The sequence below is a fragment of the Leguminivora glycinivorella genome, chromosome 21, assembly GCF_023078275.1.
Source record: "Leguminivora glycinivorella isolate SPB_JAAS2020 chromosome 21, LegGlyc_1.1, whole genome shotgun sequence".
In the NCBI taxonomy this organism is placed as follows: Eukaryota; Metazoa; Arthropoda; class Insecta; order Lepidoptera; family Tortricidae; genus Leguminivora; species Leguminivora glycinivorella.
The window spans coordinates 6,868,687-7,122,082 of record NC_062991.1 but is presented as its reverse complement, the minus strand read 5'-3'; the positions used below and the strand labels follow the sequence as shown (position 1 = coordinate 7,122,082).

The following is a 253,396-nucleotide window of genomic DNA, read 5'->3' as shown; positions in this document are numbered from 1 at the left end:
AATATTTTTTCCTGAATATTTTTTTTTTAATATCCAAGGATATTTTCTTTTGATACAATTTTTCTAAATTTCATTTGCAAGACTTACAACATTACCTAAGAATCCTAAGATGGGGCAAACAATGTAAAAGGGTTTAAATTGGCATATTTGTATAATAAAACAATAACTAAACACAATTAAAATACACAAAAAGAAAATAAAAATAAAAAAAGAAACAAAAAACAAAAGGGTCGCTGTCAGGATCGAACCTGAGAACATCTGCATACGAAGCCGGCGCACTACCACGGGACTACGTCTTGATTTGCTCATTTGGACGAAATCAGCCTAGAGAAAAGAACGTCTAATGTCATGTCACGTCTTTGATCATTGAGCGAGACATGCGCTCCAAGCGGAGAGATTTGTAACTGCAATTAAAGGGCCTCAGCCGGTCATTTTTGCTACTTTTCTACTTCGACAGATTTTCCTCCTTACCTCTCTACTCCCTGGTATTCGCGTTTCGAACTGTCAAAATCAAGGGCTTCATGTTAGCGCCATCTAGCGAATCGTCACTACACGGCTTTGTAAGCATACTCACATAACTTCTCGTAAGCTTGTAGTAATGTGTGTATACAATGATAGATGGCGTGAATATCAAGTTACTCATTCGTTCATAAATTTCATGCAAGATGTCGCTGTAACTAATTTCACTTTTTTGCACTTCACAATATTCTACCCATTCTTTTTATACCTTTACAAACCATCTTGCTTTCTCTGTATATTTTAAGTTTATGTCAAAATAACTTATGTCATTTTGATGGGCGAAAAATCTAATAAAATCGTGACAAAAAGTTTTAGAAGAAAAAGAGTGAATTTAATTTATTCAAGGCACTTCAAGGTATTTGTAAGTATGTATTTTAAGTGCTAAATATATTTAATAAAGTTTTTTAAATAATTATAACTTTATCACTCACGGGACTTAATCATTACATTTTGATCATTTCGACCGACGTTTTGAGGAAGAAAAATCTCTGAAAAGACCTCGGTGACATGAGTGTTAGTTGTAGTTTTAAAATCGTACAAGTTTAACCCTTAAATTGCCAATGGTAATCAGGATAGACATTACCATTGACTGTATTTTTGTATCTTTCCTAAATGATGATTTTGAAATTTTTGAATCATAAATATTGAATAAATTGATGGATTTCATTTATTTTGATGTTTTATAGCCAGCATTTTGTTCGTGTTGATGTGGTGAAAAATTTTGTGTTTCACTCGGTGGCAAAGTTTGTTTAACCTTCGTGCCTAACCCTCGCAACGCTCAAGATTCCACTTTTTGAACCACTCGCTACGCTCGCGGTTCAATATTGGAATCTTTCGCTTGCTCTGGTATCAATATTGGCACGTGCGGATAAACAACTACTTTGCCCCCTTGTAAAACAAATAACTATTGACATTTTAACACATATCAAGCTAAGAATATGGGCCAAATTGTCAAAACTGAGATTCAAAAGTTTTAACCTTTAAACTCCTGGGTGTTGGTGCGAATACATAAGGTTTGAACTTTTACAAGAATAAAAGAAAGTTCTAAATTGAAAAGCACAAAAATTTGCCAGGGATCCAGGAGTTTAAACCTGTGTCGTGAGATGGCAGTCTATGCACTGTGATTACACATTTTACTTTGACAGTAACTCTCTATAATTCTCAATCCTCTTTGGTACGGTCACGGACTTTAATTGTTGATCCACTTCTAGCTCATTTTATACTGGAATCTCATAGTTAAGCATAGTAAACGCTATGACGTTCCAGTATAAAATGAGCTAGAAGTGGATCAACAATTAAAGTCCGTGACTGTACTACCTACAATCTACTATCACACTATTGAGTTCCGGATACCTAGGTTTGAATTTGAACTCACCTTATTGCCAATTGAGAATGAGTACCTATAGATTGAGAAGCAAAGAAATTAAGATTAAAAAGTACAAATTAAGTAGCTACCTATACATAAAACCTACTGTTACGCCTAGTAGTGGAAATATCTTAGGGTAGAACATAAGGACCTCCTTAAATGTAACACCACACTGGCTGTAACAAAACTATGTTCTTGCAATAAATATATTTCTATTTCTATTTAGTAGTGGAAATATCATGAAAACAATTAATACAAGAAATTGAGTAATTAAATATCAAAAATCGCTGCATCCAGTTCGATATCCTAATGGCGGTCACACATTAACACCGTGACTGTAAACTGTAAATACGATATTTTTTGTCTCCGCTCATAAAGTTTCGAAGAAATGGTGGGATAAAAAGCGGCGCGCTCAGAAACTTGGAAATGAACGGTTTCGGTGCACTTCCGCCCGAGATGACCGCTGGCGTTAGGAGGACAGGGAAAACTGTGGAGCTGTCTTTAGAACACACATTTATTTTAATTTTACTTTTAGGGATAAAAAGCAGTGCGCTCAGAAACATGGAAATGTACGGTTTCTGTGCACTTGATGATGATCGCTGGCGTGTTAGGAAGACAGAGAGTGAGACTGTGGCAGTGCAAAGTGTGAACCTGTCTTTAGAGTAGCATTTTTTTATTTTTTGTTTTGAGGCCCCGTGTGTGACAAGCTAAGAATTTCACTCCCCATTTTGACTTCTTTCCTCCCGTGGCTATAGTAGAAGTCGACCGTGGGTTCATTTTGTGATGTGGGCTATGGAAATGGGCTAGCAACCTGTCACTGCAATTTTGTTTTCATCCAACCCTTTGATTTCTAAGAGTGGCGCTGAAACTTAAACAATCTAATGTGTTATGGTTACCCCTTTTAAGAATAAAATTTTTTAGTCACATAATATATCTATATCTTGTATAGTCCTGGTTGTTTTAGGAACATATCTTACGACTGCAGAGATGTCACATGCATGTTGCGAGTTGGCTACCCTTAAGTAACCGCCGCCGCCTTAAAATTGATTTGCTTAACTTAGAAGGAAGGTGCCATATACATACATGGTAAGTTTTTAAAACTGTTAATAAACTGTAGTTTGAAAAACATCACACCACTCACTAGTTATGTACATGTTATAGTCATACGCACAGTTAATAAAAAAAAGTATATGATATGTACCCCGTGTGGTGACGGGTTAAGAATTTCACCACCACCTTTCTTCCCGTGGGTGTCGTAGAAGTCGACTGTGGGATACGGGTTAAATTGTGGCGTAGGCGAGACTGGCAACCTGTCCCTGCAATGTCACAATTTGGATTTCTTTCAACCCCTTTTTTGCCAAGAGTGGCACTGAAACTTGAGTAGTTCATGTGTTCTGGCTACCCCTTTATGGGATACAGGCGTGATTATATGTATGTATGTTTGTATGTATATGACATACCTACTTAAAAAACTAATGAGAAGGTATTTTCTTAGACTCCTTAGTAGTTTATAGATGTAAAATATTTTTTATTTTTGGCAAGTTATTCATTTCTAATCCAACAGGATTAGCTGACGATTAGCTTTTATTGATTCCTCATTCAACTTTTATAGTATACATTTATTTTTACCTGCACGTCTCACGCCTCTGTTCTACCGTAAAGAATGTTATTAAGTGGGTAGAAAAAACAAGCTATCTCTATCAGGGTGACGTGATAATTAGTACCCTAGCCCGTCTGTGTCGCGGTGCACACCTAAGGTGCCTTCGACAAAAACTGAATGTAGCCTTTTTAGAGATATTTGTGCACATGATGAATATGAACCTTTTTTGGATGGATTTACACAAATGTTGGAAGCGCTCTTACGCCGTGGCTTGCGTGGGCGACGGTCGCGCGATGATCGCGCGACGGCGATGCGTCGCATACGAAATCAAACCTTATCGATATGGAAGTATGAGACGCGACGGCGACACGTCGTTAGCGTCTGCATCAAATCTAGAGGATTTATATCCTCACCCCAAAAGTAGTCATACTTTTCTAACAAATAGGATAAAACTGAAAGGAAAGGAGATGTTGGGGCAACAATGACGACATGGCAACCCTACCAAGACACAGGTTTGCGCGTTTACCGCAAAAAAGTTAGAGTTTGTCGCATCACCCTTTTTTGAGAGCACTCCCCTCACTGCCACAGCCAGTATAGGAATTCTAGGCGTTGACATTTCGAGTGCAGTCCAGTTTCGCGGTCATTTAGAAGGTAAGGCCAAACTGGCCTCAAAAAAGCTGGGTGTGCTCAATAAGATCGAGACAGTATTTCACTCCAGCCCACCGCCTTCAGCTCTATAAGGCGCAGGTTCGCCCACACATGGAGTACTGTTCTCATCTATGGGCAGGGGCACCTCAGTACCAGCTTCTCCCTCTGGACCGCATCCAACGACGAGCGACTCGAATTGTCAACTGCCAGCATATCTCCGATCGGCTTGACCCCTTGGCGCTGCGTAGAGATGTGGCCTCGCTCTGCATTTTCTATCGCATGTATAACGAACAACCAACAAGGCTGGACCTCTTAAAGGAAAGGAGTGCTCCGAGGAATTGTTCGGATTAATCCCTACCGCTTCTTTCCGCCATCGCCCTACGCGACAACATTTCCATCGTCATCATCTAGATGGCTGGCAGTCCTCAACTGTGCGTTTCTCCAGAAACTTCCTGCCCCGCACAGCTAAACTGTGGAATGAATTGTCGCCTGCGGTATTTCCGGACCGATACGACCTTCAAATCTTCAAGAAAAGAGCGTACACCCATCTTAAAGGCCGGCAACGCACCTCCAACACCTCTGGTGTTTCGGGTGTCCATGGGCGGCGGTGATCGCTTACCATCAGGCGACCTGTCTGCTACTATTCCGGGTAAGAAAAAAAACCTGTGATCTATGTCCCAGCGAGATACTGCCTCGCTAATCATGTGCTAGCCCTGCAGAAGATATATTAGGTATCTCTAGAGTTTATGATCAGGAATATTAGTTAAAAAAACCAACTTCCAACTTTTCTACAAATATAAAAAAGAAAGGAGATGCCGGGAAGACATGGACGCATATCCAAAATGGTGGGATAGTGTCGCAGACAGAGTCAAATGGAGGAATTGAGAGAGGCCTTTGCCCAGTAAAGAAACAGTAGACTGACAAAAAAAAACAAGTTATCTCTATCGGAATGACGCGATAATTAGTACCCTGGCCCGTCTGTCGCGTTGCACACCTAAGGTGACATCGACAAAAAGTGGACGGTGAAAAAAACTTAATCGCTTCTAGTCAGCGTTAGAAGCAGCGGATGAAACCAGTATGCTTGTGTAGTACATGTACTAAATAGTACAAAAGACACGATTCCCTGCACTGTACTAGATCGAACTACACCCAAATAATTCTGCTCTCTAGTACATTTAGTACACTCACACACGAGCAAAAGAATGATAGCGTAGGGAAGAGCCGAGAAGTGACATTGACAACAAAGCGATCCGTGTGATCCGACCGCAACGCAACCGAAATACATAATATAACCAATTGACGTGGACCGAGAGCGCGCGAAAACGGCCGATCAGGCTCTCGGCTAGTGAGAGCGAGCGTTACTATACGCCATATGCACAATTTGTCTCTCGCTCTCTCGGTGTACTATTGTACTAAATATCCTAAAAGAACGAATAGTACACTTCGGAGATCGTACTAGTTGGGAGCAATCTTTTCAGTGAACGAGCAGACACAATTCTAGAAACCAGACACTATAAGTATTTGCCAACATTAGCGTTGTAGAACTTTTCTATGTATCCCTAAATTTTTAATGCTAGGACGAGTATAACGCGAAAAGTATTGAGCAGTAAGTACAGATGGCGTCATGACGTGAGTGGCGCCAGACCGTCATGACGTGAAAAAAATTGTATTAAGCGAAATGCTACCTAGCTACCTACATTAATTGCTGCGCCCATCAGGGCTTCATGTGTCATTTGTGTACCTACCTATACTTTTAAGTACTTGTAAAACCAGTAATTTACATGTGAATTGCAATAAATAAATACAATACAATACAATGGTGCTATATTTACGCACTAGTATATGTAGTACGTAGAAGTGGTTCATTTCTTAACAGGTCGAAACACTCGAAACATTGGAGGGCCATCTGTGCCTACTGAAAAACGTCGTACGATACACGTGCGAAGAGCAAATTCGTTGTGTTTTAATTTATCGCCATTCGTTCCGAACTTCCTCTTTTTGCACTTGTATCGTAATGCACTACTATTTCAGTACACTCTCATGCATTGGAGAATTGGGTCCTCAACGCTAGCCCAATGCGGATTGGGGACTTCACAAGTTCACATACATCTTTGAATTCCTTCGCAGATGTATGCAGGTTTCCTCACGTTTTCCTTCACCAAAAAGCTGGTACAGATGTAGTGAGAAAATATTTGCCTTCGTATTGTTACGGGAACGTACGAACGAGTCATGCTATTTCAATCGGGCTTAGTACAAGATGTACACTGACATTGACTGAACTAGTATGAAATGAACGTTTCCGGAAAAATACGAAGGAAACCCTTTTCGGACTACATCTGTAGGTTGTACCTAAATATTAAATTAGCACTTATGGATGGGGCATTCCACGAGAATGTCGTTTACGACATGCTGTTGCCTTGTATGGCAGCTATTTCATAAAATTCGCAAAGCTCTAGAAAATACTGCCAATTTGTTAACTTGAAAGGTTGTCACACACAACTTCGCTTTCTCAGCGCCTTCAAGTATTAGAAGAATTGCAGGTCGTAAGCGACATTCTCGTGGAATGCCCGGATACGGATTATTTAATACGTTCAGTAGGTACGTATGGAAATTATAAATTACCTCATATTGCTGTATTGTGTTATTTTAATTCATTAATGTTCAATGTTTTAAGGCTATGCGTCTCCCACCTGGGGGCGTTCAGTGACCGCTGTTTTATATCTTTTTAGTGGGAACTATATTGTTTTCGTAATTATTTGCTTTGGATTTAATGAGCCTACGTTAATGCTTATATTTCTCAGTAATGTTTAAATTTCAGTTTCAAACTGATTTTGACATCGCGGGTGTCAGGGTTAGGGTTTCGAATCCCGGCCAGATATAAAGTTTTTTTTTTTTTGCATTTATAAGATACGTGATATAATAAAACAGAATCGAGCGAAGCTCTGTCCCCCAGATATTGTTTTAATAAAGTCATATCACTCATATCGTCTTTATAATTGAATTGTCTTCAACCTAACCTCATTAACCTAACGTCATCAACCGTCTATATCATAACCATATTAAAATAACTAGTTAAACATTATTGAATCATCCTTACAATCATTTTTAAATACCTTTCCCAATAAAATTCTCACAAACTTGAACCAAACGCATTCGTAGATAATAACAGGCAGGTTTAGACAAGGATGGATATATGGGGGTTTAAGGGATGTGAAAGAGAGGGTAGGGTCATAAATATAACGCAGCTGGGTTCTTACCAGATATCTTTTTCTTCCAAAAACGAGGATAGCTGGTCGTTTACGAGTATGCCTTGGACAGTCGCAAGCGCAAGTGTTATAGAAATTGAAAAACTATTATTTTACCTAAAACTTGACCAGAAAGATGACTATTGTCAAGAGGGCGCTGTTATTCTGATGTATGCGGACAGTTACAGTTCAATATTGTATGAAAAAAAAAGTTTTATTGAAATTCCAAAACATGGCGCGTAGCGTAGTCATAAATGTTTCTTGTCAAGGATGCGTAGCCGAATGGCACAAACGCTCACGAAACGCTCACGAAACGAAACGCTAGTAGATATCTATCTCTATCGCTCGTGCGTATTGGCGCGACAGAGCCAGACTAACTGGCGCGGCGTTTCGTTTTCGTTTGGCGTCGGAGAAATGCCGTTCGGCTACGCACGCAGGCTTTACGTTCATATGCTACTTGTACATTTGAATACCTAAATTCCGAAGGCTTAGCTTTATCTGATTATTATGGTTTTTTTGCCTGAAATAAAATTGTTGTTTTTTTTTATTCTACATAACTAGTTTTTTTATTCATCCTCAGAACGAGAAGAGAACACAGAGATATCTTATTTCACCAAGCGAGTATATACGGACACGGTTGGTAAGTACATATACTTATACAATGACATAGTAGCATTATTCTACCACGAGTAGTCAGAACATTTTGACTTGAAATCTAAGTACTAGGCTTGTGCCGTTTCGTTCGTTGATCGGAGCGCTCCGATCTCGTTCAATCGCTCCCACGAACTAGTTCGCTCTTTTAGGTCTTTTGCTCATTTAGTTCAGTCAGACCAGCGACCACTGCGGTCGGAAAGATCAGAATGAATGGGACCGAATAGTGTCAAAATGATACGAATAGTCCACAGATAGTAACATTTCGGGCCGAAAGGTTGTAAGTAACCGAAGTTCAATATGAAAACTTGACTTTTTTTGTTGCTCTGCTAAGTAGCTCTCGCTCTTGGTCGGCACAGTCACACACTCGTTCTACTAAATGAGCAAAGACCGATTCTCAGAACACGGAAAGATTCAGTTCATTTCGGTCATTGATGGGATTTTATTCCTAACAGTTCATAGTTCGTGAACGACACAAGCCTACTAGTATACTTACTCGTAGCATTTTATCTACAAAAGTGGCGAGTTTTTACAGATCGTACTTTTGACATTATTGGAAGTCTGTTTAATATGTGATACCCGTTAAGTTCCGATTTATTAATTATTAAGTGGCAAAAATATTGTGCCAGTTGGGTTTCACTTTTGCTATTTTCATCGCCACGATATTACACACCTTTGGGTTACAAAAGTATATAAATTCTTTATTGTACAAAACACAAAACATAAATGTGACACAGGATAGACAGTACAAATGCGAACTTATCCCTTTAAGGGATTTCTTACAGCTAACCTTTGAGTAGGTGAAATGTGATGAAGAAAAGTATCTCTGCAAAGACAAAGCCCCCCCATACAACCATTTCAGTCGCAAAATCTTCAAATCAGTAACTAACTGTCAAATGTGACATAACGCGTGGTAACGTCGTGCAAACAATGCGACCGTATTGATACAATAACAAAATGTAGTCGTCGTGTGCACTCGTTACGGGTACAAAATGTGTACGAATTTGTGGCTGTCAATGTCACTGTCAGAATGACTTTTAACGACACTTTATTAGTCGACGTTTGCACACATAACGGTAACAACATGTGGACGAATTTGTGGCTGTCATTGTCACTGTCAGAACGGTTTCTGACAGTGACATTGACAGAATTTGTACACACATGTGTAGGTCTGATTACCGAACTGCTCCTAAACCACTGTATCCGCAAATGACAATCTGAAATACGAAGGTTTCTCAAACTGTCTTGTGAAGTTGTGGACTGGTTGCTTTGAATCATTTAAATATGAGCGAATTAAATAATAATAAACGACGCCGACCATTTAAGCACTCTTCGACATTTTATAGAAATGTGGGAAAGTTAAGAAAAGTGCAGAATGATATTAACAAATAGATAAGCACTTTATAGTTACTTAATGTATTAAATATATGATTTTTAATTCTTATTGATAAAAATGAAGTGTAGTGTTGCTTTACACAATAAAAGTAGGAATCAAATGAAATAGAGTATTTACTGTGATATTAATAGAATTTCTGTTGCGCAATGATAGTTTTTTTTCAGTACAGATGCTGCTTTTTTTATCGCAGTAGTGCGAGTAAATCAAGCAATGATTCATTTCTTGTCTGGTCGAAACTCTTAGCTTAGATTTAGGTACTGAAAATCGTCGTACGATACACGTGCGAAAAGGACATTCACAACTCGTGTCGATTTAAAACACTCCCTTCGTTCGTGTATTAATTTATCGCTACTCGTATCGATTTTCCTCTTTTCCGCAATCGTATCTACAAGTATTTTGTTTGGGTTACAAAAAAAACACATTATTTACTCTACTACGTTTTATTTATGTCTCTTTAACATTACAAATTTGTAGACACTTATCTATACAAAAATCTTGACAAAAGAAGTACAGATCGCTGAAATTAATGTTGATAGTAACATTAATGACGACTACTTCAACAAGTGTCAATTGTGAAATGCCGCAAAATACTAGTTGCTCTATAGAAGACCATAATAATATGATCCCCGATCCTTTACAACCCAGCAGCTCGGTACGCACGTTACAATTTTTTTTTAATCTTCTTTAGTGAGGGCAACTGAGTACGACGGCATATTTAATTGTTTATAAAGTTTGAGGATACCTGGAAAAAATTAATACAAGAAGCCATTTTGAAAATATAATAAATATTTACTGTTTTCGGTCACGCGTGTACGCTGCGACCATTTTGCGACCGTTTGTCGACCGTTTGGTGACCGTTTGGCGACTGTTTTTTACATGGAATATTACCGTCTTAATCCATATTTTAACAACTTTATTGGTTTTCTAGGCATTATTTTTATTATTTCAGTATAGTATATGCACCGGAGCACTAAAACTTCACCAATCAATATACATAACACGCAAACACCGAGTAGTCAATAATATTATTACTGGTTAAACTGAGGTAAATTGATGGCGCGTTGATAAATTTAGACTTATTTTATGAAATCACTCGAGCAATTTAATTGGCCATGGTAATTAGCCCACATTATATTACAAATGCAAACAATATTTATCTTTAACATATTCTTACGCCATTACATTTTAATGTCAAATGATTTTATTTCTTTTTTACTTTGACGTCTCTGACAGTCGCCATTTGAAAAGAATGAAATGAACGAATGATTTTGGGAAAGTAGTCGCCAAACGGTAACAATGTGTGCACGCGTAGTGCACACTTCTGTCACTTCTGTGACCATTTGTGCCTATTACCAATCGTCCCCATTTGGGTCGCCGCGACTAAACGTCGACCGTACTGCGACTAAGCATTGAGACCCGAAGACCTGTGTGTACACAAAATAGGAGGATTTGCGTAGGAACGGCGACCGATTATGGTTATATGGGCCTAACTACCTACCAAGATGTAGGTGTAGGCTATGGTTTCGTAAGTTAAATTAGTAATATAAAATTACCTACATAAGTAACATAATACAAGTATATCAGTATTTTCGGGCATATTTCTTTAAAAAACCTTAGATATTTGTGCCATTATCTGGGTAAAGGGACCTACTGTCGATGGCGCTTACGGCATTATGAGCGATGTTTGTATACAAATACGACGCCGCGGGACGTAAGCGCCATCTACAATAAGGTCTCTTTACCCAGATAATGTCACATTTAAAAATCGATATTAGGCAGTTTCGTGCGCACCAGTCCAGTAGCAACCAGCCAATAAATCCGAATAGGCCTTATTGGAGGCATGCGATATCGCTGTATCATACGTACTTATGTTTTATTTCATTCCTCGGTCCTCGTCATAAGTGACATAGTTATTTGGAATTTTTAGATTTTATTCGAATAAAAAAATATTTTGAGAAAATCCTCCAATCCTTTACGTTTCTTGGATGGTGTAAAATCTTCGCTGGTCTCAGGTCTTCGTAGTGGTGGTAGAAATAATAAGCGGACTGTAGTTTGGTGCTGGTTTAATCCAAATTGTGAAAGAACAAGAAAAGTGGTACAGTGAATGTCGTTGGAGGCGGAATAACCGTAAGTTTTCGAAAGCTCTAAAAGCTGTCAAATTTGAACTTATCACATTGCCATTTGTAAATTTAGATTTAGAAATGTCAACAGATACATGATTATTCATTAAAAATTAAATTGAATTATTATTATTAAATTGAAAAAAATTGGAAAAATTGATTTTAATTATAGAAAATAAATGCCTTAACCTAAACGAAGAAAGGATCGAAAACCAGGGTGGTTTTCGAACGTTTCGTAACAGATGGCCATTGAGTATTTCAAAAATTACCTCCGTACAGTCACTAGCAATAACATGTTACTATTTGAGGAAAATAAGTGATATTTTCTATAAAGAAAACTAATTTTTGACACTTGACATATCGTATCTTAATCTATTTTTTGATGTATTATAAAGTTCGAATCGCGCTGAAATGATAATACAAGCTTGGCTTAGTTATAATTAATCGCTACTTAGACGCGTGGGCATCAATCACCTAATTCTAAAACGTCATATCTCCATACTACATTACATTGCCCACCGTCTTCTTTCACAAGCGTATGGTTTGCGCGGTCTCTATTCTGAAAGGGCGTAACTCCGTACTTAGTTCTATAGGCTTTCGTCTTTTTGTATTATGTTTGTAATGGAGTAAGATCGAGTCGTGTTCTCATTCGGCCCGTCTTGTACTTCGTTAAAGTATGAAAATTGAACGGTAGCTTCCTTGATGTGTAACAAGTCGCTTGTAATTATATTACATAGTAAGGTGATTGGGTTCGGTATAGTCCGGTTGACGGAGATGTTAGTCCGGTCATTTTTTGCATGATATGCGAACACGCGCACAAGGAGTACCTACAACTAATGATGTGCACGTTGCGGAAACGTTCCAAAAAAAAAAACTTGAAAAAATTCACGAAACTTTCACGAAAAATAAAGGGAATTTAAATTTATAAAATGGAAAGTTTCCATCTATACAATGTATGGAAAGTTTCCGAAGATTTCCTATGTGAAAATTTTAGAATTTTGGAAACTTTCCGTCGGCATATCAGTACCTACAACTAAAGCAAGGGGTAGCGACTGTAGCGAATATGGTAGCGTCAGGTAAGTCGCATAGTCTTGGTAATTGTGGGTATATACGTAGCCAAATGCACAAAATCTCACGATACGAGTAATACTAGCACATTTTCGTAGCTAGTTATCTCTATCGCTCTTCGTATTGGCACGACAGAGTCAGATCGCGTTTCAAACGGCGTCAACGGGTATTGTCATTTCGGTTAGGTCGGCTGTACAGGCGGTTGCACGTTGGTTTCAAGTTTCAACTGTTTCAAGTATATTATATGGAAATCCTAAAAGGGTGAAATTGTGTAAGTTATACACTTTACTATATTTATGCCCTTTTCATCTGAGCTCCGCGAACTTACCCCGTTTTACATTTAACTAGACTTAGAGCACTGATATTGCCAAATTATTTGAACCTGGTTCAAAAATCGTGTCGCTTAACTTCAAACTTAAAAACCTGGGTAAATCCATTCAGCTTTAAGTTTGAATATATATAAAATATAATATTGATCTGAAACATAATCAACCTTATAGCAGAATGGATTTCCCAGGTTTGAAGTTAAGCGACACAATTAACATAAATATTTTACAGGTCTCAAGTTAATACCTAACCTTCTAGTTAGTGCACTTAATTAGCAATTTGTATTAATGACTGGTAGCGTTTATATTTCGATTCGTTTTACGTACATCGTTTTCGCGGTACCGCGGTGCGGTAAAGTGATACGACACAGGTGCTCATAGGCTAAGAGCTGTACCTATTTCTAGACTCTTCACGTTGCCGATTTGTAAACAATCCTTTTTTATAAATGGGCTTACTCATGGTCACAGACTAGCCAAAGGCAAAGACGGTTCACTCTTGATTTGAAGGTTGCCGGGTTATTTGTAAAACAGTGATACTGTAAACACCCCCTCTTCGCCCGGCGAATTACTAATCTTAATCCTAGCCTATGCTAGAACACGGGGTTTTAATACGTCACTCAATTTGTGTTAGATACTTCCCTAATTTTGACTATTCCAATTATTTGTTGATTATTTCGAGTAATGAACAGAATCAGGCGGAATTGATAACGAACGATAGTAATGTCTTAAAATAGTTATGTTTAAACTGCCGTATGAGCTTTTACATTATAAAGAAACATCTACTTCTACCCTCCTATTTCTGCAGGTCTGCATTAGCGATGATAATAGCTTACTATAAGGGTCACTTGCACCACCGAAAGTGGAGGCACCACCGTTTTATATGGAATTTGACAGTTGACGGCCCACTAAGCTTGAGTTAAGCGGGTGGTGCAAGTGAATTTCTAAGGCAATTTGCTAAGGCAATTAGTCCGTTTGAGCACCGATGAATATGTAAATAAACACTTCCTTAATTCCACAATAGGCCTGATTTCTTAGTGTCAACTCTTAGCCTATGAATGCTACAAGACTATCACCACACGTAAATACAGGGTAACTGCAAACTTATAGCAATTTATTAATACAAGGAGCATGTACGGAAGGTTTCACCTTACCGATTATAGTAAAATAATGCATATTGCCTAAGTCGCCTAGGTATATCCATACTAATATTATAAATGGGAAAGTGTGTGTGTCTGTTTTAGGGATTGCAATCCGGTCTGATATCCAATCCGGCCGGATCCGGCCGGATTTTGATCCCAATCGCCGCGGATCCGGCCGGATCCGGCCGGGTTGGCCTTGAGGATTAAAAGTACCCAAATAGTAACTTTTTTTGTATGTTTTCAGCATAATATGAGAAATATGATGGTATTTTGCTTCACGATTAATAAACCAAAAGCTTCTTGCACGGCAAAACGGAGCATTGAACTGACGTGATTTTTTAAGTGGCGATAGTTGAAGGGATGGAGAGTGACATAGACTACTTTTGTCTCATTCTAACGCGAGCGAAGCCGCGGGCCAAAGCTAGTTTCTAATATTTCTATGAATAAACATTCTAAGAACTTTTTATTACAAGCTTTTATTTAACTTGCCTTGTTAGTATGTTAGTTTGGGTCAAAACGTAGAAGCTAAATTTGACCCACTTCCCGGTTTCCGATTTAGATGAATTTTCGCATATATGTAAAACATAATATATATAAAATCACGTGAAAATGCAATATTATGGTATTATGGAGCTGGTCTGATGATGGAGCAGAAAGGTGGTCATAGGAACTGTTGAAACGTACGTCGTAGCCCCCATAGAGTAAGGGGTTTTTAGAAATGTCTCGGAGAGCAGTAAATGACTGTTGAAAGAAAGGTACAGTCAGCGATAAAAGCTTGTGCCAAAATGAAATTTTTGCAAAAAATAATAATTTAATTATTATAGATGGGCTTACTCTTGGCCACAGACTAGCCAAAGGCAAAGACGTGGCCTATGATGGAGTGAGCTCGCCCAGAAGATGCCTGTTCGAGTGTTCACCCTTGATTTGAAAGTTGTCGGGTTATACTCGATCTAATAAGTAAACTACTAATATAGGTACTGCAATGTTGAGTCCTATCTTGTGAGTTTGAAGTTTGACGTTCTGAATTCTGGTCTTCAGTTAGATTCTCACTAAAAAACTTGAATGGGGATTCTGTTTTTTGATACATAGACACAATGAATATTTAAAGTAAAAGTAAAGTAAAGTAAAATGTATTTATTGTATGAAAACAGGTTATGGTCATATTACATAGTAGGTATCTCCATTTTCTACCTGTGTAAGGTATACAATAGTCAGGTACACAATCTTATCATGCAGGAAAAAATACATACTTAAATTAATTATGAATACTTGTAAAATATTCGTTAAGACTATAGAAACACATGTCTGTTAGCCAAGCATACATTTTCTCCTTGAAAGCCTCCAGTGGTAACTTCTTTAAATCATAAATTCATAACGAAGATGATTAAAAACTTTGACACCCATTGCCGTGACACTATTTTTGTACGTCTGATTTATGTTTTGGGTATATATTTAGTCTAAGTTTTGGGCAAATTTTATCCAATCCATACTTGGCTTGTAGCCTCAGCCTGGGTTGTTTGAGTTTAAAAAAAGTGCTTTAACAAATATGGAAACTTCGCTAATATACTTACATAATATTTGTAAATGGGTACTTTTTATTGGACTATGCCTTTTTTTATTGGTTTATTCGTAGTTTTTTTGGGTAGTAGAAAATGATAGCCTATGTCACTCTCCATCACTTTAGATATCTTCACTAAAAAAATCAAGTCAATTCCTCGCTCCGTTTTGCCGTGAAAGACGGACAAACAAACAGACACACACACTTTCCCATTATAATATTAGTATGGATTCCAAAGTGGAACTGTAAAGCGATTCTTCTGTTCAATAGGGGTTGAATGGCCTACAGTTTAGTATGGTGTTGGATCCCATGGTCAATAAAGTGATGGTAAATCGATAGGCCATCACCTTGCCGCCAATTAGATGGCCCTACTCTATATTGTAAGGGTTTGTTTCACTTGGTGTCTATTCCATTGACGACCGGTCTGGCCTAGTGGTGAGTGACTTTGCCTGCTACGCCGCGGTCCCGGATTCGAATCCTAGTAAGGGCATTTGTGTCGCTTAACTTCAAACTTGGGTAAATCCATTCTGCTATAAAAAAAAAATATTCAATAAAAGTGAGACAGTTTTTTTAAATAAAATTTTCCAGGAATAGGCTATTTCATCACATTACTGTTGATTCACTTAGGTGCTAAAGGTTAATTATCTTAAGGTTGATTATCTTTCAGATCAATATTATATTTTTTATACAATCAACCTTAAAGCAGAATGGATTTACCTAAGTTTGAAGTTAAGCGACACAATTATTTGTGTGATGACTTGATGAGCACATATATTCGTTCCTGAGTCATGGACGTTTTCTATGTATACAAGGTGCTCGCGAGGAACCCATATAACTTTAAAGGCATATTCTTGGTCACATTTTAAGACTAAAATGTCATATAAACTTAACTAGATTTCGTCTAGTTTCAGAGTTATTGCCAATAAGAAAAAAAACAAATCCGTGTTGTTACTCAATAGAAAGGGTCTTCTTAACGGCGCTGATGCGCAATTGTGGAGCATGGTCTCACAGTAGTCGTTGATAGATGTCAAAATGTGACAAGAAAAACTTCCAAATAATTTGGTTTTTAGAAAAATAAATTAAGGAACTCATTTTAATTGCCAACTTTATGGATAAAAAATACTTTTTATGTGAAAATACGTCCAAAAAAGTAAAAAAAAAACTAAAAAAAAAAAATTTTTTTTCGCGAAAAATCTTAAAATTCATGTAACATTTTTTCTTTCTTTTGGCCTCAGAAACGCGTGGTTCAAGTTATGCGGGTTCCTCGCAGAGCACCTTGTATAAGTATTTGTATAGTATATATTTAACGTTATCTGAGTACCCACAACACAAGCCTTCTTGAGCTTACTATGGGACTCAATCAACCTGTGTAGGAATGTCCTATAATTTATTTATTCCGATTTTCATTTTGAATATGGCGAATTCTTCTTCTTTCATCTTTCATTGCCATGCCTTAACGGACGTCGGCGACCACCTTTGCCATCTCTCTCCTGTTCATTGCCATTTTTAACCCTCTCCCTCTCGAATTCCATTTCTTACTTTATGCAGTTTTACTTGTTTTTAACTTTTCACATCTTGGGGTGGCTTTGTGTTGTTAAATTGAAATGAAATGATTTACATTTTAGCATACAGTTTTAAGTAAAAGGTTGGTACGTAGTGGGATTTTTTAATATTTTTTTTTAATACTACGTCGGTGACAAACAAGCATACGGCTCGCCTGATGTAAAGCGGTCACCGTAACCTATGGACGCCTGCAACTCAAACAGTGTCACATGCGCGTTGCCACCCCATTAGAAACTTGTACATTCCCTTTTGCTGTGTTAATTACACAGATTATTTTACATTTTGTACAGTTTAACATTTGATGAATTAGCTGTAGTGTAGTTGTCAAATGGTTTGATCATAAGAGGTCGTCTAGATACTCGTTCCTATAGTATGAGGTAGGTACAGTACAGAGGTATATACGTATTATAACATGATTTATCTGTGACTCAAAAGATTCATTAAGCAAAATCGAAAATACCACAATGCGTGTCGAAACACCTTTAAAAACATTAGCTCCAAGTGGCCTACACCCTCCGTAGAGTTTTTTTAACAGACCCCATCGATTTACATAAATTCCTCTACTGTGACACGTTGCTCTTATCAAAATGTTTATTTTTTCCTAACCCTCTTAATAATACTGATCACTTCTTTTAGGACCGGTTATATTAGGCCGCATAGCCAACATGCTAATTGGTTCGATCTGTAGCTAACGAAACGCAACTGTCATTGTCACACTGATGTGGAAGAGTACTGATAAAAAACCGGCCAAGAGCGTGTCGGGCCACGCTCAGTGTAGGGTTCCGTAGTTTTCCGTATTTTTCTCAAAAACTACTGAACCTATCAAGTTCAAAACAATTTTCCTAGAAAGTCTTTATAAAGTTCTACTTTTGTGATTTTTTTCATTTTTTTTAAACATATGGTTCAAAAGTTAGAGGGGGGGACGCACTTTTTTTCCTTTAGGAGCGATTATTTCCGAAAATATTAATATTATCAAAAAACGATCTTAGTAAACCCTTATTCATTTTTAAATACCTATCCAACAATATATCACACGTTGGGGTTGGAATGAAAAAAAAAATCAGCCCCCATTTTATTCAGCCAACATTTTTTTCCATTTTTTATTTTTGCACTTTGTTGGCGTGATTGATATACATATTGGTACCAAATTTCAGCTTTCTAGTGCTGACGGTTACTGAGATTATCCGCGGACGGACGGACGGACGGACAGACAGACATGGCGAAACTATAAGGGTTCCTAGTTGACTACGGAACCCTAAAAACGTTTAGTTATCGTAGTGGAAGGGATCGTCATCTTGGCTAGGCTCTCTGGAGTATAGACAGACTTATAAGTATTGATAATAATCTTTCATTGGATTAAGTTTTGGAATTTAATGTAGAAATGATGAATTTAAGGTTTCTTTTTAAGTTTTGGTACGTAATTAATATTTGTCTTGTAATAATTTGTGATAAATATTATGGGTATTAAAGGAATAATTTATGGATTTAGAACCTTTACATGTTGCCTAGAGCAAGGGAAAGCTTTTGAGTAATGTTTGGTAAATTATTTTTTAAGATAGTGCTTGATACTAACCTATTTTTCATTGAATTACCTTAGAGCGATTTTTTAACGAAATAGTTAACTAAAAGAAAAATCAGTTTTACATCGAAAAAGGATAGATTGGTAAAGTGTGACAGGTCTTCGAATAAACCAGTGCCCTAGATGTAAGGCAAATAATACAAGGTTTTTCATGAAACAGGAGCAATAAATAAAACTAAGTTGTAAGTACTTGTACCTACTCCTCAAACTGGCCAACGTTTTGTTCAGCAACTTTTTTAAGTCACTCGTTTAATTACATTGTAAACAAACTTCAAAATTTTAAAGATCATTGGCAATTTTGTGATTTAGGGTCCATTTAGACGGTACGAGAACTCGCATACTAGTTTTATTACATTGCGGTATTTGATGGCTGTGCAAAAGTGTATGTGACCTCAACAGCCCGCAATGTAACTAAAATCGCATGCGAGTTCGCACTTCGCACGCCGTCTAAATCAGGCCTTAGTTGAGCATATCTCTTTATTTTTTGCCATTTTTTTATTTTTTTTATTCTGTGTGGTGACGGGTTAAGAATTTCACCACCCCCTTTCTTCCCGTGGGTGTCGTAGAGGGCGACTATGGCATATGGGTTAAATTGTGGCGTAGGCGAGAGGCTGGCAACCTGCCACTGCAATGTCATAGTTTCGTTTACTTTCAACCCCTTATTTGTCATGCAAGAGTGGCACTGAAGCTTTAGTAGTTTCATGTGTTCTGCCTACCCCTTTATGGGATACAGGCGTGATTGTATGTATTTGTTGTTGTTTTTTATTTTGTTTTTTTGGAAAGGAAATTTTAGGTCAATTGTACTCAGAATCATGAGTACTTTCAATGTCACTGGGAGACAAAAAGTGTCCCAGAATTTCCATACATTTTTGTTACTTTCCTCTTTTGCTACCCCAAACAGATAGACATGTATGGAAAAGCGGTAACAAAATAAGAAAAAATCGTATGGGACAATTTTTTTAACTACTAGGATTGAAAAAGCTAGTGATTCTGAGTAGAAATAGCATTTTTTTTTCTAAAATATCACATTTCATAAAAGTGGCAAAAATAAGAGAAATGCTCAGTTATCAAAGTCCATTACAATACAACGATTGATGACGGCGTAACTTACAGCTAATATATAATATTCGTATAAAAATAAGAAGAAATTGTATAAAACTTATTGAACAAAAGTTGTGAAAACTATCTATGTGAAAAATTATTCTATAATATATACTAATACATATACCCATAGTTCAGCTTTCCAAGGCTTTCTAGCCCTTCTAGGATTCCAATTCCAACGAAGGTATTTACTGTAGTCAACTATACATGACCTACAACACTAGTGTCATATTACCCATTTCGCGCTCCCACGGTCACAGTCTGCCGTCATCACAATTGCAGGTGGTTGATAAACAAATACTTAGTTCCTTTTAATCACGTTCGAGTTTTTTGTTATGAGAACTGAAATATGATAGGTTTAGTTGATGAATCTATTTGATTGATAAAACTTCAGGTACCTACTTAGAGGACTTTGTTGTAGTTATGTGTACTATGTGATATCCACATCGCTTTCAAGTCGGCATCGGCAATTTTGACAGATAAGGGATTTTCCTTTAATGAGCACTTGTTGTGGTTGGCCAGGAATTTTCATCCTAAGAACCGAATTTTTTTTTTATTACCCCTATCGGCCATATTTATGTGTAAATATTATTACCACTGAAAAATAAATTTCTTTTCCATGCCTATAGAAAGTATAGAGGGCCCTAATAGTTAAGGTCCTTTCCATCCAAAATTGAAATTCTTATAAAATGATCCTGCATTTAAATTATAAAAAAGAACCCTTTTAAATAGGTATCAGTACCATGAATCGCCACTTTAACAAGGCAAAACCTTAACATCTAAATTATGCGTTGATATCTTTCGTTAAACACAGTTTGCTTTTTGTGTGTCGATCTGTTGATTGGCCTTTTTTCCATCTTAGCCAGTCATTAATTTACAGAAATCTACAGCTTTACTAAGAAGCTTCAGTACCTCATCGTTACATAAAGCTCTAGTGGTCTAGTGCAAGCTTAGTCTCTCTTGGTCTAGATTTCCGCTACGCTGGGGCAATTTACATATACCAAATATCACAGCATGAATAAGATAGAACCTAACGCGAATTGAAAATTACGGCATGGGAACTAACTGGTCAAAACCCTTTAGACAAAGAAATACTACTGCGGGAATGACGCTGGGTAGGTCATGTTTTACGAAAGCCAAACAACCACCTATCCAAGCAAGGGCTGACCTGGAAAATTCCCGGAAAAAGAAGGCAAGGTCGCCCACGTACCACCTGGAGAAGCACACTAAGCACAGTGGAAAAAAATAGAGGCGGCATCTGTGGGCCTCTTTGGGCGGAGCTGAAGGAGGCCGCGCTGGACCGCGAAGAATGGGAGTCCCTTCTGAGAGCCCTATGTCCCTGATGAGGGATAACAGGATATCATCATCATCATCATGTCACATCACATTAGTTAACGATGACTTTCTATGTAGACGATTTTACAATTTTTACATACCTGTCTTACTTACTACTGGTCGATTGCATGAAACCGAAATGAAAGGCACGGGGTTATAGCAATAGTTTGAGGATTTCCTTTAAGCGTGAGCCTTGTCCCACTGTTTGTCTTACCCTTACACAATCTAACCAACACTTAACTATACTATACACTTAACTGTACTATGGATGACTTGTTTGTAACTAGTTAATATAGATACTATATATAAATATATATTTATTTACTATATATATTGTTATATATTCTTTATATTTGATGTACCTTTTATTCCAATTTTATTTTATTATTTTTGTTTTCGTCTCTTTTATATTTTTATGGGCTTTCCTATAAACTGTTGTACTAAGTGCTATATTTGTCTACCATTCTTCATCACATTTCACCTACTCAAAGGTTAGCTGGAAGAAATCCCTTAAAGGGATAAGTTCGCCTTTGTATTGTCTATCCTGTGTCATATTTGTGTTTTGTGTTTTGTACAATAAAGAGTTTATACATACATACATACATACTATACCTTAACCTTACAATAAATACTATGTACCTACTGTTATATTGTTAACTCACTATTTTAACCTTTTACTTCTATCACGTATCATTCAAAGGTGTTAAACACCCGAAATGGCACATCACTTAACAAACGAAGGGTTAAACCGTGTTTTTTGCACGTGTAATTATTATACCTGTTAATTAATACAGAAATATGTTTCATAACTAAAATTCTTGACCTTTTCCGTTTTGGCGTGAAGTCCGTTGTGACGAGTTCATTTACTGTGTCGTGTCATTAACAAGCATAATTAAAAGGTTTATTGATGATGAACCTTCTTAATACAGATAGCAGAACAGTCCAACAAATAACCTAACCACAAAAATAAAATTTTGAAAAAACCCCCAACTGCGATAGAGTAGACCGATTTTCATGAAACATGGCTAAGAACACTCCCGACTAACTGGGCTTTCAGACAAAAAAAACTAAATGTAAATCGGTTCATCCTTTCGGGAGCTACGATGCCACATACAGACAGACAGACAAACAGACAGACTGATAAACGAACAGACAGACAGACACGTCAACCGTCGTTTTGGCGTCGGGGGTTAAAAAACGGGAAGGTCCAGAAAAAGAGCTGACACTCGCTAAGTCTCTCCATAATCCTGACAAAATAGCAAAAGGCACGACAGAGGAAACCCTGACGGCAACATTTGATTTGAATTTTGTTGAATCAGATCAATTTAGAGAATTTCGTAATTCTGAAAAATCTAAATATGAAATGAAATGAAATGAATGATTTATTTATGCATCTGGACTGTGGAGAATGGGTTACATATTAGGTTATATTTGCTACTCAAGTAGTGTAGTATATGCAGAGCTGTCGGCCATACGCAGTCTGCATCAGATTATTCTGATATTTCTGATGTTAAGATTATGAATTTCTCTGATTAGGTACTTAATTTGATACTGACTGTATAAGGCCAGCCTTATTTAGTGCGTTTTCAACTCTTCACATTATCCAATTCGACATCGGATGTCGGACGGATTTCAAAGGCAAAATTAAAGATGGCGGCTTAAATGTATGGGGTATCGGTCCTACATCCGATATCGGATTCTGTGTATTTATTACATTATACATTTCTCAGATTGATCTTATTCCGACTGTGCAAGGTCAGCCTTACCCAACTAACAAAAATTAGTCTTATAGTGGCTTATAATGCCAAAAATAGTACTCTTATAATAACCTTGTAAACCCTTTACAAGAGGGCATTTGGGCACACCTTATAAGGCCAAAAACCTTATATCCCCCTTGTAGTTGCTATATTATTAGCTTTCTTATCTTGTACGTGTTTTATTATGGCATGCAATAAGAAAGTTAACCTTATAATGGCAAGAAAAGTGCTTTTAAAAGGCTAATGTACTAATAACAATCATATTTAAAGCTTTAATAAAGGCAATTATACTTGTAAGAATCATATTCAAAGCTTTAATAAGGGCAATAGCTCTTGTACACGTTTTGTGATCATCAGATATAAGGGAGTAAAACTCATAACGGCGAAACAGGATGCTGTTTTAAAAGTTTATTGTGCTTTTCGTAGTGATTTATGTGTACATCATCATCAAGTCATCCATTTTGCAAGTTAGTAAACGGTAAGTTAACTTTTACATATTACAATTATTTGCTTATTTATTATGAAAACTGTGTGGGAATCCAATTTCATGGTGAAATGTGGTATAAAATGTGTTGTATTATTAATGCGCCCTTGTATTTCAACGGTTTTGTACTAAAAATGCGGTTAATTAATTTTGACATGTCTTGAGCAAGGCTGTTATAAGAGTAAAAGCAGTAAGCACATCATTTACAAATACTCTATAAGAGTAAAAACTTTATAATAGCCACCGGTGTTACTTATGATTCGCCATTTTATATATCTTTAGGGTTCCTTCTCACAATTAGTGAAATCCTGAACCTTACCATCTAGTTAAATATTTGTAACGGATACCAGTTAAAAATTCATAACGTTATCGTTAGAGAGCAGATTTCAGGTAGCGATTTAAATATTAATATGAATATGACTCGCATACAATATTTATTATTTTTTCTACACACGAAAAAATGTATGGGAACATAAAAGTAAAACCCTTTTTGGATGCTTTTGTGAATATTGACTGGAAGAAATTAAGGGATTATAATGATAATAAATAAAAATAAAAAATATTTATTTATACTTATTTCTTTAATATTTCTTCTGCGCATTGCACAGTAAAAACTTCTATTATGGCTCAAAGAATATAAAAATGAAAATAATTCGCTTCTTATATATATTTAAATTGAAAGTCCATTATTTAGAATAAAATACTTTAATTTATAAAATAAAAAATAACATTAATTTAATCTAATTATTCAGTGAAGTTTGTGGTGTGCGATGTAGGTAATAATAATAGATTATAAACCACATGACATGTATTTAAAAAATTGCACTAGTCATATCCATATTAATATTTAAATCGCTACCTGAAATCCGCTTTCTAGTTATCATGTACTTGGCGCAAAACTTTGAAATTGCATTTTTGTTCGAAAGACCGTTCTTTTTAAACCGGTATTTTGGGGAACGCTTTGATAAAGGTTTGGTTCGATTAACCGGCATAGAACAAAATAAAACCGTGTAGTCCGCAGCATGTCAGGTAATACTGATATTTTCAATATTTCATTAGGAAGTTATACCTAGAATTTTCAATTTAAAACAAACTTGTGCTTCGGAATATTTAATCTTCTGGTGCCTTATTTGATTACTTCCTGTTGATTTATTGTAAATGCTGAGTCAAATACTCTATTTGATATTTATTATTATGGTTATTGTTACAGAATCTGTGGATGAGATACATAGTCAGCCGTCTTTAGTGACGTGAAGATGACAAACTCTTCTCCTCCTCTTAGTAAGTAAGTGCTATTGAAAACCACAGACGATTTCAGTACCGCCATCACAATGGACTTTGTGTCGATAACTATAAACAGCCTAGCCTAAGACTTCAAATAAATATTTTTTTTTATTACAGATGAACTACAAAACGGCACATATTCTGATGGAGAAAATCAGTCACAATCATTACTTACACCCAAAAATAAGCCAGGAGTGGTGGATCAAAAAACATTTTCCCCTCACTAACTCGGAAACACGTGTTTTGTCCTTTAATACCAGCGGGTAAAAACGCATTTTATCCACTAGTGGGTAAAGTAATTTGACCTTGAATAAAGTCAAATTAACTGCTTTAAAATTGATGAATCTAGATACCACCTGTGGAACTACTGGAAGCAGTGATAAAAAAACATAAAAAACTCGCAAGTTCAGGATTCTAAACCATGGAAGAGGACGCAGGAAATAGTTTAGGTTGTAAGAAAATCACACCAAGCAAAGATGGCGCTGATAATTCAAAACAAGAAAACGAAAATCAATATATCTTTTGTGAATTTGATGAAGACCTCGATAAAAGAAACTACTTATTATTTTGGAAATTTACTGATAGGTTAATTACAATTTCTACCACCGTGTAGGCGCTCTGAAGAATATATTAATATTTTGAAGTATGTAGACTCATTGAAACAGCAACATCGTGAGCAATAGAACTGAAAATATTAATCTTATAAAGTTACTTGTATCGGTTTGGTTTCGTTGCACATAAATAAATATCTTAAAAACAGTGAGTTTGTCTTTATTTGTCCTCAATTTTAATCTGTCTTAGTCCCAAAAGGACTACATATAAAATCGGTTTCTTCTTAAAATAGCCGAACATTGTATTCACTTATTCAGATCGTCCAACATTCACAATGATAACCCGCAATAAAAGATTTTTTTTTATTTCAGACCAAAGTCCATAAAGTAAGGAATACACTTTTGGAACTTATTCTAATAAAATAAAACTATGGAAACGGATTAAATCGCGTATAATGAATTTAAAATGCATCCCGACGTTTCGAACTCTTTACAGCGTTCGTGGTCAACGGGTGACTGAGAAAATTAAAATGTGCAAAAGCTACCCACTTACAAGAAATATTAACGAACCATGACCACAAATAATATAGATTTCTAAGGCAGGTTCACACACTATTAATAAAGCCAGTTATACAATATTCAAAAAATTCCATAGTTTTATTTCATGAGTAACTATCGCGATAACCGAAGACAATATTATTCTAATAAAGTTAATCTTAAATATTAATATTAGTAGGTACTGATGGATAAAAAAACTGAGTGCCTTGGTAATAGTCTCTTATACGCTCAGTTATGTATAATTGGCCACCTCCGAGTGCATGCTAGTCTGGTATAACCGGTGGACACTCTATTTAATAATGTAAACATTGTAAAACATGGAAACAATGGACCAGTTACATTTGCCCTCCAGTCGAGATCTGCCCCGCGGCCCCGCTGTATATACCTTAACATTTTTCACCGCAGAGCTACAGACACCTTAAATAAGAACAAAAAATATAATTATTAAGCTAAATCCAATCTCAATTCATCATTTAACGATATACCTGTATTACTGTCACTGCTGCTTGCCTGCATATTCTTATAATTATTCCATAATGGCATCCTCTACGGAACCACTAATCGATAAGTTGGGATCAGATTGTTCACATTCGCTGGATTTTCAAAATGACGAATCAAGTTTTATAAAAACTTTTAATACGACACTTTCAAGAATAATGCCTTTATAATTATTGTATAAGAGAAAATGTATTGCTTTAATTCTTTAAAACACTTTATAAAATGCTATAATTTGTTTGCTGGATAGACGTTTTATTATATGCTCCTATGAGGCATAAAGCATCATAGTTATCTTATGCATTACTTTTATAAGAATAATTGGCCATAACAAAAGCTTTTATAGTGCTTTGAATATTATACAGCGAAAAGGCATTTTAAATGGCTTCTATAAGAATACATATTTTTAAACCCTTATTGCAGTCATATAAATTGGACTTATTAACGTGTACATGGCCAAGTTATAAGAGTAAATGTACTATTGGCCAAATCCTCTTATAATGAGCTACTATAAGAGTAAATATTTTTAAACCCTTATTGCAGTCATATAAATTGGACTTATTAACGTGTACATGGCCAAGTTATAAGAGTAAATGTACTATTGGCCAAATCCTCTTATAATGAGCTACTATAAGAGTAAATATTTTTAAACCCTTATTGCAGTCATATAAATTGGACTTATTAACGTGTACATGGCCAAGTTATAAGAGTAAATGTACTATTGGCCAAATCCTCTTATAATGAGCTACTATAAGAGTAAATATTTTTAAACCCTTATTGCAGTCATATAAATTTGACTTATTAACGTGTACATGGCCAAATTATAAGAGTAAATGTACTATTAGGCCAAATTCTCTTATAATGAGCCGCTATAAGGAACTCTGGCATAATGAATGCTATTTTAAAACTACTATGAGTGTTTAGCCCTTATAGATTGATTTTATAAGGATATTTTGTTTGTTGGGTCCGAAAACGCTCGTGTTGCATCATACAGGTAGTTATCACTGTCAACAGCTAAGTGAAATAAAAATATCTCAATCAACATATAACCGTGACATTTGTAAAATTTAGTCACAAACCCACAAAAACACTTCAAAAGTCAACCGAACGGCATAGCTCTAAATTATGCGACAAAGCATTTAAAAAAAGAACATTTAAAGGACCTTGTCCATTTGAATCATTCGCCAGTGAACCACAGCATGATTTTAGGAGACCGTGAAGTTGACTCAGATATTGTTATTTCATTATAAATGCACAAAATGTCTTAATTAGAGATCAGAAATCAGAACCGGCATAATAACTCAGAAAAAATACACAGACTTGACTCCAGTCCATTCTCTCTCTCTTTCTAGCGTTAGCACTTGTATTTTCCGTCTCGTTTCGCGCCAGACGAACTTGTGAATTGTTCTTTTTACGTAATGCCCAAAGCGAAACGTCTTATCTTTCGTTACATTTTTCGATTCTATACTTTAGGAAGTTAGCTTTAAAGTTCTTTTGAAAGTTTCTTAGATTATATGTTACCTACCTTTAAGCTATTCGAACGATGATCAAGTTATCTCGCTCAGACAAAACAAAATACAGCACAAGTCCTTTGAGTATACGAGTTTAGTTGCTTTACGGCGATCGCTTTTTGTAGTCCCATCCCTTTTCTTAGACCATTTCATTCGTAACGAAAACGGGTTCGATTTTGAAATGCTCTCATCCCATTGCAATCCCATAGCAAGACCAACTTTATTCTTCAGTCTTGGGATTTATTTTCGCGTGGTTTTTTGCAGGGTTTCGAGTATGTTTGAATAGGTTTCGTAAAGATGTTACTGTCACGTCCTATCGATGCGGTGGTTTGTTTTTTGCTGGCAGTGCTTTAAGTAAGACATACTGGGTCTGTACTGGATCTGTTGCATGATTCATCGGACGAATGATGCGATTTAACGCATTGCGATGACAGTTACATTCTTCCGTTAAGTGACAGTTGCTGAGGAATAACCCTTTCTGTTTGGGCTAGTTAGCAACTTTGCATTGTGACAAAACCTTGTTGTCGCTAAATAAGATGAATACTTGAAACTGAAATGCTCACACAGTTTCAAGTATGTTTGGTACCTACTTACTTGCTTTCGTGCAAAGTCAAAAACTTGTTTGACCCTGCAACACGCATGTAGAAACAAAAGTGACTTGCTAGTCTTAAAATATTAAAAAAAAACACAAGCTGTGACCGAAAATTTGCTTTAGGACTTAACTTTTTTCGTACTTCTCAGTTGTACCTATGCTAAAGTATTAAAAAGTACATCACATATACATACAATACAAGTAGGCCAAGTAGCATTGGTCAGTACTAATTAAAAAGTACCCATAAGTTACCACTTACCTCGACCGACAGAACCAACAAACATTCCGAACTACCTATAAATTTATAAATTAAAATAATATCTCACATTAACAAGCGCCTCAAAAAAGTCAGTTTATAAGCTAGTTTATAGCTGCGAGCCATTTTCACCGTGTAATTATCAAAAAGGCGGCTAGATATTAAATTATTGCTTGCCTTTGCTAGGGGGTATATTATGGGCTGGATGGTATAGTTTATTTAAGATCAATACTCGGGTAAGGTCTTAAATCCGGTTCGGAGGACCAATGAACTTGCTATAAAGGCTAGTGATGATTTTATTTTTCTTGGCTTCGGCTTCCAGTTAACGGAACGTTTTTTATATGAATATGGTAGCAAAATTTATTGTTTGATGAGGGTGTTACACGCGCGTTTTCGTCGCCAAAAAATATGCAAAATTTTGTTCCATAGGTACTTAAACTTTGGTTTACCTATTAGAATTACTTATAAATACCAGTAGGAACAAATTATCAAAGTAATTTGAACGCAAAGAGAACGTAATTCGAACGTACTGTTTTCTTAAGAAACTAAGTTCAGTATGAGTAAGGAATTCTGATTCTGAGAAAAATTATCTCTGCTTGAGTCGTCAGCCTGTCAGCACTGGACAAACATTTGCAGTCAGCAGTCAACAGGGAGCGTGTCACGATCGATGCGCGAGCGCAGGCAATCTTCCCTCTAGGATCAACCAGTGTAAGTTGATCTTGAGATCCATAGAAACTTTGAACGATCCTAAAAAACTCTTATACTGGATTCTTTAGAACTATAACTTGGTAATCGAGTGGAAAGATACGACAGGAGTCAACATAGCGAGTGTTTGCGTACCACTTCACAAATAGATAAATTATTTAGTCCGTCTCTAGGTTTACATACGCATGATGCATTTCTGTAGTTTTCCCTTAAGTGTTTGGTTCTTCGTTGCTATGGGTTCAACGTTTCAGAAGCTATGGCTGTAGGAGCTTTTGATCCTAAAAAGCTTTCTCTTCGTATGCACTCGTACTTATTTGAATTTTATTGCTTTGTAAGTTCATATATTTTTGGCGAGTAGTGTTTTGTTTCAGGATTTTTGGATGTTACACATAAAAACCAACATATTAAGTATAAACACGAAACAGGTATCTGTAATCTGTATTTAATGATAGATAGTTATGAAGGTTTTTGAATAGTAACTTCCTTACAAATTAACAGAAAAATGTAATGAATTATCTCTGAAAACCTGTTGTGTGCATATTTTAAACTAGCATTTAAAATACATATGCAAAACAAAAAGGTACTTACGTAGTATAACAAATTGCAGAACATTGCTTCCGTGTAAAATAAGCTCTAAAAACTAAATAAAAATTCAGACCTCCCACTTAAATTTGCTCCATTCTCGAATCAATAAAAAACTTTTATCATCCATGCAAATCCATGAATTATCATTGTTTATGTTAGTGCATCAGTCAGCATAGCGCTAAGAAAATGCGATTAAGACATTATCTGGTTAGCACTATCCACGCTCGAGCGGGACAGAAAACAAATACGTCCGCATACAATTTGTACGAAAATAACTCGGCGTGGGAGAGGGACGGTGCGATTGAAATGTCAGTTTCGACGCGGGCGTACCGGGAATATAGTTGTCTCTTTTACTCCTGACGTTTTACAATCGTTTATTGTCATGTTACTGTCTCGTTTCGACGGGTAGATTGAGATGAAACCGCCGGCAGCGGGCGCACGTCCTCCCGACGGCACTTATATTGGTCCGGTCCGCGCGAGAGATGGTCGCCGCTACTTTTTTCAACCATTGTTTTTAAACTAAACTTTCTGGCTTTTCGGAAGTGCCAGTGACTGATTAAAAAAAAACATAATTGTGCTGTTTTAATTGACAAGTGGTGGTGTTGTGTTTTATTTATGCGAATGGATTGCTACCGCTGCGATATAGTTTGACACGAGATGACCTGAGAAACCATTTATCATAAACGTAAGTTATGCTTTAATTATCTCATTAAAATGTGTTAATTATAAATAAACCTTCCACTTTTTTCGAAAACCGGAAATTCTCGCAAAAAAAAATTGGGATGTTTTCAAAATGTCAAAATCACCACATGCAAAGCAGCTTGGTCACCAAACGTACTTTTATTCGTAATTTAAAATAGTGATGTGACAAAACTGTTGAAATTTTGTAAGTTCGGCCATATGGGGCGCAGGCGCAGCCTTTTGTAAAACTTATACCTGCTCGAGGTTTTTGTATGTTAAAAACAAAAGTTGCTCGCGCAGTCACGTCCCTAGTTCCAGGGAATCGGTGGAATTTATCAGTAGAATGCATTTTTATGAAATTATGGATTCTGAACATCGCGACGGATATTGCCGTGCTGTGAAGTTAGCAATACTTAAACCGACTATTAATGTAAATAAATATCTAAGCTACTTAGCGTAGCTTGATGATGGATCCGTTTTATTAAAAAAAAAGTAGATTTTAAGTGACTACAGTATCAGTTTTTTAATAATAAATGTATAGGTACATATGTAGATGTTTAAAGGGTTGGTTACATGCATGTAACACCTCTATAGTTGTAGGCGTCCATAGGTTAGACGACCGCTTGTAACCAGCCGAATTATAAACTTGTTTGCCACTGATATGATGCTAAAAAAAGTTACTAAATAAATAGGTATATCTCAATAATTACCCCAAATCCTTCCATTCCTTATTTTACCAGTTTATTTCTACAACATCACCCATCCTTTTACGATACTAAAATTGCAAATAAGTACTGAAATAATTCTAGGACTAAAAACTTTATTTAAAATAAAAACAGCATGTATTATTTTCTTTATCTTGACCACACTCGTGTTTTACGAGTTACAATAACAACGGGTGCATGCGGGTAGATCGTACCTGCAATACTTGCTTGTACACTTGTATTGCATAGGCACGTGTTTATTATTTACTAGCTTTTGCCCGCGACTTCGCTCGCGTTAGAAAGAGACAAATGTGCCTATGTCACTTTCCATCCCTTCAACTATTTCCACTTAAAAAATCACGTCAGTTCGTCGCTCCGTTTTGCCGTGAAAGACGGACAAACAAACAGACTAAACAGACACACACACTTTCCCAATTATAATATTACTATGGATTTTAGAACACTTCTATATGTAAGGATCAGTGGGGTAATTTGGAACAAAAATATACACTAGGTATAAGGGAAGCCAATAAACTTTAAAAATGCGTTGGCAAAATAAATTTATTAATATATGATATATATTTTCAAATCTTAATAAAAATAAAATAACAAATCAGCTAATCAATAACAAAAGTGTTGTACCGGTAGACTGGAGTTATTTTGATTAGTGGGGTAACATGGATCATCGATTTTTGAAGAATATGATGAGTTTTGAACGCCAATTTAAATATGTAACTTTGACATCCACCCGCCTTCTGTTTTCCGTGATCATTGTGCATGTAACTGCGTCGAAATATCGGGAGCTCGACAAAAATAAAAGGTAATCACGGTCTATATCCCGGTCAATATAAGTATAAGGAAAATAACCGTGATTCATTCAAAACTCTGTATTGATGTGGTTGACATGCTTAACAGGAATAGATAATAGTACATTACGATACAAGTGCGTAAAAAAGGAAGTTCGAAACGAGTGGCGATAAATTAAAACACGACCTAAGGGAGTGTTTTAAATCGACACGAGTTACGAATTTCCTTTTTGCACGTGTATCGTACGACGTTTTTCAGTAGGTACAGATGAGCCTCCGAAGTTTCGACCAGGCATATAATGAACCACTTCTCGAACTAGTGCGTAAAAAAACGACCATCTGTACTGAAAATAAAAGTTTTAGAACCAAATTCATTTTAGTGCAAAATCCAACGATCAATTTTACCCCACGAATTAAAATAATCCCAGTTGGCGCCGTTGGCGGTACTAAATTCCTACATTTATTTTACTTGTTTCTTATCCATTAAACTACAAAAATATAGGGAATAATGTTATGAAGATTCAAGCCTTAATACACAAACGCTATTTGTGTTTTGAAGACCATGGCAATAAAATAACACTATTCCATAAGTTATATTAAACATAACATCCTGCATCTATCATACTAAACTTTAAGGTTCCATTGCACTATTATGTTTATTGTCATTTTAATAACATAATATAATAAACAGCTACTTGTAAACTCATTGTGTGGCAAAAGTAATATGTATTTGTAAACCATAACACCGACCGACCGGTGTGGCGCAGTCGGTAGCGACCCTGCCTGCTACGCCGCGGTCCCGGGTTCGAATCCTGGTAAGGGCATTTATTTGTGTGATGAGCACAGATATTTGTTCCTGAGTCATGGATGTTTTCTATGTATATAAGTATTTGTATATTATATATATCGTTGTCTGAGTACCCACAACACAAGCCTTCTTGAGCTTACCGTGGGTCTCAGTCAATCTGTGTAAGAATGTCCTATAATATTTATTTAATTTATTTATTTATTTATAACAACATACATAATTTCTCGCGTGTATTACTAAAGGGGGTTTGCAAAGCACAAGAAAGTGCTCAAGTTTCAGTGTCATTTTTATCAAAAAAGGGATGACAAAAGAAGAAATTGTTATGCGTATTGCTGGGACAGGTAGCCTATCGTCTACACCACAATGTAAACAATTTAACGCATATTCGTAGAACAAATTAATTTATCCTCATAGAAATCCGTGTCCGAATGGCCGAGTGGTTTAGGCATCCGTCGCGATAACGGAGGACGTTGGTTCGAATTTCGAATCTAGCTTCGAACACTTGGAGGCCTTGGTCACTTTTTCTTTGCATATGACATTTATTTCAGTTTATAATTTAACGCATATCACATAGTCGACTTATACTACACCCACGGGAGAAACGCGAGGATCATAACTACATGATAATAAAGAAACTAATTTAGCTAGAATCACAAATTCCACGCAAGAAGCTTATCCAAAAGAAACTGCAAAGCATCTTAATGAAAACAAAAAGTATATAAAAGTGCTTAATAACAGCACTAACAATTTCTACTAAACTTGTAATTTAACATGACTGCGGCATCTTTTAATTATTATTTTTTCCTTTTAATTTGTTTGAAGACTCATCATTATTCTGCACAACGCCATTGGATCTAGTTATCGTGAAGAAAAATGTGCTTTTTCTTGTTAAAGTGAACAAAAATGTGCTTTTTTCTAGACCAATTAGGCATTGCATGGTGAAATTTAAGCGCCGGCATTATAATTTACGTTTAATTGCTGCTATTCAGACATGCGACGGGAAATCGAAGTAAGACTAAATGCGCTAAACCTATACAAAATAGTAAAAAAGTTACACTAAAGAACGGTTTTAAAAACGGAATAATATTGATACATAATTCTACGTTAGAAAGTAGTAGCCATTTTGAAACATAAATAGTTCACTATTTTAACTATTTAGCAAAGCTTGTATCGTTGATTATGATATGATTGTACTTTATACGGTTCGAAGGACCACTTTGTATCGTCCTATGCTTAAGCGATAGCGACCGTGCAGTGTGTAGTATATTTTATGCTTAAAAATGCAGTAATATTTAACGTTTATCTAATAATTTGCGCTACCGGTAGCCTTAACTGACTGTGTTTTATACAAGTCCTAACTGTTTAACACTAAACAGCTTTTAGAAAGTTAATGTAACTCGATCAAGTTTGCCGCATAGAACTTGCCTATTTTCTAGAGCACCCGGTGCACGGTGTATAATTTACGCATTTCACGGATGATCCAGGGAAATGGGTCTATGGATACGTTTATGGTGCATTCTTGACCTTAGGGTCTTGAGGTATATTTTCTTGTATGATTTCTAATAGATTAGGTATAACGTGATGTCAAATGTAATAAAAAGGTTAAATAAGATTAGCTTATGAAAACTGGCTCTTACAGACTCGGCTTCATTTATGAGCTCTTTTATAATTTTAAATATTAGCTCTTTTAAATATGAAATAAATATTAACAAATAATTATCCATAAAATCAGAAATAATTAAGCTAATGCAAGTCTAAGGCGTCTTGGCTGTCGGTACAGTTAGTTTACAACATATTTGCCATTTGCTAAACTAGCTTACTTGCAAAACTACCCCAACGCCCCATAGTAATTTAGTCAATAAGCAACACCACATCCTTCAGTCGCCTAAATATGTAAAATGAGTTTAAATTTATAAAATGCATACGTAGGTAGGTATTACTGTCTTTTCAGGCAAGCACGGTCGCGTGATAAACGATATACGTCAGGCCGTCCTTTTCGCACTATTTGTAAGTGCGATAGTGGCGCACCTATGCGATAAAGTTTATCCAACTAAGCCGCTTGGTGGCAGCTTTCAATTTTAAATAAATATTTCTGTATTGTAGAGTTGAACTACCCTGTACGAATTTTCCTACACACGGATTTGATTCACATTAAGTCGGATAACCGTACAGGCTCCGGCGGAAAACTTCACACCACCAACCTAGCCACAACACCCACATTAACCTATCGAATATCCCCATTTATCAAAAACATCCCGATAAGCGCTAATAATTTCATAACCTTTCTTAATAGACATAACTCTTGCTCCACGAACCCGAGCGTTCACGAACCCGCCCGACCCGCCCCGAAGTCCCGATCGGCTCGATCACGAACAGATCGAGTAATGATTTGTTTGTATCGCACAATCGATGCCATAGGGTTAGGAACTAGCAATCGACTAGAGTCACCACTTCTATTTGTGTAGGTTCATGGAGAACAACTATCAATGTAATTAATACCTTTGAAGTTGCAGGCGTCCAAAAGCTACGGAGACTGCTTACTATTAAGCGTGTCGTATGCTTCTTCACCATCTTCCTGACATACATCGATAACTAAAATCATAATATTCATAACTATTGTTTATAGCTTTGCATAATATTTGTGTTCTTATAGTTTTTTATTTCAGTTTGTATACTTGTTTTAAATTTAAAATGCATTTTTATATTTTAGTATATGAGGTATCTATAATATATGCTCTGTTGTTTGCTTCAAATTATAAATTAACAGCATTAAAAACAATTTCGTAGATCTTTAGATGATCACCGCTCAGTACTTATAATTTATTACAAAAATAGGACACTATCACTTTACCAGAATGCCATTTGGGTTGTGAAACGCGGCCAAGTAACTACTCTTAAATAGATTCAGGAAAACTTTTGTATCTTGTATCTCAATATTTAAATTTCGTTTTCTGTCACTTCTGTCCCGTCCAAGCTCACCTGTGCGGTTTGATGCGCAGACGCAATCTCTCTATTAATCCTCTCTCTGATTAAGCGATTACCGAAACTATGTGCCCCGAGCATCCCGCTGGCAATGTATCGGTAACTTTGATTGTTGGGAAATATCCGCGGTTTGAATAATTACTTCGCTTCCGTGGTTTGATTACAACATGGAATGTTGGAGCCTTAGGACTTCGGTACTCTTTGTAATTGGTTTCCATTACCAATCGATGAATCTTAGAGAGCGAGTGAAAATTAGTTTGGTTGAAATTTTTAGAGATGAAGTTTCTAAGGGTTTTGAATTGTTAAACCTAGTGTGCAAGTGTGCATGTTGGATTCGTAACCAAACAAATAAAACATGTTAACTTTGAAAGACCTGAATATTTTATGTATAGATTCTAGGTCTGAAAATTAAGTGGTATATTCGGATTGTAAAATGTCATAAATACTAATGTACGAATATGTGTTTCAACTATTCTGGCTTCTTAGCTAAACTTAATAATATCTTCAGCTAGTTAAATCAATTAGGTACTTTCTCTTAAAATGTTGTTATCAAACGCCATTACAGCAAATTGCCTTTATGAATTCGATACCCGCATGGCATGAATTGCATATTATGCTATTAACTTTAGCAACGTCATACACAAATAAATTTTCCAAAAAAACAACGATCTCAATAAAAAGTAGTATTATAATTATTAATTGGACAAGAACAATATATTCCTTCCGAAAATCCAGCAAATATCCATAGGCCTCAATAAAGTTGATACCCATGTGGTTTAAATTTGCTATTAACTTCAGAAGTTCAGATACTTAACACAAACAAAAACTTTACATAAACATTCTCCAGTTCAAAATGTATTCTCCCCAAAAAATCCAGGATTACACGGTCGTAGCAAATATCCATAGGCCTCAATAAAGTCGATACCCGCGTGGTATGTACTGGAACTGGTCTCGTCGGGTCAAGAGCGGTCACGGCCTTAGATGAAGACATTCGGCGGACAGGGGAGCTGTGGAGGGTATGACTTACGGCGATTTTGATACAATGTTGCTAGTAAAAAGAAAAGTTTTAAACAGGGGTTTTGTAGTTTCATTGAATCATGATAATCACTTGTGAACAGAATCTGGTGAAGAGGGTAAATATGGTTTAAGTGAAGAAGCGGACAAATTTAATAACACGAATCACGATGATATCAAGATCTATTCAACAAACAATAGACTAGAATTGGGTAAATTTGAGATACATTTACTTTTAGTTCCTTGTAGATATAGAAAACATCAGCTAAAGCCGCTAAAGGACTTTATGAACAAACTAATAAAACGCTGACAACTATAGAAAATGAAAAAGCAGTAGAAATAATAACAAAGACAAATAAGTTTGAAAAAATAAATAAATTTGTAAATATAAATCAAATTTTGTACAACAATAACACCTTACCACAGGTTCTCGTCTAAATTATCCAAACCTACAAGTTTTCAATTAAAAGGTCAAACAAAGTGAACTACTCCAACGAAGCTTGAACAACAAATATATTCTCTTCCACTCCACTCGTTTACAACGAATTTTCTCAAACCATTAATTATCCCTTCATAGTCATACCATCAATTACAATAGTATTATTTATACTTGTAACAAAAGGACTCACAATTATCTGAATTATCGTGTTAGTGAGAATGGTTGTGTTAAATCGTGTTTGGAACGCTTTCTAAAACTTCAATATGCATTTATTAATTAAGTAAATATTCTTTGGTTGACGATTCTTGTCCAAGGAACAAAGAAATCTTTACCGACTTGTGTCATTGCATCGTGGTTTTTATGGTATTTACATTTACCTGCATCTGCTTCCTAAAAACTGCAGCTTTATCTTCATTATTTAGCTAATCAGAATTATAATGTGTATATATGTATTCAAACTATTTCACACTTTTTTTGTATATGGTAGTTAATGTTACTTTCTGAAAGTTGGTACTTATGTTCCGGGCTTTCTTCCAAAATAAACAAGTTTTATTTATACTTATAAGACTATTCCTTTCCCTTTAATTAACCCCCGACGCAAAAACGACGGGGTGTTATAAGTTTGACGTGTCTGTCTGTGTGTGTGTCTGTCTGTTTGTCTGTCTGTCTGTGCGTGTGTCTGTCTGTGGCATCGTAGCTCCCGAATGGACGAACCGATTTTGATTTATTTTTTTTGTCTGAAAGCTGAGTTAATTGGGAGTGTTCTTAGCCATGTTTCATGAAAATCGGTCTACTATGTCGCGGTCGGGGGTTTTTTCAAAATTTTAATTTTGTGGTTAGGTTATTTTAAATACGTGTTCTGATTTATTGAAGACGAAATTTTATCCTTCACATCTGTCAAAATTTTAGGGTAAGCGCACCTTAAACTGTCCTTGCGAGATGTAATTAAAAACAGTTAAAAAATAAATCTCGTCCTTCTGATGTATCATTATTACGTTTCTCCATGACAGCGGCAGCCATGTTTCATTTGAATATATAAATAAATGTACGAGCCTTGTCGGCGACATCGTTACTAATGATCTATCTTCTGACGCTTGCAGCACAAGTGAAATACTTGTACAGTAGCATTACTCCGTACATACATGCTGAGACATTCATCAATATGTTGCCCTTATCTTATGTTACATACATGTCTAAAGTACCTTTCTTTTTTTTTGCTCTTGGATTTCTGGTCCGCTTCTTTATATTATTTTATCAAAGCTATTTCATCAACATTTTGTTAAAGTATAAATTTCAAAACACTGATTTAAACTTTCACGATTATTACACATAATTATTTTTAAAAACCGGGACTTAATCGCGTATAACTACATATTAAACTGACCTCCAACAGTTCATTTCTACAGTAGAAAAGTGCGTGAAGCCATTGAAATCAAAAAACATCGCAATTTCAATCGGGACGAAGGTTTTAGGATCTCATCCACATGGAATCCTGTCATTAATAAGTGTAAGCCGAAAATAATATCGACAGTCGTTAAATCGAATATCGTCAGTGTTGTACGTCGACAGAGTAACATCCCTAGTGCGCAAACAGTTCAAGTTGATAATCAAAACCAAGTGCGGGTAGTTCGAAAAACTCGCGCGGCTGTCAGAAGGTGTTGATGTCATTTCAAGCCAGTCTTCTCCGAGACCACGGGGACAACGTCGTCCTTGAAACGTTGGAGGTCAGTTTAATATGTAGTTACACGCGATTAAGTCCCGGTTTTTAAAAATAATTATGTATAAATTTCAAGTTTCAACCGTTCAAGAACTTGTTGCAATTCATTGAGTCAGCCAAATATCGCAATGTGGTGAATATCGCATGTATTTTTTTCCATTATTTCATGTAGTTTACTAAGCGGTATAATATTTAGTATTTTGTAAAGAAACAAAACATTTGGATTTGCAATAACATTTCAATGGATACGGAATAGCTGCAGGCAGCCTCTAGCCCCTCTACGGTCTGCATTGTACTCGTAAATGTAAATGGAGATGAAGACGTTCTTACTCTTTATCATATCGTATATTGTATGCAGTCAATGTACTGATACATGTATCCTTGTTGTGTTTTCTAGGACGATGCGTTGAAATATTTTTAAAGACATGTTTCTTTGTGTCAGTCATCTTTTTTGACTCTGATGGTTACGTTAATAAACTACTCGTTTTATCATAATTAACGGATGTTTACGGCAATTTAATCTTGATTCTGAAATGAGTTAACAAATTCGTTAATTCATATTTTAAGTGTAACATTCAAAAGCTTATTGTATATTGACTAGTTCTTATCATGAACATCTCTCAAAATTATTTTTATTACTGCTTTTACTAAGCCCTCTCAAAATATTTTTGTCCTGCTAGAATCATATACTCTTTGTCCAGGAGGGCGATTTTTGAATCTCGCATACAGGATTTTGTGACTAAAATACTGGTTGAAAAAAGTGACTTGCCTATTATTTTCATTGACAATTTTCTGAATTCGAACGCGTGAGACTCAAAAATCGGCCCGCAGATTATCAAATAATCTTTAGATTATAAACATCCAAAATCTTTGCAGGTGTTTCCTTAACTCTTCTACATACACGTCTTAATTAAACTTTCCTTTTTTCTAAGACCCTAATCGATGCAAGAACCGTGACATGACCAGAAAATACAAGTGGAAATATTTGTACAGTCAGCAGCAATAAACACACAGGAGCGCGTCGAATCTCGTCTCTAAATAAAATGTCCGAGTCAAAAAAAGCGGTCATTTATGACCTGCCACTTCCGCCGGGTTCGGTTGTTTAGTTAGACGAAGGAATTGGGGATTGTTGTAATTTTTGTGGTACTGACAGTTGTGGACCATATTATTGACGGTGGTATTGACACATGTGCATTGAGAGTTCTCTCGAAACCTTTAAACGGTATTAGTTGTCTTAAAATGTGTCTATCAGAAAAGTTGGCAATTTTAGTAAATGAAAACATTCCTCAAGGACATGGATGTTATATTTGCTGTTTGAAATTTTAGTAATCTAACATAACCTAGCTTCTTCTTATGCATTGCCCGTATTCCATCAGACATATTCCAAAGGCTTTCCTAAAAACACGCTATAAGAATGTTCAAATTCTGGTATTGATTTGATAAAAATGCTCTTTACAAAGTTCATCTTTCTACTTCTTAAATCATCCCGATTATATTTAACACTTCAACAGATCCCCAAAAACTTTCTCGGCCGGACTGAGCCGTCAGTAGTAGAACTAATTGGTGGACCGGTACACGAAAAACTTATTTGTTATACGCAACACTATTTTGATTGATCCCTCGAAGGACCAGCAAAAAACTGGCTCGATAGGTTTCGGGAACTATTGATGGAGTTAGTCGATAAAATCAACAAATTCGGTTGGAATATTTGAGAATCTATGTGGTTTTGGAATGGTTATAAAATTTTTGATTTGTATCTTTTTACAAGGCTTCCTGGTAAGAAGGGAGAAGGTATTAATCGTTTAATAAATTGAATAGATTTGTTTATTTCAGACAAACGACCTACGCATGAGCCTTGAGTTTTGTATTCTGTACCTATTATGTCTCATAATAGCATATTAAAACCGATGTTCTAGTAAACAAAAACGACATAATCTGGTTTAAACTTGAAGGCAAGGTACCTAAGTATTGCTTGTAAAAACAAAAACACGAAGAAACTTGATTAAATATTATTATTAAAAGTCATCAATACAAACTTTGTATTCAAGCTACAAGCCACCAAAGTGCTAATAGGCTCAGGAACTTCGCACCGGCACCAACTTCCGATTAAACTGAATTAATACAGAGCCGAATCAATTAATATGCTAACAGCGTCACTCGACGGCGTTCCTTGGATGCACTTAATGCGTGGATTCTACTGATTAAAGCAGATCTACATTCAAACGCATTGAAATCCCTAGAGTTGTCTATATTTTACATAATTAGGATTGAGATAGACGGCACTAAACGTATTGAGATTTTCTTTACCGTTAAATATATCTGTAATCTGAGCTTGTATCATTTTTATCTGAATTGTCATCAGTAAAAACTATATAAACGACTTCCAAATCTAAATTAATAAAGGGAATATCTTCAGCTTCAATCAAAACAGATGTTTCGTCATAATCATATCTAGTAAATTCAACTTTCACAGTCAATTTCTTAGTGAAGTCATCATTTACGGTAAATATTCGATGAACCGATAGGACGGCTCGATGGTTAGACAAAACACCTGTATCTCCGCCTACCTACCCACTTATAAATATGTAACCTATTGTCCCCCAAAGATCCTCCGAGGACTTGCTAACAAGGGTTTGGAAAAAAAATAAAAGCGCACCAGCCGGGGAACAATGGACGGTCAGGTAGGATGAATTCTTGTCGTCCTCTATTAGGTTGTAATACTGCTTTTTGGTACTTTTGGAATGAATGGATTTTTTGGGTTGGTAAGCCTCAAAATCTACTGAATTTGGGTATTGTTAAATGTACGTTTTTAGAATTGCGCAAGGGAGAAGTATAGATACATTCGTACTTGACTTGCACCTTGCCTAAGCAAAGTCGGAGCCTCAACGCTTTTAAATATTTTGTTAGTTCACAGGAGCATCAAATCAAAAAGCAAAATTTTAATTTTCTGTTATATCAGTCCATAATTACTAGTAATCACTACACCTACAAGGACGATTCTTTGTTAGACACTAGACAGTCATTGTAGGTTTTTTTATATATCAACTTAATTTTCGGGCGGTGTAACCAGTTGGGGGTAAAGAATGTCCCATGACTCTCATGTTTCCGTAAAACAAATATAGTAATTTAGCATTCCACCTGCTATAATTATATCGACTATTAAAACACCACAACCCATGATTCGTGCTCAAATCTACATAATATAGTCATTATCAACGACACAAAATTATACATAAATAAAACCCGATCCGAGCTATTAATATTTCTACATCTTGTTCGAACCATACCGAAAAATTTGAGTATAAATTTCTGTGTGTCGAACACTTTGGACCCACGCTGGCCGAAATTAATGACACTTCTTTCACCGTTGGGTCTCAGGTAGACCGTTTGACGTATCTATTTAGACATCAAAATAAGTTTTTTGCTGTGAAACTAGCTTCGGAAACACAAAACAGTTTCCTTTGTCCGGCCCTTTAATGATTTTCGACACATTTTGGCGATTTTCGACGGGGGTATTCTGCGAAACGAGCCGAACAATTTGCCGGTGCTCTAAATTTTAAAGTCGTATCATTATACGAATTTCACAGTAACATACGTCTTTTTGATAATTAGCAAGTTTCACTTTGTGTAAAAAATACAAGGTGCTGTGCGTCAAATGAGGTGTAATTTACTGACGCAAAACGTGTCAAATCCGTTGTAAGTGATACTTTTAAGCATACTGTAAGCTCATTTGAGGTGTTACTTTTATGTAAAAGAAGATTATAGAAATAACTTGCAGTCAAAGTATTAACGAATTCTAATACAACATGGAAAAGGTTAGATACCCCATCTAACAAGAGGCAAAAGTAACATTTGCGGGGGATTCTTATACTTACTGTTAATCTTATCCCAAGCAAAGAATCTGTTTCTCTTACTGCAATATTTTTATCTTTGTCAAGTTCTACATCCCATATCCTACTTTGGTCATTTCTCAACCATGGTTAAAGGACATTTTAAGTTAAACCCTTATCAAACCCCATCTTAATAGAGCTTAAAACCTTCATGCACCGGAAACAATATAACACTCGCATTAACACTATCTTATCTCAGGACAGACAGACGGATACTCTTGTTAGTAGGGATCCGCTTACGACATTTGATACAAGATCTAACAGTTTGTGTTTAGTTTCATCAATGATAATCTTTATCTTGTTAAAAATGATTAATAATATCGTATTAGGCGATCGTATTTGCAATTTTGCATAAGTTTTTTTTTATTATTCTAGATGGGCTTACTCTTGAGCACAGACTAGCCAAAGGCAAAGATGTGGCCTACGATGGAGTGGACTCGCCCAGAAAATGCCTGTGGGAGTGTCATATTGTCATGAAATTTAACGTTACTGATGATGACCATGTTCTCTTGTCTTGTCATTTCCGCATACTGTAGCAAATAGCTGAAATAGCATGGTCAAACTTTAAATTGGTATTAACTTTGAATTAAAGAAAAGTAAAATTTGTGACTTACCCATGGATCTCTCTTGCTTCTACAATGTATTTTGACTTTAGTCATTTAATATTTATTTTATTTTTTATTTCATTCTGGTACAATACCAATAATACCATTAAAACATGTACACAATTCAGTCGAATGTGTATTCAAGTTATTATTAAACAAATTCTTGCATCATTAAATTAATATTACAATATGAGAGAATAGCCATAATGTTACTGTTAACTAATACCGATCTAATAATAAGTCGTGAACTGGTGCATTTACCCTAATTGGACAGCGAATGGCTTCCTTTATTACGATATGACAGATTTTACTGCGCGAATTATTAATTGAGGATGAAACTAAATTTAGATGCGAGAGTGAATAAGATCGCAAGTTAAACTTGGAACAGGGGGATGATTCATGAAGTACTGAAGCCGTTCAGTTTCGGTTGACAGAGAGGGATGAACCTATATAACTGGCATACGTGTGTCCCTCCCTGTCTCTACTCTCTGTAAATATCCTAGTAAGATAGGTCTTAAATAACACCTATACATTCAAAATACTGTAGATTGACATAGGTGTCAATCTACAGTATTTTGAATGTATAGGTGTTATTTTATGCATTTCTATAAGAATTCAAAACTCGAATTTTATTTGTATATTATTCTTTAATAATTCCTTAAACTTTGCCCTTTCAACAAAATTTTGCCTATGGCCAACTCCAAAATAGTTACAATGTAAAAAACCGGCCAAGAGTGTGTCGGGCCACGCTCAGTGTAGGGTTCCATGGTAACCCGTATTTTTTCAAAATCTGTTTAACCTATCAAGATCAAAATAATTTCCCCAGAAAGTCTTTATAAATTTTTAAACATATGGTTCAAAAGTTAGACCCCCCCCTCTAACTTTTTTTTTACTTTAGGATCGATTATTTTCGAAAAGACGATTTTAGTAAATCCCTATTAAAACATTTTTTCCCACTTTTTATTTTACTATACTTTGTCGGCGTGATTGATATACATAATATATTCCTAGTTGACTACGGAACCCTGAAAATCGAGTTCTTTCGCTTTTACTGAACTTATTAAGGCGCTGGGCAAAGTTGTAAACTTTTAGTTGAGTAAATTCTCATATCGGCGCTAAATCAGAGCACATCTTTAGTTGCAATATTATTATACCGTCGTAAACTTAGAATCTCGTAAAAGTTAACTTTGTAGGGCAGTAAATAGTTTAGTATGTTCGGTTTTCATCGCTTCCATACTTTGTACGGAACTCCGATTACCTGATAATGGTAGCATACTATAATATCGCCCTTTGAAAAGTGATTTTATTATATTTAAAACAAAATCGACTGTCTTTGTCATGCCGTGTAGTTATTCAGTCTCGTGAGTCCAAGTCACACATGATACGTAAGCTGGGCACACTTGGGAAAGCGCACCTCACACTAATAGCTACCAAGAGCCCAGAATATATACCTAATAGTACAAGTACAGCAGTAGCTCGTGTACAGTTCTTAACCCTTCAATGCATGACCTTGACAAATATTTATTCAAATTTGAATTTTGACATGCTGTCACTAGTCAAAAATGCACGATGCATACATCACTATGCATTTAAGGGTTAAATGTCAACAAAAACAGCCATTACTACCCCCTAAGCCATATTTTTAGGGTTCCGTAGTCAACTACGAACCCTTATAGTTTCGCCATGTCTGTCTGTCCGTCCGTCCGTCCGTCCGTCCGTCCGTCCGTCCGCGGATAATCTCAGTAACCGTAAGTACTAGAAAGCTGAAATTTGGTACCAATATGTATGTCAATCACGCCAACAAAGTGCAAAAATAAAAAAATGGAAAAAAATGTTTTATTAGGGTACCCCCCCTACATGTAAAGTGGGGGCTGATATTTTTTTTCATTCTAACCCCAACGTGTGATACATTGTTGGATAGGTATTTAAAAATGAATAAGGGTTTACTAAGATCGTTTTTTGATAATATTAATATTTTCGGAAATAATCGCTCCTAAAGGAAAAAAAAGTGCGTCCCCCCCCTCTAACTTTTGAACCATATGTTTAAAAAATATGAAAAAAATCACAAAAGTAGAACTTTATAAAGACTTTCTAGGAAAATTGTTTTGAACTTGATAGGTTCAGTAGTTTTTGAGAAAAATACGAAAAACTACGGAACCCTACACTGAGCGTGGCCCGACACGCTCTTGGCCGGTTTTTTTGGAATAAGGTTATAGGCGATTGATTTGGAAAATAATCGTTTTAGTTATTTCTACTTTTTTCAAATCAATGTTTCCACAAGCCGACCTACTTTTATAGTTGAACCCTGTCCAAGATTGTCGAGATCTCTAAATGTACCAGCGTAGTGCGTATGCGCACCTCACACCAATGGTAACGCTGAACGCAGCAGCAGCTCGCGCACAGTCGCTAAGTGTCGACGCAAACTGTCATTATCACCTGTAAGTTTGTTTGCTGCGTGAGCTACCACTGTCAACAGGAACTATGAGGATTATTGTATTCATTTCGGGTTTTGTGGATTTGAATGGTGCTGTTTTGGCAATATTTCTTTGCAAAAAAAAATTATGAATCTTATGTAGGTATAATATAATACTGTGTTCCTTCGTATTTTTTAACCCCCGACGCAAAAACGAAGGGGTGTTATAAGTTTGACGTGTCTGTCTGTCTGTCTGTTTGTCTGTTTGTCCGTCCGTCTGACTGACTGTCTGTCTGTCTGTCTGTCTGTTTGTCTGTCTGTCTTTGTGTGTGTCTGTCTGTGGCTATTTTGATTTAGTTTTTTTTTGTCAGAAAGCTGAGTTAGTCGGGAGTGTTCTTTGCAATGTTTCATGAAAATCGGTCCACTATGTCGCGGTCGGGGGTTTTTTCAAAATTTTAATTTTGTGGTTAGGTTATCCGGAAACGTTTGTGTGTCATGCTAATTCCGTCAATGTCAGTACATCTTGAACTGAAACTGACTGAAATAGCATGACCAGAGGGCCGAATTGCTCATGGCAAAAATCAAACGTCAATAGAGTTGGAACGTTAAATTTTATCGACATTTTCAGCTATCGATAAAAACAGTCACCTTTTAAATTTCTGCCTTTATTTGACCTCTGATTAGCCATTCGACCGAGAAGATTCGAGAAGATTTTGACCTCTTTGACTAGATTAAAATTAAATTGTATAACATTTGATTACCATTTTTGTCACTAGTCCTCTTGCAAAAATGTTTGAAAAAAATGGTTAATCTAAAACGAAAAACAGTCAACAAATGGATAAAGAAGTATCCTCGTCTTACTTAAACAACTCAATCAGTTCTTCTCAATCAATCACTCAATAATTTCAGTTCAATCGATAGTCGATAAAATTTAACGTTCCAACTCGATTGACGTTTGATTTTTGCCATGAGAAATTCCGCCCTCTGAGCATGACACATTCGTACGTTTCCGTAACTATACGAAGGTATTTTTTTTGCACTACATCTGTACTACTGCATATTATAGTATTTAATATATTTTAATTTCATATTCATTTATTAAAATCTACTTGTACATAATTACAGGTTTTAGATTGAATAATAAAACTGCCGGCTGAGAGTTAATTTTGCCTTTTACCTATGCATATATAAGTATTAAAATTAGCTTGCAATCGCAGAAGTCTAGATAAAGTCCGTTTTATTCTCAAGCTTACCAGTTAATTAATGCTATCAGAAGTAAATTAATTCTTTGAAATCAATTAAACGGAGTACCTATATACCTATACCTATGAAGATTTCATGTAAGCGGTAGAACCGGCTATTAAGCCTATTCCGCAATACAAAATTTAATAATAAAAATAGTAATTTGATTTCTACTTTAGTGCATTATATTTTCACACTAAAATATAATAAAATAGAAGTTCTGATTCTCACAGATCCTAATCTCTTTTGGGTTCGTCAACAATCCATACTAATATTATAAATGGGAAAGTGTGTGTGTCTGTTTGTTTGTCCGTCTTTCACGGCAAAAAAAAGTGACGAATAGACGAGATTTTTCAAGTGGAGATATTTGAAGGGACGGAGAGTGACATAGGCTACTTTTTGTCTCTTTCTAACGCGAGCGACGCCGCGGGTAAAAGGTAGTATAATATATATTCATGTTGCTTATTAATGTTAACAACTTCTAGATATAAATGTAGTTTTAAATATGAAAAGGAAGGCATTAATTTATATAATTACGACTTAATGGGCACAAATGTTTACAAATCTCGTATACAAGAAGTTAGATAAGATTTATCATGTTGATTGATTGACTCATAGAATATCTATGTTTAGGATTAATTACAGGTCATTTCTAGTTTAATCTAGACTTTATTATGTATTAAAGATGTACATTGAAAATAGAAGTAATCGAACTCGCACTCCGAGGGTTCCTTTGGCGTTCCACTTAAGAGGGGGTAGAGCAGGGAGAATTTTCAGAATCTGTCAAATTACCCCATTACACACACAAACACCCTTCACTCACACTACCTCAATTTACTGTGAAAGGTCAGTGACCCTTAATTTTTTTCAAGAGTGTTATTTTGAGTTTGTAGTCAACTACTGACCTCCTTTGAGAAATTAAAACTGTAAAAAAGGTAGCATACAAGAAGACAGAGAAAAAATACGCATCATCTAGCTTTCCTTCTCTGTTCATGTCTCATGTGACTTAAATTTACCTAAATATGTAGATAACGTTCCTTATTCAATTGATTGTTTATCTAGGTGTATTTCAAATTACTTTGCACTTCATTTTGCGTTACTTTTCTATACTTAGATAAAAAATCGTCAGCCTGCCTATCCCCGCAAACATTATTCAAAGACGTGTGTGAAGGGCTAAAGGCCGATACCTCCAGGCAAACAATTATGGTCGCGTGATAAATGATAAACCATCAGCCCTATCACACTATTTGTAAGTGCGATAGGGACCCTACATAAAAGATGCCCGCCCCCGGCCGGCCCCCGCGTACCCACGCATACGATATAGCTCTTACAGCATTGTTAGGTATGAGTGCGAGCGACAGGTTTATACCATTTATCGCGCGACCATGATTGCCCTGCCGGTCTTCGGAGGCCTGTGCTGTGCATTACGTATATGCGGGGTGTATTAAAGACTAACAGATAGGTACTTTATTCTTTTTGGTCGTTAGGTTTTTTATCAATTTATCATTTATTTTGATACAAAAATAAAGTATGTGTATAAAATAAAAACCTAATGAATAGAGTACAGCTAGCAGCAGTCATGTCAGAGACACAAAGAAAGACAGGGAATATCGACGCATATCTTATCTTATCCAATACTGCCATCGGCATCTGCATCAGACTCTTGATCTTACCCAATTTCCGAGTCCCTTCTCTTAATTTCAGTTCCTTGAGTTGAAAATGTTGAAACTCATACTTAGTATTAAATAAACCACAAATACATATAAAAATCACAATATAATTTTAAATTATGGCTTAGGCCCTGTACCAGTTGCAGTCGCCACGTCTGTAAAGCCCCTTGTAGTTTCTTTTAAATGGAAAAATACCTAGATGTCATGTCATACACATCTGTGATGTAACTGAAAATTAAAAAACATCGCTTAGAGATAAGGTTCAAATTAGCATGGCAAAAAATACAGTGCAGTCAAAATACCATCAAAATACGAAAAAGCATATGTCAATGTCAATATCACTGCCGTATGCCGTATTTCAGGCCATAAGGGCTGTTTTCTCAAATATGAAAAAATCTCAAAAGCAGAACTTTAAATAGTATTTTATGCAACAGGCGTTTAAAGGAGATCAAAAAAGACGAGTGGCGTGGGTAACAATTTGAGGCGAAGCCGAAAATTGTTATTAAGACGCCACGAGTATTTTTTGACTCAGTTAAACACCGTTGCATACAATACTTTTTCTACGACCATGCACTTAGTTTTTAATAGGTTTCTCGAATAACTTTCGTGAAATTCACACTGTTTCCTGTATTTTGACGCAAAGGTTTGCACTGTCAGCTCAGCTGCCCAAAGCCTTCCCGCGCACGCGCGCCGTATCGTTATAAGGCGTTGCCATGGTTACAGAGCCAAACAAGCCGGCGGACACTGGCTTTGGGGAATAGACTTTTATGTAGGGTTTTAAAGATCTATGCACGAACCTGTAAATGACGAATAATAGTTCGGGAGTAGAAAAAAGACTTTCTAGGAAAATTATTTTGAACTTGATAGGTAGAACAATTTTTAAAAGTTGTACAAAAAAAATCTGAACTAAGTTTGTAACTATATGAAAAGCATTTTTTATCTTAGATTGCATATTTTATATACATATTATCGTAACGAATTTTCTTTCAAATAAAAAGAGAATTATTAGAATAGGTTGACGGTGTCTACCGTAAACTGGGGTTACATTGACCAATTTGGGAATTTAAACGTAACGTAACTAAGGAAGAAAAAAAATGGGACCATCAACTTTTTCAGTCTTTTCCTGCTAAAAAGCTAACAAGGTAACAAAATAAGTGATATCAGGATTATTGTTTTCTGTCACAATGCCTGCACGTATGAAATGTTTCTTTTTAACCCAGTGGTTGACTGGTAGAGAATGCCTTAAGGCATTATGTCCACCATTTGTACTTATTTTTTTATGTGCAATAAGGAATAAATAAATAAAATAATGTACGCAGAAAAAAACGATGTGATCAAACATAAACTGACATTGGGGTTACTTTGATACACTATATATTTTTTTTAATGATAATCGAATGTAATCCCTTACAAAAGTATTTTATGTCAAGAAAAGATAAAAAAAAAATGGTTCGCAGTCAAATATTACAACTCTTTAACGCTATTTTGGGGTTACTTTGATCAAGAATAAAAATTAACATCTTCGAAAAACCAACTTTTTTTGCAATTATTTCAATATTTATCACAAGAAGCGATCAAATTATCAGCCTCAACAAGTACCGTGACAAAATCAGACAATAATTAACTATGTGTCATTATGGTCAATGTTACCCCATGCAAGTGATCAAAGACACCCCACAGAGTAAATCATTACTTAGTAGTAAATACCTAGTTTGACTTTATGATATAAAATTCAATACAATGGTATAGCTAAACACATTTCTGGCAACCTAATATTCACTGTGAACCTTTTACTTTAATACCCACTACGTTAGTTTATAAGTTTATTTAAACATGAAAAATAGCAATAAACTATGCTTATATTTTGACACGTTATCCGCACTGCCCACGACCATACTTACTTATTCACCGCGTCAGAGCACCATCTAACTATAAAGGTTGGTTAAGGGTTATCATAATATGTGTAGATTTCATTACCGACCACTCATAACATATTTAATCCTTATTTTTTGGTAAAATAAATATAATACGCTCGTGACAGGTCATATTTTGTTCGCAATCCGAAAGAGTCAACCCTTTTCCCTATTCACCCCCTTCCCGACCCTATTCACTCCAACGTTAGGGTGAGCGAAAATTACTAAATAAAACGACATATTTTCAAAGACAAACCGAAGTTCACACTGCCGGAAGATTTTTTTGTATAAAAAATTAGCATGGCACATATAAAAAAATGGCTATCGACGTTCAAAAGTCGGTTTTGGCCCAATTCACCATAAATTACGTTAGTTATACCCGTTCCGACCCCATGAACCCAAAATCTTCAGAAAACGATGTACTATGTAGCCCAATTTTATTTGGTATTTTGGAGGTAACTAGTAAAAATAATTTAGTTTTACAATTGTGCGAAAATAAATTCTCATCTGGCCGGTTTTTTTAACCTGGCCTGGTGGCCTAGTGGTAATAACGTTAGCTGCGTAAGCTGAAGACCCGGATTCGATTCCCGGCTCAGCCACCGTGGGCCTTGTCGTTTTTTCTTTCGTGTATCTATTTCAATATATGTATGTATGTATGTGAACACTTTATTGTATATAAGACAAGTTAGGACATAAAAATACAGTATAGTTATGATGTACAAAGGCGAACTTATCCCTATAAGGGATCTCTTCCAACCTTTGAGCGAATTGAAAATGTATTATTTATATAAACTTGAAAAAGAACAAATCAAAAATGATTCAATAAAATAATTTTATTTCTTCCCTAGTTGTATAGTTTCATACTTATGATTTTTATTTTAAAGTAATCCGTCTATATTATAGCAACCATGGGTGATTTTTGCGGACTTAAGTAGAAACGTGGAGGTAGACAGAAGTGTGATTAACATTTCTAAGTGTTAATTTCTTGTATCTAGTCTAACTACGAAGCAATACATTGACGTATAAATTGCGTCCATATACAGAGAGGTCATTCATAAAAATACCACTTTAGGTAAGTTATTGTATACAATGTGACAAGCATTGACCACACATCCCAATTCACCCCTCTTCCGACCCTAATCAGCCCCTTCGTAAACCTATTCACCCCTTTTGCGACCCGATTCCCCCATTCCTGATCCCATTCACCCCTCAGGCCGCGGATATTTATTCATCCCGTAAAAATTCCCTAACACAGTTGCATCGCTTTCTTCATGAAAACCATTATAAAAATGAAAATATGTCTTATGATTTTCTGTTATACATAAACTTTAGAAGTGTATACACATTCAAAAGGATAATAAACGATTAAAATGAGTAAAAATCCAATTAATTTGAACGTCAACTTTGACAGACATGAAACTGTAAATAAAAATGTGTGGCTTGCACATTTTCACTGTAATTTTAAATATGTAACACATTTTTTTTTAGTAACATATTGTGTATAATACTTTTCATTCAACAGATAACTGTTATTGGCCTAAGACTATGTAAAAATACCTATGTAAGTTGAATATTTACGGCTGTTGTCCTAAATACCAATAATAATAATAAAAAAAAAACATAATATATTATTTTCCTACTTTGATTGCGGAAAATAGAAGTCAAGAAATATAATAACATTATATACCCCCGGAACCCTTTTCACCACAAATTACGGTATTTATTAAATTGTCAAGAGTGAACAGGCATCTTCCGGGCGAGCTCACTCCATCGTAGGCCACGTCTTTGCCTTTGGCTAGTCTGTGGTCAAGAGTAAGCCCATTTATAATTTAAAAAAAAAAAACCGGCCAAGAGCGTGTCGGGCCACGCTCAGTGTAGGGTTCCGTAGTTTTCCGTATTTTTCTCAAGAACTACTGAACCTATCAAGTTCAAAACAATTTTCCTAGAAAGTTTTTATAAAGTTCTACTATTGTGATTTTTTTCATATTTTTGAACGTAGGGTTCAAAAGTTAGAGGACGCACTTTTTTTTCCTTTACAAGCGATTATTTCCGAAACTATTAATATTATCAAAAAACGATCTTAGTAAACCCTTTTTCATTTTTAAATACCTATCCAACAATATATCACACGTTGGGGTTGGAATTAAAAAAAATCTCAGCCCCCACCCTAATAAAACATTTTTTTTCATTTTTTATTTTTGCACTTTGTTGGCGTGATTGATATACATATTGGTACCAAATTTCAGCTTTCTAGTGCTTACGGTTACTGAGATTATCCGACGGACGGACGGACGGACGGACGGACGGACGGACGGACGGACGGACGGACGGACGGACGGACGGACGGACGGACGGACAGACAGACATGGCGAAACTATAAGGGTTCCTAGTTGACTACGGAACCCTAAAAATTGTCATTATGTAAAATGTCGGAAACTACGAAACCCTACATTGACGCGCTCTTGGTAGATTTTTCTTCTTAATGCTATGTAAGAGATAATAAAAAATTACACCTCCCAATTTATAATAAGTTTTTTTTGCAAAAAAAATATTTATTGCTCTCCGAGACATTTTTAAAAACCCCTTGACTCAATGGGTATACGACGTTTCATAACAGAGTTCCTATGATCACCTTTCTGCTCCATCATCAGATTAGCTCCATGATACCATAATATTGCATTGTCACTTGATTTACATAGGTGTGCAAAATTTCAGCTCAATTGGAAACCGGAAAGTGGGTCAAATTTAGCTTCTACGTTTTGACTCAAACTAACATACCTACTAACAAGGCAAGTTGAATAAAAGCTTGTATAAAGGCTCGTTTTCGTGAACTGTCAAATCACCTCATACAATTTACGGCTGTAAGGCAACCAGGTAGGGTTTATTATTGCACTTTAATTACATATTAATGATTTCTAGCCCGTAAGATATATATTTGCTTTAACAATGGATAGATATTTATGCGGGTGAAAGTGTAATTTAGGTTTTTATAAAGAATCAAATATTTTTAAGCGACCCGATCAGATATGTATGCGGATAAGGACCCTCCCACATCTACCGTCTCGCGATCGTAGCGTCGGGCCAACTGTATGGCTAAGCCGCGCTGACGCGGCGTCTTTTTCCATACAGTTGGCCCGACGCTATACGCTCGCGAGACGCTAGAAAGAGAGACGATGTTTTTGCCGGTCACGGAGCATCACAAATTTTTGCCGGGAACATGTCGTCATATACTTATGTTATGGCCCACTATAGAAAATCAGATATTTTTGCACGGCTGTTCATAGTCATTTATGCTGGTCACCAGCTGGTGTTCCATGAATATTTGGTTTAGTTGAGTGGAGAAGTGCCATTCAAAACAAGCGCTTTGTAAACAACGATGTATTTAGGTGATTTATAATTATTATTGTTTTCAACTTACGGTTACGTGTTCGCGGTATGCACAGAGTAAATCTTTAATGAAATTGAGTCATTTTTTTTATATACACAATTAAATTTGAACCAGAAGCACTATACCTATACCCGCTCGCATTCCCCTTTTTTCTATTCTAAGTAAGAATCGATTAATACGTATCTGAATATGTATGAATAAATTAAATTGTAATTGTTTACATACAACCTGTGAAGTTTGGTTGACAAAATTTGACGTAGGTACTGTCATATATATTTTTAAAATGACGTACTGTTAATACCAGCGTAATGAAAATGTATTCCAATGAGTAAAACAAAACATTAAACTTTTTTCAATTTAACCTAACTAGAATGAAATCATTTATACTCATTCGGTTGTGTTCGTTATTTTCTTTGATAATGTGATATATTTTTATTTATTTTTTATGCACAAGCCATGCACCTTTAAATTTTAAATGAGATTGGATCTCCACCTGACATATTTGATTTACCCTATTTATTTTGAGCACAGTTTTACACTGGTATGGTTTTTCGTGTACGTACACTATTTTCTGTCAAAATATTTGTCAAATTTAATTGTCAACGCGGAGCGACCGGCGACACGTCTGCCTCCGACGAGCCGCTCACGGCATCTAATCGAAAGGAGAATTCTGACAGCAATGGCGAATGTATGGAAATTTTACGAAAGTTTAAATTTAAGGTAAAATTTCTTTGTTGCCTTTGAGAGGAAAAATATAAAAAACCTCAAAACTTCTAGTCCATTTATCTGGCTTTTAGAATCACTTAATGTTATAACTAAAGTATTGAATTTTTTTAACAAAGTTTACTAAACGGCGACATACGTTTTTCTCATTTTAGGTCAACTTTGCGTGGGTTTATTTATTATACCTTTAATAATTAGAGATTCTGAATAGTCAAAAGTTGTAGACACACTCTTTAAGATAATAACTCCATTTATTTTATTTCATTTAATTTAGAAATGTGAGCAGCATTTGTTAAACGCCGAATGCACTTTTCGAGGATTTCGTACGACCCCCTCTTAACATCTATGCGCTTGCGTTGACAAATACATAGAAAAAAGGACTAGAGGAAAATTATTGATTTCAATAATAAGTTTGTTAGGGGAACACGTTCAATAGCTGACTATACCTTTTTCAATGTTTACATTGTGTATTAAATTAGAATTACTTATTGCACACTTGTCTATTTTTTTGCGACCCACGGCCAACCCTAGTTATACCGTCCTCGTTCCTATTTTTTTCTTTCGAGATACCTATATCTATTTGACATAATTGAACCCAAAGTGTAAATAAGTACGAAATAACTTTCTTTTCTGGACCTAGTGAAGTTAAACAACCGCGCGCCCACTCACATTCCGGCCGAAACTGGTTTGCGCCGGAATTAACCACCCATTAGTGCTAGCCTATTGCTGGAGGGTAGACAAGGTACAGTCAACCAATTGGAACCCTAGGCCACTCTACAACCATGTCAAAATGACAAGCAGTAAGAGATTTCTTACAATCTGATTTATAACGTCACTATGACATAGTTCTACCACAGTATGATAAAGAGTACTATCGTACAGTATGACCACTCCCGCTCCCCGGAGCCGTCCACCCCCTCTCGGTTACCTCACAGTTACCGCCTGTCAAAAACACCTGTCATGTTCATACAAGCATTGTACGCGACTACGCGTTTACCTACAGCTTAGACTGTGGGCTAGGAACGCGCCTCTTTCATATATTTAATCGCCAGTGTCCGAGGTTTGGTTCTACAGTGGCCTAGGGTTTCAATTAGTTGACTGTACACTGGATGCTTACTATTACTAACTAGGCCTTATTGGAATTAGTCCGGTTTCCTCACGATGTTTTCCTTCACCGAAAAGCGACTGACAAATATCAAATGACATATCGCCTATAGTTTCGAAAAACTCATTGGTTTTTCGAAACTGATGGATCTTATGGATTCAGGAGCCGGGGCTCGAACCCGCGACCTCCGGGTCGTAAGTCGCACTCTCTTATTTTAAACTCTAAAATTTTAATCTTCCTCATATCTTAATATGTATAATAACAGGTAGAGGTAAGTACTAAATAAATAATACAAACTTGTCAGTCATTTGCGTACAGCAGATTAGGGCAAAAGGGATCCATTAAACACCTTTAATCCCAAATACGAATTGTTTGAACAAGTGCCCGCTCAAGTGTCCCATTGTACCCCTTTTGTACCCCCCTTGTATCCCATTGTCCCACAGGTGTAGAATGGGGATTTGTGAAAATTATATCCATTGTCATGTCATTTTTGAATGGTCCTGGGGAATATTATTTTTTTTTAGAGTTTAAGATTTCTGTGGTGAGTTTAGGACGATTTATGCTTTGATTTATTGTGTTTAAGTCTAATCTGACTACTTAAAAGGGTTGTTATGTTACGCGGGTAGTAGCGGGTTAATCACGAGATTTTTTTGGTTTTAAGTACCTAAGTATAAAGAAATCACTTGAGAGCTCCACTATTTAGTGGCTTTATGGATCACTATTATGTAATATTTTCCAAAAACTGGGAAGACCGAAAATCTATTATATATGTTGTTTTATACAAATGGACTATTATCACACAAACAAGGATAGTTGTAAAATAGTGTTCAGCCGATTTGAATGCCGGGTAGATCACCGGACAAGATTATAACACGTCCTATGAGAATATAATTTGAAACCTTCGTTAACGCTCGGCTAATTATTTTATTGGCAGTATTGATATTGCAATATAGTATTCATTTTAATTTTATTTTCGTGGGCTGCAAGATACAGGCCTAGCCTAGTTTGCAGTCCACCGGATAATGCCTGCGTGTAAAACTTTATGTTTTTATTTAATTAATAAATTTACTTTACTTTACTTTACTTTATTTTACGCAAGATTTTGGCTCCAATGTCGTACATTGGTAAAATAGAGTATAAAGTCGTTTTTTAAAGACACTGTCCAGTATTCATGTTTACAAATGTTGGTTAATATTGCCTGATACGCCATATATTGCCTTGTAAGTTAAGCTTAAGAAGTGTAAGGTACTAAGGTATCTAGCCAAATTGCTTTTGCTCCGTATTAGCTTATCCTAGCTAGCTCTTCTTCTTTCACGACAGATCCCTTTGCGTTTCGATCGCTACATAGCGTCAAGGATTGTCACTTCGGCTAGGCCTGCTGTAGTTACAAAGCTATTAGTTACATTGTTGGTGATATTGGTTTTATAATGAAACAGCGATAGTTTCCACCTGCTTGAGTTTTTTCGAAGTGTCACGTATAGGCAGTAGGTACATAATTTAACATTCTTATCTATTTCAAGTCCAATGCAGGCAATTTGAGGTCTGGAGACTCTAGTCTGGTGTTTTTTATAAGGTTAGTTATCATAAAGTAAAATTTTTAGTAAGGGAGGTACTAGCACACTTTTTACTGAGCTCTTGCAAATATCTGCTGTTGGACGGAAGTTGAACATTTTTATCATGTTTTGTAACAAAAAACAATAAGCCTATAAATAAACTTTCAGCTTTTGTTTTCTAAGTTACATTTTATAAGATGTTTAATAGATTTTCCGTTTGTTTTGTTTAAGAACAGAGTGCCAGAAAGGTAAGTACCATATAAGCGTCATCAAACATTTCAATTAGTAACTACTAGTTAGCTGCTGGTTAAAACTCGCTGCAACCAAACTATAGTTTAACTTCGCAGTTAGATATTTGTGCAACAAATTATTACTAAACGTGTTAAGCTTAGTCACTTATACTATAACAAGTTGAATCTGGTTTTATATCATGTGTATAGGTATTATTGATGTACTTTTGGTGCTTACCTTGTTTACATCTATTATTTGTACTGTAGTTAGTAATATATTCATCAAGTGAAGCTATCGGTATTTAACAATGTAGATAATATTTGGTTTGTTTTGAATTTTCTGCGATATTCGACAGTAATAATATGTGTCTTAGAGTACTTCCTTGCAGGATTCTAAATATAGTCGAGCATATTTTTTATCATATAACTAGTATAGCCTGTCTTTCTCTGTTCAGATTAGTATGAAAATTAGAAAACATAAATTATTTGTGAAATTAAAGCCAATTTTAATATATGGATGTGAAAAGTACGAATGCATCCTTGTCAAAAGCTTCTTCGAAGTATATAACTACTCAGTAGCAGTGTTAGCTGTTTTGTAATTGTGCAGTCGTGATTTAAACCGGCTCCAGTATTACCCTTAACATTTCTAACTCTCGTTTACCCACAATATCTCACCGTGCCACTAAAAGTGTTTCCCAGAATTGCCCTCGGACTAATATTGACAGGAACAGTAGCGTATTGGTATTATGACCGTGGGCTAATATTGGTTTTAGAACTTTACACGTAGCAACCAGGAGGTTTAAGGGTGATTATTACAGGAAAGGGTAGTTAGAGTTCATATTTAGTTTTTTGAGAATTACAGAATCATTAGAATAATTTATTTTTGTTTTAAAAAGTACAAATTGAAGCGCAAATACAGCTACCTTCTTTATCATTCTTACGAAAGCATTTTAGATGATATTTACATTAAAAACGTTACATACACAAACAGCTAAACCAAATATTATCTAAAGTAACTGACAATCCACATCCACCTATGCACACACGTCAAATTATAGCAAACATTATCCAGTGACATTTGTATTTGAGATCATTGTGGCGCGCGGCGTACAATGCTGTGTACACAGCGTCGCGGGAATGTGGAAATCCATTTCACGCCAGCAGTGGAATGTAAACTTGTTGGATTGACTTTATATTGAAAGATACAGGTGCATTTTTAAATTTGAGCTTTCAGGGCTGCCACTCCGAGTTTAACCGAGCTTAGAAAATTTATTTTACTTCAGGGTTCGCGTTTCTTTTGTGTAGTTATTTGAGGCATCGTCATCATCGCCTAAAGTTTTCTGCGCTAAACCGGCATTCCTTTGATTCTAAGAATTTCAAATTAAATTACTTTCATAGAAAATCAATTTTAACTTGTTATTTTAAGTATAACTTAAATTAGGGTTCTAAACATTAAATAAATGTCATATACAATCAAAAAGTGACTAAAGCCTCCAGTGTCCGAGCTGAATCGAACCAGCGTACTCCCTACCGGGGAATCCTGAACAACTCGGCTATCGGGCTTTGATGCAGGGTCGAAACAAATATGGACGACGTCATTTTTGACGATTCGGAAATAGTTCAGTGGATTTTGAATTGGCCGTCAAAATTCCATTCTTGTTCAGTGGTTTTGACTCCAACCTCAATTTTTACTACAGTCTTCTAGCAAAATAGGTAATTTTCAAAACCAGGAACTTAGTCAACCCACTGCTACCGTCACACGCAGCCCTAATGCAGTCAATATTGACGCTGGCAGTAAGCCGCGACGTCATGCCTCGCTCGGACAATATTTGCTGTTTGCGCGCGCGCTTATCGCTTACGAACTGTAGCAGGAGAAAGGAATCTATAGCTAGTGGGGGTGGGGGAGAGGGGGGGTAGATAATCAGGGAGAGGGGGGGTAGGTCATGCCCAGAACGCTGTTTTCAGATTTGAAACTTTTGTTCATAGTTTCGGCTTATTCTATTTTTTCCAATTCATTGAGATGTTGGCAACATGCACTTCTTGGTCGAATTTTTTTGTCGCTTAAAAGCCAGAATACATCGAAAGTTCCACTTTTTATCCCTATACTACTTTGATCCTTAATATACCGAAGCCAGACTGATGAGAATTAGCGGCCGACGTGCATCTCACATAAATAACCGCGTGTTCTGGGTCCCAATGAGTTCCCGGTACAGACTGCATGGAGTCACGGACACGAGGCTTATACAGCCCTTGACCTGAATCTTTAGGTATACCTTTAGGACTAGCAAACTGTATACGTACAGTCAGGAAAAGTAGACCCTTGCATACATTTTTGTCTGCCTGAGTCTGTGTTTCCACACGAGTACAATCCAAGTCTCTTTAAAGCAAGAGTAAATGGGTATCTCATAGGTAAGCGTGCTCCACCGTAGACCGCATCATCACTTACCAATCTTACCATTCGGGTGTGATCGTGGTCAAACATCTACCTATTCATACTACAAATAAATTAATAGTTTAAAAAACACTATAAAACACGCTTTTATAAATGCACGTAAAAGCCAATAATAAATTATGGATCGTTCAAGTTGTCTCTATTTGTGAGCTGAAGTTTAAAAACTATGTGCTTTTAATTATAATATTTGATTGTAAAAGCGTGGGGCGCTGGAACAGGAAAGACTTTTTGTATAACTTGCTGATAAATCAAATTATGCTATGTTACGGGAAGGAGGTTACACAGATTGACGCGCTAACTGGAGTTGCAGCATGACTAGTAGGTTCTACATTAAACAGTCAAATCAATTAAAAGTCAGTGTTCAAAGTAGGTACCAGTTTGTCGAACTCAGACAAAATATGCGCTAGTAGCGAGGAGAGTCGACAGTCACCGACACTTAGAACGCCGCTTTTTTCCGGTAATCAAAGTACAAAAGGGGAAAGTGTCTACAGTGACAGGATGCAGAGTTCTTGTTCGTGGACGAGATATCTTTGGTTCTCTTTGGTAACCCTTAGGCGGCATATGTAAACGTTATGTTCTTATGCAACTTCATTCGCCAGGAAGTTCGGATTAGTATTTGTTTACAAGAAAGTCTTTCCTGTTCCAGCGCCCCACGCTTTTACAATCAAATATTATAATTAAAAGCACATAGTTTTTAAACTTCAGCTCACAAATAGAGACAACTTGAACGATCCATAATTTATTATTGGCTTTTACGTGCATTTATAAAAGCGTGTTTTATAGTGTTTTTTAAACTATTAATTTATTTTATACTTTTTAGTCATTAATAATGAAATACTTTTAACATTTATACATAAATTTATTTCAAGTAGGCGGATTCTACATGCCATTTGTGGCTTAACGTGTACTTATTGCTAATTGCTACTTAATAATAACTAGCGGCTACCTTCTTATTACGGTATTATCATAAAAACGTTTATACCTAGTAAGTTATCCGTAAAAGATAGACAATATAGACATGTGCCATCGCGGACTTTTTGAAGACATTAGAGAGACATACTTTCGCCATACATTGTTTTGAAGCTCTCAGCTAGTGGGATTTTGTTTGACTCGATTAGAAAATATTGTCACATTTCAACTAATTCAAACAAAATTTAAGTATTTCTTTTTTGCCGAGCCCCCTTTATTTGCTCTTAAGGGTCACAGGAAAACCATTACCCAACTTATTTTAAATACAACGTTGATCTTTCTTTTATGCGGGGGCTTCGCCCCCGAGCCCCCTTTGTTTGCTCTTAAAGGTCACAAGAAAACGCTAACCCAACTTATTTTAAATACTACGTTAATCTTTCTTTTATGCGGGGGCTTCGCCCCCGAACCCCCTTTGTTTGCTCTTAAAGGTCACAAGAAAACGCTAACCCAACTTATCTTAAATACTACGTTGATCGTTCAAGTTGTCTCTTGAACGATCCATAATTTATTATTGGCTTTTACCACAGAATATATAATAGTACAAGTACAGAAGACCCACTGCTTTGATGTTCACGACATGCCGCCTTTTTAAATGCCTACAAAATTCTTACAAAGAAACGAGCCGCACGTGCGCGGCGCCCGGCGATAGGGTTGCCTATGGACTAAAACGAATACTCAGGTAAAATGTTACACTATTATATTCAAGTCTTGGGTACTTTCTAGGTATATATACATATATTGTTGTTTGAGTTCCAACATCACAAGCCTTATTGAATCTTTTTGGGGGAGTTAATCAGTAGTAGATCTGTTTAAAAATGTGTGGTATTTATTTTCTTCATGATATCTATTTAACTAAGCATTATTAGCCATTCCACACGCGGACATCCCATATGAACCTTAAAAAAAAACTCGCGACGTAAAGTAAAATTAGAAAGTGCAAACGTGCGTTCCGGGAGAACGCGCGCCACCCCTGATTAGGCCGCGAACTCGCGGCCGCCGGCATGTACTTGTAGCGCGGCGATAGAATCGCGGAGTGAGCCGCCCCTGCTTTTACGTGCATTTATAAAAGCGTGTTTTATAGTCTTTTTTAAACTATTAATTTATTTTATACTTTTTAGTCATTAATAATGAAATACTTTTAACATTTATACATAAATTTATTTCAAGTAGGCGGATTCTACATGCCATTTGTGGCTTAACGTGTACTTATTGCTAATTGCTACTTAATAATAACTAGCGGCTACCTTCTTATTACGGTATTATCATAAAAACGTTTATACCTAGTAAGTTATCCGTAAAAGATAGACAATATAGACATGTGCCATCGCGGACTTTTTGAAGACATTAGAGAGACATACTTTCGCCATACATTGTTTTGAAGCTCTCAGCTAGTGGGATTTTGTTTGACTCGATTAGAAAATATTGTCACATTTCAACTAATTCAAACAAAATTTAAGTATTTCTTTTTTGCCGAGCCCCCTTTATTTGCTCTTAAGGGTCACAGGAAAACCATTACCCAACTTATTTTAAATACAACGTTGATCTTTCTTTTATGCGGGGGCTTCGCCCCCCGAGCCCCCCTTTGTTTGCTCTTAAAGGTCACAAGAAAACGCTAACCCAACTTATTTTAAATACTACGTTAATCTTTCTTTTATGCGGGGGCTTCGCCCCCGAACCCCCCCCTTTGTTTGCTCTTAAAGGTCACAAGAAAACGCTAACCCAACTTATCTTAAATACTACGTTGATCTTTCTTACATGCGGGGGCTTCGCCCCCCGAGCCCCCCTTTTCTTTACTCTTAAGGATCACAAGAAAACCTTAACCCAACTTATTTTAAATACAACGTTTATCTTTCTTTTATGCGGGGGCTTCGCCCCCCGAGCCCCCCTTTGTTTGCTCTGAAAGGTCACAAGAAAACGCTAACCCAACTTATTTTAAATACAACGTTGATCTTTCTTTTATGCGGGGGGTTTCGCCCCCCGAGCCCCCCTTTTCGTTACTCTTAAGGGTAACAAGAAAACCCAACTTATTTTAAATACAACGTTTATCTTTCTTTTATGCGGGGGGGCTTCGCCCCCCGTGCCGCCCTTTGTTTGCTCTTAAAGGTCACAAGAAAACGCTAACCCAACTTATCTTAAATACTACGTTGATCTTTCTTTCATGCGGGGGGCTTCGCCCCCCGAGCCCCCCTTTGTTTGCTCTTAAATGTCACAAGAAAACGCTAACCGAACTTATTCTAAATACTATGTAAATCTTTCTTTCATGCGAGCCCCCTTTTCTTTACTCTTAAGGATCACAAGAAAACCTTAACCAGACTTATTTTTAATACAACGTTGATCTTTCTTTTATGCGGGGGCTTCGCCCCCCGAGCCCCCCTTTTCTTTACTCTTAAGGATCACAAGAAAACCCTAAACCAAGTTATTTTAAATACAACGTTGATCTTTCTTTCATGCCCCCCGAGCCGCCCTTTATTTGCTCTTAAAGGTCACAAGAAAACGCTAACCCAACTTATCTTAAATACTACGTTGATCTTTTTTTCATGCGGGGGCTTCGCCCCCCGAGCCCCCCTTTGTTTGCTCTTAAAGGTCACAAGAAAACGCTAACCCAACTTATTTTAAATACTACGTTAATCTTTCTTTTATGCGGGGGGCTTCGCCCCCCGAGCCCCTCTTTGTTTGCTCTTAAAGGTCACAAGAAAACGCTAACCCAACTTATCTTAAATACTACGTTGATCTTTCTTTCATGCGGGGGGCTTCGCCCCCCGAGCCCCCCTTTGTATGCTCTTAAAGGTCACAAGAAAACGCTAACCCAACTTATTCTAAATACTACGTTGATCTTTCTTTCATGCGCCCCCCGAGCCCCCCTTTTCTTTACTCTTAAGGATAACAAGAAAACCTTAACCCAACTTATTTTAAATACAACGTTTATCTTTCTTTTATGCGGGGGCTTCGCCCCCCGAGCCCCCCTTTATTTGCTCTTAAAGGTCACAAGAAAACGCTAACCCAACTTATCTTAAATACTACGTTGATCTTTCTTTCATGCGGGGGGCTTCGCCCCCCGAGCCCCCCTTTGTTTGCTCTTAAAGGTCACAAGAAAACGCTAACCCAACTTATTCTAAATACTACGTTGATCTTTCTTTCATGCGGGGGCTTCGCCCCCGAGCCCCCTTTTCTTTACTCTTAAGGATCACAAGAAAACCTTAACCCAACTTATTTTAAATACAACGTTGATCTTTCTTTTATGCGGGGGCTTCGCCCCCGAGCCCCCCTTTGTTTGCTCTTAAAGGTCACAAGAAAACGCTAACCCAACTTATTCTAAATACTACGTTGATCTTTCTTTCATGCGGGGGCTTCGCCCCCGAGCCCCCTTTTCTTTACTCTTAAGGATCACAAGAAAACCTTAACCCAACTTATTTTAAATACAACGTTAATCTTTCTTTTATGCGGGGGGCTTCGCCCCCCGAGCCCCCCTTTGTTTGCTCTGAAAGGTCACAAGAAAACACTAACCCAACTTATTTTAGATACTACGTTAATCTTTCTTTTATGCGGGGGGCTTCGCCCCCCGAGCCCCCCTTTGTTTGCTCTTAAAGGTCACAAGAAAACGCTAACCCAACTTATCTTAAATACTACGTTGATCTTTCTTTCGTGCGGGGGCTTCGCCCCCCGAGCCCCCCTTTGTTTGCTCTGAAAGGTCACAAAAAAACGCTAACCCAACTTATTTTAAATACTACGTTGATCTTTCTTTCATGCTTCCCCCTCGAGCCCCCCCTCCCCCCCTTTTTTCTGTTCTTATCTTCCGGCACCATCGTCAGGCCTTGAAACCTAATCTTAGTCATAGTTCATTACAAGACTTTTCTAAGAAGCCCAAAAACAGCTATGATACGATGTTCCATCATGTAGTTCCAGTTCATATCTTCCGGCTCCATCATCAGACCTTGAAACCTAATCGTAGTCAAAGTTCATTACAAGACTTTTCTAAGAAGCCCAAAAACAGCTATGATACGATGTTCCATCATGTAGTTCCAGTTCATATCTTCCGGCTCCATCATCAGACCTTGAAACCTAATCGTAGTCAAAGTTCATTACAAGACTTTTCTAAGAAGCCCAAAAACAGCTATGATACGATGTTCCATCATGTAGTTCCAGCTCATATCTTCCGGCTCCATCATCAGACCTTGAAACCTAATTGTAGTCAAAGTTCATTACAAGACTTTCCTAAGAAGCCCAAAAACAGCTATGATACGATGTTCCATCATGTAGTTCCAGTTCATATCTTCCGGCTCCATCATCAGACCTTGAAACCTAATCGTAGTCAAAGTTCATTACAAGACTTTTCTAAGAAGCCCAAAAACAGCTATGATACGATGTTCCATCATGTAGTTCCAGCTCATATCTTCCGGCTCCATCATCAGACCTTGAAACCTAATTGTAGTCAAAGTTCATTACAAGACTTTCCTAAGAAGCCCAAAAACAGCTATGATACGATGTTCCATCATGTAGTTCCAGTTCATATCTTCCGGCTCCATCATCAGACCTTGAAACCTAATCGTAGTCAAAGTTCATTACAAGACTTTTCTAAGAAACCCAAAAACAGCTATGATACGATGTTCCATCATGTAGTTCCAGTTCATATCTTTCGGCTTCATCATCAGACCTTGAAACCTAATTGTAGTTAAAGTTCATTACAAGACTTTTCTAAGAAACCCAAAAACGGCTATGATACGATGTTCCATCATGTAGTTCCAGTTCATATCTTCCGACTCCATCATCAGATCAGCTCAACAGTACCATATTATTGTATTGTCATCGGAACTACATATAGCTGCCAATTTTCATTACGCTACGACTCCTGGAAGATGGTTAAATTAGCTTCCTTAGATTCCATTACATACATAGTTACATACACGACGACCTAATAAAAGCGTGTTAAAATACTTTTCTCTGCAACAAACTGTACAGCTACCTATATAATTTACTGTTTCTTGTCTTCGTCGCAGCAAATCGTTGAGAATTGGCTAACGAGGAACATCTCACATTTATAAAATATCGTGTTCCGGGTCCCAATGATTTCCCGGTACATGATATGGAGTCATGGAGGTACACGCGGCTTATACATCCCTTCTTTAGCTTTACCTATAGGACTATAGGATTAGGCCAAGAATCCTAATTAGGTGCAGGTGTAGAAAAATTAATCAACAGTCAAAAAGCGTCAGCATTAAAATGGCCCTTCCTTTATTGGACTTAACACTAGTATGTATTTACATACATACATACAATCACGCCAGTATCCCATAAAGGGGTAAGCAGAGCACATGAAACACTAAAGGTTCAGTGCCACTCTTGGCAAATAAGGGGTTGAAAGAAAACGAAAATGTGACATTGCAGTGACAGGTTGCCAGCCTCTCGCCTACGCCACAATTTAACCCATTATGTATATATTTATTTATTATTTATTCAAACTTTATTGCACAAATTTACAAAAAAGAGTACAAATGGCGGACTTAACGCCTTGAGGCATTCTCTACCAGTCAACCATTGGGCTAAACAGAAACCTTAGTTTGGTAAAACCTTAGTATTCATGTACAGAAACCGACTACAATTAAAGTCATAAAAATTTTGTCGTCGCAAGGTGCTGAAAGTACGCTCTCTTTCTTGCTGATGACGTCTTCAATTTCTGATCATAATTTAGAGCACCCAAAGTCCAAACACTTGTGCGAAATGACGCTGAAAGAATACACAAGTTTATCAATAGTTATTTGTTATACAAGGGGAGCAAAGTTGTATTTTATCGCTGAGTGTGGAAAATACCCGCTCTGGTATTAAAGGACAAAACACCATATTATGTTATTGGTTATTGAAAGACATAGATACAAGATATATTCAGGTAAACCGTGTTTATATAAACTCGTAAGTCTCAGCTCAACATCCTGATCTGAAGATATTCAGCCATATCAAGTCGATCGCTTGTATAGTCAAACCGCCCGGTGTATACCATAAAAGCCTCCCTAGTAATTCTTCGCGCCATACTCGATTGCTCAATACGCTCGTACCAATAATAAACATACGTATAATAAACATACATATAATAAATACGCGTCTCGGCTTGTCCCGCGGCGGGTGATAAAGTCACCGCGTGAGCCCGCTCTGACTCTACTTTGGTCTAGGGATGGGCTCTAGAATTGTCGATATCGATGAAAACCATCTTTGTCTCATGAGACACATTATCGATATCGAAATTTTCATATCCGTACTGATCTATCGTATCAACAATAGTCATGTTGTTGACAGTTTGTACGGTTCGTTAAACAGGTGCGTTGGGTATCGTCAGACGTTTTTTGTGTACCTACCTAAAATGCATCGGCAGACACAGAAGCAAAAGCTGAAATTGCCATATTGTGAAAATCTAGGAACACTATATTCTGGCACATCCACAAATTCAATAGGTGAGACAAAAATTTAATAAATAGTTGCAAAGAAAGGGATAACTAGACACAGAAAAACTGAAATTTGCGACTTGTTCTACTAAAAAAGTGAGTAGAAAATAGTTAGACTTGTAACAAAGCTCCTAAAATACTACTTACATTTATAAAAAACGTAAGTTATCCATGTATAATTAGATGGATTCTGATTGAGAGTCCTTATGACCTCTATGACCTTAACCCTTCCACATTCCCGTCAGTTCCTAATTTAGCCGGTATTGTCTTAATTTACTTGATTTTATCCCAAACCGGCGCATCCCTACGCTTTCTTCTCTCACAATAATGGGCTGGGCGGGCCGGGCTCTAAAAAACGACCGCTCGGAACAGGTATATTGTTATTACAACGTGACGAATATGTGGAATAAACATGCGCGTTCTTTACGATACTAAACGGAGAACTAGTTTTTTTTAGATAATATTATGGGAAAGAAAATATTATAGGTTATTCGTGACAGATACAAGATTGTTTTAACAATTTATGACGTTGCAGTTAAATCATAAATATGTGGCTATCTACGCCTGAAGTGTCTCTATGATTAAAATGTAATAAGGTCCTTTCCATCAGAAATTCAACCATAAACTTTGATAAAAGAGTTAATAATAACCTTTGGGTATGTAATGCCATATATACTTTTAGATAATGATCTATAGATTGAACATAACTACGAGTATGTAAGTCTAATATTACAAAACATCAATGTATTTGATTCGCCAGGTGCTGTAATATATTTTATGTCTTTTTAAAGTGGTTTTCAATTTTACAAACTGTAGAAAAGACATCCGATACAATACAATACATCAGACAAAAACATTAACTAGGTACCATAAAGTATTCTTCTAAAAATATCTAGCATGCAGTGATAAATGGTCAATTCAACATGAGCTTGACTAAAACATCTTGCATTTTTACGATATAAATCTTTACTATATTGTACAAAAACAACATTCATACTCAGCTACTTGAATTAATGTGACATATTAGATATAATCTAATAATATATTCAAAAAAGAAGTTTTCATAACCCGACATCAGGTTTCACATGTCTCTGCCTTTGATTAAGTTATCTTAGAACAAGTTTATGATTTAAACGCCATAAAGTGAAACGATTGCTTCATTGAACATATTGAATAGACTGGATTATGAATCCGTTGCAATTTTTTTCCTAATATTTATTATAGAATGAAATCTAAAGATGCAAAACTTGTTACAAAACCGTTGTTTGTTTTTAGTCAACATTGTTTCCATTTGTTAAATCTCCCAATTTATTTTCTATCATATTTTACATCGCAGTTTTAGTTACTGCCATAATCTAGATTTTTTATTTTCTATTAAGTTGGTCACCTCCAAAGGGATGCACCAAACAGATTAGGTGCATCTGCATATAATCGATTTTTTTGCTTATCTCTTGTCATTAATTCTATTTACTTACTTAATACTTCTATGTTTATAATTCAGGAATCATGATTAAGTATTTGATTAGTAATTATTAGTATTTTGAAATCATTTTTGACAGTAAATGTATACATTTCGATATCTTGTCTTTCATATTCATCCACAATAGTTTCAATCACAAAAAACATACAAACAAACGCACCGTGATCCGGCGAACGGACAATAATGATAGTGATGTGCCGGTTCCATATAATTTAGTACGGAGTAAAGATTGAGTTATTAGTACCCCGGTATAAACGAGTACGCCCTAATGCGCGCCGTGCCAGGGTTAATGTGATTTTGATATGGAGTGGCGACTTTGAGAACTTATTCGGTACGTGTTTCTGTTTCCTCAAATTAGATCGTACCTCTAATATATCCACACAGGTCAATGACATCAATTATGACATAATTATACTACGAATTTACACATAATCATTAAAGGAACATCGAGTCCCGCCTCTTGAATAAATTTATCATAATGTATGTATATTGTCTCATTATTTTGAGTGGTCTTCTTAAAAGCGCACTTTTCCATTAAATTGACATGTTTAAAGCCGCCTAGATCAGGCCTAATGTGGGTACTATCCACCTGCTCTGCTATTTCCATAATATCATCTCCGTCTACAGGTTTATTTTTATTAAAATCAGTGAAACCACATTCTTTTTTTAAAATGGTCCTTCAAGCCGGATAGTGGGCGTTTGTCGCTTTCTCGTGCCCTCTTGAATTGATTAAGGCGTTTTTTGTCTCACATTGTAAGGTAATTACCGTATGTCTTTATTTTCTTTACGACAAAAAATCTTATAGTGTTATGCATTTGGTGCGCATACGACGTTCTCTGTCCGCATGTCTTTATCGTAGTAATGATCTCGGATTAACATGTTCTGATGACTAGTGTGATGGCGTGGTGATGACGAGGCCGAATCTCGATTGTGTTTTTATAATACAAAGCTTTTTAGGGACTGGTGTAATAAAAAAGTTATTAAGCGACACGCATATGAAAGTAGTGCCTTAACCCTTAAAGGAGCTTGAAAAATCATAATGCATCATCATCATCATCCTCCTTGCGTTATCTTTATAGGGTAGGCACTAGTTTTTACGAAAGCGACTGCCATCTGACTTTCCAACCCGAAGGGTAACTAGGCCTTATTGAAATTAGTCAGGTTTCCTCACGATGTTTTCCTTCGCCGAAAAGCGACTGGCAAATATCAAATGACATTTCGCACATAAGTTCCGAAAAACTCATTGGTACGGTTCGAACCCGCGACCTCCGGATTCAAAGTCGCACGCTCTTACCGCTAGGCTACCAGCGCTTCATAATGCACGTACTTCAAAAATATCTGTGAAGTTAAAATAGTGTTCAAAGAAAATCATACATGTGGGACATAAGTAGATAGATTTAGGTATTAATTTCTTCTTACCAGATTACTACTCTATAAATACTTACGTCGCTTGCTTTTATTAGACGCATCCTGTACCTCGCTTTATCGCAGAATTAATAAATGATGTGTCCACTAAGGAATTTATTTACAATCATTCAAGTCAATACTAAAGTATCGCGTACATTAGTAGAGAAATTTATATCAAGACATCAGGGTTCAACGACTTTATCCTTAACGGGCGTCGGTTATTAAGAAATAGTTTACACCAAAGTGCTTACTCACGTTATATTTGTTAACAAACTGAAGGGTTTCTCTAATGACGGCATGAGTTTCGTTTCCTTTATTGAATGGTAATTAATTAATATTTTCGAAGCTTCTACGTTCTCATCTGCCCCCGATTTAAGTTTTAACGAGCATCGGAGAGATTCGAGGTTTAATTTGAAAAACAAAAGCAGTGGGACCGCTGCGGCCGAAACGGGTCCTAACGAAGGCGGATTTGGTCGTTTTTCTCGAGGCAAGACAGCATGTCTGCGCACGAGAGCTCCTCGAGGCTATTCGGGCATTTTTTTCTCCTCTCCCGGCTTGTTCTTGCGCGTAATGGCTTCATCTCCAAGCTTACAGCAAAAACGGCCCACACTTCGGACGAACCTTACGTGTTTTAGCCCCGGAATAATAATGCTCAATCGAAATTGTTACAGTAATCGCTCCTGAGTTATTACGCAATTATGTGCTCAGTTTGAGCATTTTTGGACGGCGTTTCCTCGCAATTTTGCGGTTCGAGATGATTCCGTGATCGTAATTTGACTTACAACAAATTCCGGTGGCTTGGCTAAGTTTTACATGATGATTGGTGAGCTGACGTGTCTACCTGGGAGATTTCAGATGTCAGAGAATCTGATCGGGGTTTTATCGATATTTTTCTCATCACTATCCGGTTGATGTTTTCGGGGGTCTTCAATCAAGCCGTTTATAATGACAGCACTGTCTCGTAAATTCGCTGAACAATTTTCTCGGTACGTCTCATTTTGGTGGCGGGCCGGTTCTTTTATTTTGCACCTTATAATTACGCTCGGGTGAGTTCCTTGTGAACCTTATAATTTATTCGTATGAGGCTAAACAAACACTTAATTCTTACAGTTTAAGTATTTATACTTCTTTATTTGCCGCTGACATTTAAGGTAAGAACATCCAATCATAAATATTGCAAATTTCTTCGTATCCAAACGAATGACATACCTATGATGGAAAATATTATTTATTGTGAACAATGTTGAGCTGCTTTTGCTGTTTATATCTCAAAATGCATTTTTAAAAGACATAAAAGAACGCATAAAAAGATCCACTATCATACCAAAAAACATGTAAAAGTAAAATTAAACGCAACAATGTACTAATGCGACGCGACTTGTGTTTCTATTCAACCTTTGTAAGGGCGCAATAAATATAGTGAGCACACGTCTTCCAATTGAATAGTACACTACTTAATAAATGCCGTTCGCACACGATCGCTACGTGTGGTCACAACAACTTTTTAAAATACGCGAATCTCATCTTCAAAACAATACCACAAAGTCTCCTTTCCTACGGACTGAAGTATCTTCTATCTCCTGCGGCGTCCAATGAGAAGGCGAGCTTAGTTCTGCGCGTTAAAGCTCAGTTCTGATTGGTAGATGATAATGATAGTGTTGTGGCATGTGCAACGCAAATGCGTCGATTTATCGATAACGCGTGACTTTGTTCGCGTCTCTATTTGATCGAGCGCTGTTGGTTTTTCTCAAGTGTCTGATATGTTTTGCTATTTGTTGTATAGTAATTGTGTTATATTTTTTGCGTATGTGGATGATTTTATAAATACATATTTTGCATTCTCATTAACTTTTTAGGAATAAACAACGAATTTTTTTACAAGTGTTGTTGTGTTTTGAACTCTAGTCGAAGCGGCTCTTTGTTCATAATTACGAATTTGACACAAATTCCTTTCTAATAAATATGTAATTTGAAGACGGGGCAAACTTTTTTCGTATATTTCTGGGTACGTAGCCAAATGCACAAACGCTTACGATAATATTGTTATCGTAGCTAGTTATCTCTATCGCTCTTCCGTATTGGCTCGACAGGGCCAAACTGCGTTTCGATCGGCGTCTAGTATTTTGGCTAGTCCAGAAAGAGAAGGGTCTTGGAATGTATTCTTTTGTTCCTCCAAATTCTTCTATTCCCGCTCAGGCTCTAAATTCAAGTTTTTGGTCTAATCAGTAATCATAAATCATCATTATGCATATGCCTGTCAATGTCATACGTACATCTAAAAAGATCGTGATCTAAAAAGTCCATATTATGGTACTTCTGATATCAGGTTTACTAAAATTAAGCCAACCATCGCATATGCATGAGCATGGAAATATGTCCGCCATCATCAATTCCCAAAGTTACTTATAAACTCAAAAAGGAAAGTTCATTCACACCTTAAGCTACTTGTAAAGAGTGTAAAGACATACCTTCTTGACACTAATTGACTGTAGTCCAGTCAAAACATCCTTAATCGCTTATTAATCGCAGAGCGCGGACACTTTTAAAATGTAATTTTGAGTCGTAAGTCTTTTACGGGACCGAGTGTGGTGAAAAATGTAAGTTTTTTAAGCATCATGGTTGATATCAAAAGAGATGTAGATCATGATTGCATACAAATCTACTCAAGACACTCAAGTGAGGGCTAAAATTATTAATTTAATAAAGAACTTAGTCCAAATATTTTAAGAAGATAAAAATGTAGACTAGTGAACTAACATTTTTAGTAAATAACATCTTTATCAAATTTATTTTCCGTGCTAGTAGGTACTAGAACTTAAATAAGTTAGTAGTTTTTTATAATCATAAATCGGCTTACTCTTGGCCACAGACTAGCCAAAGGCGAAGACGTGGCCTATGATGAAGTGAGCTCGCCCAGAAGATGCCTGTTCAGTGTTCACCTTTGATTTGAACAAAAGTATGATTCTTTTTAGGGTTCCGTAGTCAACTAGGAACCCTTATAGTTTCGCCATGTCTGTCTGTCCGTCCGTCCGTCCGTCCGTCCGTCCGTCCGTCCGCGGATAACCTCAGTAACCGTAAGCACTAGAAAGCTGAAATTTGGTACCAATACGTATATCAATCACGCCAACAAAGTGCAAAAATAAAAAATGGAAAAAAATGTTTTATTAGGGTACCCCCCCTACATGTAAAGTGGGGGCTGATATTTTTTTTCATTCCAACCCCAACGTGTCATATATTGTTGGATAGGTATTTAAAAATGAATAAGGGTTTACTACGACCGTTTTTTGATAATATTAATATTTTCGGAAATAATCACTCCTAAAGGAAAAAAAAGTGCGTCCCCCCCCCTCTAACTTTTGAACCATATTTATTTATTTATTTATTTATTTAACCTTTATTGCACAACATAAAGTACAAATGGCGAACTTAATGCCTTAAGGCATTCTCTACCAGTCAACCATTGGACCAAACAGAAACTTACAATTGGTGCGGAAAATAAAACAGAAATTTAAATAGATATAAGTCACTATCTAAATACTATATGCATCATCAATATACATGCATAAATAAGTACAATCATATACATACATAAACTAACTAAAATATATAATATACATATTATATATAGTACCCATTTAACCATTACTGTCTAACAACGTTGGTGTACCTGCGAGAAGTGTTTACGTAATTGACGTTTGAAGGAAAACTTGCTCTGTGCTTGTCGTATTGCGAGAGGGAGATCGTTCCAAAGACGAATTGCCTGCATAGCGAAGGAGTTGGACATGAACCCGGTGCGATAGAGGGGGATAGCGAGCTTAAGGCTCCGAGACTTACGAAGATCGCAATCGGGACGAGGAGTTATAAATTGAAATTTAGATCGAAGGTAATCTGGTGCAGCTGGATCAAACAGGATAGTATAGAGCATGCAAAGTATTCTAGACGACCTACGCTCGCGGATCGGGAGCCAGTTTAGTTTTCGGCGGAAGATGGAAATATGGTCGTACTTTCTGAGCCCGTAGATGAATCGGATGCAGTTATTAAGCAAACGATCCAATTTATTTAGTAATTCCTGCGTAATGTTTGAATAACATACGTCACCATAATCTATTACAGGCAATACTAACGCCTGAATAAGGAGCATTTTCGTGCTAACCGGCAAAAAGTGTTTAAGCCTGTAAAAAGACCGCAGCATATTCGTTACCCGGCGACAAACATCCGAGACTTGCGGAGCCCAAGACAGACCACTATCCATTAATAGACCCAAGTTTCTCACTTCCGGCGCGTAAGGAACCACACTGCCCGCGTAAAGGATCGGAGCCAACTGATCGACATTTACTAAAGAAAGCAAGCGAGGACTTCCGAATATGATGGCTTGACATTTGTCCGGATTAACATTGATGCCGAAATTACGAGACCAGGTAGAGATATTGGCCAAATCATTATTAATTTTCGTCACTGCTTGTTTTAAACGAGTTAAATCAGTTTGCGTATATATTTGTAGGTCGTCAGCGTATAAATGATGAGAGCAGAGGATCCTAGAAGTGATTAGATTTATGAAGACAGAAAAAAGGAGAGGAGACAGAATGCCGCCCTGAGGAACGCCAGAAGTCAGTTCACGCCAATCGGAGATAGCATCATCCGCCCTGACCGCCTGATGACGATCCTGAAGATAGGAAGAAAACCACTCGGTCACTGTTGATGAGATGTTTAGGTGTCTTAATGTAGCAAGTAACAAGTCATGATTAACTGCATTGAACGCATTGGAAAAGTCGATCAAGACTAGCACTGTTAACTGAGATGTCTCCATGCCTGATCTAACATCCTCAACAACTTTCAGCAATGCGGTAGTCGTGCTGTGACCAGAGCGAAAACCTGACTGATAAGGAGATAGGAGCTGGTTGTTGAAGATGTGAGCAGACAATTTCTTATGGACAATGGCTTCTAAAACTTTGGACAAGAAAGGTAGTATAGAGATAGGCCGAAAGTCTTTCATTTCACTAGGATTAGCCTTCTTAGGTAATGGAATTACGTACGCTTTCCGCCACAAAGAAGGAAAAGTGCCAGTAGACATCGATAGATTGACAATATAAGTGAGAGCAGGTAGAATACTTTCAGAAATATGAACAATCATTAGTCGGCTTATATCGTCAAGACCAGTAGCATTCGATCTAATAGATGAAATAACGTTACTTATCTCATCAGCAGTGACAGGGGTGAAAGTAAATTGAGTTGTGGAATTAAGAGGCAGGGCATTTATTTCTGAAACACTTCGATCTATTGTAAAGGGATCTAAATTGGAAGATTTAGCAAAATGCAAATTAATATCATTAATAGAGAAAGAAGAAAAAGAAGAGGAATTAGTCTGGTTTACAGGCTTTCCAATGCCTAGAGTTTTCAAAAATTTCCAGGTATTTGCTGTGGAGGAAGAAGCAATATTGTCGTGAACATATTTGCGCTTTGCTGATCTCACCATCTGATTGCACTTGTTCCTAGCCTTTTTGAAAGTCACCCAGTTCTCTTCACAACGTTCGCGTTTGAACTTACGGAACGCACGATCCCGCCTTGTCATTGCCATCCGTACAGCCTCTGTAATCCACGGAACAGGTGGACGCTTCAGCTTGACACTACGATGAGGTGCGTGCAAATCATACAAATTTAAAACTAGCTTGCTGAACGAAACAGTCGCATCGTTTACTGAGGAAGCAGTTAAAACGGTAGACCAGTCAAGAGCTCCCGCGTCACGTCTTAATGCATCGATATTTATTTTCGCAAAGCTACGGAGTTTTACTGTCTTAGGTTTCAGTTTGGGAGGCCTAACACGATAGCTGACGAAAATTAGATCGTGGTGTGAGAAACCGGGTGCCGGGCACTGACCAACCTGATCCACATGATCCACAGAAGCAGTAAGAATGAGATCTAGCCAAGTATCGGTTGTGTCAGTATTATGATGCGTAGATTGGAGTGGAAGAATTGTCATATCGGCAGACTCTGCGGCTACCCTCAACTTACGCGATCTAGAATTGCTTTTCAAAAGGTCGGTATTAAAGTCGCCCATAATTAAAATATGTTCATACTCAGTGCTGACTGTGTGAAGTAGTGTCTCGAAGTCTGAAAAATAGTCTAAAGTAGGAGGACAGTACACAACACCAAGGACGGCATTCGCTCCTTGCATGGTAACCTCAATCAACAAGTGTTCCAAAGAATTAGAGAATTGTGTAGGGGACGAGGAGAGAATTCTATAGGACAGTTCGCTACGCAAGTAGATGGCAACACCTCCCCCGCCTTTGCCCACTCGATCGTTTCGCAGTAACACGTAGCCGGGTAGACAGTACAGAGTAGAAGCTAAACTAGGCTTGAGCCAAGATTCAGATATTAAAATTACATGTACCTTTGAACCAGAGAAAGTTTCGAGTAGGTCTTGGTAATGACAAGGAATGCTTTGGGCATTAAGGTGACAGACATTCAAGTGTTTATGAGCATTTTGGAAAGTGCGTGTTACGAAGTCACCAAGGGTGTCAGGCGTGGATATTGAGCAATCAAGAGAGTGAAAAGAAGAAGACAAATCACAGGCTGAATGGTATGTTTCGTCATCTGACATAACAGTTTATAGAAATAGGTACACAAAAATATACTATATAGCTATAAATAAATATATATAAACATTAACTAATATAATAAAGCATGCAAATTACGCAATGAAGCACGCAAAACTTATTTCGGTTTGACCCGCCAGTTGACCGTTTACACAATGAATAATTCAAGTATGTAACAATAAAAACTAAGATACATGACACAGGAAATAAACGTAGACATATATAATCTAAGAGTAGGCATAGAAAGAACAAAAAAAATGATAAAAAAACAAGAAATTAAAATTAACAGAGATCGCACTATGCAGTAACAGAACGCAATGAATGACAGACAGCTACAGCTGTCAATGTCAGTTTTGATTTGCGATCTTAGTAGTTGGTGTTTGCGATTGCGCATTTATGTGACGTATTTACGGTAGATCATTGAATTAATTATTTAAAGGAACAAAAGAGTAGATCTGTGGGTAGATCTAACCTGAAGATCAAATTATCAGTGCGCTCTGCAAAAAGGAAACACATGCCCAACAAGATTAACAACAATATAACGCTACGGATACAAATCACTTTCGTCTCGCACTTCTCATAGCCTTAGGCGGCTCGGCGGCTGCCTGTGGCGCTGACAGAGTGTTTGTTGTAGGCGCCGGAGTAGTAATTACCGCCGGCGCAGGCGCAGAAGCTCCATCAGTCGCAGCAGCATCGGCCGTGGGGGTCGGCGCGGACGTGGTCCTAACTGACTCATACTTAGACGACAGGTCCTCGAGCTGCTCTGCTGTGGTTATACGTTCTCTCTTACCACCAGGCAGCTTAATATATATATTGCCGTCAAGACTCCACACATTGCGCATCCCAAAGTGGCTTCTTGCTGAGATGAACACTGCTCGCCGCCGCTTGGTCATGAACTCAGAAATGACAGTAGAGGAGCCCTTCAGTGATGTCTTTTTATGCCACACAGTATTCCTCATATGCTGTTACCATATGTTTAAAAAATATGAAAAAAATCACAAAAGTAGAACTTTATAAAGACTTTCTAGGAAAATTGTTTTGAACTTGATAGGTTCAGTAGTTTTTGAGAAAAATACGAAAAACTACGGAACCCTACACTGAGCGTGGCCCGACACGCTCTTGGCCGGTTTTTTATGTTTGAAATGAGGAGACAGTCCTTGCTCAGGCAACTATAATAAAATTGTATTATTTATCTAAAAAATGCAGTAGGAACGTATTTTTAGCGCTAAAAAACCAAAACGATAATCGATGAACATTTTTCACTCGCAATTGATTCGATTCTTTATTCGATACTCACCGTCACGTGTGGTCGCGATGCCATCTTAAGATCTTTATTATCTTGAACCGTCTTAAGTGCCGTAAAAGTACTAAGCACTTACGCCTTTTTTACAACTATAATCGATATGCGAATATGCCATTACAGAAAAACCAAGTTATGCTGATTACGAATTAAGCAATATTAAACCTTTTTTGCACGCAACAAGAACTATGCGGTAAGTGTTGTGTTTGTTGTAAGTGTAAAGCGTACGATACGACAATTTATACGTTAATTTCTTATTTACACTAACAGGAACTGTTTCTTGGAATTGGAGGAATGCTTATGATTTTTTATAAGTTATAATTTTTTCGATATATTCCAACTATGAGTATTTGCAAGTAGCACAGCAGGTCAGTTATTAAATAATATTAAACCTTTTTACAAAGTCATTATTAACATTTTTTATCAACAATATTAGGTACTAAGCACGTAGAAGTCGTAGAACTACAATATGAATATGTAGATTTCATCCGCATTATAACGGTTGTATTAAAAATTAATAGAAGTGCGTAGAATAAAAGCAAACAACTTTGTAAGCCCGCGAAGACCTAAAAAGGCTACTACAAATTAGTTGCAAACTATCGAATTTGTGTCACTTGTCATTTACATCAGATTACATTATAGCTGTAGAAAACTACCCATAAACTATTATTTATACTTACCGATAAGAATCAAATGTAAAACAACAGTTTACGCCAAAAACTTGCACAAACTTATTACCCTCATTAATCAAACAAGTTCGATCACTTTTTGCCACGAGGTGCGATAACCCTATCTATAGCTATAGGCATAGTATAGTTCTTTAGATCTTAATCTGCATACCTTATGGTCGAGCGGCGCGCAATATGTCTTGCGATAGAACTGCGAAAGAAGTATACTTATAACTTTATCGGGAGAAGGAGCATTGGGGCCTTTTTGTGCTTGTTTTTGTAACTAGACAATTTTCGGTTCTTCGGCGGAAGTAATCCCTAAAGGAAATATAATAGAATCTGATTAAATTATATTCCGGATATTTTGAAATCACAATCACAATCTTTATTGACATGCATTTAGCTATTTCTAAGAAGGTAAAAGAGGGCAAGGGAACGAGACAAAAGTATATTGCATCACATCCGATATGTTTAGCTAAAAACCGACGACATTTTCCAAAGGATGTTCTAAAAAAACGTATGTAGCAATCTATTTTTGAACTACAGCTTCATTAAATTTTTACAAACTTACCTTTTCACTCAACAAACTATTTATCACACAAACTACAAGTATATTCTCTAGTATCATATTTCGCCAGTAGTAAAACTAAATTTGCACATTAAATATTCATTGGCGCTGTCAAACTGATGTCAAAAATGGCTTGAGAAAGTGATGGCTCCGTTGAATGGGCTAATCAGTGCGATATTGGCAGTATATATGTGCTAATTCAGTCGTTTGAGGTTAATGATCTATGATTGAAGATATTTTATTGTATTTTAGTCAAATATATGTTTATTAGTGAATAATTTGGATTTAATTTGGATTTGGATTTGGAATTTGGATTTCTTTCAACCCCTTATTGCCAAGAGTGGCACTGAAACTTAGTAGTTCATGTGCTCTGCCTACCCCTTTATGGGATACAAGCGTGATTATATGTATGTATGTATGTATGTAGTGAATAATATACGACGTGATAACTTGACGTCTGCTTTTTTGATGAATAAAAGATTCAAGATAAGTTTTACTTCTAGATTTTTCTGCTTGAATTAGTTACGAATGTGGGTAAATAAATTATATGAATGCAAAATACAAACATCTCGGTTGTTGTTACTGACGTGTATTAATTATTTTTCTAAATTTTCTTATTAAGTAATGGTCCAAAACTACAAAATATATCAAAAAGAATATAGAATTAGGGACGTACTATCAGCAAATTATGAATGAATTCATTGATAAATTCACCATGCTCTTTTGCAGCTGATAGTACATACTTACATAGAAATTTACCTGTGTGCGTGAATGCACAAACGCTCATGATAACATCTCTTTCGTAGCTGTCTATCTCTATTGCACTTTCATATTGGCGCGACAGAGCCAGACTACCTTTCTGCGGCGTTTCGCGTCGCAGAAATGCCATTCGGCTATACGGGGCCTGATACTCATCATTCCCCAATACGCGTGTATTATACACCTACAGGGACCGACGGGGTCCCTTTTCGCCGTCCATTTCACCCTTTCCTGAGCTGGGTCACATAAAGCATAGTTGGCACTCTGTTAATGGTCCCACCGAAAGATATATAGCCTGATCACTGACTAGACAGACACCGCATGAGGCGTTTATGATGAATGGTTCAATGTAGGTACGAAAAGAGCGCTGGTGGCCTAGCGGTAAGAGCGTGCGACTTACGATCTGGAGGTAGCGGGTTCGAACCCCGGCTCGTACCAATGAGTTTTTCGGAACTTATGTGCGAAATGTCATTTAATATTTGCCAGTCGCTCTTCGGTGAAGGAAAACATCGTCAGGTCAGATGGCAGTCGCTTTCGTAAAACTAGTGACTAGCCAATTCTTGGGATTAGTTGTCAAAGCGGACCCCAGGCTCCCATGAGCCGTGGCAAATTCCGGGATAACGCAAGGAGGATGAGGATGAGGTTCAATGTAGGTACGAAATTTATCGTGCTGCGCGCCCTATCTTTCCTTCAAAAATTTACACGTTGGTTGGTTGTAACGTAAACGTGATGATAATGTGACCCTGTTATGAGGGATCATTAGGGAAATAGGGCTCTTCGAAGAATCTTTCACTTTTCATGACCCTGGGCGACTAATTCAAGATCCTTCCACCCTAGTACACTTGCACCAGCCTCCTTCTCCACTGACCGCCTCCACGTGGTACAAGGACGTGCCGACCTGTACTGCCAGGTGATTGCCAGCAGAAGAGACCCTGCTTGCATAGTTGGTTGTCTGCTGAAGATCACTTCATTACATCTCTCCTTCTCCTTCACCTTGTACTTTTTTTACAAAAGCTTTTTTTCTCGCGTGTTGTATTATATTCTGGTAGTCAGCTGCAAAGAAAAGTAGACCCCTTTTCTCTGCAGCTGACTGTACAATAAAGTTTTTTACTACTACTCTTTCGATTGAAAACCCTTCTATCCGACTGTTTGCAAAAAAGATGTGATGTTCTTTGGAAAGTGAGTTCCAAGCCATTGGATTCAACTGGAGTTAGGTCTGAATGTTCGTCGAAGGCTTGGCGCAAGCTTATGAAGGCCCTCTTGCATCAAGTACCCCATGAAGGCATTTCTACTACTGAAGGTTTTTTTTTGTCTAGTTGAAGTGGTCTGTGGCCTGCGCAGACGCATGATGTAGACCCCGGAACGAACGATTAAAGCGGTTATTATTGATTATTAATTGATTCTAACTACAATTCTTCGATTATTCGTTTTTACATTGCGCCATAGTTCGATGATCTTGTGCTGTATGTTTTTACCGGTGCTTAGGTACTGTTTTTCTGTCGTTTATGGCGAAAAAACTTATTTCTCAGAAAAAAAACTATATGCCCTTTTGCGGTTCCAAAGTATAATATTGCGAAAGTAGTCAGCTTTGAAAAACATTTTTGTGTTTTTCTTGTCTGTCTATAAACATGAATCCTTTACTTCTTTAGTCATATCTTAAACTAGATGAGATTAGCTTAGAACCGGGACAAGTGGCGTATTGGAAGAGAGGTCGATGCTCAGCACGCCGATAAAAAGCCAAGATGATAATGATGATGATCTTAAAAGTGTCTTAAATCTAAAATTGTGCAATAAATTATGACATTCAGAAGTTATGGTGGAACAAAGAAACTTACACATACATACTTACTTACTAACGTGGATGCTGAAAACAACACACTCTTTTTTTGGGCAGTCGTGTAATAATAAGTTTATATTAGGCCTGAGTTAGACGGCGTGCGAACTCGCATGCGATTTTAGTTACATTGCGGGCTGTTGAGGTTAGATTAATTTTGCACAGCCATCCAATACCGCAATGTAATAAAACTCGTATGCGAGTTCTCGTACCGTCTAAATGTGGCCTTAAAATGTGGCTCTCGCTGGTAAAATTACATATTTTCCCCAAAAACCTGATCCTGTATATAAATACATGGCCACACCTCACAATAAATCCACCTTTATTAAAACATTTCATTGTCATGAAATCTCATAAGGAAACAACTACATCGGAGGGCACGGGGGCAAGCCGGGTAAGGCGGGACCCGGGGTAATTACGGTGCGGTGATAAATAACGAGTGTGCACGTTTTTACCGCTCGCGTCATTATCTCGACCGACTCTATCAGCCGTCACTCGATTACGGGGATCGCGGGGAGTGGGTAACACCACCCGCCGGCTGGTAAAATTTCGGCTGTATTGGTTAACATATAATTTTGTTAGTAGGTGACCGTTGTATGTTAAATTACGAGTATGAACTTTAAATGTTCTTTTATTTATTAAAAATATTGAATAAATAGGTTAGAACTTATTTATTGTTGCAATTATATGTATTTACCTATAGTGCAAGTCTTGTGATATAATATATATTTTGTGAAATATCTAAAAGTGTAAGTTTTTTTTTAGATATTTCTTGCAATATGTGTTTGGACGACCGGTCTGGCCTAGCGCGTAGTGACCCTGCCTGCTACGCCACGATCCTGGGTTTGAATTCCGGTAAGGGCAATTATTTGTGTCATGAGCACAGATATTTGTTCCTGAGTCATGGATGTTATCTGTGTATATAAGTATTTGTATATTATATATATCGTTGTCTGAGTACCCACAACACAAGCCTTCTTGAGCTTACCGTGGGCCCACAGATGTCATATATACCATAGATCAAGCAAACGTATCTACTTAGCGTGTCAAATGAACTCAGTGAAATCCACTGAGTTGTCCGTCTTTACTCGCAGCTTGCAGCTTTCGGGCGTCAATTTTTGTAAGTTGAAGTCAACCAAAACATAAAAAATGCTTCGTTACGTGATATTCAATTGCAACAACACAAAAATTATGAACAATTAAGAGCCTGAGACATATTTAAAATTACAGGCAAGAATCAACTTCAGTACAAAATTTGACACGCTCGGCCCCTATACAAATATATGAATTTGTTTCTTCTATCTAAATTAAGTTCTGTGCGTGGGCCTCAGTCAATCTGTGAAAGAATGTCCTATAATATTTATATTTATATGTATGTTTTACTAGGTAAAAAAAATAAGTTTTTTGGTTGAGATAATACCAATGAACAGCAGAAGCATTTATTATGTTAGGACTCACTTAAAAGTTTATGGCAACAATCTTTTGTTTCTGACCTGTGCAAAAATGTATAAAGCAACTAACGACTCTACCGTCTTTAAACTAATGTCTATGCTACAGCTCTATAATGATCCAGTCGCCTCGTGACAGCGTAGCGCATGTATAATCGAAAGGGCCGTTGATGAGCGCGGGAGAGCTTTTTTGTGCGTACGCGCACGGCCTTATGATAAAAATATGTCGCCGTATCGCTGATGGGGATTAAGTGTATGTAGATAGTTAGTTACATTGTTTTAGCGAATTGACCACTGATCAACAATTGACGTTAGTAGTAGAAGTCATTTTATAACAAAATAAATGATATACTACAAAAAAAAGCAGGAGAAAATATTACAAGAAAATTAAAAACATTTTTAGTACTCTAAAACTTCCTAAAAGCCCTTGTAATTATTGCTATGAAAGTAATTATATCGTAATGTTATGCACATACATACATACAATTATTACAACTGTCATAAATTTCTACAATTGCAGAAATATAAATGAAGATGCTATTCAACATCTTTATTATATAAGACAGTTAATTTACAAAAGCATCCAAAAACGAATAAAAAATCGATATCGATAAACAAGTTTTTTGTCGATATTTATTTTAAGACAGTAGACAAATTAAACGTATTAATGGATTTCTTCTTTACAGGTAATAATGGAGATGGAATGAATCGGTGACATTAAACTGTAAGTCTTTTTTGCATTAACGCAAAATAAATTTGACGTGAATTGCATTTTAATTTGTGTGTTCACCTTTACATCTTTATTACGAAGTTCGGAAGTTTTTCTTGATTTTAAGAGTGGGGTGAGTGCAAATGAAAAGATATCAATCTTAAATAATGTGTTGCACTATTTTCATCAAATTGATGACAAAATAAATAACGACACTTCATTACAATTATAAAATTTGTAAACTTCTACTTAATTAGTAAATATAATTTTCTGCTTAGTTTAATCATGTCTTGTTTATTGTTTTTTTCAGTTATTGTTATATTTGGTAAATAATAAACGAAGTAGTAGAAAACACAATATTATTATAATACAACTACCACTATTCAAAAGAGCAGTATTTAAATGGTTTACATAACATTATATATAATTATTTATAGTTATAATTTAATATTTACCTAAAGATCATTGACTATCAATTTATCACACAGAAGCCATACACTGACAAACCAACTGTAGATAAATCAAGCCAAAATAAACTTTATATCAATAGCCCAAGATCTATAGAGGGTATCTCATTCAAGTAGTCAACAGTAATGACGACCTGCGCTCGCGCACACTTTAATGAGGATAATTGGGACGGCAATTTCCTATTAAACAATTAGTTTGACACGTTACGTCTTTGTCTTTAACTTAGATCTTGGAGCGTTTTTTTTGTACGTATAGAAATTGACTTTTTTGTTTTTATAAAGGAAAGTTCAATGAGACATTTATAGTTCAATTAATTATAAGTACGTTATCAGTATAGTGTTATATGTGGTAAACATATAAACAAAGCTTGAATTACCTACTAGCCTATGCAAAAAGTTTCGTGTTACTTAGTCATTGAAACATGGATAGTTGTAAAATAGAAGACATGGTATCGGTCTTTATTAAGTTACACATTGTAGGTAAAACTGTAGAAAGGTTAGCAAAATAAAAACCATCCTTGAAATAAATTGTCAATTTGTTTTAAAATATCAAATAGACAAGAGCATGTGTATCAATAAATCATCGTTTGTCGTTAAAAAACAACATTTCAAACATGTCACATTCGTTTCAAAACTCAATATTTCTGCCAACCCGCTTTCAAAAATACGACTTATAAATACCTTTCTCTTAATAACAAGTTACAAAATGTTTCATTATTAAACACACGTTTTATTGCGTTTTGTTTACGCTTAAAGTAAACAAAGTAAGGCGTGTTTTCAGCGTTTTCTTACTATGTTACTAAGAAGGTCGTAAGTGAGTAGTGTAAAATATGAGTTGCCCTTTTTCGTTACCATGGTAGTATTATTAGTTACTTTGTGTGAACCCTTTGGTTCTCGTAAGTCACGCTTTTGCTGTTTTACGCGGTTGTTTACTGAATTTAACTGCCATTTTGTTATAAACTGACCTAAATATGGGTAAGCTTTTTAAGGTAAGGGTTCGTGATTATGTTTATATTGTGTTTGTGTACCTGCAAGTCGATTTGCTTCCCACCTTGCGATTTGCAGCGAACAGGAGGTTTGCTACATTTGATTGCTTAATAATATCTTAGGAGGTTTAGGTAAATATGTCAATTCTTCCTGTAGCTATAAAATATAGACACATTTTGATGATTGAGATACACATTAAGCTTCATTTACTTTTGCATATTCGATGAAAAGTAAGCGACAGATCTATTCGAATCTTTTCATTTAAACATTTTACAGTATGTGGTTAAAAAATTTAAGTAACACTTTTTGTTTTTATCTACAACGGTGAGTGTTCATCTTGCCCCAGCCATCATTTTACCTCACTTCACCCTCCATAGTTTCAAGCGCATGGGTATGATAATATTATTAGTTTTTTTTTATATATTAAAACTAAATAATAATAACGATATTATCAAAGCATTAACAAGTTATTAAGTGGTCGCATCGATCATGCTTGTCGGCGGCTGTCAGAATGTTTGTTCGTTTATCCCGAGCAAAGTTTGCTTTAACCGTGTACTTATTCACAAATATTAACCAAGTTAAATACTTATATTATTTGTTTATTTAACATTATTGCACGATTGGAAAAAAGGGTAGGCAGACTTAAATCCTTAAATCAGTATCTACCAGTCACGCTAAACAGAAACATTTTAGTAGAAAGTCGATATCACGGTCGATCAAATCTTAAGTATATGACATAGTTATTTCCTAGTTATAATTTATTATACACTAGAAAGAGACAAAAAGTAGCCTATGTCACTCTTCATCCCTTCAACTATCTCTACCTAAAAAATCACGTCAATTCGTCGTTTTGCCGTGAAAGACGGACAAACGAACAGACACACACACTTTCCCATTTATAATATTAGCATGGCTGTTAGTATAAAATACACTTAAAAATAATTTTTGAAAAATGAAATAGGCACTGTGTTATTAAATAAAACTATCATTCAGAAAATCTGTACCTAATCCACAGTAAATGAAAGATATTTTGTAAATCAGTTGAACAGTCGCAAAGCATATTTATATTGTGTGGTTGTGTGGTTGGACGACCGGTCTGGCGCAGTCGGTAGTGACCCTGCCTGCTGCGCCGCGGTCCCGTGTTCGAATCCCGGTAAGGGCATTTATTTGTGTGATGAGCACAGATATTTGTTCCTGAGTCATGGATGTTTTCTATGTACATAAGTATTTATATATTATATATATCGTTGTCTGAGTCCACAACACAAGCCTTCTTGAGCTTACCGTGGGCCTCAAGTCAATATGTGTAAGAATGTCCTAGAATATTTATTTATTTACACCTTAACACAATAATAAAGCAAAAATGTGTGTATTCAAGTGTGCCGACTGAATGAAGATTGCAATATCAATCAATTTTACACTTCAATAACAAATACGCGTCTTGCTTTTCAAATAATAACAATAAACAATGTGAGAAACCGCGAAATAGTCTGAGGAATATTACTTTACATTTGAAATGATTTGATAACGGATCGGTGGGAACGTAGCATTTTAAACTTGAGTGCAGTCACATCTCGGACACTGGCGATCAATATATGAAAGAGGCGCGTTCCTAGCACACATTCTAAGCTCGTGCAGGCGAACGCGTACCACGCTTGTATGAGTGAGATATGACAGGTCGCTGTTCTGTTTTTGACAGGCGGTAACTGAGAGGTAACCGAGAGGGGGTGGGCGGCACTTTCAGCGGCGAGCCTGAGTGGCCATACTGTACGATAGTACTCTTTATTATACTGTGGTACAGTCACCGGCATAAAGAAGTGATGGTTTCTGTACCTTGTCGCTTTTAATCGTTTGACGATTTCGTATGACATTTCAAACAAGACGTTAATGGGACAAGGTATAGAAATCATCTCATATTTATGCCGGTGACTGTGCAGTCAGCATTAAAAGTGTAAAACGACAAAAAGTATCTACTGCATCACTTGCTAATTAAGATTTTATCTTGGCTTCAGAGGTCTACAACAGTTTAACTGTGCTACGCATAGAGGCGTACAGACAGTCAAGCAAATCGTGTCACTAAAATAGGGCGCGACATTCAAGTTTTATAATATGGGATGATAAACCTTCATCCCTACTCATTTCAAATTTGCCGCCTGTTTTTGATCCGTAGTATTACAAAAAGACTAGGCCAAATAACTTTACACTATTTACATGATGGTCAATATGGACATATAACAAAAAAAAACCGGCCAAGAGCGTGTCTGGCCACGCTCAGTGTAGGGTTCCGTAGTTTTCCGTATTTTTCTCAAAAACTACTAAACCTATCAAGTTCAAAATAATTTTCCTAGAAAGTCTTTATAAAGTTCTACTTTTGTGATTTTTTTCATATTTTTAAACATATGGTTCAAAAGTTAGAGGGGGGGGGACGCACTTTTTTTTCCTTTAGGAGCGATTATTTCCGAAAATATTAATATTATCAAAAAGCGATCTTAGTAAACCCTTATTCATTTTTAAATACCTATCCAACAATATATCACACGTTGGGGTTGAAATGAAAAAAAATATCAGCCCCCACTTTACATGTAAGGGGGGGGTACCCTAATAAAACTTTTTTTCCATTTTTTATTTTTGCACTTTGTTGGCGCAATTGATATACATATTGGTACCAAATTTCAGCTTTCTAGTGCTAACGGTTACTGAGATTATCCGCGGACAGATAGACATGGCGAAACTATAAGGGTTCCTAGTTGACTACGGAACCCTAAAAACCATAAGTAAATAGGCCACAGAGGCACTTTTACACGTCAACATTACAATAAATAATATGGATTCAACAAAATTAAAAAGGTACCTACTTTAAATTAAAAATTACACATGGTGAAAAAAAAATACAAACTAATACAAAAAATTAAAAATAAAAACAACTAAAATAACTTTATAGTTGTAAAAGACTCTAGATTTCATAACGAAAGGTAATAAATGTACTTAATCTATTTTTTTTTCTCTTAGAGATGTCTCCAAGAGTCAGAATAAAAATAAACAAACAAGGACCGAACAAAGTGGCTCAATGTAATCTTACTCAAAATTAAAGTCACAAGTAGATATATAAAATTAACGGAGAAGTAACAGAACTTAATAAAAATTAATTAAATTGCAATTCATTCCCACGCATTTGCCTGTAATAAGAAATCTTTCAATAATATTGAAATAAGTTTTGCATTTCCCTCAATATCCGCTCGGAACGCCATTAGTACGCCGGACGTTCTACGTTTTTTTTTATTCCCGTTCCCTCTTGCAATACTATGTGTAATGTTCTATTTGGCTGCGCGGACGCATGTGAGGCGAGTGGGGCGCCACTGTTCGGTGACCTGTTAAGACGCTACAGGAGCGAAAATGCTAAAATGGAACCCTTTAAATTTGGGAATTTTAGTTAAATATACTAGTGTTAGTAACTAGATTTATCGAAAAAAAAATCCATTCCGAACAACTCAGTTAAAAGGTATTGCGAAAAAATCTTTAAAATATGTAGAGGTTCCGCTCTTGACTGTTAGTTGTTACCTCCTTCAAAACTTATCGTAACGAAATTTAGGAATCTGAAGTTTTGTTATTTTGGCACTTAAGACTTAATGGAGTGACACTGACAACGAAAGATGCCAATTTGTAAGAAACAATGGTGTAAATAGTTGACCATTTTGTACCTCTTTGCGTTATCCCAGCATTCTATAGTACTCTTTATTATACTGTGCCTCAGCTCATGGTCCGCTTTGACAACTAATCATTTCCAACTAAACATTTGGTTTCGGCGTCGTAAAAATAAAATAGGTAGTAGAATGAAACACAAACACAAAGTTGTATTTTAACGCCGAGTGTGGTCACTATTTATAGTTGAATATTAAAGGACAAAACACGTGTTTCCGAGCTAGTGAGGGGAAAAATAGTTTTGACGTCTTGTAATTTTCATAGAAAAATTATAAGTATTATGCCAGTAATTAAACATGGGTTTTCCTATCGGTCACAAAAACATCTGGAATTGTCATTAACCTTTTTACGATTTCAATTACTTTCAATGATAAATTTTAATGTAGAAGGGAAATTGTGATGTGTTATCTTTAACTTGTCTTGCTGTAAGGTGTTTTTACAAGTCCAGGGCAGGTACCTAGCCAACGTCACAAACTATTTCGCTCATATCATTACCGTAGCTCTATCGCTCGTCTGTAGTAGTGTGACAGAGCTACCTATAGTTGGGCATTTTTGCGAGAAGAATCACAATTTTTTTTTCTAAGGTAGGTAAATTTTATGTTTTTCCTACTCTGAATCACCCTTTCGATCTAGGACAAAAAACAAGAGACAAAAAATGTTCCCAAAATTTTCTATTATTTTGCATACTTTCCACTTTGTTAACCGCTGTACGTGAAAGTGTTTGAAAAATGGTAACGAAATTGAAAAATTAAATTAGGGACTTTTTTTGACCTAGTAGGATAAAAAGGGCTCGTGATTCTGAGTAAAAAAAAAACATTAAAGTTACCTATTTTAGAAAAAAAAAACGTTTTTGAATCTTTTATCGCGAAAATGCCCAGTTGCGTTTCGATGGCCAATTCACCACGTAGCGTCAATGATTGTAACTTTGGCTAGGCCGGCAGAGTGTAATGAACAAAAGTAAACATGTTCACTTAATAGCAATGTAGATAACATGTTATAATAAAGATATGTCAAAAAGCGTCTGCAATATATTGTAGTGGTATCTTTAACCTTTATATTGTACGATTCTTAAATTAAAATAATGTAAGTGATACATTTTCAGATAGTATTTTACGATATGCTGAATGCTGGTGCAATTATATTTCTATTACTTTTGCCTTTTAATAACGAAGAAACGTATTTTTATTTAACTCCAAAACGACATAACAAAAACTTTAAAAAAAAACAGAATATCGCACGCTGCTTCGATCGTGAACGCCATTCGCACTGTTTATGCTTGAAATAATAACCTAACAACAAAATTAAAATTAAAAAAAAAAACCTTACATACTTAGTCGACCGATTTTCATGAAACATGACTAAGAACACACCTGACTAACTCAGTTTTCAATCAATAAAAAACTAAATCTAAATCGGTTCATCCGTTCCGGAGCTACGATGCCAGACAGACAAACACTTCAAACTTATAACACCCCGTCGTTTTTGCGTCGGGGGTTAAAAAGAGACATCGACTCTCCGAAATATATCTCGCGAATGACTAAATACATGTAAGTTTTAAGCGTAAAAGTAAAAAAAAAATATCGTAATATTATTTATACATCTCACAACAGTTTAAATTCTTTACTACGTATCGTATTTATCCTAGAAATCTGATAACATAAACACAAGTCGCATCCCAAAGTACAAAGTCATACTAGGCGCTCGGAAAAATTCAAAAAGTATAATAAATAGTCCGTCGGCTGGTTTGATCCGTTCGTGGAAGCTGCGCGCGCGCTACCTGAATAAGGGGCAGTGAGTTGTGCGCACAGATATGTTATTGAGTCATACGTGTTTTGTACGTGTTTAAATATCTGTAGTACCTAAAAATGATGAGCACGTATGAAGTTATTAAGTGTTCTCTGTATACCCCTGGAAACAGGCGGCTCAAGAACAGTTTCAACTCCAAATGTCCTTTTTAATCACAAAAGAGGCCTTGCTTGATGTGCAAGGAAGTTTTTTTGGTCTCATTTCAGATAATGTATGAAGTTAGACCCTTTAGACATGGAATACCTTACCATATAATGTCGCTTGCCATAAAGCTCCTATAACTAGTAGTCATTATGTTAGCATATCAGTTATTATACAGAGTGGGGCCTGTAACAAAGGCGAAGAATTGAACTCTAGGCTATTCTCCTTATACTGATCAACATTTGTTCGGCGACTTTTAAAAATAACTTTTATTTTGATTTTTATCACCCTTGAAAGTTTTTTCTAAGAGGTAATGTATTGCGAATTCTGTTAAGTCTAAAGTGTGACAGACAACGTCAATGACAACAATAATGGCGTACATTGAAGCTAATATTTATTTTGTATGAAAAATTAAAAATTTAAAGACTTCATAATTTTTAAAAGTCACTGAACAAATGTTGATCAGTATAAGGAGAATAGCCTACAGTTCAATTCTTCGCCTTTGTTACAGGCCCCACTCTGTATGAACTAGATGATACTACTTTATACATGTATTTCGTGTCTGTGTCTCATCTATCTATACGTACTAATACTATCGTTTTTTTTTAATTTTTCTCTTAATTTCTTTCAAGTCTTAGGCTAGGCTATTTATAATACGAATATAAAAAAAATACAGAACCACTTACAAAACGGTTAAAAAACATATAAATATATTATAAAAAACCTAACCTAGGGTGCCGCCAGCAGCGGGGCAGGGCCCAAGCTGCCGGTGTTTAGGGCTGTAGAGAGAGGAACCGTCGGACTATCCGCGCCGTGTCCAAGATCACCGCCTTCTGCATTTGACCCTTGATCCAGCCACCTAGCGAGTCTCTTGAGATGTTGGTCGAGATTCTTCGCTATTTTTAAATTATTAACCTTTAGATATTTTTAGCGACTTCCCCTTAACTCATCTATTCTGTAAAATAATATCGATGAATCATTTATAACAGGATTACAATCTTATTGTACAACAAACAAATTACAAAAGCGACAACAATACAATATGACATGTGTACTTTTGTGAGAAATGTAAAGATTTAAACGTAACTAACTATAGAATGTTCCAGTCAAGAGGTTATATGGTAATGTATCTCATACATAAAAATGAACTATTTGGTTTCTTCGACTTTAAATTTTAATTTTACAGTTAGACTTATGGGTACCTAATTTTCCTTTGAGATCAGGCCCTCTGCAGGGCTAAGATTGGTGTAAGATTGATTGAAGCTAAGATTATGTAATCGCGACATAGACTACCCGTCCTTATCTCATTAATACAATTAGGAGAAGACGTGTGATCTATTATATGTTTCGGACAGATACTGTCACGCTAAGCATGTGCTAGCCCTGCTGAGATGAGTCGGTAGCATATTTTTTTTGTCACCAATCACTGTTAGAGAATATGCAAAAATTTTAAGGGTTTTCTACTTCACATTCTAGTGATTTTGATCAACTAATTGTAACTAATGAAGTGACTCTTATATTAGAAGGATACGATTAAATAAACATGAATGTGTAATGTGTATGGTTATGATATAAACCGTACATTGTGACGTCCCTGTGTTGAAACCTAGTAAAATTATATACTTACTTAAAACATTTTACACTATAATTTCATATTGACGTCAACTGCAACTAATTGACTAATAACTATACAAGAGTATTATTAGGGCCACTTGCACCAACGAAAATGGAGGGTTAACCCGGGGGTTAACCCACCATTTTATATGGAATTTGACAGATGACAGCCCAGTAACCCTGAGTTAAGCGATTGGTGCAAGTGGGCCTTATTGGATTACCACATTACCGCATGAGACAAAATAATTATCCAAGGATGGACAAACCCCTCCTCTTTTAACTACCACGATCAGAAAAGGGTGGTATTAATCGAAACCAATACCACAATGTACAATTCAATTACTCCAAATTACCTCTCAATTGAAACAAATTACATTAAACGTAATTGAATATCAACTAGTAAAAAAGAAAACATAAAAGTCATATCTCTCTAAGAAGTTGTAGTGAGTTGAAGCCTTCTGGCCCGAGAGGGGTACCTTGCGGTAAACCGTTCATGCTTAGTTTGCGCTCGGTAAAAAAACGTCCAAGTCCTATAAGAGTTCTAACCACAGCTAGCACGCGAGGAAGTGTGAATTGTGTTACGCGGTTTGCTGGAACAAAGGGCTTTTAATATTTAACCGACTTGGGATGGACTATTACTTTTGATAGATGCTGGTAGGTGGAATAAAGTTTGAACGTTTCTATAATAATTTTATCAAAGAAATTTCTAGCTTTGGACCAGTTCTAATAAATCCATATCAACTGATAGAACACATTCTGCAACTATTTTGATGGACTATCACAGATAAACACGACATTTGTACAGCGTGTCAGCATATAGTGACACAAAAACTATAGTGTAGTAAATAACTAATACGATATTATATGTAGATTTCCTTAGTCCCTATGGTAAAATAATAGTTCTAGATGTAATTAAGAAGGACCGTGCGTAAAGAAAGCAAAGTTTTAAAGGCAACGATGATCGTTAAATTATCGTAATATGCGATCGATCAATCTCAAAATCAGGCTTGTACTCATTATGCCGTAAAACTTCGAAAAAATCGTGTAAAGCTTACAGGTGAATAATTATCACTGCGTAATCATGTACCATTTCCATTATTAAAGCATGTTTCAAAACCGAACGAGAACTTACAGCAGGTGGTGAGTGAAAAAGTGCTTTAATCTTGTCACAAGTATGCAAAATACAGGTGCAGAAATCTTTGTTTAATTTTGGATTGGACCATCATCATTACGTAGCTGAATCTTTGATAGAGAACTTAAATCATGTATGAATTTGACGTGACGCTTCAATATAAAGCATCTGTCACCTGAAACGTTTATTTTTTATTTGGCTTTTCCGTTTGTTTTTTTTTCTTGGCTATGCCTACAATACAATAATTAGTATAAAAGTCTGCTTTCTGCTTCTTTCGTTTAACGTTCCCACATATTTTATCTTTAAAATTTTCAACGTGTCGTAACAGCCCGCATAAATCTCTGTCACAATTTATGTATCTTTCAATAATGTGCCTAGTTTAAACACAGACTAACTGCCCCACAATAAACATTGTATCGGTACGATTAGAAATCATTCGGTCTGTTCTACAACGCGGCATTATCCACATTCTAATTGCTACATTATCGAGTACGCGACTCGATTTATGTAGGTGTCGATTATCGATTCGAATTCGCAATCGGTTCGCATTCTTGCTTGTGCTGAATATGAACGTCACGGATTTGGTTTTTGGGCGAAGACAATCTTCGAACACATGTGAAGTTTTGTTACATTATTAAGTGGGGACAATTTTTTTGAGAAATTTTTGCTTCATTTACATAAGAGAAATATAATACAATTTCTTCAATACCTAATTATTTCTTTATCTATTAGAATTATCCATATTTGGGACTTCATCCAAACAAATATTGAATTTTTAAATAGCTTGCGTCAACTACAAACTTTTAGGAGTTAGTTACTTTTACAGTTAATATTCCTTTTTTTTCACCTGGCACTGACACTAACACAAACGTCATTGTTCTTCAAAATAAACAATTAACTTTGACTAAAACGTTGCATTTCTCCGCCGTCCCTTCAAATTCTTTACTCAAAACTTTTCCGCTGCATCTTTAACTCAAAACATCAAGTTCACCTCTGTTTCATGAATACTTGTGACGTTTTTTCTTAAAATTCGGTTTAGTGTCGCATACATTAGCTCCTGTTGTCTCGGTCACTAAACATGTTTAGAAATGCCACTGATTCGTTATGGGTAAAGGATTGTATGTCAAACATGGTTAGCTACCGGTTGCTTTGGTTTTGAAGATCTTTATTCTACTGATACTTCGTTGGGACTTGTCACTTGGGACTACGGCATAGTAAATTGATAACGGGACGGATGATATTTACCTACTTCAAATTGTTCGCATGAACTTTGTAAACGCTGATTGATGAAGAAAGTTCTATACGTTTATAAGTAAGGTTTTGTTCTCCATACCCTTTATTGTTTTATAATTACAGTTTAATACAATAACTATTATATATTAACTACATATGTACAATTATACTTTTGTTCATTGGTTTTGTGACATTAGTTGTTTATAAAATATATCTATGGGATATAATATTGAACTTTATTACGCAGCAATCATAACTTATTAACCAGACGATCACATCACAGCCTTTGAAATCAAAATTGATTCACCCGAAAAATATTTTTTACCGATGTGCTTACTCCATTGCCGTACCGAATTTTTGAGATTGCCAACATTTGTTGACTTTCATTATATTTCTAAAGGCAACTCAATAATAAATCAATTGAATACTGTATGCGTTTATTTATAAAACCAATAACAATAAATAATCTAAATACGTCGGCGCCATACCATGAATCAATACAACGTGAACTTGAATTTGGCTCTCATCCATAATGAGAGGAGCAGAAAAACTTTTGATGTATGAGAGAAAACAAAATATATTGTATGTGAGAAAACATAAAGATATATGTAAAGAACAGAGTGTTGAGTGTTGACTGGTGTTAGTAGAAAAACAGATTTTTAAATTTGTTTTGTATAAAATTGAGAGATACAGACAAAGACATTGATTTTCAAGATATTGACTGGCTATCAAAGTGGTGAATATCAAAAAATTTGCTGTAAGAATTAGTTTTTGTTAAAAATCATATATGGTTTGCAATTTTTTTTTAGAAATTCGCGATGCTCAAAACACTATTAATTTATGTTTGATTTTATTGCTTTAGACCAAAGAGCATCGAGTTTCGAGTGTTATAGAGAGTTACTGTCAAAGTAGATTGTGCGTGCATAGATTGCCATCTCTCAACACAGGCTTAAAACTTTTGAACGTCAGATTAGACAATTTGGGCCATATTCTTAGCTTGATATGTGTTAAAATGTCAAATATGAATATTAGCGCCATCCAGCCGAGCGTCCCCCAAGGTGTAACGCCATCTACGCCACCGTACCTTTTTCTCTATGGATTTGAGGTACGTTTTTAGGGTTCCGTAGTCAACTAGGAACCCTTATAGTTTCGCCATGTCTGTCTGTCCGTCCGTCCGTCCGTCCGTCCGTCCGTCCGCGGATAATCTCAGTAACCGTTAGCACTAGAAAGCAGAAATTTGGTACCAATATGTATATCAATCACGCCAACAAAGTGCAAAAATAAAAAATGGAAAAAAATGTTTTATTAGGGTACCCCCCTACATGTAAAGTGGGGGCTGACATTTTTTTTCATTCCAACCCCAACGTGTGATATATTATTGGATAGGTATTGAAAAATGAATAAGGGTTTACTAATATTGTTTTTTGATAATATTTATATTTTCGGAAATAATCGCTCCTAAAGGAAAAAAAAGTGCGTCCCCCCCCCTCTAACTTTTAAACCATTTGTTTAAAAAATATGAAAAAAATCACAAAAGTAGAACTTTATAAAGACTTTCTAGGAAAATTGTTTTGAACTTGATAGGTTCAGTAGTTTTTGAGAAAAATACGGAAAACTACGGAACCCTACACTGAGCGTGGCCCGACACGCTCTTGGCCGGTTTTTTTAGACTTTATCCGTCTATACGGAGTTACATATGTCTTTGCTTTAGACAAATGGACACTTAAATAAGTTGAAATATTACCATCTTATTTGTCACGAAGTTGAAACTTGAAATCCTCTTAATTCACACCAATTAACAGAAACACGATAAATAAAACTCATTCCGACCTCCGCATAAAAGTAAACTTCTCCTAAATTAAAGTTTCACCTCCAAATTTTACGGTCGACTTTATATTCCGAAGCTGCTGGTTTTATATTCTACTTCCTTCAGCCGTGTCTGGAATACTGTACTCCAAATATGGACTACTTTTCTAAAACACCCAAAATTCTTATATCTGTTCAAGTATAAGCCTTAATCCTTTCTTAAAAGAGGTGTTACTTTATGTTTTGTCTGCAGAGTTAAGTTGGCGATAGTTCAGGCGTCAAGTCATTAAGTAGTCAGCGCCTAAAACTAATAAAAAAGTGGAAAACATAAATAAAGGTTCGCCGTGAATGAAAATAGCGATGCGTCGGCAATACTGAATAGGTCGGCTAATAGTCTATTCGTTATTTCTTGTTATATCCTGTCAATGTCACTTTATTTCTATTTATTTTATCTAATAACTATAAATAAGAGTAGAGTTTATTTTTATTGCCCACCGTGTAATAGGCAGTCTAGACATTATGTTAAAGAAACTTGCTTTTAATACTTAAAAGACGGGCTTTAGAAATAAACACGACAATAAAGTTATAATTAAAATATTAAATGCGGTTTTTAATACTACACAATTACACATGCCGTACCTATAACTTCAGAATTTTATAATACACGTTCTCCGATAGTAATAGAGGTAATATTATGTACTTTAACTTAGAATACTTATATTTTATCATTTTTATATTAAGTTAAGTCAGCAATTATTAGGTTACGACTTCGTAATTTACATAGATAATATTATTCATAATGATTCTAGTGGGAATATATAAAATACTTAATTTATTTCGTTTATCAACTGCTGTACTTGCATTTTGCATAATCAATTCTCGTTCAAAATTGGATTACAATGTTACCAACTTAATTACTTAAATAAGGCCTGATTTAGACGGCGTACGAACTCGCATGCGATTTTAGTTACATTGCGAGCTGTTGGTTACATACAAATTTGCACAGCTATCAAATACCGCAATATAATAAAACTCGTATGCGAGTTCTCGTACCGTCTAAATGGGCCCTAAGTCAGTTCGACCACAAAATACATGTGTGATTAGGTTATTCCACAGCACAAGTTTCGTCAACAGTTGCAACAAACTTTTGTTTTCGCTCACATTTGTCTTCGTTCAGCATGTTCAAGTCAATATACTGTCACATTTTACTTGAGCACACGTAGAAGGGTTGGTCTATTGTGATATATGGTGCAGTGCGATGCACAGAGAATGTTAAGTGGAGTTGAAAAGCTTAGCCGCGAGCTTCCGTCTGCGGGGCTAACGGCTAAATTATACTAATACCGCTTACTTACCTTAATAGTAAAAAGTCGTGTAATGTTGTTCTTATCTTGTAAAAGAACTTCGCAGTAGTTATAAGAGACAAGTATATAATATACTAGCTTTTGCCCGCGGCTTCGCTCGCGTTAGAAATAGACAAAAAGTAGCCTATGTCACTCTCCATCCCTTCAACTATCTCCACTTAAAAAATCACGTCAATTCGTCGCTCCGTTTTGCCGTGAAAGACGGACAAACAAACAGACACACACACTTTCCCATTTGTAATATTAGTATGGATTACGATACAGTAGCTAAGATACGATGAAGTTAACGTCAATTATGTTGTAGAATTATTATATATCGATTAAATTTAAACGTTTTCACACTTTTTAGAGTTTCAAGGTGTACAAAGATTTACCCCAGATTACTATGCCGTATCACATCTCTGAGTGAACATTAGCGAAATACATCAATTTAATCCAGACTCGCTACTCTTCGAGTAAAGTTTTGCTATTCCATCAATACGTTATTAAATTGATACAAAGTTTGTTTAGTCACAATGTACGAGGACCTTTACATATACTAATATTATAAATGGGAAAGTGTGTGTGTATGTTTGTTTGTCCGTCTTTTACGGCAAAACGGAGCGAATAATTAACGTGATTTTTTAAGTGGAGATAGTTGAAGGGATGGAGAGGGACAGGGACATAGGCTACTTTTTGTCTCTTTCTAACGCGAGCGAAGCCGCGGGTAAAAGCTAGTTTATTATACAAGTTGAGCCAATCGAAATTGGTTTTCTGGCTTTGCCTTCGCCTTCTAGATTTAATGTGTCCAATATAATCGCCCCTTTTCGATCCTATCGATTCTCCTTTCTGCCAAACTAACATATTTTAAGCCTGTTTTTTAGTCATACCCAAGGTTAATTTGCAAACAGTCTACAAACTAGCCTAATCATTTAATAAGCCAATTCACGTTCACCACACGCTCCCGCGCAGGGCCGCGACTAATGACAGCTAACGCCATTGTCTACCAAGACTTATTGCTAATGTCGCAGCAATGGCTCCGTGTGGAGGAGGCTTAATGGCGAATTTAGCGGATTTGGTGCGCGAGCGCAACGCGCATAATTAAGACGGTAGATGGCGCGAAATCGTGGTTTCATAGAAACTTAGACCTCGTTTTCCTCCCTGTATGTTGGAACATCAATATGTTATTGGAATATTTTGATACAATTAGATGCATATTGACTAATGCGTATGACTACATGCATACAAGAGCAACTGCAACTGTTTTTAGAAAGGAGCATAGATATGATCAAAATACATCAAAATTGTGTAATAATTGTTTACATAGTACATACTTAGGTTAGTGAAGTAAGAAATGTCTCAGTTTACATGTAATATTTTGCCTGGTACAGGCTTCCCGGCTGGAGGACAGAAACAATATTAATTTCTCATAATTTAAATAATAAATAAATAAATAAATATTACAGGACATTATTGATAGATTGACAGAGTCCCACGGTAAGCTCAAGAAGGTGTGTTGTGTTGCAGGTACTCAGACAACGATGTATACACGGTGCTCGTGAGCATTGCGAGAGACTTTAAGAACATATTCCTGATCCCATTTTAAGAATAAAATGTCATATACACTTTTCTACATTTCGCCTAGTTTCAGAGTTATGACCAATTGAAAAAAAAAATATTTTCTTATTGCTACTTAGTACAAAAGGCTTTTTAACGATGTTGATGCCATTATGGAGAATTAGTCTCACTATCCTCATTGAATTCATTGATAGATGTCCAAAAGTACGAAATAAAAGTTTTAAAAAATGTGGTTTTCAGAAAAAAAAACGTCAAATTTCATTTGAAGTGCTAGTTTTATGAACAACATTTACTTTTTATGTAAAAAACATTCGAAAACAGTAAAAAAAACATTAAAAAAATTTTTTTTTTGCCAATATTTCCTCATGTGAATTAAAAAAAATATTTCCTTTAGCCTCAGAAATGCGTGGTTAAAATCTCTCGCAATGCTCACGAGCACCGTGTATAATATACAGATATAAAAACATCCATGACTCAGGAACAAATCTGTGCTCATCACACAAATAATGCCCTTACCGGGATTCGAACCCGGGACCGCGGCGTAGCAGGCAGGGTCACTAGGTCACTACGCGCTAGGCCAGACCGGTAGTCACAATATCAGGTCGTCATTTCAATATCAGAGAGGAAAATGAGGACTAGGATTGTATGAACAAGTTGTCGTCTCCTTTTCTCTTAACATTGATTTGTTATTGAATTTAAAATAGTCTATGCTTTGTGTTTAAAGAAAAAAGGGGGTAAGTGTAGTGGGGTTATAGGGACTTGTGATGTTTTCATGTAAAATGGTGACCGAATTCTTGGCAAATCGACGGTTGCAAGTTGTACTTTATGTTGTGTTAGTATAAATGTAATAACATAACATACCATTCGTCGATAGCTTCGAAAAAAACGAATGCAATAAATTTAGAATAGAATAGAATATTTTTTATTCGAAAGCACACAGATAATAATAGTTATTTGTTATACAAGGGGGCAAAGTTGTATTTTAACGCCGAGTGTGGAATTGAAAAACGAGCAAGCGAAAGGATTCCATAGTTGAACTACGAGCGAAGCGAGTGGTTCGAGAATAGAATCCTGAACTTGCGAGTTTTTTAACACACGAGAAGTAAAATACATTTGCACCCGATAGTAACACAAAACTTTTCCCCTCACTATAGAGAGGAAACTACAACGCGTTTATCACTGCTTCCAGTAGTTCCACCGGTGGTAAATCATCTTTATTACTAGATTCACCTACTTTTATCAATTTTAAAGCAGTTAATTTGACTTTATTCAAGGTCAAATTACTTTACCCACTAGTGGATAAAATGTGTTTTTACCCGCTGGTATTAAAGGACAAAACACGTGTTTCCGAGCTAGTGAGGGGAAAACAATTTTACACTGACATAGAATAGTAATAAAGAGCCACGAAATGGCCTCACCTCAGCATATTGCTGGCGACTTCCAGCGCAGCTGGTCTTCCGGTGAGACCATTAGGTGAGAAAATTCACGGCATTTCAAAGATGTTTTTTGAAAAAGATGGGCCTAGAATGACTTGTACAAAAGCTATGATATTTTCTGTCAAACGTGAATAGTATGCATTTTATAATCCTGCGACGAGACATAAAAGTAGGTATATGTTTACATTGACAAGTCATGTGTTTACATGAGCTACACATATACAAGTAGCACATGGAGTATTTTAGAGTGGTCTGACTATCACCTCAGCCCACCTTCAGATCTCATGTTAAAGTCCACTTATTTACAAGAAAATCTGAGTTAATTGTTTTATTATTTGCTGTCAACAGTTAATTGGCGTCACCAAGTAAAGACTAGCAATAATTATAAGGTAATTGCAATAAAATACTTCAGTCCCAGAAATAATGATGTAACTCGAACAAATTTAATAAGTAATACGACTCAAAAAGAGAACCTTCGAGCTTCGTGAGCGTTCAAAAAAGTCTTGCTATGTTTTAAGAAAGTTTAAATTTGCAAAGCAGACTTGTATAAAAAAAGTCATAAAGAGTAATGACATATTCGCTCCAATTTTCACGATTGTTATACATTAAATTGCAGCAGGAACTTTATTCGCAATTCCGTAAAACTTACTGTAAAGAGTGAGCAATTATATTCATTAAAATTCTGTGATAATTGTTGGGAATAAATGAGGGGAAGTAATATAAAAGTTTGAACTATGACGCAAAATACGCAGGTGACAGTTATTTATTTCACCGAAAAGAGTCATTTGCAAGAAAAAGGAACAGTTGGGGCACGTGTAAAATGGGATAATTTACTGAAGTACCTAAAACATTTTGCTGTAGAAAATTTCACCTGCAATAATAGGTCACCTGTGGCCTTTTTTACCGCAGGCGCGCAGTGACAATTGTCGCCCGGCGACAGTAACGGCTCGGCCACGACATTGGTCTAAGCGCGACAGCGGTGAACGGCGGCCATACATTGGAGCGAGACACAGCGATGGGACTTTTCATTCGCACGTATGGCTGCCGCTCACCGCTGTCGCGCTTGTCCAATGTCGTGGCCGGGCCGTAACACTTCCCCGTCTATGGCCTGTTCAACAAGGAAATGCTGATCGTGCTTCCTCACTTTTTTGTATTAGACGGTGACATTTAAAAGTTTTAAAAATACCTATATTCAATTTAAAATATTTAGGTAACTGGTGACCGTAGAGCTGGCGACTTCCTCGCACAACATATCAGCATTGCGATACAGCAAGGAAATGTCGCTAGTATCCTTGGTACAATGCCTCAAGGGCCTATTTTAAACATTAGCTAGCTTTTAATAAGTTTAGTCTTAGTTTCTTATATAATTATGTAAATATGTTCATGTAAATAAAGAAAATAATAACACACAAAACATAACATGTAAATATGTTCATGTAAATTTGGTTTTAAGGCGCTGTATGTAGGTTTTTACAATAAATGATTTTATTATTATTCCCAGTATTTATTTTATATCTTAGGCTAGGCTGTTTATAATATGGATATAAAAGTAAAATACAAAAACACATACAAAACAATATAAAAAAACATATAAACACATTATAAAAAACCTAACCTAGGGTGCCGCCAGCAGCGGGGCAGGGCCCAAGCTGCCGGTGGTTAGGGCTGCAGAGAGAGGAACCGTCGGACTATCCGCGCCGTGTCCAAGATCACCGCCTTCTGCATCTGGCCCTTGATCCAGCCACCTAGCGAGAGTCTCTTAAGATGTTGGTCGAGACTCTTCGCTATGAGACCGTTCGCTGAAACGACTATCGGAACAATGATCGTTGAATCAACATCCCACATGGCGGTTATCTCGTGAGCCAAGTCTAGGTACTTACTGGACTTGTCCTTCTCGGCTTTCACGAGATTCTCATCATGGGGGATGGTGATGTCAACGAGCACTGCCCGGCGTTGCAGTCGATCTATTATCACAATGTCAGGCTTATTGGCTACAATAGTCCTGTCAGTGATAATAGATCGATCCCAATAGAGCGTGGCACGACCATTTTCAAGAACTGGCGCAGGTAAGTACTTGTAGTACGGTACTTCGCGGTCCACAAGGCCGTATTGAAGAGCAAGTTGCTGGTGAATAATCCTGGCTACGAGATTATGTCTGTGCAAGTACTCGCCGTTAGCAAGATGAGAACAACCGGAAATGATATGCCTGAGTGACTCTCCGGGACGGCGGCATGCCCGACAAATGTCGACCGTACCGTCCTTCAGGATATATTTCCGGTAGTTGTTCGTCATCATAACTTCGTCCGCAATTGCACAGGCAAAACCCTCGGTTTCTCCGAAGAGGTCCCCGAATCGTAACCAGTTCACCGATGCGAGTAGGTCTACATCGGGTCCCGTGAGGGCCTTGTAGAACCGCCCGTGTAGCTGCTTGCTCTCCCATACCGCCCTGCGGTCCGCAGTACTTAGTACCACAGGTTTGCGCCAGTTCTCTTTCGCCAAGGAGAGCGGCGTGAGGTTTCCGTCAACTGCCACCACATCACGATGCATCCCACACTCGTTGTTAAGGAAGTAATTCCTGAGATTGTACACCTCACGGTTGTGGAGATCTTTGGCGTTTAGGAAGCCTCGACCTCCGCACTTCCGTGGGATGTACAATCTCATAACAGACGAACGCGGGTGTAACATACGATGTGTGGTAAGCAGTGAACGGACCCTCCGATCCAGGGCGTCCAGCTCAGTCTGGGTCCACCGTAGTATGCCAAAGGAGTATGTGAGTAGAGGCATTACCCAGGCGTTAAAGGCGCGCACTTTGTTGCCTCCTGACAAAAGACTGTTAAGGACTTTTGTGAGCCGACTGAAAAAGCGCTCCTTCACCGACCGTCTAATGCCAACATCCTCAATACCCAACGACTGTGACATACCAAGGTACTTATAGGTTTCTGATTCAGAGATAGATCTGAACGACATCGTCTCAGAAAGTTATTATTATTTCTCTTTATTCATTTTAATTCTTAGGCTAGGTTTTATAATATGATTATAAAAGTAAAATACAAAACCACATACAAAACAATACAAAATATATAAACACATTATAAAAAACCTAACCTAGGGTGCCGCCAGCAGCGGGTCAGGGCCCAAGCTGCCGGTGGTTAGGGCTGCAGAGAGAGGAACCGTCGGACTATCCGCGCTGTGTCCAAGATCACCGCCTTCTGCATCTGGCCCTTGATCCAGCCACCTAGCGAGAGTCTCTTAAGATGTTGGTCGAAACTCTTCGCTATGAGACCGTTCGCTGAAACGACTATCGGAACAATGATCGTTGATTCAACATCCCACATGGCGGTTATCTCGTGAGCCAAGTCTAGGTACTTACTGGACTTGTCCTTCTCGGCTTTCACGAGATTCTCATCATGGGGGATGGTGATGTCAACGAGCACTGCCCGGCGTTGCAGTCGATCTATTATCACAATGTCAGGCTTATTGGCTACAATAGTCCTGTCAGTGATAATAGATCGATCCCAATAGAGCGTGGCACGACCATTTTCGAGAACTGGCGCAGGTAAGTACTTGTAGTACGGTACTTCGCGGTCCACAAGGCCGTATTGAAGAGCAAGTTGCTGGTGAATGATCCTGGCTACGAGATTATGTCTGTGCAAGTACTCGCCGTTAGCTAGATGAGAACAACCGGAAATGATATGCCTGAGTGACTCTCCGGGACGGCGGCATGCCCGACAAATGTCGACCGTACCGTCCTTCAGGATATATTTCCGGTAGTTGTTCGTCATCATAACTTCGTCAGCAATTGCACAGGCAAAACCCTCGGTTTCTCCGAAGAGGTCCCCGAATCGTAACCAGTTCACCGATGCGAGCAGATCTACATCGGGTCCCGTGAGGGCCTTGTAGAACCGCCCGTGTAGCTGCTTGCTCTCCCATACCGCCTTGCGGTCCGCAGTACTTAGTACCACAGGTTTGCGCCAGTTCTGTTTCGCCAAGGAGAGCGGCGTGAGGTTTCCGTCCTTATTATTATTATTATACTCTTTATTTATTTTCTTTCTTAGGCTAGGCTGTTTATAATATGAATATAAAAGTAAAATACAAAAACACATACAAAACAATATAAAACACATATAAACACATTATAAAAAACCTAACCTAGGGTGCCGCCAGCAGCGGGGCAGGGCCCAAGCTGCCGGTGGTTAGGGCTGCAGAGAGAGGAACCGTCGAACTATCCGTGCTGTGTCCAAGATCACCGCCTTCTGCATCTGGCCCTTGATCCAGCCACCTAGCGAGAGTCTCTTAAGATGTTGGTCGAGACTCTTCGCTATGAGACCGTTCGCTGAAACGACTATCGGAACAATGATCGTTGATTCAACATCCCACATGGCGGTTATCTCGTGAGCCAAGTCTAGGTACTTACTGGACTTGTCCTTCTCGGCTTTCACGAGATTCTCATCATGGGGGATGGTGATGTCAACGAGCACTGCCCGGCGTTGCAGTCGATCTATTATCACAATGTCAGGTTTATTGGCTACAATAGTCCTGTCAGTGATAATAGATCGATCCCAATAGAGCGTGGCACGACCATTTTCGAGAACTGGCGCAGGTAAGTACTTGTAGTACGGTACTTCGCGGTCCACAAGGCCGTATTGAAGAGCAAGTTGCTGGTGAATAATCCTGGCTACGAGATTATGTCTGTGCAAGTACTCGCCGTTAGCAAGATGAGAACAACCGGAAATAATATGCCTGAGTGACTCTCCGGGACGGCGGCATGCCCGACAAATGTCGACCGTACCGTCCTTCAGGATATATTTCCGGTAGTTGTTCGTCATCATAACTTCGTCCGCAATTGCACAGGCAAAACCCTCGGTTTCTCCGAAGAGGTCCCCGAATCGTAACCAGTTCACCGATGCGAGCAGATCTACATCGGGTCCCGTGAGGGCCTTGTAGAACCGCCCGTGTAGCTGCTTGCTCTCCCATACCGCCTTGCGGTCCGCAGTACTTAGTACCACAGGTTTGCGCCAGTTCTGTTTCGCCAAGGAGAGCGGCGTGAGGTTTCCGTCCACTGCCACCACATCACGATGCATCCCGCACTCGTTGTTAAGGAAGTAATTCCTGAGATTGTACACCTCACGGTTGTGGAGATCTTTGGCGTTTAGGAAGCCTCGACCTCCGCACTTCCGTGGGATGTACAATCTCATAACAGACGAGCGCGGGTGTAACATACGGTGTGTGGTAAGCAGTGAGCGGACCCTCCGATCCAGGGCGTCCAGCTCAGTCTGGGTCCACCGTAGTATGCCAAAGGAGTATATGAGTAGAGGCATTACCCAGGCGTTAAAGGCGCGCACTTTGTTGCCTCCTGACAAAAGACTGTTAAGGACTTTTGTCAGCCGACTGAAAAAGCGCTCCTTCACCGACCGTCTAATGCCAACATCCTCAATACCCAACGACTGTGACATACCAAGGTACTTATAGGTTTCTGATTCAGAGATAGATCTGAACGACATCGTCTCAGAAAGTTGTAAATTTTCTGAATTTACAACCTCCCCCGCTGCACATGCATGACCGCACACTTATCGACACCAAACTCCATTCTGATGGCGGTACTGAAAACTTCTGTGGTTTTCAATAGCACCATCAGGTCTTGGGTGTTCGGTGCAAATAGTTTGAGATCATCCATGTACAGAAGGTGAGAGATGACTTCACCCTCTCTCCGAAGCCGGCAACCTAGCCCAGAATCCTTCAGCAGCGTGCTGAGGGGATTCAGAGCTAGGCAGAACCATAATGGACTCAAACTGTCACCCTGGAATATTCCTCGCTCAATCCTTATGAAGTCCTGCGGGCCAGGGGGCCATCCCTGCCTTCCTGGTTGACGAAGGACTGTGGTCCACTGCCTCATACATGCAGCCAGGAAGGATATTAAAGCTGCATCAAGTTTATACAGCTCCAATACCCTTCTCAGCCATGAATGAGGCACCGAATCATAGGCCTTCTTATAGTCAATCCAAGCGGCCGAAATGGCCCCCTTGTTCCGCCGAACTTGTTGGCAGATGGTCATGTCTATGAGGAGGAGCTCTTTAGTACCACGGGACCCAACCCTACATCCATTTTGAGCGGGAGCCAGAATGTTGTTAGCGACAATATGCGCGTTAATTTTTGCTCTCAAAATGGATGTAAGGAGCTTGTAAAGTGTAGGCAAGCACGTGATGGGTCTGTAGTTTTTTGCTTCCGTGGTACTACCGGACTTATAGAGCAGGAAAGTAACACCAGTTGTTAGGGAAGGTGGGAGAGAACCAAGATCGAGGGCTTGTTGAAATTGCGTTGCCAAACGCGAGTGCGAGCATCGAAACCATTTTAGCCAGAAGTTGTGCAATCCGTCCGGTCCAGGACTTTTCCAGTTCTGGGCCGTACGGGTAGCACAACTTACGTCGTCGGGGCTGATGGTGATAGCCCCCATAGGCTCGATGCTCTCGCACTCGCGTTCGACAACGGTCATCCACTCACCCTCCGTGTGTTCGACGGGCACCGACCAGATGCTACGCCAGAAATCAGACATGGCAGTAGCATCCGGCAGCCGCACGTCAGACACACGAGGGTCGGTTTCCTCCCACCTTCGGTATACTTTCCTTTGGTCGCTTTGAAAAAGACGATTCTGCTGGAATCGGTCCACACGCTTTCTGTAGCGGCGAATACGGCTTGCCCATGCATAGACTTTCTGCTTCAGGAAGTCGATGCGCTCTGTGACATTGGCCAAATAGTCGCGGGGCCTGATGTCCGTCCCCGCGAACGCCTGGTTCACAAAGCGCATTACTCGGGGGCGATTATTACCCCCTCTGAAGCAGATCAGCTTTGCAATGAGAGTCCTAAACGAGTTGATACGACGCTCGATCCGTACTTGCCATGCAGGGACACCTTCGGCGGTCCTAGTTGCACGGTCAGCGTCCGGAAACTTGACTCGAGCAACACGGCACGCCGCGATGGCCCCGCAGTACATGATCGAGTGTGTATCATCTAGATCTTTACTAGTCCGCATATATGGATCTAGTAAAGCATTTAAGGCTCCTATTAGCGCTAGATTGCGTCTATTCATGGGCAGACGTGGTAATCGTGGCCTAGGATTGCTTGTGGAGCGATACTGCGTAATCGCCTCTTCCAAAGACCTCCTCAGTTGCTCATTGGCAGGCTCACTCTCGCTCTGACTCGCGAAGTCCCCGCCGTCGTTACCGGAATCAACCCGCGGCGCCTCCGGTGCCAGGTCGGGTTCGGGCACCGGGTCCGGCGACATGGCGGGCAAATCCCGCCCCGAGGCAGGGTCCGCGCGAGTAGCGAGAGCCTCCTGGCGGAGCCGATCAAGTGTGGCGTCATCCAACCGCTTTGACCGCTGAATGACGCGCACCTGATCCGATAGCCGCTGCTCCGATACGGTGGTGGATGGCTCGAGTGCCTGAAACAGAGGCAGCATTCTCGAACGGTACGCGGATAGCCGGGTTCCCCCCTCTGTGGCCCCGTAATAGGCGCGCATGACATTCTCGTTTATTTCTCGAGTCCATGTCATGCGACGCACTACACCACCGGCAGCGGGAGCCGTGGGCGGGGCAGGATGTCCCGCAGGCCCCAAGCGTGCCGGCAGCGGTGGCCGCCCTCGTCGCGCAGGTGGTCGTGGCGGCGGCGGCGGCGGCCCGCTCTCGTCGCTGGACCCGTCGGTGTCGGGCGCTGTGGCGAACTCGTCGCCCGACGACGAGTTATTATTATTATTATTATTATAAAATAAATAGTTTATGTGCACTATTAGAGTATTAATATCATTTATTAAATAAATAAATGTTCAATAATTATTACAACCTAACTATATAAAAAACACACTTTCCACAGGTACAACCTGTTAAATTTAGAATATAAACGTGCAGGCTTTAGCGGCAGCTTCTCGGAAGAGTTCCGAACGATTCGCCGCTAAAAAACAATTAAAAGGAAATTAAAAGCCGTATTAAGTCGCAGACTTGCGCATGCGCATTGCGGCTCATTTCGGACTTTAGGGACGGAGCATGGCTTTAATTATCGTAAAAAGTTATCGATAAGTTTTTAGAGACTTTTTGTTGCAAAATTTTATTACGCATAGAAATTGAGTGCCATATATGTACTTGTTTACCTGTCAATAGACACCTCCTTAACCTGATACTCAAAATACCTACTAAACAAAATAACCTAACATAGCTACTTGCTTTATTTAGATTTTTTTTGTTTTAAAGTTTTAGATCATATTGACTTGTATACTCTGTCAAACAAGTCTGTCAGTAAATAAGAACAAAGAAAACTATATGCATCCTTTTCTTTAGGGTGCTAGAGAAAAGGATACCTATAGTTTTCTTTGTTCTTATTTACTGACAGACTTGTTTGACAGAGTATACATGTGTAGTTTTATGTAGACAAAATTGTTCAGTTAATTTTCGTAATTTATTATTTTTTATTAGTTTTCATTTCAATTTCCCTTCAAGTAGAATTCTAAGAGTTTGGTTTGTGTAATTTTCTCACGTCAGTATTTCGTACACAAACGTAAAATATAATTACCAAAATAAACAAATCGCCTTTTGATGAACATTAAACGTCAAAAAGACTGAAAGCACAAAGGTTTCAACTTTTGCACTCCAAATAGTCTTTAGACTACAAAGGTCAAAGAAAACATACATCATTTTGAAATTAGAACGTTCCAACGCATAAAAACAAAAGCGCCCTATTTATCGATCGCATTCAAAACCATTCGATTTTTGAATGGCCGATAAAAACCCGACACCGGCCCGCCAATTCCGCGTGCATAAACATCGTAAATCTCATTCAATGAAAATAAGTATCGATATGTCGATATCGAGGTTTACGATCGATTCGTTGCCTTATCGAGGGACAATGCTCGAGTCACGTCCGAAACAATCACATCTTCATTAATTACAAGTGGTATTTTTGCGTTGGCAGCCCGATGGGAGATAGCTCAAGCAAGAGACTTAACGCGTTCATGACACTGGCTACACGAACTTGGCATTTATGTAAACTACATTTTCACCTCATTTGGTGTTGACAATGACGTCATTGACACGTTACTTTAGGATAGTATTAGATACTATTCAAGTATTTTATTTGCTATAAAATGGCTATGATGAGATAGATCATTACGGCCACTTCTAAAGACATAGGTTGACCGTTGATACTCCTATAACAAACATCATCGTGAGAACCATTTTTAAAGTCAAAAAGCATCTGCTCAAATTCAAACGGTCCTAAGAAGGAGTAAAAGCAGTTTTTTTACAATAAGTTTAACCAAAGACAATTTGTTTCAATTCAAATAAAACTGAGAAATTCATTCATTTAAGTTGAAAAATTTATTCATTGTAGCTAGAGTACAACAAGTTTTTTTAACCGTCTATGAAGCTTCATTGATTTTAATACTCTTGCTTCGGTACATCTTTTAGGTAATCTTGCTTCGTTCTAGATTGCTCTAATACTACCATCAGTTAAATTTCTCGGAAATATTATTTTAAATACATGCCTTAAATTTACCAGCTCACCCGCTACTTCTCACCCCGTATCCCACTCCCCCACATGTGATAATGACGAGGACCCGTCCGCTGTACAATTTGTCGCTCCGTTTTTTGCCCGCAGCCTCCAAGTAGCCGAGATTCATTGGCAATTAAGACTCTTTCCCATGTCTATTGAAGCTAATTACTACTATATGGGACTATATGGGATAATGTGGCTGTTCGGGTACAATGTAGCGTTTTTCTCGTCTCGACGATCTCGGAAATGTTGTATAAGGTAAATGAGGCAATAAGGAACTTTTGAGTTACTTACGTTGTCGTAAAGTTATCCAACTTTATTCTGAATTTGCTAAAGTAGAAGCCCTTTTTAGGGTTCCGTAATCAACTAGGAACCCTTATAGTTTCGCCATGTCTGTCTGTCCGTCTGTCCGTCCGTCCGTCCGTCCGTCCGTCCGTCCGTCCGTCCGTCCGCGGATAATCTCAGTAACCGTTAGCACTAGAAAGCTGAAATTTGGTACCAATATGTATTTCAATCACGCCAACAAAGTGCAAAAATAAAAACTGGAAAAAAATGTTTTATTAGGGTACCCCCTACATGTAAAGTGGGGGCTGATATTTTTTTTCATTCCAACCCCAACGTGTGATATATTGTTGGATAGGTATTTAAAAATGAATAAGGGTTTACTAAGATGGTTTTTTGATAATATTAGTATTTTAGGAAATAATCGCTCCCAAAGGAAAAAAAAGTGCGTCCCCCCCTCTAACTTTTGAACCGTATGTTTAAAAAATATGAAAAAAATCACAAAAGTAGAACTTTATAAAGACTTTCTAGGAAAATTGTTTTGAACTTGATAAGTTCAGTAGTTTTTGAGAAAAATACGGAAAACTACGGAACCCTACACTGAGCGTGGCCCGACACGCTCTTGGCCGGTTTTTTCTTTAAGAAACTGTAACCTTCAAATCAAGAGTGAACAGGCATCTTCTGGGCGAGCTCACTCCATCGTAGGCCACGTCTTTGCCTTTGGCTAGTCTGTGACCTAGCTAGAGTAAGCCCATTTATAATTTAAAAAAAAGCAAGGATGGCTTGGTAAGCGGCGCAGCCACGTAAATGTTACCGAAGTATGAAATGTTTCTTGCTTTACAAATCTTTTTCATCTTAAAAATAATTACGCTTTTCAAGTTAATCCAGTGCATCTTACCTATTTTCTATGCCAAGTTTTGAGTCAATTAACAGTAATAATATTTTTACTAGATATAAAATAACTAGAATTACCTGTACCTACGCATTTATACATGTTCATCTTAGGTTGTTGTTCAGATGCGTAGAAATAATAAATACCTACAATATAAATAGGTGCTTGTACCTTGAGTTTCTCTGAATGTATAGTTACTAATTTTTTTTTTATAAATTGGCTTTTTTAGGTTTAAAATACAAGTCTCAAAAGAGATATTGTATTGGTATCAAGAGTCATAAAATTTATATAAAGTACTCGTAATATCCAATTTTCTTAACTACAACCAGCTGCAGTTTAAAAAGGGCGTTTCCTTGAAAATGGTCGAGTTAGCTTAAGTCGAAACACTTTGGGTGTCCATACACTCATTAGGCGCAATTACCTCGTACTGTAGAAGTTGTAAATTAAGCCATAATAGAGGTAAAAGCAGTTGATGTAACAGCGCAGGAACACGCGAAGCTAACAGAATGATTAACTCTTTTTTTAAAGCTACCGAATTGAAGTAAAACTAATTAACTCTATGAAGGGAGTGGTGGTTTTGAGCGTGTATGTGGGTTTATTTATTTAACATGTTTTCTATTATTTAGTATGATATATCGCTAGATTTTAGCGGTTTAAGTTATTTACGATAAAAGAAAATAAGTAAGACTTATTTCATGTTATTTCCTCTTTTTATTTCATTGAAATCTGTTTAAACTAATTCGTTTTACAAATGTTTCATACACATTCATTTAGCCTGTTTTTAGACGTTTATTTTATTATGTCATCATCCTCCTTGCGTTATCCCGGCATTAGCCGCGGCTCATGGGAGCCTGGGGTCCGCTTTGACAACTGTTTGACTTCATTTTAGTATGTATGTAATTTAAATTATTTCTTCCGTATCCTAATCAACACACTTCTCTTGTTACAGGTACAAAAATGAGGCACCAAACAACTATCTAATAATGCTCCACAAAACCTCAAAAATGGAGATGGTTAGATTGGAGTTGACCTGACACCGCAACCTGACCAAAATCTCCCCAGTGCCTGAACTGGTGTTTACTCAGTGATGTGTCTGAACTTTGTGGATTCTAGTGATGTGTGAGTCTGGATTGTAGTGATGTGTGATGGATTCTGAGCCAGTGGATGATGTGCCTGAACATTGTGGATTCCAGTAATGCGTGAGTCTGGATTCTAGTGATGTGTGCTGGATTCTAGTGATGTGTGCTGGATTCTAGTGATGTGTGATGGATTCTGAGCCAGTGATGTGCGTATCTGGATGATGCCGGACCGGGACGTGGGCGGGGCGGCGGGGAGCGGGGGGTTCCTGCCGCTGCAGTTCCCGTCTGCATTCGCTGCGTTTCATGCTGCGCCGAGCGCGCCCGCAATGCACCACGCTCAGCACTATCATCATCATGCGCAGTGAGTATTCTACCCTTTTTTAGGGTTCCGTAGCCAAAATGGCAAAAACGGAACCCTTATAGTTTCGTCATGTCCGTCTGTCCGTCTGTCCGTCTGTCCGTCTGTCCGTCTGTCACAGCCGATTTACTCGGAAACTATAAGTACTACAGTGATGAAATTTGATGGGAATATGTGTTGTATGAACCGCTACAAAATTATGACACTAAATAGTAAAAAGAATTGGGGGTGGGGCCCCCATACATGTAACTGAGGGATGAAAATTTTTTTTCGATGTACATACCCGTGTGGGGTATCAATGGAAAGGTCTTTTAAAATGATATAAAGTTTTCTAAAAAACATTTTTCTTAAAGTGAACGGTTTTTGAGATATCAGCTCTCAAAGTCGTAAAAAGTATGTCCCCCCCCCTCTATTTTTATAACTACGGGGTATAAAATTCTAAAAAAAATAGAGGTGATGCATGCTAATTAACTCTTTCAACGATTTTTGGTTTGATCAAAGTATCTCTTATAGTTTTTGAGATAGGTTGATTTAACTGTAATTTTGGTTAAGTTATTGGTTTATTATATTTGCTGCTACGGAACCCTTTGTGCGCGAGCCCGACTCGCACTTGGCCGGTTTTTTCCTTATTTATTCAAGGTGAAATCAAAAGTGGTATTCGGGAAGGCCCATAGATATCTATAATAAGGTCGCAAAAACATTTGACTCAATCTTATTCTAGATCTAGAGCCATAATAAGAGTGTGTCAGATATTTTTGCAGCCTTCTTTTTGTGCGATATTATTGCCGGTGAGTACTTACCAGTGGCGGCTGGTGAAAATTTCTGCTAGACAACACTGAGCAAAAAGAAACCTACTTTTACATTAGGTAGGTACAGATCCCGATGGGTCGAAGTGTATCCGTAAGGGCCCCCGCAGATTTAAGATAAGATAAGATAAGATACATTAGGTAGGTACTTTACTAATAATCAATTTTAGGCAAGCCGGTGGGAATCGGTTTGTATGGATCAGCCGCTGCTGGTACTTACCTACATGTAACTTTCATAAATTTAAAGTGAAACAATGATATGGTTCAGTTGAATTATTATCGATTTCCTACTTCCTGTTGTCTTTTTCATGAATGAGTTTCATAATGTATAAATAAGGACAAACAGTTATGAAGTTGAAAGGCCTATTAATATTGATAGGTGTTTATAAAATAGATCCGGTGTAAATTGATCTGTGTTTAATTTATAACATAAAAGAGAAAAAGACACAACAGGAAATACGAGCGCTGTACCTTACAAATTAAAACTAAGTTACAGCGGGGCAAATCTCGACTGGGGGCCAAATATAACCTGGTCCATGTTTTCCATGTTTTACAATGTTTATTAAATAGAGTGTCACATATGGTAGGCGTGTTCAGTGGATACATGTAGAACTCAACATCATAATGTAATAAATAATGGAAAAAAATCGATTAGTTACAATTGACCCCCAGTCGAGATTTGCCTCGCTGTACCTTATATCGACTTCTTAATGATTAGGAGTAAGTAGTAAGTATCCCAAAATTCACAAAATATTTGCAGCTTTGAAAAATTTGATGCTGTAATTTAATTTTTTAATTAATTATAACCTGTAGTCAATAAAGTATAACAACAGTACATATATACGCAACGTGCTTTATGAAACCGTCATGTAAAAGTTAATTATAACATGACTTCCGACGAAAAACTCATAACGTGAGTGATTATCGCCCCATGTTTGAGTGTTTTGAAACTAATTGAAGAAAGGTTATACCGATTCCGACCGACAGTTACTAACAAGCTTGTAGCAAAGGTTAACTTTGCTACAAGCTTGTTAAATGGAATAACTGTTCTAAGTTTCATATGAATTATAAGATCTTATTGTACGTTAATATTATTTTTAGCACTGAAGATAACCCTGTATGAAAGAGTGAATACCTCCTAACACAAGTTTTAATTCGGCCCCTACGCATGTAAACTTTGTTGAAAATAAATAATTTTGAACTTTCAAAAAGTTTGATTATTTTTTTAAATTTGAATTATCTATTACTCAGTTACTCATGCTATCCTGCAATAGAATAGAAGTCGCTTTAATTATGTGTGTACTGGGAACTTATGCAGGGTTTTATAATAAATTAGGGCTATCTGATATGTCAGGATTTTCAGGATATACAATTATACATCAGGATTGTGTAGGACTTGGCAATTGGTTGTCATTTCTTTATAAAACTTTAAATACTTGACCACGAGGAGTTTTATTTATTAATAACTAGCTTTTTCTCGCGGCTTCGCTAGCTTTAAATCCATTAAATTAAATAAACATACATACATTGTACAACATAAGTACATACAATCATGCCTGTTTCCCATAAAGGGGTAGGCAGAGCACATAAACTAAAGTTACAGTGCCACCCTTGGCAAATAAGGGGTTGAAAGAAAACGAAACTGTGACATTGCAGTGACAGGTTGCCAGCCTCTTGCCTACGCCACAATTTACCCCATATCCCACAATCGCCTTCTACGACACCCACGGGAAGAAAGGGGGTGGTGAAATTCTTAACCCGTCACCACACGGGCAAATTAAATTAAATAAAGCTTTAAATAAAGTTTAGATGATCGATAACTTCATAATATTTAAGGAAATCTTTTACCCTAAGCTCATCAAAGCCCGTGTCGTGACGCGGGAATCGAACTCACGACCTTTGACTGGCAGATACACAGCTAATGGACGCCCATTACTCCACGCTGCATAAAGCTAACTTAGCCCTTTCTGGTTCACGACTTACGGGTTGATTCGAAAGTTGACTGATGTCAAATTGATGTTAGAATGAAATATACTGTATTAAAAGGGGTTGGCAGAGCACATGACAATTCTCAAGTTTCAATAATGCTACCTTTCATAATAGCATCGTATCGCTGTTACGGCATGCTTTAGTACAATTCTAACATAAAAGCCATAAATGACCTCTATATGAATCTAAAAAATATGTCAGTGTCTATGTACGTGTATTTCAATTCCAATTTTGTATGAAACGTCACATTTATCACTTATGTCCTATTCTTGTCGTATTGACAGCGAATGTTTGTACTACATATAGATTGAAGTGCAAAACAAGCAAATTGCCTGCAGCCGACAATCATTATCAATTTGATATCACAGCACGTTCGAATTGACCAGTTTCTTTACTTCAGTGTATAAAGATTCCTTAGGTCTTTATAGGACTTTTATTGACGTTAATTCCCTTTTATAGAAAACCGATGTAAATTTAGTTGTGCTGCGTTTTTATGCCATGTTCACGGTTCTTGGAAAACAATGTTTTAATTACAATTCTACATGAAAAAACGCTAAAAACAACAATTCAATGCCTGACATAACATAAATTTCACTCTTTATTTGTGTTTATTGTATCTGTAAATTCTATAACAGTGTTGAATAATATTGTTGTGAACAACACTGTTGTATACATCTGTTAAAAATGCATGGACACAATGTGATGTGGTCACATTTTAGTGGTAGCCAATAGTTGTCTAAGTTTCAAAATGCTATTTTCATCATCTTGTAATGAGGAGGCACACTCAAAGGTTAGGTTTTGATACTCAAAGGTTATGATAGATGGCGCCACCCTATTAATCCATACGTGAGAGCGAGAAGATGATATGTTTTGCTCTCTCACATATGAATGACAATGACATGCCTAGACACTTGCTCAGGCGCAGCCTGGCGGGATAAAATGTCACTGTCAGTGTGCCTCCTCATTAATACTTTCATAAACCAATCTTTAATTGTACTTGGATCCTTTCGTTGAACCAATTATATCACAATATATGGGATAAGAGTTTTGAATGATTCACGGTTATTTTCATTAGACTTATATTGACCGGGATATAGACCATGATTACCTTTTTGATTTTTGTCGAGCTCCCGATATTTCGACGCAGTTGCATGCATCATGATCACGGAAAACTTTCCCGGTATCCATATCCCGGTCAATATAAGTCTAATATATGGGATATTATTAAGCAATTCCATTAAGGTACACTATCGATTCCTTTTCGCTACACATCACAGACACGTAAAGAATTTGTCATCAGCAACACGGTCCCACAGTTTAAACAACATATAATCAAATGCAACTCTTAACCACTTAAGTGGAAGAACCGTGACGTCACCAACTAAGAGCAAAACATGATATCGAGTGCATCCTCTCAACAACTAATAGCTATCATCAATTCAGAGTCATTTCGTACTTAACTTATTTATTAATTAGCTAAGTGAAGGACCGAATGGGCGGACATTCATTTAACTGCAAGAAAACAATGTTGCTGCTTTAAGTTCCTTTTTGCATGCAGTGACATTTTGTTTATCCAGTTTTTATCCCATAACTTATGTTATTATTTTTCCGTTAAAAACAGTTTTGAAACCAGTTCTATTTGTGTTAGTCTATTAAATTTAACTAAGTCTAAAGGAATTTACTTTTAAATGGAGCAAATGAAGTAAAGTTAATTTTACTCTTGTTAAAGTCTCATTTGACTTATATCAAGCAACTAGCTAGAATTTTTCATTTTATATAATTTTTCAAACATGACAGTGTTATTAATGTCATAATGAGTCTGTATTAGCTGCTGTTTTTATTTCTGCCTTTTAAAAATTGTTCTCTGTGATCGGAGAAATCCATCTGCGTAAATTTACTTGCTCAGCAAGTGTCCTTTACTCAGCTCTTTCATGTGCCACTCGTTCCGAAAGCGCGCTTTTATGGCACTAGGCCATAAAGTAGGGCGGCTCATTAAGATCCTCTCATCTTCGACCAATACACCTTTTTATTGCATAATTGCGAATACCTTTTTGCGAGCAATATTATATTCACTAAATTTATACTCGTCCGTAATTAAAAAGTCCTTTTTATCAGTAATAAAACTCATATTCGTTACACCTTCATGAATACCAAAGTCCATTAGCGATTCTGGCGGTTTTTTGCTCTCTATAGTTATAGGGAAATTTATTCCCTTTGCAGGTAAAATTTAGATTAGATTAGCTCTGGCGTATTAAGCGTGGTTTACGGCGCTCTAAACCCTCGGACAAGGTGTTACTTAATGATTATTTATTGCAACACCCAGCCCCGTTCTATTTGACGACAGCATTAATCTTTTGTAACTGGTTCCAATAAAATGTGGATGGAAGGTTTGATCGGCACCTAGATGCGCTAATGAATTCCAAGCAGGAAGTCGTCGAAATTGAGACGTTTACGGTGTTAGGATGGACTCAATAAAAGCTGCTGCGTTACTACAAATCATACCCTTGAAATCAGAAAGTCAGATTTGTTACTGCATTCCATGGTGATTACGTCCTTATTCTTGTAAGAGAGTGAATCTCGGTGCTCAAAGGGTGGGTGATGTATGCCCCGCACCGCGCTCAATGATTAATATCCGAGAATTGTACCTTGCGGCACGCTCGGACCGGCCGCTCCGATATTACAACTTTTAAATGTTAATTTACTAAACAGTTGGAATTTAACACACTGATAGATGTGACGTTGTAATCGCTCTCTGCCACAGTTGTGGTAATTTATAATTTATTGTTTAAGCTGCCTCGTTGTTTTTAATCTCTTTGTTCAAAGTTATTGCCCTTCAAAAGAGTTGCCCGTCTTTTCAATCATCCTCCTTGCTTGAAGGGCGAAAGTCATACTAAACTTATATTTATGTTTCATTTTTATAATGATTGCAAGAGGCTCGTTGTTATGATTAGAATATAAAGCTGTATCATAAACTTTTCTCCTCGGAAGTTCAGTAATCCTTTGGCCACGGTTTTCGGCCGGATGCCGCGGGCCGGGTGTACCATTAACGACAACTCGGTGCCTCATTTAACCCGCTGCAGCGATAATTGCCACCACGTGTTTATTCCTGTCTAATTATAGCCCACAATGGGTTGGACACGATCGGTTATTTTGGCTCCGTCGCTCCGTCAAAGTCGATTTTGTCCGGCCACAAAAGAGGTGTTGCGAGGCGGCCGTCGCTTGATTCATTAACTGGAGCCCTTTGAACTGATGGATCGGGTTTGCGTGCCACTTCGCCTATTAATTCCGTTGCTTGAGCGCTCTGTACTCTTGTTGTAGCCTCATGCTCCGCATCATTGGAATCGTCGTCTTCATTCGTGTTTGATCTAATTCCATCCGCTTCTATGTCTTCATTCATTTAAAATTGTTCAACGACTGTTCGATGTCTTATTTAACTTTTTATTAGTAGGATAAAAGTAACAAGCGAAACATTTATTTAATCCAATTCGAATAAATTAAATTCATTAGGACGATAAATTCTTATTTAGTATCATACTCTTAATTGCCTAGCTTCTGAGTTAAAGTATTATTTAAAGTTTCCTTGAAGACTAATGCAGCTGCTTCTCGAAACGGCCGTTTTAGTTTTCAACGAGTCACCAGATAGTCTTTATTATCCTAAGCACTATTCATAGCGTTCCCAAGAAACCTTCCAACACTTGCGTCGCCACAAAAGCTAAGCCATGACAAAGTGCTATTCTTGCGCCCGCATCCCGCTCGCATTGTGCGTCCTGTCTTCACAAATCACTGATGGGAAAAAATGGTGTAAAGACAAAAGCATTATCGAATCGTGATTGGTCGCTGTGTGTGGCGCTATTGTGTAGCCCGGTGTCGATAATTAGAGCTTTATCGTGTATTAGATCTAATGCAATATTATTCGGCGTGTAATCTTGTTTGATATCGGCTCCGATATTGTATTGTTGGCTGGTAATTGTATTGTTTTCGGATTTGATAAAGACTTTAATAGAGAAATCCGTGTGATTGAATTGTTTTTCACTTTTTATTTGTTGTTAAAAGTATTTTAGTCAGGATCTAAGTTTAGTTCTATGTGAGACGAGATGAAAGTCAAAGTTAAAGACATTTTACTGACAGCTGAAGATTGTGTGAATGATTTTCTGTCTATCCAACCTCTTCCATTTTAGCTTCACTCGATGTTTCCCGTATTGGGGGTATATTTATACTCTTTTATTTCAGTTTCAAGTGAAGAGACTAACGTCAGGGTAAACTAATAAATCACTCAAAGAGAAACGTGCTAACTTCGGACAGTTTTTGCATTTCTGAGAATAATAATCGGACAGACCAACGCTGTCGTAATCTTTGACGGCCATGGTTGCTAAAGTTATGGGGTTTTAAGATCTTTAAGTACATGAGTATCTTGTTCTTAGGGGCTATAACAAATGACGTGACTTATTATTAACAATAAGCAATTTGGATTTCAAAGAAACAAAAGTACTCTTCAACTATTGGGGCAATTTTGCGACGAAATAAATGGGCATTTAAATGAACAGAGACATATATTAGTTATTTTTATTGATTTTAGCAAAGCCTTTGAAACCTTATTGTACAATACGTTATATGAAAAACTTGAACAGAACGGAATCCAAGGTCCACTTTTAAAATGGTTTAGAAGCTACCACAATAATAGGTTTACTACGGTTAGGCTAGGAAACTCTTACAGTGACATGATAAAAACTTCAAAAGGTACCGCCCAGGGCTCAATAATCGGCCCGACTGAATATATCCTATATGTCAATGACATGTGTAATACTGTCGGGGAACAATACCTATATCAGTTTGCCGATGACACATGCATAGTGGTTGCGGACAGGGATCTAAAGGCAGCTTCACATAAAATCCAAGATATATTTGACACAATTTGCAAATGGTCACACGACGTTGGCCTAATACTTAATGCAAACAAAACGAAAGCAATGCACATACATTCTTCACATAACAAACTTACATACGTTCCAGTTATTAAGGCACATACACACACTTGTCTACACAAACAACACTTAAACTGCGACTGCCCTACTATAGATTTTGTAAAAGAACATATGTACATTGGACTATTAATTGACTGTAGATTCAATTGGAAACCGCATATTGAATACGTATGCAATAAACTTAGATCTATACTAGGAAGGCTAACAATTTTGAGACATAAGATACCCTACAACACCTTGCGAATGTTATATCTAGCCTTAGCTGAATCAATAATACGATATGGACTCAACAGCTATGGAAGAACATATAAAACTAATCTTGTCAAAATATATAACCTTCAAAAATCACTGCTCAAAACTATTGTTCCCAACAATATACAAATAAACAACAGCGACGGATATTCCCACCTTTTCCAATTTTGTAGTGTACTTCCTGTACAAAACTTGGTCAAATTGTCTGTGTAAAGAAGATTCCGTATCCGTAAAAATACCTGATTTAAATGAATACCATCGTAACCATAGGTTAAGAAACTTATCTAACTTACAACGATTTATAGTACCACAAATTAAAAATACCTATGGTATGAGAACCAACTATTATTTACTACCAAAAATATTAAACAGTCTTCCGAAACATATACAAGATAAATACCTAACCAATCCTACATCTATTAACGATATAAAAATACCTCTTATCTTCGAATAAGTATGAATATATTTTGTAAAATGTGAAATGTGTAAAATAAATACTGTAAAACTAATTATACTTAAATTAAATAGATAAGTCCGAACTCTAGCTGTAAACAAGCCATTTCTGGCTTAGCAGTTAAGTAACACGAAACTCTGCGCATAACTTAAGATTTAGTACTTTAATAAATTAAAAAAAAAAAAAAAAAAAAAAAAAAAATTTTGGATAATTTTGGATATGTTTAGAAACTTTTATGTAAATACATATAGACCTGAGTACAAGGACTGTAAAATACCTACTAGGTAAGTCAAAGAGATGTCAGAAATGATCTATCACCGCTTGAACTAAAAATAAGTATAGGTGATAATGTACCTCTACTCGAAGGTTAGTTGGATGAAATACATACTTTAAAGTGGTAAGGTGGCATATATAATTCAACCACAGATTTTTTGTAAAACCCGTGTTTTGTATAATTAATTTACAACTAGGCTGGTGGCTACTACTACAACTAAGCTAATTAAAATACTATTTTTAATATCTGCTTCGCATCCCATATTTATTTTTTAAGTTCTATTATTAGAAATGTGGGTACTAGAACGAAACAATGTACATACATACATAATAAGTTAAAATGACTCAGGTTGCGCTTTTTCTAATAACAGTAGCAAATTATGCGCAAGAGTTTATGTAAATGATGTTAATTCAGATGGGTAAACCTATTTCTATGAATAATTGGCTGTTGATAACCAGTCTTGTACAGTCAGCCAAAAAAGTGGTTTACCACTTTTCGACCTTATGAGTTTAAAACACTCGAAAAGTGGTAATCCACTTTCTTGGCTGACCGTACATATGAGAATATGAAATAAACAGTATACACATATTATTTAGTCGACATCAGATATATCAGCCCTGCCCAGGCGCTCAAAACTATCTAGACACGCATTAACAATAGATGCGTGTTCAGATTCAGACGTTTGTGACCGCCTTGGCAGTTCATATGTTATGGACCAAGTGATTAATCGGGCACTATACATAATGCCCGGGCATTATGAATAATGCCCATTGTGAGTGGGCAGTTTGATAATAACTGTTCAAATAATTAAATTGCCCGGGCATTATACATAATGCCCATCCTCTGTTGGGCAAAGTAATAAAATAATATGTTTGGTGGAAACTGTAATATTAAATTGGGGTTTTAATAGAACAATTAAAAATTGTATATGTCAATTATGTCATCTTAATCTTTTGTCTGTGTATTAAGATGATCGGCTAAATCTTCTATGTTTTTTTGTCGATATTTTTCCTCTTCCAACTCACGATTTTCGATCACAACTGATATAATATGAAATCTAAATTCAAGTTTATTCAGTGAAAAATAGAAAACTTTTTATGTCAATTACTGTAGCTACAAATGTAGTTTATGACATTCCCATAGAAGTTGAAAAGGGGCGTACAGACTGTCAAACAGGATGCGATGTAATGATCAATTTATGGCGGAACCAGGACGATTGACCGATCCGAAGGGACGGAACTTAAATGCTTAATAGACAATTCTGATTGATCAGAACTTTTATTGTAGTGGCTTGGAATTAAGAGCTGCTTCACATGCTTGTGTTGCAACAGTAAGTAAATGTCTGTTGCGCAGGATTCTCATTTATTTTGTTAGAATAACATTCTGTAATAAATTAATTATTTTATAAGTTACAGCGGGGCTAATCTCGACTGGGGGACAATTGTAACTAATCCATTTTTTCCATTATTACACTATGATGTTGTTCTACATGTATCCACTGAACACGCCTACCATATATGACCGGTGGACACTCTATTTAATAAAACAAACATTGTAAAACATGGAAAAAATGGACCAGTAACATTTGCCCCCCAGTCGAGATTTGTCCCGTTGTACCTTATATATAATTTTGTTAAACTCGAATTTTTAAACAATTATTTTATATGCCTCTTTAACATAAAGATAATAAGTGAAAATTTTCAATTTATATTTAGTGTGGACGATAGATATCTGCTTTAGGTACATGCATTTACATAATAAATGCAGGTTTAAATCAACCTTGTTGTTATATAATTATTTTAATGATCGCAAGAAGGGAAACATTTGTCTTGAATGAAAAAATGTGTATGTCATCGGTTTTTACTACCTATCAATAATATATGGCATATTCGTGGCGTGGTTTTTAGCACCCAATTAGATCAGCAAATTTATTACTTAATGCTTTTAACATGGTTATAAAATGTAAATGACGATCTTATAAATAACAGATACGCTAATTAACAATGGGCTTATAGACAAAGTGTCACTCCACAGATCGGATTTTAACAATTGTGAAGAATTTCATTATAAAAAAGATTTTTGCTTCAAAAACGGGTAAAATAGTCAGAAGTTGCCTGGTTAGATCCTTTTTACTGGGAACGACAAAGTTGTATTTTAACGCCGAGTGTGGAATTAGCAAGTGAAAGGATTCTATAGTTACAGCTCTTCGAGAATGCATTAACTGACCTAAAAATGGCCAAAGTACAGTCCAGCACAGAATCACTAAAGCCCTTACTAACCGAGCCACTAATCTTATAATCTTTAAGCTACTGTATAAACTAAAGGAGCCTTACTTAAGGTGCAGTAAGTTTATCTAGCAAATTTTCTTGCTGACATTATGTCTTTTTTACGTGGTATAGTCAGCCAAAAAAGTGGTTTACCACTTTTCGGCCATATGTTTGTGTTTGAAATAGAGTCGAAAAGTGGCAAACCACTTTCTTGACTGACTGTACATCAAAGTTTAGTGAAATTTATAAAATAGGTAATTTAATTCTCCTTTTCTTAAATATTTTTATAAAATATTCAAAACAAGTAACACTAGGTAATGCAAAATGATTGTCACATTGACTACTCAGAATCTGATCTCACTGCACCTTAAGTACTACTCTTAGTCGCTTAAGACTTTTTTGCATATAAGCTACTATGCGCGGACGCACGCGACGTTGCATGACCGGACTTTTTTTAATCGACACGGGTTCGATTATTGGGAATTGGAAAATAATAAATCTTAAATACTGGATGTGTTTAAATTAAGTTTCAATTCGGAATTTAAAAAAGGTAATTACGTTTATTTTACGTTATTAGGCTTTTACCCGAAAGGGGCCCACATATTTTAAGTTAATTTTATTTTTATCTTTTTCCTTTATCGCCAATTGTTTTTTATTCATGTTTTAAGTATGTGTGGAACAAATAAAGCCTTTTTTATTTATTTTATTTTATTTCATTACGTTTATTTATTGTAGGTTTATACGTGCACTAAAAAAAATAAACCTTATACTGATACTAATTTATACAATTTATTTTTTAAGTTTAAATGGTTCACTTTATTTATGATTAAACTTTACGGTCTAAATATTTCGTAATTGAAAACAAAAGTCACCTATATTTCCAACCATCTAAAACTAAACTATTACTCACTCGAAAGAAACAGCTAAATATAATTTAGGTTAATCACCGAGGCAATAGCTCATCACTGCCGCTAAAAAACTAAAAATAAGACTAAAACTAAAAATAAATTATTATTTAACACTTATTGTAAGCAAATTGCGTTAGTCATGCTTGAGCGCATGAATATGTATGTTTGTATGTCGGTAAACTGAATCTTTGAGACTAACTTGGTATAGGGGGCGTGGCGTGCATGTCATTATTTTGTTTTATGTAAAATAAGGGTCATTACTGAAGATAACTATTTAGAAATATTGAACTAGGAACAGTCTGTATAGAATACTTAGGCAGGAAGCTTAAAACTCTGTGTATTTGATGATGTTTACAGAAAAAATCCATAAATAGTAACTCTCTAAAAAAAAGTTTTAACTTCAAAAGTTGGGGCAAGAAAAAAGGGTCGATTTTCTAATTTAATTAAGTTTAAAAAAAAACGAAATAAGAGGTCATATATTAAAGAAAAAATGACGGACCAGTGGCGAAGGCTGAATTTTTTTATTTTATTTATTTTTAAGTTTATTGTATGTGTAATGTGTACCTATTTCGTTTAAGTTTCAGAATCGGGCACCAAAATACATTTATCTGTAGAATGAAACAATACTAAATCTTGTAAAATGAACGCCGATTAATAAAATAAACATTATGATGTCTTATTGAAAAAAAATCAACAAAAATGAAGGAAACGAAATGAACTTACCATTACTCTCGTACAATAAGGCAAAGCTCCTAGTAATGAGGTATTGAGACTATTGAGCCTGTTCCAACCAGCGAAACCTTTATTTTTCAGAAAACAATTGCTAAGAGGTTCTACTAGCCTTTGTTTCATTCCCCACACTAAGAAATTACACTCGGACGCACATTTTCTTTTATTGTGAAGCTTATTCCAATAAATTAAAACAAAATATTAAGAATTATATGGCAAATTTTGATTTTAATGTTACAGGTTAGATCTTGATTACAAGCAGATGTGTGCCAATTAAAAGATGAAAAAAAAAATAAAAAAAAATTAAAATATACATTTCTTTAACCAAAAAATTAACTTAACTTTTCATTCTATTGAACTGTGTGGTGCCGTATTTTTCGTTAAGTGAAGGACGGTTTTACTTCAAATGTTCTATATATTATTATATTACAAAAGAAAAATCATATTTTCTGTGAACAAAGGATCTGTTATTTTACAATGTAGTTCGGTAAAATGTCTATAGTTAAGGGATGATTTTGACTGTACGAAATCATGCATGAGTCTCATTACAACGTGGAAATTGATCGGCCGATGGAATTGGATATAACTTCAGCAGTTGGCAATGTATCTAAAATCGCATGCGAGTTCCTTCGCCGTCTAAATATGCAGCTGACTGTACGTATCGACATGGTCGCCAGCGCACAATGTCGCGTAAAACTGATTAAAGCCTGCCTGAGCTGATTAATATCGTAATTGGGGTCATTGACCTTAATGTGCATAAACATTGACATTACACTTATACGCTTTTAAATGGAATTATAACATAACAAGAGAATGTCAAATAATACAAGTTCTACACATATAGACGGCGTAATGAAGAAACAAGAACATAATCATGGGTGAAAAACCCACTTTTCATCATTTTGAGATACCCGAGACAAAGGACCAATCGCTCTTAACCAACTATTTAAGTTACTGAACCTTTACAGAAGCGCGTGTATTTTATTAAATAATTATTCGGTATTTTTAAAATAATCCGACATTGTGGGATTAAAAAGGTTATTTTTAATTATATATACTCGAATACACGTCACCGATAAATCCCCTTAGCAACATTTACAAATTAAATAAAAATAGCACAACCCTGAAAGCTGATACGTTATCAAAGAGCTTTCGTTCGGAAAGCTGCCACCTGCTTCTGTTTACTTAGACAACAACAGATGGCGTTAGTGCGTTTAAAATATATTTGAAACTGTAATAGAATAACTTTTATTTTTATTAAGTTATTTCCGATAAAGGTACATATATTAGAGGAATAATAAAATTATATCTATTCAGTCATCATAGCCAAGGTGCCACTCGGTTGGGCCGTACTTAGCGAACGAAACATTTGCCATTTCCAAACTTCCATTTGCTTAGACGTAAACGATTGACAAATTTTATATCCAGAAATAAAATATTTGAATGATGAATTGTAAAATTTGAAAATTAATAGAAGAATATCTAAACAAGTAACTTTAATTACTACTCACTTTCACGTCCGGTCTGGTTGACGACCGGTCTGGCTCAGTCGGAAGTGGCCCTGCCTGCTGAGCGGCGGTCCTGGGTTCGAATCCCGGTAAGGGCATTGAGTCATGGATGTTTTATATGTATATAGTATGTATTTATCTATTTAAGTATGTATATCGACGCTTAGCACCCATAGTACAAGCTTTGCTTAGTTTGGAGCTAAGTTGATCTGTGTAAGATGTTCCCAATATTTATATTTATTTATATTATTTTCTTAAAGGCACAATTTTCAGTCATAAAGATGAGTCTTAATACTTTCAGTTCGCAACTGACACAATACAAAAAAATGTCCATTCGCGAAAAGCACTAACAATAAACGGTACAAAAATATAAACCCGTACAAGTTTATCAACTCGTAAAATTATGAATTAAGTGCTGAGGTGAATTTGACAATAATATCGGTATAAATTGGGAGCCGATGTGTCGGCCGAGCAAATAAAACGGGTTATTTATGGGATCACTTCGGCGGTGTCGGTTCGATGGCTGAGTATTATGTGATCGTTTTGTGGAAAAAATGAAAATTAGTTTGTGGTTCAAGTCATGCACTTAGTTTACTGTCCAATACCGGTACGCGACAGATGCACGGTTAGCCTGCGTTCATAAAATTGTCCATTTAATTTTGCGTCCATCGGGACAGTTGCATTTTCATATTTCCACTGAGAATATAAAAAAAAACGTCATTTTTTTTACCTATAACACTTTTCAAGAAATAAGCAAGCTAAAACTTAGTACAAGTCTGAGGATTTTTGAATATCAACTACTGGTACCAATTTAGATACAGTTACATGGCACAGTAGTGCCAAGATATTAGATAAGATAATTAGACACAATAATTTTTTTATCGGAGAGCTTTGGCTTACTTTCGAAGAAAATATTATTGTGAAAATTAAATAACAAGATCCTTTCAAAGAATCCCATATTTGCACATCTACATAAATAGAATATATTTGTTTTATTTTATTTGCAAACTATTTAACACGACGCTTGTTCTTTTAACTTGAACCACATCACAATTATGTAAACCTCTAAAAACTTAAAATATCCACAACTGGATCACATAAAATTTTCGGTATAAAATTACATTTGATGCAATCGCAAAGTATAAAATTTTATTATTTTTATACCGCCATCTTGCGTGGGACACTCTTATTAGCGAAGTGAGACGTTTGACCTTTTTTGAGTATAATAAATACACCATTATACTACTAAAGCCTTTTAAAGAAAAACAAATAAAGCGATTTGGGATTTTTTTGGAAAATTCGTTTTATAGGTCTTACTGTTTCGTCTACTTTATTACCTAAAAGGTTTGCCATTCAGGCATGTTATAAACCACTTTTTATAAAGATACGTCGGTTAAGCGGACAATTGGAAGTTATGGAGTACGGTCAGCATTGCATATACCTACTGTGATAGCCAAAGCGCTAAGTATATCGAAACACATCTTTATTTTTATGCTTAAAACAAAGACGTGTTACCACAAGGGAGATGCCTTATAAGTAGATTAGCATTGGGACACTCCGATAGGATTAAAAAAAACACACAAGTATGTCATATACTGTTGGTAATTAAAACGTTTGATAACTAGTATTGGCTACCTGTCACTATAAATGCGTTTTCACATTATCCGATCCGATATCGGATGTAGGACCGATATCGCATACATTACAGACGCCATTTTGGATTTTTCCATTGAAATCCTTCCGACATTCCGATATTGGGTCCGATTATGTAAAACGGACTAATGCCACAATTTCGTTTTCTGTCAACTCCTTCATTGCCAAGAGTGGCGTTGAAACTTGAGTAGTTTCATGTGCTCTGCCTACCCCTTTGTGGGATACAGGCGTGATTGTATGTATGTATAATAACTAGTACTGCAGATTACTTACTATGGAAGCTGCCAATTGTTTCACGTCTCCAACAAAATAGAACATTTTGTGGCCCCTTCAACGTGGACACACGACACCGGGCCTTTATGAGCACGGCAAGGACCTTAAAATGTAGGTATAAAGTCGTGGGCACTTAATTGCTACTTACAATTAAGAAATAATTTAAGAGGCGATGCGTTACACCCATAAACGTAACTTTTGTATGTTTATTTTTAAGTCTGTTTACAGAGATATCGTGTAGATAGAGATATTGTTTTTTTGTGGATACCAACTATGTAAATGTATGATTTGGTATTGGGTAGGTATAGTTTTTTGAAGATAGGCAAGTAATATATTTTTCTGACTGAAAACACCAATGACAGCTAAGTGACACTGACAATTGACATCTTTTTTTTCTAATTTCATACATTCAGCACGCCCAAAGGCATTGTCACCTCATCTGCCATTAAATTTCACAATCGTCATGTCGGTCACATGAAAAAAAAATGGAATAAAAATAAAAGAGCCACCTCTCCGTGATCGTTCTAACGTATCCTATCAGAAATAGTACATTACGATACAAGTGCGTAAAAAAGGAAGTTCGAAACGAGTGGCGATAAATTAAAACACGACCGAAGGGAGTGTTTTAAATCGACACGAGTTACGAATTTCATTTTTGCACGCGTATCGTACGACGTTTTTCAGTACAGATGACCCTCCGAAGTTTCGACCTGGCATATAATGAACCACTTCTCGCACTAGTGCGTAAAAAAAACACCATCTGTACTGAAAAATATATTATTTGCCTATCTTCAAAAACTTTACCTACCCAATTTTGATATTAAAGATAGGAAAAATTTGCTCTTTTTGAAACTTACTTATATTGAACAAGCTCTAATTTGAAAAATACGTACGTAGTTTATTTAATTTGTGCAAGAGATATTTACTATGACACTTACATACAAATTTTTCACCATCAGTACCATCACTATATTTTTCAAAACATGCTATAGTTAGATGCTAATATTGCTAATTTAAACATATCAAACTAGTTGTGTATACATACTATCTATGTATGTATTTAAAGGCTTTTTATAGCTGTACTAAACAGATTTAAACTAAACTCTTGTTTACCATATTTAATTAAAATAAATAGTTTCGCAGTTTCTTAATGGATATTGTATGTATGTAAATTGTATTGTATGTATGTAGTATACATACATTTGTTACCATTAAAGGTCAGAGCCCTGAAGGACTGGCAGTTAAACGGGATACCAATAAAAAATAGCCCAGCGCCAACAACTGGCCCTTTTACGACTCATTCCGATTTTATAACACCCTGTATATGTTTGGTAGTAAACACTGTGGCTATTTAAAAATGCGCAGCCTATATAACGGCACAAAAATAAATACAAGGTGACTAATATATAACAGGCCTTTGCATCAATAACAGATGATTCAAGCAGCATCCTTGCGACACTTACGTTCGTGGCTGTATAGCCCAATTCGAGAGAGGATCCCACGTCCGCACACACGGCAGGTGTATGCTTCCCCAGATGGGCGGGGGTTAGAGGCCTGCTCGTGACGCCTCATGCGTTTATCATTTAAGGAGGAGAACCAGGAATTGTCGTGCTTGGGTTCACGGTAACTAATATACAGTGCAAGTAAGCAGTTGCAAACGTGCATGGCGAACGTATCAATGAATTCATTCATAAAATAAATAATAGGTAAGGTACAGCAGGCAACTCGACTGGGGGACAATTGTAGCTAATCCATTTTTCCATTATTACACTATGATGTTGAGTTCTACATGTATTCACTGAACACGCCTACATATATAACCGATGGACGCTCTATTTAATAATGCAAGCATTGTAAAACATGGAAAAATGAACCAGTTACATTTGGCCCCCAGTCGAGATTTGCCCCGCTGTACCTTACCTAGGTTCTAATCAGAAATTTTACACGGTTAGGAAGCTTTTGACACTATTAGGCCCACTTGCACCAACTACTTAACTCAGGGTTAGTGGGCTGTCAACTGTCAAATTCCGTATAAAATGGTGGGTTAACCCTCGGCTTAACCTTCCATTTTCATTGGTGCAAGTGGCCCTTAGTAGTGAAGTATATTCAATTTTATAATTTAGGTAATCCTACTGAATTTAATGATCATTTAAAATAGAGATAGGCCGAATATTCGGTAAATATTCGGTATTCGGCATATTCGGCAAGTTTTTCAATGTTCGTATTCGGCCGAATAATTCGGTTACATTGCCGAATATTTACCGAATAAACAAAGTAAATAACTAATGAAGATCTTACGTATTCCATTGGATAATAAGCTCCTATTTTAGTAGCTTTCTAAGGAACTACTAAAAATGCGACAAAATATAAACACAATTGTTTTGTAAAAAAGTTAAAAAACCGTAGTTTAAGAGTTGAGAAGAGTTCAGAGTTGTTTTAACTAAGTTTTAGTTATCCACTAAATCATAAGAACGTAGTTGTACTAAGTATGTATAACCATTATCAATCATTTCGTTTTAATCTTATCATTCGCTTTAAAAATATGGCGTAACCGGATATTCGGCCGAATGTTCGGTTCGGTAAGAGCTGAACCGAATGTTCGGCCGAATATTCATATTCGGCAAAGTCCATATTTGGCCCATATCTAATTTAAAACTTGCTCATATTTAGATATAATAATTCGAATAAGGACTTTATTGTGTTTTTATTTAGAACTACCCTACTAACAAAGTTGTAGTTGTATTAGCTAATGTTAACGATTAAGCCCTTGATATGTAAAAACAATAACCTTTTTTTAATATAGAATAATAAACATATATGCAATTAAATAGGCATTAAATCCGCCATTTGTACATTTTTGTTTTATTTGTGCAATAAATATAAATAAATAAATAGAACATTTATAAACATACGTAATATAGCAAACTATGACTCAAACAGAATTCTTTCTTACAATATACTCTTACAACTTGTCCCACTTGTCTTCGCGAAACTAAATAAAAACTCAATTTATCGTAATAAACATAACGAGGGCACTGTGTTTTAATTATTCTTTGGTAATAAATATTCCTCGGGCTATCGAGGCGACCTGCGATAACGGTAGAGGATTCATTAACTCTATGTTGGATGAGCATTGAATTTTTACTCGGGGGCGTTTTGTAAACCGAATGGCATTATGTTGAATCTGTAAAGGCCATTTTTGTGCTAAACCGTTTTATTTATCTAGATGGAGCATTCCATCAAAAACTCTACCATTGCCCCCTACAAACACGAATTTTCTCCCAATTGGTTGTAAAATAATCTTTTTCTAAGGTAATATCATAGATTAAATATGAGAAGATCATATCATCCCATACATTAAAATGCGACCACCTAAGAACGCGCATACACAACACCACACGTAGATGGCGCCGCAAAAAAAATGTCTTGTACAAATGACACATCATCGTCACGCAGCAGACGTCTATGGAACTTCCCATACAATAAAATTTAACGAACGCTTTAACTGTGACAGACGGTTTGATGCAACCGGCCCTTAGTCCATATTTAATATTGAAGGGATGGAGACTGACATAACTTCTTATCTTTCTAACCTCCTAAAATGGAGGGTGGAAGTTTGTGTGGAGCCGAAATTTTCAAGTTTAACACGAGCGATGCCGCGGGCAAAAGCTATTGATAAAATAATTGTGAAATAAAGACAGTTTGTCTACAATATGAACATGTACTCATCTCACTTGCATCGGCTACTGACCTCCCCACAACGACACTACTGTAATTTAAATTTAGACTCGAGCTTTCCACAAATGACGTCACATCCATTTGAGCTTTTTGAACTTAGAGCTTTCAAACGTAACTGTTTGATAGTTTTGATGGGATTTCGCCAATTGGTAGTTACAGTCAACAACAACACAGCTACGGACAAAGTGCCAAAAATATGTATACAGAACTTTATTCATGTTTATTAATCATGTTTTTTGTTTCGTTACTTTTCTATGTTGTTTTCCGTGATTTTTCTCACTTGATGGTCTCACCGGAAGACCAGCGCTGGAAATCACCAGCGATCTCCAAATAAATAAATATAATATAAAAAAATATAATAATAATAATATACTGAAGTGAGGCCATTTCGCTGCTCTTCATATTCTATCTGTCACCTACTCAAAGGTTAGCTGGAAGCTGGAAGAAATCCCTTAAAGGGATAAGTTCGCCTTTGTACTGTCTATCCTGTGTCATATTTGTGTTTTGTGTTTTGTACAATAAAGAGTTTATACATACATACATCCGTATATCTCGAAAATTGTTTATTGTCTGTGTGCCTACGAATAAACTATTACATATTCTATTCTATTCCCTGTGCATTCTGTACATATTTTTGGCACTTTGTCTGTATTCACAGCTGTGTTGTTGACTGTACTATTGCTAAATACAAGTACTGGTGATGTCAGTTACTTCCATTTTCATTATTTCCTAATCGATTTGTTTGCGCTCTTACTCGTTATTTAGCATTGGAAGAAACTAAATTTGCATATCGACCGATTGAATTTGTACTAGTGTGAAGTTCGTTGTATTTTCATCATTTATTACGATTGTGGACATAATTGAAATTCAATGTAGTTCTCATTTTGTTATTAGCATTAAGATTTAATTAAATCTAATATAGAAAATGTAGTTGAGTCCCTAGTATAGTATTACTAACTTTTCAGTTATATAATATTGGAACTAATTACTTTTGTTTGATTGGGTCCTCAGATTTTTAGATAGTTTAATGATTTAATTCTTAATTGCGATACATTTTCAGTATGATTCTCATAAAAATCAGAAATGAAGATGACTGGCAGTAACAAGCAGTAGCAACGAAAACACAAATGAAATAAAGACTAAATACTTGTTTTACTATGCGCAGTTGTCAATTTCAGTTATTCGCAACTTTTCTTTGACCACTTTTCCCACTGTAGAACTATGTCATAGTGACGTTAGAAATCAGATTGTAAGAAATCTCTTACTGATTGTCAAATTGACATGGTTGTAGAGTGGCCTATGGTTCCAATTGGTTGACTGTACGTTCATGCATATAAAAAAATACATGCCCTGACCTAACCCTCATACATTTTCAAAAAACCTTCCCTTTCCCCAACATCCGTACCTCGAAATAATCATAATTTCACGTGCACCAAGTCCGATGACCTGAGCAACGGAAGTTGTAGTTCCGGCCGTTGCGAATTGACCTTTATCATGTAGGGCTTAAGGCTGGTAAGGCTGGCAGGGCAATAAAATAATACTGGATGATTTATTTGTAAACAGTCTCGGCCGGTACGTCAGCGAACGGGCGTAATATTGTGTGTGCACACGTGCAGGAGGTAGTGGTGTTTTAATTACTTAGAAGAATTTGGGTGAAGTCACATTCAACCGCATTTAATGTATGAGAAATCGCTCATTACTATGAAGACGTTTACGCATCGGAAAGCTGAAAGCATGCGTACGTATGTTAACTAACGAGCGATTTCTCGTACACAAAATGCGACTCCATGCTGATAGATGTGATTCCACCCTTTAACTCCTTATAGAGCAAATCTGTACGTTTATGGAGCATAGCCAAGATATAAATCGTTGATAGAAAACGCCAATCGATTACTGTATTGGAATAGTTTCATGACTTTTCATAGCAACTGTCATCTTCAGACCTCTATTTTTATTCTTTGGCGTTGGTCGCTGTTCGATTATTAGTCTCCCTATAACAGCAACTGATAACATTTTCCATTATCTGCATACATTGGGGTTCTGACAACCAGTACCTACTTAGATATGCAATTTTATTTTATTTTCGTTCACTGTAGATGAAACAATTTTGTAAAAAAAAAAAATGTTTAATTTATTTTGTTAAGAAATGGCGTACGGAAATGTATCTCTGTTATTCAACTTTATATACTATGAATTATTCAAAACTTACATTTTAAACTTGTATTTAACTCTTGCCATAAACCATATCCCGCAGCGGGTGTGCTGCGCGCACGCACTGCAATTGTTTACAATAGGCGATCTTGTTTATTTTTGCTGCATATGGATTAAAAAGCTACCAAACTCCATTTCGGGCTTTATTGCTCCTTATTTAGACGTCGCTGTTGTCCGTTTCTTATGTGGGAACTTTTTAAAACCTTTTTACAAAAATACACTCATGAAAAAAGATAAAACCTATTTATTGTCTTTCTTATTGATGATAAGTAAGGTTGTGAGGGTCCCCCCACATCTAGCGTCTCGCGAGCGTCGCGTCGGGCCAACTGTATGGAAAAAGACGTCGCGTTGACGCGACGTCGACGCGGCGTCAGGCTTTGCCCATACAGTTGGCCCGACGCGACGCTCGCGAGACGCTAGATGTGGGGGGACCCTAAGTAAGTAAACACTTTATTGTACAAGAAAGGAATACAACACATGATAGTTAAAATAAAAAGTTTCAGTACAAAGGCGAACTTATCCCTTTATTGGATCTCTTCCAGTTAACCTTCGAGCATTTGAGGGTCAATATTCCGTTTTGTACTTTTGAAGGATTACAAATTTTTATTATTTAATTTTTATTATGATTATTTGATTAGTTTAAAAAAGAACACTGCTTGAAATATGTCATATCCACACAAAAATACTACAGATAATAAAAAATTTAGGTAAATTAGTAGAAATTTAACTTACGAAAAGTAATAGGTACATTGATGATACGTTAGTTCATAGGTACCAACTTTCAGGGAATTAAGCATGTGTGAGATTTTTTAGCAACGGCACACCTCAGAAACTGACGATCAAATATATGAAAGAGGCGCGTTCCTAGCACACAGTCGAAGCTCGTGTAGGTGAACGCGTACTATGCTTGTATGAGTGAAACATGACAGGTCGACTGTTCGCGTTTTTGACAGGCGGTAACTGTGAGGTAACCGAGAGGGGGTGGGCGGCACTTTCAGCGGGGAGCGGGAGTGACCATACTGTACGATAATACTCTTTATTATATTATGGCAATGATTTCTTGTCTCCCAGTTCTACGAGTAAAATACCTAGTAAGTAGTAAAGACATAATAATAGGTACCATTATATTAAAGTTCAGTTAAACTGAACTGAGTGAACGACTCAGTTGTATGAAGTTATACAACTATAACTTGCAGGCTATTGTTTCACTTGGCGTGGAGCACTTAACCTAACTAGGCAAGTTATTGTTACTTCCCAGGTTCAACACGAGAATAACGAGAACCGTGGAATATTGAAACTGATGCTGAAGAAAGTTTAGTGACTATAAACTTTAACCCCCTTATTCATAAACGTACTCTAAAGTTATCAAGCCGATAAAGTTCGTTTGTCTCTTTCTATCACACCAATACGTCGGAAAGGGAGAAACGAAATTTATCGGCTTGATTACGTTTATGAATAAGGGGGCAAGAATATAACCACATATGTATCGCGAACACCTACCTACATATTATATGAACATGAACTATTTATTTATTTATTCTGTACTGAACATAGAAAGACAGTGTACAATAGGCGAACTTAATGTCGTGGGCATTTATTTCTCAGAGCGTTTCAACTTTTTTGATTTCGGTGGCAGCATTATTACCGGAACCCCGTAAGCGTAGCATGAGTTTTCTTTGTTTCTGGTAGAAATCCGCGACTTCTATTTAAATTTACAAAATTTCATGTGACTCTTACAGGATTCACGTAAAAATGTTGCCACCGAAATCAAAAAAATTTAAACGCTCTGAGAAATGCCCTCGTAGGATATTTTCTATTAAATGACAAAACCCTGGAGTATTACACAAATATTCAATTTTCACAATTTTTAATAGGCTTTTTAAATCACTTACTATATTATAGTTTTAGAATTTAGTAACATTAACAAGCAAACAATCGAGTTTGTCCAAATATCCATGATCATTCATTAACTCATGTTCATAATAGGTAATTGACTAAATGTCTATTACACAAAAGTGAAAAAATTTAATCAGTTTTAAATAATTTGTCTTCAAACCCGCATGAAATAACAATTTCATTCCAAGCGTCGATTATCTAAAGAACAGATGCGTCATTTTAAAATAAATAAAAATAAATATTAAAACCAGGCCTCGTTAAGCCATTGTTCATAAATCAGTAGTAACCAGCGGCCATAAAGACGATTTCGACACGTGTCCCATAAAACTATTAGAGGGTCTAGTCTCGTTTATGGGCCATATTAATTCGCCTTTTCAGTCGTAAAAATTAAGTTGTTTCGTGGTGTGATGCAATGGTAATCCCATTCTTTTGGGGAGCAGATGCTGCTCTAAATTTTTAAGTTATGATTGTTTTATTGCTACTAAACTCAAGTATGCATAATAACGTTAGAAACGATTCATTTAGCAAAATAGTTAGGAATTTCTAGTGTCAAAACCGTTTTATAAAATTACATTTTTGGTAACAGGTACCTCAGCAGTTCTCGAAAAGTTTGTACAAAAATTAAGGAAAAAGTTAAATTTGTTTCTTAATTGGTTCCTATTTTGTTACCAAGATTTTTTTGATGAATTGAAATTTTAGTAAGTTTTATTTCATCATTAAGGTTCTCTAGTATCTATATTTTCTTAATTATAACAATTATCCTGTATATATCTTACGAAAGTCGACTTATATTACTAAATGTTGGTAACAAAATAGGATCAATTAAAATTTGCTGACGTGGCTATGTACAAAGTATTCGGGAACTGCTCACCTAAATAAAGAAATAACAATCAACAAATGTGAGTGTGCACAGGAAACATCCCACTTTGTGGACTCCTAATATACAAGTAATTCTCACCTTAACGGTAACCGACAAAGTGGGACGTATTACTAAACACACTCACAAATATCAATAAAATACGTATTTCTAATTTAGTTGGCCATTTGTCGGTACCTTATAATTATTTTTGTGCCATGGATTCAAAATACAAGTGTGTTATTCTAGATAATTTACACTTCTTAAAACTGTGTTTTTTAATCAATTCATGATTTCGTAATTAGGTTTATGTTTCCTTCAGTTACGCGTCTGACTTCTCACGTCATCTACACATTTAATACTCCGAATCTAACACCAAGCATCTCAATAACTCTAAGTTAACTACCGCAGTTACCCCGAGGTCGACGTTTCCCCTTTATTGTCCAATCACGAGATAATTATGATTTATAGAAGGATGTCGAATCGGGCTCGGTTAACTTTAACGATTTGAATAAATGATTAAGATGATTAAATTGGGTGATCAATGGGTGAAGATTGGGTGTCCGTGTAACGGTTTTGAGGCCTCGAGGCTTGTTTCTCGAATTGTGTGCCGTTGATTTTAATGGAAATAATCAAAATCTTAACTAATATTTCAATTTGTATCACTTTATTAAAAGTAATGTAGGTACTCGTATCTTAAGAGTTTATGGGTAATATTAGGTATATTCATAATTTTACGGTTTTTGTTAAAAGTAGAATCAAAACTAACAGGCTAATTCTTAAGTACACTTATATGTCAACTTATATGTCATTTGAATATCGTGTATTTTGATCGTGGTTGCCCGGAGTGTATTCGCGTGGTTGTGGCGCACAGGAACAGAATGACATCTTTCGGATATCCTTCTAATGTTCTAATGGCTATTTTACTACAGTGATACTGACACTTGACACTGACAATTTTATTCATATCTCTGGGTTGATAAGAAACACTGGAACTTTCGATTGATCCATGGAACATGGCGGATCGTTCTCCAAATAATATGTATTTTTTATTTTTACATTCTGCTGTTTAATGTATAAGTATGATAGGATATTATGCAGTAAATAGCTTACGCAAAGGGTGCAGTTGATGAAGAATTCGTTTGGAGATGCGAATATCCAATTCTACGGACATCACTCGGCAGTTCGTGGTCCCGGCCGCCATCATGCGTTGTACTGCTGCTCCAGCTATCCTCCAGTGCAACGTGAAGGCCTAATCACTTACATGCACACATCGATGTTTTTTATATCTATGTAATACACTTGTTATTGGCAAAGGCCCACGAGGCTGCCATATTGAATAAATGAATTAAGTAACACTGTCACTCAGCGTCAATATTTCTTGTTGAACAGGCAATGCACGACGAAGTGTCACGCCGTATCTTGCGTAGGCGACGGTCGCGCGACCGTCGCCGTCGCGTCTCATACTTCCATATCGATAAGGTTTGATTTCGTATGCGTCGCATCGCCGTCGCGCGACCATCGCGCGACCGTCGCCCACGCAAGCCACGGCGTCACTGTCGGGTGACAATTGGCACTATTCTGAAATATAAATATAAAAATAAATAAATATTAGGTATAGGACATTCTTACACAGATTGACTGAGTCCCACGGTTTTCACATTATCCGATCCGATATCGGATGTCGGAAGAATTTCAAAGAAAAAATCCAAGATGGCGCCTGTGATGTATGGGTACGGTCGAGATCCATATATCGGATAATGTGAAAACGCACTAAGCTCAAGAAGATTTGTGTTGTGGCTACTCAGACAATATATAATATACAAATACTTGAATACATAAAAACATCCATTACTCAAGAACAAAATATCTGTGCTCATCACACAAATAAATGCCCTTACCGGGATTCGAACCCGGGACCGCGGCTTAGCAGGCAGGTTCACTCACCCGCTAGGCCAGACCGGTCGTGAAATATGCCACAGATGTCGGTGTAACTTTGAATAGGATTTTTTAATTTATTGAAATTGTTACTACGAAAGCAGTTCGAATATTGAGCTAAATACTAATAAATATTCCTTTCAGTGTCACGTCAAATGTGACATGTTTAATAAATATTGCGTAAACCATGAATCTTCGATAGTGACATTAGTGACCTATTTGTTAACAAGTAATTAAGATAGTGACGGTCGAACTTCGGGGGACGATTTGGCAATAGATAATTATACTATACAGACATACTTATACAATGTACCGTTCATAAGTACCAATTACAAATACAATTTCAGCAAAGTTTGGTTGCAGATTTTGCAAGACCTTTTCCGGATCTAACCTACTCATTTCGCAATCATTACTGTTCTTTTAACCAGTACGAGTTCTGACCACCAAATCTTAATACTTCGTTTTTGACATTTTAGCGTAGTACGTCACTCGATAACATAAACGTCATGGAAAATGACATTCATCCGTATAAAGAAAGTCAACAGCGTGCAGCACTCTTAACCGGTTACTTAATACAACTGATACAACCAAAAATACATACATTTTCTAGACCACCAAGTAACGTGCTCTAAAACTCATGTTAGAAGTTCATTTATCAGTATGACTTGCTGTAAATGACGTCACCATTAAATCCTACACCAATTAAACAGTAAACGAGTCCATTAACGCGTTGTGCGCGTGCGCCGTAATCTGTCATAATACGACTACAAGCAATTAATGGGCGTCACACACTTTAGTACTTTGTCGTCATACAGAATAAGTAGTGTAAAGACAGGAAATTTTATATGTTTTTATCTAATTTACGACTATTGTATGAATGGTACCTATGTTTCGGCTCAAATCTTAAAAACTTAATTATTCAATTAAAAATAAATTTCACAAACATACAGATCGTAGGCTTACCTAAAGATCAAAATATGTGAGGGACAGTACAATACATATATGTACAGTCAACCAATTGGAACCCTAGGCCACTGTAGAACTATGTTACAGTGACGTTATAAATCAGATTGTAAGAAATCTCTCAATGCTTGTCATTTTGACATGGTTATAGATTCCAATTGGTTGACTTTACATAGGCTTCACGGCTCCATTAGGTACCTACACACTTTGAACCTTGAAATATCTTCTCCCATGCGATTTTTTTGGTAGTATCTGATGATTAACATAGTTAATGAATGGTCATGAGAAATCTGTGATGAATAAGAAATCCGTTTCTGAAAGCTTTGACTTTTTAAGTCATGAGTCATGGTCGCTACACGGTACCTACACTCCACGTGCAGGCTGTTGTGTTGTATACAGGAGAGCCTGTGACGTAGAAAACAAGTCGATTTTTGGACAATTTGGTCCTAAAGCTTAATTCTGCTTCTTTCCGCTATCGCCCTACGAGACAACATTTCCATCTCCATCATTTAGATGGCTGGCAGTCCTCAACTGTGCGTTTCTCCAGAAACTTCCTGCCTCGCACAGCTAAACTGTGGAATGAATTGTCGCCAGTTGGTATTTCAAACCTTCAAGAAAAGAGCGTATACCCATCTTAAAGGACTGCAACGCACCTCCAACACTTCTGGTGTTTCGGGTGTCCATGGGCGGCAGTGATCGCTTACCATCAGGCGACCTGTTTGCTCGTTTGCCTCCTATCTCATAAAAAAATGCAATGGACTAGTCAGTACCTTGACAATAAACATCAATCAACAAATAAGACAATAATTTGCTAAACTGTTTTCCAAATCGATTGTCAGTTTCCTCATTCGGCTATAAGTCGTAAAGCTGGGCTTGTTCGAGTGTATGGGCCGTAAAGGGCGCGTAAACAACGTGCCAATCCGCGCTGACATGTCAATCTTTTAAAGCAAGGGGTGAGAGATGAGCGGTTAGAATTAGAATACCTTTTCAAGTAGTGGAAAGTCTCAGGTTCGAATATCAAGTGATGCCTGCTTAGTTATGATAAGGTAGTACTAGTGCTTAACACATAGGTAAATGCTATTTTCAATATTAAGTAATTGGCAATAAATGTGACAGAAAAGTGTCATCTATCGGGCATTCGCGTATTGAGCGCGTGTTGAAATTATCTCACTTGTGGTATTATATTATTGTTCACCGAGACATTTTCCATTTAATTAGCCAAATCTCGTACCTACCTAACTTGGTTTTCAACTTTTCACCGCAGCGACAATGACACTTGACACGGACAATTCTGTGCCTATTTCTGGGTTGATAAGTAACATTCAAATCTAGGGTGAACAGGCATCTTCTGGGCGAGCTCAGTCCATCGTAGGCCACGGCCTTTGGCTAGTCTGTGGCCAAGAGTAAGCCCATTTATAATGAAAAAAAAAATGTTACTCTGCGTCAATATTTCCTTGTTGAACAGGCAATGAACAGCGAAACTGTCCGACAACAATTTTCACTGGGGTGAAACCGGCCGCCGGTCGAGTTAGTGTAAAATTTGACTGATGATTTCTATTTTCCGCCATTACCTTCTATCTTGCACCAAGCCCGTAACAAGTAGTCCTGGAAACGGCCTGTTTACTATCGATTGAGGAGTTCCCATACACCCTACTGTATGTTAAGAATGTATATGTTTACTGTCAATTTGTAAACCTTGTTGTAATAGAAATAAAACTATGGAAACGGATTATATCGCGTGTAATGAACACCCCCACCCGTTGATCACGAATGTAAAGTGTTCGAAACGTCGGGATGAATTGTAAATTAATTATACGCTATATAATCCGTTTCCATAGTTTTTTTTTTTCATGAGTAACTATCGCGATAACCGAAGACAATCTTATTGTAATAGCTTAAGGTCCATTGATAGCCAGAGGGTTGCTGTTTGTTGTATACTTACTGCTTACTTATTTTATGACATCAATTTTTTTTTGAAAAAAAAATATTATTGATTAAGCAATTTAGCTTTAAAGCGACACGAAAATTAGCTTTGATATCTAATAATAGAAACTACTTGACCTAGACTTGGCTCACGAGATAACCGCCATGTGGGATGTTGAATCAACGATCATTGTTCCGATAGTCGTTTCAGCGAACGGTCTCATAGCGAAGAGTCTCGACCAACATCTTAAGAGACTTTCGCTAGGTGGCTGGATCAAGGGCCAGATGCAGAAGGCGGTGATCTTGGACACAGCGCGGATAGTCCGACGGTTCCTCTCTCCGCAGCCCTAACCACCGGCAGCTTGGGCCCTGCCCCGCTGCTGGCGGCACCCTAGGTTAGGTTTTTTATAATGTGTTTATATGTTTTTTATTGTTTTGTATGTGTTTTTGTATTTTACTTTTATATTCATATTATAAACAGCCTAACTTAAGAGGAAAGATGAATAAAAGAAAACTACTTGTATGGGAATAGTGAAGCAGTGAGCACCTAGCATCCATCATCTCACAAAATTTTAAGCATTAGCTAGACACAAATCACATTGTCTAATCTGATATCGGATGTCGGTCTATAACACATTTTATTATTGTTTGTTATTTAAACAAAAACCGATCTAAATCAGCTGCGGTATCCTTCTTTGATGAGCTACATCACCAATTAAAATTACATGCGGCACGAATATTAAATAAAAAAAACCTGAATTGGCTTCCTAGTATCTCAATTTGCTACCATCGATTGACCCATTCGCCAGTAGGTAGATAATTTTCAGAATATCTCAACAAAAAACAAAACAGCTTCCTGTCTAGTCCTGAGTACTCGAAACTGATCAAATACCTCACTTAAAACTCAACACTGTTACGTTTTAAAACGGTCCAAATCTGAATGTAAAACATGGGCACCCTGATTGCTTTCTTTAACAAAAACTCGGTGTAGTGTGACCATAAATTTAATAAGGCGTCGGACAAGGCGAGTCTCCCGTGGTGACCACTTCAGCCCTTCTCGGAAGACTGTCCACGCAGGGTGTTATTTTAGGTGGTGATTAACCTATATGATTGGTTCGGTGAACATGTGTATAAGTAGGATAGGTACTTATTACTTAGCTACCCTGTTCTTCGTCTTAGTAAAGTTATTATCCTTTTCCTGACCTTTATAAATCTATTACCCATAGATGTATGTAAATGTATTTTCAGATTATCCGATCCGATATCGGACGTAGGACCGATATCCTATATTTTATGGGAACCATTTTTGACATGCTGCCTACATTCGATATCAGATCGGATTCGAAAATGCTCTAATTTAAAACTACGTTTGGTAGGTCGAAAGGGTAAAACGTTGATATGGTACAGTACAGTTCCTAATTTGATTCTTCCATATTCTTTGCTTGTACCTATGTCTGACTTGATATACCTATATCCCTTTAGATGATTTTAGCATCTAACTTCTATAGTTTTGCTAGCTTCTCAGCACTTATCATTACGGATCAAAGTGATCTATTTTTTTGGACGAATCATGGTACCTAAATTCGAAGTTACCTAATTTTTTCATACAAAAACATGTTTTGTATAAAGACACAATTTCAGAAAATATATCACATCCAATTGTAATTATAATACTACCTAAAACCACAAAATAAATCAAAACTCGGCACTCAAAGCTTCACGCTTTAATTCTCACCAAATACGAGGACAGTTTTTTTATCCTTTAAAGTGACCTTCTTTTTTCAAAAGGCACCTCAATAAATCTGTATTCCGTACTTTTAGACCTTTAAGAATGAGCTTAAACGTTTCAAAGCGTTCAATTTTAAATTGGTCCTATAGCGGTTAAATTTCGCGTCTTATACGACCTTTCGGTCGTATAATGGCAGTTTTGTCCGCAAAGACTGATTAAGTGGTGCGTATGCGCGGCTGACGAAAGCCTGGCAATAAAGAAGATATATAAGCTGTTTATGACTTTTTTGGCTTTTGTGTCTTTTGGGCCTAATCAGCGGTCACGGTTAGGTATTTCCTTAAAGTTCACGCTTATTTCTTAACGTTTTACGGCTTTGAAACATTATTGTTAGTTATAAAGCTCAAGTTTTTTAAAAATCGTGCTTGGTCTACATAAATCTGCTTATGATATACATACCACATATATATACCACGATACATATACTAAGTATATACCACGTCGATGGCAAACAGGCATACGGTTCCATCTGTCACAAATCATAATAATAAATAAAATAAATAATAAATAAATTATAGGACATTCTTACACAGATTGACCGAGTCCCACGGAAAGCTCAAGAAGGCTTGTGTTGTGGGTACTCAGACAACGATATATACATACATATATATATACAATCACGCCTGTATCCCATAAAGGGGTAGGCAGAACACATGAAACTACTAAAGCTTCAGTGCCACTCTTGACAAATAAGGGGTTGAAAGAAAACGAAACTGTGACATTGCAGTGACAGGTTGCCAGCCTCTCGCCTACGCCACAATTTAACCCATATCCCATAGTCGCCTTCTACGACACCCACGGGAAGAAAGGGGGTGGTGAAATTCTTAACCCGTCACCACACAGGAGACGATATATATAATATACAAATACTTATATACGTAGAAAACATCCATGACTCAGGAACAAATACCTGTGCTCATCACACAAATAAATGCCCTTACCGGGATTCGAACCCGGGACCGCGACTTAGCAGGCAGGGTCACTACGCGCTAGGCCAGACCGGTCGTCAAAACCCACAACCCACGTCACACGTGGATCATGGAACGCTCATTTTGAAATTAGAACACTATGGTTTGTCTATAAATGCCCTAAACTTTATGTCTTCTTACCTTAGCAATAGAACACAAACAGTAGTTGTTAACAAAACTCGCTCTAGCGGGACTGTAGTCCAATTAGGAGTGCCACAAGGCTCAATTTTAGGTCCATTCCTGTTTTTGGTTTATATAAATGATTTGCCATGTATAGTGAAAAACTTTTGTGAAATAGTACTTTTTGCTGATGATACATCACTGCTTTTTAATGTTGACCGAAAATCTACGGATTACAATGTAATTAATAGCACGTTAGCTGATGTACTGCAGTGGTTTACTGTCAACAATTTACTTCTTAATTCTAAGAAAACCAAATGTATTCGATTTTCTCTGCCGAATGTTAAACCAATCGATACAAAAATACTTTTGAATGATGAATGCTTAGAGATGGTACAACACTGTTTCTTGGTTTAACATTGGACAAAAATCTACAATGGAGTCCTCATATAAAGAAACTAGCAAGCAAATTAAGTTCAGCCGCATACGCCGTTAGGAGAATCAGGCAACTGACTAATGTTGAGACAGCTCGCCTAGTGTATCATAGTTATTTTCACAGTGTAATGTCATACGGTATTCTGGTTTGGGGCAAAGCAGCTGACATACAGACTATCTTTGTATTACAAAAGAGAGCCATTCGTTCTATTTACAACTTAGGAACACGTGAATCAGTAAGAGAACTCTTCAAAGAAATTAATATCTTAACTGTAGCTTCCCAATACATTTATGATAGTATAATTTATGTTGTTAAGAATTTAGACTGTTTCACTAAGAATTCTGATATCCATAATTATAACACTAGAAACAAAAATAAGCTTGCCATAAAGAAGTTTCGTGTCCGTAAAGTACAGAAGTCATTTGTTGGGCAATGCATTCATTTTTATAATAAGTTACCTGACACTGCTTTGAGATTACCCCTCCCAGCTCTTAAGAACTACTTAAAAAAATCATTGATGTTAAAGGCTTATTACAGAGTCGAGGACTATTTGACAGACAAACATGCATGGCCCGAACCAGAAACTACAAAAAACGAATAGCAATTAAAATAATTGTATTATGTATAGAGGACACAGTTCAGATAAGAAAGCACATCAAATATTTTATATTTTATGTTGTGTAGGTAAATTACATATTTAATGATATTGAGATTCATATTATCTTTTTCTTCTATGACAATTTGATATGTTTTCTCTGAAGAAGAACGACGTATTATTAAGCAATAATATAATTTATTGAAATTGATTTCCATAGAGTACCTAGTCTGTTCATATTCTTTGATGAATACTTTTGCATGTTAAATTGTATGTTGTTATTTAATGCATGTTAATTATAAGATGTAATGTTTTGAAAAGAAGTTGCCCGCCGAGTTTCTTGCCGGTCCCATAGTGGATACCCCCCTCCCAACTGAGGGGGGACTGAAATCTTCTCGAGGCTGAGGCGTAGGGTTAGAGCCGGCGTAGCTTTATTTGACGTTCATATGCGCATTGTAATATGCCTACTTGAAAAATAAATATTTCATTTTCATTTTCATTTTCATTTTCAATATACTTACTACCTACATACCTACATAGTTTATTTTTCTTTTTTCTTTTGTGTAAGATACATGACTGTTTACTAATCTTATTGTAGATGTCATCTTAGTCGTTTGGATCGGCTGGATCGGTTGCTACAATCAATAATGACGGAATCTGGTTCAAACAGCATAACCACTTGAATCACAAAGCTTATACCTACCAATGAACCTACCATATATGTTTGACCCCTGATTATAAACACTGCTAAAGGAAACTACAGCTCAAATAATATAAGTGACAAGGTATAAGACAAATACATACATGTTTTATTAATACGTTGTCTCAGCTCATACCACTCGGTGACGCGTAAACTTTGAAGTCTCAGACGCATCGTCTACCTCTGCCAATAAACGTATCTCCATCGAAAAATCCATTTGAAATACGACCTATTTGATTAGAACTTGAAGTCCAATTTTATAGTTGAATGATGTAGTTGATAAGATGTTTTCAAAGTTGACGCTAAAGTTATTGATGACGTCGATCGTATCAGCAGGGCTAGCCGAAGTGACAGTCGTTGAGGCTACGTGGATATCGAAACGCAGTCTGCCTCTGTCGCGCTACACTAGAGCGATAGGAAGAGCTAGCTATACACTTACGGATCGTAATGTGTGACATTGTATAGGTGCAGGTGCCTAGGACGATGATTGTCAGGCCCCGTAGCCGAATGGCATTTCTACGAAGCGAAACGAAAACGAAATCCCGCGAAAGGTAGTCTGGCTCTGTCGCGCCAATACGCAAGAGCGTTAGAGATAGATATCTATGAGTTTCGTGAGCGTTTGTGCCATTCGGCTACGCACCCAGTGCCTATAGTCAGAAGGTACTAATAGGGACTTGTCTTTGGCCGGCCCACAATGGATAGACTAGTTCCGACCTGTATTTAGAATGACACTAATGCTTCAATATGCCCTTATTGTATCCTTCCTCCTTCCTTATAAACTGATCTCGAACTCCGTTTGGAGTAAAAGTCTGCATTTCTAGTACTAAATTAAATAGCGAGTATTTTGTAGGAAATGGCAATGATACATTTGTCTTTGAGAAGTTCTAGAGGATTTATTGAACGAGTGTTTAAAAGGCGGTGTATAACATGAGATCGAGATGAACAGACTATACTGCTACCATGATAACTGATAATCAGAGATCGGATTTTTGTGCGTCATTTCATACTAAATGTCATTAAAATGACGTAAGTCATAGAAAGTAGATAATATATGTATCTTTATTTTATAAATAATAATAACAAGCAGTAATAAAACGTAGTTAGAACTTAAAAACTATGATAACCCAGTGACTTTCAACGCATATCTGCAAAATATAGTTTTAAAAGCAACATCTACAAAATATTACATTTTATTTTATTTTATTGTAAGTAATTCACTATGGCGAAATCAGGTTAAATATATATTAAAAAAACATAGTACTATCATTAACATTATTAAGCAATAATCATGGCTAAAACTTGATGATCATCAGAAAACATAATAACGATCTTATCTTTCTGACACATCTCAACTAACAGCTGCCAGCATCGAATACAAACCATTTAATTATGATAAACATATTATAATACACCTATGATAGTTTTTGCAAACAGTAGCAATTTTACAATAATTTAATTATTAATTCTAGTGTCAAGTTCACAAAAAGTTTCACAATTTTATTGTATAATTGACACGTGTCGTGAGACTCGTGAGTGTCGTGACATTTAAAACTATTTAAGAACATCTTTTATATTCGTACAAGGAAGTACAATTCATAAGGTAATTCTTAAGGCTCATTTAGATGGCACACGACATCGCATGCAATTTATTTACATACTTCGCTGAGGTTGCATTCAATTCAGTCAGCCGATTAAATGCCACATCGCAATGAAAATCGCATGCCAGATCTCGTAGCATCTAAATCAGCCCTTAATATTCAAATTTCGAAGGTTAGCCTTCGATTCGAAGCCCACTGCACTAACAAACAAAACAAAAGCGTCCAGGATGTATTTAAAACAAATGCGCATCGTGTATCGAGCACTAAAAACTAATTGGGAGAGAGGCTAAAAAACGGACGGGGCAAGAAACATGGACGGCTGATGAAATATTCAACGTGACATGATTGAGTCTTTGCTTGTGCACATAGAATTTCAAAATGTGCTACGTTTAAGGTTCGCTTGCGTTAATTGCCAATTGACGGAAAAGGGGCTGGCTACCTAGTTTGGTTTGTAGTTTTTGCTTGATCATGCTACTACGTGCGCGATGCACGTCTTTTCTTGAATAATTATAAAACTATAAAAAAATGTTAAATATATATATCCTAAAAATTAAAGAGGACCGCAATACACATTTTCTTTATTGCAAATTTCAATACAGTAAACGATACAATGAAAAGGTACCTTCAAATCAAGAGTGAACAGGCATCTTCTGGGCGAGCTCACTCCATCGTAGGCCACGTCTTTGCCAACAGCAACTAATTGTAAGAAGAGAACAGATATGAAGAGAGAGAAAATATGTAATTATCTGAGATGTTAGAAAACATGACGATTTTGTCTAATAAAATGACGTAAAACTACATATCAGTAATGTAACTAATGTGAAATCAAAATAAAAACATAAGGATATTTTTTTATATGCATACTCAGTTTCGCTTATTTTAGGTGCGAAAGCTGGATGATGCTTTGAATGTCAAATTAGATTCATACATTGCTTGACAATAACTAAAATGCTTATAATACCCAACATACTGAACACTTGACAAGTGTAGTGTATAGGTGTCTCGAGTACATATGGCAGTCGGTGTCCGAGTGTGATGGAGCACGGACGTGCGGTGTGTATTGGCGAGCCAACCCGATGTATATAGTGTAATAGCGTGACATTACAAGTGGCGACGAGGATAAAAGCAAGTACTTACCACGTGAATCTAGTATTCGGAAAAGATGGGATAGAAACATAAGTAACATAACCTATAAAATCGAGTAACGATGCGCCATGATGCACCGTTATCTTTTTGTAAACAGGTTTGGTTACCTGCCGTTTTAAATTACTGGCATTCTTAGTAGTTTCGGAACGTAATGAAGCTAAATGAAAGTGTTCATTAAATACTACAAAGCGAAATGATTATAACGGCAGTTTTTCAAGAATTAAGTCAAAACCAAATAAAAATAAATGAAATGTTATTTCTTTCAACCGTGCGAATATAAACCTTAAGCAGGTAACCGATAGATGTAATTAATAAAATGTTTGAGGCAATTGACAACATACGGCCAGCCTTCCTAGATTGTCATGCCTATACAGGTGTCGGTGTGTGGCTCCTACCTACCTAGTAAACGGTTTGGTTACCTACCTAGATTGCCAAATGTTTTTAGGTACCTACCAAAATGTTATTTGAGTTTATGTGTAGTGGGTTTATAAAATTGATTTATTATTTACATAAATCACAGCCCGGAATCATTACAATAATTTCCGTCCAACCAAGAGAAATGATATTTATTTTTAATTAGTGAAGTTACCATCTACCTGTTGGTTGGTTTAATACACAAAATTATGTGATGTTGCTAAATTTATAAATGGTTAAGCTATTTACCTAAATAAGGCATTTACTTGAATGATAAAATGTTGTACAACCATCACACTTAAATGTCCTATGGTAGCATTAGTCGATGTTTGAGAGTAAGGTGAAAACCAAAACAAACTAGATAAATACTTACCTAAGTATACTTCCTTACAGGGGTGAATTTACGTAAAAGTAACGTAAGTCACGACTTCATTAAGTGGTTATTTGAACTACAGCTGCAAATGAAAGGATCTATGCATATGTCGGGAAAGTAACACTTATTTAGAGATAGATTATCACTTGAACGTGAATCTTTTGAATTGATTGAACATGCCATAAAATCATGACTAATACTCTTGTCGCGGATTGACTTACGTAAACATTCCTAACGCCGATTTCGAGCAGTTTTATCTGAGTATTTAATTACTTAAAAACCAGAAAACCAGATGGGTTCACATTAAGTGCTAAATATACCTAAAAGTGATATACAGGATGGTTCTTGATAATGAACCTAACGACGTGTCAAATTTAACGAAAAAAAAAACACGGTATAGAAAAAAAAATTCATTTTTGAAGCACTTATGATAAGCAGTTTCCATCTAAGTATTAAATTACTTTACCAGTAAAGTCGGCAGAAAAAAAGAGGCATTAAACGGATATGCAACTCTGTACATTCAATTGTATCGAACATTTAATTGGCACCTAAGTACTATGAAATTTTATGCCATTTGTGGCTGAAAATAAGGCATTAAATTGCGAATTTGGAAACAGCACATGGAGGTGCACTCTGTACATTCAATTGTATTGTTTAGTATCGACCGTTTAAATGGCATCTAAATACTATGAAATTTTATGCCATTTGTGGCTGAAAATAAGGCATTAAATTGCGAATTTGGAAACAGCAGATTACAGAATCTGGACATTTAATTGTCATGTGTGTGAATTGGATAACAGAAATTCTGGTTATTAAGCTAGTTAATACAGCAGATTACCGAATCTGGACATTAAATTGTCATGGAAAAAAAAACCTACTGGTAACAGAATAACAATGACCTGACCTGTACAGTGTGCACGGCTCATTCAAAGCAGATAAAATGTATCTGGTCATTAATTTGACATGACTTTAGCCTTACGAGGATAAATATAGATATATGTGGAACCAGCAGATTACTGAATCTGGACATTTAATTGTCATGTAAAATAAATGAAAAAAAAAACATACCTTGGTTAAGGCAGATATATTTATCTGGTCATTAAATTGTTGTAAACATAGTTAAACAGCAATTTAAAAAAAAAAAAAAAAACTGAACATTGAATTGTTGCAAATATGAGCTTAATGATAATAACCTAAACACGAAGTAAATTACGGTTATACTGGTTGAACGTGCGCTTAAATGACGCTTAGATCAGATGATAAATGCTATCTGAGCCTTCAATTGTCATAATAGTAGATTGACGTCGGTCAATAAATATCATTAAATTGAAACCGAAATAAATTACACATATGAAAGAAAAAATACCAAGGCATCCAGTGCCTGAGAGTCTGAGACAACTACCCCAGTAAAACACTCAAGTACAATGACTGAGTACTTTGAGATAGCATAAGTTGAAATATTTTCAATATAATATATTTTGACTTGTGTTAGTTAGAATCATTAAATTGATTGGGTACAGGTTGCCCCAAGAAAGTCCAGTATGGCTTCTTAATTGTCGTTGGAGGCATTTGACAGCGAAGGTGATCCTACATCAGTAGGAGTTCGGTAGGAGCGCTGGAAAAGAGCACTCTTTATATACCTAGATGCCGCTAACGTCAATCAGAGTGAAAAGAGTGAAAAAAAAAAATAAATAAAGACAGTTCATTGGTTTGACATTGCATTGTATATAAAAAAAACACGTAGTGGTGCAGCTGAATTGAATAAAATTAAGCGAACGCTTGATACATTTCAACAACGCGGAAAAAAAGAAGTTGCTAACTCTGCTTACCGTCAACAAGGCTTTGTCAGTATGGGTGACCTCAAGAGAAAGACATGCCTATTTAAGTTGATCTATGATAGATTTTCAAAGACAATCTACGTCAGTTGAAAATCATTACAAAAATATATTGGTACTGAAGGTACTCGTTATCAGTTAGGGTAATAGGTACATACTGCAGAGATTCATGTAGGTGAATCTCATACAAGTCAGGTGTCCAGTTAAAACAAATAAACTAATGGATCTGTGAGCCTCTATTGAACTAATATAGAAAAAAAAAATAAGAAATAAAAATGCTGAACTTGTTTGCGTAATTTCACGGGAGGATATTGAAATCTCACTAGTGACCTTATTTCGTCTGGTCAAGAAAATGAACAAAAGGACAACAATCAGCGGCTGAATCAGCTTTGTCTGTATTGATTGTAAAATGTTAAATAATCACAGATTTCAATGCTTCACGTCAATTATCTAGGTACCTAACTACTTACAATGCACATTATTTAGAAGTTAGGGAACATGATTCTATTCTATATATAAATGGATTGATAGACGGATGTGAAGTTAAGGGTACAACTGAGAGAAATTTGCCTTGTGAATCTAACAAACTCGTCTTGTTGCGTGTTTATCTGTTTGAAACAATAGTATTTTAGTAAAGGGAATAAATCACAATATTGATGATACAAGTCGAATTTGTACGAACCAAACAACAAGGTCAAACTTGTTAAAATATATTTTATTGAATCAGCCAAACATTATGTTTAAATCAATATGTGACATGTGCTTTTACAAAATCGACTTGTTGGTTTAAATAAAAGATTGGTTCAAAAAAAAAAAAAAAAAACAATAATATTTCCTCTCACGAACGCTCCGGCTGTGGAATGAGCTATGTCAAGGTATTCCCCGATGAACTACAGTATGGGGTTCTAAAAAAAAAAAGGACTATACAAGTTTCTAATGGGTCGACGACGCGCATGTGACACCCCTTGAGTTGCAGGCGTCCATAGGTTACGGTGACCGCTTTCAATTAGGAGGCCCTATAACTGTTTGCCACCGACGTGGTATAAAAAAAATGTAGAAGGAAGTGTAACTACACTTAACAACATCAAACTTGTAGTTGGAATGAAAGAACACGTAGGCGCAATTAAAAAAAAAAAAAAAAAAAAAAATAGAAATGTTGAACGAACATTAAATCTAGTTGTTTTTCTCTCCGTGTGACACATAAATAAACGCTGAGTCTGTCAAGATATAACATCTCCTGAAGGAATTTAAAGACACAGCTGCAAAAACAAATTCAAATCGTGGTACCTGGGGAGAAACACTGTGCTTACCTACTACGAGGTAGTTACCTCGTAGTTCGGTGAGCTGTATAAGTATTCTGTTACTCCTGTTACTCCGGTCAATTTCAGTATGACTTGATGCCTTGTAAATGGGCATGCTGATTTGTTCAATTGATGAAACAAAATCAATAAAACGATAAAGTGGATACGTGACCCTGAATAGGATTTTAATGCATATTCTATATAGTATCTCTGTGTATTACAATGCAATGAATCACGAGCCCTTTCGATCCAGAAAAAAAAAACAGTAGACAGTAAAAGTTTTAATAACTATGCACTGCAATTTATAATTAAATTTATGAGTAGATCTAACTAAACATTATAATATCCGTAAGTATTATGAATTGCATTAGATGAAATGAAAAATGAAATAAATGTTTATTCAAAAACTAAACCTACAACTAAATTTATCTTCTGCCAAACCAGAGTATGGTTTGTCGGCAGACGAGGCTCCAGATACATTAGGTTCTATAACTAAATACTTATATGTACTATTTACTAGTTACTAGCAATAATAGGTGCATATAATGAAGTATAGGGCCGATACAATCAGTTATCAATGTTATCATCAATAATTACCTAATATACATTAGACGCCTGACAAGCGACCTATTAAAAAAAAAATAATAATGTAAATCATGAAAAGGTATGAAATTAGTGAAATATTATTGTACGAGCCGTACACCTTAGATGATATGATTCTTGATGGTTGATGGTAGTCTTGATAGAAACACTGATTTTTGATACACTTATAAATTTATTGATAACCAAGGTATACTGAGTACTAGCTAGGAGCACGTATAAACATAAACTAATGCATAAATCGATGTATAGCGTAATCGCAAATACAGCGATCAATCAATCAATCAATCATTATTTATTTGCAATAAAACATAACTAAATGCATGCAAATGCAATCAAGCAATGCAAAGCAATTCTAATCAAGTCATAATTATATTAATTTTAATGCTGACGCGAGAAATGTGCGATGCTTGCATTGTACAATTATATTGTATGATTTGTATGCTATTGAAGAAAAAAAAAAAACAATCATATATGTATATAAAAAAAATGTACTAATCTAGTTTTCAAAACAGTCTGAATTGAAAAAGGTAACAGATTTAAAGAAGAAGGAGGGAGACTGACATCTAGGAATTGTAGTTAATAAAACACACAAGTATGTTTGAGTATACACTGCAGGTGGTGGTGCAGCGTCCGCTCTGAGTCAACCCTCAGACCGGAATGTCCTAAACATATGACTAAAGATAGAAAATTAATCCCTAATTATAACTACTTCACATACAGTACTAAGTGGTAAAGACGGAGATGATCAAGTTAGGAATGACGAAAGTGGGCAGACAATTAGAAGAAACGTAGTTCATTAAAAAAAAAAAAAGAGATACACGGCACAGCATGGCAAGTATTTGAATTAAAACTAAATTGACCTATTATTTAAATATTTATAAAAAAAAAATTAAAACAAGAAAGGGATGTAGTGTATAGGTGTCTCGAGTACATATGGCAGTCGGTGTCCGAGTGTGATGGAGCACGGACGTGCGGTGTGTATTGGCGAGCCAACCCGATGTATATAGTGTAATAGCGTGACATTACAACAAGTTTCACAACTTTTGCAATAACTGTTGCCATAAAAACCAAAACAGAAAAAAAACATAATCCTCATTGTCCTTATACGAGCCCCGGAATATTTCATCAAAACAAAAGATCCCGTAAATAAAACGTCAAAATCAAAAACCGCCTGTCTGCGCGAAATCTGTTAAACTTGTTTCACATCCACAGCAATAGCTTCAAAACTTTCTTTCTATTCGACGTTTTTCATCTCTTTCTTACATCAGGGTTAAAGTGGAATAATCGCGGGTGCGAGAGGGATGGAGGACATGAAGACGTCACGCCGGGCGCAGGCGCACGAGTGTTGTTGCACTTGTTTTGTTTATTTTCTCGGCCGCCATCTTTTTTTTTTTTTTGAAAGCTACGTCTTTGTTCGGTGCAATCGGCCGGGCTGGTAAGTTGGATAATTTCTTTATTCCAGGCCCACCCGACAATTTTGTGGAGCTGCGTTATTATGAGGTTGATTTGTTTAATAATTTTATTACGTTCGCTATTCGCTTTTTGTTAGGATTGCGCGCGCGCGTTTGATATTGCTGATAGGATTTGCGTTTACACGATCTTTGTCTATGGTAATACAAATTGTAACGTGCAATAGGATTGTATATTCAATTCAACTCTCAATTTATTGTACTTTAGAATTTAGAATGAAATATTTGATGAAACTGACATAAGAAGACCTAAAAGACAGCCTTTTTACGGTTTGGTAAAGGAAACGTTGCTCTGTCTGCTCTAAAATTGTGAATAATGTAGTAAACTAACAAAACCATGAGTAAGTATGAAACTTCCAAACCAATTTGAAATTCGCGCATCAACTTCAAACTTTAAACCAAAATGTTTATTTTTTGCGACACCTCACCGTCTAGACATGGCCAGGGTTCTTTTTGCCGAGGAACCCCACTGTTAGACCTTGGGCCCGCCGTCGCTCGAATGCTCTCAATAGGCCCAAAAAAAGACTTAGGGTATTGTGCCTTTGTGAGAAATGTTAAATCTGGACTTATGCTAGTTTGCTCGTTAACCGTAAGGCCTCCTGTGGATTGGTTCTGGTGTATTGTTTAAATTAGTCGTGTATTGTGAAGAGATAGAAGTACAAATGATTAATCAAAATTAACATGCATACTAAGCTACAATGGACGATATTCTTTCTAAGTCAGAAATGTGCTGGAAAACTTTTTGTTATGAGGAGAGATTTATTAGGAAATAAATGGCTAATAATTTCTGGCGGGTTATGGAACCTTGGATGGGTATATCTTTCAACTCTTTCACTTGCCACTAAAATATAATCAATATAAAAAGCAAAGCACCCATACTTAATATTATAAATGGGAAAGTGTGTGTGTCTGTTTGTTTGTCCGCCTTTCACGGCAAAACGGAGCGATGAATTGTCGTGATTTTTTAAGTCGAGATAGTTGAAGGGATGGAAAGTGACATAGGCTACCTTTTGTCTCTTTCTAAAGCGAAAGAAGCCGCGGGCAAAAGCTAGTACCTATTTTATAAATCCCATCGATTTTTGACACACCGTTTATCTTGTTTTGACTTTACCTGCACACCACACCATTTAGCTGTATGTCTCATATACAAAGTAGCAGACGAATTTCCAAAGTATTGAAACATAGTCCCGACGGAAGACCAGCGCTGACCCTCGGGTTAGCATTTTATGCTGCATTTTATGAGATTTTTGTGGTAACTTATATGTTTAATTTTTTTTATTTGCTGTTTCTGTTTTCTTACGTGTGTATTTCGTAGTTATCACGAATAAATAATTGATTGATTGATTGATTGAAACCTTCGTTTCTCCCCCAGATTGGCGGCAGCGGCAGCGGCAGCTGGCGCAACCAGCGAACTCAGCTACCTCGCGGCGCTGCACCCGGCGTACCGGCCCGTCACCTACGACCATCCTCTCTACGGGGCCAACACCATACGAGGTACGTTTAGACTTCATTCTTTCAAAAGTCGAGAAATCCTGAAAAAGAACAGAGAAGAAGCTCTTACAAAGAGATAGGTCCTATAAATAGCTTTCGGCTGCGAAACGATCTTAACATCCTCGCTTGACAACGCCCGCACGTAAAACAGAAGATCAGACCCTTAAGCACAACTTGCCTTGTCGCGCGCGATCGTCCATACATCAAGCGCGACTTCAAGTATGGACTCGCGCGCGACAAGGCAAGTTGTGCTATGGGTATGAGAAGATTTTTTCGCGTCTTTCGGGAAAGAAAAATACTTATTGCAACGACTGTTGCAAAGAATGTTCCAATTTGGTTTCTGGGGACATCATCATCATCATCATTGGCCACAGCATCTTTCCAGATGATAGTTGCAGCACTTGCATCAGCGACTAAGTAAGAGGTAGGTGTTCTGAGTAGGCAGTCTACAGCCTACATCGGTTGTGATGGCTGTACAAGCCAATGGCGGATCGGCATTTTCTGCCGCATCTATCACAAATGTGCTTTGACTCCTGGGGTGGTCCAGCACCTCTACGGAGACGCTTTTGCTTGAGTTGGTCCAACCAAAGCTCGTCATGCTTTACCATACCCTCCCTCAAGCTATGACGCACGACGCTTTCTGGGGACATTGGTACATTAGGTATTTGGTTGTCTACCATCTTTCAGACTTCCATTTTGTCAATTAAAAACACCATGATGATTTTTCACATTTAGTACCTTTTAAAACAGCAATTTAAGTAAATACCCAAAGCAGTTACGCGAAGAAATAATCACTCACTAAATATGAGTGGTGCAAAATCCAAATAGCCGGCTCCGTTGTTAAAAAATCATTCCAAAAGCCACTTAAAGAAATTTTGCTTTACGACGCCGTAAAGACGTAACCCGACCAGCGTTCACCCGACCTGCACTTCAGCGTAGTTTCCAATGAATAATAGACCTTAAAAGCATTTGCAAGTTACATGAGTCCACGTCTGTGCTGTAGCAGGGTCCTTAGCCAACATCACAATCGTAGCTAGCTCTCTCTATCCTGCCGTCCTAAGGTAAAAGGCAGCTATTCGACAAAAGCTAGTTTTGAGATAATCGCAAAAAACCTTCTTTTTTGAATTTCTACAGAACGGAATAACTTTTTTCATTATTTCTTTTTGTATATTGTAGGTATAGGTGTTTACTTATTTTAGACATTATTTATATATTTGTATAGCGACTGGTTTTTTTTTAATTCGCGAAAAGCCTTTTTTCATAGTATTGAGCTTCAAAAATGGTAGATATTACTAGTCAAAAAAGCAGTAAATATGCTTTATACGGTGTTCTAATCTAGGATTTTCTCTTAAACTAGGTTATAACGCCGTATATAATCACATACTGTCTTATTGCTTAGCAACAATGCCTATCTCGCACTCGAGATTCTAAGTTAAAAACAGTATCGTAGTTATTCGGCCTTTTTAATTAGTATCCTAGTGAGTTTTCCAGATTTTCGACTGTACTGCTAGTCTAAAAGAACGCATACTATCAAAAAAATCGAATATACGGCTTTATAGATTAGTATATATGGAAGAAATTAGAATAAAATTCAAACACGTAGTTTAAAAAAGTATGTATTAAAGAAACGAAAAAATGCCATCCTGTCTCTAATTACTAAAAAAAACGATTCTTTTTGGATAGAGATAAATATAATATAATTTAACGAGCCACAAATAAAAGAAACTTTTACAGAACAAATACCTGTTCTTTTAAATTAGTCAGTAAGTAGTAAATTATTTATGTCTAACATACATTTTTCATCAACGCTAAATGTTAATTCGGAGCTTTGTAGAAACTTGCTTACGATGCTTATGGAAACAAGTTAGTTAGGTAATGCTTTGAAAAAAAGTCAATTTTTTATATCGTATGTCATATGTCAATCTGTCAGATAAAAAGTGACTTCTAAGAATTATATGTAATTTAAATGCCAAGATGAGAGGTAGAACAACAACAGTTTTAATTGTGACCAAACTATCTGCAAAGGATTTGGATGTTATGAGAATTGCCGCACAATATGTGAGTCAAAAAGCAGTTTACACTACCTACTACCAAACGATTTGGAATGATCTATACGTATAGTTAAAAAAAATTGCATGGTCGCTTCAAAACACCTGGCCCTTTACTCTAAATTTAGAGAAAAAGATAATAATTATATTATGTGAACAGTTTGCCGCTAAAAAAACAATTCTATCAATTTCTATTAGAGATTGTGCGAATATGTAGCAATAGTTCAGCGAAGTAAAAGCGTAATTCACTGCGCTGGTTATATACAAGAAACAAATACAGGCAAAACGCAGCCAAACTCAGGAATCTTCCGTCAAAACTCAAGCTCGGAAGTTAAACGACCAAGAGGTACCTCAACCTCTGAAAGGTTTCTAATATCTACGATAAATTGATTTTCTCGCGAAAAAATTGGGCAAATGGTGATGGTTTGCCAAGCAATTTTTCCGTTCATTTTCCGTTCAGGGCCGCTTACATTCCTAGATTTACGAGAAGAAAGTGCCTTCATAAGCAAGTGTTGCTTATATGAAAATACAGGGATCGAATATTCTTCTGGTCTGGTCCGATTTAGCTGCTTTTCACTACGCTCGCCTAGTATCGGTCTAGTATCAAGATAATGATGTCGAGTTTGTTGCAAAAAACATTAAATCCGCCGAATTACCCTGAAATTAATTAAGCTAAGAAACAGATAACATCGAACAATTCAGAAAATACTATATAGATTCGTACCCAAAGATATCTTCAACAATGTTACAATATAATACAACAATTGCGATCCAAAGGTTTTTGAAGAATATCAAAATCAAAGTCAACTTGTATAATAGTTTATTGACTAAAAATGTACCATTTTATTTTGTTGTCATAATTAACGATACGGTCCTTATATATCTCTTTAGGATTTTAGTATTCGCTCCCCGAGTTAGAACGCGTGAATATGCAATATGCTTACTGAGCTACCAGAAGCAAATAATTAGTTATAAATTGAATTCGACTACAACAAAATAGTCATTTACTGGATTTGGTTGGAAACAGTGGCAGTGACCCCGTACGTTTATCATATACGCCTTACTTCCACACAAGAATGCCTATGCTTTTTGATACTGGTTATCAACATGCTGAGGCGAAAAATATATTTTTTTATATTCAATTTCCTATTATATTCATATCAATATTCCTTGTTTGTAAAATAAAACAAAATATATGAAAATTTAGACATAAATCATACTGCAAATAACCTACTTCTCCTCCTTATTCCTGATACCCTTATCCCAGCTACAACACGTGTTCCTCTTCCATTCTCCTCCATTTTTTTCATCTCAACACACATATTTCTTTCTAAATTCCTATTTCACATAATTCATTCATAGTTGTTTAGTTAGATTGACCCCTCTCTCTCTATATCAACATTCATCTCTAACGTTCTCATTCATTCATTGTAAATTATTTACTTGTTTTACTGTAAATTAAACCAAAAACGATAAAGTTATAATACTGACTGCTTTTATTAGGTACATACATATTTAAACCATGAAATATTAATAAACTTCATACAGTGTTTGCTGCAAAAAAAATACATACGAACAACTTTTCCACCGCAAACTACGCTAAAAAGACGTATTTGCTTTCGAGCAATAATGCATGAAAATCGAGTTAAATGTTTGTATCTCGAATAAAAAATACAATAGAAATGATGTAGGAAATGTAAACAATACTTATTATTGTTAAAACGTATCAAAAATACAATGATTCAGTATTTTTCCTAACTTCGTTTGGTTTCGATCCATATTTCGCGCTCAAAAAGCCAGCTGCGCTCTCGTACTGGCAGCCACAAGCTGCGGCGGTGCTCGCAGCTCGTCACTGATGGCTTTTCCTTAGCGTATAGTGTCTTTCGGCTGGCGGGTTGATTGACAAAGGTTGGAACATATACTGTTTTATAAGCTAGTTTGCAGCACTTTCACACATTTTAAAAGTTTTTTTACGTTTAATATGACGCCCATACAAAATAAGAAGAACGTATAACACTTATTCGTTTTTATAGACTATTATAGCGTCGTAAAATAATCGAGCGATACTAGGCTTAAATGACGTATTTGACATTTTTACAGAAAAATTTGATATACTGTTTTTTAGACTAGTATCAGTTAAATTTTTTTACCCAAAATCCTATGTTAAAAGCACGTATAACGTCTTTTTCGTATTTTTAGACTAGTTTTTCACTTTTACGTACTTTTAGGCTAGTAATGCTGGATAACATTTCAACCTAACCAGAGCGTAAAAAAACGTATACCTGCATATACGTTGATTTAGCTTAGTTTTGTTAAATATCTGCTTTTTAGGCTAGGAAATCTCGGAAAATTCGTGCAAATACTGCCTTTTTAGAGTTTTTTTCTCGGAAACTAGGCAACATATCGGAAAACGGAAAAAAGTGGTCGATGCAGCTTAATCTGTACATTACGGATATCACAATAACTCAATTTCGGCAAAATGTCGAATAGCTGCCTTTTACCTTAGGACGGCAGTATCGCTCTTCTGCAGTAGCGCGAGAGCCTGCATTTCGATCACGTCAATGATTCTCACTTTGGCTAGGCAGGCTGATCTGATGTTTGTGGGTTAAGGTTCTCTTTGCAGTGTGTTGGCAGTATTGCCGTTAGCCTATAATATTGCCGTAGTTAGTGTGTAATATTACTCGTAACACTAGCGTCTTTATTGCGAGCAATAGTAGTTTGCATACCGAGACGGATAATATTGCTGATGGTTGCTGGGTGTTTAATCAAGGTTCGAGCGCTTGCTCAAATGAGACGCGCTTTTACTGCCTTCGGGGATTGTTTTTCAATAGGTCTTTTCTTTTCCTTGAATTGTATTTTTTCCTTGTTTTGAGTGAAGTAGATCAACTTTATTTGTTATTTTTCTGTTGCGTCAGCTAGGTGAAAATAGTACAAATAGTTTTTTAGAAGAAATATTATACATACTAAAGAGCCGTATTGTACGAGTATAGGTATGTAAAAAACAGTCAGTTGCTGTATAAGTGATGAATATAACCGAAAAATGTCGGAAGAAAGAAGGAAGTATGTATTTTAAGGAACCAGGGGCAGATTTTAGAACGAAAACAAGGATAAACAACAAATCACATTTTTCTTTTATTCATTTTTATTACATGAAAGGACACGAAAGGAACAAATCGCATACAATTAGCTCGCATAAATACCTAACGACACAAAATCGAAAAATGGCACAGTAAGTGCAAAATAGCTCACGCAAACACGACGGCGGCCGAAGGCAAAATGTGTTGAGCAACGGTTTTCAACGGTTTTTATGAACTATGATAGTCGCGGTAGCAGGGATGGATGGGCTTGGTGTTGCCAACAGTATATATTTCAGAATTTGGATTAAAACATACATAACTTAAATGGGTATGCAGCATTTGTCAATTATTAAGACCAAAGACATATATACAACTCCGTATAGACAGATAAAGTCTATGAAAAAAACGTACCTCAGTACAATACAGGAAAAGGAACGCGAACGGTGGCCTAGATGGCATTACACCTTTGGGGTACGCTCAGCTAGATGACGCTAATTAATATTAACACTTTCGAAACCGGGCTCTACGCGGCGCTACGACATTTTCGCTACATACGGGTTTCCCCATGTAATCGGCTACGCTTCTACGAGCGGTGTGCCCGACAGTCGGGTTCTTGGTAGCGAAAGTGTTAATATTTGACATTTTAACACATATCAAGCTAAGAATATGGGCCAAATTGTCAAAACTGAGGTTCAAAAGTTTTAAGCCTGTGTCAAGAGATGGCAGTCTATGCACTGTGAGTGTGATTACACATTTTACTCCGACAGTAACTCTCTATAAAACTCGATCGTCTTTGTTAAGACTCATTCGTCGAATAAAATATAAGAAACGATGAAACCAACTGGCATCTAAAAACAAAACCATGAGCATAAACTGGATTGCAAAAATACTTGCACGCCAGTGACCCAACAGAATCATAGAAACTATATGCAAAAGCCCAGCAAATGCCAGCAGCGCACTATCGGCTCAATTTATCAACACTCTGAGGTGTTAATTAGGATTTGAACTCACGACGGCTACCAATCGTTCCAACCCACACGTTCAAATGTAAACTTTCTTGGTTTGAGTTCTGGTTTAAAGTAGCTTGTGGTACCAGTTGATGACAGATAGGATGAAGGACTATTAAGGGACAGGGTTGAAGTCACGGATTAAAATTGGCATGCATTTTAGTAACGACGGATATAACTCGATATGAAGTATTTTACACCAATCAACTCATCTAAAGAGCAACCTACTTCTAAGAAAAAAATGTTATAAAATTTAAAAAATATATTTTATAAATTTGACATAGATAAGTATAATTCGGGCGGGATTTCTTTATAAAACGATCATTTTTAGGGTTCCGTAGTCAACTAGGAACCCTTATAGTTTCGCCATGTCTGTCTGTCCGTCCGTCCGTCCGTCCGTCCGTCCGTCCGTCCGTCTGTCCGTCCGTCCGTCCGTCCGTCCGTCCGTCCGTCCGTCCGTCCGCGGATAATCTCAGTAACCGTTAGCACTAGAAAGCTGAAATTTGGTACCAATATGTATATCAATCACGCCAACAAAGTGCAAAAATAAAAAATGGAAAAAAATGTTTTATTAGGGTACCCCCCCTACATGTAAAGTGGGGGCTGACATTTTTTTTCATTCCAACCCCCACGTGTGATATAATGTTGGATAGGTATTTAAAAATAAATAAGGGTTTACTCAGATCGTTTTTTGATAATATTAATATTTTCGGAAATAATCGCTCCTAAAGGAAAAAAAGTGCGTCCCCCCCCCCCCCCCCCCCCTCTAACTTTTGAACCATAAGTTTAAAAAATATGAAAAAAATCACAAAAGTAGAACTTTATAAAGACTTTCTAGGAAAATTGTTTTGAACTTGATAGGTTCAGTAGTTTTTGAGAAAAATACGGAAAACTACGGAACCCTACACTGAGCGTGGCCCGACACGCTCTTGGCCGGTTTTTTTTTATTATACATCTTGCTCAATAATCGTATGAACTACCTAGGTATCGTTTTTTTTAACACTTTATTTAATACTAGCTTTTGCCCGCGGCTTCGCTCGCGTTAGAAAGAGACAAAAAGTAGCCTATGTCACTATCCGTCCCTTCAACTATCTCCACTTTAAAAAATCACGTCAATTCCGTCCCTTTTTTCCGGTGCGTTTTTCCGTGAAAGACGGACAAACAAACAGACACACACACTCCCATTTATAATATTAGTATGGATAAAAATCACTTGAGTAAAATACCGTATTAAGACATTACTCGAACGCAATGATCGATTATAAAATGGGCCTCGTGAGGGCAGAATTTTAAACCACACGTTGCGGTGATCACGCGCATACGCATATACGGAGACCTTTAATTTGATTGCATAAATTATTTTGTGACTTTCCATGCCTAAAGGGTCCTTTATGACCATTTTATCAGAATTTTTGTTGAAATTTTGTATGAAAAAGATCTTAATTTGAATATATAGTGCATTTTTCCATAGTATTTTTATGGAAACGTTCGTATTTGCCGTGTTATCTCGGTTAACGTTATTACTTCTTTTACTGAGCCCGATTGAAATAGCATGACACTGAAATGCGAAGGAAAGATTTCTCACTACATCTGTACTAGTCACGTAACGTAAGGACCCTTTTGTGTCGAAAAGACACAAAAAATTTAATGATCGGGATCATTAAAGATTACGATCTTTCACTGACAGATGGAATTAAGAAGTAAAAGGGGATAAGTACATTTGTCTTGTGGACGCACGAAGGGAACTCATAATTTGGCGTTCATGGCTATTTCTTTTTATGACACGTTCAAGTAGAAAATTATACGAGATGCAATATTATTAAGTAATATAAAATTTGTATAATAGCTTCCCAGTTCATAATTTGCTGTAGGCGACATGAAAGGACTGATGGTCTTTCAGTAGTTTTTCTTCTTGATAAAGGTACGAGTATAGGAATTATAGACGTGGACATACACTGAGAGAAATTTGCATTGTGAATTTAACAAGTTCGACTTGTTGCGGTTTATCCGTTTGAATCAGCCAAATGTTTAAAACAATATGTGTCAGGTTGTTTTTATAAAATCGACTTGTTGATTCAAATATATTGCCGATTCAAATGACAAGTAGCTTGTTGGTTGAACCAAAGAGCACGTAGGCGCTATTTTAACCAAAAAACTTGTTGAACGAACATGAAAACTGGTTGTATTTTCTCTCAGTGTAAAACCCGATTTCAACGGGATCTTCTTTTTTAACCCCCGACGCAAAAACGACGGGGTGTTATAAGTTTGTCATATCTGTCTGTCTGTGGCATCGTAGCTCCGGAACAGATCAACCGATTTAGATTTAGTTTTTTTTTGTTTGAATGCTGAATTAGTCGGGAGTGTTCTTAGCCATGTTTCATGAAAATCGGTCCACTGTGTCGGGGTTTTTTTTAAAATTTTTAATTTTGAGGTTAGGTTATTTTACCACTCGTTGCTATGGATATTTTCACTTGTGTCACTCTTTAAAAATCCTACAAATCTTTTAAAGTATCCAAAATTGTTATTGGCATTTCCGCGATGTACTATCCACCAACTTGGTATTACCATTACTTTTAAGGAAATTAAATAATAGGCACTGGTATCGTTGAGAAAACAAAATGTAATGAATTCAATCACTAAAAATAGACAAAAGGAATATAAAAAAATCATAGACAATAAACTATAAAAAGGTAAAATAATATAAAAAGTTTGTGCAGTCTTGCACATTCTCCCCTTTTTTAAAGAGCGACGTGTATTTTCGCGAGCTTCTTGAGGGGTCTGCGAAACACCCCAGCAGCAGTGGCGACATCTGCTACTCTGATTATCCCGTCTCTGCCGGGGTATACGGCGGTGACACGACCCTTAGGCCAAGAGCCTCGAGGCAGGTTTGAATCACAAATTATTACGATGTCCCCAATCGCGATATTAGGCGGAGATCCTCCTCCTGTCCGTGGTGATAAGGAGGGGAGGTATTCCCTGACCCAGCGCTGCCAGAAGTGGTCGGCTAGCCTTACCGCCCTGCGCCACTTATTTCTGCTCAAGAGGTCGGCTTCGGTCAAAGTAGCGGGAATAGGGGGCCCAGACGGAGATGTGAGTAAAAAATGCGACGGGGTCAACGCTTCGTCAGCATCAAAATCAAGTGAAACGTGCGTGAGTGGTCGTGTATTAATAATGGCTTCAGCCTCCGCCAATAGTGTGCTCAGAACTTCATCTGAGGGAGCCTGTTCTCTTAGGGTTGTCTTCAGGGCTTCTTTAACGCTGCGAATTAAACGCTCCCATGCTCCGCCCATAAAAGGTGCTGCCGGAGGAATGAAACGCCAATTGATTGATTCATTAGCTGCATAAATTTCAACTGAGTTGCCGTAAAGAGCTTGTAACTCCCTGTTTGCCCCAACAAAGGCTGTTCCGTGGTCTGACCAGATCTCTTGCGGTGTGCCTCGACGAGCAATAAAACGGCGTAGACACATTATGGCCGCGTCTGTCGATAAACTATGTACCACTTCAAGATGTACGGCGCGGATGACGAGGCACGTAAATAGAGCAACGTAGCGTTTCTCTCTTCTTCGACCAACTGAAACGAGCACAGGCCCAAAGTAGTCAAGACCGACGAAGGAAAATGGTCTTTGATGATGAGCCAATCGGGACTCCGGTAGATCTCCCATTGGTGGCGTGAATGCTCTGGCGCGGTGAAGTTTGCAAAACTGACATGCGTGGGTTACTGATCGGACAGCATTTCTGAGGCCCAATATCCAAAATCTTTGGTGGAGTTCGTTCAGGACCTTTTCTTTGTTTGCATGGCCAGCCTTTTGGTGGTATCTTGCTATAAGGAGGCGTACTGCTGGGTGCTTTCCGTCCAAGATCAGGGGTCGTTTAACTTCATCAGTGACGCCTGTTGCAGCTGCTATACGACTGAACATTCTGAGTTGGTCATTGTTATCTATGAATGGGGATAGTTTAAAAAGGCGGCTGCTTCGAGGCAACGGGTCTCCGTTCTTTACTCTCAAAATGTCCTCTTTGAAGGAATCAAGTTGACTCTGACGTAAAATATGGGTTTCAGCTAGACGGATATCGTTCGCAGTTATTCTTGGTTGGTTATTAGGGGGGTTCGCGGTACCAGGAGAGGATGTGCAAGGTGGATGGAAGGTACATAAGTGTCCTTCAAGACGAGGGAGGTTGAAGTTCGCGTCTCGTCTTCTCATACTACGCAATCGCAATAATGATATGAATTGATGCGCCTTTGCCGTTGCTCGCACCATTCTCAGCCATGAGCTGAAACGATACGGATCTGCAGATATTGGTGCGGGCAGCTCAATCTCGGTGATCAGATGAATGATATTTTTAAACTCTTCACGTCCTAATCCGCTAACATCAATTTGAGGTTCAGCGGGCCAGGACGAGGACAGGAGAAAGGTAGGCCCTGAGATCCAGCGAGATTCTGGAGAGAACACAAAACGTTTGACGCGTGTAGCGTCATCGGCTACGTTTAGGTCACTCGGTACCCAACGCCACTCACTGATATTTGTAAGCTCCAGTATCTCACCAACTCTGTGGGACACAAAGGGTTTAAGGGTACGCGCATCACTACGAAGCCAACCTAGCGCAGTCATTGAGTCGCACCAGAAAACACGTCTCGTTGGCTTCAACCGATGGGCTTCGCATATTGTCGTAGCAAGGCGCGCAGCCATTAGTGCACCTTGAAGTTCTAAACGAGGAATGGAGACAGGTTTAATTGGGGACACGCGCATTTTACTACAGATGAGGGAGAGTCTCACGTCACCATTTACATATAGAAAGCGCCAATAGGCCACAGCAGCATAGGCAGACTCACTCGCATCCGAAAACACATGTAACTCGCATCCCTCTACTTTGAGCTCGCTCAAGTTGTAGCGGCGTGGTATTCGCAAACTGGAAGTGGAGATCAGGTCTTGAAACCATAACTTCCACGCGGCGCTGTCACATTGAGAGAGCTCTTGATCCCAGTCTAAACCCTTGCGCCAAGCGTCTTGAAACATTATACGGCCACGAACTACGATTGGGGCAAGGATCCCAAGCGGATCGTAAATTTTCATTACGTGTACTAGAACCTCTCGTTTCGTTAATTTTTCAGGTAACACCGTATCTTTTTTTACACCTGTATTAAAACCAATCAGGTCGTTGAAGGGCTGCCATATAAGGCCCAGCGTGCGAACGGGCGTAGACAGGCGGCCCAATTCAACGTCTCCATTATTGGCGCGAGGTAATACCTCTAGCAAAGACTCTTTAGGCAACAACGAAAGCGCACTAGGATTATTCGACGTCCAGCCGCGCATCTCGAAGCCGGCATGCGCATGTACGGAGTAAATATCAGCTGCCAGCCTAGCAGCTTTGTTGACGTCGTCTAAGCTAGTAATGCAATCGTCCATGTAATGGTCGTCGATGATTACTCGAGCCGCGTCGGGGTAAGTTTCCTGCCATTCTAAAGCGTTTTTATTTTTTATGTGTATGGCAGTGAATGGACTCGACGCGGCGCCAAAAATCATGGATGACATGCGGTATGTTCTAATCGGTTCACCGGGGGTATCTCGCCACAAAAATCTTTGCGCGTCTCTATCACTTTCAATAATTTTGACTTGCGGAAACATTTCACGGATATCAGCGTTTAAAGCGACGGCGCCCTCACGAAAACGCATTAGAATGCCTAGCAAAGGTTGCAAAAGATCAGGGCCAGTCAATAACAAAGAGTTTAGTGACACGCCGTGAGATTTTGCAGCTGCGTCGTGCACCGTTCGCAACTTATTAGGTTTATTGGGATTAATCACACCAAAATGAGGTAGATCCCAAAGAGGACGTCCAGGACCAGCACGTGATGAACATGGTTCAGCGTATTCTTTAGATAACATGTCATGAATATTGCGACGATAACGTTCCGCGTAGCAGGGGTCTTTAATCATTTTCTTTTCTAAGCTTACGAATCTGGACATTGCTAACTTATAGCTGTCAGGAATATCCAGATTATCAGCCTTCCACAACAAGCCAACCTCATACCGGCCGCTCGGCAGACGGTGAGCAGTGTTCTCTAAAACTTGTATGGCACGCTCATCGTCAGCATTGCGGGCCTCCTTTTTAGATATACCGATTGCGTCGATCTTAAATTGTTCCCTGATAAGTTGTTCTAACATAAAACGATCACTTTCGACGTCAGTTTCACTTAAAGAGATATGGTTGACAACGTCAACCCGTTTAGTCTTACTGCAACCGAAACCAAACAAAACCCAGCCAAGGGCAGTCAAAATAGCTGCAGGTTGTGTTTTGGTTCCTTTGCGCACGTCTGTGGGAATAGAGAGATGCCAATTGTCAAGACCTATTATCAGCATTGGTTTTACGTCTCCGTAGCAAAACTCGTCGGCTATATCTACTAGATGAGGGTATTTGCGTACACTATCTTGATACGCAAACTCACGCGCGGCGCCTAAACCATTAACTGACCTAGCCTTCTTAATGGAGTGAACTTCAGTTGAATGACGACCCTGTATATTAAAATTGACATACTGCACTTTAACGTCCTTGCCTAAACCGAGTACGCAATCTACGTGGATAAGCCTTTCAGACGTCTTGGCTCCAATTTGAGAAGATATTTCTGAGTCTATGTATGTTCCTGACGATCCGTCGTCTAATAAAGCAAATGTGTCAACGCTACCGGACGGTCCGGACACGGTGACAGAGACAATTTTCAACAACGGCCGCGCGGAAGGCATCTTGGGCGATGAAGAGGTGGCATGCGTCAGAATGTCATGTTCCGAGTCGTCAGGCAGCGGAGTAGTCGCGGCTGCTCCGGTAGCGGCGCAGGCGGCGGGCGCGCTCACGCCGGACGTCGATGGCACTTGCTCGTCATCGTCGTCCTCGGAGTCGTCGTTGGCGGCGTCGTCGTTGTCCTCGGCGTCGACGTGCGTGGTGACGACACGTTCAAATTTAGACCCGTGTAACAAATTATGATGACGCATTTCACAACCTACTACGCTACATACTTTTTTCATACATGAAGTTTTATTCTTATGGAAACCTTTTTTCAAACACCTATGGCATATTTTATTTTTCTTAATGAATTGCCACCTATCATTTATTGACATTTTGACAAAATTGTCACAATCCGATAAATCATGTTTTTGTTGACATAATGAACAATTATTATCAGAAATATTATTCGAGTTTATAGAAGTTTCAATGCTATTAGAGGAATGATTATTTTCAGCAATATTGTTGACTTTATCCCTATTGCCTATCGGCCGGGGGATTAAGGCCGAGGCCTGGTCAATATTGCCTCCAAATCTACACTGCAAGTCAACCTCGCGCGAGAGGAAATCCGCAAACATTTCTATTTTAGAAGCGCTGCCATTGCACGAATGAGCATAATCCAACCACCGTGGACGCAGCAGCACTGGCAGTTTGCTCCATAGTGCTTGAAACAGCTCAGGCGAGCGTAAATGGTCGGGCTTATTTAACATGCGGATAACTTCTACGCAATTACGCACACGGCTTGCAAAAATCACTAAATCCTTACCGTCGTAGCTTACCTTAGGCAGGTTACGCACCGCTGCCACTTCATGCATGACGACGAGCTCGGGGCGGCCGAAGCGCGCGTCGAGCGCGGCCACCACGGCGCCGGGGTCGCGCGCCGCCGCCAGCAGGCCCGCCACGGCCTCGCGCGCCGTCCCTTTCAGGGCGCGAGACAATCGAGCTAAATTTTCACTAGGAGAAAAACTATCTGCTTTATTTTCGTAGATTCGTTTTAAAGCTAACCAATCCAGGTACGACTTGCCGTCAAAATTTGGTAAATCCGTCTTCGTTTGGTTTACTTTATTTATTAGCTTGTCGAGCGAATTTACTAAGCGAGTCACTCCTCCGTCTTCAGGGCAATATTGCTCGTGAGAGTTTTTATTTGCCGCGGCGCTCATGCCGTGCGGCTCTCTCGGTCCCAGTGGCTCGCGCTGGGCCACAACATCGACAGACCTGAAAGGTGGGTTGGCACTTAATAAATGTTGTTCAAAGGTATTAGGCATCGTATTATTTACCCATTCCTGTACACTTGCACGACTACGCGTGCCATGACTTCCATGTCGGCTAGCGCCCGCCTCTATGGCGGCGAGACTGGCTTTCAGCTCGAGCTCGGCAACTTGGCGCTCGCGCTCCGCGGCACGCTCTGCACGTTCGGCCGCTTGGCGCTCGCGCTCCGCGGCACGTTCGGCCGCTTGGCGCTCGCGCTCCTTTTCCATCTCAGCCAGACGGCGCGCATGTTGCGCCCTCGCCTCTAGCTGGCGCGCCACGATTGTAGAAGAGGAGCGTGACGAGACGGCGCTCGCCACGCGGGAAGGTGTCGGCGTCGCTCCGGGAGGGGCAGCGGCGGCGCCCTCGCCTCCTTGCAAGGGCGGAGCAGTATCCCTCACGGCGGCCTCACCGTCTCCCTTATAAGTTACACTCATTTTCGCACTTTTAGAGCGTGTTATCATTTACTTAACTTGTTTTGTCTTAACTTGTTTCACTTTACGGTAGAAAGACCAAATTTTAAGGAAATTAAATAATAGGCACTGGTATCGTTGAGAAAACAAAATGTAATGAATTCAATCACTAAAAATAGACAAAAGGAATATAAAAAAATCATAGACAATAAACTATAAAAAGGTAAAATAATATAAAAAGTTTGTGCAGTCTTGCACAATTACCAAGAACAATAATACCTATATCTACCCAGATTTTATACAGGCGCGACATATTAGAATAAATGGTGCTATTACGATACGAATAAAGTTGCTTAATACCACAAGAAGAAATAATTGATACATTTATTTGAACTTTTCATTTATTTCATTTCATTTATTATGAACCAACTTACACTAACAGATAATTACACGAAACATGTAAGTTATAGGTTACAGGTAAAGATTACAACACAGGACTATACAACTACACATAGAATTGAATTTACAAGCTAGACATTACTACGGAACATAATACACTGTTTAAACATAACAAATTATTACGACATGTCACTTACATTATATCAAATAAACCTAATACGGGCGAAAGGACATCAAAAATGGAATTAGATAACTTTTACTTAAAATTGAAATATTTTTTTATCCATACAAATTAATTCGTCCCGCAACGTAACTCGCGTTTAACGCTCGTTGACAGTTGTCATTGATTGTCATCGCAACCACTTTTACAGTACATTGCTGCTGGGAAATTTTTCTAAAATTCATTATGGGGTGAAAATTAAGAGTAACTCAAAAACACTTCTTAATTAATGATAACAATATTGAATTATATGCCTGGTTTCATTTATCGCCCTTATTAGGTTTACGCGCTGTATAAGTATCTCATACATCTTTCACACTACATCAAAACTAAGTACATGTATTCAAAATGCATGCTACTTCCTCAATTACCTAACCTGCACGCCATATGCTATCATATGCGTAATATGCCCGCATATGCATAATATTCTCGCATATGCGCCGGAGTGCCTGCAGTGCGCATTAGCGATTCGACGTGGGGTCGCCGGTTCGAGCCCTGTGTTTATTTACGATTTCCGAGATTCAAGTATAACGATAGTTTTCCGGTACTTGTAAATGGATAACTGTATAACTAGCTAATATACTTACTAAACATTTAATGGAAACCATGATTCTTAAAATAATCCACCAATAACTTAAAAAGGCGTACGCGCACTATAATACCTCTATAACCTAACCCACCGTGCACGCAAGTAACCCAACCCAGGTTACTCGGAAACCGAAACCGATACCGAATTGGCGACTTCGCACGCCTCGCCTCGCGGGTCCACTTACACGATAAACGCATCTTTATACTACGGTCAATTAGCTACGAGGTTTTTCGGCCATTTTTAAAACGGGTTTATGCAAGAAGTAGCCAATATTTTTTACAAGCGCATGATGGTTGAAATTTTTATGTACATTTTGACGACGCCGCATGATGATTACATGCATCTGGTTTTCTATGTATTTTGATACAAATAATTAATTAATGTGGCTATTATATGTATGTACTTATGTATCTATGTATACGTTCAATGTGGGGGACATTGAACGATATGAAGGCAACTTCAGCAATCATAGGGTAAAGCTTACGCAGCTGAGCAGGTAAAAAATGTTTGTAAGTATGTTATAATTCTATTCAGATAGTAGATAAAGTAAAACTTCATGTCTGGCGGATTTATTTTTCTCTGGGACATTTTTCTAGGAAAACATCATCGACTTCATAGAAAACTATCTTTAATAGGATCGCTTTTATAGAAAATATGTGTGATTGTTGGAATCTCAAAGTGTATTGCCTTGAATGGTTAGAAGCAAAAAATAAAATCGATTGATTGTTAATTTTATGCACGTTTCACATTCCTAAGCTTAATGACTTCATCGGAAAAAGAACAGAAGCTTTTTACACGTTTGAAGAATTCTTAAGTAATTGCTGGTTCTATCGGAATTCCTGCCTTTCAAAAATCTACCGATTACAACAATAATTAAATGTCATTATGGTGTTCGAATAATTAAAATATGTACGTAGTTCCATACTAAAATAAAACTAGGCTTGTCTGGTTAACTAGGCTTAAGGGGACAAAAACACTTTATTTCCATTCTCACACTATAATCTTATAAAATGAATAGGCGCATCTCGCATAACACCGTCCTAACGGGTAACAGGAACGCGTTGTTGACTCGGTCTCATATTTCGTCTACTGCACCGGATGGTCTATACACTATTTGCATACACACGACCTTCGGCGGTCACCCGTATATGGGTTACACGGTTTTTAGTTCAGCTGAAGGGTTGGACTTTGATATAGATTTAGTATGACGGCTGTTGTCTACCGTGGGTTAGTTGTCATTTTTCTCTTAGACTGTATTTTTTGTATAACATGTCAGCTTGCATTAAAAATATTAGTGCAAAACTTAGCTGCAATTAGTTTAACTAGGAGTATACGCAATTAGTTACTACCTAATTTAAAGATTAGTGTCCTTAAAAATTACGTCAGACAATTTGACGACATCAACTTATCATTATTCAAATGATAATATTATGCGCATCAGAAAACAAACACGCTACTCACATTAAGTTATCAGATGAGATCCTTATCGTACCTATAGAACGTAGATATAAAAATATAGTTCCACTTCATTGCCTTCTGCAGTCGACTGCAAAATTTCGCAAACCTGTGACAAGCCGAAACTTAATAACTTACTCAGAAATGCACCAGCAAATTGGGAGCCGAACCGGCTCCGTAACTCTACACCGGCTAACCGAACTGTCCAACACATATAAATTGTATTTTTATTCAAATCGGGCCTACGTGCCGCGATAAAACCCTCTCAAAACAAATAAGTGCTCATTCAGCGAACAATCCCAATGCAAAGGATACTGTTTCTCTTGAAGACAAAGTTGAGAATGCAGCAGTTGATGCAGAATCAAAACCTGATCATGATACAAACGAGAACAAGCTTTCAAGTGGCGGTGATAGAGTTGTAGTTTCTGAAATGAGCGCGCTGGGTACACAGGTCTCACCGCGCCCCGGTAGTGAAGGAACTATGAGCGTGAATATAAACAATGTAAATTACACCCTGGAAGTAAAGACACAAGCCTTAAATCGTAATGACGCGACGACGACAGATGTTATCGGAAATGATGAGGCAGATATTCTCAAGGCATGTATAGAGTACAATTTAAAGGTTCATTGGGACACTTTTTCACTCAATTTGTACCCTTTTCTTTCTTGTTGCAGCGCGAGTTCGAGCGAGGTATAAATTAATATATTCGATGGTTCAGTAATGATTTCATGATATTGTGTAACGTCAATTTTCTCTATAAGGCCTCTTGAAGGATGACTAGTATTGCGACTCCTGTTTGCCTTTTTAATATAGCTGTTCGCACCGATCCCGTTCATTATGCATAAACTGTTTTTTCTGGCCAAATTGTTAATAGCCGTGTTCACCGGCCGGTTTCTGCAGCGACTTTTATGTGCATTTTAAATAAAGTTGTTATTAAAACAGCTGTCAATCAGGAAGGTAATGATATCATAATTATCGTTTTTAATGCTCGCGTTATTAGCGCTGAAGTAGACGACCTTAATAAAAAGGATACTTTAATTCCAGTAACAATAAGGAACATTGTGGACTTGCTTATGCCAAAGCTGTTAAATGCCTACACGATACTGATATAAAAACATTCTTCGAAACGCTTCTAAATCCAGCATTAAAACTTATGCATCGGATTATTATAATCAAAATCGGGGTACTATAGGAACCGGAATCGATATAGGTGTATGTCTTTATTCGATAATCGTAAATTAAGGCCCAGGTCTGGTTAAACCGAGCGTAAAAACTGAACGCAAGATTGAGAGTTCATGTTACTTCCAAAATGAAAAAGGAAAAAGGTTAAGCGCTTCGACTGTGTGAGAGAGATGGCAAAGAGTGGGGACTTAGAATGGTATATTAGTTTATTGTAAAGATTTATGGAAAATTGTAAAAATTCTTGAAATATGAAATTGGTTACAAAAACATGGCTGTCTTTTCACTGAAGCGAAGATGAGTGGAGATGAAGAGACATACTTATTGGTTCCAATCCACCACAGCCAAGGAAATAACTAATGCTATTCGTTGATAACTCTTCTCCTCATTTCTTCTCTTCTATTTAACTGTTTAAATGTGGATTTTTGTTATTTTATTAGTAGTAATTCAAATTTTATAATAGATACAGCTGTTGTTGTAATTCAATCTTGTGTTATTTCAAGTTTAAGAAATCTTTCTGCTAATAATTAAGTCTACCTTTTGTATCTTTTGTCGATAGCTGAGGTCAGTTATTATGAGTCACCTACTCTGGACATCGATCATACAATCCAAATAAATATAATTAACACGTAAAGCAAATATTCTTGTTAAAATCTGTAATCTATAATTATAATCACGAACCCAAACGGGTTTTTTGCACAAAGCCAAACGTTTAAGCGCAAAAAACACTTGTCCGAAAATACACTTCCATTTGAAAAGTGTCAAATCAACGTGGCAGGTTCAATTTGTTTCTGACTTTACCAAACCTTTGTCAAATGGTTAAAGGGGATTTAATTTAGATGTTATATTTTTCGATGTATTCCATTCCATGATTCTATTGTAAGTATCTGCTAACAAAATATAAATGAATAACACAGTTTTTAACACAATTAAAAAGTACATAAAATAATACAAGTACTGTAGCCGATGGAATTTTGCAATCTGACGTTGAGCTCTGGCAACGCGGCATCAAATTCTTTTTTTGTGATCACAGTTTTATAAAAAATGTACTAATGAGTGGAAACTCAAAAAAGGACCACTTTTTATATAGGAAGCTCTGTCCTCATAATCTTTGCCCGCGTGCAAGCGAGAGGCCAGAACGGGTTTTAGAGCGAGACAGCGCGCGCGGGCGCATGACAAGTGATCGGATTAATGCATTTTAAACGAAGAAGGCTTAATTTCGTTCGCCTTTAATTGAACGGGTTTTTTGGTAGTTGTACCCATTAGAGGGTAACGGTAGCGCTTAGTTTGGTCGTAGGTGATTTGATGGTGTTTAATACTGCGGTATTGTGTGGGAGGATACTAATGAGTGCATAAATAAGTTAAGCGAGTAATCAAAAAAGACACAATTTAAAAAAAACTAGTTGTCATTGGTTACAATTTTAGTGTATGAGAACTTAAATGATGACTTTTAATTTTTTTTAAATAAACTATATTATATATTTAAGTAGTTACCCTCTTTCCTCCCGTGGGTGTCGTAGATGTCGTCTATGGGATATGGATTCAGTTGTGTTGTGGGCGATGGGCTAGCAAACCTGTCACTGTAATACAGTGGCGGGGCGTGAAAATTTTCGTTGATAAAGCCGGAGGGGTTTTTGGAATCTGTTTTAAATAATTCTAGGGAACCCGTTGGGAATCGAGTTGTATCGACGCTCCGCCACTGCAGTGTATTATCACAATTTCAACCCCTTAATTGCTAAAAATGACACTGGAGCTTGAGCAGTTTCATGTGATCTATCCACCCCATTTGGGTATATGAGCTTATGTATTTTAAATAGATTCTGAGTTCGAATGTTAGAACTCTGCCTTGTAACAGTTATAAACCGAACAAAACGCTTAGGTCCTTTGCATTTGGATGATTCTTTTCCTTAATTAAAAAATGTGATGTATTAGCAACTATTCTCTTGTTTTTCTTCTATAAGTAATTATAGTTCAGATTCTGATTGTTTATTTGCATAAAGTACATGTATATCCAAATACAGGTTAATATGGTATTTACAATTATTTACATCAATTACAAATTTACAAATAAAAATTACACTGAAAAAAAAAATACAAAATCAATGTCAGGTAAACACTTCTAGAATTAAAATTATATAAAAAATAAATAAAAATAGTCAATACTATAAAATGTAAATAAAATCATTATAATCGAATCAATCCAGTGCATTAGCAAAATATTCATCAATAGTGTAAAACGATCTATTAATGAAATAATCTCTTACTTTTATGTATAGTATTCATTTACCAAAAGCTATACTTAGCAAACCCTGCTCAACTCATCACACCGAGCAATATCTTCGCGAGTTTATTACGCACTATAAATAAGTGCTATCTATTCCCCAAGGTCCATTATTCATATGGAACCCCTTTAAAGAAACTGCCTAACTACCCAATAAGTTGTGAGTAACGTTACTTTCTGTCAAAACGTTGTAATGTTATCGATACCGTTTGTTTGTACTGTAAGAGGTTTCATATATGGAATGGAACCTTTTACAGCATTTGATGTTCGGTGACTGGCAGTAGTCCCCGATTTGAATTTAGAATAAGTAATAGATAAACGTCAAGGAGAACGTACACTTGACGGGGCATTCGAATATAAGCAGCAATTGTGAGTAGTTGTTTGTAATTTAGCACCTATGGAATAAAAAATGGTTTTCATCACATTTACTGTTTAAAAGTCTCATTGCATATACGTGTACTGAAGTTTAATCAAGGGAATAATGGATTTAGTTTTGAAATATAATACTATCCGTACAATACCTCAGGCAAAGGATGTTTCAATCGGCCAAGGATTTGATTTTGCACAACTATAATTTGACTATTAAGCTATAAAAAAATATTATACGGTAGGAAAAATGCATTTTATTTATGTTTTACAATTATTTCAGTGTATTTTACATTTATTTTGTAAATTTCACGTAGATGAATCGTTATAATTTGCAATCTGACAGGAAATTGTAACGGCCATCTCGATTTGCGCTTGATCGCGTTGCCATGCCATAGCAACGGGCAGTACAACACCGCCATTCATTGAAGGTTTTGATTTTTTTTCTCTGTGTTTTCCTCTCAAATGTGATGAAAAATATTGTGTGTAACTCAGGAGGTAAGGATTTTGTAAACTCGTGTCTATAACTCTCTCCAGCCTGCGGCTGTCGCGACAAAATCCCTCTTACTTCCCTTGTTGCAAAATATACTATTAAATAATACATACATACATACATCACGCCTGTATCCCATAAAGGGGTAGGCAGAGCACATGAAACTACTCAAGTTTCAGTGCCACTCTTGGCAAATAAGGGGTTGAAAGAAAACGAAACTGTGACATTAAATAATAAAGTGTTTTAATGGATTTCCTTCACCGATAGGCCTTCTCTCTTACAGTACTGTTATTATATTGATTTTAACTAACACGATCTTCACTCATATTATTAAATTAAAACGGGACTTAATCGCGTAAAACTTACGCTTTATATTTAACCCGACGTTTCGGACATGACATTACGTCCGTGGTCACGGGTAGACACCCATCGGGGTCATCGGGTGGTCGGGTTAAATATAAAACGTAAGTTTTACGCGATTAAGTCCCGTTTTAATTTAATAGTACTGTTATTGTTTGAAACGTGATATAAATATTGAGTTATATTTCTGTGACCTCACAAGTCACATCTAAATATTTATAAAGACATTTGTCTTAAAATGATACGAAACAAAAATAATTCCACATTTCAATAACTCATTCTCAAATGTCGTACAAAAGGCGTGAAAATGACTAGTTTTGTGATTTTTTTTTCTTGGCAAGTTTGTAATTAATCTGAACAACACGTCTGCGAATTCGTCAATTTTAGCTATTAAAGTTAAGTATTTCATTGTAGCAAATATTATTTATCCATTTAAGGGCATTGCACCCTCTTACACTCTATCCATTAAAAACAATTTACCTACATACCTACCTAAGTACCTACTTCGTTAGCACTGTGACAATGAATAGGCATAGTTTTTGAATACGTTACACGTTTAACATAAATAACGTTATCACGAAATACCGTTATTTCCTATAACCTCTTTTTCAATCACTGTTGAAAGCCTCCCCAGCCAGTGACGGACGAGACCGACGAAGTTCCCGCTGCGCGCGCGCATATCTCGCGCAACGCGCAACCACTAATGCCGATAATTCTACGGCCGGTGTAAATAATAAATAAATTGTGTTATTTATTTTTATTACTTTATAACGCGGCGTTTAGGTCTGGATGTTTGTTTGAATTAATTATCGGTTTGATTTTATATTTTGATGTAAAAGGAAGAAAACTTGGGGTCCATGGGTGCATATTTAATTTTATTTATTTATCATACAAAACGGAATTCCTACTATATTGTTATTTTCCACAAAAGTACATAAAATACAATGTATAGTATCATTAAACATTAAAAAAAATAAACAGTTATATTTTTAGAATATAACACAGATTATCTATAGTATGATTACTTAATTAGTGTTCGTCAAAACACTAAGAGTGTAAAAGCAATAGTTTACAATAATTTCTCAATTGAAGAACCAGTCCAATCTGTGGATTGATCCGGTCCGGCCGATTGAGACATCTTTCAAACGAGTTCCATCTCGCGTAGGCTTACACTTTTGGTGTAAGTCATGAGAGGTAGCGGGAGAAAGTGGGAGGGGTTTAAACGCTGGCGCTTATGGTGTGGACGGATATTTTGATCATATATTTTTTACATGTATAGGGTTCAAGTTTATGTATCGTAACTGTGCGATTTAATTGCCACAAATGAACGCAATATTACGTAACATAAATGTAACCTAAGTAATGTAAGGTTAAAAGAAATGAAACTCAGAAGGACATAAATATATTGGGAGCTGCTATATAATGACCTACATTCAAAGTACGTATTAGAGTATAATAAATAGGATACCTTGCCGTGTTTCATGTTCAAGTATCGTCGGAGTTTGAGGCGAGGTAGGTAATAAAAAAAATGTTATTGCCATACATTGATCAAATACCATTAGCATGGCGAAATTTACTCAGATATTCACCTAACTAAACCCTGATGAAAAAACATAATTTCAAGTATTATCTCGTAATGATCGATCAATCCCGTCATGTCAATCATTGCTCAATAATATTCCAATACTCCGCAAATTCTTTCAAATTGGACCACCAGCACCCCTAAACACTTTCCACTCATAACTTGCGCCGCTCAACACCCACGCCAGTTAATTGTGCGTCCCTAGAAATTCGATTCGAGTTTTTTATCCTTGTTTGTAAAAGGTAATAGGTTCGAGAAACTATAAGTGTTAGATTTCTTTGAGTAGTGTAATCTATACTGATGTTAACAAAATTTAAGTGTAGGTTCTAGTGTAATGACGGTTTTGATGCTGTGAGATATTGGAGTTAGATATGCTTTTGATAATGTTATTGGAAATAAGATATGTATGGGTTCAATCAAAGTTATCAATCTCATGTAAAACTCTAACGTCATTAAACAATTATTTATTGACGCTTATTTTACTTACCCGAGACGCAGAGTTTTATAATATAAGCATTCCATACACTTACTTAAACTAAAGCGAATTGTTTTTTAAGCCATCGGAAGAAATGCGTTATGCGTATTGAAAAATCATGAGAATTAAAGAAGTAAAAAAAATAGCCTAAAAGAAAAAAAAATAGCAAATAAATATTTAATAGATAATTTAATAAATAATCAAATAAAACCACGTTTTCGTATAGATTCTTATAATTTTTGATATTTATTAGGAATGCCTACGGAATTTAGACATAGAGATCGTATCGTGCCGGAAACATAGAGCGGCAGAACGTTCTTAGAACCGGAAATTTGGCATACCGATTGCCGTGGGAAGACTGTTTTGAATCTTAACCTATGAATCTCATGCTGTTATGGTAACAAAATATGAACGACTCGTCGCTACCAAAAACATCCATTTTATTATATTAAATTATTGCTCCATCATCAAATAGCTCTGTTATACCAAAAAACCGCATTGAGACTTGAGACCTATAACTTGCTAACTTTGCTAACTTCAAATAAATAAGACTATTGGGTTTTAAAATATGTATATACTAAAAAAAACTTTTTTTTTTCCATTAGTTACAAGTTAACGCATTTGTAACACCGATACTATTAAGACCATTTTCATAATTTTCTTGAGAACCCATTGAACGAACAATTCACATAACGTTAACCTGCATAGACCGGACCAACGGTTATGACATTCAGTTTAATATAATTATCCGGTGATGGGGCGTGCGGAATCGAAATGATTGTCCAATCACTTCGTTAGCTGTGGGTGGAAAAACAAAACTATTTTATAGAGTATGGTTTTAATTTTCTAATAGTTGGTATTGATAGGTGAATTTGGATTTTGAAAGAGATCCGGAGTGTGCAAGTAAAAAATCTATTTGTTACTTTTTTTCTCAGGTTGACAGGGTTTAGAATTTGATAAAACAAAATATTTTACATATATCTTATGAGTTGTGTTCTACAGAAAATTTCAACATGAGTCATTAAAGGCATCAAAGGTGTAGGAATATCGGACCATTCGGTTTATCGAAAACATCAAAAGTTATGCCGTTTTAAAGGAACTTAAAAGAGAAAGTACATACTACAATAAAGATTAAACAACACAATGATAATGTATCACTTACGTTTTTTACAAAAAGACTTGCTAAAACAATCAGTATAATCTCATCCAACTTTTTCATCACCGCAATTTAATATTTAAATTTAATCTTTATTCCTTTGAAACTCAATTTCAAATACACTGCAACTTGTCAACAACATCAATTAATAACTGGGCGATGACAGAGATTAGTCACTGTCAAATAATTTACGTAACAGTCATCGAACGTGATGGATGCGCCCGATTGGTCTAAATTGACGGTGCTGGCGCAGATGGAGATTTGATCAATGTTTCTTACGTTATTCGATCTTTAGGTGAAGTGGAATAAGTAAGATTCGATTGAAATATTGCAGGCTGTATATCTATAAATTTAGTACTTATTTAGTATAGAATTTACTACTTATTTAAAATATAATAGTTAAAAAAAAAAAATGCTGCAACATAGATTTTGATAATAATTCATTCAATTAGTTATAAATAAACAGTGAATTTTGACCTATTTTTAATAAGAATGGTATAATGAAATACTATTAGTGACCCTCTAAGACTCATTTTGGACCAAAATCGCCCAAAATAGATGTGTCAAAATTCTTAGTTTTACTAAGTTGTCATTACAATTTTATTATAGACGCGGCAATAATTCATCATTCCATATTAAACTATCATATAAGTCTTTGATTAACCTTAACGATTTATTTTTAAATCGTCTTAAACTAATGTAAATATATACGACCATATGTCACAACTACCCAATAAGAGCATGGACACATGGTAGCAAATATTCGCACAAAAACACGTGTCGACGCGTTAACGGTCCCAGAAGTTTCAGAGCCGACTTTCTATTTGCAAACCGTTTTTTTACGCTTTTTTTATCTAGTATAACTTGACCTTTGATATTTGTAACTAGTTAACAAGTATTTAGGAGAAGAATAAGACAAAAAGAGAGATGACATTGTTAGATTTGAATATCCTGAGATATACCTATTAAAAAATATCGTTATAACGTTATTATTCAGTAACGTTACGAACATTCTTTAAAAATGATATAACGGATATTTTGTATTTGTCGTTTATTATGGATTTTTATAAATAATATAACGTTATATTAAAACTCCTAAAGGCCATATATATCTACACTATCTACTGTAAAACGTCGTGCAATATTGTACAATGCTAAGAAGAAATTCAGAACCCGTGGCGATTCAACACTTCCATCGGTCTCGATACTCTCGATTCGATTAATACTTCTCGATTCGAATTTTCCTCTTCGGCACTTGTATCTTAATCTAGTATTTAATAAGAGGTCCGTTTAAACTGGTCGATCCCCTACACGTTCGGATATCTTCGTGAATAATTAGTGACATTAAAAACTATAGTGATTTATGTTTTCCTTGCAGGGAGTTTTGGTAGAAACACCTCATTAGGGGAGGGTAGTTTGTGCAGTGTTAATTAGGCCGGCTGCTTGGTTTCCGTAATTCCTGAATGTAAATTCAGAATTGTGTGTAAATTGGGCAATCCTTTTTTTTCTAGATTTATGAACTAAAATCTAGAAAAATAGGATTGCCCCTTCTTACTAGATATACTAGTAAGAACGGGACGCAGATGAGGCTTTCAATTAAAGAATGGTCCATCAAAGTACAAATATGGTCTAATATAAAATTCCTACAGAAATTCTGTCAAAAATCATTTAGGAGTTACCGTAGAATACTACAAATTATCAAATAAGAGCATTTTCAGAATTTGGGACGAATAGCGTGACTGAAATGATCAAATAAACATGATAAACGAAATTTCTATAAAAAAACATAAACTTTAAGCGATAGTCTCATTCTGTTTTGCTTAATTGTCGTCACAAAACTGACAGTGAGTTAATTTTTGTTAACAAGTTACGCTAATTGGGGGGTCCCAAATTCTGAAAATGCCCATAAACATGAACGTTATTATCCGTAATAAATAATAAATAAATAAATAAATATTATATTCTTACACAGATTGATCGGTAAGCTCAAGAAGGCTTGTGTTGTGGGTACTCAGACAACGATATACATAATAAACAAATACTTATATATGTATTTCCATGGAAAACGTCCATGACTGTAATGTATGGGGTATCTGTGCTCGACATCCGATATTGGATCGGATAATGTGAAAACGCACAAACCGGTCGTCGTATTAAGGGCTTTCTGATGTTTAGGTGAAACGAAACCAAAGTGTGGATGAAAACTAACGTATTTAAAGAGCCCTTTAAACCTGGAATGCCACATGAAGCAATTATAGGAGAAACTCAAAACCAACAAGCTGCTCGCATATGTCTGTCTGTCCGTTCCTTCCGGTTGTTTTGATCTTAATTACTCGTTAAGAGCAGTAACAATTAACGGCTTAAAATAGATTTATTATTTATAGCTGTGGCTGATTTGATAGGGAAGTTATAAGTATGAAATAGGAGCAATAAGTAGGATCATGAACTGGTAAATGATATAATCACATATCATATTATGAAAGTGAAAGAGGTAGGTAAGTGAGCATCGTAAAAGTGGGAATTTGGGGTGTCTGCCTACCTCCCGAGAAACAAGCGTGACTTTATAATATATGTGGGATTGCCTAGGTCTACTGTTTGACTTGGCCATTTTGCTTTTGTATTGTCAGATGTGCTAACTCTAGGGCCAGTTGCATCAACCACATTTGACAGACAGATCATGTCTATGGAGCAAATATTTAACGAACGCTTTAACTTTGACAGACGGTTTGATGCAACCGGCCCTAATTGTCGAGATTTTTTTAGTTACTTACTTTTTTTTTTTCCAAAATTTGATCTCAATTTTAAATCTCTTTAATGTGTGAAACGGGTTAAGAGAAATTTACCTAAATGTATATTTTTGGTTCGTATGGTATAATAAATGGCATGTATAAATTTGTTTCACAGATATTCATTACCTTCAGCTTAAATATGAGGTAACATTAAATCCTATGGATTCATTTAAATTAGGTTACCTCAATCAACTCTGAATATCCCATTTTTAACAGCAGACTCAGTTAAACCATCTTTAATAACCGCCCTTAAGCCGACTAACCAAATTAAATCATAACCTAAACTGAATGTTTTAAATGAAACTTTTAAAATCCTCAAAAAGCGGCTAACAAGTCCATTTATATAGCATTTAAAAATTAAAACTTAGATTCTTAAACATAAAGTTGAAATCAGAATAAACATAAGTTTGCTAATAGGCTATTTTAAAAATAACTTGATTTAAATTCGGTAGTGCAAGCTTCTTCGTAAAAGAAAAGTTGAAACAAAGGTTTTATGAATATTATTATGAAATCCATAAAAGAGATAGAAATAGATGATTGCAAAAGTGCAAATGAGATGGAAAACTAGTTAGTCGATACGTTATTAGGTATGCTGTTAGGTTACGAACGATGGTGTTTAAGTTTTTTCATACCAGTTTAATGGAATATTTTTGAAATAGGTACATATTTAAACAGAAGATGCAAATATGGGCTTATTATTTCGTAAATTAAGCACTTATTATTTGGATATTATACAAATTTTTGTCTAATAAGCAGTGATCGGGGATTTGGATGCCACACTGCGGGATGTCAGGTAGACACAGTGATATGGATATGCCGTACGGCCCGTGATATTTTTTCTTATGTCATAGTAGAAAATGATCAGATGGATCGCCTGATGGTAAGCAACTGCCCTAACTCATAAACAATGAAGTTACAAAAAACTGGTCGAAAAATAAACGCAATTCCCGTGTAGGTAACATATAAAACAAACTACATATATTGAATAAGCAAGTATTGGTTATGATATGATATGATATAGGTAAATAGGAATGATAATATAAAAATAACGAAATAGTGCAGAGATTTAGGTATTTATGTGTAATATAAAAAAGTAAACTTTCTTTGTCACTAAGAAAATAATATATCCATACTAATATTATAAATGGGAAAGTGTGTGTATCTGTTTGTTTGTCCGTCTTTCACGGCCAAACGGAGCGACGAATTGGCGTGATTTTTTAGGTGGAGATAGTTGAAGGGATGGAGAGTGATATAGGCTACTTTTTGCCTCTTTCTAACGCGTGCGAAGCCGCGGGCAAAAGCCAGTGTGTTAATACACTAAATTAAACAAATTAAGTGATTTTTTATATAACTCACATATTTTACTGTAAATGAGGCCTATACTCTTATTAAGAAAAATAAATTCAGCAGTAATAACAATGATGATTTGATTTGATGTGACATTTTAAAACATTGACCTGTAATAGCAATAAATTGATAATATAAAGGTAGATACATAATATTATGACAAAAAACTGTCCTTTTTCTTACCACATAAAGCCAGGAATCCCGCGGCGTATCCATACTAGCATAATGTTTGAGGTCATTCACCCCGTGTGGCATCCAAATCCCCGATCACTGCTAATAAGTTCTCACTTGAGTTTTTCGACTAAAGTTTTTTAAACTATGAATTACGTTTTTTACCAACACGTGAACTACACCGTCCTCGAAACTTTGGAGGTTAGATGGGCCATTTTTTTCAAAGTTGTCCACCTCCCTTTTTTTGTAACATGGGTATTTTTCGAATATTCGAAACGAATCGCGAGCTCTTTCGATCCTGATAGGAGAAAAAAAAATGTCCCAAGATTTCCATACATTTTTTCGAACCTTCCATTCCGTTACCGCCATACAAAATGTATGAAAAAATGGTAACGTTTTCTCCTACTAGAATTGAAAGAGCTCGCGATTCTGAGTGTAGACCACATAATAATTACCAAATCCAAAAAAAAGTGGGGTGGGTGGGGTTTACAACTTTGAAAAAAAAATGGCCCAGATTCACAATACGCGAACGTGTCCCGTTCTTTTTCGACATATTCTTAATTAAAATTGTAGAAACATCATCTACTACCTTAACCTAACGCTTGTTAATAGGAATCGTTAAGAGCTATTAACAAAACACATCAGCCGTGATATATATCAACTCCTCCACTTAAAAAAAAAACCACATCTATTTCTTAAAAACGAATCCTTGAAACTGACCAGTAAGACCCACAAAGGCGTACCGGCACATCCACCTGTAACCGTTACACTGAACTCTATTTCAATGCATTGAGATGTTCTTTTGTTTATTTACTTGTGGACAGCACTCAGTATGTGGAGTTCTATGCGAAAAGGTCTCTGAAAGCGATCGGCGCTTACGTCTCATAGCCATGCATTGGTATTGAAGCGTAATCAATAATAGCGTAAGCGCCAACCGCAGCAAATTACCTTTTCCTATGAGAAGTCACGTGTGATTTACGTCTTTTTGAAAGTTGCGTTAAACCTGATTCATAAAAACCTCGTTAGGCGGTTTTTCGGTTTTTTGCAACCTAACAAATTACTAACGAACTAATCGGTTTATGACACGTGATGTTATAATAAATGCTCTCGGTTTAGGTGAAACTGTTTTGGTCATTATCTTTTTTTTAATGCTGAGAGTGAGATAATCTTACAGCTTTTTAGGCGCATTTTTCTTGGTGATTAAACTGATTAACTCAGGGATTTCGTTAGAACGATGCATCTAATTTAACATTTTTTTAAACCTCGATGCAAAAACGACGGGGTGTTATTTATAAGTTTCACGTGTCTGTCTGTCTGTTTCATCGTAGCTCCCGAACGGATGAACCGAAATCGGTTCATCCGTTCGGGAGCTACTAAATAGTTTTGCTTTTTTTTTGTTTGAAAGCTGAGTTAGTCGGGAGTGTTCTTAGCCATGTTTCATGAAAAGTGGTCCACTATATCGGAGATTTTTTTCAAAACTTTAATTTATACATAATTATGTCTTCCGTTTAGAAGATCGGGAATCGTAGCCATAAATACAATTGTACATAATGTAGGTACATTGATACTCGTAAGAACTGAAACTGTTAAGAAAAAATCGTGTCCCAATTTTCATGCATTTTAAGAAACTTTCAGACGCTACCAAGTCCAATAGATTAGAAGTACACCTATTTACATAATTTTAATAGAAAATAGCAGGCAGAAAGGGACTCTGTAAAGTGTGATAATTTTTTAATTCGATCCAAATTAAGTCTCACCTGTCCCTAATCTTTATCAATATATATCGATAAAGCCTTTGTGTGAGTCTCACCATAATTTACTTTAGCGAGAAGCCATAAATTAACTATAAAGATAATCCGATGCTTACAATTAAGCGGGTCGAATATCAATTTATATCCTTTGAATATTTAAAAGGCGCGGTCATAAAATATACCTCGACATTACGAATTCAAGTCGTAACACCTTCATCTTGCCGAACGACGACTTAAAGGCCCTGCCGTTACAAAGTCGGTCCAAACAAAGCTATTCCCCGTCCATATTTTAACGCTGAACGTGACCCAACCTCGGCCACTCACAGATAATTTTACGCCCAATCAACATTGATAAAAATTAATACGTCGGTCATATCACCTTTGGACAAACGTTCCATTCCACTATTCGAAAAAAGAACGTTAGGTTTTTTCGCGCGGTTACACCAATGTCGCCAGGGTGACCAGCCTAATGGAATTCGAAACGGACTCACTTCCAATCGATATTTCAAACTTTTTTTCTCCGTTTTCGGTTCTCATAGAAAATGAAGACATAAAAATGTTTGGAAGTCGAGCGGCGCGTCAAAAGGAGACCACATGCTTCGTGGGCAAGGGTTCGTTGGCGATTTTCGCTAAATTGGCGGCCGCTCGCGCCTCTCACCGCAAACCTATTATTTCGGAGCCGCTCAGAACACCAGCAAAGGAACGTGATTAACAAATCAAACCGCTTTTTATCCTTTTTTCTTCTTAAAGCGATGCGTGTTTGTTTTTCGAGGTATAATATCATAAGTTATTATTATGGAAATTCGTGGCCAAAATAACGCCCCCGCGTCGAAAGTTCGGCTCAATCGGGTTGATGAATAACCGAAAATGTTATGTTTTCGGCGAGATGTTTACGCACTCGGGTCGAATTGATTTCGTTTAGAAGTAACGAAAATGACTGGTAACGAGCCAAATATATCAGCTCGCTGACAGGTTAATTTCAAATTGGTTTGTTTATTGTACACTACTAATTTTAGTGGCGTTGAGTTGTGAATGTTTGTGAGCGAGAGATTAATATTTTTATGCGAGTTTTATAGCGGATGTGTGACTCCACGGGGTTCGATGTTCGTGATCGATTATAAATGGACTTCTACAATAACGAAGGAATCCAATTAAAGTGTATCGTGGTATTGGGAGCAATTGATCATAAAACAGCGTCTTAAAGATAAATAGTTAACGCTGCGCGCACGACATAGGCTTGATTGGTATACGGTTCTCCGTTTTTTTCTTATTTTTTTAACCCTACTCCTGTACTGTACTGTACTGTCTGTAATTTAAAGTAGGTAGGTTACATTAGGTTAAATTATAAGGATTTTTCAAAGGATGACTATCTTTATCATTTTAAATAAACATTTTAAACCTAAATGTACCTTTGGCAGCCCGATTAAATTTTCATTCCGATTTTATTACTCACCGTCTTTTTTTTAATTCATCCATTTAAACTAACACGACCGCATTAAATTGGCCGCAACTTTGTTCCCGCTCGAAATATTTAAAATGTAACCCAAACTCGATTAATGGGTGTCACCCAATAAGGTCTTATGCGGCTGTGTGTCCTGTATCTACATAAATCCTTGGTCACCCGACCGCGAATCGACTTAATGGTGACAGGATAGACAACGTCTTAAATGCTTTAAAGTCAGTTGGCAGTTAACACCTTGTCGTAGTAAGTGATATTGTGCCATTTTTGGAGTGGGAGAGGTCAGCTCCCGAGAACTCGTAAACGTCACCTTATATTTATCACGCGGATTGAAGATGCGTGAAATACTTGGTCTATGAGTATTTTGATTCCTTTGTAACAGGGATTTTTAAAATTGGTTCAGGTATTTTTTTTTAATTTTTTTTAGATTTTTGAAGCCATGCATCTTATTGTAACAGTGTGCAGTGTGCACCTACTAAGTCAGTCTCAAGGAAAAATGCAAAAATGCTGGCCATCTTACTCACTTCACTCACCTAAAAAAAATCGAAGCACAATCGCTTCACGAAACGAAGGCTAGTAGAAATCTCTATGTCTCAAATGTTCAAATTCAAGACATTGCTTTCGTCTTGTAGTTACCTATATTTATGTACTTAATAAAGTACAAATACAAATAGATAATTCTAAAACGACACAAACATACACCTCTTAAACAACTGTCTAATTTCACTATGGATGTTTTCACACTAGTCATATAATATGATATGAAACAAAGGAACAAGTATTTATACCCGTTATTGTACAAAATACCAGCTAAATCCACTCCTTAAGCGTACAGCTTTAAGTGGGCAGTTTATATTCAAATAGGTCTAAACGATGACATCTCAATCTCGTCTAGCCTTAGGTTAGACCATAGACTACTTACTTCGCATAGACACCGCATAATATGTGACCTTTCGATGACCGGTTTGGCCTAGCGCGTAGTGATCCTGCTTGCTACGCCGCGGTTCCGGCTTAGAATCCCGGTAAGGGCATTTATTTGTGTGATGAGTAGAGTTCCTGAGTCGTGGATGTTTTCTATGTATATAAGGCAAGTATTTGTATATATCGTTGTCTGAGTACCTGCAACACAAGCCATCTAGAGCTTACCGTGAGACTCAGTCAGTGTAAGAATGTCCTATAATATTTATTATTTATGATATGACGGTTTGCGCTGACATTTTAATTTATTAACGTGAGTCGTGTTACATTACTGTTCAATACAGGCTGGTATGGGATATAACCGCCAACTGCTATACTTACCCAGTAATTATCTTTACAAGATGAACTTTACATTTCACGAAATATATTTTTGCGTTGTAGTTTCCTCGCCATAGTGAGGGGAAAAGTTTTGTGTTACACTCGGGTGCAAATGTATTTTACTTCTCGTGTGTTAAAAAACTCGCAAGTTCAGGATTCTATTCTCGAACCACTCGCTTCGCTCGTGGTTCAACTATAGAATCCTTTCGCTTGCTCGTTTTTCAATTCACAAATAACTATTATGCAAGGAGTGTAAAGGCCACGCGCGTTGTAGAAACAATATTAGGTTTATTTAGTGGTGTAATGTGTCTTAAGATCCGGTTGACTATGCTGAAGCAATCCGCCAAGTAATATATTTTTAGGGTTCCGTACCTCAAAAGGAAAAAACGGAACCCTTATAGGATCACTTTGTTGTCCGTCTGTCCGTCCGTCCGTCTGTCAAGACCCTTTTTCTCAGGAACGCGTGGAGGTATGAAGCTGAAATTTATATCAATTACTCAGGTCTACTGTCCCTTGAAGCTGTGAAAAAATCAAACTTCTAAGCCAACGCAATCAAAAGATAGAGCCGTTTATGCCGCAAATTTTCGACACTTGCAAGGGAATCAAAACCTACAGGGTGCTTCCCGTGAACTCAGAATCTTGAAATTTGGTACGAAGCAACGTCTTATAGCATAGATAAAGGAAAAATTACGAAAACCATAAATTTTTAGTTACATCACATAATATATTTTTTTTAAAACCTTAAATTTTTAGTTACATTACAAAATATATATTATGACTCGATTGTCGTAATGAACGAACTTTGTAAACCTTGCAGGTTTGTACGGAACCCTCGGTGCGCGAGTCCGACTCGCACTTGGCCGGTTTTTTTTATACCTATATTACTTATACATTTGTATGTATGTAGTTCCAAAACTCTATTTTAAACTGTCTAGGTACACATTAAAGTTCCCTATACTTACGGCAAGTACTCTAACAAACAAACACACAACACACACAATTTTTTTGTTGTCGAATTTATCTCTTCATCTGATGCCGAAGTGATCTGTGGGTTAGCGAACTAGCCTAAGTCGTTAACCTGTCATGTCTGTTTTCTATGCCTTCTAGTTCATATATCGACTTTATGATATGCTTATCAAGGTCTAATTCCTTTAAAAATATAATGTAATATGCCCTATGGTTTTATAAATGCTAATTTACGATTAGTTGTAGTCAGTAATTAGGAATGACAAGGTGTTATAATCAACGACTTAAAAAGCGATATTTATATAAGTAGTTATGTTATGGCCATACTTGATCGTAGCGACAACCTATACGTATTTGTAGCATAGTTTGACTTTATTTACATTGTTTAATTTTGATTTATGCAAACAACCAAAATAAAACAATTTTATTATTATATATCATTGGTAAAACAATCATCAATCCACTTGCCTCTATGTCCTATGAGCCCTATGAGCTATCTGTTACATAATACATATGCAATTATGTGTATGTAGGTATATACTTCACGGATATATTCTGTATGTATAATGTTGTTTAATTCTAGGGATACATCTCCGTATCTAATCATTATCACAAAACATCAGCAACATATCACACTCAAGAACAATAAAGAAGAGTTATTATATAAAATTTCCATACAAACTTACCCATTATATTGCTCATCTCATGACTAAAAATACATCATCATATTATAGGCGCCACGTGTGACCATTTTGACTTAATCGAATCATCGAGCCATGATATTTCCAACTTAGGTCTTAATAGTGCATTGTTAAGGCTAAATAATTGAGTCCTAAAGGTACCCCAACCTTATTTGGCGCCACATTGTATTTTATTGGCGGCTTAGCGCCGTAAATTGATACCTATACTGACATTATGGTAATCTGATGACTTAATAATGACGGAATATATTGATAATACGACCATTTTGCGTTAGTGTTTGTTGTTTATTTGATAATACACACCATAGTGACAGTTTACATAGTGTTAATATGTTATACTTATTGTACAGTCAACCAATTGGAACCCTAGGCCACTCTACAACTATGTCAAAATGACAAGCAGTAAGAGATTTCTTATACTCTGATTTAGAACGTCACTATGACATAGTTCTACAGTGGCCTAGGGTTCCAATTGGTTGACTGTACTTTAAGTTGCAAGATTGTTAACACAACCAAACTACTTATGGCGGCCCCTTTCTGGATCGTAGCACATACCTAGTTGAATAATCTCAATTTTAGTGCAACCACAGAATATATAACATACAAGTACAGAAGGCTCACTCCTTTGATGTTCACATAATGCCGCCATTCTAAATTCTTACCTACATTAACAAACGGACCGCGCGAGCAGCCAACATTGAATTTTAGTGCGCCGCGCGAAGGTCGTTGCCAATGAATGGGCCGCGAACTTGCGGCCGCTGACATGTACTTGTAGCGCGGCGATAGAATTGCGGAGTGAGCCCCTGGTGCAACGTATTTTATTTATAACAAATACAAATAGGTATTCGTTTTGGGTTCGATAAACTATTTCTTGTCGTTATTCTATTTATTCTTGTGCATCATTAGCCAGAGCTCGACAGTAGCAAATATACACAAGTGTGTACACATATAAATTTAGTAAATTTACATTGTAAAGACATACAATCACGCCTGTTTCCCGGAGAGGTAGGCAGAGATCACGGATTTCCATTTGCTACGATCCTGACAAACCACTTTCGCTTCACACACTTCTATAACGTTTCTCATACACGCTCGTGGGAAGAAAGTGTATTGAAAGAGTGGAAGGGTCAGTTGGAAGTGGAAGACCTAGGCGAACTTTTCTCGACCAAACCGGGGAAATATTGCAAAAAGACCAGGTCAGAAGAAGTCGAAATCGACATATAAATTTGGATTTTGTATTTTTCTTCATATAAATTGTATTGATGTTGTAGTTGTTTTAAGTTACCCTAGAGGTACAGAGGCCTTTCAGCTCACGCCCACGCCATCTTATCTTTACGACCCTTCCGACCCTTGCTCCCTCCAGAATCCATACTAGTATTATAAATGGGAAAGTGTGTGTGTCTGTTTGTTTGTCCGTCTTTCACGGCAAAACGGAGCTACGAATTGTCGAGATTTTTTAAGAGGAGATAGTTGAAGGGATGCAGAGTGACATAGGCTACTTATTGTCTCTTTCTAACGCGAGCGAAGCCGTGGGCAAAAGTTAGTAATTTATAATTGTAATACTAACGGCTAATTTGATTTGTTTCAGGGTTAGAATACCTAAGTGCAGCGAGGAGTCTTCACCCGGAGTTACACGTCGGCAGCACGCTGGCCAGTCAGGACTTTCAACTTAGTTTAGAAGGTAAGCCATTCGTCGATTGAGATCCTGAGTAAAAAAGAAACCCAAATAACGCACTTTATCAGCCGTTTGACCAAAGAAGTCTGAACTACGGATGAAACCCAATATAAACCTTTCTGCATTCTAAATATTTCAACAACAACCTTCAAATCAAGAGTGAACAGGCATCTTCTGGGCGAGCTCACTCCATCGTAGGCCACGTCTTTGCCTTTGGCTAGTCTGTGGCCAAGAGTAAACCCATTTATAATAAAAAAAGTTTGTCAAACAAAGGGCGTTTGTCGGTACTTTCAGGCCCTGTTCTGAACTGGCGGTGAATCTTTGGAAACTTGACGTGGACACGGGAGTATCATCTACTTACAAATTAGGCATTGACTCAAACCAGACGTAATAGAAATTAGCATAGGAGAATTTCCCCATGTGTTTACATATACAAATGTATGAATAAATCAAGCTCGTTAAAGTTAGGTCAGGAAATACCTAGGTAAATCAAGAGTGTACAGCCATCTGGCCGAGCTCACTCCATCGTAGGCCACGTCTTTGCCTTTGGCTAGTCTGTGGCCAAGAGTAAGCCCATTTATGATAAAAAATAGGTAATTATGTCTAAAATGGCATTTTAAAAAACTATCAACTCATTTCTTTACAGGATCAAGAATAGCCTCCCCAACGCGTCTCAGGCTATCCGGCGGCGCGATAGGTGCCTCAGCCAACCGCAAACGGGCTGTATCCTGGAGTCCCTACTCGGCGGAGTCTTTAGACTTGGCGGCGGTGATCCGGGCTTCGCCGGCAAGCTTGGCTGTGAGGGCGCCTTCGGCCGCATCTACGGGCAGCTATGGACATCTCAGCGCTGGTAAATACGACTTCATATTCTCTTAAACTCATGACAATTCACCACACATTCAGGGTTACGCAATCGTAACCCTTGAGGAGATTTGAAGGAGTCTTGTACTTTGGTATCTAACTAAATATTATGGATCTGCGATCCAAAGAGAATTTTGACCTCCAAAACGAGAGCACGCAACTTATCCCGATCATGCGCGGCTTCCTACCAATTATCGGCTTGTAGCTGACACAAATCTGCCATCACACTGTCCTGCCAGCGGTATCTTGGCCGACCCGCTGGGTGGGTCACCAGTTGGTCTTCCCAGATACGCCCTCTTAGCATCCTGGCCCTCTCCCATTCTTAGAAATTTGTTATTATTTGCTTTGGTAAACGGTCCACCTAAATAACAGAATGGTTTATAAAATTCCAGGCGCGATATCCCCAGCCCTCTCGCTGTCTCACGCGTCACTGGCACAACAGTTGCTGGCGAGAGGCGGCGGGGGAGTTTTGGGGGGCGGAGTGTTACTCGACCCTGCGCATCAGCAAGCGGCTGCTGCTGCTGCTCATCATGCCGCGCATGCGCACCTAGTGGCTGGGATACACAGGTAAGATATATATCTGTCTCATGAAGTGACAGCTGCTGGCGAGAGGTGGTGGCTGCTGGTGTCTCTTAGTAGCTGGGATACACAGGTAAGATGTATATCTCTGTCTCATGAAGAGACACCTGCTGACGAGAGATGGCGTTTTGGTGGGCGGAGTGTTACTCGACCCAGATCACCAGCAGCGGCGGCCGCGGCCGCGCATCACGCTGCCCATGCGCTTAGTAGCTGGGATACACAGGTTCGACATATATATCTGTCTCAGGAAGTGACAGCTGCTTGCGAGAGATGGCGTTGTGGCGGGCATGTTACTCGACCCAGCACTTGCGGCCGCGTAGCTGCACATGGCATACACAGGTAAGACATGTTTCTGTCTCTTATAACTTGACAACTGCTGGGCATCTTAACTGAAGGGATAAGGGATAGGTACTACTGACTCAAACGCACACACGCTTGGCTTTGCTTATCTTCACTGGGTTAGCCCTGTTGTATTCACCTAGTGGCTAAAATATATATTATGGAAGGACGAAGGACAAAGATAAAACCAGTAGTCCTACAATATAGGAGGATACCAAAACCAGATATTCCGGATATCTGCGACTGGGAGACACAACGACAACAAAAACTCTCGTAATTTTATTCGTAGAACTCAATTACCTCTAGTATCCATACTAATATTATAAATGGGAAAGTGTGTGTGTCTGTTTGTTTGTTCGTCTTTCATGGCCAAACGGAGCGACGAATTGACATGATTTTTTAAGTGGAGATAGTTGAAGGGATGGAGAGTGACATAGGCTACTTTTTGTCTATTTCTAACGCGAGCGAAGCAGCGGGCAAAAGCTAGCATTAAATAAATAAATAGTAGAGGTAATTTATTATCCTACTACCTAATAATTAATAATACCTAATAATCCTAATACCTAATAATTAATAGTAATTTATTATACCTCTACTATTTATTTAAATAAATAAATAGTAGAGGTATTTTCTAATTCAACGCGAGCGAAGCCGCGGGCAAAAGCTAGTAAAATATAACTCCTTTTGTTCAAGCTTAAATGACCAAATCTATAAGTACTAGGTTTTAACTCATATAATTCTTGACAGATCCCACATATCATCGCCCACGCAGCTCCTAATGGGGACACCCGTGGACATCCGACAAGGTTTAGGCATGGACGGATCCCCTCCTCATCATCTGCAGCAACCACCACAGCAGCCAGAAGTTACTAGCATCATGGAGGCCGATAGGTAAACCATCTCAAGATTTCCAGTATATGTACTATTCATGATAGAACTTACCATACCTTACCATCATGGAGAAAAACAGTTTTTACGACTTACTTTCGTACGTTTTATGAGAAGTTAAATCCTGATAGGTAGGATATTGGTAACAAACTCATAGGTCACAAAAGTATAGCCGCAGATGAACAGGATTCACGGTTAGTGCGTTTTCACATTATCCGATCCGATACGGATACATCCCATACATTACAGGCGCCAATTTAGATTTTTTTATTACAATTCTTCCGACATTCGATATCGGATCGGATAATGTGAAAACGGACTTACACTGAAATATACTGACTGTTTATGACTTACGTTACTTGTCAGATTGAGGAGGACAAGCAAACTTAACAGGGCAATAGATTGTTCCGCCTTTTCTCCTCTGCTCATAGAACTGAGATGCTGTCCTACTGATTCTAATCTTTCTCTCTTTTCACAGTGCTTCATCAGGGATGACACAACGTAAGTCCCCACAGAGCCTGATGCACCGAGACAACCATCACAGCAACAAGCCTTTATCAGCTGCCGCGGAGAGTACGGTCCATGACGGTCTCGACTCCAAAGACGAACCTGGAGACTTCATTGAGACTAACTGTCATTGGGTAAGTATTTGTACTTACTACCTTATTTTGCTGGCTTAGTGAAACCAAAGAGGATCGATTATTATAGAGAGTTACTGTCGAAGTAAAATGTGTAATCACAGTGCATAGACTGCCTGATCTCTTGACACAGGCTTAAAACTTTTGAACCTCAGTTTTGACAATTTGGTCCATATTCTTAGCTCGATATGTGTTAAAATGTCAAATATTAATATTAGCGCCATCTAGCTGAGCGTACCCCAAAGGTGTAACACCATCTAGGCCTCCGTACCTTTTCCTATATGGTCCTGAGGTACGTTTTTTTCTTAGACTGTAGCTGTCTATACGGAGTTACTTAAGTCTTCGGTGAAACTAAAGAGAGAAGGAGTTTGAGTAAATACTTCTCAATGTTCTGTCCTGGGCGAATATAATTAGGTCTTTGTCACCATGAATAGGTTAGGAAAGAGCGTTTTGAAAACTGTCGTAAAAAATTTAGGAGACTGAACTGAAATGCTACAATCATGTTTCTTGAAGAGCGGGACACGTAAAGCACCATATACATAATTGTCGTCATATTTCTCTTGCTGGTATTTCTGCGTAACCATAAAATGACGCAGAAGGTATTAAAATAGCCAAAAGTGCTTCACTTTCAAGTCATGTGCACAATTTATATTATTGCTAAAATAAACTACAACTAACTATTTTTGGCTGAGCGATCCAAAGAGAATCTTGGTCACCGAAACGAGACCTGTCCCGATCCTGCGCAGCCTCTTGCCAGAGGCTTAAAGCCACACTGTCCTCCCAGCGATAAAGAGTTCGAATGCTAACCTGCTAACCATGTTATAATTGGAAGATATAAACAAGCTCATGAATATGTTCGTTCTTCCAGGTGGATTGCAAACTAGAGTTCCCAACGCAAGACGACCTAGTAAAGCACATAAACACAGACCACATCCACGCAAGCAAGAAGGCGTTCGTGTGTCGCTGGGTCGGCTGCTCCCGGGACGAGAAGCCGTTTAAAGCGCAGTATATGCTGGTCGTGCATATGCGGAGGCATACTGGGGAGAAGCCGCATAAGTGCACGGTGAGTCATAACTTCTCGTAGCGAACGCGGATCCGCATACGAGGAAACCATATGAAAAAAATAAACGCGGCATGCGAGAGGTTCATGTTCCTTTCACAATAATTTTCATCTAGAACCTGTGGAGCACCATAGAGGATGAAATAGTCCCTAATTATAATAACAGTAGGCCTAGCACATGATTGCCTCGAGAGTATGTCGCCGCGAGGTAGATCACACGTCTTCTTCTAATAGTATTAATGACATAAGGACGGGTAGTCTATCTCGCGGCGACATATTCTCTAGGGGTATACCGTTGTAGTATGGCAACATACAAGTTTTATCAGTAACAGAATACAAAACTGGAAAGTTTCATGCGTAGATAACGATACTAGAACGACATAAGAAACGACTGATCAACACTGCATCTAGTGTTCCTCAAAAGAATTTACTACAATTCACTCATTGACTTTTTTTGAGTACTGATTACAATTTAAACACACCAATACAATAGTTTTTATACAGGCTTTGTGTTGGTAGAGGGCGATAAAGTGGAAATACGTAATTTTCTTCTAATTAATACACCAGTCCTACAAAATAAAGCTCAATAATAATAAACTTTATCAATTCCCTTCCAGTTCGAAGGCTGCTGTAAAGCTTACTCCCGTCTGGAAAACCTGAAGACCCACCTCCGAAGCCACACGGGTGAAAACCTTACACTTGCGAATACCCGGGCTGCGCCAAAGCCTTCTCCAACGCGAGCGACAGGGCGAAGCATCAGAACCGGACGCATAGCAATGAGGTAAATTCCAAAGTAAAAGACTTTGGAATTTAAATCTAAAAACTCACCAGGAACCAGGAACACTGTTGAAAAATAAAACCAATCATACTTAAATGAAAACTCTTCTTTTTTTGGACTACTTAAAGCCTGATTAGATTCCTTGTTTGGTTGTAGACAAGTTTTGACTCCAACTGTGAATATTTTGGACCTATAAATTTTCCAAAATCCCAAATGACGGGCGGAACAACGAGTATGACTTTAGTTAGCAAAGAAATCTATGAAATTTCCTAGAGCTAAAACTTTAAACAAGACAATATGTAGTTTAGCGTAATCCGCCCTTGATCTTAATTTTAAACTACGAGTATTCGCTCCCAATCTGATGTATTCAATGTCTTATATTTATTTTCAGAAACCCTATGTATGTAAGGCGCCTGGCTGCACAAAGCGGTATACAGACCCGTCGTCTCTTAGGAAACATGTGAAGACTGTTCACGGTGCAGAGTTCTATGCCAGCAAGAAACATAAAGGTAATCTACCAATTACCAATTCTACCAATATTTGTTGCGTATCATTTCCTTTTAATACATTTTAAATATTATCGCTGCGCTGCCCAGCGCTGACCTTTTGAGAAGACTATCAAGTGAGAAAGATTCATAAAACTTTTTCATTTTCCAGGTTGCAGTCGCGGCGACGACTCCGCAGAGTCCGGCGGCGGTGGAGCAGGTTCCTCACCACGGTCAGAAGAAGGTGGAGTTCCGATCGGAATTCGCGGGCATACTTCGTCGGCTTCCGTCAAGAGCGAGAGCCCCGCGTCGCCACTTCCAATTGGGCTGCATACTCCAGCACATCAGGTATGTCAAGATTCCACTACCAGATTACTCGCTTCGACTCCGCTGAATCTGGTCTTTTGGGGTCCTTCCCGGGGTTGAAGGATGACAGAGTTCTCATTGGAGTCCATGTCCACACTTGTTCGGCCTCCGTCAAGAGCGAAAGTCTCACATCGCCACTGCCACTTAGGCTGCATACTTCAGGACATCAGGTATGTCAATCCACTCCTAGGTTAGACTCGCTTCGTCTTCGCTGATTCAGGAGGAACAAAGCGGGTTTTTCTAGAGATCTGATGAGATCGGAGTCCCTATTAGTAGGTAGTAAATATGCCAGAAATGTTCTCCTCAATCAAGGTAAGCAGTGCTTCTACTTTCGTCAATAACGATATTATAATGAAAATTATATTTCTTTACAGTTGTCAGCTCAGTGTGGCGGAGATTTGGACTTCGGCGGTTCTGGCTTGGGTGGCTTCAGTGACGAAAACGGCGCTCCTTACTTCAGGCTAGACGGAGAGGTAGTTAAATAAATCTAATACTCGTACTTTAATTATAGCAAGTTTTATTACAATTAATAAGACCAGCATTTGTAACTAAACTTGTTCACTCAAGAATTCTGGCGACCGGTCTGGCGTAGTCGGTAAGGGCAAGGGTTATTTGTGTGATGAGCACAGATATTTGTTCCTGAGTCATGAATGTTTTCTATGTAGGTATATAAGTATTTATATAATTATATCGTTGTCTGAGTACCCACAACACAAACCTTCCTGAGCTTACCGTGGGACTCAGTTAATCTGTGAAAGAATGTCCTATAAAAAAATCCATCTTCAAGCTGAAGTGCCTGTTCTGATCTGCTGGCCTTTCGAGAAACTATTCGATTATTGTCGCTGATAAAAAATGTCAAGGGATCCCGATCCCACCATGGACTTGTTCCCTTAAACTTTATCTTGACTTATCCCTCAATAAAACAAAGTGTATCGAATCTTTTGATAACTTCCAGGTGGAACAAGAGGTCGTGGGTGAAGTAGGCCAACTGCCTCTGATGTTACGCGCCATGGTAGCCATTGGTGAGCCACGGCACCATCACATGCCGCGCCTGCAAAACAAAATGGCCGTCAATCGCCTCATGCCGCCGGGACACGGTGTTGACTTGGGAGGAGGTAAGAAATAGCATTAATATTGTGTTGACGCTTAGCTACCAGGAATAAAAAGTCATGGATGGAGTAGGATGTCTCTTGCCGCGTTTGAAAAACAATATGGCCGTCAAACCGCCTCATGCCACCAGAATATGACTTTGACTTAGGAGGAGGGAAATTGCTTAGTTACCAGGACCTTCTCGGCTTCAGTGCCACTCTAGAGCAAATCCCAACTGGGGTAGTACCTCCGCCTTACAGAAGACCGCACTAGACCCTACTCATAGTGTTGTGTTCCTGCCGGTGAGTAAGGCTGCCAGAGCTCAACGAGGGTGCGGTGTGCTGATGACGGGAGGACTTACGGAACTAACTTGTTCCGTCTATTGTCCTTTGAGTTGTCGGCAACCCGAACCCTCCTTAGAACTTATAGGTACACTCCTTCTTGCTGTGTACTTAACACAGCAAAAGGGAATGTACAAGTTTCTAATGGCGTGGCAACGCGCATGTGACACTGTTTGAGTTGCAGGCGTCCATAGGTTACGGTGACCGCTTAACATCAGGCGGGCCGTATGCTTGTTTGCCATCGACGTAGTATAAAAAAAATAAAACTGTTTTTTATAGTACTTCGAGCAATCAAAACCCAGTCTGGGAAGCAGTTTAGATAGTTCCAGAGCATATTCAGCTCTAAAATCTTTATTGGTTTTATACTTCAAAAATGTTAGCGTATTTCTTAGGATCGCGTCGGCCTTGACCGCGGTGACAGGAGTTAACCAGATTAATAAATTTCCTAATTGTTTTCAATTGTAGCTGCTGCACCTGGTCGCACAGATCTGGGCAACACGAACGTAGGAGCAGAGATCAAGACTGGGATGCCGAACACGAGGCGGGACTCAGGAATATCTTCTGGCAGTAGCCTTTATAGTGCACGGTATGTATTTTATTATTCCACTATTCGTTTCGTAGTCTCCTTTAATGTCAGACCAGCTTTTTAATTCTCAACTAGCCTCTGTCACCGTGAAACTGAATTTGACTTGTTTTGATTTTGTGATACATCATATCAGGCTGTCAAGCGAAAGAATTGCGTGTAAATTGATTCACCGACAAGAACGCAGATCTTAAATTTCTCAATATTTTTACGTACATAGTTTTGAGGTTATCCACCAGTTTTACACTACGCGTTGTCTTTGTAAATCCATACTAGTGGCAACGTGTGTGTCTGTTTATTAGTCTGTCTTTCACGGCAAAACGGAGCAACGAACTGACGTGATTTTTTAAGTGGAGATAGTTGAAGGGATGGAGGTCATGGAGGGTGACTTAAGCTACTTTTTGTTTCTTTCTAACCCCTAACTTCTCTGAAATGGGGGGTGGAATTTTGCAATATACGAATTTAAAGCGAGTGAAGCTCGCGAATAAAGAAAGCTTATTGTCACGTGGCTCCATAAACGAAAGAGGGCTGGCCTTAATTCCGCAGAACATTCACAAAAACATTCGAACTACTTCCAGGTCGTCAGACATCTCCCGCAAGAGCAGCCAAGCGTCCGTGGTGGGCGCGGCGCCGGCGCCGGCGCGGCTCGTCCCGCACGGCGTCTACGACCAGCTGTCCCCGGATAGCAGCCGCAGGTAAACACCTCATTATAATACAGAACCATAGGGTCTCCCCAAACATATGGACGCGGAATCGACTTTAAACGCGTACGCTTGTTAGTATGGACATGCGTACAGAGGCGTTCAGTTACGACGACGGGTAAGTTTCTTCAGTAACCAGCGATTTTTGGTCGGTTAGAGCCGATTTCGCGTCGACAGGTTAAGGGTAACCCTTATAGCACGAGTACACGGTGCCGCCTCCGCGCGGACTCATGTGCATAGCACGGAGGTGCGGTGAAGGCGCCGAGGCGGCACCGTGTAATACTCACGTCCTTGGTTATGTTTTACTGATTTGCATTATATTTTTCTGTTATGACGAAGTACCATCTTCAATGACGGATCTCACATTGACACTACCGTCTCTGTGCAGATAATCCTCCTGAAACAAGGTGTAACATTGTAGTCATTTATTTAACATTTTTATTTCTCTAAGATTACAAATCACTTAAGCGTGAAACAAACAAAATTTTAGTAATTACTTTAACTAAATTGACGGAACATCTAGTTCTAATACTGAGAGTCAGTAAAAATTTAATTTATTGCCCTGTTTTAGCTAAGACTTCACAATACTTTTCTATGTCGACCGATGCCTTTAAGGTGCTAAATGTTTTTCCAGATCTAGTCAAGTTTCGTGCGTGGGATACGCACCAGCACCTTCCTCCGCTCTCGCCGCCGTGCAAGCCGTCCGGACATCCCAAGGCAATCAGGTAAAGACTCATTTCTTGGTTTAGATACCAAAGGCGAGACGACTAAAAAAAAACTAATTAAGTAGTCCGTCAGTTAGATCATCAAAGAACTACACGTATTTTTTATTTTTTCTCGTAAACGAAAAATGACGACGGTACAGTGCGTTGAAGTTTCGTGTGACGTCAGGCCTAGGTACAATTTTTACTTAGAAGTGACGTCACAAGCCCCCACTCAGAACTTTGATGCTTATATATTTGTATTTTTTCTTTAATTAGAAAAAGCGAAAAATATGTGTTTAGTATTTTTGGACGATCTAACTGACGAACTAAACAGAATGCTATTTTTTTTATGTAATCGTCATCCCTAATTTTAAAAATTGTATGCTATGGGTTGCGAATGATGCTCTAAGCACGAAAAGGTAGCTAGTTCTACTTTTGCGGATTTGCTCCAGATATGAGCGGACCGTTCATCCTGGCCCCAGTAAAAATAACTCTTAGAAATCTAAATCTTAACTTTTGATTTTGTTGTGAAGTTTAAAGTTCTAAAAACTAATTGCCTTTCTAATTTTACAATATTTTGGTTTCTAGGCCGTCCTTCTCCGCGGGGTGACATGTTCAGAGGTGCGAGCTGAAGAGCTAGCGCTGGAACTCGACCCCAACGTCCAAGTGAAAGAGGAGGCCAGGAGACTCTCGGAGCAGTCCAACCTCAGTGATCAGACGCAGAACTGGACCCCAACGTCCAAGTGAAAGAGGAGGCCAGGAGACTCTCGGAGCAGTCCAACCTCAGTGATCAGACGCAGAGCTACCAGCCGTACCCCTGCGGGACTGATGATGTGGTGAGTAGTTTATAGAAGGTATTACTCTAGAGTTAGGGGTGGAACTGGACCTCAACGTCCAAGTGAAAGAGGAGGACAGGAAACTCTCGGAGCAGTCCAATCTGAGTCTGATCAGACGCAGAGCTACCGGCCATACCCCTGCGGGACTGATGACGTGGTAAGCTTTTTTATAATACAAAGAAGACAACATGTCAAGTAAGCAAACAGTTTTAGTAAGCAGATAAAGTGGTTGAACAAACCTGGTGTCTAAAATTACATACACACTTTTATAATATCTTAACAACGTAAAAATACATCACCCAGCATAACAATATTACTCTTGAAGAATCTTGCAGATGCTATACCAGCCTGAAAGTCTTTCCTTATCAGCATACACGTACATAATATACATACAATCAAGCCTGTATCCCATAAAGGGGTAGGCAGAGCATATGAAACTAGTCAAGTTTCAGTCTCTCAGCCACTCTTGGCAAATAAGGGGTTGAAAGACTTCGAAACTGTGACATTGCAGACATTGCAGTTTTCAGTGGCAGCTTGCCAGCCTCTTCTACGCCAAAATTTAAAGCCTGACCAGAAGGTAGAGGAAGGGGAGGCTGACTATATATATGTTATTTTGATGTATGCGGTGACAGTTCAGAATAGTATGAAGAAAATAGTTCTAATGAAATTCCGCAACATGGCGCATAGTCATATATTTCTGGTCAGGGTTTAAACCATATCCCATAGTCGCCTTCACCTTATTAACATTGTTAAATTCCTAATGTTTGATGTTCTTTCCAGGGTGACGCTCCATTCCCGTTCAAGACGGAGGACGAGCACGAACCGGTGTACAAGGAGTCGCGCTCCAACTCGACCAGCACGGTGGTGGTCACCACCGCACAGGTGCACCACCCCAACCAAGAAGTCAACCTCGAACAGGTAAATATCAAATCCTATTATAGTAGTTCCTGTTTTTCGATTCCCGGCCGTCCCGGGCTAAAAAAACATTTCCAGCCTGTAGTCAGTCATCTTTGCTTTCTTCCGTCAGAGCTTAACCCATCTTAGCCAAAGTCGCCATTTATGATGGATTCTTCTAGAAAGACCCGAGAGTGTACTCATTCTGAATCTAAATCAGTTTACTGGTCCACACCGTTGTAACTTTTTTCTATGTTTCAATTACACTCGACAATTTTGCTCAATAGTTTTTTTTTTGTCTTTTCCTAGGTCGCGGAAGGAGAAATGGTGGAGAACAAGCTGGTGATACCAGACGAAATGATGCAATATCTTAACCAATCAATATTGGGAACCGACTCGGTAGCACCAGCCAAGAACGACTCCGCCGCCCCTGAGCCCGAGGCCGACAAGGACCAGGACAGTGCAACCAAAGACAATGCCTCTCGCGACCAGAACGCTAACAATTCTAGTGACAAAATCAGTGACGTAGCGACCAGTGACGATTCTCTACTCAAAAATCTAGGTGCCATAGGTAGTGATCTCAATATAAGTGATATTCCAGTCGATTTAAGGTCGTTAGACGTTAGCATGTCGGGCAACAGCGGCTCTTTACTAGCCGCCAAGTCGCCCGACGACAAGAACCCGTTACAGGAACAGGTTATACCCGAAGTCCCCACCGAACAGTGCGAGGACTACAAGAAACCACCGACGAGTACTGTATCTACAAATCCTTTGCAGTCTTTACAAACTATGGCGGCGAGTCAGCCGGAGCCTAACAGGATGAGAGCAAATCTTCTACCTCAGAAACAAAACACGACTATGAGTCCGAAAACCATGGTAATTACTCCGCAGACGGTTATGAGTCCTCAGACTTTGCCTCACAGTATGCTCAGTCCACAAAGCTTACCTCATAGCGCTATGAGTCCACAGAGCGTTATGAGTCCCCACAACATACCCCATAACGTCATGAGCCCACCAAGTGTTTACAACGTTATGAGCCCTCAGAGCGTTATGAGCGTCATGTCCCCACAGCACAATGCTATGAGCCCACAGAGCATGCAGAGTTTGATGAGCCCTCAAATGCCGAACCAGATCATGATGAGTCCCCGTCACAATAACATCGGCAGCCCTATGTCTCAAAACATGGCGAGTCCAGCCGTCAACATGGCGAGTCCTATGAATCAAAATATGCCGAGCCCCATGAGCCATGGCATGCCCAGTCCGATGCATCCCAGTCTACAAAGCCCTATGGCTCAAAACGTGACGAGTCCGATGATGCAAAACGTACCCAATATACCGGTAAACCCTCCCCAAAACCCTAATCAAAACATGATGATGAACATGAATATGAATCAGCAACACATGCAAAGCATGCCACCTAACTACCCACAAAACCGTCAAAATTGTAATCCTAAAGCCGTTAGCAAAAACTACACCAACGTCCAAAATCAATATCAAAACCAAAACTACAATCAACCACCCAACTATCCAATTCAAAACCAGCAGAATGGTAACAATATGCGTCAGCAAAATATGCAGCAATATCCAATGCAACAATTTAACCAAAATCAAATGCCTAGCATGCAACAAATAAACCAAAATCATCCCAATATGATGTACAATAATCAAATGATGCCGCCGAATTATCAACCACCGATGAACTACCCCAATCAGCAGAACCAAATGCATCAAGTGCAAATGTCAAGGTCTTCAGTGATGAGCGTTGACAACAGCGGCAATATGGCGAGAGGGGCTTTAAACAGCTACTGCGAGCAACAGAACCAATGCCCGCCCATGCAGAATAATCAATACAACCAGAACATGCAATATCCACAACCTCCTCCTTACAATGCTGTGGTCAACGCTGCCAATGTTATGGGCCCACCTCCACCTAAAAACAATCATCAATACAATCAAGCCATGATGAACAACAACCAATATTACAATAACCAGAGACCTTACATCCAGTGGGACTATCCCGGCAATCAGTTCAACAAACACAACATGCAAAAATCCGCTCAGAACTCTGTGAACATGTCTACTGGAAGCCAGAAGCCGGTGAACGGAGTAAGACCACCGATGAATTGCAATCAGATGGTCAAGAATGGAGAGCAGCAGACTGATTGCAGCATGAATAGTTTAAGAAGTCAGAATAATCAGGCCAGTGATGTTCAAGTTTGGGACATATCGCAGTCACAGATTGAAGCCACGAACGCAAGGAAAAAGAATCAGAACGCGAGTACGATGCGGCAGGAAACCTACCAGAGGACCCTGGAGTATGTTGAGAATTGCGAGAACTGGAAGAGCTCTGAGATGGTCTCCAGCAGCACGCACCCTCTGCAAGGCGGCGACAACATGGTTGTGAACGATCTCCAAACCTCCCTGTCTTCGTTTTATGAAGAAAACCAGTACCTCCAGATGATCCAATAGTTGTAATTTTTATATGCTAAATGTGTTCACGCTAAAGTCGAATTTAGATCTGATAATGGTGCACCTAAAACTATGGTTGTTAAACGAACTTATGCAATGTAGACTGATTAATTATAAATTTCTAAATTTAGGCTCAAATGTTTCAAGTACATTAGCGTAAACGTTTTGACAAAAGACAAGCACATAAAGTATTGTACATAATGTAAACTTTGTTAAAGTATGTCTTCCATCTTAAGTAAGTACAATATTGTATGAGAATTGAAGCGATATTTTTATATTGTAGATGTATGTTAATCTAGGATGTACATAGATTGTACATAGGATTTTAAGATGCTACAAGGGAAATTCTGTCAACTGTGTGCCTTAAATTTGTACGTGTTTTGAACTAATTTTGTAGCAATATTAAATATTCCTATAGTGTTTTATAAATGAAGATTCTCGTGGTCAATAAATATTTAGGTGCAACTGAATTGACTTACATGCAAGTGACCTTTGAGATTATTAGTTAGACAATAATAGAATCAAATAAAATAGATCAAAATCTGTACAAAACATTTTCTAGAATTTTTACTGTTTGTTGATATTTTGTAACACTACTTAAGTATAAGTAAATGTACTTTTTAAATGTTAGTTTGTAAAATAATTAAAGCAATATTTTGCTTCGAGACATGGAATCTCCTAGTTTTTAGATTTTATTATGAGATTACTAGACTAAGATTTTTGTAAGTTTGTTAATTTTTATTATTTAAAGCAAACAAAATGACCGCACAAATGATTGTAATAGATAAACCGTATCGTAATAACTTATTGTTTTTCTGTTCTCGCGACCGCGAACATCTGTGAACAATATTTTTATGAAACTATTAAATAAAACATCCTATCATGAAGCTTAGTGTGTTTATTTTTAACCTTGTTTATTCGCTCGTGTCATTAGATATTTTGATGCGTGCACTGTCTAGGCGAGCGTCTACATAAACCTTGAAAACTTTAGTCTTAGAAATTAATTTTTCTTTTTCATTTAATACGGACAACTTTAATATCCATACTATTATTATAAATGGGAAAGTGTGTGTGTCTGTTTGTTTGTCCGTCAATCACGGCAAAACGGAGCGACCGATTGACATGAATTTTTAGGTAGAGATAGTTGGATGGAAAGTGACATAGCGTCGGGGATAGTGCAATACCGCGTATCTAACAAAACACATAGAGCTCAACACGGGAACAATTTACAAGGAAATTTGAACTTATTGACTTTGTTAGTTACGCGGTATTGCACTATCCCCGACGATAGGCTACTTTTTGTCTCTAAGCTAGTTGCCTATATGTTCATCCCACTCAACTATCTCAACAACAACGAGAATAACACCACCCTACTCTTTTACTAAATGATTTAAACGGCTTCACTCGCTATAGAAAGAGACCAAAAGTAGCCTATGTCAGTTTCATCCCTGCATCTATCTCCACTTAAAAAATCACGTCGATTCGTCGCTCCATTTTGCTGTGAAAGACGGACAAACAAACAGACACCCACACTTTCCCATTTATTATAGATGTAAAAAGATACAGAACCAGCTTTTCCTCTTTGCTAGTTGGGCGTTTTCGCGAGAAAATATTCGAAAACTTTTTTCTACTCAGAATCACGCCCTTTGGATACTACTAGGTGAAAAAAGCATCCCAAATTTAATTTTTCCACTTCGTTAACAGTTTTCAAACACTTTGTACAATGGTTACAAAGTGGAAAATATGCAAAATAATAGAAAATTTTGGGACCATTTTTTTGTCTGTTATTTTTTTGTCCTACATCGAAAGGGCATCGTGATTTCGAGTAGGAAAAACATAAAATTTACCTTGTCATTAGAAAAAACATTTTTGGTGATTCTTCTCGCGAAAATACCCAGTTTGCTTTGATATAATATAATTGATAACGATTAGCCAAAGAAACTATATAGTCCCACACAGATTATTTTATTGTTAATCAGATTTTTAAATTTCGTTTCGATTAGACAAGTTTTATAGGAGGAAACAGTCGAGAGTAGCACCTCAGTTTTATAGTTACAAGGGGGCAAAGTTGTATTTAAACGCCGAGTGTGGAATTGAAAAACGAGCAAGTGAAAGGATTCTATAGTTGAACCACGAGCGAAGCATGTGGTTTGAGAATAGAATCCTGAACTTGCGAGTTTTTTAACACACGAGAAGTGAAATACATTTGCACCCGAGTGTAACACAAAACTTTTCCCCTCACTAAAACGCAAAAAATGTTTTCCCCTCACGAGCTCGGAAACACGTGTTTTGTCCTTTATTACCAGCGGGTAAAAACGCATTTATCCACTAGTGGGTAAAGTAATTTGACCTTGAATAAAGTCAAATTAACTGCTTTAATATTGATAAAAATAGGTGAATCTAGTAATAAAGATGACTTACCACCTGTGGAACTACTGGAAGCAGTGATAAACGCATTTTTTGCGTTGTAGTTTCCTCGCTATAGTGAGGGGAAAAGTTTTGTGTTACACTCTGGTGCAAATGTATTTTACTTCTCGTATGTTAAAAAACTCGCAAGTTCAGGATTCTATTCTCGAACCACTCGCTTCGCTCGTGGTTCAACTATAGGCTCCTTTCACTTGCTCGTTTTTCAATTCCACACTCGGCGTTAAAATACAATTTTGCCCCCTTGTATAACAAATAACTATTATCACTGCTTCCAGTAGTTCCACGGGTGGTAAATCATCTTTATTACTAGATTCACCTACTTTTATCAACTTTAAAGCAGTTAATTTGACTTTATTCAAGGTCACCCACAAGGTTTACCTACTAGTGAGTAAAATGCGTTTTTACCCGCTGGTATTAAAGGACAAAAATATTTTTTTCACAATATCTTTCACCTGACTTGTAACCGCACAATTTGTTTCTTCATTGAGCACGAATATTAATATTTAACTGACTTTTCGCTCCTGTTTCCTCTTAAGTAACCCTTGCTAAGGCGAGACCATCAAAATCGTTGCCATCTTATCTTAGACTGACTATAAAGTCGTCGACATCGTGTAATAATTGTCTAAAAAGTAAGATGGCGGGTAAAAATAGCAGCATTCCGTCGCTAGGTCACGAGGACCGTGGAAATAGACGTATTATTTCGGACGCCGTTGCTGGCGTCGATAAAACTCCGATAGCGCGTTTAACCCTTAAATTGCCACTCTATGACCGCGCAGGATTTTTATAATGAAACTTGGTGTTTTGGGTTCAGTTAGGGTATATTAAGGGGAAAATGTGTGAAAAAAAAACATAACAAAATTGGAAATGGTTTTTTTTAAGCGTCACTTATAAATGACATTGCCAACTACTGCTTAACATAAAGACGTCACTTTAGACGGACATTGCCAACTACACATGCACATTGCTAACATAGAAAAATAAAACGTAAACTTAATAAGTTTCACTCAACATTGTCTGAAACTTCACGTGCTACTTTTTTATGTCCGGCGCAATATCTCTAACGTAATCTACGTTATGAAAAATGCTCAAAACTATGTTGACTGTCCGGATCTGCTGTCAAGCTTTAAGTTCCCACTTCGTAGAGTTCGTAGTCCCCTCACGCCTTGCGTCTCGCACTAAACGATTATTTCATATCCTCGCCGCTAATACTAACTTCAGAAAAAACTCCTTTATTATAAGAGCCACTAAATATTTCAATCAAATTTGATTTGATCATGACCCCATCGATCTGATCTCTGACAGTTTTACATCAGTACGCAAACTACTGTCCCAAGACTTCGCCCACTGTTAACTCTCAAATAACACTATAAACAGATTACTGCTTTTTTCCTTTCTGTTATTGTTTGCTCTCAATCATTGTTTGAACTCATATATAGACATGTATTACATAATCTTTAAATAAATTACACAATTTTCTGTAATTTTGCACGCATGTACTTTGCCCAGTTTCTATCTGTGGAAACTTGTTATTGGCTCGTTGTTTCTATGTTATAAGCCTAATAGTAACTTTATCTGTGAGTTTTCCTAATAAATAAAATAAAAATATAGTCCAGGCAAAAATAAACAGGTACCTACACTTTTAGGAGAAGATTTACTGCTGTAGTCGTCTCTAAAAAAACTCTCTAGCTAAGATTCTCATTTTCTCTTCGTTGTCTGATTCTAAATCGGAGTCTTTAGAAGCTGGAGGTGGTAGAAGAGCTATTATCCTCTTTGACCTCAAACGTTGCCCAGCCATATTATTGTAAAAATGCAACTAATGTTAACAATACACAAAAAAATATTCGTTTAGAAAAGTTGGCAATGTCCGTTACAAGTGACAAATAGAAAAAACACAATATTTAGCACTAACTGGCAGTGTCACTTTGAAGTGACACATATTATAACTTCAAAAATAATAATGAAATGTTTTTCATTTATTCACAATAATGAGACTAAATAGTAACTTAATTACTATTTCAATAAAATTGAGTGAAAAATACGCATAAACTACTAAAATACTTACATAACAACGACATTTGTCACAAGCGCAAAAAGACCTCACGGTTGTAATTTTTAAACTAAGTATTTTTTTCAAATTTTGATAAGAGAAAGCGATGCGAAAGTGCGTATAAATAAAAGGGATAGACGCTAGACCGTGTGGATCACGCCACCTGCGCCAGAGTGCCTAGGAATCTGAGTTAGCCTAGACTTTATAAGACGTCATTTAAAACGGACAAAAACAATTTAAGGGTTAACAAGTTCAGAGATTCATGAGAAACATACATACATACATACATAAACTCACGCTTGTGGGATACAAGAAGGTTAGCATAGCTCATGAAACTGCTCAAATTCTAGTGAGGCATATTTTTATTTTCTTGTCGATTTCACTTTTTTTTTAATTTTTATAATTTTGCTACTCAAAATCATGAGCTCTTTCGATTCTAATAGGAGACAAAAAATGTCCCAAAATTTTTTTTTGCTTTCTACAAGCCCACAACAGAATTGAATATATGATGAAAATAGGAGAAAAAGTAAAGTTCTTTAAATTGTTAGGGCCTGTGAAACAAAACAAAAATTATATTTATGTTGACGAATCAGTGTACCTGGTACCATATGACAACAATGATGTTTTAAGGTGATGACACTGATGAAATAAGTAAGATTATCGTGGGCGGCTCTGCTTAGCCTATAACTTGTAACTTCAAGGACTCTTTTATATTATTTTTTGTTCTGAGTACGACTGTGATGTTGCGCTGACACTACTTCGACAGCCAACCATCAGAAAAGACATACATACCCGTATAGGTATTCTCAGTGACAGTACGTCGACGGGCTCGTACGAATGATGGGCTCAGGAATCAGTTGTATTGATTCCTTACATGTAAGTCCGTTTTTAAATTACATTATGTATGGGATATCGGTCCTACACCCGATATCGGATCGGATAATGTGAAAACGCACTAAGAGTCAAAATATTATTTTACGATCCATCATTTCTGATTCCCTATACTATTTTATTCATCAGAATACCGTACCAGAAAAACAGGAAACATTACTCTTACAAAATAAACACACGCCCTTCAACAGTTTCTTGAAACATTATAGTTTTAGAAGTAACTCAATCGGCGCACCTGAACTACCAATACCTGTTTAAATTCCAATTTACATCGACATAAGCTTTAGTTTTGCTTGAATCTTGTTAGAGTTTTATATTTAGCTTAACGAAAATACTCGCCAATTAATAGCAAACAAACAAAGCGAGGAGAATATGAAAAACATCCAAAATTCTGAAATAAACGTTCATGAGTGGGATAAAATACTAATTGGTACGATAATAGACGTGACTCCTGGACTAGGTTAGATGGTTCGGACTACCCCGTGGGCGCGACAGATGAGCATTCTTGAGCATTTTCCCGAAAACCTGTGAGGAAACGGGCTACATCGCTAAGGAACGTTAGTTCTTCTGAATACGCAGATAATAATTAAAATTGTAGCATTCCTAAATTACATGAATAGGTCCTAAATCCCCGCGTGTGGTGACGGGTTAAAAACCTCCACTTTTCCTTTAGTGGTTGTATAGAAGTTGCCTGTAGAATATGGGTGCCATTGAGGTATAATGTACTAGAGAGGACACGGCGAACAAAAAGTTTGCGCCACAAACATAAGTCCAGTGGACTTATGTTGCCTCAGTCAGTCTCTGCGCGTGGTGGGAGCAGGTTGTCTCTGACTGCACACAAATAAAATGAAAAAATGCCTTCCTGTGCTATAAGATACTGTTGAAGTCATACGAGAAAATCTAATAAAAGTGACGGTGTCACATTTCATCGGTTAGTAGACAAGCTATTTTGATCTAACTTAATTTAAGTAATTATTATAATGAAGGGACGGGCTCCTTAAACGCGATGCTATGGCCGCCATTTTGACAACTGGAATCATAGATGAATCGCGCAGACATGACATGTAGGTAATAAGGTATAATAATTGTGATCATATTCTGTTTTCAATATATAATATAATAATTTTACCTTCCAATAAAATTGTTATTATTTTGCCTGGTATATCCGAGGTCTTTATAGAGAGAGTACGTCGTAGACGTCGCATCGGACCGGTAGATGGCGCCATCGTTCGTTGTAAGTCGCTCCGGCGTCACACCGCCGCGATGTTGGTAGTCCCGTTTTTCCCCACCTGCAACACAAGGCTCCCCGCGCCCCGACCCGCCACCAGCCACCCTCATTGTTGAGGAGAAGTGCCGACGGTATATTAAGCCTACCAGGAAGGCATCACTCAGACCTCGGATATACCAGGCAAAATAATAACAATTTTATTGGAAGGTAAAATTATTATATTATTTGTGCCGTTTGTATATCCGAGGTCTTTATAGAGACCTGTTTATTATCTCCTGGTGGCGAGTCAGCTGGCGCGCAAGCCTTTGGTAGCCCTATTGGCATAGCATAGAAGAATAAGTGAATCAGTTGTTGAACCGACTTGACAGATGTATCAGTCGAAATAGCCTTCGATCCGCGAATATCTCGGTGCCAGAAACGCCTAAAGAGATTTTCGTGATGACGTTTAGCTTTAGTCAGCGAATAGTTAGAGAAATGACATTATTATACATCGCAGATCAAAACCAAAAAAGATGTAGGCGAGGCTGACTTGAACAAGATACAAAAACCTTAGATACACTATTATTATTAACAGACACGTTATTTTATCAGGTTATAAACCCAATTTCAGACACAGAGTGTGGAAATTAACTGTAAAAGTAGTGTAACTATCTGTACTGTAGCAGGGTAACGTAATTGATACTGCTTTTGTCAACCCTTCGTAAAAATTATCTAAATCAATATTAGCTTTGATATGACTATTTAAAGTCCAACGTCTTACGTCCATATCAAACACAGAAAAAGGTCATCACTCACGCGCCCAAGGGCTATTTGTTACAATACTGGTATTTTCGATCAGACTATTTCGCGTCAAGCGAGCGCGGTTGCAAGCGAGACTCCTGAACTCTGAACTCTTTTTAGTGAGGGCATTTGAGGATACCGATCGCTCGGTAAAACTAGCCTAGAAGATGAAAAGTACGAGCGCTGTCGATTGCTACTACACTGGACGGAGGTATCAGTCGATTTCTTCAAGTCAGTCATTGACTCTTAGGGTAATCCATTACCTAATCCAAAACCCGATGCGACGGATTTCTACTTCGTGCAATGAAGGTCGACAGAGTAGACTGAGAGGTGGAGACGTCCGTGTCGCATCGCTGGTGGTTGCTGAACACGTCGTGGTAGCAGGTCAAGGGGTGAATTAAAACACCGCCACACATGCGCGCTTTAAGAGCGTAGGCGGAGCGCAATAATGGCGGTGCACCGCACAAACGCTGGCGTTGCGCCCAGTGGGCGCTAGCGGGAACTAACGAGCGCTGATTGCGAGCGCAACGCGCGCGGGACGCGAGCGGAATGCACGCGCATTCAGCGCGCTGATAGCGTAGCGTTAGCGCTATGTGTGGCGGAGGCTTAATACGTACCGTTGTACGACGTAATGCAGGGCTCTCGCAGACGAAGAGGTACGATGACGGGCGAAGCAGAAGAAGGCGAGGTCACCGAAGGTCACTTACTTGGCTCCCAGGGGGTGCATACTGACCTCGTACGACAGTCTGTTGGAGTCAGCAGTTACTGTCGTAGTTACTCGTAACAGAAGAGATGTAATCCTGCCATCGTACAGCATAACATAACATACAACCGAACTGTGCATAGCATATAGTGCTATGCGAACCTTAATCTGGCTGCATGTCACTTCAGTCGCTAGCGCCACCGCCTGTTGAAGATTATTTTCCATCGGAAGAGCTTTACTTCGTACAATGTTCCGATTATTGAAGGTCTTATCGGGCTGCAGATGCAAGCAAAACAGGGGCGATTGGCCTACAGCTATCGGCAGCTGTACGAGGTAATGCTGGAAACTGCAGCGGTGCAACCTTCCTCTGTAGACTACGAAAGTTGTGAAATTGATGAAATCAGGTTCAACGATCGAATCAAGCACTATATTAATTCAGTATAGTCGAGCCAGATGATAACTACTGAAGTCCTCCTGAGTTCCTGGCCCCTTTCGCTTTGAGCTGGAATCTCAAGTTCACTAAGGCGAAGCGGGTTTATTTTTCCCAATTTGTTTATTAGAGGCTCGGCGAATAAGTTAATCTCTCGAATGGACAGTGGGCGCCACAAGCCTCCGGGAAATCGTCGTGTACTTGGAACCCCCGCGGCCAGATTACCGATCGGTTTTGGTGTCCACCCGGTAAACAGACGCACGCTCAGGATGCAGGACGCTGGCTCGAATTCAGATCTGGACATTCTGAAAGAGATTTTTTTTTTTAATTCCGCAAACCTTTACGATGTCTTTGACCTACACAATGAGCGATGTACAGGAATCACAGGGTCGTCTCGCGAGGCGCCTCTCCGATTAGATAGCTCGCGAACATCGTCAGGACACCCTCGCAGCAGTGCGGCTCCTCGTCCGGTTATTGACGTCTTACCTCGTTCCACTATGGGTGTCCAAACCACGTTAGGACGTAGCATCTTTAGAATTTATCTGTTCTCACTTCGGCGACGGAGGAGTCCTTGGTCAAAATAGAGTGTAAATACTGTCGTACTTCACGGGAACTGGAAAGAGAAGAGTGGATACCATAGTGTACGGGATGTCAGCTGATAGCGGCGCCCGGCGTCACATTGGAGGGTAGTATCAGCCTGGTCAGCAGCGATACCGTAGCAGACGGAGCCTAGATAGTCGTGGTCGTAGCACCATTGTAGGGGAAGACAGTGTTCGCGGTGAGCGTGACATCTTAGGCGCGACGGGCGTTATCAGCGTGGCGGCTAGCAGCACTAAGGGCCCACATCAGCAATCTTACCAGCTTGTCACTGCAGCAGACGCTGTTATGTTCGGCGGTGAGATTGAGATGGCCGTCGTCAGCTCGAAAGGCGTCTCGATGCCCTGTCGCGTCACGCAGTATCGTGCTCAGTGGCCCTCTCGAGGTCGCCGCCGTCAGCGCGGGAGGCACCGGCGCCAGCGTGGCAGTCAGCTACATCGGTGAACAGCATCAACAGAGTTCGCGGCGTCGTCACGGCAAACGCGGCAGGAAAATTAGCGACGCCTTCGCGGCAGCCGCAGTATTGCGCTCGGTGGCGCGATGAAGGTCGCCGCGTCTGCAATCTTACCTCGTGCGATCGAGGCGACATCAAGGCGCCAGCATCAGCGTGTCGGCCGTCGACACCGGTGGAAAACTTCAAGTAGCTTGCGGCGTTGTCACGGCAGACGCAGCAGAAGGATTGCGACGCCTGTGCAGCGGTTAACAGTATTACGCTCCGCATCACCACTGAAGCGCCAGCATAAGCGTGGCGCCCAGCAATACTGGTGGACAGCTTCAGCAGGATCGCGGCGTTGTCATGGCAGATGAGCTCGCTGCATCACCATCGAGGCGCCAGCATAAGCGTGGCGGCCAGCGATACTGGTGGACAGCTACAGCAGGTGGACAGTCAGCAGGATCGCGGCGTTGTCACGGCAGACGAACGCTCTGCATCACCATCGAGGCGCCAGCATAAGCGTGGCGGCCAGCGATACTGGTGGACAGCTACAGCAGGTGGACAGTCAGCAGGATCGCGGCGTTGTCACGGCAGACGAACGCTCTGCATCACCATCGAGGCGCCAGCATAAGCGTGGCGGCCAGCGATATTGGTGGACAGCTTCAGCAGGCTCGCGGCGTTGTCAAGGCAGACGCACGCTCTGCATCACCATCGAGGCGCCAGCATAAGCGTGGTGGCCAGCGATACTGGTGGACAGCTTCAGCAGGATCGCGGCGTTGTCACGGCAGACGAACGCTCTGCATCACCATCGAGGCGCCAGCATAAGCGTGGCGGCCAGCGATACTGGTGGACAGCTTCAGCAGGATCGCGGCGTTGTCACGGCAGACGAACGCTCTGCATCACCATCGAGGCGCCAGCATAAGCGTGGCGGCCAGCGATACTGGTGGACAGCTTCAGCAGGATCGCGGCGTTGTCACGGCAGACGAACGCTCTGCATCACCATCGAGGCGCCAGCATAAGCGTGGCGCCAAGCGATACTGGTGGACAGCTTCAGCAGGATCGCGGCGTTGTCACGGCAGATGAGCGCGCTGCATCACCATCGAGGCGCCAGCATAAGCGTGGCGGCCAGCGATATTGGTGGACAGCTTCAGCAGGCTCGCGGCGTTGTGGCGGGGGCAGAAGGTGGCCGCGCTGGTAGCCTGCGTATTGACGACTGATCACTAACGGCACGGCGCTCGCGTCGGGGCAGCAGCAGACATACTTACAGCGTCGCACGCGGCGCCTATGCGGCGGCCACAACGTTGTTCGGCGGCACCGCAGAGATGGCCATCGTTAACGAGGAGGCAACTTCTACGCAACCTCGGCGGCGCCGACGCGGCGGACAACACTGCCGCGGTCAGCGGCGCTATCGCAGCGCTACAGTAAGTTTCGGCGCCGACACGTGGCTTGGGGCCTCCGCACCGAATCGGAAACCGAACATGTTCTTTCTAAAATAATATGAATCTGCTCACCCATTCGTCGGAGAAATTCAAACCTCCTCGGAGCGCGGTATTCCTCCACCGCGCCCTCCGCCGCCGCCGCCGCCGCAGCCCGCAGGTCGCGCAGCACGCGGTCGCGAAGCACGTAGTCCCCGGAGCACGTGGTCCCCGGCGGAGCAACTTACCTACGTTACCGCTTATATTCTAGCGCGAAACTTTTAATACGCGGATAACACTTCCTACTTTAGTCTCGGAAATGAAAATAGTTTAAAAAGAAAACTGATTAACGGTAACGATTTTTGCAGCATGGAACTTTCTTACAAAAAAGTGGGTAGAATCATAAAGCACCGCTCGTCATGGTAGACTATTCCCAGCCCGGCAAAAAGGGGAAAGTATGGGAAAGCCCCAGACAATAAATTTACACAAAATGAGTCTTAAACTTTGGCGGATCGTCCGCCACGAAAAAGAAGCAAAAAAAAAGTACTTAATAAGGTGCACTACGATTTCCTCAAGATTTCAGGTCTCTAATTGGGTGGAAAGAAAACGGTTAGATTGTGACACACTATTTTATTGTCTAACGGACACAAAGCAAGTTATAGCCAGTAAATCATTATTCTAAGCTTAAGCTAGCACCTTAATATGTATTGCCAGACGGTAGAGCTGGGCCGTGCAATAGTTCAATTCTAAATGATTTACAAGCGTTCCTAAGTTCTGTTAGTCCCTAGTTATCAGTGCCAACATAGATAATAGGAATTCTTCTTAACTAAACTAAGTAATCTTGCCTTCCAGGAAGAAAGAAAATGACACCAACCTTCAAGCCAGAAGTTACCGCTAATACAATGTGTAAGCCCTCCTTCTGCGAGCTGAAGCTGGTCGCCCCAGGCGCTGTGACACAATGAAGCACCACCGCAACCGACGCATCAGCAAGTTGAGAGCATCTTCTTCGCCTGGATAGGCTCGACCCCGGAAGCAAGCTATCGCACCATTCGACGCTTGTGGTAAAATTGGAGTTGCCGGACAAACCGGCCCCCCTTTATAAAGAAGACATTACTTGAATGTCTGTATAACCAGTATAACCTGGAGTAGGCCTAAACACAGATTTAGTTGTAATTGTAATTGTAAATATAGTTTTAATTCCCAGTCAGCAGCTGGAACTTGAGAGAGCTCATTTTCTCAGCTCTGACGACCCTTCCCTCCACATAGTCCACCAGAAGACTGGAAATAGACACACGTGGTCAAATTAAACTGAGGCAAGGATCAATAATGTGATCAACCTGATACACCCATAATATTCTACTTACTATTCATGGTGGGAAAATATTCCTCCAGAATGCCCTTAGGCTACACAAGGATTGACCGCCAGCACTCCATCAATCTGATCACTTTTTGGATCGAAGATGAAACTCGATAAATAAAAGCAGGCACTGGAGGCCTGAACAGGACCGGAGACAGCTAGCAAGTGCAGGAAATGATCTCAGGAGCCCTAACGACCTTGAGAGGCTTGGGGATAACATCTAAAATGACCACCTCAGCAGTCCTCTGCAGAAATAAATTTCAACCAACTGAAAATCCTAGTGCACAAAATTCCATATAATTTTCCAACAATAAAGTGACTATTTTCTGATTTATTAATTACATTTAAATTGTTAATTCTAAATAATTAAATATTCTGAAAATTGTGCATATTTGTATTCTGGCAACACCCTTTGTTGACAGCTGATTCTGATTGGATAATCGAACTGTCATCCAGTATCGATCCAGTTGCTAGATCACATAAAGGCTTTGCTATGCGCAAAAAGTAATTACGTTCGGGACAAATTTAAAACTGCCGTTGTTAAATTGTTAAGCTAAAATGTGCAATGTCACAATACCCCTCTCCCTGCTGTAGCGTTTTACCAAGGGTAAAACGCTCGCTGTCCTCAGCGACTAAACTAACAATGTGTCACAAAAGAAATGAAAAAATAAGAAAAAAAAACGAACACACCTCGACCATACCGAGTATGGGAGAAACACACAAAAGTAAACCTGTGATGCCGCAGGTTACGAAATATTGCCAAAAGAAATGCCAAAACTTACAACCTCACAAAACCATACCAAAAAAACCATCCCTCTAAAACATCCTTAAATTTTGAATTTTATATTATTTCGAACCCACGCAACACTAAAACCAGTGTGGCATCCGAACCATTCGGAAAATTCCCCACTGCCAAATGAACCAACAAACCAGTAACCATATCCTTGGTTTTACCAGCACAACTTGACAGTTGCGCTGGAAAAACGCAAAACCAACCGCGCCAGGACCGATGATCAGCATTCTTAAAAAACAACTCTACTAGACCGGGCGAAATTAAAATCATGCAATTCCTACTGCTAGTTTACTCGATAAACTAGAGTGCCTTAAAACGAAATCTCATTCCAAATTCCTAAATTACATAATTGCTAATCCTAATTAGCTAAACCAAAAATTTATATTTCAAATTACTAAATTATACATCAGCTAAACCCAGTTAGCTGAACCAAAACTGTTACGTGCCTGTTACCGTGAGCTGAGAGGAACATAAACCGGACCAAATTCAACACAACGAAACGCCAACCAACGTCCGTGGTATGCAGTGCGCGCCCTGCCATACCTCAAAATAAACCCTCTCCCTATCACATCAAAAAAAACTAAACCGCCAATCCCCACATGCACGGGACACTGCAGAGTATTGGCTACACAAAAAAATAACAAGCACGATAACCACAAAATTCTGCGTGACTACGCACGACAGCAAAATTGTTCACATTAAAGACTTCGCTCCAGACCAAAGTTGAGCTATATGGTTGCATAGCACCATTCATACATCTCTCTCAATTCGTTGCATACTTCCTCTTACATACTGAGTGGTGAAACAGCCGTACCTGTTCGCCACGTCACTAGCAGTTGGTGATTAAATATGACTTTGCAATATTTAACACTATTGCTAAAATACAACCATACTATCCAGTACAAGCTCCGTTGGTTCGTCAACGGTGGCGGTGCGGCGAGGAGTACCCTGTACCCCGGGCCGCACGTCCACCGATCACTTAACCGGTAGCTGTTACCTTTCCCTTCAGGTCTTTAATGTGCCATGATCCTATACAGTGACCATCTAAATTTTCTAACTCGTAGACTAAAGGCGACAATACTGCCTTTACTCTACACTTAACATATTTAGGGGCGAGTTTCGCCATCCTAAAATTCTGTGCATCACTCTGCACGTAATTACGTTTCCAAACTAGATCGCCTACTGAAAATTGTTCAGGACGTCTTCTCAAATTATAGTACCTAGCATTTGTCTCGTGTGCTTTCAACAACCGTAACCTAACCTGATGGAAAATACCCTTCAGTATCCCGAAATTACCCGCATATTCCTCCCTAGGCATACCTGGTTCGTAATCTTTATCGACATCTTTGTAAAACGATCCGTTGATCACCGGTTCCCTCGCATGTACTAAAAAGAAAGGAGACTCGTGTGTGGTTTCATTCACCGCACTGTTTATTGCAAACTGAATTTGGTGCAGTTTTTCATCCCAAGTTCTATGGTTCTCCTCTACATACGAAGCTACCGCTGTCATGACCGTTTTATTATAACGCTCCACCAAGTTTACCTGAGGAGTATATCGAGGCCCGTAAAAGACTTTAGGTACGTTGTAACGCTTCATCAACTGCCTAAACTCCGATCCCGTAAACTGTACTCCGTTATCAGTAATTACGGTTTCGGGTACACCATGCTTTAAAATCACATGATGCTCAAAAGTCTTCGCCACCAACGCGCTGGTTGCGCGGCGAAGCGGAAACAGAAGCGTATACTTAGAGAAGCAACACGTGACCACAAACAAATAAGTAAATCCTGCACGAGAGCGCGGAAGAGGACCTACCAAGTCAATGCTCAAAACTAACATTGGTCGATCACATACTTTTGGCTGTCCCATCAGACCCGGAGTCGACTTCTGTGAATGTTTATAGGCTGCACAGGTATCGCAAGCCTTCACAAAGTCGACGACGTCTTTGTACATACCTGGCCAAAAGTATGTTAACGACAACCGCCTGTGAGTTTTAAAAACTCCAAAATGAGCCGCGGTCGGTTCGCAATGATTGGCGTGTAGAATAGCCTTCCTATCACCCTTACGCACTACCTCCTTCCAGTCAATTTCTCGCAAAAGATTGTACTTATTTTTACTTAAACGGTACAATTTCCCTCCCCTTATACAATAGTTTGGGAAATTTGCCGGAAACGTTTCACAACCCTTAAATGTCCTGTCATACCAATCATCGACCACGTCGCCAGGATTCACCTGGTCCACGGCGTCAACCTTCATGAGCCTGGATAACGCGTCAGGTACGACATTGTCGGAGCCCTTCCTGTGCTCAATATCAAAATCAAATTGAGACAGTCTGCAACCCCAACGTGCCAACCTCCCCGATGGATTCTCCAGGTTCATGAACCACTTAAGTGACGCGTGATCCGTGATCACCCTAAATCGACGCGAGCCGAGATACGCTTGGAACTTCTCAACCGAAAACAAAACCGCAAGAGCCTCTCTTTCCGTCGCGCTATAATTCCGTTCACACTTGTTCAGAGAACGACTAACGTACGCAATCGGGTGCTCCTGCCCTTCAATAGTCTGCGAGAGCATGCCTCCAATACCATAAGAAGATGCATCAGCGTGTACAGAAAACGTTTTACTAAAATCTGGGACCGCTAAAATCGGAGCTGACACTAATGCATTCTTCAATGTATTGAAGGCGTTGTCGGCCTCATCAGACCACTGAAGAGGTGGGGCATTCTTCCCTTTGGAAGTTAACTTATTCAAAGGCGCTGCTATTGTTGCGAAATTCCTAATAAAACGGCGGTGCCAAGAGCACATGCCCAAAAACGTCTTAACCTCACGAGAAGTCGTGGGAATGGGAAAGTTCAAAACGGCTGAAACCTTCTCTGGGTCAGTCCTCAAACCTAATTCGTCAACCACGTGACCTAAATACTTAATGGACTGCCTAAAGAATTTTGACTTTCCGAAATTGATCGTTAAGTTCGCCATTTTTAACTTTTCCAACACACGGTTCAACAACAGTAAATGAGTCTGAAAATCTGACGAACAAATGACAATGTCGTCCACATAACAGAACACCATGCCGTTTTCTATGTCACTGGTCATGTTGTGGTCAATAAGCTTGTCCATAAGACGCTGCTGTCGCGCACTGGCACCACAGAGCCCAAAAGGCATGACCTTGAATTTATATAATCCACGGCCAGGGACACAGAAACTGGTTTTCTCCTGCGAGCTTTCACTAAGCGGAATCTGCCAGAACGACGAGCTTAAGTCAATGGACGACAAGTACCTCGCTTCCTTTAAACTATCTAAAATTTGCGGAATATATGGAATGGAATACGAGTCGCCCTTTGATACCGCGTTCAATTTCCTACAGTCTAAGCAGAAACGCCAGTCCCCGTTAGGTTTCTTCACTAAAAGTGCCGGGTTATTCCAGGGACTTTCGCAAGGAGTTACCACATCTAACTTCAACATTTTATCCAATTCTGAGCTTAAAGCCGCACGCTTCTCAGGAGAGAGCGGATACTGTCGCGTTCTGATAGGTTGGGCATCGCCAGTATCAATCACGTGTTCGACTAACGACGTCCTACCTAAACCCCTTTCTTCGAACGAGATATCTTTAAACTTCCCTACTACTGAGTCGGCTAATTCCTGCTGCGTTGAAGTTAAATTTTCGTAAGCCTGAATGGTGTTCACCGGTTGAACCGAAATACTTGATAAACTAAAATATTTGCTGGGTCTTGTCGTGTAGTCGATGCTCTCAAATGTGTGTGTGTGGATTGAGTGAGCACCTTCCGAAAATGAAAAAAAATATGCTGATCATTTAGTAAAAGTTCTAAAACAATTGTAAAACGAATCTCTGAATTTGTAAAAAGATAAATCAAAAGATACAGCCATTAACATGTGCTCACTCAGTTCTCACAAACTACCAACGAAAACAGTGAATATATTCATTTAACATATAATATTTATATACTAACATTTAGTAAAAAATAGGCCAACCTACCTCTATAAATATTAGATCACCTAGTGACGTATTAAATTTTTTACAAATAGTTTCTTATGCTCACTCAATCCACACACTTTTGAAAAGCCGAATTTTGATGAAAAACATAAGATTTAGACCGCTATTATATGTGTATAGTTTAGTAAAAGTGAAATGGGAATTTGTAAAATACAAAACGAACCACTAACATGTCAGGTTTTTTTATAATAAATTTTTGTAAGTGCTCACTCAGTCCACACGTTTTGAGAAAGTTAAAAATGTAAATATCTTACGATTTGTAGCACCTAAGACACTCGAAAGTACTTCAACATTTAGTAAAAATTTTTACTAAATATCCACCATCTAATATTTTATATTCGTTGTCTGGTTTTAAAGATATTCAGACATAACTTTTCTCATACAAATGTATCAAGTAGGGTGACCACACTATGTCGGCTCCTGATTTTCCCCACCTTCCCATTGTCATATTGAGATTGGGGAGTTTCGTTCAATTTTGATAATAATTTACCGGATTTGTAAGTGGGAGCGAGAAAAGAATAACTATTTCTCGCTCCCACTTACAAATCCGGTACGCTCATCTGTTAGCGCGATTAGATTACCAGGTTCTGGTTTCTTACTAGTGAAGTATTATATTCTTTGTTTCTTACCAATTATCATTCATGTCCTTTTTAATGCATGCATGTCGATATGGTTATTATCCTGACGTCGATAAAAATTACACAATACACATCATCACTAGGCCAAGAACATAACCTAAAAACAGTTTGCAGATGGATAATTAATATGATATTAGTTTAATATTATCAAAATTGAACGAACGATACTCCCCAATCTCAATATGACAATGGGAAGGTGGGGAAAATCAGGAGCCGACATAGTGTGGTCATCCTACTTGATACATTTGTATGAGAAAAGTTATGTCTGAATATCTTTAAAACCAGACAACGAATATAAAATATTAGATGGTGGATATTTAGTAAAAATTTTTACTAAATGTTGAAGTACTTTCGAGTGTCTTAGGTGCTACAAATCGTAAGATATTTACATTTTTAACTTTCTCAAAACGTGTGGACTGAGTGAGCACTTACAAAAATTTATTATAAAAAAACCTGACATGTTAGTGGTTCGTTTTGTATTTTACAAATTCCCATTTCACTTTTACTAAACTATACACATATAATAGCGGTCTAAATCTTATGTTTTTCATCAAAATTCGGCTTTTCAAAAGTGTGTGGATTGAGTGAGCATAAGAAACTATTTGTAAAAAATTTAATACGTCACTAGGTGATCTAATATTTATAGAGGTAGGTTGGCCTATTTTTTACTAAATGTTAGTATATAAATATTATATGTTAAATGAATATATTCACTGTTTTCGTTGGTAGTTTGTGAGAACTGAGTGAGCACATGTTAATGGCTGTATCTTTTGATTTATCTTTTTACAAATTCAGAGATTCGTTTTACAATTGTTTTAGAACTTTTACTAAATGATCAGCATATTTTTTTTCATTTTCGGAAGATGCTCACTCAATCCACACACACACTCTCAAATAATTCTGGCGCTAAACCGAAAGCAATCCAGAAATCCACGCCTAAAATAACGTCCGAGACAATACTGGGCACAACATAAAATTTAATAACTTTCGTAATGTTTTTAAAAGTTATCGGCACAAAAACATACCCTATTGACTGGACTACGACGCCATTTGCAACACTACACGAGTCCGACTCCATCGGTTGCAGCTCAAATCCAAACTTAACAAAGTCTTTATAAGATTGCCTGCCCAAAATTGAAACGGCGGCACCTGAGTCTGCTAACCCGTAAATGTCAAAATCACACACCTTAAATTTCAAATAAGGCCGAATATCACCTTCCCTAGGTGCAAAGAGAACCGTAGCAATAGATTTATAACTGAGAAACTTTTTCATGGCATCACTCAGTTTTGTCGGAAAAATACTGCTACAATCCGGCCCTACTTGTTTTTTGAACGTGAATCGGAACGTTCCTCCGTTTGACGTTCAGGTTGAGTTTGACGTTTGGTACAATTCCTAACCATATGACATATGACCCGCTTGGCCACAGGAAAAACATGAATAAATGCCCTTCGATGGTTTCCCATTACATTTGCGGAAGTTATGCGCAGTGCCACCGCATTTATAGCAAACTGGACCTGCAGCAGCGTTCTGTGCATGTGTGGATTGAGTGGACGAGCGTTGAACGTTCCTAACCGCATTGCCCTGTTGAGCATTCGACTTTGCCTGTGATTGCGACCTAACAAATGCCTGTGAACGCTTGCCATTACTAACATTCACCGCGTTCACCTGCTTAGCCTTCCCTTTGTACGCAAAATCACTGCTAAGAGTCTGTGCCGAACCAGCTTTACCGGGCTCAACAAAGTACTGCGTGCGCTGTGCTGCTTGCTCCAATTTCCTACAACAATCCTTCAACTCCGCTATCGAGGCTATATTTACTAAAGCAAGCTGTTGTGAGAAGCTAGGCCTAATGTTGTTCATCAAAATCTGCAACTTCTCTTCCTCGGGCAGTGGATTCTTCAAGCGACCAAAAAGACAGGACATAATCGCAAAATAAATATGAACTGGTTCATCTAAACCCTGTGTCCTTGCAAGAATCTCACACCTCAACCGGAAATCAAAGTTTGCAGGCTCAAATTCATCTAACAAAATAGCTTTAAGATCATTCCAAGAAGAAACTTGTTCCTTGATACCTCTGTACCAAAGCAAACCCTGATCAACAAATAACTGCGCGGCTGAGTTAAACAAAACCACATCTGACACACCATAAGCCAGCTTGAGTTCTTCAACTCGCTCTAAGAAGGACCGCGGATCAGTGCTGCCATTAAACTTGACACCCCATTTGGCAACATTCTTATCTCCGGAGCAGTGAACTTGTAACTCTCTAGTTGGGACCGCTTGACTTGACTGAGCTAACACCGACACACCCTCACTAGAAGTACTGCTCGTCTGGCCTACACTGTCCAACTGTGCCAACAAAGCATCAAGCCTACTGGAGAACTCAACCTTCAAAGCCAGCTTCGCCGGATCTTCTTCAACCTGAACCCGCAGAAGCCTGAAGTACAGATGATTACCCAAAGCCTTCGACCTGTTCCCAGAGTATCTATCCTTCGACTGAACAAATTTTGTGACTAAAGATGATAAATCATTTAATTTATCTGAAATAATCTTCAACTCTGAGTCAGGCGCTAACTCGGTCTCCAAAATCTCATCTGGCCGACATTCCCCTACTAAACTTCTCAACTGTTTCCTAAGACCCTCTACTGTTGATGCTGGTGTCTCTGATCTTATTATTACTTCATAAATTAACTCATCGCGCAGCAAGGAATGAAATTGCACTGAAGAAGCCATTGTATAAGTTCAAAACTCAAGGTATTAAGTATGTTGGCAACTGACTTACAATAAATATATATTCTTACAATGATATACCAAGTGTTTTATTTGCTTTCAACCTTTTCAGATAAATGTAAGTATATTTCCTTTCTTAAATGTTTTGCATCAAATGCATGCAGTGAAAACAAAGTGAAATGTGAGTATTAGTGAGCAAACAATTTTCAATTGTATGAAGTAAAAATTTCGAATACAAATGTTCCTGTTTCAATGTATGTATGTAAACACTCTTAAATTGCAAAACGTTCCAAAACTAAATGGTAAGTATCTGTTTAAGAGTATATTAAATTTGTTCACACAATTTTTTAAACTACTGAATTGTTAAGTTACACAAATATACACTGTAATTTACTCAATTTTGGTTGATAATTTAAAAGGTATTTAGTATGGCTTTAATAATGAAAATTTTGATTTAAACCACTCACAATGTCAGTTACCCCTATGTATACAATGCCTTTAAATGGAAAACTCAAAAGCTTCCAACAACTTGCCCTTAACTTAATGTCAAAACGTCACAACTCAATGGTGATACTCTCAAAATATAATACTCAAATGTTACTTCAAAATTCCAGGTCAAACGGCAAAATAAATCCTAAAAGAATGTTTTTTAAATATTATACACAATAATCTAGGTCACAGCCTTTAAATTACTAAATACATGCCACAAAAAGTAACTAAATAGTGCTTATTAGTTTGACACCTTCCTTCCTGAAGGAAATGTCAGCACAAAATCAAAACTTCAACAGAAGGTTCAAGCATGTGAATAATTCTAAGCTTTGCAAGCCAATATCAAGTTTGTGCAGCAAAAATGGTCAAAATAACAATGTAAGCAAGCTGAAGCTGCACCCAAGTGATAATGAAATGCGCACAATCAAGACACAAGCTCAAAATGAAACTCAAACGTAAGTATGAACACAACTTTCACTATCTCTATGTATGGCACTGAAATTTTCCTGAATTCTTGAGGAAAATCTAAGCTTTTCTAAACCTGGGCGCCAATGTCATGGTAGACTATTCCCAGCCCGGCAAAAAGGGGAAAGTATGGGAAAGCCCCAGACAATAAATTTACACAAAATGAGTCTTAAACTTTGGCGGATCGTCCGCCACGAAAAAGAAGCAAAAAAAAAGTACTTAATAAGGTGCACTACGATTTCCTCAAGATTTCAGGTCTCTAATTGGGTGGAAAGAAAACGGTTAGATTGTGACACACTATTTTATTGTCTAACGGACACAAAGCAAGTTATAGCCAGTAAATCATTATTCTAAGCTTAAGCTAGCACCTTAATATGTATTGCCAGACGGTAGAGCTGGGCCGTGCAATAGTTCAATTCTAAATGATTTACAAGCGTTCCTAAGTTCTGTTAGTCCCTAGTTATCAGTGCCAACATAGATAATAGGAATTCTTCTTAACTAAACTAAGTAATCTTGCCTTCCAGGAAGAAAGAAAATGACACCAACCTTCAAGCCAGAAGTTACCGCTAATACAATGTGTAAGCCCTCCTTCTGCGAGCTGAAGCTGGTCGCCCCAGGCGCTGTGACACAATGAAGCACCACCGCAACCGACGCATCAGCAAGTTGAGAGCATCTTCTTCGCCTGGATAGGCTCGACCCCGGAAGCAAGCTATCGCACCATTCGACGCTTGTGGTAAAATTGGAGTTGCCGGACAAACCGGCCCCCCTTTATAAAGAAGACATTACTTGAATGTCTGTATAACCAGTATAACCTGGAGTAGGCCTAAACACAGATTTAGTTGTAATTGTAATTGTAAATATAGTTTTAATTCCCAGTCAGCAGCTGGAACTTGAGAGAGCTCATTTTCTCAGCTCTGACGACCCTTCCCTCCACATAGTCCACCAGAAGACTGGAAATAGACACACATGGTCAAATTAAACTGAGGCAAGGATCAATAATGTGATCAACCTGATACACCCATAATATTCTACTTACTATTCATGGTGGGAAAATATTCCTCCAGAATGCCCTTAGGCTACACAAGGATTGACCGCCAGCACTCCATCAATCTGATCACTTTTTGGATCGAAGATGAAACTCGATAAATAAAAGCAGGCACTGGAGGCCTGAACAGGACCGGAGACAGCTAGCAAGTGCAGGAAATGATCTCAGGAGCCCTAACGACCTTGAGAGGCTTGGGGATAACATCTAAAATGACCACCTCAGCAGTCCTCTGCAGAAATAAATTTCAACCAACTGAAAATCCTAGTGCACAAAATTCCATATAATTTTCCAACAATAAAGTGACTATTTTCTGATTTATTAATTACATTTAAATTGTTAATTCTAAATAATTAAATATTCTGAAAATTGTGCATATTTGTATTCTGGCAACACCCTTTGTTGACAGCTGATTCTGATTGGATAATCGAACTGTCATCCAGTATCGATCCAGTTGCTAGATCACATAAAGGCTTTGCTATGCGCAAAAAGTAATTACGTTCGGGACAAATTTAAAACTGCCGTTGTTAAATTGTTAAGCTAAAATGTGCAATGTCACATCATTTCTATAGTGAGAACCTCGAAAGACGAATAATGATCGCTAGCGAGGCATAATATATCTCATTATTCAAGACGAACGAGCGTAAATTAAAAGGGAAGAAAGAATTGACGGATGAAATTGAAAAATTTCATAATTCCGAAACGTTATAAGCCACTTTTTTAAATAAAAACACGAATAACTCTGGTTTGACCAGAAATAACAAGGAAATAGAAACTAAAAGATTAATTTCGAGACACCATGCTGTAAAAATGTTCGAACGGAATACGCGACAACCGGTCACTTCGGCGTTCGACGAAACAATGTGGGTGGCTGGTGGCGGGTCGGGGCGCGGGGAGCCTTGTGTTGCAGGTGGGGAAAAACGGGACTACCAACATCGCGGCGGTGTGACGCCGGAGCGACTTACAACGAACGATGGCGCCATCTACCGGTCCGATGCGACGTCTACGACGTACTCTCTCTATAAAGACCTCGGATATACAAACGGCACAAATAATATAAAAATATTTATTTCAATTTATAGTTTTGAATATTACACGGTCCTAATACGAATTTTAGTCGATAATATTATACAATAAGCATGATTTTGAATTATTTCTGAATTATAATTCTCATTATTGACGAAAAATAGTGACACCAAAACTGAAATAGTATTAAAGTATTTAATGCAACCGGTGTTTAAGGGAGGTAAAACAAGGTGAATGGCGCGATTATTATTCTGAGCGACAGAAACTTACAAAACGAATTTTATTCAAAGGAAATTAAAATTTATGAAAAAAACAATTACTTATTTTTATTTCACTGAGTAGAAATTAAATATAACACAATGCACAATAGTGCTAAAAATAAACTACTTAGTATTTCACACACAAAGTATAAAACAAAGGTCTACACTAAAAGTGTCGCGTCTAGGTGGTCAAGTCTTACTCTATGACACGGTTCGCTTCACGCGCATGCGCCTCGCGCTGCCGCCGCTGCCGGTCGGCGCACAGAATATGTTCGAGTTGTCATTTCTAGTACGTAGTACATAGTAGTTCAATGATGGGTGCCATTTTAATGTGGGCGATAGGCTGCCAACCTGTTAGGCCCACTTGCACCAACCACTTAACTCAGGGTTAGTGGTGTGTGTGTGGATTGAGTGAGCATCTTCCGAAAATGAAAAAAAATATGCTGATCATTTAGTAAAAGTTCTAAAACAATTGTAAAACGAATCTCTGAATTTGTAAAAAGATAAATCAAAAGATACAGCCATTAACATGTGCTCACTCAGTTCTCACAAACTACCAACGAAAACAGTGAATATATTCATTTAACATATAATATTTATATACTAACATTTAGTAAAAAATAGGCCAACCTACCTCTATAAATATTAGATCACCTAGTGACGTATTAAATTTTTTACAAATAGTTTCTTATGCTCACTCAATCCACACACTTTTGAAAAGCCGAATTTTGATGAAAAACATAAGATTTAGACCGCTATTATATGTGTATAGTTTAGTAAAAGTGAAATGGGAATTTGTAAAATACAAAACGAACCACTAACATGTCAGGTTTTTTTATAATAAATTTTTGTAAGTGCTCACTCAGTCCACACGTTTTGAGAAAGTTAAAAATGTAAATATCTTACGATTTGTAGCACCTAAGACACTCGAAAGTACTTCAACATTTAGTAAAAATTTTTACTAAATATCCACCATCTAATATTTTATATTCGTTGTCTGGTTTTAAAGATATTCAGACATAACTTTTCTCATACAAATGTATCAAGTAGGATGACCACACTATGTCGGCTCCTGATTTTCCCCACCTTCCCATTGTCATATTGAGATTGGGGAGTATCGTTCGTTCAATTTTGATAATATTAAACTAATATCATATTAATTATCCATCTGCAAACTGTTTTTAGGTTATGTTCTTGGCCTAGTGATGATGTGTATTGTGTAATTTTTATCGACGTCAGGATAATAACCATATCGACATGCATGCATTAAAAAGGACATGAATGATAATTGGTAAGAAACAAAGAATATAATACTTCACTAGTAAGAAACCAGAACCTGGTAATCTAATCGCGCTAACAGATGAGCGTACCGGATTTGTAAGTGGGAGCGAGAAATAGTTATTCTTTTCTCGCTCCCACTTACAAATCCGGTAAATTATTATCAAAATTGAACGAAACTCCCCAATCTCAATATGACAATGGGAAGGTGGGGAAAATCAGGAGCCGACATAGTGTGGTCACCCTACTTGATACATTTGTATGAGAAAAGTTATGTCTGAATATCTTTAAAACCAGACAACGAATATAAAATATTAGATGGTGGATATTTAGTAAAAATTTTTACTAAATGTTGAAGTACTTTCGAGTGTCTTAGGTGCTACAAATCGTAAGATATTTACATTTTTAACTTTCTCAAAACGTGTGGACTGAGTGAGCACTTACAAAAATTTATTATAAAAAAACCTGACATGTTAGTGGTTCGTTTTGTATTTTACAAATTCCCATTTCACTTTTACTAAACTATACACATATAATAGCGGTCTAAATCTTATGTTTTTCATCAAAATTCGGCTTTTCAAAAGTGTGTGGATTGAGTGAGCATAAGAAACTATTTGTAAAAAATTTAATACGTCACTAGGTGATCTAATATTTATAGAGGTAGGTTGGCCTATTTTTTACTAAATGTTAGTATATAAATATTATATGTTAAATGAATATATTCACTGTTTTCGTTGGTAGTTTGTGAGAACTGAGTGAGCACATGTTAATGATTTATCTTTTTACAAATTCAGAGATTCGTTTTACAATTGTTTTAGAACTTTTACTAAATGATCAGCATATTTTTTTTCATTTTCGGAAGGTGCTCACTCAATCCACACACACACGGGTTAGTGGTGGTTTTACAACCCCTTAATTATCTACTAAGAGTAGCACTGAAACTTGAGCAGTTCCATGTGCTCTGCCAACCCTGTTTGTGAATACAGGTGTGAGTATGTAATGTCTGTATGTTTATATTATAATGCAATAGAAATCAAATTATCTTTCTTCGTGGTACCGATCCTCATGGATAAGGGCGTGAGGATTGTGGGAACTTCACCAGCGTTTTCCACGCCACTCGATCCTGGGTCCAATGCATGCTTGGCTGCAATGTGGTCTCTGTCACAGACTCTATTCTGCCACGCGCGTTTATTACTCACCTACTTAGCCTTTTGAACGTTTTGCCTCTCGCGTCAAAATGTGGCCCACACACCAATACCTCTACTAGTAAATAACGAAAATAAACGAAAATACATCTTATCTGTCAGCAGGACAGCGTCCGCCATAGCAACTTTAGGCCGTGCGTTAGCAAACGACGCTTTTAGGCGTTCTTGGCGGTCAAAGGGTTAGACTTTTAGTATCGCATACGGAGCTATGCTATAGCTATGGTTTCAAGAATCAGTCTTGCATTCAGACATCAGTCTATCTGATCGCGAATCTGGGTAATTCTATTTTAGTAGCGATATAATAATAGCTACTATTATGATTCGCGCTCGATTTCACTTGTACTTGTCTGCAGTCTATTAAATATGCACTTCCTGTCTGTTATTTCTGTTGCTTTTCCTTTAGCTCACTAGTAGTAAATATAATGTTTTTTAACAACTACTTAACTACTAGAGATAAATAATTATAATATTACATTTAAACACAAATTGACAGAGTCTTATGATAACCTCAGGAAGGCTATGCGACGAGACTTTGGCAAATGTTTACCAAATAAATTTTTTTAACCTTATAAAGTTATCATCTGAATATAGATATGTACCTAATAATACTGTTCAATTGCCAGATACGAAACCTACTTAAATATTTCATCAGTTCAGCCCAAATTTAGCCGATCGGGATATCAAGAGGGCGTTCCAATGTAGACATACTCCATGCTAGGCAGTAGACACAATATTTTTTTTCTGTTTTTCGATTACCTATACATTTTATTAAGTCATCTTATTCATCGTCATCACAAAAAATGTATAAACATCACATAGACATAGTAAGATATGCATCCCGTTCCATATTATCCTTTGCAAGCTGTGGGGCGGCCCAAGAACCGCTGGAAGACAATGTGTCGGAGAAACTGCTTCAGCTCCACTTTTTTAGACTGGCAGGAAGTTGCGCTGGTTCGGGATTGGCACGACTGGCACGCTGTCCTTTTGAAGGCCAAATTCTTTTTCTATAACTAAGCCAAAACATTTAGTTAGGTGAGTTTGTATATTACTAAAAATTTCTGAAATGATATGTTTCGCGTGTCTGCCTATCCGACTTTACAATGTAAAAAATGAAAAACAAAGTATTCAACCGACTTGACATATTTATATTCACGAGAATTGTTACTTTTGTATATTTAGCTCACACACAAACCACGCTTGTCGTTGATAGGTATTTTCTTCAGAAGTAAAATAGGACAATTCCACGGACAACAAATGTGATTAGTGCGGGAAGCCTCACAAATTATTAGCTCCATTACCACAGATAGATCTGGAAAGAGAAACGATATTACGTAGACACGGACATTAATTAAACGATTTATCAAATTCAGGAACTGAAGTCAACCCACCAAAACAATAATAGGCACGAGGATGGTCACAAGGATCACGGCTGCGGATACTATCTTGTATTTGTGCTTGCGAGCCTTCACGGCACAGTACGCCTCGAATCTCTGATACTGATTCACGCCGTAGCGAAGCCGGTAGTATTCCTGGAGCTGGCTCACAAATCCAGGGTTAGGGTTGATGAAAAATCTCTTCGACTTCACATATTCGAAGGCCTGGTCGAAATTCATGTTGTACTTTTGCATCAGGTAGGCGATAACCAAGGTGGCCGATCGTGACACGCCGAAACGGCAATGGACAAGAACATTTCCACCGCTCGCGAGGCCCTCCTCAATGAAGGCATTGGACATGGGGAAATAGGGCAACAGGTTCGTCGCGCTCGTATCGTACGCCTTAATGAAGAGGTTAGTGATGTTGTCGTCGGCGAAAGTCGACTTCGGAATGCGATGCGCTTCGATGGTGAGTACATGGGTGATGTTGAGATGTCGGAGGACATTTCGATCAGTGGCAGCCTTGATATTACTCAGGTAGAGGCCCGGGATTATCTCGCTATAGCAAACCTGTGTGCTGAGATCAATCTTCTGTGTGACGTGTGTGGCTCGCTGGACCCAGTGTCTGAGCGCCTGGACCGGATTGGCTACGCCAAGGAACGCCACTACTAACGAGGTTCCTAACATAACCAGCAACCACCGTCCGGCCGTGGTCGTTGGATTTGCTTACTTCATTATTTGAGTTACTTCACGAGGTTTGTTTTTCTGTTTTTATCATGCATTTTTTCTATCGTATTGATACGTGTTTTTGACTTTGAAGTTTGACATTTAAAAAGACGTTAGCGACGCGTCAGAGGTTCACGGCGGAGATTTAATGGCGGCCAGTTATTTTCGTACTTCCCAGAGTTTGTTTAAAATTTATTTGATGTTGATTACGTGGGGAGCTCTTCATGATAATTTAATAAAGTATCAGTCGGTAGTTGGATAAATTTTTATTATGATTACGATAAAGTGGAGAAGACTGAGCAGGGAAGCGGTCCCTGGCCCTAGGCCGGGAAAACGATAGGTTACAGAAAAGTGATTGAGAAAGCTAGCTAGGAAACGTAAGCGTTCATATGCGAAGCATGGGTGTAGCATTTGCTAGAGTACCCGACTCGTACCGGTCAAAACTCCAGCTCCCTTCAAAATGTGATCAAAACCATATCAACTTAAACTCATATCAACATCGGCCCCTAGATAACTTTATTGCCTACAAGCTTCGCAGGCGGCCTACATGATATGTTTTGTTGTTTACTGAAAATTATTTGAGTGGAATGAGAACTTTATTTCATAGTACTTGTAGCGCCTTGCATAATAATTGCTGTGAATCATACGAGTTCGCGTCTTTAACTACGTATTTTACCATGTTCTCTTCAGATTTAAGACGAAATATAAACGCTTTAAAACCGAACGAAATTGGACATTATCACAAAACGTTATCTGAAACCAGATTCTCACATATATTGCTGTTATTGGTTCGTACTACTCAAAAAAAATATGGAATCACGTTAGACCGGGCCGGAATTTCCGGATCTTCGTATTCTCTGAAAGCACGACCGGTCAGTATTTAGCTGTCAAGAAAAATAGATACTAGAAACTCCGGCCTGGACCCGGCCTAACGTCTTTTTAAGAATACAATGAAATACAACGCATGTTGCGTTGGTCAGGAGGAGTCACGTTGCTGGATAAAATCTGCAACGACTACATAAGAGGTAGTTTCAAAGTCGCACCTATAGCTGAGAAACTCAAAGAAAAGCTAAGCTATGTATGTAAGCTTGACCTGTAATTGATATTATTAATAAATATGAGTATGAGTATGAGTATGAAAATCGTCTTCGGTGGTATGGGCATATTCTACGTCGCCCAGAAGATCATATGGTCAAGTTAGCCTTAAACATGCCGACACAAAAAAGAGGAAGCGGAAGACCACCTACCACTTGGCTGACGACAGTCCAAAAAGACATGAAAGATGTTAACGCAGACGCTGAAATAGCCAAAAATCGTGTATTATGGAGGAAAAGGACAAGAAAGGCCGACCCCACTTAAATGGGAAAAGGTCAAGGAAGAAGAAGAAGAAGAAGAATGAAATATAACACAGCGTGGGGTTCTTCAAGAAGCAGGTATTTAGGGTTCTCAAAGGTCGGCAATGCATAAGTGGCTCCCCTGATTTTGCTTATGTCCATGGGCGGCGATGACTGCTTCCCATCAGGCGGCTCATCTGCTCGTTTGCTGCCTATTTCATAAAAAAATACTTACGCTTAAGCGAATGATGAAAAATTGAATTAAATTAGCCATCAGCGTACGTTCGAACCGCCTTCAGGGTTCCTAGCATCATAAATTCGTAACTGCGAGTCGAGAACATTAAACAACTGAGATATGCATTAATCTCTTCCAAGTAATTATAGCTAATTACAAATGGCTGCCAAACCGTAAAACACAAAGCAAATCCTACCAAACTAATGAGCGAATTACTTAAGTCCTTTAGAAAGAAATATTGTACTCATATTGAATCCAGTACAATGCAGTACAATGCTAACCGCATGACTGGCGCGAGGTAGACTTTCAGCTTCCTACTTGGGCATCTACTGTATAAGAAAGGAACCTCGACACGATAAGAAGAAGCTTTCTACTTGTCCTTATGACATTAATACAATTAGAAAAGAACATTTGTGGTCTAAGACGACGCGGCGAGATACTGTCTCGCCATCACGTGCTAGTCCTATACAATTATACATTAAAACTACAGAGGATTTATAGTACAATGTTCAAGAAATATTGCTTTTGGTGGGTTAACAGTACTCTGCTAAATCTAAGTAGGTACTGATTTTCATAACAATCGTTGACTCTGTCGTGCCACTACAGGAGATCTATACGCAGAGCTAGCTACGATTATAAAGTCCACAATCCAACGATGAAATTATACAACAAAATTTTAAAACGCTACAGGAGTGAAAATGCTACAATGGAAGGAATTTCTTTTCAATTCGGGAATTTTATTTTAATATACATACTAGTGTTATTAACTAGATTTATCGAAAAAAAAGAGTCAATTAAGAACAACTCAGTTAAAAGATATTGCGAAAAAATCTTTAAAATCGAGGTTCCGCTCTCGACTATTTCCTCCTTCAAAACTTAATAAATCGCAACGAAATTTAAGAACCTGAACAACAATGAAATAATCTGTGTCAGACCGTTTAGTCTTTTGGCTAATTGTAACCAATCTTGAGTATCCAGGCCGTTTTTGGAAATTTTTGATTGGCTCTAGCGTCTTTAAAAATAAAAATATCAAAAAAACGGTCCGACACAGATAAAAATAATAATAATCTGTGTTGAAAAAAATCATTGCTTTATCTTCAAAAACCAGGGAGGAAATAGTCGAGAGCGTTTGTAGGGAGAATTGACCCCTCCTGTATCGTCTTAAATCTCCAGAAAACTTTGAGCCAGGGACAGATTTAAAGTTGATTTGTCCATAATAGTTTTACAGAACGAAAAGTTTTAGAAACAGTTCCCTTTCTCGAACAAACACAGATGTACATTTTGTGTCCTGCAGATTTCCCGAAAGTTTACAATACGCAGTGACCGAGGTCGCGATGTTGACTGCAATGATGTATTTAGACGGCGTTTCGTTTTCGTTTCGCGTTGTAGAAACGCCATTCGGCTACGGGGCCTGATGGAAAGTGAAAATAGAGTCTAAAGTGGAGCTCACTGATTCAGTACCTAATTATTTAATACTATTCACTCTTTAGAGACCGAAGTCCTATTTTTCAGGAGCCACCGATGGTGGGTGCGCACTCCATTCCTTTGCAGTTTGCATCACTAAATATGAGGCAAAATAATTAAATACTCGTACTTAATATGTGTACATAATAATCATGAAATAATTCACTGTGAGATCGAGAGACATTGAGATCAGTTTGATTGCACAGTGTAAGTTTGAACTGGCTTGTAAGTCCGTTTTCACATTATCCGATCCGACATCGCATGTCAGAAGGATTTCAATAGAAAAAATCCAAGAAGGCGCCTGTAATGTATGGGATATCGGTCCTACATCCGATATCGGATCAGATAATGTGAAAACGCGCTTAGACTGCCACATGTTTGTGGTTAACTCCGGCCCGCTTAATGATTTACCGGGAAACAATAACGGGTTTCACAACACTCCAGTCTAGATCTAAATCCGGCGACAGGACGTGGTTGATGGCTTTTGTTACTACACAAGTAACACACAAGTACACAACCCGCTAGGCTAGATACGTACATACATACGTACACTTACATTTATAACCAGCGTGCGTAGCCAAATGCATAAACGCTCACGAAACGAAACGCTCGCAGATATCTATCTCTATCGCTCTTGCGTATATTGGCGCGACAGAGCCAGACTACCTTTCGCGGCGTTTCGTTTTCGTTTCGCGTCGTAGAAGGGCCATTTTTTTTTCAGAGTTGTCCACGCCACTTTTTTGTAATATGGGTATTTTTTACGCGATTCATACTCAGAATCGAGAGCTCTTTCGATCCTGATAGGAGAAAAAAAATGTCCCAAGATTTCAATACATTTTTTCGAACCTTCTATTCCGTTACCGCCATACAAAATGTATGAAAAAATGGTAACGGAATGGGAAAAAAACCTTGGGACACTTTTTTTCTCCTATTAGGATTGAAAGAGCTCGCGATTCTGAGTGGAAACCACATATTAAACATTTCCAAATCAAAAAAAAAAAATTGAAAAAAATGGCCCATAAATGCCATTCGGCTACGGGGCCTGGCCTCCTGTAACCCCAAAAGGGGTAGGAAGAGGAAACTGCACAATTTTCAGGAGCATTTAAAGGGTTGAAAGGAAAACCATCTAAACCAAGAACGATACAATACGGGACTGACAAAGCCTACACAAAAAAGCGCACACTGAAATGTATGGGCTTTTTAGGCTTAAAACTAGGTGGCGCTGTTTCGCAGCCTGGAAGTGACCAAAAACATATTTTCCTCACTCGACTTCTCAATTCGACTGAATTGATAAATTTGTAGGCATCATCACTGTTGTTACGATAGTATTTAGTAGGTGGCGCTAAAAAATGGAGGTACGATTCTTAGTATGAAGATTGTAAATCCTATAAATAATCCTTGATTTAAACGATGGTGGCAGGGGCAAATTACCGCAGAAAAACTGGTGGCACAAAAGTGTTGAAAGTCGCATCTCGCTCTGACAGCTTGGTCATCAGCAGACAGCAATTCACTCGTTCAAACTGGGCTCACCTGGAAATCATTACTGTATATATTATTATCTATCTCACTCAGATCTTACGGGCTCGTTTACGTATCATATGCAATTACGTATCATACGTAATTGTAGTCTAAATATGTAATATTTATTAGTTGGCGCATGACATTGTACTGCATAACAAAATAATAATAGGTACAAGAGTTGCAAAACAGGGATTAGCGATCTAGACATTGAAACCTGTGTTATTATTTTCATCGCCAGAAGCACCAGTATAAGCCAGTTTCTGATGACTCATATATATTTAATGTTTAAAGGTCAACTTATACTAGCTGTAAGGTCAGAGGAGTAAGACATCTTGTGAATTTGGTAAGTGTTGTCACCTGGCGAGTTCTCAGCGCTTTCATACATATCTTTACTGATTAAATTGCCGTGGCGTAGTGCCACGATCTGGCAGAAGGAGCCGATACTCATAAAGTTGAAGCTATTCAATGAACCCGATCGGAATTGGGTTTATTGGATTTACAATCTCGATGTCTGGATTGGACTACAAGAATTTAGTATATAAATTGCTTAGTAGTTAGGAGAGTGAAAAACCAAATGTAATATAGGATTTTATGATGGAGAACGGAAGTTTCTGAAGCGTATGGCCTGATTTTATTCTTCTTTTGATCACAATGTGAAAATGGAGAACTAACGCGAGAACTGGTGCAAGAAACTAGTCGTTAGTTACGACTGAAAGACGAACCATCAATTATGTTTTCAGCTGTAGTTTGTGCGACGTTTTCAAGATGTCGCATAAATTTGAACCGAAACAACGGCGGGCAGTTAGTCGCCGCTAACCCATCCGCGACGCGTGGTCGCGCGATCCAGGACACCTGCTCATTAGGGTTAATAGCATCGGTTTAATATCGCTTATCGATCTATTTATAGTCTCGGATTTATACGAAAGGTATTATAAGTGAATGTACACACAATAAGGGGTATTTTTGGACGCGCGGGCGCGGGCAGGGTCCGCCGGCAGCAGTTCGACGGCAGGCGCGGCGCGGACGCACCGACCACGGGCGCGCGGTCCAACCTTACCCTAGTGAGCAGTGTTCACGTGCAGTGTTCCAGTGTAAGTTAGAAGTGTCGCTTCGGATGTCGCAGTGCTTTCAGTGTCGAGGAAGTGTAACGCTAGCTTGCGAGTGCTAACATACTAACGCATGAAGGCTCGGCGGCGAGTAGGTAACCAAGTGTGGCGCGGGCGTGTGTGGGTAGAGAAATTTGATAAGCCAAGATGTGTGTCGGACGGCTCGCCACTTTTGTATGCAGCGGGCGAGCCGGCGAACTATTTTTGAACCGCGGGATATTTGTGCTGTTCGTCTAGAGGCGGCGCGGCGGCCGCTCGCCTCCGCCGTCTCTCTGGCTCATGCTCATGTTCGATGCCCTGAAACGAACTGTCAAAATTAATACACACTTCAGGATTGGCCAAAAATACGTTGGAAAATATTTTCAGGAATATTTTTTACTTACAAGACAAAACTACAATCATGGCGCTGTCACAGAAATTATATTTTACCTACTCAACATTTTTATATTTGGCTTCAATACATACAAAACCCCGCACACAATTATCGTTAAAACTGTATAAAAATATATGGAAAGTGAAAATTCTTTATCAACGTATTTTTATGCCAGCCTATCAGATCGTTTTGAGACGAAGTTAACAAAAATTGACTTTCAAATAATAAAATCATACGTAATTTCATGGTTCTGAATCCACATTCAGGCTGTTGCTCAATAATTTCAGGTATAGAGCTCCGAATCATAATGACCTTTTCAATTTAGGCAATAAAAGGGTAAATCTTTAGGCTTGTGCCTTTGACGAAACCGAGTCTGACTGTAGTCATAATTTGAGGATGAACAAAATGACCAAATAATTATAATTCATGGACCGATTTTGGTTAAAACGTATATTTTCTGTTCGTGAATATTGTGAATACTGTCGAAACTGTCTACAACTTTAGGGACATCTGATACACAAATCATCTACAAAATTGACACAACAGTTACTTTTATTTTCAGCAAAATTGACAAATAAAAACCTGTAGTTGTGTAATTTGTATGACCCGAATAGATTTTAAAAGTTTTTTTTTTTCTTTATGATAGGACATTCTTACACAGATTGACTGAGGCCCACGGTAAGCTCAAGAAGGCTTTGTGTTGTGGGTACTCAGACAACGATATATATAATATATAAATACTTATATACATAGAAAACATCCATGACTCAGGAACAAATATCTGTGCTCATCACACTAATAAATGCCCTTACCGGGATTCGAACCCCGGACAGCAGGCAGGGTCACTACCGACTGCGCCAGACCGGTCGTCGTTCTTATGCGTTTGAAGAAATCTTCAATTAATGTTACGCAAAAATGGAACAAACACATAAATTTTACTCAAATGACGAATGTGATCGGCAAATTTGTCGACGTGATGACATGTTTAATGTTAGTTTTATGAAAAATAACGATATGAATAATAAGTATAATAACGTAGGCAGCCTAGATAGATTCTAGCGTCGGATGTCTAGATTTTAGAACACATAGAAGCAAATTATACGATTGAAATCAATAAAATACACAAATAAGTATGTATCTGAATGCCTGGGTCATATCTAGAAAGTTTACAAAATTCTAATCAGTCATTTTCTCTAGATTTATTACTTACTTCGATGCATGTTATTCAGTCATTGTCGAAATGAATTTTGTAGGTAGCAATATTTGTACTTATACTTGAGTAAGTTTTACTCGGCATATTGATTTATTTTACTTTACCTGTGCTAAAACGTTACACAAATTTGTTGTATAGTGTGATGATAGATCGAGTATTTGGACGTCAAACTTGTTTACTAAGTATTCTAAAATACATTTGTTGTATAATATACATTGTTTCGAATTGTAAGGCTAATAAATTAAAATGATATATGTAGACTGGTAAATAACAATTTGAATTGAGCGAAGAGAAAAAGCTTAAGGACTCATACTGTGATCCATTATCAGTATCATTTCTTGAAATTTATTTTTAAAAACTTACGGTTTCATAAGTTTACATGCTCAGTTCATGCCTACCAGCTCTCATTCTCTTTAGTCTCCATATAAAACTTTATACTAACATTCAACAGACATGACGTTGGCATCCCACACATCTAGATAGGTATCTAAAAGACTCGCAACCAACACCTGTCTTTTCTTGAAAAGTTTACGTTGTGTTTTTAATCTTATTACAAGAAAAATAAATGTTCTACGTTCCACTCTTCTTAAGGCTAGCCAAGATGCTATTTGTACAATGTATAGTTACCCCAAAATTTAAAAAATACTAAGAAAACTCACATGAAACACTACCGAAACAAATGACATGTCACAAAAACATCAACGAAATGACCACATCTCTGTACATTTATTAACTTTTAAATCGGGACTAAATGTCGTGTACAACCAACATATTAAACTGACCTCCAACGTTTTAGGGACGGCGTTGTCCCCGTGGTCTTGGAGAAAACTTTAATATAGGTAACACTAATACGCGCTTAAGTCTCGATTTAACCTTTTTACCGCTTTCAAGTTTTCACTGAGCCGTGCTCGTGTCGCTGGCGGTAGTACGAAGTTACACGAAGATTTGTCTTATTTATCAGACGACGATTGTTTGTCTTATAAACAACAAACAAACTTATCGGACTACGGCGGTTCAAGGGTTAAAAGTTATTATGTGTAATAATCGTGAAATTTAAACCAGTGTCTTTGTATATTGTTGGCTAATTCCAGAGCGGATCTTTCGATGTGCCCATATAGAATGAGATTAAGTCAAACATTCATTACCTAAGTTCAGATTGCCATCTTCGGTTAAGTTTCATCATTCCATTGCCACCTTAGTTGAATACTACTTGCCTGTAAATATTAAGTACAGTCAGCACCGATTATATTGCGAGAGCTAAATCGAACACAACTTTATTTGTATCTTACGAATGTTACGATATATATGGCGCTTAAAAACTTTGGTTGTTACAAAAAATTCCATGCTGACTGTAACCAATTTCTGATGAAGATCGTCCTAAAGTTAACCATTAAACGCAAAGGCTTTTTTCTACTCGTCGACTATAATCTGTCAATTAGGACACCACAGACTAAACTATAAGTGCTAACTTTTCAGTGTTGGATACTCTATGGCAGTTCCGACTCAACTATAATAATATATGAAATCTCATTATAGTTGACTTTAAGTTAACTGTAATAATTTCAAAAATAGAACATCATACAATTTCTATACTAATTTGCGATACCTGGCAAATTTGTCGGCATCTGAAACACATTTTTTTTTATCTGTCGCGTTATCGGCCAATCAGACACGGTTATTACAAACAATTGGTTGCTAGGTAATTCGATGTTGATACAACGGTGAACGACGCTCTTCTCTTCTTCCTCCTACCCTTATCCCACGTTATGTGGGGTCGGTACAACATGTCTTTCTCTTCCATTCTCCCCTATCTTTCGTCATCTCAACACTCACATCTTTCTTTCTCATGTCCTCTTTCACACAATCCATCCATCGTTGTTTGGGTTTACCCCTCCCTCTCCATCCATCAACATTCATCTCCAACATTCCTTTGCCTATATGTGAGCCAAGCCAAGGCTCAAGAGCTCAGTCACAGGGATCCATCATTTAATCTATTGCTTCCAGTTTCATGTGAAGGCATGTCCGTGGCCCTCGAGCTCCGGTATGGGGGTTTATCATTTAAACCACTGCTTCCAGCTACATTTGCTTTATTACATTGATTGCTTCAATTACAGTGTCAAATAATAATCAGGAATATAACATTAATCAAATCATTAATCATCTACTATCAGTAGTTACAATCCGTACAAAAACTCTTATAACCTAAAAAGTGAAGTGCCGCCAAATCTGACGTTTACTGTTGACATTCGTTAAGCCCATGCACAGATGAGCTACGATCAGTATAAGGCTATATATACAGAATGTTATTCATTGTGATGCTTACAGCTTCGGCCGTCCTTATTATAAAGTGAGCCCTCTCACTAAACATATTCACCTCAATAACAGTGGTAACAAACGTACGGGTACCTATCTACGCTTAATGTCATCATTCATTACTACAGTATCAATCCACAGACATTCATTACTACAGTATCCTTCTCCTAAACCTTATTAAATAATCAGTATAACACATATACAAAATCTTAAATTCTTTCGTAACCTTATTACAGTTATTAAATATACAAGAGCTATCAGTTTAACACATATAAAATCATCAGCCTTTTAATCTCATAAAATCACAAATCAAGATCACTTTTAATCTGCAGTTACCTATCTTTCATTAATATATTAAGGAACTTAAATCATGCTCTTCTAGACAGTTTATGAGTAAGTAAAAATCAACATCAATACAGCCTGTCCTAATGCCTGCTCTAAACCTATGCATAACTTTTTTTTGTAATATTCAACATATTTATAAACACTTGCATTACCAACATCAAGTAGCTGTAACAGCTTGCATTTCGTTGAAGTTTTCCAATCTAGCAACTAATTTACAATCATAGACTGCTCCAAGCAATTAATACAAGTAGGTATAAACGACCATTAACAACCGCAGCCTGTCTTCAAGGCCTACTCAACATTCTGGCAAATTAGATCATTATATTCAATGCGTGTCTTGATCAATCGCAACCCTCGGTCTTTCACAGCTTTCAGGAACTGTTCTTATCACATTAACAAAGTATATATATAAATAATAATCTCAGTCCGCTTTCAAAGGTCAGTTCTAAACATATTAACGAATTATGTATCATTAACAATGCCATAGGCAGATTGAATTTTGTACATAATATAAAGTGATTAACACTCTCAGTTTGTCCACAAATGTTCTAATCATATGAACAAAGTATTATCATTAACTATCTCAGTCTGTTTACACTACCTGTTTTATAACCAGTATGATTATCCATTTTATCAAAGTATATAAAACATCATTATCAATCTCTGCCTACTAGGCTTGTTATTTAAGTATTGACTAAGTATAATATATCATTAATAGTCACATTCAGCTTACAAAGTCAATTCTAATCATATTATCGAGGTTTTTATATTATATCATTAACTATCTCAGTCTGCCTTCAAGGCCGGTTCCAAAGTATAACATATTAGCAAAAGTATATTTTCTAATTAACATCACAGTCTGCCTACTAGACTAGGCCTGCTCTTATCATATTAATAAAGTATATTATATCACTAATAATCAGTCTGCTTACAAGCCTGTTCTAATTATATTAACAAAGTATATATCATTAACAGTCAACCTAAAGGCCTGTTCTGAACATATTAATAAGAGATATTATGCCATAAACATCCGCAGTCTGCCTTTAAGGCCTGCTCTTTTCATCAACAAAATATAATTTGTTATGGCCCGTTCTTGACTAATCAAGGCGGTCTGCCAATCAATCAATTAAATTATGGCCTGCTCTAGACTGGTGTGGCCTAGACAGTCTGCCATATCGGCCTGCTCTAGAATGTCAAGATGGTATTATAGCCTGTTCTAGACAGTCTGCCTTCACGGCCTGCTCTAGAATGTCAGGCTACTACCCAAACCTGTTCCAGACAGTCTGCTCCTTCATTCAACCTAATCAATCAATATAATTTTATAATTTGGTATGGCCTGCTCTAGACTGGTGTGGTCTAGACAGTCTGCCATAACGGCCTGCTCTAGAATGCCAAACTGGTATCATAGCCTGTTTTAGACAGTCTGCCTTCACGGCCTGCTCTAGAATGTTAGGCCCAACCCAGTCAGGACCTGTTCCAGACAGTCTGCTCCTTCATTCATCATAATCAATCAATCAAAAGGTATTTTTCCTTTTCAATCTTAATGTTTGTTATGGCAAATAATATCATCATCAACAATCAGGGCCTGCCCCAGACAGTCTGCCTTTAAGGCCTGTTCTGAGCAGTTTTCCAACATAAATTTACCTATCAATATTTTGTTTAAAATTTGATTCACGCAACAAGCTTACATTACAAGAATCTTCGAATCGACATAAGTCACAATCTATACATAGCTTTGTTTGTTTTACCTACTATCATGGCCTGGTCTAGACTACACACTGCCATAACTCGGCACTCAATTAAGATTTTACAATATGTATATAAAGACTAGTATAGTCGTGCCAGCTATTAATCTTATAACATTGAATCTCGACACTCTAGAGAGATTCGCTTCCTTATCGTGTAAGTACACAGCACTGCAGTACGGCGACTCTGCGACCCTGATCACCAGCAGCTTGGCACTCGGTCCGCTGGCAGTGGCTCCACCATCTATCAGATTTAACCTTCTTTACATCAGTGTGCTCTTGCAGCGAGGCTCGTCCAAATCATCAATTTCATCCGATCAGCCATATTACCAGCGTTGGAACATAAAACAAATAGAAACACATTATACTATTGTCAGTACCTAATTCTCGTTCTAGCCACAGACGTTAAAAATTCGATCAGACACAGTCGATCATCATCATCATAATTCGTCTAGGTATAAGATTATTACCATCATTATAATCCATCATCGATTTTATCTGGTTATTAACCCTGTTATATACATCGAAACAAACTTTCAGTCAACATAGAAAAGCATAGAAAAATCACCCTCAAGAGACCTGCTACTTATTGAGTATAGTACCTTAAAACCTAAAATTATCAGTATTGAAATTGAATCAGTAATCAGACGTCATGGACATCAGTCTCAGTAGATACTCTCAGTATTTTAATCAAAGATTCATATCATTAATTTAATACAATGACATTCATACTAATTTCATTTATCAACCTTGAATATATTTAGAAAATTAAGTATTATATTCACAATTTCCGTTACTTTTAACGCCTTAATTGCCAAATTGGCTTCGTAATTGCAGTTTCACGTGCTCTGCCTACCCCATTTTGAGATACAAACATGGCGTTATGTAAGTTTATCAGTAAATATTAATTAAATGCAACATCCCTGGGAATATTTTGGGTAGCTATTGAAATCTTGTAGCTATTAGTAACCTTTAATGAAACAAAACTTCTTAGGTACCAGTACCTATACAAATATTCAATGAACTTTCCTACGTATTACATTCTCTTTCTCTTGCAGTTTTATAACGTTAATTGTTTATTAACCCGCAGTTTCATAATGGCAATAATCAACTACTTATTGGAATCGGAAATTTCAGAAACATCTCTTCAACCTCTGGCTCTGCAGCGACTCACGAGGGCGCAACAAACAACATTATTCAGACAAAATCAAAATGAACCTCTGAAGTCTTTGGCCGGAGCCGAAAACGCTATTTGCATACCAGCCATATTATTTAGAATAGGTTCAGTTACTTATATCTTATTCATTTCTTCTTTTTGTTACATTGGTACAGCCGTCGAGCTCTATTTGGATGTAAACAGCACTCTTCTAAATAAAATGTAACCTTCAATTTTGTATTCGTTGGTTACCTTAATACGATTAAATTTACCTACTTATTTCTGGTCATCACTGAGTCTCCATCATACAATAATTAATTACACCAAATATTATGATCAAAAGTTGATTTCATGATGCTTTATGAAAAATTAAACCAACTCCAAATTCCTCCCTTTCTGGCTTATTTCGCAAGGTTTCTTTATATTAAAATGTCATTTACCGTTAACCACATAAGTACATTTAAGTCACTCTGGAAACTCTAGATTTTACCTTTTTTTGTATCATTGGACTAGGTACTAAGCCACCAAAGACAATGTACGGCATATCGACACCACACAATAAAATCACTGCAACAATCATCTGCTAAGATGCTGTGGCCAATGGTGTATCAATACAACAGGAATCCGAACAAATAAATGTATTAATACCAAAACTTGGTAGTACCTAAACAATTTGAAGTAGATACTTCTATTTACCATTGTTACTTTTTTTAAAGTCCATTTTCAATGATAATTGAATAAAAAAGTTCTGCTGGTATTTCAAACAAGCATGGTTTTTTTGATATTTAATTTAAATTACTTATATAACTTGATATTTTTTTTAATTTTAATAAGTAGGTACCTACAGGTCACCTGCTTTTACCTTTACTAGGCACTTGCAATTTTAAATATAGTGACCTAAAAGTTACGACCTGGTAGTTGTGTTTACTTAAAATACATCAATAATTACTCTGTCTATTAACCTGAATCTACCATACTATAAATTATTTGTGTTCTTTTCTAGAATAATTCCATAGAATTACTGACTCTCTAACATGTTGGTAGTGGGGAAAAGTAATGTGCACACTCAATCCCTTAAAACAAAAACTAAAAAAAAGAACCGGGTTATCACTAAACCTTTTATACTTACATACATATTTGATCATCAACATAGATAAATATCACATGGTAATATTCAAAGGCATACTTTCGTGATGTACATTGTACAGTACCAAAATTCGAAATGGAATCAGAGGCCAATTGTCCTGGATGAAAATGATGATGCTTTGAAATTGTAACCTTTGTTTTCGGAGTAACCTTTTAGAAATTTAGTGTTAAAAGATAGTGACACCATGAAATGGTTGTGTGTCTCTTTTACACTCATGTACTGTTTATATCATTAGTAACATTACTTAACTACCTTTGTATGTAACCCCGTGATTAATCATGCCAGTTATCCATATCAGTCGGTCCCAAAAATCATTAGAGAATCAATGAAGAATTTGAAGTAATTAATAATATCCATAATTGAGGAGTAATCAATTCAGGAAAACCCATTATATCTTTATATTGCATAAATATTACTCATACTTTCACAAAATTCAGGCTTGATAGTATAAGCGGACCTTTGATTAGCTTACTACACAATAGGTAATAGTCTGGAATAGAGATCTGATTCACTCTACCAGTTTTAATATGTCACTACCAGTACCGCTACACATTTGGAATTCTTATCATCTGTGATTTTATTTATTCACTTTTTACTTGCCTACTCTCCTTAAATTATTAAATAAAGCATTCAACATCAACTATGTACATTGTAGTATTCATTTGCCTAGATCTCAAAATATTTATAAATAAATATTGCGCTACGGAATCAAAACTAATTTCTTTGTACCTTATACCTCAAATAACTGATACATATATTTTATATATAATTATGTACATGAACTATCTATTGAGCTATGTATTCTGATTTATAAACCACAGTTTATATATTCTATGACCTGTGACCTGTGTGCCGCTTGGTAAAAATCTCTTTATATTGAAACCCGACATAGCCTGCTAACAATTTAATTTAGCCCGCTACTGCTTGAAGCTCTTTTCTCATTTTACATAATAGCTAAAACTTTGAATTGTTAATCTATATCATTATCTTTGTTATATTTCATCATACATATATATATATATATAGGTACTATATAACCAATGTGTCTGAACAAAAAAAAACTTTTCAGTACTTTTCAGTAAACCATCCAAAAGAATAAGTATACATTCAACTTACATGTGTTAATCAGTTTTCTCTGAGTACCTGCACTGCACCAGAATACTGTGTATTCTGTCCAATGCCATTCTTACCATCTAGCATTTCATATCCTTATCAACATGTTCAAGGCTTGTGCTGATGACATAGTTAGTTTCACCAAAGAGCTAATGCTTCAACCCTTAAGTTACCTCTCATCATACATCAGCTGTTTGATTCCTTGAGTTGTTCCTTGGTGTATGGCAGCTTCTCATCTCACAGCCCAAAAACAAACAATACAAAAGAAATGGTTAATAATTTGATCAACTGAAAACAAAGTTATGCTAGATGCACCAAACAAAAACCTTTTGGTTTTAAGTAAACAAAACGATCTGTCTTTTGCTCCTCTTATCGAACAAGTTAATGAAATCTTGTATCATTTATACACATATTTTCTGTAGTTTCTATTATCAAACCAACTTTTAGAAGGCCAAGTGACGTTTACGCACCTTGTGGACATTAGATCCTTTATCCAACTTCTGAGATGTGAGCCAAGCCAAGGCTCAAGAGCTCAGTCACAGGGATCCATCATTTAATCTATTGCTTCCAGTTTCATGTGAAGGCATGTCCGTGGCCCTCGAGCTCCGGTATGGGGGTTTATCATTTAAACCACTGCTTCCAGCTACATTTGCTTTATTACATTGATTGCTTCAATTACAGTGTCAAATAATAATCAGGAATATAACATTAATCAAATCATTAATCATCTACTATCAGTAGTTACAATCCGTACAAAAACTCTTATAACCTA

At 37.7% G+C, this 253,396-nt stretch overlaps 3 protein-coding genes and 1 long non-coding RNA gene across 4 annotated transcripts; 1 reads left to right on the top strand and 3 right to left on the bottom strand.

The window, feature by feature from the left end:
• Positions 1–30,446: 30,446 nt before the first annotated feature.
• On the top strand, positions 30,447–210,108 carry LOC125237395 (zinc finger protein GLI4). The gene is given in 23 exon segments (XM_048144430.1): positions 30,447–30,677; positions 84,471–84,508; positions 113,393–113,883; positions 158,217–158,338; positions 195,524–195,616; positions 196,257–196,460; positions 196,864–197,038; positions 198,137–198,280; positions 198,756–198,918; positions 199,784–199,978; positions 200,593–200,659; positions 200,662–200,756; positions 201,145–201,262; positions 201,411–201,586; positions 201,979–202,077; positions 202,560–202,719; positions 203,500–203,620; positions 204,196–204,312; positions 204,953–205,043; positions 205,611–205,676; positions 205,754–205,858; positions 206,639–206,776; positions 207,062–210,108. Coding segments are annotated over 21 exon segments (4,752 nt in total). The 5' UTR covers positions 30,447–30,677; positions 84,471–84,508; positions 113,393–113,740; the 3' UTR covers positions 209,222–210,108.
• Positions 210,109–228,363: 18,255 nt separating this feature from the next.
• LOC125237321 lies at positions 228,364–229,733 on the bottom strand. The gene has a single exon (XM_048144311.1). The coding sequence runs from the start codon at positions 229,696–229,698 to the stop codon at positions 228,364–228,366; it is 1,335 nt and encodes a 444-aa protein (XP_048000268.1). The 5' UTR covers positions 229,699–229,733.
• Positions 229,734–230,936: 1,203 nt separating this feature from the next.
• Positions 230,937–232,244, bottom strand: LOC125237564. The gene is made up of 2 exons (XR_007178348.1): positions 231,686–232,244; positions 230,937–231,599 (listed from the first exon to the last, which is right to left on the bottom strand). It is a non-coding gene; the product is annotated as an uncharacterized LOC125237564 (long non-coding RNA).
• Positions 232,245–236,730: 4,486 nt separating this feature from the next.
• Positions 236,731–237,644, bottom strand: LOC125237563 (dual specificity protein phosphatase 1B-like). Its single transcript, XM_048144691.1, has 2 exons — positions 236,849–237,644; positions 236,731–236,769 (listed from the first exon to the last, which is right to left on the bottom strand). The coding sequence occupies exons 1-2, from the start codon at positions 237,518–237,520 to the stop codon at positions 236,755–236,757; spliced, it is 687 nt and encodes a 228-aa protein (XP_048000648.1). The 5' UTR covers positions 237,521–237,644; the 3' UTR covers positions 236,731–236,754.
• Between the last annotated feature and the right edge of the window lie 15,752 nt (positions 237,645–253,396).

Excerpts from the sequence above, each read along its gene's own strand:
- LOC125237563 (XM_048144691.1), bottom strand. The coding sequence starts at position 237,520 with ATGTTAGGAACCTCGTTAGTAGTGGCGTTCCTTGGCGTAGCCAATCCG.
- LOC125237321 (XM_048144311.1), bottom strand. The coding sequence starts at position 229,698 with ATGGCTTCTTCAGTGCAATTTCATTCCTTGCTGCGCGATGAGTTAATT.